Genomic DNA, 260919 nt, shown 5'->3' with positions numbered 1-260919 from the left:
ATACGAAATGTACCCAATAAATACTCAATGAATGAATAAAAAGTAAATGTCCTTGTATAACCCAGATCTTTCCTGCTTACAAATGATGCCCGCATCCATTATCTTGTTTGATTCTCCAGCAATGAGGTGGGAGGTGTGTTTGCCATCCCACACAGGCCATGATGCACAAGCCAACAGCAGCTCCCCGGAGACCTCTCGGATCCCCAGTGGTTTCTGCCCTCACCCCACACCCACCAAGAACTCTTCTGTGGCAGATGCGGGGACTCCCTGGCATCCTTGCCATGAGAGGGAGTGTCTGGGTAGTGGGAGGCCATGTCCTTGGAAAGTGTGTTCAATAAATGGATGGCCTGCGGGCAAGTCAGCTTTGTGGGCTCATTCGAACGGGCTGTTCTCTGCATCTGCAATTCTAGCCTAAACCTCTATAGAGCCTCTGAGTCAACCTTGAGGTTTCGCCAAGGTGAGTCCCTGACAACAGCCACACGGAGCGTCCTGACCCTCCTTCCAGTAAAATCCCTTGCCAGGGGCTGTGTCGGGACAGCAGGGTTAGGGCGCAGGAGGCCCCTTCACGTCAGGCTTGTGGTGGATGGGGAGAGATGGGCAGACACAATGCTGCTTCTCAAAAGCTCCCCCAGGGGCTCACAGCCCCAGAACATCAGGACAGGAGGAGAGGTGTGTGGGCTGATGGGGGATAAGCTATGGATCAGCTCCCACACCAATCTCACCTCCAGGCACTGCTTTAAGAACGCTGGGGTCCAAGAAGAGCTTGTCATATAAAGGACTGCACATAGCATTAAGTCTAGAAATTAATAACATAACCCATCGCTGAATTCTGCCGGCACGCAAACTCAGGCAGAGATAGTGCTGCCTAGAATCCCCTGTTTTCCCCATGTTGTAGGAGGGTGCAAGGCGTGGTGCAGTGCCCGCAGCATCTTCATGACGAGTTCTCACCTGAAAGCAGAAACACAGTGCCCGCGGAGCACCTGCCCCTCTGCCAGGCGGGCGCAGCACCTGCCTCCACAGGTAAGACGGACACGGTGCTCATTTCCATCTCACCCTCTGTTCTCCAAGGAATGGAGCTGCCGGGGGAGTGTCTCCATGGTTAGTTTCTGGACAGGCCTGGGACAGCCCTGATCGAAGATTAATGCTTTATTTGTGACTTCTCCAAATTCCAGCACCCTTTCCTGATTAAAACAGCAACAAAAATGCTTAGTTAAAAAGGAATTTATGGTAATGTCTTTGGCATTAAAACAAACAAACAAACAAATCTCAGCCCCAAAGCTAAGCTCCTACTGAACAGGAAAACCTGTTACAGTAAGATGAGGTCCTAGTCATCTCCAGCTTGGCGGGTGCAGTGGAGGCGTCAGCCCGTGCAATCAGACGGGTAGACGCAGAAGAGGAACCGGATGTAAACCCTTTCTGTTTGCAGGTGATACGAGTATATCTCTTGAAAACCCAAGAGAAAAAAGGATAAAACAAATAACTAACACTGGAACGGAACCACACAAAAGCAAAACAAATATAAAAAATTAGTGAAGTATCAGGATATAAAATTAACATAATAAAAAAAAGTATTTATATATACAAACAATGACCAAGTAGATGATATAGTGGGTAAGAAAACACAAATAGCAATAAAAAGAAAAATACATAAAAGCAAGTTTTTAAAAACTGTACGTTTACATGAGAAAAATTCTTAAATATTCCTAAAAATTTGGATTTCCCTGGATGGAGGGGCATCTCCTATTGTTGGATAGGACTATTTAAAATTTGGGTGGGCACGGTGGCTCACGCCTGTAATCCCAACACTTTGAAAAGAGGCTGAGGCGGGTAGATCACCTAAGGTCAGGAGTTTGAGACCAGCCTGGCCAACATGGTGAAACCCCATCTTTACTAAAAATACAAAAATTAGTCAGACATGGTGGCACACACCTGTAATCTCAGCTACTCGGAAGACTGAGGCAGGAGAATTGCTTGAGCCCAGGAGATGGAGGTGGCGGTAAACTGAGATTATGCCACTGAACTCTAGCCTGGCCAACAGAGCGAGATTTTGTTTCAAAATGAATGAATGAATAAATAAATAAATAAATAAATAAAATGAAATAAAATAATAAAGATACTAGTTTGGGGGGGTTAATGTAAATATTTCGTGTAATACCAATAAAAGTGTTAATAAGTTTTCTTTTCTGAAACCAAACAGGTATATTTTAAATTTCTTATGAAAACAAATGCAAAGTATCTTTAAAAAATGTTTTAAAACAATGGTAAAGTTACTAGACATAAAAAATACGATAAAGCTTTTGTGATTAAAACAGTGTATTAGTGGGACAAGAACCACCTGACCAGCAGAAGAAATAAATAAAAATAATTTGTAGAAATCCATAAATAAACCCAAACACATGTGGAAGTTGGGCATATTATTAAAGAGGACATCTCTGAAATGTCCGAGGAAAATATTAACTTGTAAAAATTCCCATTAGAAAATCTTGACATTCTCTTGGAAAATTGGATCCACGACTCACACTATTCGCTGGACAAAAAGTAAAATGTAAAATATACATGAATTATATACACACACACATTAGGCAAAATCATGGGTGAATTCCTTTTTAACCTGAACAGGTGAAAAGCTTTTCTAATTAAGATTCAACATTTAGAAACAATAAAAAAGGTTGATAAATGCAATGATATGCTTTTTAAATTATATAGTAAAAATGACTATAAGCAAATCCTAAAGACAAACATCGAACTGTGAAGAAATATTTACAACGCCACTCACGATGGAAGAACACGTGAAAGCTGCTTGCTGCTGCTGTTTCTCACCTCTCAGATCGACGCTGAGTTTACAGCTGGCAGCACTCCATGGGCAAGGCTGGGGGAAGCCGCCCCACGCCGTGCTGGTTGGAGCAGGGGTGTTACTGCACTGTGGAGGGGAATGAGAAGGCTTCTAAGGAGGTAGTGTAAGCACCTGCCCTTGACCTAGAGCTGCATGTCCAAGAATTTCCCTTACAGGTGAATGTCTCCAAACATCAACCAGCACATACAAGTGTACTCCTCGCAGCAGTGCTCTATGTTAGCAAAGTGCTGGGAATAACCTGGAGAGCCACTTAGCAGGGTGGGTACGAGAGCCACAGTGCCCTGGGATGGCGCCAGGAGGAGGCCTGGAGGAGGAGCAAGGAGGGGTGGCCCCACACCAGCAGCAGTGGTCCTGCTTCACGCAGCCAGCACTGGGACAGGCCAGGCCAGGCCCTTCTCAATGGGGAGTGATGAGAGGAGTCCAGCACCGGCAGGGGCGTCCAGGGCAGAAGGGCCGGCCTGGAGTGAGTCACCTCAAGAGAAGCTGACAATCCCCAATGCTGGGCTGGAGAGCCAAAGAACCAATGTCAGGAAAACAACGGAAATGGGGGAAGTGTGTGTGGGAGGGAGGTTCTGATTTTAAAATGTCCATGGAAACCTGGCAAGCAAATGCAGTGGGTAAAATTTGATTGGCTCCTGGGAGAAAAAGCATAAAAGTAATTGTTAAAAAAAAAAAAAAAAACAGATGAAACTGGAATGCGAACTATTTGGATGCTGTTGTTGAGTTTTAAAGAGTCTTTGCTGTGACAATGGTATTCTGGCTGGGTGGGCAAGGGCCTTTCTTATCGGAGATGCATGCTGATGATGACGTATTCGAGGGTAAAATGTCACGATGTCTTGCACTCACTTTCACACGTCTTCACGAAAACGTACGTGTGTGTGCACGCTTGTATGTACCTATGGACATGTATAGAGTGCACAAATGTAACAATGTTAAAAAGCATGAAGCTGAGGGCCTGTGAGGGTTCATTTTATGACTTGTCAACTTTTCTATAGGTTTATAACATTTTCTAAGTAGACACTAGGTAAGAAAGAAAAATCGTGCACATTTATTTAATCATGGATATGAAAGGTGAGTCAGGGACAATTTGGCTTGGAAGGACAGAACCCTGCAGAGGAGTGAGTGTCTGCGGCAGAGGCTGACTCGGACTGGCAGGGCGCCCGGTTCTTTGAGAAGATGCTGTTGAAAATGAATGCAGAGGGCTTCATGGCCTCTTCGAAACTACCCTCACCAGCCATAGGCCAAGCCTCCCAGCCCCAGCCCCTGGCCCACTCCCGTCAGCAAGCCCTTACTGCCTCTAATCCTGTGGCTGGTCTTCAATCCCCAATTAGAGGCTCTTCAAAAGCATCCCCTTCTCTAAGCCATATTCCTCTGAAATATGCTTGTAATATTGTTCACACTAACCTACATGCTCACGACTCCATTTACACAACAGCTACGTGATGTTGAGGTTTATGTGCTCAATAAAAATTTTTATAGCAAAATAAAATTATTATTTCAAAAAGAGATTATGCATTTAATATATCTATACTCCAAATTATCGAACTTTTGCATTTTGCAGAGTAGGCAGAAGCGGTGTGTAGTGTGTCACTTGTTGAATAAACACACGTCCAGGGGTCTGTTTTTCCCATAGTCAAAAAACTTCAAATCTTGGCATGCTGTGACCTAGAAGCGGAACCTGGCATCTGAGTGTGGACAGGTCATCCACCATATGGAGCTGTTCCCCTTGCCACCCAGTACACACACACACACACAAATACACACATATGCACATGCGCATATACACATGTATTTACATATACAAATCCACACACATATCTACATAAACACACATGCACACACATACACACATGCCCATATACACATATAGTTGTACACACATATATACACAAATGCACATACATAAACATACACACACGCACACATACACACACGCACATGTACACACATACCTGAACACACACATATACACACATACACATGCACATACATACACACATGCCCATGTACACACATAGCTGTACACACATATATACATAAACACATATATACATAAATATACACACACAAATACACACACAGACATGTACACACATACCTGAACACACACATATACACATATACACACATACACATGCACACACATACACACATGCACATACTTACCTGCACACACACATCTACATAAACACACACTCATGCACATGCACATACATACCTGAAGACACACACATGCACATGTACTCACACACTCCTGCACACACGTATCTATATAAACACACACTTGTACACACATGCACATGTACACACATACCTGCACACAGATATACACACATACACATATCTAAACACACATACACACACACATGCACATGTACATGCATGCCTAAACACATACACAAACACATACGTACAGACATACCTGCACACACATACACACACATACATCTACATAAACACACACATACACACACATACATCTACATAAACACACACATACACACACATACATCTACATAAACACACACACACACAGAGACATGCACATGTACATACATGGACACAACTGGGCTCTGATTCCCAAAGCTGGAACTGGGCTCTGATTCCGGTGCTCCCCCTCCCCAAAGCTGAAACTGGACTCTAACTGGACTCTGATTCCGGTGTTCCCCCCAACAAAGCTGGAACTAGACTCTGATTCTGGTGCTCCCCTTCCCCTGCCAACCTGACAACCCTGACAGCACTGGCCCATGGGATCCCCGGAGCCAGCCACGTGTCCTGTTCCCAAGGTGCTCAGGGCAGGTCTTGTCATGGGGACACTCGGGGAACCCTAGCTGCCAGGAATCTCACTCCCAGCCAAACCCCGGTCACGACGCAAGCTCCTGGTCCCAGGGGCTTCTGGGCTGGGTTCCGTTCCTGCCTTCTGACTTCTCTCTAACCAAGCAAGGTCATAATGTGTGTCAAGGTCATAATGTGTACATAATGTGTGTCTCTTGCAAAGAAAAATAAAAGGAAAAAAAGAACTTACTTTCAACTCATTGATATTTTGTGCAACAGCTCTGCAGGGTATCAATACACTTTTCCAAAGCTGTAAATGTGTAAACTTCCGAAGCAGTAAAGCTGTAAAATCTTGTTATTGGGCCTTCATTACGTTTTATATTTGGGGCAGCTGATTCTAAACTCCAGAAAACGATAGGAAGGCTGGTCCACACTGCGTGGTTGGAGGGTGGGAAGGAGAAACTTTGCTGACCAAGAAACCGGCTGATCCGCGGGAGGCTGGACCCAGACGGACCAGCTGACTTCGCACGTGGCTGAAATCTGTCTCACCAAGAGGGAGGCAGGTGTGGGCTCCAAATTAGTTTTACCTGGATGGAAACCAGTCTGCCCAGCATAGTGACAACCTAAACAACCAGGCAAACAATGCTGGAAATGAAAAGAAATGTGACACCAGTCAGTTCATGGCAGAGGAGGTGTGCCCAGTGTGCTGGTTTTCTGTGGCCCTCCAAGAGGTGGAGGCTGCTGGGGGAGATGTGGTTTGGACGGAATGCAAGCTTCAACTGCTTCTCACGTGACATCACCAGTTCTCACAGGGAACTCATGAACACTTATTTGAGCAAAGATGAAGTCTGGTCCCAAGCTCCCTGAGCCATTCCTCAAACCCAGCTGTGCAGGGGTGTTTGGCTATGGGGACCTTGCTCTTTCTGCCGTGTCCCTCAGAGACACAACTGGGATGAGCCAGGGGCAGGGACTTCTTCCCCTGGAGACTCCCGCAAGGGTGTGAACTTGAGGGGAAATCCTTAATGAGGACTCCTCCCTGTCATCGGGTGGGTGATGGCTCTGTCTTAGCTCAGAGCCCTTGTCTTTGGTGGCCAACTCTGGGGTGCTCAGGGCATGGGGGCTGGGAGCCTGGGGCTGGGAGGGGTAAGACAGTGACAGAACCCAGAGTCTGGCAGCCCCTGATGTGGGAACCCAGGTCATTACATTTTCTCTCCACTTCTACGTGTTTGAGAAATTCTATCATGGAAATCCTCCAAGGCCCTCACTCCTCCCAGGCCAATGTCCCACTGAGTAAATCAAAGAGTTGTTCAGAAAAACTAAGGATAAAGATTTCAGATGCAATAGTGACATAGTCTAGGTCTTCTGCAGGTCAAGGTCAATCGCTGACCTTCAGAGTGTCAGCCTGACACCCCCCAGGTCTGGGCTCCTGAGTCTGGGTCTCCGGGCAGCCTTAGACCTCCATGCACTGGGCGCACCTGGGTCCAGGCTCCCGAGTCTGGGTCTCCGTGCAGCCTTAAGCCTCTGTGCACTGGGCGCACCTGGGTCCAGGCTCCCGAGTCTGGGTCCCCATGCAGCCTTAGGCCTCCATGCACTGGGCGCAGCCGCATTTTTGCTCATAGACCAGGGTGAGTTATTGCCCACCCAGCTAATCATGGCCTGATTAATTCTCCAAGCTCAGTTAGTTCCCTAGCTAAGGAACCTAGAGGTAGTCAGAACCCACTGGAAATGCAGCCTCTCCAAATCCAGGTCCCCGTGAATGGCCAGTGCTCAGCCTGGGGGCGTCCCCTCCCCTCCCTTTGTCTTTGCTCCTAAATGTCCTCTCTGTTGGTGCATCATAGCTGAAAAGGTGATCAGTTTATGAAACACCTAAAGAGATAAGCAGGCTTCCTCTATTTCTGTGCATTAAACAAGTCCTTTTGAAATGACCTTATTTTCTTCCCCCATTGACACTTGGAGGAGGCTAGAAGACAGTGCCCAAAGTGCAGTTCCCACCGGGATGCAGTTCCCACTGGGATGCAGTTCCCACTGGGATGCAGGTCCCACTGGGATGCAGTTCCCACTGGGTGGCAGTTCCCACCAGGATGCAGCTTCCACCGGGATGCAGTTCCCACTGGGATGTCCACTTGGGCCCCTGTGCGATGCCTGGCTGGCCCTTTCCAAAGCCGCTCCACATGGAGCTCAGGATGCAGAGCTGAGGACAACGGCCGAACCGGGGGCCTGAACTGCTCCCAGATTCTCCCTAGGATGGCCCTTCCACCCCTCTGCACCCCACTTCTGCCCATGAGGGTCACTCCAGCTCTCCGGGTTGCATCTACAGAGCCAGGGGATGGACTAAACAAACTAAAACAAAAACTTCTCCGCAGGCCCTGCATCATGAGTCAGCTGAGGGAGTATTTCCCAAAGGCCTTGCAGGAAAAGGCAGGGAGAAGTTGGGCAGCCTGGCTCTGGGGTATCTCTGGAGAGCAGGCTTCGGTGGAGGTTGGACAGAAAGGTGGGGTCTCCTCTGTCCCGGCCTGGGGAGGGCAGGAAGGGACCAGCAACTTGTATGGCCGGGGAGCTGGGATTGATCTGTAGAACCAGGCATCACGAATGAGCAGCCAGGGGTGGACCTGTGGGTGCGCCAGGTGCTGAGCCTTCTAAGCAGCAGGTGCAAGCTCTCTGTCCTTGCACTGTTTCTCTGACACAGAAGAAGTCTGAGACCTGTCGTGTGGGACAGTTGTGTGAGTCAGGACTCCCCCATGGAGGCTGCATCTTTGGGAGTGGTGAGGAGGGATCTATTACAGGAGGCTGAGCCTGTGCCACTGCTGAGGCCAGTTCCACGATCTAGGTGTAGTTGGCATCACTGGAGCCAGAAGGCACGGGGCAGGCAGTGATGAGGGAAGACAGATGGGAGTGGACAAAAGGCCCCCTGGGACGCATCTGTCTCTTTTCAACTCCAGGCCTGCAGCCTGGACGACACAGCTGAGCTGTGTAGATGCGGATGCTCTCATCCCGGAGTGGAGCAGGTGCCTGGCCCAGAGGACAGGTACATTGATGCATGGAACCAAGGCAGCAAGGAGGCAGGACTGGCTGTGACAGGTGCCCCCAGGGTGAGCAAGGAAGTCCATGGGAAGAAGCTGAAATGGCACCCAAAAGCCCAAAGGGGACCCAAGGACAGGGCAGCTCTAACCTTGTTCCATGGGCTGGCACTCCCATTTTTGCCTTGGCATGAGACTGAGTCCAGAAGGGGAGGAAGCAGTGCCTGCTGCTGGGAGGGTGTTGGGTGGGGACACGGTGGACAGGGATTCCAGGCCCGGTGGAGCCACCCACCTCCACACGGTTAGAGAGCCTTTCGGAGCCACGCTGTGCCCAGTCTGGTTGTGCAACTGTGCCTGAAAAGGACTCTTAAACCCTGAATATTTTCATGTAAATATGTCTCTAGCCTCATGTTAAAACCACAGATGATCATGGAGGTGAACACATAGCTAAGAGGCTGATTTTTTTTCTGAAGATATGTTCATTATTTGATAAGGATTTAAACAGATTTTAACTACCTCCCTGGATAGTTCTTTCTAAATGTTTTAATTATAAGACCTTCCTGGCTTAATACGTTATACGATGCATAATCAGGTTATACATTTTCTATCCTATCTCAGCCTGAAAAATAAGAAAATAGGGTTATAATAATACCACTGCAGGGGCAATTAAATGCAGCAATCATGGTGTGAAGACAGTCCCCTCTCCTCTCCACTCAGGCTGGCTGAGGCTGGCTCCCCATCCCCCATCCCCTCCACAGGCCCTGGGTACCAGCCATGCCTGGGGAAGCCTAGAGCACGGGGTCCTGGGTGGGTTATTGTAGCAGTGCCCAGAGCAAAATGGAGGCTGGAAAGGCTTTGGGGGAGACAGTGGGCGGAATGAACCAGGATGAGGAGCATCGGTATACCTGTCCTCTGGGCCGGGCACCTGCTCTGCTCTAGGATGACAGCGTCCGCATCCACGCAGCTCAGCTGTGTCCTCCAGGTTGCAGTCTTGGAGACAGAAAGAGACAGAAGTGTCCCAAGGGTCCCAGCTCCTCATCCCAGCACCTGGGGGGGCCTTTTGTCCACTCCCCTCTGTCTTGCCCCATCACTGCACTCCTTGTGCCTCCCGGCGCCAGTGGTGCCAGCTGCACCTAGACTGTGGAACTGGAGTCCCAGTCCCTTCCCGAGTGATGACAATGCACTGGGGGACAAGCTTTCCACATAGTCCCCAGCACTGCCCAGAGCTCAGGTCCCTTCCCAGGTGAAGATGATGATCCCTTAGGGGATGAGTTTCTCACGCAGTACTCAGCCCTGTCCAGAGCCTCGGTCCCTTCCCAGGTGATGGTGATGCCTTGGAGGACAAGTTTCCAAGTGGTGACCAGCACTGCCCAGAGCCTGGTTCCCTTCTAAGATGACCCCTTGGGGGACAGGATTTCCACGTGGTGCACAGCACTGCAGACCCCATCCTGCACCAGCCATCTCCACAGTAAACTCCTCACCTGCTCCTGCAGCCCCCTTAACACGGGCACCCTTTCCAATGGGAGAAGAATCTGAGCTTCCAAAAGTTTAAAGAACTTACGCCAGCACCCCTGAGAACCATCAGCGCTCTCTGACCTCACAGGCTCCATTTCTAAACCCCTCTGACTCATCCGTGGGCTCTGGGGGGAAACTGAGGTTTAACATGGGTGGTTCTAGGTGAGTCACTTCTCCTGTCTAAGCCTCAGTGGGGCATATGAATGGCCCCCAGAGCATCATAAATGCTGGAGGAGGGGACTGACGACTGTGGATGGACACAGCCAGTGCCTGTGCATAGAAAACTCTCTCTGGGGATTGTGCCTCTCATATTATTGCTGTGGGGCCGAGAGCAGTGGCCGGACGCGCAGGTCCTCGAGGCAGCCTGTCTGTGTCTCAGCCTGAGCAATCACTGCCTCTCTGTGTCTCATTCTGCCTGTATATATAAAGGGGCAGTCCCCTTGACTGTGCCACTGGTGTGCATGAGGATGACCTAAGTTAACACCTGATCGCTTCGAGAACTGCTTGGCAGGGGGCCGGCCTTTGCACTGCTGAGCTGCGTGGCTGCTGGTGTCCCACCGCCACAGGCTGGACAGGCTGAGCTAGGATGGCCCGGTGCTCACACCTGCTTTTGCTCTGCTTTACACTCTTCAAGGGCAGGAGCCAAGTCAGCTCCGTGTCTGACCCCAGAACATAACAGGCTCTGGCGTGCGTCAGTGCTCGGTATCTGTTGTGCTAAATGGCCAGGTGCGACCCCGTTATTTGACCGTCACAGAGGGAGATGAGGTGGAGGCAGGGAATCCAGGCAGCCAAATGACCCCACAGGAGTCCAGGCAGCTCGGTGACCTCTCCTGGATCCCAGGCAGCCGAGTGACCCCACTGGACAGCAGTTCCCTTGGTTGGTACCCTGGGTCTGCTGTCCTGCCTTTCTGAGAAATTGTCTTGGCTGTTGAAGTCCCAGTTGGCGGAGGAAGAGTGGATGGAATGAGCCAGGATGAGGAGCAATTTACTGCCAGGCTGCAAGCGCCCACGGCTGTAGGGCAAGGGCAGAGCAAACTTCATTCCACTTCCAAGGCACTGAGCTATGTTGACACATTCATCCCGGAAGGGTTGGGGCCTTTATGGGCCATTTCCATTTCTAAAATATGGTATAAGTTGCAAAGTGATGATGCAAATTGCAAGAGATATTTACTATGTGTAGGACTGCAATAAATATTTCTTTTATGTCCTAAATAAAACCCCAAAATTGTGAGTGTTTTGTGGGCCTCTTTTATGTCTTCCCATTATGGTCCTGGTCTTGTGATTTAGCCAAAATTTAGTGGCAGTGAACATGAGCTACAGTGGAGCTCTCTCTGACCCTGAGCACAGCCACGCACCGAGCTTGTCTTTCTGCCAGGGTCCTGGAGGGAGCCCCACCCAAGAGAAACAGAAAACAGTCAGGACACGGAAACAACATACACGTAAAAAAACCACCAAATGCAGTACGCTGATTTCTGCCCTTAGAACCCAAAAGTAGATGAGGACTCCTGTTCTCATGTCTCAGAGGGCAGTGTATTATACAAAAGATGAAGTAGGCAAAGACGGTGCATTTGCAAATACATTGGAATCAAGAGAGCATTTCAATTCCGTGAGCTTGAGCTACAAAAAATTGAGGGTGGAGATCTCTGACTTTGTTATTAAATGTGCATTTTGGAGAAGTGGAGGGAGTTGGAATGGTAGTAAAAATGATTCATTTCTCAGCACACTTTGCCAGAAAGTGATTTATTTTAAAAAGCATATGGACGCCCACATTTCTCCACTTCTCAGGCAGAATTAGAGGACTGAAATGGAGAGATCTATCTCAGATGGACGTGGAGACGAATCAAGTAAAATCCCCACTGAAGCCAATGCTGCACTCTCTCTGGAAGTCTAGAGGAAGAACTTGTCCTCTCACGGGGACAATCATCTGATGTGTTTCCATTTCCCTGACTTCTAACTGCTTGGGGTAGAGATTATCTCCCCCAAATGATGCCAGGCAGAGGCCCAAGACCTTGTCCCCGGTAATGAGTCATGGACAGGAGTTTATGGAATTGACACACCCAGGTAGGGTTGCTGGAGATTCAGAAATGTGGACGCTCTCATGCATTCTGTCTGTGACATGAACCCTCATGCCAGCCTCCCAGGGGAGGGTCTGCCTGAATAGGAGCCACCAGGGGATGGATGTAGAGAGAGGCAAGCTATTTTAGAGCAGTGGGACTGTTCAGAGACACACACATACAGTGCATACACACACATGCACATACATACACACGTGTGCACTTACTACACACCCACACCCACACATGGTGCATGTTCACACATGGGCACACGTGCACACACACACACACACACATCAGCAGGGAGGGGCTCAGCCCCAGTGGCTCCATGTTGCTTTGCTGGGCCCCAGTTCAGTTTCAGGAGCTCTCCCATCAGGCTGGGGATGCAGAGTGCTTAATCCCAAGCCCTGCCCTCCAAGGCACATAATCCCAAGAGGACATTCTTTTCTTGTTAGTCCAAGAAAAACAAAAACATTTCTGAAATAAAAAGTTCTGTTTAGAACGCCTTCTTGCTCCAACCATCCATTCCGACCCCCGCTCCACCTTTTATCCTTAGACAATCTTGGCTTGCAATCCTGGTGGGCAGAGGAGACGGGGCTGGATCCCAGTTCCAGGAAAGAGGGTGGGATGCTGGAGCACATGGCAGAAATGTCGTAGTTTGGCCCTGAGCCTGTCTGCAGTGAGCTTCCTTCTTTACAGACAACCACCTCACAGGAAATGTGCCAGGTCATAACAGCAGAGAAAAAGCCAAAACCAGAAAACAAGCATCGCTCTGAGTGAACATTCTCCACCGGACCTGAGCGAGGCATTCTCGGTGGGCAGGGCAGTCAGGGCTTATGTAGTTGCTGCAGACCTGTGAGAGGACATCTTGCTGTGACTCCTGTGTCTGGAACCCCAGCAGAGGGGTGCATTCACATGAGCACACATTCTGCAATGGGAGAAGCTCTGCCCAGGAGTGAACTGAGCTCAAGGCCAAGGCCAACGTTCCTTGTTTCATCTTCTCCCAGTAGATGGAGGCTGGAAAGGCTCTGGAGGAGACAGGGGTTGGATTGGGCAGCAGGAGGAGATTCCAGCACGGGGGGTAGTATTCAGACCCTTCTTGACCTTGACTGTCCGCAGGTGTCTCTGAGTCTGGCAGATCCGTGGGGCATCCCAGGGTCAGTGGCCCCCACATTGGGGCACCAGTCTGGGGTGGCCTTGCAGGGCAAAAGCTGAGTGAGGCTTGCTGGGTTGACAGGGCTGGGAGCGTGGAACACAGTGCCTGAGTCTCTGGGCCTCTGATGCAGGCCGATGTGGTGGGCACACTGGGCTCCTGGCCTGCAGAGCAGGAGGGTCACCTGGGCTGTTCCAACGAGCATAGTGGCAAATTCGTGCAAATGAGAAATCTGACCATGGCTACTTTTTTCTTATTTCCTTTCCTCTCTACCCCTATTCTGTCAAAAATTTTAAAACAGCATATGGCCAAGTTCAGTGGCCAAACAGCAACCCAGCCACCTGTCCCCAGACTGGCCAGTTCTTGCTGGAGCCTCCCAACCAATAGAAAGAGCACTTCTCTGCCTGAGGTCAGAAGCTGTGGGAAGATCAATGCTGCCCCAAGATGGAGTCCCTGCAGGCTGCCCAACATGGGTCAGGGCGGGGCAGGTGGAGGAGGACGGCCAGTGTAGAAGGCAGCACTCACCTGGCTGGAGGCTGGACTTGCGGGCACAGGGCCCCCGGCCTGAGGCTTTACCTGATGGATGCTGCTCCATATGCCTGACGGGAGCTCTTAGCTGCTCTGAATGAGGGCATTCGGGATGTCAGGAGTGAAAACCAGTGGCCGGACACAGAGCTTCTCCATGAGTAGTGGCAGGATTGTGGCCTGAGGCCGGTGGGGCGGCAGGTGGGGTGGCAGGGAGAGGACTGTGTCCTCTGTCAGGCTGATCTCTACAAAGGAAGCCCCTTTTTCCACTCTTGGGACACCTCAGATTCCCCCATCGTGCCAGCCCAGAGATAAATCCAGGATGGCCACATGGAAAACAGCAGCCCTGTAGTTTAGGCTCAGCCTGGCCATGTAGGAACACTCGTCTTACCCCTAAGCCCCATCTCAGCTCCTCCTCCAAATTCTGGAAGCCTGGAGAGTATCTGCCATCATTTCAGCCTTTTCTAAAAGTGTCTGCTTTGGTTTCAGAGACCGGCTGCCACGAGTTCAGTGGGCACAGGTGATGCAGGCTCAGCATCTGTCCACGTTTGGGCAGGCTGCCCACTGACCTGGGCAGGATGGAGAGAAAGTTGCTATTCAGCTGCTCATTTATGGAACAGCTTCATTTCAGCACAATCTCTGTTTATGGGTTATTCTAGCAGTGCCCAGAGCAAAATGCCTGCACCGGGCTTTGAAGGGAATGAGCTGGCAAAGTCATCTGATTACCAACTTTTATGTGTGGAGGAGATATGCCGGCAGAGCAAGAGAGCAGCTGTTTTCATTTGTGGTTTGCAAACCAAGGTCGCGGCGGGTTGAGAGTATTTGGGCGAGGTGACTGGACTGGAAGTAATTCATCATTTCAGGATGGCCGGTGCCCGTGCTGCACATTCACACACATTGGAAAATCCCAGGGCCTATGTGCTAAGTCGACAGAGAGACGGTGCACAGCTAACTGGCTTTACAATTCCCATCCCGATCTAACAAACGTTCCCGATCTAACAAACGTTCCAGACAGGCGTTTGTTAGATCGGGAATTAGGCTGTGTGGTGTCCATCTGGCCACACATTCCCCACGCAGGCGATTGATCCATTCAGTCAACCATGTGCTCTCTCTTGCTGAAGAGGCTGCTGACCTCCCAGCCACGGGGAATAGATCCTGTGTAATGGGATGCAGGGCAGGGGCCAAATGTGAGAATCCCCCCACGACTGCTCCCCAAACGCAACATACGACTGCTCCCCAAATTCAACATGACACGAAGGTGGATGGGATGGATCAGAGATGAGATGGCCCAGGTCACTGCTGAGAGAAGGGTTACTGACCCGCAGGACTCGGTTCCAATGAGACAGGAGGTGCTCGTGTATCTAAGGAGAGAGGCACCAGTGAGAATGGGAAGAGGGAGCTTTGGAAGAATAAGGGAGAAAATGGGGCAACTGTCCACGGTGCGGACTGAACTGCTGATCGGGGAACAGAACTGGCCGAACGGCCCTGAGGACATGGGCTCGTGGGAAGGGCCACCCCCGCGGTAGAGACAACGTCCCAGACTTCAGCTTCGCCTGCGATGACTGGAGACTCATGGGAGGTGCTGTCTCTGCTCTGAGCTCTGCTTGCCAAAGAGCCTCTGGGTGGGCCTTGTCTTCTTGTGAGGGTCTGCCCCTAGAAGCCTGAGCAGCCGTCGGTCAGGGCAAACCCTCTGCTTCCCAGGCCACCAGCCTCCTCGTTGGAAAGGAAGCAGTCAGATTGCGCATTGGCTCTGAGTGCTGCGTGTGGGGGGACATATCCCCGGAGAGCCAGAGCCACTCTCAGGAGGCAGCTGCATTACGGTCCCCTGCCTGCCTGTCCAGCTAGGGGCCAGACCCCCATCAATTCAACTCCCCTTGGAAAGACACTGGCAGAGGTGACCAGGGTCTCCAGGGGACTCACCTCTGCAGCGCAGTGGGCAAAGTCTTCACCTGATTTCCTTCTCTGTGCCTTGGGAGAAGGTGAACATTATCATCGCACCAGCCCTGGCCTGCTGGGCTATTCCAGACACGCTTCTGTATCACGCTCACCAGCGCCCTCTAGGAGGCAGAGCTGTGAGAGCACCCAACGCATAGGTGGGGAGATGGTGGCACAGACAAGCCGTCACAGTCAGGGTCTCCAGCCCCGGGACCAACACTGGAAACCACCAGGCCCTTACCAGAGCCATGTGAGGCCCTGGGCAGACCAGAGCAGCGCAGGGTGAGGTGGGCTGTCTGATGGCATTTTGTCTGAGATGCCCGTACCATCACTCAGGCTCCTCATGAGGATGGGCCGCGGCCCCCAGGGGTGTGCCAGAGCGATTGTCTCCGGTGGTGACTCAAGGGAGGAGGAGATTCGCAGGCAAAGGCCTAGAGATGCTGTGTGCCCGGCAGCCACGTACAGGCGCCTTCGTCCCGGCCTCTGCTCATCGTCCCGGCCTCTGCTCCCCTCATGACCTTCATCTCAAATCATGTGATGTGCAGTGGCCTGAGTGCGTCCCCCAAAAACTCACTTGTGAAACCTAACCCCAAGGTAATCGTGTGAGGAGGTGGGGCCTTTGGGAGGCGGTTAACTCGTGAGGGTGGAGCCTTCAGGAATGGGATCCGCGTCTTATCAGATGGGCCCCAGAGAGCTCCCTCGCCCTCTCTGCCCTGTGAGGATATAGCCAGGAGGGCCCCGTCATAGACGGGGCCCTCGCCCGACGCCAACTCTGCCGGTGCCTTGATCTTGGACTTCTAGACTCCAGAACCGTGAGAATTAAAGTCCTGTGGTTTTAAGCCCCCTGGGGTGGGGTAAGGGGTTAGAGCAACCTGGGGCACTGTGCACTTGTCCATCCGGTTTCTGCCTACCTCCCCAGGTCCAAGTTCCCCAAAAGCAGGACCCACACCATCCTGTTTCCTGCTGGGGCCTCTGTGTTGGCAACAGTGCCTGGCACATCTTAGGAGCTCATCAGCATTTGTCGACCAAATGAAGGAATGTGATCACTCACTGTATTGTCTCGCTCTCCATGACGTACATTGAAGGGATTTTGAGAATCCCCTGGTTGGCCTGTGTCAGGTCTCAGCTGTTCAGCATGGGTCCCGGGCCTTTCAGAGGCAGAGCACCGAAGATGCAGCCGACCAGACGCACCCTGAGGGCATGGCTGCTGCTGGCAGTTCCGTGGGCAGATCTTGTCACCTGTGCTCAGAGCCTCAGTGTGAGCAGCCCCTTCTGCCTGGAAGGCTCTGCTCCCGAGTCCCCCCAGCTCAGCTTCAAGACTTGTCTGTCCCCCTCACTCTCCCCGCTTGCTCCCCTCCCACAGTCCCCTGCACACTCCCAGGCAGCATGTGCCACCCTGTGTGTCAGTGGCCTGATGATCTATGAGTCACTTGAAGACCAGGCTTCCGAGGCTCCCTTCCAGCAGTGCCTGGCCCGGGAGACACAGAGCACACGTCAAAGGAATAAAGAAATGAGCACCGGCAGGAAGAGACGTTAATTCCGACAAAGCCACAGCCCCCAGTGCCCTGGGAGAAACCCAGGGTCCAGCGCAGGGTGTGGTTTGCGGATCTGGAGTCAAACAGACTTCTGTGCAAGTTCTAGCTGTGTCCCTATTACCCAGACTTTGGACAAATCGCTCGCTCTTTCTAAACTTCAGAGTCTTCTGCGAAGTGAGAGTGGCAATAGGATTTACCTCAAAAGATTGTTGAGAGGACAAAATGAGTCAAGGAAGAAAGGACTGCGCGGCACGCCTGGTCTAGAATGAGCATTTGCTCAGTTACTCACTATGATTAGTATTCAGATTGTTCACAGATCAAGGGTCATGGTCATCTGGAAATAGGAGCATGTTCCACTTACAATGAGTGCGCACCAATCACCTGCAAACAGTGGCTTAAAATAATGACCCCTTTGATTTTGCTCCTGGGCGTGCGCTTTGGGCAGGGCTCAGTGGGGAGAGTTGGTGTCCGCCCGGCTCAGTGTCAGAAGGAGCATTCAAGCGCTGGGAGCTGGGCTCCTAGGAGGCTCCCACGCTAGCTCCTGTCGCCTGAGGCCACAGCTGGGGGCCTCTCCAGGCAGGCAGGGCTTCCTCACAATATGGTGGCTCCCACAGGAGAATGTCCTGGGCAAGGAGGAGCCAGGCAGAGGCTGCCTCCTTTCAGAGCCTGGCCTGGCAAGTCACATGCGTCTTCCTTGTGCGCTCTGGTTGAAAGCAGTCACTGGTCCCTGCTGGATTCACAGGGCAGGAACCCAGACCCCACCCGTTGTCATGGCCATGGCAAGGGGAGCACGTGGGCTGTGGGTATGTCTGTGTGTCTCTGTAAAGCACGCGGCGGTGAGTGGGGGAGCACAGCCTGCACTGTGTGGATAGACACGGCTGGCCCTGCGCCTGGAGAAGCCACCAGAGCCCCAGGACAGGCTATTTCCACATGGCTTCCACTCCCTCACCTCCGATACATTAAATACGCATTATTTTAAGATCTCCAAATGATTTCCAAGTGTAATGCAATTTTTAAAGATCGAGTCTTGGAAAACAGAGTTTGGAGGCAGGAAGGGATTCAATCGCAAGACAAAATCCCTAAAACTATATGGAAACAGTTCTGTTTGCTCTGAATTCTGCTCTCCTGAGCATCTGTCCGAATCCCTGTTTTCTGTGCCCCCTCACCCCACTGCTGTCCTCTGTCCCCCACTGTCCCTGTTCTCATGGGGATGGCCCTCCCTCCTCATTGCCAGTGCCCGAGGGCACAGTGACTTCACAATGCCAGTCTTCATGGGTCTCTTCACGTCAGCAGGCCCGGCAAGGACACGACTACATTATGCTGACAGCGTTTTACAAACAAGCAGGAGTTTTTCACCTGCATCACACTTCACATTCTTAATGGAGAAAAGACAGCAAAAAAAAAAAAAAAAAAAAAAAAAAAAAAAAAAAAAACAAGGTAAGTATTTTGGGGGCAATACAACTTCCTCTTATTATTGTTTGCAGCAGATCATTCAAAAGAAGCAGCAACAAGAAAATAAACAGTAGCGACAATAAACGTTTAGTAAAGAAATGAATGGAACACTGACTAAACCTTGGTTAAAAAAAAAAAAAAGTGTCCTGACCATCTGTGAGAAACAGCAGGGCCGTGAGTCCACGCAGGCCCATCCATCTCCGTCACGCCACGCTGCTCCTCTGGTCTCGACTGCTCACGGCCAGGAAGGCCCGGGGCCCCCTCATCCTCCCTGCGGGGGCCTCCCCACAGAGCAGGGGGTGCTGGGGAGCGGCAGACGGGCAAGGGGCATGCTCTGATGTGTGGAGGGGCTGGCAGATCTGGCAGCAGCAAGGAGGAGCTGAGAACTCCCAGGCAGAGAGAGAAGGCCCGGGTGGGGCCGGGGTGGGGCCCAGGTGGGCAGGGAACCCCTGAGCTGAGACCCCAGGGGCAAGTCTGAGAGAAGAACAGAGTCTGAGAGAGGATGAGCGAGGAGCCAGGGGCAGGTGGGAGGGGTTAGTGAAAGGCAAGGGCCCCAGGAAGGTGAGAGGTGGGTGGGCCCAGCTCTTGGGCTCTGGAGCTTGGAGGGAAGCTTCTGTTCCATGACCAAGGCCAGCGACTGCCTCTCCTTCCGCTCTCTTGCTGGTCCTGGGTGGGATTCAGTGATTTCTGATGGACACTCTAATAGAATATTTTAGTTTCCTGCTAAATTCTAAGAGGCTACTGTCAAGTTCATCCAAGTTAGGTTAGTGGCATTTAAAATGTAAGTGAAACATGGAAAAATGAAATTATAACCTAATACTGTTTTTCTATAATATCTTAAATACATACTGAAACTAGAAAGGTTATTTACATCTACAGCCCCCAAAGTAGGAGAACATTGGAAATGCACTCCCTATAGACAGACATTATGAGGGGTTTCAGAGATCGTTTTGCTCCCTGAACATGTCCCTAATTACACCCGCATTCCCCCTTCATCTCCACGGCATTGCTGATGGGCCCACAGATGGGCGTGCAGGTAGATACAACCATCAGCATGGAGATGGCTCCATCACTCAGCTAACCATGACTTTAAATCATTTAATTCTCTTCGAATCATAATCATGGCTGTATGAACTAACATACGAGACCCCCGAATATTTGGATGAAAAGCAAAAATACCCAGGAGTTTTCCTCCAGGCCGGCGGCACCTGTGTGTTCCTAAGCACCGAGAGAGTATGGATTCTTTCACGTTTGTGGAAACAGCTAACACGGGGCCCTCCCCATGCACTCATGCCTATTTCATTTCTGGTGTAACTGTGCCTTGTCGTGAGCATTGGATAATTACCATCTGGGCGACGATGGAAATGATGGCGGGGATTAGAGGGTCATGGCGCTGACGGCCCACAGATGGCCACTCGCTAGGGGTGACGGAGGAGGGCTTACCAGAGTGTGACCCTGAACACTGGAGCCGAGCTGAGGGAAGTCAGGGAGGGCAGAGTGCCTGGGAAAAGCCACCACAGATGCTGCTTCTAGCCCGAGCCTGAAAGGGCGGGAAAGGCCACTGTTGCCAAAGTCCACGTGAGCCGTGGCTGTAGGAACAGCTCCCTGACCAGAGCTGTGGCCTTGGGCAAAGGAAACAATGTGGCCAGGCAGCAGGGAAGAGGGGGAACAGACACCCCAAACTCCCCCGCCCACCATCACTGTTTCTTGCTGCTGCCTCCCATTGACAGAAGCAGCCAAGAGCAGGAAGGAAGAGGGCCCAGAGCCGTGGTGTGGGAGACTCGGGGGCCACAGGGCGGGGCAGAACCCCTGGGAGAGGAGTTTGGGGGACGAATAGAAACTATGGAGCTCTGGCCCCTCACCCCACAGCACACTCACAGGCATTGGTGAGGACGGGGCCCCGCCCCCAGCATGGGAGAATCCACTGAGGTAACACCACAAAGTCCCCAGCAGAAACCCGGGGCAGTGGGCCGAATGAGATAACAGGGGAGAGAAAGGGGAAGACATGATCCACGGAAGAGTTCAGCTGCTCAGGTCCTATTTCCAGAGACAGCCATGAGCCCTTGGATGAGAATCACCACTTCCAGCTCAATCTCAGGCTCCTTTTACCCAAAACCACGTGATGGGTGAGCCAAGCTTGCTTTTCTGTGGGGTCCAAGTCTTCACCACTGCTGACTTTCTGAGTTGATAGTTTCTGCCAACCAGTGCCAAGCACTGAGTGGTACTAAAGATGCCCAGCAAATTCTGCAGGGTCCAGTCATGGTTCTCCGAGTCCTCGTTATGTGGAATTGGGAGAATTCGCCCCAGCCAGCAGAGCGGCCACCTTCTCCACCTCCTGCTTCAGAGCCAGGAGGGGTCCAAATAGCAGGAAGCTGCCACGGCCTCCAGTTGAACAGAACCAAGATGGTGAGCAAACTCTGCCCTTGGGCAACAGGCTCTTCACATGCACCAGCCCAGGGCTGTGGGGATGGACATAAAGATTCCCTAAGTAGGTTAATGAGTCGAATGACCCAAGGGGCCACTCCCACCTCCCCTTGTTGCACCTGGTTCCAGGGGAAACGCCGCCTCTTGCAGGCTGCTGGGCTCTGGTGGGCACCATAACCCACAGGCACCAGACCCTCAGGGTTTTGTCTCCCAGGTGGCACTGTGTCCAGGCCCTCGTAGGTTATTCCAGACTTATCAAGGCAGCTGCTGTGGGGGTGGGCACATGGGAACACCACTGAGTCGGGTGGCTCTGAGCTCATTGTTGCAATGACTTTCACTTGGATTGAATCCCTTGGTCAACAAGACATCTTGCGGGCAGCCCTGGAGATGGAGGCCATCCTGGAGGAATCGGGTCGTGATCACGGTAGAAGTGCTTCAGGCAGGGAAAGAACATCTGCCTCTGGGGAGGTAATCGAATGAGAAGAAATTGCTTCCTCATTAATGAGACAATTCCACGTGATCAGCCCAACAAAGGGGCCATCTTTGAGACTGAACATTGGCCTTTTATGGCAGTAGCTCCACCCCCTCCCTGAGCAATTCTACTAAAGCCCATGCAGACCCCGCATCCCGCCCTCGAGGTCACTTTGAAGTTGGCCCAATGCGTAAGAATCAGGGTAGTGAGGGAAAGACACAGGCTGATGGCCGCAGGACCATTGTCTTCTCCCGGGTACTAGAGTGTGCCTTGTGAAGGGCATTTCCCAAGCACATGGGACCCGAATATCTCCACATTCTGTGTCCATCCCAATTCCCAGACTTCTTCATCTCTTGCTTGAGGTGGACACTCAGTAACCCCAGCCTATAAGCCAGTGCTCCCCTTTCACCGAGAGGAAGGAAAGGTTCACAAAGTGGTGGCTTCCACAGCCTGAGGCCACTCACTGAGGCTTCTCCTTCACAACGGCCATCGGCACCACTCCGGACCAGGCCATTACTGGTGTCTGGAGCCAGCAGAGCTGGGGACTCCCCCGTGAGTCCTGGCAAGCACCTTCCATCCTCTGTCGGCGGGGGACCAGGAGTTCAGCAGGAGGCAGCACTGTGGGCAGGGGCGGGACTGGAGCCATGAGTCGAGTCCCCCTGGTCAGGGCCACTTTGCCCATGCTGTGTCCACTCTAAGTGAAACGTGGTTGTGCACCTGCAGTTTTGTGTTGGGTGGACTGGACAGTAGGCCTGAGCCTGATCAACGGCCCTGGAACCCCCAGGGGCCATCTGACACAGAGGTGAGGTGTTAACAGTGATAGTGTCAGGACCAGGGCTGATCTCAGTGAAGAGTGATCCCACCTTGCCCAATTACATCCTAATAAGTTTGGAAAAAAGTGTTCCCATGGGAACTAATTAAGAAGAAGGTAGATGAGGAGGCTGTGTCACTCTTTACTAGGGGACAAAGACATTGTATCTGAACAGATAACTCCACAAATCTTGCAATAAATAAATGGATGTTCAATAGTTCAAGGAACGCAATTAATTAGCGAAGGTTTTGCCCAACATGGTTCCAGCCAGGACTACTAAGTATGTTAAAAAGTAAGATTTGGTGTGAGTGGCATTTTCATGGTCCTTATTGCAATCATCAGGATTTTTTTTCCCCCTGAATCTTTCAAAACTGGGTATCTTTAGTTGAAACACAATTTTGCTGCTTAAGATCATAAGGAACGCCTTAGTAACACACACACACACACACACACACACGCTGGTTTAAAATATTTATTGATTAAAAAAAATTAAAAATTTTTTATACAAAGGTGATGAGAAAAAATCTCATGCAAACTCTGGGCATACAATAAAAATAACTCAAATATTAATATGATGGTTTTGTACAAAATAATTCTTTTGAAGTAGGACCTGTGGCAACCAGCACGGCTCCCTGCTCCAGACCGGGACGCCCCACTGGGAGGAACGCGCGGCCACCCTTGGAAACCTGTAAGTGATCCACAGTCCAGGTGTGGGATGCTCACAGTTGTCACTATGATGAACAATGAAAACCCTATTGCTGCTACTCAGAAACGAGACTGAGACCTAGGGACAGAGTAAGGAATTCCTCAACGCCGCGGGAATCCTGGAGGAGCGAAGTAATTCACAAAAGTTTTTCAGAAAATTTTCGCTAATCGTCTCAGGTGATGACACAAATGCCTTGAGATGGTTACGGAGGCTCCTGTTCCCGCTTCCCCACAGTCCTGCAGTGGATTGATAATTTGTGTATTTTACAAGTAATTTGCATAATTAAAACAAGAGATCGACGTATCATGACAATTAGAAATGCATCAAACTCTGAACGTACAAAAGAGAGAGCTTCAATATGAAACAGTAATCCTCTGAGAACGAAGACCCCGCAGTGCCGGTGCCCGCTGGGTCGTGCAGGTGCCGGCCGCCCCACGCCCGTGTCTGTCTCCACCGTGACCTCTTCGCCCCCGGCACGCCCAGGGCCAACCCCTGGGCTTATTGCATTTTTCACAAACTCATCTCATTTTCCGCAGCCTTAGTCTGTTTTCCTTGTCCCGTTTCTTAAGAATAAGTATGAATTGGTTGAAAAAATGCTCCTGGTCCTTTCTTTTTTGAACAAGTCGGAACCTCTGATCCCGGCCGTATTTCTCCGCAAACTCCTTAAATGTGGTCCTGAAAAAGAAAGAGTTTCTTGAGACACCTTCCAGAGAGCAACTCTGGCCTCCCCAGAGATCCTGCAGCGGTACTGCCTGAGCAAGCAGCCAGCCCTTCCACCAGGCCTGGCCGTGGGCGGCAGCGCACCCGGTGGGTGAGCGGCTCTGGCCAGCCGTGCCTGCTCCTCACCGGGGTCCTGCAGAGCCCTGACCTGCCCTCACTTGCAGGAACCCCTGGTCTCTCCTCTGAGTGGTCTCCAGAAATGAGCGGCCTCCACTAGCCTCCTCAGCCGGTTCGTGCAGCTGTCGCTCTCCCAGCCGTCCCCGTCACAACTGTGCCTGCCAGGTCTCCTCCGCCCCTTCCTTGCTGCCACCATGCTCTGCCTGCCACGGTCTTTCTTACACTGTTCCCTCCGCCTGGCACACCCTTCCCTTGTTTCTTCCCCCAGTTAGAGCTGCTCGTCATGAGAAACCAGGCCAAGGCATCTTCTTTGGGAAACTCGCCCTGTCTAGAAGGTCAGAGAACTGTGACTCCATCATAGCCCTCTTCACAGCGGTGATCTTGTCAAACCTCACGTGTGGAACCGGACTCCCACGTTCGAACGGGGGAGGCATTATCTGCTTCATTCTCTGATAAACGCCCTGAATGTCCAGCCCAGTGTCTGGCAACTAGTGAGCCCCAAACACTGATGGAGTGAATCAGAGCTGCCAGGTCAGGTGGTGCCCCACAGGAAAACACGAGTGACCCAGTCTAGACCAGCAAGGCTGTTCTCAAGGCTAGGGCAGCTCAGAGGGCAAAACAGGACGCGCCTCTGCGGTGACCAACCTGACCTTCACAGGCACCGGGCCCAGCAAATTCCTGTTCTCTTAGCCTTGAACTTGAAGCCAGAAACAGGGACAGGGGTAGAGGGGCCAAGGCCTGGAGCCACTGGTCCATGCAGATGCACTCGCTTGTCCAGCAACAGCAGGGCCTGGCCTGGGCAATGTGCTCTGGGGTGCCTGGAAAAATGTGGTCATTTTTGTCCGGGGGATTCTTCTTATTCCCTCCGATTTCTCTTCCCAGAGAATTTTACACTTCCTTGCAGACACTGAATTATTGTGTTAAATTATTATAACTTAATAGCTTCTGAAATATACAAACAACAAGATTATGCCGACATGGCTGTTAGAAGACAAGACAAATAATTATCAGACTCATGCTCATTTCTGTCACTGAACAACTCGTCTCATTCCTTCCCCAAGGCGCTGCCGTTTTCCTGCTCTCCATCTGTGGGGGGCTTGTTTACACATCTCTTGCAAGAAAAGCACTTCTCTCTGGCTTCCCTCTTCCTCCCTCCCTCCTTCTTGCCCTCTCCCCTGCCTTCCCTTCCTCCTTCCTTCTCTCCCTCCCTCCTTTTCTCCCCATTCCTTTCTTCCTTCTCTCCCTCCTTCCCCCTTCCTTCCTTTACTGATGTAACAACCTTGCTGTGCCGTGGCTACGCCACACTCCACCCCTGACCTGCTCGGGATGAGTCAAATGGTCAGACTCGCCTGGGCTTGTTCCACGCTCCCCTGGCTAGACAGGCATCTACACATTCTCAGTTAGGGGCTGGACAGGTGCCGCTGCTAGACAGGTCCTATTCTGGGTCTCTCTGAAAAAGTGTCCCTGAAAAGAAAGGGAGCTTCATACCTCTGTGGCCCCCGAGCCATGCCAAGGGGCAGCACTGGGTTTCTGCTGATGCTGACGAGCTGTGGTGTGAGCTCAGGAAGGTGAGTCACGGGCCCTGCATCTCTGTTCTCCCTCCACTAAGCGGGACTCAGGACAGCCTGCCATGAAGGAGGCAGCTGCTGCAGCTTCCAAGAAGGAGCACCAGGTGTCAACCCCACCAGGTAGCCAACCCCACCTGGCTAGGACCCAGTCCCTAGTGGATGCTCTCCCGAGAGGCGGGCAGGGCTGGGGCTAGGGGCTGTCTGGGAATTCTGGACTACCCCATCACCACCATTCCCACAGGCTGCTCAAGACTGAGGCTGAGACGGGCGACCAGGAAGGGACTGTATGGCTGTAGGAGGCCACACAGCCCCAGGAGGCTGCTTCGAAGAGGCCCACATGGCCTGCGTGGGGATGAGCCTAGCCGTCCAGCATGTGGTCATTTGAATTGCACATGTTTCAATAGGATGCCTACAGAACGGTAGACAGGAGATCTGGAAAAAGTTTTTGAAATGTTGTAAACTTAGCTACTTTAAAAATTTAAAAAAGCTTTATAATTATAAAAGCAATATATCTCAAGTATAAATGCTAAAATTTGCTGCATTATAGTAAGCATTTTATGATCTCTATGCACCCTGTACCATTATGTTGTATAGTTTAAATATATACAATAAAATTTCTCTTAAAAAATAGCAGGCAATTAAATCTAATTTTAAAAATAGTCAGTTTAACTCCCTTCTAATTTCTACCACTCATTTTCCTTGCGTGTGTGTGTGTATCATCTTTTTTAAATGACTCATTGCATTCTGAATATCTTTTTCCATTGTCTTCATGATGTATTCATGGGAAGGGGAGTATGTGGCTTATTGCTACTATTTTATCAATAGAGAGACAGAGAATGCTGGCCAAATGTCCTTAATAGTAATGACGGTCTCAACAGTAATGACAGCTATAACTTTTGGAGCTCCTCCTGCCTGCCAGGTGCCACTGGGGTCCCTCCCTGTAGCCCCTCACTCCATCCTCCTAGTCACTTGCTGAGGTGTGTGTGGTCATCCTCCCATTTGGAGGAGGGCTCTGACGCACAGGAAGGCCCAATACTTACCCCATGGCCGGGATAAGATGGGCCAGGGCCGGGGCCAGGCTGTGAACTAAGGCAGAGAAGGGGCTCCCACACCTTTCCCAAGCCCTTGCCTCCGCGGCCTCTGTCCCATGGCCACCTGGTGGGTGGACACAGCTGAGCCATGGCTAGAACCCAGCATTCTCATGTCTACTTTAACCATAGAAAATCACAAGTTGCAAGCAATGGGACACACATTTACTTGCCCACGTTAGCACTTGTGATGAAGATAACTCATGCTATTTTTCCCCGTTCAGAAAGTACCTGTTCTCTAGAATAGTTAGAGAAGTGTTATGAGGATTGTGTAACTAGCACTAACTTAGGCCACCCAATTCTTGATCAACCAAACCACAGGTCAAACAAAGGAGGCCTATGCCTTCATAGAAAGCATCAATTAATGTCCGCTTAAAAACTGATGCTGGCCAGGCACCGTGGCTCACGCCTGTAATCCCAGCACTTTGGGAGGCTAAGGCAGGTGGATCACCTGAGGTCAGGAGTTCAAGACCAGCCTGGTCAACATGGCGAAACCCCGTCTCTACTAAAAAATACAAAAATTAGCTGGGCATGGTAGTGGGTGCCTGTTATCCCAGCTACTTGGGAGGCTGAAGCAGGGAGAATTTCTTGAACCTCAGAGGCAAAGGTTACAGTAAACCAAGATCGTGCCACTGCACTACAGCCTGGGTGAAAAGTGAGACTGTCTCAAAAATAAACAAAAAACAAAAACAAACAAACAAAAAACCTGATGCTGGATCTTCCAGTCTAAAATAAAAATACATTGTCAACCATTTTTATGCTTATAAAACTTACAGTTTTATAGTTCTAAGAGTAGTACATGTTCATTAATTTATAAAGATTAGTCAATTAAAGCTAATTTTTAAGAGTTAAGCTTATGTATTCTTCAGATTTCTAGCATCTATTTTCTTATAAGTGTGTCTTATTTCATGGAAATAATGCCTCACTTATTATTTTAGTAAGTCTTGGCAACCCAGTTAACTCAGTTCACTTCTCCAGTATATCAAATCTTCATCTTATTCTGGGACCAACTGTTAAGACATCTGGAACCAAGGGGTGTGGTAGGGGTTACGGTGCTGTTGTTTGTAGTTAGCTTTGCATTTTTGCTTCTTGATCATTAGCTCAGAAACTCAACCTCATCTCATGGGTGCTGACGTATTGATTGGTTATCCGGGTCAGTCAGGGCTGCTGACGTTTGAAAGGTATGCAGGGTAGGAATAAAATGGTTGTGATGCATTTGGATAGCAAATAGCCCACTTTCCCAGGACTGATAAGAGGCACATTTGGAGGCTCATGACAGGCAGCATGGTAGAGGGGAATCAGCCTGGCCTCACCGGCAGGTCTTGAAAGCTCACACTTTTGTGTCTGTGGAAGGCTGGGTTACACAATTTAACAAAAACAAACCTGAAGAGTCCGCTTGTAATTGGCAAGTTCCCAGCCCCAGAAATCATCTGGTATATTTATCTCTCCATACCTGGGAGACACTTTAGATTCCTCTAGAAGTTTCTTGAATTCTTCTTTGGCTAGCAGCAATTTACTTTTCTTTTCCTTGTATTCTTCTTTTATTCTTGTCTTGACAAACTGTTCAAATATCTTAAAACACAGACACAGAAGAAAAACATCATGAAATTGCATATCAGAAATGAAATCTTGTATTCCAAGCACAACATGAGAAAGCAGCAAGAATCTATGGCAAAAGCTGTCCTTGTTCACAGCTGCTGGAGTTATGAGCAACAGCCTTTCAGCATAGCTCTCCAGGATCCAAGCGGTCTGAATAATTAAACCTGGGTCCCCACACGGCCTGGCGTTTCTCTACATGCAGGCGCCATTTCTGGGTCAAATGTGAAACAGCCCTGCTGGAGAAACCCGGAGAATGGCTTGGCTGCCCTCTCCGCAGGCATCTGGAACCAAGTGGCAATTTGGAACTCATGCCGTAGGGCTGCAGTGGTCCTCGCTGTGGCCTCCGAGCAGCATCCGTACTGCACGGCCTCCTCACTTTCTCATCATGGCCAGTGGCACCAGAACACAGCAGAGCACTCAGTTCGTGCTAGTCACTTCCTAGGGTGACGTAATTGACATTCCAGTCTCCCAAAAATGACCTTAACTTGTGAAAAGAAAGTAAATTCTGCATCTCTGATCCCCACTTGTGAACCTGGGAGTCTGGCGCGTTGGGGAGGACTCAGGGTGCACAAGCGGCCTCTTCTGAGGAGGTCATGGGATGCCAGGCTGCCTGGGTCATCAGGGTGGAAACAACTGACCAGGAGGCCTGACCCTTGGGCACTGGGCATGCCCCAGTCTGACCAGAAGTACGTCTCAAATGCTGCCCCAAACAGGAAAACCCTGCTCCTCAGTGGGAAGGACACGCACATCAGCTGGCAGGCAATTTTGGGCAAGGCTCCAGGGCACTTCTCCTGGAACCCGCCAGCCCGCATAACGAGATGCAATCTCTTTATGACAGGCCACAAAACCTCTTCTCTGTCAGAGGAAGATGGATCATTGTTCTAACAACCGAAAAATTGTCATTTATAGACTACAGAGTCAAAGAGGGACAAAGTTCTTTCATTCCTAATGCTACCCCAAACTCAAGAATATTAAAAATAAACTGAAGATGAGTGTTTATGCAAATGTAGATAAACATAAACAAAAATATCAAGAGAAAGTCCACATAGGATCCTATAAGGTCGATAAATGGCAACTGTGCACCAATCCAACCAACGGCCAGGCAGATCTTAGAATGTGACCGAGGACCAAGCAGGCAGCTCCTTCGACACTCATGCCAAGTGAGGGGGTGATGAGAAAGTAAGGTGGGCAGGTGAAAGCCTCCACCCCAGCACCGCTCAGCCCCTTCTCTGGAGCGGTTTCCTTCCCACTTTGTCTCATTGTTTCAGATTCCATGTCAGTAGTGGCAAACCTTTACAGGGTTATGAATACACAATGCTACTGGTCTCCTGAAGATACAGCAGCAAAATGAAACATCCACAAATATGGCTCAAATTGAGAATACGTGCATGTATATGTAAGTAAGAATATGATTGGCTTTTTTTCTTTTCTTTTTTTTTTTTGAGACAGAGTCTCGCTCTGTTGCCCAGGCTGGAGTGCAATGGCATGATCTTGGCTCACTGCAACCTCTGCCTCCTGGGTTCAAGCAATTCTCCTGCCTCAGCCTCCCAAGTAGCTGGGACTACAGGTGTGTGCCACCACGCCCGGCTAATTTTTTTTTTATTTTTAGTAGAGACGGGTTTCACCATGTTGGCCAGCCTGGTCTCAAACTCCACCCGCCTCGGCCTTCCAAAGTGCTGGGGTTACAGGTGTGAGTCACCGTGCCTGGCCATAATTGGCTTCTTATAGCAATGTAAGTTCTCAGTTGTCTTATATTTAACTATTAAAAAAATGAATGCAGGGTTATTATCCAAATAAAAGCATATGGCTCCATCATTAGCTAGAGTTTCGCTCTATTAATTTCAGACCTGGAGAGAAAGCCTCGCTGGCCGTGGGGTCAGGGCTCTTCAGAAATGCCTGCTTCTCTCTCTGCCTAGAACCATTTCTCCATCTCATCAAACGCTCCTCTCTTTCCTCTCGCTTTGCTCTGTTACTTTATTTTATGCTGCTATAATTTAACATTGCAGGTTTTGTTTTTCATCCTTAACAAATTATACCAGCTTTATCCAAAGTGGAGCATGACTTTTTAAAAGAGATTCCGTTGGCCGTTACATCACTGCTGTACGTTCTAGCGCAATAAAACAAAACGCTATTTGTTGCCATAGAAACAGGCCTGCTTCACCCTCCCTCGACCCTGGTTCTGTGTAGGATCACTCTTCTCCTGTGCAGCTCCCCCGGCAGAGGAAGGGCTGCGATTTTCACACCAGGGGCCTTAGCTTTCCCCGTGAACACACTGTGTGACACGAGGTCCTGTACCGATTCTACGTCTGATACTTCTAACCCGATTTCTTCCTAAATAGGACTGTGGTCTTTGGATGGGGACCTGCTATGATTTCTCTCCATCCTCCTCCTCATACGAGCTGCCATGCTCCCCTTTGATGAGGTTGCAGGCACTTCTGAATGCCCTCTGGCCACTCCAGTGCGCTGGCTACAGTGTGGCCTGCTTCCTCCTCTTTCCCACTGGACCTTCTGGGACCAAGTTGCAGGACATTGGGACAGGCCCACAGTTTCCTCTGGGTGATTTCACAGGGATGCTTAAAGGCTTTCCCCAGGCAACGGGTACTTAGCATGAGCTATACTCTCATCTCATCTATTTGCAGAGGACCCACCCAGGCAAGGGCAGGGCATCCCAGCCCAGGTAGGCCTAGCCCCATCAGGGTTGGCATCTGCTGTCTCTGATGATGGCCTGAGGAAGGTCCAGCCTCACAGTGCTCGCTTGGATGAGCCCTGGATGGGATGCCCATGTCCCCCAGACATCAGGGGGGATATCGGGGGGACATCAGGGGGCTGGCGCTGCCCTGCCCATGAACCACTTCCACCCAGCAAGCAGACTGGGCCCCTGTGTTCCCAGTTGTTTTAAGAGATGTGCCTTGGCATTTAAACTAGAATATCTGGAAGGGCTTGATCATAAATTGGAATTTTCTTTTTGCAATGGAGATGATCTTACTTATTCAATGTTTTTTAAAGGGACTAATGGCCTCAAAAGGTATCCATGGCACAGAGAGAGAACAACTGACAACAGCAAACTAGTTGTGGTGGCACACATGGCACACGTGGCACACGCCACGCATGCCACACAGAAGCCACACGCCACACACAGCACACACGCCACACACACTCCAGATGTACTGATGATTTTTAGACACTGCCTAGTTTATGGTTCCTGACTATGTCCTCCAGTGAGTCTGTCACGTAAAATCACAGGCTCCTTTCTATGCTTTTTCATAGCTGATTTTTTTTTTTTTTTTTTTTGAGACGGAGTTTTGCTCTTTTTGCCCAGGCTGCAATGCAATGGCACAATCTCGGCTCACTGCAACCTCTGCCTCCTGGGTTCAAGTGATTCTCCTGCCTCAGCCTCCCAGGTAGCTGGGATTACAAGCAAGCACCATGACACCTGGTTAATTTTTGGCGTTTTTAGTAAAGACAGGGCTTTGCCATGTTGACCAGGCTGGTCTCGAATTCCCGACCTCAGGTGATCCGCCCACCTCGGCCTCCCAAAATGCTGGGATTACAGGCATGAGCCATTGTGCCCAGCCATAGCTGAAATTTTTGATTTTTAAAATTGCAACAAAATGGTGAAATATTGCCAATTATCAAAGTCTATGGTTTTCCTTCACTATAGGAAAAAAATATATAACACCCAAACTCAGCTAACTCTATTGTAGTATTATTTTGAGACTGTGATAACACATTTCACATATTTTAAAATATTTCTTTATAGAAAATGAAACTCAGCTAGAAGACAATAAAAGATTATTAATTCCAAGTTCTTGAAAAGTTCAAGTTCTGTATTCCAAGGCAGTCAATCCTGGGAACACGTCACACTGCCCAGCCTAAGGCAGTCAATCCTGGGAACACGTCACACTGCCCAGCCTAAGGCAGTCAATCCTGGGAACACGTCACACTGCCCAGCCTGCCCTGAGCCTGCTCCAGGGAGACGGTCCAGTTCCAGTGAGCGGAGTGGTGGGGCAAGGGCTGGGAGCGGGCGTGGGGACAGAGTGGGAGCTGGTTACAACGAGCAACGTGGGTCCATGTGACTGAGACCCTGTGGGTTAGTGCTCCACTGACATCACCTCAGGCATGTGCTTAAAGGGGCTTGATGAGCAGAGGACAGAATTGAAAATAAAATGGCAATTTCCCATACCCTCCGTCTGGGGCTTTATCAGATTCTGTTGGTGTGAGAAATCCAGTGGACACCAACCTGGGGCCCCTGGTCACAGAATCCCTCTTCCCCAAATTAACTATGGCTCTTCCATTTTCAGCCGCTCTTCTTAATAGCTCACCTTCCACGTGCATCATTTCTGAACTCAAAGGGCAAAGGGAGGGCAAGACGTGACCGCACGCATGGAGTCTGGGCAGGGAAGTCCGGACCTCCCAGAGTCTATCTCAGGGCCCTTCTCAGACGCGCTCCACGGGCCACACAGACCCAGGCTGTGCTGGTCCCTCCCCCAGCAACCACAGGCCCCTCCTGTGAGCCAACACCATCTGTCCCTCTGTCTGTTTGATATGGAAAGCAGTGTTGGCTCAGGCACCTACTTTGTGAAAAGCTAGGGCAGACCCCTGGCAAGTCTCTCCTTAAAATAGCCCCCAGAGAACCCCCTCTAATCAATTCCTTGTTTTCTGGGCGATGTTCTGTAGAACTTCCACCCTTTACTGTGCTGCTATTGTTCTCTGGACCACTCCTATTTCATTAGTATTATTGTCAACCTGAAGAACAAGCAGAAAGAGGCTCTCTAAAATGAAATGAATGCTTATTTGGGAAGAGAGCATTGCAATGGGAATACACATGCCATCAAAAATGACAAGAATACTCAGGGAGTAAAAAAAAGACAGTAATTTTTAAGGAAAAATAAATGAGAGGATTAAATCATTGTTTTGAAATAATTATCTTTGGCTACAGAGATACATAACAAGACAAAGCCAGTCTGAGGTTGGACAGGCAGTTGTTGGATAGGCGTCCTTGGAGAAGTGCTTTTTGTGTGTATAAGTTTGTGATGAGCCAGGTGCAGTGGCTCACACCTGTAATACCCACACTTTGGGAGCCCGAGGTGGAAGGATTGCTTGAGCCCAGGAGTTCAGGATGAGCCTGGGGAATATAGAGCAACCATATCTCTACAAAAAGTATAAAAATTAGCTGGGCCTGGTGGCTGGTGCCTGTAGTCCCAGCTACTCAGGAGACTGAGGTGGGAGGATGGCTTGAGTCCAGGAAGTGGAGGTTGCAGTGAGCTGAGATTGGAACAATGCACTCCAGCCTGGGCAACAGAGCCAGACCCTGTCTAGAATAGAACAGAATAGAATAGAATAGAATAGAATAGAATAGAATAGAATAGAACAGAACAGAACAGAATAGAATAGAATAGAATAGAATAGAATAGAATAGAATAGAATAGAATAGAATAGAATAGAATAGAAGGTTTTGATGGCCTTGTGTGCAAGACTGTGGTTCTCATAGAGCCTTTTTAGTTATCAGGTACACAAGTGTGAGAACCCTCTCTTCATGGCCTTCCCCCATTCTATTTGTCAGGGTTCTCTTAACATTACTGGCTTCATTTTCATTCTGACAACTTTCATACTATATAAGACTTTAAGCATATAAAACCTTAAGGTCTTAAGATACCTATTTCAGTATCTTTATATAATACCTTCAGTATTTCATATTTTTAACATATGATTTATGGTCATTTGGAATGAGGGTTAATGCTCCTAAAATCTACATTTTCATCTTTAGAAGTATTTGTCTTCCAGGGTCATAACCAAATGGTGAGGTAAGAATAATGACCAGAATAGCCTTCCTCAGTCCCTCTAACTCTTCTGTTCACAAGCTTGCAAGCTCCAGTGCTGGAGTTGTAACTCCTCCCCACTGGCCACATTTACAACACAGTGTCTGTCATTCAGGAACGAAAAGCTCCCCAGATCCAGGATGCAGCAGTCGCTTTCATGCCCCTCTCTGCAGTCAAAGTGCCCTCCCACTCCATTACCTGCTTTCGTTCCTCAGAGTTGAGCAGGAGATAGCGTGGGTCAAACACGATTTTGTGTAATTCTTTCTCCCAGGTAGAAAATGCTGACACCTAAAGAAAGATATTCAATAGAGTTGCTGTTAGCATCTAATGCTAAGCCTGAAGCCGCGCTGAAATGATCGATGGTTAAAAACAAACAAACAAAAACCGGCATTAAAGTACAATAGATTCAGTGATGTGGTGGAGTATAAGTGTTAGACATGTCAGACGTCCCAAGAAAATCAATACCTAGAACATCAGAAAATTTAATTTCTAGACTCATGACCATTTCTTTCTTGGGTAACTTTCAGGGTTGTGTCCCCTGATGTGAAACCCCAATTATATCTGTAGAGGCATGGCATTCTGGAACACCCCACTTCAAAAGGAGAAATTATATTTGTAAAAATTTTCAGAACCCCTACAGACCATAACAAAGAGTAACGTCTTGAAAACAGGCTGAGTTTAGTTGATTTGCAATCAAAGTTTAACCTCTTTTAGGCAGGTCATTTTAAAAATAAATTATTTTGTTTGCAATAGTTTTACACATACTAAAAATTTGCAAGAATATTACAGAAAGTCACCATATACTCATACCCAGTTTCTCATGTTGTTAACATATCAGTAGGCTAGATTCATCACCACTAACACTGATACATTATTACTAACAATAGTCTGCGTTTATTCGGATTTCTTTAGGTTTTACCCAATTTTCTGTTTCTGTCCAGGATCCTGTCACATTTGGCTGCCATATCTCCTTGGACTCCTCTTGGTTGTGACAGGGTCTCAGACAGCCCTTGCTGTTGATGACTTTGAGGAGCAAAGTCATGATGGTTTGAGGAGCCCTGGTCAGGTGCATTGCAGGATGCTCCTCAGTTGGGATTTGTCTGAGGTTTTCCTCATAAATAGCCTGAGGTTATGGGTTTTGGGAGGAAGACCACACAGGTAAATGCCATTCTCATCATGTCATAACAAGGGTATACACACTGCTGACATGACTCCTCACTGTCAGTGGTGGCCGTGGTCGGCTGGCTGAGGTCTCCCCACTGTGAAGTGCACCTCTCCATGCTGTCCTCTCTGGAAGGACATCGCCATGCACAGCTCACACTTAGGGGTATGGGCTGTGTCCACTTCCGAGGAGGAGAAGTAGCTACATGAGTGACTGGGAAATGTTCTGGGGGCGGGGGGTGGTGAATACTCGTTCATGCCTCCACATTGCTTATGTACTCAATCTTTTATTTATATTGCTATGGACTCGGATATTCAGCCCATGCTTGGGCTGGACTCCAGTGTGACTTTGCTTCTTTTCCTGCTCAGCTTCTTCCAGGTTAGCCTTGACAAGCTCTGTGGGGGGTTCCTGGCTCCTGTGCCCCTCTGACAGGAGCTCATCACTTGGCTTTTTGGGCATCTCCTTAATTTCTGCCACTAAGGATACTCCAGGGTCATCTTCTGCATGTCCCACCTTTGCCCTTGAATCAGTCAATTCTCCAATAAGCCCTGGCTCCTTTCCTAGAACGGTGTTAGAAACCAAGATCTGGGCACTGGTGTGTTCAATGTTAATGAGGTGTCATTGCTTCTAGACTCTCTCAGCTGATAGAGCAAGGGAATGCTTAAGTCATTTAGAACATAAAAGCATTCATTTAAAAACATGGATTATGCATTCACTGTGCCTTGAGCCCTAAGCTGGGTATTGAGGATCCTGAGGAAATAAATCAAGGAAGCCCATGGTCTAGGGTAGTGCTGGTGAGGAGCTAGCAGACTCTTAAGATGGCACTAGGGCCACAGCAGAGACAGACCTGGACACTAGTGGGACCCAGCAAAGACCCACAGCAGCCTGGGGAGGTGGCTTCCAGAGTTCTGTGACTTTGGAACATGAATACTCCTCACGGTTCACATAGGAGTCTGGGGGGTATCCCAGGAATGGCTGGCAGTCAGGGCAAAGGCTGGGTCATGAACTACAGGGAATGCAGGAATCGCAAGAGGTTGAACATGCCTGGGGGTGCCAGAGCCCATGAAGGAACAAGGAAGAGGCAGCAGAGCCAGAGGCTGAGGTGCAGGGCAGTCTGAGACACGGTCAGGAGCCTGGGCATTCTCTCGAGAGACAGGGGAGAAGGAAATTCGGATGGGGCATGAGTTTGAGGAAAGCCACCCTGGGATCTGGGCAGGAGATGAATACCTGGGCAGGGTCAGGGAGGGGAAGGTAATTGAAAGTTTACAAAAACAAAACCCCATTCGCATTCTTAAAATATTCCTCATAGAGGTACTATTTCAATAAACACGTGCTTTATCTGTTTATCATAACAGATGAATTTACTTCACTGGCAATTTCTATCTTTAACTATCAAATTTCAGCCTTTTCTGTAATAACCCACAAGCTCTTTCATTGGGTGGGATGACCGAGGGTCCAGCCAGGGATTCTCCTCCATAGAACACGGTGAAGCATTGCTGGGACTCAGAGTGAGGGGGTGACTCTGGGAGGGTCTCCAGGCATAATGGGTCCCTTTAGCTTTGACTGAGTGCACGTGGCCCTGGGAGCATCTGGGGCTGTTAGAGAAGCTGTGGGCAGCCTCCATTCAGCCCAATCAGATGGCAGACACCCATCTCACGGGGACCTGTGCACAGCCCGACGGTCCCAGCTCTGCAGGGACAGAGGATTAGACCGTGTGTGGCATAACGACACCAGTTTCTGAAAAATGTTGGAGTTCTAGAAGTATAATAAAATAATTTTTCAATTAATGATGTGTAGTTTTTGCTGCCGAAGGGATTTATAATCTCTATAGAAGGTCAGATAAGCCATCTCTACAGTGATCACAACTTACAATGATAAGCCCAACAGTGTCATGTCAGGGACAGTTCAGGGAAGGGTGAGAGCACAGTGGCTGGGACCCAGGATGGAGGTGGGGGCTGAAGTGAAGGCTGCACAGCCATGTGTAAAACAGGGTCCTTCCCTGCCCTCCAGGTGGGCGCAGGACTTCTCCCAAAGAAGGGGTCCTGACAGCCATGGGGACGAGGAGTCCTGCGAACTGCTCCTGAGAGAAGCCTGACATTCCCGAGCCTGTGTGAAATATCTACGTTGCCCAGAGAGTACATTCCTTGGGGCCAAGATTACACACATGTGTGTGTGACTATACACACACACATAAGCACACACACAAACATCCACAGCATGTACACATGCAGGTGCACACACATGCAAACACATGAACACACACAGGACATGCTAAGATATGCATACACGGGCACGTGTGTACACACCCGCATGTACATAGTTGCACAAATGCACACATATGCACAAAGATGCACACACTGATACACACATGCACATGTGTGCCTACATACACACACACACACGGTACCGCCACCACCACCAAGGAAGTCCAACGTTGCAGAACAACCAGGGAAAGAAAGAGAAAGCCCATCAACTGAGTAGACAGCAAGCTGCGTATCTCCTTTATTTATTTATTTATTTTTGAGACGGAGTCTCGCTCTGTCGTCCAGCTGGAGTGCAGTGGTGCGATCTCGGCTCACTGCAAGCTCCGCCTCCCAGGTTCACGTCATTCTCCTGCCTCAGCCTCCCAAGTAGCTGGGACTACAGGCGCCCACCACCAAGTCTGGCTAATTTTTGTATTTTTAGTCGCAACAGGGTTTCACCGTGTTAGCCAGGATGGTCTCGATCTCCTGACTCATGATCCACTCGCCTCAGCCTCCCGAAGTGCTGGGACTAGGCATGAGCCACCGTGCCCGGCCCAAGCTGCATATCTTTTTTAAGTCCAGCTATGCTGTGGGACTGTTCTCTGGGTGGCCGTGGACAAAACCTGGTTCTCCCTGTTTCTGGCTGGTACCTCTCCAGAATGACTGGAATGCACTGGGAATGCAACAGGCTGAGAACAGCCAGGCTTTGTTTGGGTCCCACCCCAGAAACAAGACATCCTTCCACCTTTAGCCCAGCATTTCACATGACCTCAGGGTATAAAACCCACTGTGGGCTGCTTTTTGGAGCCCCTTGGTTACAGCAAAGGGTAGAGGAGGCTCCGTCCCCTCCTTGCCGCTTTCCTGGGCCTGCAGGACTGGTTCACAAGGCACCCTCATCTTCTACCACCCTTGTTTTCTGTCTGCAGGGAATAAACCCACTTCAGATGATTTGCTGTGTGTGTGGGCGTTCTGTCTCAGCAGCCTCACACAGGTGGCTGACCGGTGCCCAGGGAATCTCCTTCACATCTCAGTTTCTATTGCTGCATAAGCAACGACTTCAAACTCAGCAGGTCACAAGCACTACCTCGGACCACTCCATGGACTGCATGGGTCCTGAGTCCAGCATGGGGGCATTGGGCTCCTTGGCCCAGATCCCACTGGGCTGAGACGAGGTGCCAGCAGGAGCTTTGTTCTCGTCTGGTGCTTGGGGTCCTCTTCCAAGCTCACTGGACGTTGGGAGAATTCAGGTCTTGTGGTTGCAGGGCTGAAGCTTTCCATGTCTTCAGCCAGCTGGGAGCCAATCTTGGCTCCGAGTGGCTGCCTGCAGGTCCTTGCCCCAGGACCCCCACAGTGGGGCAGCTTCTTCAAGCCAGAGAGAGAATCTCTCCCTGGCTAAGGCAGAGTCTTACACAACACAGTGCAACATTGCCACGGGTGTGACATGGGCCCCATCCACGCTCAAGGAGAGGCCTGCACAGGATGAGCACAGCACGGTGGGGTGGGGTAGGGGGTGGTGTTTAGAATCCTGTCTGCCCAGCACGCCCCAAGACCAGGACACGCTGTCCCTCCCTCAGGGGTTTCCACGTCTCAGCAGAGATCTCTCTCTTTCCTCTTGCCTAACACTTCTTTGATTCTTTGGCATTTTATATGTGACTTGATCCTTAAAGACCTAAATTCTTCTGTAAACTTCAGACCCTTTCCTGCAGAAGTTTGTGATTCCACCCTCTTCCTCACCCTGTTGTACATCGTCACATCACCCCCTGGACGAACAGCAACGGCGATCCTGGTGCCTGTCTCAGCACGCCTGTTGTCTGTTTCCCTGTGGATGACGTGACCATGGCTGTGACCGTGGCCGTGTCTGTGACCGTGGCTGTGTCTGTGACCATGACCGTGTCTGTGACCGTGACCCTGTCTGTGACCGTGGCTGTGTCTCTGACCATGACTGTGTCTGTGACCGTGGCCATGTCAGTGACTATGTCTGTGACCGTGGCTGTGTCTGTGATAGTGGCTGTGTCTGTAAATACTGGAGCTGCCTCGGTGGGAGAACAACAGGGTCTTGTTCTGGCTCCTGGGCTGGAGCGAGTGTTTGACTCTGCCTGAGGACCACGTTGCTGGTCCCTCACTGCACGTTCTCATCTGATCGCTGTTTCAGGACTGTTCCTCCACCCTGCCTGAATCACGAGAGTGGGGACTGGAGGTCATGTGGGCTGGGCTGGAGTTGTGCCCTTTCTTCCACTCTCAGCCTCCTGCAGTGGGACTCTCTCCTCTCTCCCTGGGAACGCCGGCTGGAGCTCCTCTATTCCCTCATTAGTGTCCGGGTTGCAATTGATTCCCTCCCATTTCCACAGTGGAAGAAGCCAGAGCTGGTTGTTAGAAATGCAGGTGCCAGAAGTTAGCTGCAGAGGAGGCAGTGTGGTTGCAGGCCAGAGAGGCAGTTTCCAAACTCGGCAGATATCTCCATAAAATGGACATTGCCCAAGCATCACCCTGCAGATAGTGGCCGGCTGGCAGCAGGCGTCCTTGACTGCAGGTTGCCGTGTGGCACCGTCTCAGCCCGCAGGCATCTCTGCTGGAGAGAGGACAGGCACCTGGAGTCTGAGGTTCGGGAAGGGAAACTGCACCTTCTTCACAGCCACAGGAACTGGGCTGTCCCTTTCACAGCTGTTTTCAACATCCTCTCCGTGCCAAGGACCTGGTCTGGAGAACCCAAAAGTGTTTTCCAGATCAAGTGGCAAGATAAAAGGCCACGTGGGTAAAGCATGTGGCCATGGTCATCTGGTTCTGGGACAGACACCGCTGTCTCTTAACCACTCCCCTCCCTGCCACGTCACCTCCCTCAACTCACACCCTCTAAAACTTCTCCTCCTTGAGCCCTCAGGTGAGTCCACAATTCGGCTGGGTGCTCGAGGCCCTGGTGGTCTCGCCCCAGCTCCCTCCCAGCATTCAGGGGGCTGCTTCTCTGTGCTGCCGAGTGATGAGTGGCTGCCAGGAGCCCCAGGTTTCCCTGAGCACCCACACCAACTTGAGCAGACTCTCAGCAGGGAAGAGACCCTAAAGCACGGCCCGAGCCCAGCACTGTCCATGCCTCCTGCTGTGGATGGGTCTGGGTGAGCCCCTGCCTGAAACCGGGCACCTCAGCCCTGGGAAGGCGGCCAAGACCTTGGGCATAAAGGAAAAGGTCACCATTTATAAAACAACACCAGGGAAAACTAGATCTAACTTCAGTCCCAGCTTCACCAAAAGCCTCTCTGGAGACTGAGAAACTCATCGTGCATTGTTCCGGTGGATGCGTCAGCTCTGAGAAAAGGGGGTTCAGTTCAACTAAAGTGGCTGAGAGCTCGAGGACGGCTCAGCCACTTGTGGGACGCCAACGTCCTGGAGGTGCCCCATGCGTGTGCGGCTCTCGGAGGTCATCAAGGACGGGACAGGTCTGGTCTGGCAGGGAGCCTCCGACAGAAGCAGAACGCTACCTTCTATCTCTAAAACCAAAAAGGCTCTTTCAAGTATTTTTCAATCCTTGGATCACGGAAAAGGCCAGGGATCCTGATGACTAGAGTAAAGGGCGAAAGCTGGCAAAAGGATGGCGCCTGCCAAGTCCCGAACTGGAGGATAAAGCCCCAGCCTTGAGAGGGCCTCAGGTCAGGGGCACAGTCCATGGCCTCTCCAAGGAAAGCCGGAGCCATGCCCTCTCCAACCCTGACGCTGGGGCTGGGCTTAGCCAGGCAGACTCGTGTGCGTCTGCAGAAACGTGTGTCTGTCTGTCTGCACCATCCGCCCCCACCCAGCCTCATGGCTCCCTGCTGTGGTCCTCAGTGTGTTCCAGGGACGGGAGCTGCGGTCTCTGTCCCTCAAGGAAAGCTGGGTCATACAGGGTCTCCCAAACGTGGCGAACTTCCATCTCAAAGACAAGCCTGGTTACTTTTATGAAAGTCCTGGAAGCTAATGTTTTGATGAAATTTGATTGTCAAACAAAATGTATTTACTTTTACTTCTTTGTATCTTCAAATGGCCGTAATAGACCGGGAGCATGAAGTGTTAATCGAATTAGAGGTGATTTTTCCTTCTGGCTTTTATGAGTGCGAACGTCCTAAGGAAGGAAGCAATCTGTCACAATTACCTTCCTCTCTTGACGACCCTGCAGCTGGACCTTTGAAATACGATCACGATTTCCTTGCACAGCCTGCCCTTCCCCTCGCCCATGCCCTGTGGGCAGAGGACAGGCTGCGATCGGTTATCTTGGGGCCTGCGTGGAATTCGCTCATGTAAATAAATGAATAAAGCTCCCAGGTAACATTATGCTATATTATTTCATGCTGTGTTGGAAACACAAGAAGACAGACAGACAAGCCAGGCTGCTCCAAGGTGTTGAGGGCGGCCTGCCCTTGCCGCCGCCAAGTAAGACCCCAGCAGCTGAAATGCATCTCCAGGTCCCTTGGTCCCTAGTCATGGGCCCCGCCCCCCAGCCTTTCTTCTCAACGCAGCCTGCAGGCTGTGTGGCCAGTGCCAGCCCCCTCCCTCCCTTCCTGCCATCTTCATCTCTCCTGTTTCTTCCTGCCTCCCCTGGTCTCAGGAACATTGATCAAAGGCCTCCGCTGGGGCAGCAGAAGTTCAAGACCACTGAGAGTGGGGGAGTGGGCCCCAGCCACACAGCACTCCCAGGGGCCACCTGAGGAGGGTTCAAAAACCTCCCTGGGGCCTGAGCCCAGGACCTCCGCTTCCAGGGCCGGGGCTGCAGACTTGGGCCACACCCCTGTCCCCGAGCTCTGTCCAGATTTGCCTGCTCTGTTTCTCCAGCTCCAGCTCCTGCACTGTCCTGGAGATGCCTGCCTGGATCTGCAGCCCACCTGGCCCCTCCTGAGCCCAGATGCCCCAACCCACCCCCAGCAGACTTTCTCCCCCTGTCCCCCAGGCCCACACTGTGCCTCCCACAGGCCCTAATGATCCCACAAGCCCTAATGATGCCAGCTGCATGTGGACAGACTTCATTTTTGAGAAACTGCCTGGCCATTCTCCTTTCCTTTCAACCTGTGCCCCTCTGCGGCCCTCTTCTCCTGGCCCCTGGATTTTGCCTGCTCTCAGGGATGGGGAACATTCCTGGAGCCTGTGGCTGCGGCTGCTCCAGAGTCCCCGACCATCAAAAGTGCGGCAGCCCAGGGCAGAATGACCGGGCTCCCACCTCATCCTTGAAGATGAGGCCATTGCCTTACGCTCAGACCCCTAAAGAAGCCGCATGGCCAGGGCCAGGGTGCAGGCGTTTGTTTGGAAGGTGATTCCAGGCCGTCCTGGGAACGGACACGCGGAAGGAGAGGAGCCAGCGATGGAGGGTGGGCCATGGGGCGAGGAAGGTGCCCAAACCTGCCCGAGAGGTATCCTCACTGAGGACTGGGAAGCAGGTTTTCACCTACTGACCCTCGTCGGTTGAGGGTTGCCCTTGGGGCGTTAAATCCCTAACGTTTAACAGTGGAAGTGGCCAGCACAGACAGAGTTCCTGTGAGCCCAGGTGGCCCCAGGTGGACCCAGGCAACTGTGAGTGAGTGTGGAAGGGAACCTGGGCCCGCAGGCGAGGCCTCCGTCTGCATCCCTGTGTTACCCTGCCTCGAGGCACATCAACGCCTACCCCCACCTTCAGGGCTCGGAGTAGTTTACTAACTTTTTGTTTTCTCTTTTGCTGAACAAACGCAATTTTACATGGTTATTCCACAATATAGCCAGCTGATTTCACTTACTTTTGAGGGTTACCTTCACACAAGCGTAATAAAAATCCCATTCCAGAAATTAGAGCCGGCAATCCCAACTCGCAAAGGCACCTTCAAGGGTGCTGTCCCCACAGGCACCTCCCCTTCCCTGGTAACAGCCTAGGCCTTTCTGCGCATGCACGTCCCAGCCGAGGGCCTGGTGAAGCTCCTGGGAGGCAGAGCTGCCTGTAAAGGCACCAGATGTTACTCATCCGGGGAGACGGACAGGCCAACGCTGCCCTTCCTGCTGCCTGGGAGGGGCGCCTGCTGCCTAGGACTGTAGGGGCCTCTGTCTGGTTTGTACCCACTCACCCCACAGCCTCGCTGTCAACACCCATCTTAGTGTAGGGAGAAACCATCATAGCGAAGCCTGCAGGAACCCTGCTCTGTGAATTCCTCACCCCCATGCAGACGTGGTTCCAGGGCTCTCCTGTGTAGCCCACCACACTGCCAGCCAGGGTCCCCGAGGCTGGTCATTGCTCTGGCCCAGGGTCACCCGCAGAGGGATCCCTGAAAAGGACCAAGGACGGCCCCTAAGTCCCTAAATCAAAATCGAGTATTCTCAGAGGGACTTTCTCTCCTGGCCCCTGGGTGAGCATCACCGACTTGTGAGAGGTACTTTGCAGAAGGAAAGTATTCTCAATAAAATGTCTCTAATGTGTTCACCTAAACAGCAGGATCACATTAATAACCTGCTATTCAATTAAACTTGCTCCTGATGGACTGAAGTTTTAAAAGAAAGCTTCTTTGGGATTTGTACTAGCAAGAAAAAAACAAAAATAAAACAAAACAAAAAACAAACCTTCTGCTGAACCATCATTTACATGCCACAAAACCACAAAACCTTCATCCCGCTGCCCCAGGGCACAATCCCCATGGCAGGGCCCAAACTCTGCCCTTTTTAAACTACTAAAAACCCCAGGGTCCACCCTTCATCACTCCACAAGTACATGAATTTCTGAACTGAAGTATTGAACAAATGCAATAAAAAATCGTATGAATCACTCAGTCCATGAAAAACTGACCTTTCTGTACCTCATTGTTAGGCATCTAGAAACCTTGTGGGTTTAGCTGTGAAATTCTCCTGAGCATGAGCAAATCTGCCAGCATATTTTACAAAGCTGAAAAGTCATAAATAGTGGCATTGCTTTATGATATTCACAGTAAATTTGGATTGATCTTTTCTACTCATGAGCTGTGTGTGGGCCTCTCCTGAAGATCCTCATGAGACACGGGACTAGGCTTCACTCCGGTCCCTTTCTCTCGGGGTAAACACACGCCCTGTAGTTACTGCTTCACATTCAGATGATTTTGCAGATTCCTGTATAATAATCTGAGAAGAAAAAGTTGAAATGAATCACCCACTCTCATTGGGGTAAAAAGGCTCTGAAAATCTCATTAGTAAAATCTCTCAACCAAGGCCATTTGGAGAAATTCAAGAGGCCACGTAAACTGAGTCCGCCAGCATCCCTGCCTGGGAAGGGAAGGCCGGCCTCTTGAGCAGGTAGGTCAGTTTAAAACTGTGTTGGTAAATTGGGCCTGCCTCATTTCCAAAACAAAGAGATGGAAAACTTGGACGTTAGTAAGATAAAGGGAATGTTTTATTCCTATTTCCCAAATGTTCACGATGCCATCATGTTTCAGGGAAGACGAGTCATGATAAAGGGAATGTTTTATTCCTATTTCCCAAATGTTCGTGATGCCATCATGTTTCAGGGAAGACGAGTCATGTCTCCTGCCTGATAATCCAACCAGGCCAGCCTGGCCAGGCCTATTCGGAAACTCAGAATTACAGCCATTTCCACAAGGGCCATGTAGTCGCAGGGGCACAACAGTAAGGACTGGGAAACTGCCTGCACTTGGACCTGTGGATCACAAAACGGCCTCTCCTGCCTCTTGCCCAGTGACACCCCCGAACCTGACCCTGCTCCCAGGCAGGGCTCTCCTAGAAGGTGACTATCTTGGTAAAGACGCAGTCACAAGGGCTTGTGCTGATATAAGCAGGTTTCCTGTGAGAGGGCCACCCAGTCACCGGCTGGACTCTTGGGCATCAGGCCGTCCACCAGGATAAAGAAGAGTCCGTGTTGTTTCCTGACTTTTTAATGATCGCCATTCTAACAGGTGCTGGAGAGGATGTGGAGAAATAGGAACACTTTTACACTGTTGGTGGGATTGTAACCTAGTACAACCATTATGGAAAACAGTATGGCGATTCCTCAAGGATCTAGAACTAGAAGTACCATATGACCCAGCCATCCCATTACTGGGGATATACCCAAAGGATTATGAATCATGCTGCTATAAAGACACATGCACACGTATGTTTATTGCGGCACTATTCACAATAGCAAAGACTTGGAATCAACCCAAATGTCCATCAGTGACAGACTGGATTAAGAAAATGTGGCACATATACACCATGGAATACTATGCAGCCATCAAAAAGGATGAGTTTGTGTCCTTTGTAGGGACATGGATGCAGCTGGAAACCATCATTCTCAGCAAACTATCGCAAGAACAGAAAACCAAACACCACATGTTCTCACTCATAGGTGGGAACTGAACGATGAGATCACTTGGACTTGGGAAGGGGAACATCACACACCGGGGCCTATCATGGGGAGGGGGGAGGGGGGAGGGATTGCACTGGGAGTTATACCTGATGTAAATGACGAGTTGATGGGTGCAGCACACCAACATGGCACAAGTATACATATGTAACAAACCTGCACGTTATGCACATGTACCCTAGAACTTAAAGTATAATAATAATAATAATAATAATAATAATAATAATAATAAAAGATTTGAAAGAAAAAAAAAAAAAAGAAGAGTCCGTGAAGGCACACGGGGAACACCTGGCGGCAGGGGCAGGGTGAGAGCTTTTCGCCACCCTGCAGAGACCAAGTTAGGAGAAACTACAACAAAGACCCCCATGCCAAGAGTGGCGGGAGGGCAGGAAGCCGGGGGGGCAGGAAGAGGGAGGGACTAAAGTCTCGTTTTAAAACAAAATTTGAGGCTAGTAAAAACAGCTTTTAAAATAACATTTTTTGAAAAACAAACCAACACCCAGACGGTGCATCGTGCCAGGGCCGGCTCCACACACGTGTGAGTCCACATCGTGCTCCGTGCCTCTCGGCACGTGTGTTAATTCAGCCTGACACACGCACTGCAGTCACCAGCTTACACGCCTAAGTTTCCTTCTGGTTCCTTGAGGCCCAGGGCTGTGTTTTACCTTTGAGTGAATGATGAAATACATAAACAGGTGCACACATTCAAATTCAAGGGGCTTTGGAGGAGACGTGTCCCTGGGGGTGGGTCGGACCAGCTCCTTCCTCCATAAAATTCCTAAGGGGTAGGATCTGCTCAATGTTTCCTGTTCCCCCAGGGTTTAACCCAGACCCAGGACAGCGCCCCAGCCCTAACCCTTATGAGGGTTCTGCTCAGACCTCTCTGTTCTGCAGGGAGCTGCGTTTCCAGGCAGCTCCGTCCCTGCCCCTCTCCAGGACCCTGGGAGTTACCAGCTGTGGGAGGGCCAGAAAGCAGCCTGGGGGTGGGTGCTGGCTGCAGAGGAAACTTGCTCTTCAGTCTGAAAGGCCATTTGTGTGTTCATTATAAATATCCTCACACGTGGGTCCCATCACTGCCATCTGCATTCAGCCTTACTTTCTGAGGAAATCCAGCGGGGCTGAAATACTGCCTCTGGCTCATGTTATACCCAGAGCCAAAGCAGGAAATGATAGTCATTGAAAGGGGATCTGAATATAAAATCCCCCCTGGCCCCCAATTCAAAGTGAGATTTGGAAATCAGCTACACTGAAGATATCCTAATTTTATTTTAAAAACAGTCACGTTCATCCCTAGGGGAGCGAGTCCCACTAGGTAGGATGGACAACCCCATGGGGAAGCTGCACAGGGAGGCCGGGCACCGCAACCTGGCCCAGCTCCCGCAGGAACCCCATCTGCGCAGTGCGTGCTTCCTCAGGCCACCCAGGACCTGGCCTCCCTGTGGACCCCACCTGCCGGCCTCTCAGGCCTCATGCCCACAGGAGAAACCACAAAGGCACCTTTCTCCTTTCAGAGGTGAAGCAGGACCTCCTCTCCACATTGGCTGCCCTTCAGCCTCCACTCACTTAGCACCTGCCCCTCACTCAGCACAACTGGGAACTTAGTAAGAGGGAGGCATCCCTCAGGCCCTGGGATGGTCACTTAGCCTGATCAGGAACTCGGTAAGGATGACACATCATCTCTCAGGCCAGGACAGTCACTCAGCCTGATCATGAACTCAGTGAGGAGGAGACGTCCCTCAGGCAGGGACAGCCACTCAGCTGCTGTTCCCCAGGGTCTGCCGCCGGAGTGCAGCCCCTCAGCTGCTGCACCTTACCCCTCTCTCCAGCAGCATGTCCCGGAAGTGGGTCACACGCTCCTCCAGGGGCAGGAGGATCTGTGGGGGTGGCGTCCTTGTGCCTTTGTCCTCTCTCTTTGCCTCCTCTGGCCTGGGACTCCCGCAGCCTTCGGTCCTTCAGGGACACAAGATGCAGAGAGTTAGACACACTCATGGGGACCCAGCCGGTTCTTATTACAACCTTTACAAACCCTCCTTGAGGTAACTCTTTCAGAAACACAGTCTCTTTGACAACTCTTCACAAAGCCTGACGTGGTCTCCCCAGCAAGGGTGGCACATTTGCTCCTGGCAGGCACGGGGCTTGGCTGAGTCCAGAGCGGGAGGCTGGAATTGAAGTCCCAGCCCTGGGCCCGGCTGCGAGAAGCTGAAGCTCAGGTACAGGCAGAACCACACCCCGGAGGCCAACCGGCGTGTCTCCCAGGCAGGCCCTCACTCCAGGTCTCCGTGCTGCCCACGGCCCATGGAAGGGAAGCCAGGCCTCAGGTGCCGCTGCAGAGATGGGGTCATGGAGGGGTAAGTAGCAGGCTTTTCATCCGAACAATCATTTCACTCATTCATGGCCCCTTTGTTCTGGACAAATTCCTGGAAGACAGTTATGCACAGAACCATTTGTGTCCTGAGATCTAACCCCAAAGGGAAACTTCAGTGACAAAGAAGGAGGCTGGGACCCCTCCCCAGGCACAGAGGACAGTGGAGAATGGGATCACCCAGGGGCCCTGGAGAAGTTCCCTCCTACAGCAGAGGGGTGGCCCCTGCCAAGGCCCCAGACACTGTGGGCAGCAGCAGGAGCTGCACAAGGTGGAACCCAGGGTGGGCAGGGAGGGAGGGACCCCACGAGCTGACTGTGCTAGGCTGGGAAGCTGACCAGCACTCCCTTTCAAACCACAAGGGCAGGGAGGCGGGACCCTACTCCTATGGAAGAAATGTGAGAGGCCCACCTTTTTCAAGTACCAACTCTCCCCCTTGCATTATTTTAACTGCACGTGGATAGATCTCTTTATGGTTCTACACTGGATTCTAAGAAGCATCTAGAAATATTCTTTTGAAAAAATTAAATGTTTGCTGCTGGGAGAACGTGTTTGGCCAAATGCAGACACCGTTCTTCTTGTGTCTGGCTTCCTCTCCTTCCCGCTCTGGCCCTGCCTGGGAGAAGGTCCGTCAGCTGCCCCCTGCACCTCAGGATGCAGCCTGCAGGATGGGCAGACTCAATCCAGGCAGGCTTGGCACACCCTCGGTCCGACCATGCTGAGCCCTCATGGGCCTGCTCCATGGCCTGGCCCTGCTCCCACACCTACCCATGGATCATCAGACCACCCATTTGAGAGCTCCCTTATTTTCTTTTCTTTTTCTTTTTCTTTTTTTTTTTTTTTTTGTGAGATGGAGTCTCACTCAGTCGCCCAGGCTGAAGTGCAGTGGTGCAATCTCGGCTCACTGCAAGCTCCGCCTCCTGGGTTCACGCCATTCTCCTGCCTCAGCCTCCCAAGTAGCTGGGACTACGGGCTCCCGCCACTATGCCCGGCTAATTTTTTGCATTTTTAGTAGAGACAGGGTTTCACCATGTTAGCCACGATGGTCTCGATCTCCTAACCTTGTGATCCGCCCGCCTTGGCCTCCCAAAGTGCAGGGATTACAGGCGCAAGCCACCACGCCCAGCCGAGCTCCCTCATTTTCTGCTGCACTTAGGTCAAGCTCAGCCAGCAATCATGAAGAGCAGTCCTCTCATAAGCAGTGGCTTAGGGCCTCCTACATTCTGGGAGCTCCCTAAGTGCCTGGAGATGTAGGAATGGCAGGAACGTGCATCTAAAGGCCTTACCTGCTCCTTTCAAAACCAGATCACCCTGGGATCTGAACTGTGATTTTTTTGAACCTTTGTCTGAGCTTTCTGATTTGGCCTAGAGGCAAGAGTCTCCCCTGGGCCATGGTCTCCCCAGGCTCCCCTGAACTTTTCAGTAGGCCTAGGATTTTGAACTTCCATGCTCACCTTTGCATTAAGAGTACCGCTAAACTGATTAGCCATAGTCTTCCCCGCCCTTCCCTTACTCTGCTCACCTGGACACCTTATCAGATTTCTCATCCTCTGCCATCCCCTAGATCTGACTCAGCAAGAATCTGCTGAGGTTGGTTCAGCCAAAACTCCCTGATCCCTGAAGTCTGCTCTTGCTAATTTTCCATCCACTGACCCCCAACCCTGACCGTGGCTATCAATTCCTGTTTTTCCATGCCAAACTTGGAATTGAGCCTGGTCTCTTTTCCTCCTTTGCAACAGTCGTGAATATAATCTGATTTTATGGCTTTAACTACTGTCCAGCTCTGGTTTTGACAATAGTGCCATGTTCTCCACTGGGGATGATTTTGCCCCAGGGGATATTTGGCAAGGTCTGGAGACATTTGTGGTTGCCACAACTGGGGAGATGTTACCAGCACCTGGGAGTGGAGACTCGAGATGCTGTGAAGTGTCCTCCAATGCACAGGACAGCTCCCACCATGCAGGCTCATGTGGCCCAAGTGGGCCTCCCCCAGGAGGTTTGGATGCTAGGTGAAGATTACACTACTTTTCTCATTTGGAGAGGAAGTAAGGGGTCAGACGGGAAAAGGTACAGGTGGTCATCTAGGGGCCAGACCCGGCCGTCCAGGCCTCCCAACACCTGCCAAGTGAGAAATGTTTCCTCATGGTCTGTCCAAGGTCCTGGGAAATTCATTAGTACCATGTTGAGGATGTGCTGAGAATATACAACGCCTTATGTCTAACAAGGGGTTTTCACTCACAGGGGCTGTAATATGGATTAATCCCAACGAATACAAAATGTGCAAAGAAACAGAAAGATTGCTCAGCCCATTTGAGAATTGTATTTATAGACCAACTATTCCAAGAGAATTTACATTCTCTGCTTCTTATGCAATTACATGGAATTTTGAGAAAAGAATATTACCAGTGGATTTCCAATTGTATCATACTCCAAAGGGTATAATTAGGATTTCCCTGTAATAAATTTTCATTAGTTAAAAATAGAAATGTGAAACAAGGCCTGTATTGTTGCAACTTGAAATAAGAAGAAAAGGCACATTTAGACTGTGCGGTGATGGTGTGTTGAAGCTTATTCAACACAATACTCTATTCAGGACTGCTGCATGCCTTCCAAATGGCTATCAGTTCTGTTAGAATCGGTTGAAAGCAAATGCAAACTAGCTAAATATATCTTTGATATTCTTATGGCTGAATGATTTCTGTACCTTTAACAAAAAGTGAATTCTAATACTTTTAGTAAAGATAGCTCAAGTCACGGTTTTCCTGCCGGTAAAGGCGGCGTCCCCGAGGACGCACTAATTGGTGTGCACAAGCACTGCTGGTTGCCAGCCGGGGAGGCAGCCTTACTGCATCACAGAAGCCTCGTTAAGGTAACCCATGGATTTGGGAAGTTTTCCAGGTCTAGTGTATAGGTTGAAAGGGGCCTGGTCTTGGTCAACCTTTAACCAGGGTAGGTGCTCCTGAAATCTGGGCACCATAACCCTGGGCGGGGGGCCCTCACGCCCAGGGTCAGCCCCTCCCTGCCTTCTGCCCCTCAGTGTGGTGACCATCCCACCCCTGAGCTCTCTTCTCCTGGTTCTGTCCCTTCCCCCAGCCTCTGAGCTGGCCAATGGATCTGTTAATGATTCGTGTGTGTGAGTGAGCCTGTGTGTGTGCACATGCAGGCATCTGTCCCACGCTGGTAAGTCTGTAAAGCTGAGGTTTTCTGATTTTGCCCATGTGCAGAGGGCAGCATATTATCCAGTAAAATGCACAAATCTGAGATCCAGTGGAGTTGGGTTCCGGGCACTGCAACCAAAGCCATGATTTTCCCTTTGTAAACAAGACACTTTAATGGTCCATCTGAGGCTGTGCACACCTGCTGTGGGTGCAGAGCGCACCCCTAAACCCTCAGAGGCACTTCTCTCCACCCAGATCCTTTCTGCAGAACCATCTCTGAGGTTGGAACCATTGCCCTGGCAGAGGAATGACAAACACCAAGCAGTTGCTGGCTCCAGGCTAGAGGATGTGTGATATTCAGCTTCTCCAGCCAGGCTGAGGCACCCACCCATTCCCTCGCAGGCTGACACCCAGGTGTCATCACAGCATGACCCAGATGGACGGAGGCTCAGACAGCCCAGCTGGATGGGTCAAGATCCAAACCTCTACGTGGGCAAATGTACTGACGCCTTCAGCCCCAGCATGCTCCCATGAGGTGGTCCTAGCACTCACCTAGGGCTGTCGTGTGGATTCAGTGAGATGGTCCACATCGACCCCTCAGAGCAACCCCTCCTGCTCCTTCCCTCCCTCTCCAGCTTGCAGGTGTGGTGTGTCCACCCATACTAGGCCCTGCGACACTGTAGCTGGAACAAGGAGCCCCTCACTGCCCAAGGAGCTTACAGTCTAGTGGGACGTGAATTAAGGTTACACACACACGAAGCCTCAGGTGCACAGGTGTGTCAGGGCTGAAACCCACAGTGCAGAGACGGTCAGTGTCAGAGGTATCCCTGTGGTGGGCTTCCGGTTGGTGTTCCCATGAACACAATTATTTGAGAGACTCTGCAGAAACAGCAGACATTCCAGTGGACCACGGCTCCAAGACAGAACATGAGCAGGGAAGAGACATAGACGATGACACAGGTTGAGATATCGTCACTCTGCCAGGGTGCTGCCATGGGACGTGGGGAAAATGCAGACATAGGAGGGAGGACCTGGTTCTGGAGAGGCCTGTCTGCAGATGTGACGAGGTCAAGGTGTTTCTGAGCCTTACAGGTGAGGATGACTTGCTGTACAACCTTGGCCAAAATATGGAAACTCTCTGGATCTTACTCATGGTAAGATATATGCTTCCGACCAGATGATCTGAAAATGCCTCGCAATACTGCAATTCTATGATGCAGATGTGATCCTGTTAATTTCATCCTGATGAAATATTTAAACATCTTGACTCTTCCGTCAACTTATTAGCTCTGCCTCCCAACTTTGCAGTTCCTATAAATTTGATAAATAGGCCTCCTGCGTCTTCATCCAGCTTGTTCATAAAAATGTTCCACAGGAAGCACCAGACAGACGCCTCTAGCAGGTCTCCCAGCTGCAGCCCTGCAGACGGATGGCTCCACACACCCACGCTCATAATGGGCTGTGAGGCCTGGGCGTGGGCACAGAGGCAGAGATGCCCCCTCTGCCTGGCCTGTCTCCCATATAGTCTTGTCTCAGCCTGCAGGTGCCAGGTCTCCCAGCTGCAGCCCTGCAGACGGACAGCACCACACACCCATGCTGGTGATGAGCTGTGAGGCCCAGGTATGGGCACAGGCCCCTCAGCCCTGGCCTGCCTCTGGCATAGTCTTGTCTCAGCCTGCAGGTGCCACGCTACCATCAGAGGTCCCTGCTGACAGCCAGTCTGTGGAAGTTTCCAGAGGCTGTGCCAGCCCTCACTTCAGTCTTGTTTCATCATAAACAATGTCTCTTGCAGCCTCACTTCTAACAAGTGACTGCACCATGCCACACACTGCCAGCCTCCCCAAGGGCCCTTTGGCAGTATTGTTTGCTGGGGAAGAGTGGATTGGGAACCTAAAATGTTAGGCCTATGATATAACAAATAATTAATCCGGTCTTTACTCCCAGTTCCTGGCAGAGAGCCAAAAAATTCTTGGAACATCCTAAGCACTAGAAATGACCTTTGCTATTCATAAGGAGACCTCTCCACCATACCACATCTTAGCTGCACTAATGAGGCCACTCACTGGGTTCTTAGTCTCAACGAAGGCGCTGGCATGCCAGGAAACAGCAGCCCTGAAGACTAGAGGGTTGGAATGTCCAGCCCCACCCACCACCTGCCATCCAGGGTGAGGAGAGGAGCTGGAGATTGAATTAAATCTTCTCACCAGTGATCAATAAATTAATCAATCATTTCTCTGTAATAAAACCCCAATAAAACCCTTGAACAATGAGTTTCAGGAGTGCCCTGGTTGGTGAACAAATCAGTATACTGGCAGCAAGACAAATGTAGGGGGACAGAGAAAAGAATATTACCAGTGGATTTCCCTGCCCTTGAGACCTTTCCCGATCTCACCTCATGAGTCTCTTCCATTTGGCTGTTCCTGAGTTGTCACCTTGATCATAAGATAAAACGGGAATCGTGAGCATAGCACTTTCCGTGAGTTCTACGAGTCATTCTAGCAAAGTATCAAACCTGAAGGAGGCTGGCAAGAGCTCCAGAATTTGTAACCAAATCAGACAGATGTGAGGGTAGCCTGGGGACCCCACTTGCAGCTGGTGTCTGAGGTAGGGATGGTCTTCTTGGGGCTGAGCCCTTCCCCTGTGGGGTCTGCAGTATCTGGGTGGTTGGTGTCAGAACTAGACTTAATTGTAGGACACCCAGTTGGTGTCAGAGAATTGCTGTCAGAACTCGGGTGCAATCAAATTCACTTCAATTACATTCAGCAGGCATTGCCATGGGAACTACCCTGTGGTCCTCCCAACTGGGGCAACCTGCCTCGTTTCTCTGAGCCTCCCAGGTCGTTCATCTATTACACAACCCACTGGCCCCACACGGCTGTCATGAGACTGAACAGAAACCCTCACCTGCAGGGGCCTGCAGAGGGCTGCGTGGGGCCCCTTGGTTAGCACATGGCTGCTGGTGTCTGCAGCGGACCCTGCTCCAGACCCTGGGATCCCAGGCCCCTGCCCTCACCAGGCTCACATCCTAGAGGGAGGAACAGAGAGTAACAAATAACCAATACCACCAAGTTAGTAAACTGGGTGGTGTATTCAAAGATGCTGGATGCTCAGGAAGTCACAAAAAGCAAACAAATGAACGCAGCTGAGGGGAGGGTCTGAGACCATCACCAGGCAGGCAGGACACCCACAAGCAGATCCTAGGAAGAGGTGAGGAGGCTCATTCCAGACTCAGGGCTCAGCTATGCAAAGGCCCTAAAGTAGGAGCATCTAACAATATTCCAGAGACAGTGACAAGGAGGTCAGTGAGGGGAGGGTATGGGGGGCAGTGCTCAGAGGTCTTCGAGGGTCCAGGTCCTGATGTCTCCTCACCCATGGCAGGGCTGTGACCTTTCACTCCCAGGGACATGGGACCCCAGAGCCTCTGAAAGTAATGCATCCTGGCCTCCAACTGCCCCGAGTCCTGACTTAGTGCTCGCTTCTCTGCTTGCCTGGCCAGGGGCCACCCTGAGCCATGAAGTGCAGAGACAGCTTTGGGCAGCACCCGGGGAGCCAGGGCGGGAGTAGGTTCCTGCCTGGAGCTGCCTCTAGAGCACGTGGTTATTTCCGTCAGGACCCCATGGAGACGAGGCCCTGCCCCTGTCTTCTCAAATGCATTTCAGAAATGTTTTCCTGGACATCCAAGACTGCCCCATGATTCCCTTGGTGGATTTTTGAAAATCATGCATTGTTCCAGGTAGGGCATGAGTGGGTGGAGGCCACCTGGAGGAAAAGATGCCTCACCAGGTGAAGCCATGACATCAGGCTGTCCTGGCAGCGGAGGCTCCTGGAGACTGAGGGGACACTCTTCTGTCAATCACTGTGGCGTAGACCAAGGTGCAACTTTCCTTGCCTGGCTGATGCTACAAGATGATGCAAATCTGCACACACTGCCTGGCCCTTGGGTCAGGGTTTGACCATCCCATAGATCTCTGGCCTCTGACAGGTCTCCAAGGCTGTAATTCCAGGGCCCACTGCCAGGCTCCTGAGCTGCGGGAGACCCATCTAAGACCCACTAGCATCCTATGCAGCCGAGCTCCAGATTCTACTTTCTAAAGGAACAGGGTTTCAGGGTCTCCAGCCTTCCTCTCTTAGCATGCAGGAGTCCCCATCCCCCAGGCTGGCCCCACACCAGCCTTTGTCTTGGCATCGCAGACCTTGCCCTTCTGAGCGATGTTTCTGGAATTTGTCCAGCATGGAATTATTGCCACATTTCTGTAAGCCTTCCGAATGAGTGGCCACTGAGTTCTACTCTCATTGAACAAAATTGCCAGAGAAATTTATAAAACAAGGTGACTTTTTGCAAGTGCACTACAGTTTTGACATTTTCAGCTCTAGGCCATGCAGGAGCGGAGAGCAAGACTTTGAGACCCAAGCAAGGCTGGACCCCCTGCTGGCTTGGCTCTTCGTTGCTGCCTGTCTGTGGATTGCATTGCACTGGCCTCTACAGGCTTTACCTTCTTTATCGCCCAAATGACAACAACAACAACAAGAACAACAGGATCTGCATTGCAGGGTGAGCTGGGGAGGGAGTGCTGGGCGCTCATGAAATGCGTGGTCTCTGAGCTTGCAACCTGGGCTTTCCCACTGTGTGCTCTGTTCTCAAGCAAGTCTCTTCATTTCACCAACCCTCCATTTCTTCCTCTATAAAGTGGAAATAATAATAGTAGCAACCCCTTGGGATTTGCTTGTAAGAATTAAATGAAATAAGAAGAATCCCTTAAATCCACTGAGGGCTCACTGTGTCGAATCTTCTCCTCTTCAGCATCCCTCCATAACCTCATTTCATCACCAGCACAACCCCACTGTCCAGGTGGAAAAACTGACATAATGCATTTAAAATATTTAACACAATGGCTGGTCTAGTAATAGTTTTGATGACAATGATGGTGATGATGATACAGTGATGATGGTGATGAAGATGGTGGTGGTGATGATGGTGATGGTGATGAAGATGATGGTGAAGATGGTGGTGGAGATGATGGTGATGGTGATAACGGTGATGAAGATGATGGTGATGAAGATGATGATAATGGTGATGAAGATGGTGGTGAAGATGGTGGTGGTGATGATGGTGATGGTGATGATGACGGTGATGAAGATGATGGTGATGAAGATGGTGGTGGTGATGATGGTGATGGTGACGATGACGGTGATGAAGATGATGGTGATGAAGATGATGGTGAAGATGGTGGTGGAGATGATGGTGATGGTGATAACGGTGATGAAGATGATGGTGATGAAGATGATGATAATGGTGATGAAGATGGTGGTGAAGATGGTGGTGGTGATGATGGTGATGGTGACGATGACGGTGATGAAGATGATGGTGATGAAGATGGTGGTGGAGATGATGGTGATGGTGATAACGGTGATGAAGATGATGGTGATGAAGATGATGATAATGGTGATGAAGATGGTGGTGAAGATGATGATGGTGGTGGTGGTGATGATTTTTCACCTTCATCATCTCTGGCAGCTTCTGATCATCCACAGACGTTCTCTCCAGGCTGGGTTCCAGCCCTCTGTTCATCTGGATGACATCTCATTTTTTTTTAATTTTATGGATGGGAAGAACTTGTTCTTTCTTCCAGCAAAGAGGGCTGGGAATTTATCATCAAAATACTGCCAGACTGTAAATCTGGTGTTAGACACAATGCGAAATTCTGCAGGAATCAAAGTTTCTATGAATCTTTTGCCTTATGGGGCCTCAGACATTCTAACGTGTGGTTGTAACAAATGGTCTTCAGATGAGACAAACTTTGAAAGATCTGTATTCTCTAGTTTTTTAGCCTCGACACTGTGCAGTGCAGAAGCGTGCCTCTGGCAGCTGTAAGGAAGATTGGCACATCAATCAGGGTGGGCTGCAGGCCCCTGGGTGAGACAGGAGCACAGGGGCGTCGGTTCCGCCAGCTCTGCTCTGCTCACGTGGATGGTCGGGATTCACAGCCAATGATGGCATCGAGATGGATGCCTCCCCAGGATGGATCATGGCCACCAACAAAACCCTGGCTTTGGGGCTTGGTGCTGGCCCTGAGTAGGAACCTTGCAGGCAGCTGGGTGAACTCAGCTGGAGCAGCTGCTCCTCTGCCCTTACGCAGAGGTGACACTGCCCAGTGCACAGAGATGGGGCTCTGGGATGGGCAGGGATGCAAAATCTTCCTGGAGGAGCGATCGTGAGTTCCCAGCTGGGGTCTGGGCTGCCTGGAATCTCCACGGACCTGTGCCCCAGCCACAGGCTCACTGTTGGCCTATCTGGCTTGGCCAGTTCCTGAATGCCTAGCACCCCTGCTTCTGCCCTGCCCGCTTCACCCCTTCCGGGAATCACAAACCCATTTCTGGCTCTGCCTAAGGCCAGACAGGCCCCACCGTGGCTGGACAGCTCACTCCCAGTCTTCAGTGTGACTACACTCATCTGTCCCGTGTGCACTTGCTGTCCGTGTGGCTGTGGCACATGGGCCATGCTGGGGAGAGGGGGCAGAATGAGGAGAGATCAGGCCATGGGAGCTGTGGCCTCCTGGACCCTCCACCATGCTGAGAGGCAGGCTCACCAAGGCCTGGGAAGGGCTGAAGTCTCTGCCAGCTGAGGTTTATGAGCCACTCAGAAGGCGAAACATCTGCTGAAAAGGGTTTGCTGGTGGCCTCGTTCTGGCTGGGGGCAGAATCCCAGTGAGCAGCAAGCTCCAGCTCTCAGCTGCAGGAGGTGGGGCAGCTCCGTGCTGCAAGGCAGCCGCTCTGGCCTGAGCTCCTGCTTTGTGACGAGCTCTGCTGGAGACTGTGTTTCAGTACCAGCTTCAGTGCCGGCTGCCAGGCTTCCCCAGCAATTAATCAGGATGCCCCTGAGCCCCTCCCCAGGACGTGTTTCTGCACTTGTAACTTGTGCAGCCTCCTCATGTGAGAATTCACTGGTGGCTCCAGACAGGCAGCACCTACCTCCACCCAGGGCAGCACAGACACCAGGCCATGTCCTGTCCTTTGGCAGGTAGTTTGGTAACATTTGCAAAATTACCAAAGCTCTCAATCTGACATCTTGGTCTCAGAGCTCTCAGAACTCTAGACGGGGCCAGACAAGAGCTGAGGGAGACAGTCAGGGCACCTTGGCTCTAGAATGTGGGGCATGGCTGACGGAGGCTGATTAATCACTGAAAAAGCAAACCCTCAGCAACAAAAACCTCTTTTCTTGTCTCTACTTGCTGCCTCCAGGTGTTGATTTTAGGTAATATTGAAGGAGACACATCAGCCCAGTCACATGCATCTCAGGACACAGGACTCTGAGGAATTCTGAGATTTAAAACAAAAACAAACGGCAGGAAACTAAAACCCACAAAAGCAGAAGGGAAGTGTTTTTATCTCCCCAAAGTCACAAAAGCTCACACCGGACTGTCAGAGCAACAGAACAAAAGCTCACACCGAATTGTCAGAGCAACAGAACAAAAGGCCCATAGACAACATCTTCACATACTGCTGGGTGAAGAACCCCCAGGAACACCAGTGTGCATGGCAAGTCCAGGCCAGGGCCCTGACAGAGATGCCATCGTGCATGGCAAGTCCAGGCCAGGGCCCTGACAGAGACAGAGACCGAAGCACATCCCAGCCAGGCCCTGAGCACCAGCCAGCCCGCGACCCTGTCATGAGCAGCATTCCCAGGCCAAGAGGCAGCCCCCAGGCTTCTGCAGCTAAAAGGCTGATGGTAAGCAGAGGCAGACAAGAGCAGAAGCCTTCCAGGGTCCAAACCTCTTAGGAGCCCGGGTGGCCCAGGAAGTTCCAAACAGCTGGACCCTAGACACAGACTGGTGAGCTCAGTACAGCAGCTGCCTCAACAGACAGAGATGCCAGGGAATGGAGGGGCAGGTCCAGATAGAGTGCAATGCAGAGCGAAGGGACAGGTCCCTAAAACACAGCCCCCGTCATAATCACAGACTGTAGGAGGGAACCCCAGAACCACAGATCTGGAGACAGGTCCCCCAAAAACACAGCCCGTGTCACAATAGCAGACTCTAGGATGGAGTCCCAGAGCCACAGACCTGGGACGCTGCCTGGGGCCACTGCTCTTATCACAGTCTCATCTAAACAGGGATGACAGATAGAAAACCACCATGGTCCCACCCCATATACCACTACCAAGACCACCACCAAGAGGGACTGACGCTCAGAGAAACGTCCCCAGGTGGCAGAGGAACCGCAGGGAGGCACACCCAGACATTGAACGACAATTCAGCTGACTATTCAAAAAGGAGCTAAACATTAAAAGAAAAAAATAGGTGTTACAAAATATCAGCATATGTCTTATTTTAAAATGAGTAAAAAAGAATATTGGTCAAAGACTTGAAAAACAGTCTGAGAAAATCTGGGAAATAATTAGAAATGAAAGGGGAAAAAGTGGAAATGAAGAATAAACTAGAAGGAACACAAGAGTGAATAAATGTCATAAATGACATCATAGGAGGAATAGAAGGTGAGAAGGGAAGAGGAAATCCAGAAAGAGCATAATGACGAAGCGTCAACAGCGTGCAAAGGAGGTGACCCAGGAGGAAGCTGAGGGAGAACCAAACAGTTCACAGGTGACTCCAAGCCACGAAACAGAAAAGACATGAAAGCAATTCAAGAAAATGCCCTGATGGAAGAAAGGCATCCACCTACATTTTTATAAGATACACCTCATATCTGGGAAAATGAACCAAGAATCACCAAGAGTTAGCTCTATCATTGTCTTCTAAAGGATAAAGATAGTAACTAAAGTTGACTAAAACATCAACCATGTTTGCATCCAATTCACAGTAAGTTGGTCATCTTTCAAGGATACCAGGGAACCGATGGAGTATTTTGGAAATTGATATTTAAAGGAAAGAATCAACTGTTCATTGTGTGTTTTCAGTTTAAACGATACCTTGAGGGAGTCAATAGTTTATGAGGGTAAGTTCCTCTTTATGAAAGTAGGCAAGCTAGTAAATGTGAATAAAATGGCAGAATTAAGAGATGAGCACTCAGCAATCTCTAAGGAAGTCTTAGATCAAGATAAATCATCTGCTTGTATCATGTAAAGACAGACAAGTCGACATCACCTGCTTCCTGATGGAAGGAGCTCAAAGCCACCATTAGTCCTAATCAAACCTGACCCTGATAAAACTCGAATCTGACTGCAGATTTACCAGAAATACAGAGGACAGAAGAACACACCCCTAAACCATGCCCCAGGCATGATCTATGTCCAAACCATTCTCCAGGGATGAAATGACCTATGTCCAAACGATAGGAAACGTACACTTGTAAAAAATCTGTCACTTATTGAAAAACAAATGAAGAAAATAAAAATGAAGCGTAGAAGGGAACACACCAGCAGGTTAAAAGAGACTTAGGAGAGAAGCAGAGGGCAATACTCGAAACTGATTTAGTCCTGATATGAAAGCAAACCTCTAAGAGAAAATAAAACAGTCAAGAAAATTTAAACCATGACTGGGAGCCCATTTGATAATGTTAAGGAATTATTTCTGTTTTTAAAGATGTGACTATGTTACCATGCTTATATTTTTAACATCCTTGTATTTTAGTATTGTAGAATATTTACAAATAAGATTTATATGATGTTGGGAGGAGTTTGTTTCAAACTAATCTAGAGGGGCATGGACTAAAGCAGAAAAACGCTGGCCTTGAGTTGATGCTGGGAAATGAATGCATGGAGGTGAACTGTGTTGTTCCAACTTTTATGTGGAACTTTTCCATAATAAAAAGTTAAAAGTAGGTAAAATAACTATTACTCCTTAATTGAGTATATTTGTTTTTTCATATATTTGTTGAGCCTTTTCCACCCAGTGTCAGGCAGCTAAGCACACACTGGGCCGTCTTACGCCATCTGTCTCTCCTATCACAATAGAACTGTTTGGCTTTGATGGAAATCACTCCGTCTCCTGGGATCTTTTGAACTGACGTAACCTGCTGTATTAGTCCATTCTCACACTGCTATAAAATACCACCTGAGACTGGGTAATTCACCAAGAAAGGAGGTTTAATGACTCACAGTTCCGCACGGTTTGGGAGACCTCAGGAAACTTTCAATCTTGGCGGAAGTTGAAGAGGAAGCAAGGCCTGTCTTCCATGGTGGCAGGAGAGAGAATGCAGTTGGTGGAGATTTCCACAAACTTTTAAACCCCCAAATCTTGTGAGAACTCACGCACTATCATGAGACAACCATGCAGGAAACTGCCCCCATGATCCCATCGCCTCCCACAAGTCCCCTTCCCTGACACATGCTGTATTAGTCCACTTTCACGCTGCTCAGAAAGACATACCCGAGACTGGGTAATTTATAAAGAAAAAGAGGTTGAATGGACTCACAGTTCCACGTGTCTGGGGAGGCCTCACAATCACGGTGGAAGACAAAAGACGCATCTTACATGGTGGCAGGCAAGAGAGAGTGTGTGTGTGGGAACTCTCCTTTATAAAACCATCAGATCTCGTGAGACTTAGTCACTATCACGAGAACAGCTGGGGAAAGACCCGCCCTGGTGATTCAATGACCTCCCACTGGGTCCCTCTCCTGACACGTGGGAATTACGGGAGCTACAATTCAAGGTGAGATTTGGGTGGGGACACAGACAAACCATATCACATGGGGATTACAATTCTAGATGAGGGTTGGGTGGACAGCCAGCGGCAAACCACGTCACCCATGTCCCCTGCACATGACCATTTTCTCTTTGGCTTCTCCCACCCTGGCTGTCCCCTCAGGGCCCACGCCCCCGTGTCCCTCTGCCTGTCATCCTGTGATCTGCTCTGACCCTCTCTTCCTCCTCGTTCAAGTTGAGCGTTTCTTACCACAGAAGTGATGACCACACTGAAGAGTTAACCTGTCATTTCCCATAATACAGAACAAATACGTTCTCTCTCACGGGAGAGGAAACTACCTGAGATTTTGATAAATTTATACCTCCAAGTGGTGATAGAGCGAGCCAAATATTTGATAACCAGCCTTGTGAAGAAAGTACTGAGTTTTGGGGGAAACTGACTCCCCCATTCACTCGGTGATCTCTGGATCCCTGCAGGGATGGGCATCAACCCCCCGGCAAACCCTAATTACGTCACAAATACGGGGTAACTGAATTATATGAAAAGAGTACTGAAAACACGCCCACCCTCTGGAGGGAAGCAAATCGGTGGAGCATTCCCGTGAGCACTCATGCAAGCTACACTGTGCATTTCATAAGCCCACGGCCACAGCCACACAAAACAATCTGTTGACTTAAGAAAATATATTTCCAGTTCAAAACACCACAGCAATTCCAGAAATCACAGGTGTGATTCAAGCCGTGGTGTCCAGGTTTCTGATGCTCAGGCCCTCATTCTTGGGGGACGTTGGGAGACAATTGCAGTGATACCACTCAGCAGAGACCACCACCCTGTACATGTGAGGTCAGAGGGATAGAAGGGGACTGTGGACGGGATGCTCCCCAGAGCCCATTTGAAAGGGAGAGTTATAAAGCTAGAAGATCAAAGATCAAAGCAGGTCTGAACTATGAAAAGACCCGTTCATCAGAAACTGGCAGCACCTCCAGGCCCTGAGCAGAAAGGGGCCGAGCGGTCATGAGTCTATTTTCCAGTCCCAGGGAAGATGCATGGTCATTGCAAACACATCCCTCTAAATAGTAAATAACAAGCTATTTGAAATGACACTCACCATGTAGATTAGAATATTTCAGTAATTTGAATGCTTGTCATTGTGACATATTTCTCCTCCAAGAGAATTTCAGGAAAAGTTTCATGTGGACCTGAATCACTTTCACAATCGATTTAATTCCATCTGGGCATGAATGCCCAAAATGTGTATCGATTGTACCAGGGTTCACAGGAAATGTGGGGAGTAGAGACCGGTGTCCAAAACAATCATCATCTCAGCTTATTTGCTTGTTTCTTAAACATCATAATCTGACTGCTGATGTATCACACGTTCTGGGAGAATTTTAGTGTTCTTTGATGAGGCAAAATTATGCTATCCTCACAAAAAGGGCAGGTCCAAATGGCCAGATTTCAGCAGGCCCCCTGGAGGCATGTTCTCTAACTATACGGGCCAGATTCTACGACATAGAAATACATAAAAGCAGTTAGGAGCTTGAGGAGTACATGAACTTATTGACCCTAACCTTCCCAAAGAGGGATCAAAATGCCATGGTGATGCTGGTGGTTCACCCGGCCTGTGGCGATTCACTCTGAACCGGTGGCGTGCAGGTTGGTGCTTTGGAAGAGCTTTGGGAAAACCTGCCCGATGGTGGTGCTTCCAAACAGAGGGTGTGGCTTTGTAAACCGGTCTATGAACGAATGCCCAGGACGGGATGGGCGTGCTCAGTCCTCGGGCTGGCTGCAAAATGAACACCAAAGCGTTTTCCTCCCATACCTCAGAGCGGGCCGCAGCCTCCCCGAGAGTCTCCTTCTCCCATGGAATCTTCAAGGCTGGAACCAACGTGGAAATGAACAGCTGCCAAAACGGAGGCAGCTCCATGCAAAACCTCTGTGCGCGTTTCAAAGTTGGTTTTCAATGACGGAAATCATACGGATGATTAAAACCAAAATTAGCGTTTCGATGTTGTTGAATGCCAACTGTTGGGAACCGAGGCCAGACCCACGGGTCGGGAAGTGCAGCCGGGTGAGGAGGACGACAGCCCAACTGCTTCGGATCCCGCCATGCTTTTCCGCCCACACAAGTTCAAAATTCATCAACTCATGGCCACATTCCATGTTTCCTGTGCCTCAGGAAGCTCCTCTTGTGTTTTAAATTAAGCACACATACCCAAAGACCAACGGAGACCAGTTTAGCTGAGGTCCACATGTGATGGTGAAGTCAGAGAGGCTGCACTGGGTCCTTTCCTGGAATCCTTGGCCCCCATCAGAGGTGCTCCTTGTCCATCCCCTGTGGCCCACACAACATCCTTTGGCCCCCAAAAGTGACTTTTTATGGAGGAGATTTGGGTTAGCAAGAAGACAGCTGCCCAGGAGATTTTGAGTAGGAGGTGTCCTCCCTCCACAGCCAGTGAGCCCCTGCCCTGCCACGTGCAGCCCTAGACCTCCCCACATAGTGGTTCACAGGCTTCCACGTGCTGTGTGGCCAGGCGGCAGGATCCCTGGGGGAGGAGAGCTCCATCTCCTACCTGATCACCTCCCTGGCTTAGGGAAGACACTGTTATTCTTCTTCGCATTGTTCCTGAAAGTTCTGTGGTGTCTGCTTACTATTGAACCACTCAGATCTAGTTATATGTGTTTTGTTCGTGGCTCCATGGGCACTCAGGAGACAGAAGAGCTCGCCCTGACCCCCCGGCTGCTGGGCCTGCTAGGCACCCCCAAGCCCAGCTCTTGCTCCCTCTTCCCCTCTCTCCCTTACCATCCTTTCATCCTTTGCTAAAAAGTTGAAAGGACTGAAAAGGTGAGAATGGGCACAGGCTCTGAGTCAAGATTTTGTTTTACTTTCATTATGGCAAATATTTTTACTGCAAAAGTACATTTTTTAAAAGAGAAAACGCATATAGTGCTAAGATTCCTGACCACTTCATTTGGGTTCCTGTTGCAGGCCTAGGGTATCCCATGAGCAGGGCTGGTACAGGAGCCTGGTGCAGGATGAACGCACCTGTGGGCCGTGGCAGGACCCAGGGTCCAACAGAATGTCTGGGCATCCTGGGGCCAATAACAGCCCAGCTCAGGAAGAGCCTGGGAAGCGCCCCTCATTGATTTGCCTTTCGGAGTCCTCCCCACCCTTCTCTGCCAAACATGGGGCCCAGCAACCACAGCATTCCTTGCATCTCCCTGTTCTGGGAGGGAACACACTTCCACATTCATCCCCTTATGTGAAACTCACAGGTGAGGCAGGGCAGAGCAGCAGCCACACAGGAGGGGTTAAAGGGCAGGAGCCATCCCCTGGCTTGATGGAAAACAGGGATTCCCTACCTCGGTGCATGGCAACTCCCAAAACCAAACCGTGACCAGCTGACTTGGAGGGAGACCCACTGGCCGTGTGCACCCTGCAGGTACGCAGGCATCATCTCATCCAGCTGTCCCAAGGCCCACTGGGGCCTCTGCAAAGCCTCATCTTACATATGAGAAATCTGAGATCAGGGTTGGCTGACTTTGCCCAAAGTCATCAAGCAGGCAAGACACAGAGCTGCAGCACCAAGCCAGGGCTGCCTGACCCCTAAACTTAACCTGACACAGCACATGGCACCACCTACGCACTTGGCCCCCACGACCACTTCTACAGGACTCGGGAAACACAGCAGGGCTGAGAACGTGGGCGCCTGGGTAGGCTGGGGGTGGCAGGCCCTGTGTACAGTGTCTGAAGTTGTCTGAAGTGCCCCAAGCCTCTGAGATACCTGCTTCAGCAGGTGCCCAGGACACTGCTAAGACAGAGCCTGAGACCTCTTACCATCTGTCCAGCGGTTGAATTAGCTCTTTGCTCACAGTCAATGTGGTCAAAATGATGCCTTTTCTTTCTACATCACCTGAGTACCCAGTAGGGAAGGACCCACTGGGGAAGGGAACGGCCACCTACCGGTTCCTCTTGGTTTTCACATCTGGGTCTTCCCTGCCGTCTTCAGAACTGGACCCATCGCTGCTGTCAGCTGAAAGAAAATCAGATGAACAGGGTTAGAGTTGTCAGCGCTCAGGGCTTTGGCACAACCACTTTCAAGCAGACTTATCTAGAAATTAAGACAACAGGCTTCTCTTAAAGATTGATGTGAAATCCTACAACGAGTTTCCTCTCGGCACACAAGCTTTCACATTTCAGCGGAACAGAAATCTGACTGTGCTGATCTGCAGAGTGGTTCTCCTTAGATACTGTCTGTTTAGCAGGTGCTGGGCCTTCCAGAGGGGCTGGAGGGTGGAGAATTACAGGTGGACCTCTGCTCAGCCTCCGGGCGAGGGCCCAGGATGAGCAAAGCTATGTCATGTTCTTGAGAGGGAACCATGAGACCGGGGCCACTTCTGTGGCCACTGCCCCAGGGAAGCGTGGCCCCCAGCAGCACCTCCAACAGGCCCATGCTCAGCTCCTCTCCATCCACTGCAATAGATAACGAGATTCCCCTACCCTGCATGCAGCCGTGCCTCACTATGGATGCCCATCTACTTCCAAAAGCCGAATCGATTTTGAAGACATGGTCCCTATTTCCATTCTGAGGCGGTCGGCCCTGTAAATGTTTGACGAGCTTTTGGAATGAAAAAGTAAAAAGGTGCTTTGGTGTTTCCTATGGGTCTCCGGGAGGGAAGAGGAAAGATGATCATGTAGATGGTCTGGAGTGTCATCGCTTCTTCCCTGACAGGCGGAGTGACTTCCACACGCGCCGAGCATCACAACGGCCTCCCACCTGCTTCTCATTCTGTGTCTACCTCTGGCTCATTCCGCCCCTCCCAGTTTGGGTGGCCAACTGAGCTGGGCTGGGCTGGGCAGAGCGTCCCACCATCTTCCCAGCCAGCCTTGGGCCACCTTCCCAGTGACTGCGGAGCCTGCACTTCCTTCCTGGGAGGGTCTGCAATGAAAACAGTGCTCAGCTTAGGACGAGCGCAGAGTTGATGAGAAAAGACATCAATTTCAACAACTGCAGGGGTCTCTGCACATTTTCTTTCCATAAAACCCTACAATTCTCCCCACACCTGTTTTTAGAATCCCAATAATAGCTCTGTCACCAGCTCACCGTTCAAATCTATTTACAGGCTTGTTTCCAATGTGCAGCGTGGGGCCCGTGGTAAGAGGAGAGGGTCAGGCTCTGGAAGCCCCGGCTCGCCGCAGTCATGCTGCATCATCCTTGGGGGCCTCTGCCATCTGAGCTTCCCAGGCAGCTCATGGTCGCCCCGCCCACGTAAGCCACGGGACCACGGAGGCTGCCTTAGAAGGACCGGGGTACGGCATGTCCGCCCTGCACCTTCCAGCAAGGCCGCAGTGTCCACCATGCACACCCTGAGTGGATGTTCCACCCTTCTGAAAGGATGCAGGCCTCGGGGAAGGGAATTCCCGTGGGCAGTGCAGAGTAGGGGACGAGCAGAACTTGGCCCTGGGAGGGCGGAGGAGCCACAGCCCAGGCGGAGCTTCCTGACTTTTCAGCAGCCCCTGGTTCTGAACCTGGCAGCGCTGACTCCAGGGCTGGATTGCTCTGCCCTGGAGGCCGCCCTGCACCCTGCAGGTGTCTCTCAGCCTCCCTGATCCCTGCCCCTCCCCACCATGCTAATGCAAAAGCCTCCAGAACTTCCCAAATGTCCACAGGGGTAAATTTGCCCTTCCCAGTTGAGAGCCACTGGTCTAGAGCCAAGATCATTGATGACAACCGGGGGGCCATGGAAGGGAAGAGAGGACACTGGAGGGTATCCACTTCCTCCTCTCTGGCTGCCTTCTGCATGTGCTCCACAGCCCAACACAGCCCTCCAGGCCAGGACCCCAAAGGACACACTTTATGCTCCCTGCTTCCCAAGCTGCACTCGTGCCAAGCCCAGCACTTCCAGGCATTTCTGGTTTTTTCTGAGGCGGAGTCTCGCTCTGCCCAGCTTCAGGATGAGGGCCTGCTGTAAGCACTTCTATGTCATGTTCTTGAGAGGAAACCGCGAGGCTGGGGCCACCTCCGTGGCCACTGCCCCAGGGAGGGGTGGCCCCCAGCAGCCCTTCCCTCAGGTCCACACTCAGCGGCTCTCCATGTTCAGTCTGTCACCCAGGCTGGAGTGTAGTGGTGCGATCTCGGCTCACTGTAACCTCTGCTTCCCGAGCTCAAGCAATTCTCCTGCCTCAGCCTCCCAAGCAGCTGGAATCATAGGCACCCGCCACCACACCAGGCTAATTTTCACGTTTTTAGTAGAGACAGGGTTTTACCATATTGACCAGGTTGGTCTAGAACTCCTGACCCCAAGTGATTCACCTCCCTCGACCTTCCATAATGCTGGGATCATAGGCATGAACCACCATGCCGGGCCACCTCCAGGCATTTCTACTTCCTGGCTGTGGGAACCTGCTCTGCCCATTCAAACTGAGGACACTGGCCAGGCACAGTGGCTCACATCGGTAATCCCAGCACTTTGGGAGGCCGAGGTGGGTGGATCACAAGGTCAGGAGTTCGAGACCAGCCTGGCCAACGTGGTGAAACCTCGTTTCTACTAAAAATACAAAAATTAGCCGGGCGTGGTGGCAGATGCCTGTAATTCCAGCTAGTCAGGAGGCTGAGGCAGGAGAATCGCTTGAAAACACAAAGCAGAGGTTGCAGTGAGCTGAGATTGTGCTGCTGTACTCCAGCCTGGGCGAAAGATCAAAACACACCCTGCTCCCTGCCTCAGCCTCTGCACCCAACACCCTCCAAGGAAATGCAGGACTCCTCTCCTGTGTCCCGGAGTCCTCTCCCCCTGGGGCGCTGGGTCCTGGGCTGTCACTGTGCCCTCCTGGTTTTCCCTCCCTGGTGCTGTGGCTTCTCCCTGGTCCCTCCTGGCCATTCCCACCTAGGTCACTGGGCCTTCTGGTTGTCTCATCCAGAGGCTCCTTGGCCTCACAGAGGCTCTCTCAGCTCCCCCGGACCCTCTGCCTGACTGCCTTTCTGCACCTCATGGTGTTTGAAATCTTTTCCAAGGTGTGCCTCCTGCCTGCTGTGTCCAGGGGAGGGAACATTCCAGCTCTGCCTGGAAGAAGGCCTGGGAGCGGCACCTCTCCTCCACCCACACCAGAATGTACCCAGGGAGGCCACGGGGGAAACATCCACATTTCTTAAAACTTAAAAAATGAGGTCATACAATTACATGCATATTATTTAAAGTACATGTGTATAATATTGGTAATTTTTTAGGGTTTAAAATATAGGTAATTTTTTAGGTTTTGAATAGTTTCAACATGGGCATAGTTTTCCTAATTACGATCCAGACTCATAAATAAAAGTATGTATAAATTTAACAGACTTAAAGAATACAAAACCAGAGGGGTTGCCGTGCACAATGGCGGCGTAGCAAGCTCTCTGGTTGGGTCTCCACCAAGACTGCCGTCAAGCTGTAGGGGGATTGGAAGCAAGTATTTCAGCTCTCTGGAAGCAGAACAGACACTTATAAAAGCTAGGACTGGTGTAACAATAGTGCTAGAGGCTGGGCGCGGTGGCTCACTCCTGTAATCCTAGCACTTTGGGAGGCTGAGGTGGGCAGATCACCTGAGGTCAGGAGTTCAAGACCAGCCTGGCCAACATGGTGAAACCCTGTCTCTACTAAAAATACAAAAATTAGCCGGATGTGGTGGCACATGCCTGTAATCTCAGCTACTCAGGAGGCTGAGGCAGGAGAATTGCTTGAACCCAGGAGGCAGAAGTTGCAGTGAGCCAAGATTGTGCCATTGCACTCCAGCCTAGGCAACAGAGTGAAACTCCGTCGCGAAAAAATAAAAAAATAAAGAAAAATAAAAGAATAGCACTAGAGAGGCTGCCATTCTCAATTGACTGCAAAGACAAGGGAACTGAAGCTTCAGTCACCACACACGATGAAGAATATACACTTCAAGGCCATCACTTTGGAAAAGGCACACTTGGATGGCTCCAGTCTGCACAAGCCCACGTCAGCGATCTCTGGGAAGTGGGAGAATCCGATTTCCACCAAAGCTGCCCCATTACAATGCCTACCATATCTATTTTTCAACCAAAAACTCAAAAGCATGCAAAACCAGGAAAGTAGGGCCAATTCACCCGATAAAAAATATTTGACAGAAATCATCCCTGAACAAGTCTACGTGTAAAAAGTATCTCAAATGGAGTTAACCGTACACGTTACAACTATAAAAGTTGTTGAAGAAAACGTAAGGGGAAAATCTTTGTGACAGTGTTTAATCATTGCAGAGTTTCTGCTATGGGTGAGGAAACAGTTGTAGAAATCAGTAGTGTTGACAGCTACACAGCATTGTGAACATACCTAATGCCACTGAATTGTACACTTACAAATGGTTAAATGGTCAACTTCATGATATGTATATTTTACCACAATGAGAAAAAAAAATCAAGGACAACTTGTTCTATGGCAAAAAAAAAAAAAAAAAAAAAATCAAAAGACCAGGAAAAATATTGTGATACTATTGTAGCCAAACACTGATAGCCTTGATTTTCAAGTCCAAATAACTCAATAGGAAAGCTAAAGAACACAAACACAAAACAAATGGCCAACAAACCTGTGAAAAACGGTTCAATTCCACTCAAAATTAAAGCAATGCCAACTGAAACAAAGAATGGCTTTAAGAATTAAGTCTGATGTTCTACAGTGCTAAGGAGACTATGCAGAATCTATCAGTACAAGTGTGAACTGATCAGTCTCTTTGGGAGAAGATTCGGCAATACCTGCCCAAAATCTAAAATGCATGTACCTTCTGAGACAACAGTTCTAATAACATGAAATTACACAATCGCTATGTTTGCAGAAACGCTCCTAAGGTAAATACCTAGGTACAAAGATGTTCTTTCCAGCACTGTGTGTGTGAGCACAAAGCAGATGACCCAGACGTCCATCCAAGAGGAGGCTCTGAGGAAGTCATCATGCGTCCAGACAGGGCGAAGGTGGGGGCACAGGAGATGGATAGGAGAGAAAAGCAAGGCATTGGAGGGAGAGGGAACAGGGTGCAGGAGACAGGGAGGCTCTGGGTCTGAAGGATAGCCAAGACGTGTTACAGGTGCGATGCAGGCAGCGTGCAGCAGTGGGTCAATCTCTAACATGCTTATTAATGCACACACAACAATATCTATGTATTTTTAAAATGTGTTGTTTTTTATGCATTTGCCAGAAAGGCTATGCATATGTGCGTGTGTGTCTGTGTGTCTGTGTGTGTGTGTGTGTATCTGTGTCTGTGTGTGTCTGTGTGTCTGTGTGCGTGTGTACGTGTGTGTTTCTGTTTCTGTATATATATGTGTGTGTCTGTGTGTGTCCATGTGCTTGTGTGTGTGTGTCTGTGTGTGTATATGTGTGTGTATCTGTATGCATTTGTGTGTGTCTCTGTGTATGTGTCTGTGTGTGTATATATGTGTTTGTGTGTGTGTCTGAGTGTGTTTGTAAGTCACTGAGTTCAGGGAGTGTGGCTGGTTGCATCAGGTAGTAAAAGTCCTGAGTCTCTGAGCCAAATGCTTTCCTTTCTGTGAGTGGTGGGGAATATACCTAATTTTGTCAGTCGTCTTAGAGAGGGTAGGCACAATCTTTGGTAGAACTTACTATGGAATCATAGGAGCCGAATGTTGGTGCGTAAGGCAAATTTGCATTCAGATGGGATCCTTGGCACACCTAAACTTCCCACTCATCACATTTCTTTCATACACAGACTGCACCCTACAAATACAGAGAACTACAGTTTTGGTATCTGTGGGTGCCTGGCTGGACCTGCTGGTGGACCCAGCCCCTGCACAGCCAGGCCTCTCACCTCCGGTGCAGGTGACACCCCCACCCCTGCTCCTGGCAGGAGCTCAGCCCCACAGAGCCCTGCTGCTGAGTGGCCCTGGGCTTTGTGCTCTGCCCTCTCTGATGGGGCCTCCTGCTCTGCATCCTGTCCAGTGCCCTACCCCGCTTGCTCGGATCCTGAGTCCTGAGGAGGATGGGGCTCGGTAGGTTGGAAGGTGGTGTCATCCTCCCTCTCCAGGCAGTTGCGCTCAACCCTGTGAGCTGGATGCAAACCCCAGGTCACACATTAACCTCGGGTCCCCCCCATCTAGGCAGCACTCAGGCTCAGCATCTTCGTGGAAAAGTCAGTGCTCTCCCAGGACTGTGGCTTTCCTGGGCACAAAGAGGGGCACAGTCCTCCTGCATGGTCCGGGACCCCAGAGAGCACCTTGCAGGGGCTGGGCCAGAACTCATCTACAGGCAGGCAGCTGTGCGAGGAGTGCCCAGGAGGCAAACAAGGGCGGGCACCGGGATGAGATACGGAGCAGGAGCCCTTGGCGGAGAGGGCAAGGCACATGGCTCAGGGCAGCAGGGTCTTGGGGGATGAGCTCCTGCCAGGAGAGGTGGTGGGGGTACCGCCTGTGCTGAGGGGCGAGAGGCTGGCTGTGAAGGGGCCAGGTTGGATCCGCCCCACTCCACCAGCAGGTCCAGCCAGGTGCCCGCAGATGCCAAAACTGGACTTCTCTGTATTCCTAGATCACGTCCTGCGTGTGAGAGAAATGTGATGGGTGTGAAGTTCAGGGATAGAAAGAGCCGTAGCAGAGCTGCAACTGCCCCGATTAGGAGACGGACCTGATGTGGCCACTTTGCTTTGCTAGGCCTGGGCTCCCAGCCGAACTCAGGGAGGACATTCTGGATTTGGTCAATAATGGGGACCTCTTCGTGGCCACTTGGAAATGCCATAGCACAGGTGCCGTGATCACAGCAGGGCTTCCCCGAGCCTTCCACGCCTTGAGGCTCACTGTCCCCAGACAGCCCCAGACAGCCACCCTCCACCGCTCTCAGCTCAGCCACAAGCACACCTTCTTCTTCCCGCCTTAGAGCTCAAAACACACCCTTTACCTCCCCTCTCCACCTCCTGGGGTCCAGTGTGAGTGACCATGCCTCAGGGAAAAGCCCCTGGCTGGTGCGCTGGGTCACCCCACTCCACCCATCCATTGTTGCTTGTTTCTCTTCCCCAGTATGCAAGACGTGGCGCTCCCTGCCCAACATCTGCTCATCTTTGGTGTCCTGTGTCCAGTCCAGTGCTTGGCCAGTCACCAGTCCCTAAATAAAGGACTGGTTCAGAAGAAAATGAACTTCCTCTCTTCCCTCCCTTCCCTTGCTCCCTTCCCTCTTTCCTTTCCTTTCTTCCTTTCCTACTTCCCCTCCCTTCCCTTTCCTTCCTTTGCTCCTGGCCCCGGAGGTGGGTGGTGGCTTCATGTCTTAGGTCCTGGGGAAACTACTCTGAAAAATGCTGTTCTAGCGTCTGTCCTTCTCCACCGAATCCACTGGTGCATCCAGGAGCCGGGCTCGGCCCCTGCCCTGCCCACCTGGCCTCCCGGAGCCTGGCTCGGCCCCTGCCCTGCCCACCTGGCCTCCCGGAGCCTGGCTCGGCCCCTACCCTGCCCAACTGGCCTCCCGGAGCCTGGCTCGGCCCCTGCCCTGCCCACCTGGCCTCCCGGAGCCTGGCTCGGCCCCTGCCCTGCCCACCTGGCCTCCCGGAGCCTGGCTCGGCCCCTGCCCTGCCCACCTGGCCTCCCAGCTGAGGCCAAACACAGCAAGCTGAGGGGTGAGTGTGATCAGAGCGTCCTAGAGACTCCCCCAGCTCACTCCTTCCCTTGCACCGGCTGCCCTGCGAGCTCCACCCTCACACTCAACTTCCTGCACGGTCAACTCGGGATTCTGCAAGGAAGAGACACCTGTCGCAGCTCATCTGCTTCATCTTGGCATCATGTTACAGAGACTAAACAAAGTGGGCACTAAAATGGAGCTGGTTCATTCATTGAACCACCTGGTTCATAAAAGCCACCTGGTTCATTCATTGTTCAAAGAGGAGGCTCAGGGCCTGGAGGCCAGCAGAGGGTGCCGTGACATGAAGGCCAGGGTTCCTCCCAGAGAGCCTGGGGCAGGTGGGTTCCAGGTGGGCAGAGCCTTCCACATTGCCCGGAATCCTCATGGACAGAACCACACTAGCTCACCACCCTCCAGGGCTCTGGCATTTGTGTTTTCAGCAGCCCTGGGTCCCCCCAAGTGCCCCAGCCACCTGGGGCCCTGGATGTCATAGATCCAGTGTGCGCTGTCTTCTCGGACAAACAACGCTGGGGAAAGTGACCCATTCACGAGTCACAGCTGTGTTTACTCACCGGACAATTTTACAGCCTACTTGGTGAAATGAATGTCATTGTCAATTTACATTGGTCTTGAATATAAATATCTAAAGTGTTTATAGAGCAATTAAGTCCAGTGAAGTTCATGTCATCTGCCTGCAAGCTAGGGAGGGACAGTGTTGAGTGCACAGCTGCTGCCTGGTGAGCTGGCACAAAAAGTCACCTGTGTCAATCACAGGCTCATGGGGGCCTGGCCAGGCTGCCCTCAGGCCTGGCATCAGACTCGCCAGGGTGCAAATCCCCATTCCCCACTCAGTAGAGGCGTGACCCTGGGCAAGTTAACTAAGCTCCTTTTTGAAATTCCCTCTTCTGTAAATCAGGCATGGGTCACAGATTAATGCCTCCCACCAATGCCCACATCTGAATCCTGGAAGGTGTGCATACCCTGGGCTGCCTGGAAAAGGGGATGGAGGTTGCTAAACAGTTCCCCTTGAGGTGGGAGACCATCCTGTATCATCCAGGTGGCCCCACAGACCACAGGGACCCTTCAGAGTGGAAGCGGGAGGCAGAAGGGCCAGAGTCAGAGAGAGAAGAGAGAGGCATGAAGATGGATGAGGGGGCCAGGAGTCAAGGAAATCTCCCCTGAATCCCCTGGAAAGACACAGCCCTGCCGATGCCAGTGAGGCTCTGCTTAATGTCTGCCCTCCAGAACTGTAAGATCATCACCTTGGGTGACTTTTATCCCCGTGGTGATCATTTGTTACAGCAGCAAGGGGTCTCCAATGCTGATGGCATCTGCTGCGTGGGACTGAGGAGGGGAGTCAATGGAACCAAGTGTGGGGGTTGCACACACCCAGGGTCCCACCCAGTGGTCCCTCCCCTCCCCAAGGCAGTGAGAAGGCCCCTCTTCACTTCTTACCCCAGGGCTCCCGGTCCTCCTCCACCCCTGGGAGGCACTAACAGGAGACAGCCAGGCAGGAGGAGAGGCCGGGGTTTGTATTCCCTCTCTCTCCCCCACCTCTCCTCCCTCCACCCCAGACGAAGAACCCAAGGTCCCCAGCTCCAACACTTCCCACCAGGCTGCACCAAATGTCCCAGTAAAGTGACAGGTGGCCCCCGTGGCCAGGGCAGGCAGAGCAGGCCAAGGTGGCCGGGCTGCAGGTGCACGGCCAGATGGCAGGGGAGTTTCTGCCGTCTCTAGCAAGAGAGGGTTCGGCTGCTGCAGGCGAAGACAGCGAGAGAACCGTGCCTCTGATAGGCCTGTGAAATGTGGGCACAGGTGGGAATGCAACAGCCAGCACCCTCCCAACTGAAGTGTCGGTAAGATCCCTGAGAACGGCATGGCATGGTACGGATGGGGGTGAGGGTGAAGCCTGGCACTTCTCATTTTCCTCCAGTTCTACTGGCATTTATTCTCAACTAACAGCACAGTTACTACAGCGATAAAAAATCTGGATGCTCTGCAAGGTAATTAGAAAATAATTCAAGACTTCGCTCGAATCCTTCAGCAGTGCTCACAGAATGAAAAAGCGGCCTCTTCCCTTATCTGCGGAATGACGAACGTCTCAGCACTTCTGGCGGTGCTGCATCCTGCATCCCACAGCTGCCCAGCGCTGTGAGCCACAACTTCCACGTCTCACACCCCCACTGAACACACACACACACACAGACACACAAGCTCACACATACACACAGACACACGAGCTCACACACACACACGCCGCTGAGACCTAAGAGCAGTTAAATGTTGTAGCCATTTTACAAAATTCTTCTATTTCATTTGCCTCTTGAAAAGTAATGGGTGTCGACTGAAAGCGTAATTGTCCCATTTCAGACTTCAAATAGGTATGGATATATTCACATCGACAATGACTGATAGTTGAACAAAATGTGAAAAACAAAACTCTCCACCCAGAGCCATCTCCCCTGGAGCTTGTTTTCATCATCAGGGTTAAATATCGGACGAGCCGCGATGAACGTCAGCCAGGGAGAATGCCAGTCACTCCTGATGGCTGCAGGCCATCAACTCTGCTCCCTGATCATTAATTAACCCTCCAGAAACACCTCCTGTCCTAATTGTTTCGCTGCAAAGCTCTCTGAGTGCATTTTAGGGAATTAGAAGTTGTGCTCTTAAACATCAATTCTACCCTGGCAACCGGAAGTCGAGAATCGAAGTCATTTGCATATCCTTAAGATTCAGGTTAAAAAAAAAAAAAAGACTGGTTGAAGACAAATCTCTTCCTCTCTTTATATGAGGAGGGAAGTAAGATTAAAAATCGTTTTATAACTACATGTAATTTTGTAATCACATGTCTGTCTACTAAGTAGAGTACTTAGGTCCACCATAATAAAATGGGTATCAGACAAAACACCATAACATGCTAAATCTAAATTAATCAGGTATTTCTGGTTGTTAAACCTTAACTCTCTACTTTTCAGAGTGTTACATGAGATTCTTGTTAAAAGAAGGAAATGGAGCATGGAGCTCTGAGCCAGGTAATCCAGGCCCCTGTCGTCTACCCACAGTCCGGGCGAGCCCTGAGACAGCAGGTGGCCCAGTGGGGGCGTTTGCAGACGCCTCCCTACCTCTTTTCGGACCTGACCTGATTTGGTCCAAACAAAAGAAATGAGAGAGCAGCTATGCATTGCCTTTAATAAGTTCATTTCTTTCTCCTTACTACCAATTCTTTTGGGGAAGAAAGAAACAGCACCCAATTATCTACAAGAACGCAAGTTAAAGAAAGGACTGAGGAATCTGCCAGCGTGATCTGTCTTTGCCAAGCAAATAAAATCATCGTCAGGACAAACTGTGCCTCAGTGTTTCTCGTGGGGTCTGAGGGTGTCGTGATTTCCCAACTCGTGCACCATCCTCTGGTCCATGAGTAGGAGCCTTGAGAGGGTGCTTTCTGTAACGATTTTAAAGCACTCTTTCAGGCCCCCTTTTCATAATGAATGTGGCCTGATCAAAGGAGGAAACACAATCGCCAAATTCAATCTTCACTGTCCCTAAATACAGCAACATTTTACAGATTTAATTCCATATGCACCTTGGAGATTTTTCTTTTCCCAACATGCTGATTCAGTCTCTGGAGAACGCTGTTACTATTTTAAGTGGAGTAAACATTTTAAACGTGAGATCTCTCAATCTTAAAAGACTATCGCCATGTCTCTTACTATGGTTAAAAATGCTGATAAAACTTCTATAATACTGTCTTCTAAAGCTTCAGGCAAATACCTCTGGATTTGACACGAAGTGTGAATTGCCGTCATCTAGTATTAGCCTTCAATGATGTGTAATTAAAAATGCCACTATGAACCCAATACCACTATGAACCCAATAGAATTCCACACAAAACTAAAACAAAGAGCCAAGCTCCCATTCCACCGGCCTGGCCTTGCAGCCAGGCGTCTCTGCCTCTCAAGTTGGCGGAGAGCTCCTGCTCTCAAACATCTCCAGTGGAGTCAAGACTGTTTGAATCCACATGCTGCGGGAGGAGGGCTTTCCCTGAGCAGCAGCTAATAAAATATGTATTAGATCTAATCGGAAAAGATCCTTTGTGAAAATGCTAAAAGTTCCTCTCTGTTTCTTGGCAAAACAAGATTTACAGGCATTGTCAGAAACAACCGCCTCTCCAAGCACCCCATTCCTCTACGGCTGAAGAGAATCTCTTCCCCCGTCCATGACCAGGGTTTTATCGAATTGAGGCATCCATCCAAACACAACAGCAGATCGATGTGGTGCAAAGGTCTAAAGTGAATGTAAGGTGGAAGAAAATACACTCCCATCAGTGTACATCTGGTCTCTCAAGGGGCGTTCATAAGACACTTGGAACAAGAATAAAATGCCGGGTAACAGTGATGCTGGATGGAAGCTTCAAGGGGCTGATGGAATGAATGGCTCTCTCTGCATTAATCACCTTACGTGATGCAAAAAGACAGTCAGAGCTGACCGCTTGGAAGGATCAAGGTTTCTGCAGGAAGTGCCATAAAAACTTGATTACTAAACTCTGCAGTCGTGCACAGGATTGATTCCTTAATAGTCAATTTTCAACATAACCAAGAAGAAACATGCTTTCACTTTACATTCATTAGAAATAAGCAGCTTAAACACTTCAAAGGAGATGTAAATAACCCAGTGCTTACTTACTTGCTGGTGCCTCCAGCTTGCGTTTGTGGGGCGGGTCCTCAATGATCCTGTTGAGGTCTCCGCGGTCCTTCAGGTCCATGGGCTTCTCCCAGACAGACAGGTGCATCGTTGGGTTGAAGAAGAAAACTCGGTCATCGCCCGTCCACACCACACACCTGTTCGAGTGGAAAAACTCATCTCAGTGGCTGTCAGAGACACTGAATTAGAAAGTCATTAGCATGAACTCTCACTGAAAAAGCCCCTCAGGACTGCAATCCACGCATTTGCGAAGCTTGTTTACAGACAATATGAATGCTAAAGACAAAGCCTGCCTTTTTAGGGGGCCTTATGGATCTGATTCATTTGATTAACAGGTAGACATTCTCATCACCAGCCTTAGACCAGGAAGAACACCAACATTCAGAGAAACCAAGCAGCTCATGAAGGTCACATGCGGGCAGAGCTCTCTCCAGCCCACCAGCTGTCTCTGCCTCAGTGAAATTCCATTTCAGATGCAGAGCACTCTGGGGCACCTCTGGCCCCGGTTCCGGCAATGGAGTAATTTGGAGAGTGGCTCCCTACACTTCCCCAGTCAAGCTCTGCATGGCCGTGAAGCAATGCGCACGGCCACAGCTCATTACCCTCCCACAGCAGCAGCATTAAAAGGGCTGCTTTCATTAGCAACCACAGCCCCGGTGTCCTGCTCATTTGTGGATGAGCAAATAATGAAGATTTGTATTTTCATAGATGGAAATTGAAGATATCTAAAAGGAATCATGTGCCATTTTTAAACCCCTTATCTGTGAAAAGTTATCAGAAAAGATTAAAAAGGAGCTTCTGCACAGCAAAAGAAACTACCATCAGAGTGAACAGGCAACCTACAGAATGGGAGAAAATTTTTGCAATCTACTCATCTGACAAGGGGCTAACATCCAGAACCTACAAAGAACTCAAACAAATTTACAAGAGAAAAAAACAAACAACCCCATCAAAAAGTGGGCAAAGGATATGAACAGACATTTCTCAAAAGAAGACATTCATACAGCCAACAGACACATGAAAAAATGCTCATCATCACTGGCCATCAGAGAAATGCAAATCAAAACCACAATGAGATACCATCTCACACCAGTTAGAATGGCAATCATTAAAAAGTCAGGAAACAACAGGTGCTGGAGAGGATGTGGAGAAATAGGAACACTTTTACACTGTTGGTGGGATTGTAAACTAGTTCAACCATTATGGAAAACAGTATGGCGATTCCTCAAGGATCTAGAACTAGATGTACCATATGACCCAGCCATCCCATTACTGGGTATATACCCAAAGGATTATAAATTATGCTGCTATAAAGACACATGCACACGTATGTTTATTGCAGCACTATTCACAATAGCAAAGACTTGGAATCAACCCAAATGTCCATCAGTGACAGATTGGATTAAGAAAATGTGGCACATATACACCATGGAATACTATGCAGCCATAAAAAAGGATGAGTTTGAGTCCTTTGTAGGGACTTGGATGCAGCTGGAAACCATCATTCTTAGCAAACTATCACAAGAACAGAAAACCAAACACTGCATGTTCTCACTCATAGGTGGGAACTGAACAATGAGATCACTCGGACTCAGGAAGGGGAACATCACACACCGGGGCCTATCATGGGGAGGGGCGGGGGGAGGGATTGCATTGGGAGTTATACCTGATGTAAATGACGAGTTGATGGGTGCAGCACAGCAACATGGCACAAGTATACATATGTAACAAACCTGCACGTTATGCACATGTACCCTACAACTTAAAGTATAATAATAATAATAAAAAAAAAAATGAAAGGAAGAAAAATAATGAGAGGGAAGGAAAGGAGAAAAGTCCCTCCCTAAGGAATGTGGGGCCCGGAGCCTGCGGCATGGAGGTGCATGGAAGATTCTGCGCTCTGACACTCTGGCCCCGCACTGTCCCCATGAGATAAAGGCCAGCAAGGCCGGCTTGGGCTCTGGGTTTATCCCCTAAGTGGTATCAGGGTGCTGTAGAGATTGAGGCCTGTGCTGGCACCAAGGTCTGGTCTAGGTGTGGACCCCCCGGGAGGTTCCCCTGGGGCAAGCTCCCTCCCCTCTCTGGGCCTCAGCTTCCTGCAGTGACCTCAGAAGGTCCCTCTGGCTCCACAGGCCTCCTGGGACTTTTCAAATGTGCGGGAATGAATGGGTGAGAACACCCATGTACCCACCTCTAGCTATTGACTTCCCTCTGAGGGAGGCTCCCGACCTGCTGGGCACTGACTGGGTCCCCAGTAGCCCACTCACGCCTCACTCCGGCCAGCCTAGCACAGGTTCTGGAGGAGCTATGGATCCGTGTCAATAGAAGCCACTCTGTTCTGCGTGGAGAAAATTACTCCACACTTCACTCAGCCAGGCACGTTCCATGGGCCAGGCATAGGGCTCAGGGCCTGGGGCCCTCCATGTTGGCAACCCTGGGCAGACCAGGACCCTCCCCAGAAATGTCCCTGAGAAGATGTGCCGGGTCCACTACTCAGCCCAGCCATGTTCATGAGTTTGGGAGCCAAAATGATGGCCCCAAAGATGTCCACGATCCCCAGAACAGGTGTGCATCACCTTACATGGCAAAAGGTCTGTGCAGATGGGATTAGGATCCTGAGGTGGGGGAATAGCCTGGGTCATTCAGGTGGCCCCAAGTGTAATCACAAGGGTCCTTCTAAGAGGAAGGCGGGAAGATCAGTGAGGAAGAGATAGGAAGATGGAGGCAGAGGTGTTTCACACAAACACACTCACAGAGACACACACAAACACACATACACACAAACAGACACACAGAGACACACATGCACACATATACATATACACAGAGACACACACATACAGAGACACACACATCAACACACAGACATACAGAGACACACATGCACACATACACATACACACATGCAGATATACACACATAAACACAGACACATACACACACAGACACACAGACACACATGCACACATATACACACACACCGGGACGCACATACACACAGACACACAGAGACACATGCACACATATACACACACACAGGGACGCACATGCACACATATACACATGCACAGAGACACACACATGCAGACACACAGAGACACACACACATACAGACACACAGAGACACACATGTACACGTAGACACACACACAGAGACACACGTGTGCACACACACGGAGAGAGAGAGAGATCAGGAGATGACTCGCCTTGAGGCTCAAGAAAGGAATCACGAGCTCAGGGTTGCAGGGGCCTCTGGAAGATGGAAAAGGCAGGAAATGGACCTCTCCAGAGGCTCCAGAAGGATCCAGCCCTGCCCACACCCTGACTTTAGCTCAGCGAGACCTGTGTCAGACTTCTGACCCTCCCAACTGTAAGATAATCAATGTGTGTCGCTGGAGCCCTGAGTCTGTGGGAGACAAATCAATGGGCTTCCCTGTCGGGGCCACTCTGTCCTGAGTGCCAGCATCTGGGAGCCCTGACCCGAACCCCAAGTGTTGTGCCTGGAGGCCTTGGCCACAGTCAGCCTGGTCATTCATGTGGGAGAATATGACCTGCCCTTCTGCCTGGCAAACTCTGCAGCTCTAACTCTGCCCTTGACCTACCAGGTGACCCTGAGAAGGTCGCCTCCCCTTGCTGGTGGCCTTACGCCCTCAGCGCTTCAGGTGGGGAGTAGAATGGGAATTTGCTTTACCTGAACAGTCCACCCCACTAGGGAAATGGACCAAGATAGAGAGTATCACACTCCCATGCCAGGCCCTGCCCTCAGGGAAGGCAGGCTCACGGGCCCATGGGGCGCTGCCCAGGCCCATGCTGGAGGCTGGAGGATGAGGCTGGCCAACTGCAGCAGACTCCATGCCCAGGTAGTTGGATCCTTTCCTGCTCTCAGATCAGGCAGACCCTTGTTCCAGGAAGCCCAGGTCAGGGATATCTGACCTCTGGGACCTGCAGGGAGGCTGTGGGTATGCATTTATGGTGCAGAACCCGGCTAGCATAGAAGTTTTTATTGAGTCTAAAGCTGAAGGTAATTACACGGTGCTGTAAATTATGCACAATTCAGCTACTGCATGAACTCTGCAGACAGTGTGGGCCAAAAGGGAACATAAGCCCAGGGCAGGGACTGACTCCTTTCCTCCAGACGCAGACCTGGTGATGGCCTCCTCCCCAGGTGGACCTGTGAGTGAGTGGGCCACATGCAGAGCCTGTTATTAGCTCCCCGCGAGGCCTGGGCTCTTCAGGAACGGTTAGGACGTGGATGGTTTTACTAGTGTGACACTGGGCTCTGTCTCCCAGTACCCCCCTTGCAAGGAATGCAGTTAGAGTCATTGATGGGACCCTATTGCCAGCAGGAATGTAGGGAGTGAGGAAACCCTGAGCCCACCTCCTCATGCTGTATGTCTCATGCCCGGTGTGTCAGGACCAGAGCAAGCCCAGCTCTGGCCCCACATGGGCTTCAGAAGCTTCCATGACTGGACAGTGGCTGGAAAGGCAGCTCCAAGCCTGAAGCTCCTGGCAGCAAGAGGGCCCATTTCTAACAGTATTGCTTGGAACGTTTTTTCATGATGTTTTGCTGCAACTGGCCTCAGTGGCAAATCCTAGAAGCATCCTTGGCTCTCTGTGATCCTCGCTAGCCACTTAAGACTTAAAACCTGTTGTGTAGACCCACGAAGGTCTCCTCAGGAGCCTGACCTCACCTGGAGAACACAGAACAACTCACTGTGACGTGGGTACAGCAGAGAGACCTGTTGACCACCATGTTTCCGGCAGGAGGCCATCCTGCCCCCACGGTTCTATGCACACCAGTGATCTGGGCATAGCACCCCAGCCTCCAACAGCCTCACCCAGAGCTGGGGGGATCTGTGTGCTCCTCTAGAGTCACTGAAGTGTGGGGATGCTCAGCCAAGGGCCAGATGCTCACTGAGGCATCTCCAGTTCACTAAGAGCTGCTAGGTGCAATGTCAGGCATTCATACTGCATTCCACAAGCAACAGGGCCATGGGAGAATTATCCGGAAGCCAGAGGTGTTGGGACACAGGCTCAGACTGGCTGAGTAGCCTCATCCAATCCCAACCCTCCCACTGGCTTGGGGAGCTTTCCTAACCTGGGAACTCACCAGCTTTCCTGAACACCTGGGGTGAGTCCTGATGAGGGCCAGAGGACAGGGGGAAGAAGAAGCTGAAAGAGGTGAGAGGATGACCCATTGCATGGCAGGGACCAGTAAGAGCTCTGTTCTGCCCACTGCAGAGTTTAAGGGAAACAGGACTTCAACTTTGGGCCCTGATAGCACATGTGGATCTCCTGTTACCCTGCACTAGGCTGAGGGCAGGTCAATGGCTGTATGAGTCCATTCTAACATTGCTATAAGGATATACCTGAGACTGGGTAATTTATAAAGAAAAGAGGTTTAACTGATTCATAGTTCCTCATGGCTAGGGAGGCCTCAGGAAACTTACAATCATGGCGGAAGACACCTCTTCACAGGGCAGCAGGAGAGAGAATGAGTGCCAGCAGGGGAAGTTCCAGACACTTATAAAACCATCAGATCTCATGAGAACTCACTCACTATCACAAGAACATCATGGGGGAAACCACTTCCATGATTCAATTACCTCCACCTGGTCCCACACTTGACATGTGGGGATTATGGGGATTATGATGAGGTGAGATTTGGGTGGGGACACAGAGCCAAACCATATCATTCTACCACTGGTCTCTCCCAAATCTCATGTCCTTTTCACATTTCAAAACCAATCATGCCTTTCCAACAGTCCTCCAAAGTCTTAATTAATTCCAGCATTAAACCAGAAGTCCAACTCCAAAGTCTCATCTGAGACAAAGCATATCCCTTCCACCTATGAGACTGTAAAATCAAAAGAAAGTTAGTTACTTCCAAGATACAAATGGGGGTACAGGCATTAGATAAATTCTCCCATACTAAATGGGAGACATTGGCTAAAACAAAGAGGCTATAGGCCCCACACAAGTCCAAAATCCAATAGGGCAGACATTAAGCCTTAAAGTTCCAAAATGATATAATTTGACTCCACATCTCACATCCAAGTCATGCTGATGCAAGAGACATGCTCCCACAGCCTTGTGTAGGTCTTCCCCTATGGCTTTGCAGGGTACAGCCCCCTTCCTGGTTGTTTTCACGGTCTGGTGTTGAGTAATTGTGGCTTTTCCAGGTGCATGGTGCAAGCTGTAGGTGAATCTACCATTCTTGGTTCTGGAGGACAGTGGTCCTCTTCTCACAGCTCCACTAGGCAGTGCCCCAGTAGGGACTCTGTGTGGGGGCTATGACCCCACATTTCCCTTCTTCACTGCCCTAACAGAGGTTCTCCATGAGGGCTCTGCACCTGCAGCAAATTTCTGCCCGGACATCCAGGCATTTCCATACTTCTTCTGAAATCTAGGTGGAGGTTCCCAAACCTCAATTCTCGACTTCTGTGTACCCACAGGCTCAACACGTGAAAGCCACCAAGGCTTGGGGCTTGCACCTTCAGAAGCAATGGCCTCAGATATACCTTTGCCCCTTTTAGCCATGGCTGATGCTGAAGCAGCTAGGAAGCATGGCACCTTGTTCCAAGGCTGCACAGAGCAGGTGGACCCTCCTAGCGCCCTCCAGGCCTGTAATGGCAGGAGTTGCCATGAAGGTCTCTGACATACCCTGGAGACAGTCTTCCCATTGTCTTGATGATTAACATTTGGTTCCTTGTTATTTATGCAAATTTCTGCAGCTGGCTTGAATTTCTCCCCAGAAAATGAGTTTTTCTTTTCTATCACATGGTCAGGCTGCAAATTTTCCAAACTGTTATGCTCTTCCTCCTCTTGACTGCTTTGCCACTTAGAAATTTCTTCCACCAGATACCCTAAATCATCTCTCTCAAGTTCAAAGTTCCACAGACTCTAGGACAGGGGCAAAGAGCTGCCAGTCTCTGCTAAAGCATAGAAATAGTGACCTCTACTCCAGTTCCCAACAAGTTCCTCATCTCCATCTGTGACCACCTCAGCCTGGACTTCATTATCTATATCACTATCGATGTTTTGGTCAAAGCCCTTCAACAAGTCTAGGAAATTCCAAACTTTCCCACATCATCCAGTCTTCTGAGTCCTCCAAGTCGCTAGGAAGTTTCAAACTTTTCCACATTTTGCTGTCTTCTTCTGGGCCCTCCAAACTGTTCCAGCCTCTTCTGTTACCCATTTCCAAAGTTGCTTCCACATTTTAAGGTATCCTTATAGCAGCACCCCATTCCTGGTAAGAATTTACTGTATTAGTCTATTCTCACAATGCTATAAGGAAATACCTGAGACTGGGTAATTTATAATGAAAAGAGGTTTAATTGATTCACAGTTCCACATGGCTGGGGAGGCCTCAGGAAACTTACAATCATGGCAGAAGGCACCTCTTCACAGGGTGGCAGGAGAGAGAATGAATGCCAGCAAAGGAAATGTCAGATGCTTATAAAACCATCAGATCTCATGAGAACTCACTCGCTATCATGAGAACAGCATGGGGGAAACTGCCCCCGTGATTCAATTACCTCCACCTGCTCCTGCCCTTGATACATGGGGATTACGGAGATTACAATTCGAGGTGAGATTTGGGAGGGGACACAGAGCCAAACCATATCAGTGGGTCTGGGCGGGTGAATTCATTAAGGGGTCCTGGGCAGGCGTCAGTGTTAGTGGGCCTGGGAAGAGGTGCAGCAGAGTTGAGAGTCCCACTGAAGACTCCCAGACACTAGGCTGAGTGGTGTATGAGGATGCTAGGTGTTTGGCCTCTTCTAGCAGAGGGAGGAAAGGACAGGGCTGCCTGGCTTAGACTCATCTCCAGTCAGGGCAGCAGGACCCACCTGAATTTCCCCGGATGTCCTACTTTCCACAGAAAACCAAAGCACATTCACCAAAGGCCAGGGCAGTGTGAGGAAGCTGGATTCCCTTGCTCCTCTGCTGGGCCACTCACCCTAAGCCCCATGTGCTCATTCCCTAGAGAATCAAATGCACTGAGACCCTAGAAACCTGTGTTCCAGAGTCCTGGTGGAATGCTCCAGGCAGCCCTATCCACTGGGCCTCATCATTTTCTCATCGACTTTCTGAGGGATTTTCCCAGCTGGCCTCCAGCTTTGCTGTTAACTTAAGAAAGAGCTTTACATTTGGGGACTTATATTTATTCAGCCAAATTTTCCCCAGATCCTAGGCCAGCATTTGTTGTAAGTGCAGTGCCTAGGGATGCACTGACTCTAGGTCCCTGGTTCTCAGATGCAGAGATGCCCAAGGTGCATCCCCATGCTGGGAGCAGCTAGCACAGCATCCTGGAATGCCCCAAAGTGTGAGGAAACAGCTCCCAATTCCCAGCGAGGAGTGGAGCTAATTAGGACTTGGTAAGAGATTACACCCAGGAGGAGGCCGAGCGATGGCAACTAACACGCCACCCATTTATATCCAGGCCACAAAGAGCCCAGCTCCTGAGCCCTGGGGAAATGCATGGAGTTGAACCAGAGCGGGTAGCTGGTAAATAAACGCAGTTCCCCCGGAGAAATCCACCCATCCACTCGTTACGGTTGGCTTCCACTAGACAGAGCCAGCTGTAACAGGCGGAATTGATTTTATGTACCATTTTATGCCCATTCTAAGTAATATGCATGTGTTCCCCTCCTTTAATCACACTTTATAATTTCTGGATACCTGCCATATTCCCTTTTCTCTCTAACTGTCCCCATATCCCAGAGGATATAGTTAGTGCATCAGAGTTATTTAAGTCTGGTTCAGTACATCCACACCAAGCAGCCGCAATATCTGAAGACCTGGGTTTCACTGAACGAACACTGAGGTTGTTGCTTTGTCATATGAAAGGATTCCCACACTCATCCTGCAAATAGCAGGACCCCAAGCTTCAAAATCAGCTGGCTGGTGGGGAGGGACTGCATCCCTCCCAGTCCCCCGCTCCACAGAGGCTCTCCCTGTCTCCATCTATCTTTCATCCCTGAGTGCCCTGTGCCAGGAGCATCCTTGGGGATGGACAGAGCCACACACACAGGGCTGAGCTCTCAGAATGAAAGGGCTGTGCCCAGTGCCCTTTGCCATCTTCTCTCCCTCTCCTAGTCCCTCCCCACCTTTTCTGGGGTTTTGTATCTGGGAAGGGCCTGACCTGGGCAGGACTGAGTGGCCCGGGCCCATCCACCTGGCAGCTGCGTGAGGAACTGGGGCTTATAAGGACTTCAGGAGGAGTGTGTGGAGACCTCCCTCCCGCCTTTCTTCCCTCCTGAGTAGGTTCTCCAGCCCAGCCGTGTCTGGTCGTGGTTCCCACCACCACCAACCCTTAATTTGAGAAGAAGGTACAGATATGCAAGACAAGGACACGAACATGCACAGATGTGCTGTTCTGGGGCCGCAGGGGCAGCCTGGGCCGGGCACCTGCCAAGTGACCATGTGGCCTCTCCGCTTCAGGCCATGGGTCCTCTCGCTATCCTTTCTCGAAAGTTGATCCGGCTTGTGACGTTCTAGACAGAAGGTGCTCCAGGCGCTGGTGCCTGCGGCACGGTGAGTCCAGGAGCCTGGGGACACGACCTCAGCCTCCCAAGAGCACAGGCTTCCCTACTTCCTCCTTTGAGGTAAAAAGACACCAGGAAATAGCACCAGAGAGAGGCTGGAAGTGAGACGGCGGACAAGCTGGGTGAGGACGTCCCTGCACTGCACCAACAACGGTGGCCTCTTGGCTGAAAACAAAATTCCCCTTGCCCTGGGCTTAGGTGTCTGTGCTCCTAAAGGCATCACTGTTAACTTCTTGGCATAACTCTTAAAAGATTTTACCAATCCATCTTTAGTTATTTCACATAAACGGATTTTGTCATTGTTAAATAATGAGCCACAGGGAAAGACCATTATTCCATAGTCATGTTGAGCCGAGGCCACTCGGGGCCCTGCCAGCTCTGTCCAGCCTTGCAGCGCAGACGCAAACCCCCGGAGTCTTGCCGGGAGGGCAGCCTCTGGCCCAGACAGCCTCTGAGAACACAGGTTTCTGCCGAGAGCTGGGCTCTACCCGGGCTGGGGGCTGCCAAGAGAGCCGGTCTTTATGGAGCTGGAAAGGGGTGTCACCCTGCTCTTGCACCCAGCAGAGTCCCAGCTTTCTTTAAACCCAGGGACTCATCCGATTTCTGATCTCCCCACCAGTCGCCAGTCGAAGATGGATAAAACTGCTACCTGCCCCATAGAGGCAGCGGGCTGACAGCACGTCCGGGAGTCGGTGGCTGCCTGGGGATGAAAGCAAGGTAGCCTGAGGACCAGGGAAAATCAGCCCAGAGGGAACTGGAGGTGGCACTGCCCATGGCCCACCCCCCACTCCATGAGCTGCTCCCTCCAGACCTCTCAAATGTGAGCTAAATGGCAGCTTCCCCGCCAACTCCTCCTCCCTCACTAAACCACACTGACATTTACTTCAACATTAGAGTCCCTTCCTCGACAAGTGACACCTCCTGTCCCTTCTCTGACATAATAAAAGACTCAATTATGCAAAAGGGCTGAAGTGACATTTGGTTTCTCTTAAGTACTACTCAGTCAAGGAAGACCGACGCGATGTCCCTCAGCCTAGCGAGTGCAACCGCAAGTCAGGGGACGTGCACCGGAGAAACTGACTCAGTCTGATGTGACCGAGCCCTGCATCTCTCTTAATCACCATAATTTCTAATAACCTTTTTCTTCGTGAACACCATCCAAATGTATGATGCCTTGGGAAACTTTTCCTTTCTTTTTGGAAAAGTTCTACCAACTTCATCTCAGAACATGATTTTGATACTAGTTTTTCAAAAGTCAAACATGCTCAATACCTGTATTTAGAAAATCCAGATAAACAATTTTTAAATATCATGCCCAATAAATAATTATGAACTAATACAAAAAGATGTTACCCACAGGTACTGAAATATAAAATGAAGTCAGAATTAAGGACAAGTCATTAGCGTAAAATCAGGAGAACCAAAGCGTATCCCCGGGATTTGAAAATACAAAACAGCCCTTTGAAAGATGCTCACACCTACAACAGTTCACAAATCACATTTCTAGGATGGTGTCTGCCGCAGCTCTTACCTCTCCAAGGCAGAAATGCAGAATCAGCCGCTGGCTTTTGGACTGGACACATTTACTAACATCAGAGGAATGCACCATACCCACTTTGATAATGTGCCCCGTACTTCTTACCTTTCAATGACTTTTGCCTCTTAGGATAAAATGTGAATCAGCTTTGCTAGAAAGTGGCGCCTTCTGACACTGTCAGCTTCCTAAAGTGCACTTTCATATCTTTCCAAGCCATCTTAGAAAGAACTTTGATCTGTGCTATTAACAGACCATGACATAAGACCTGCAGTGTAGCAATCTGCATTTTTTAGGAAATAATATAATGTTAAAACCAATATTTAATATATAGTTTTTAATTTTTACAAAAAATAGCTAACTACTTGTAAATCTATAGTCTTTTAAATAATTTTAAGATGCTGATTAATCATAGTTTTTGACATTTATTGTCATTTAACCCAAAAGCTATGGATTTTACACTTTGTCGAGCAATTACTATTGAAATTTTCCCATGTCATCAACTCTCTAAAAACCTTTTTATTGCCAGTAAGTGGGAGTGGTTTAATTCCCTCAAAATTACTATTTGTGTCTAAAGCCAAATCGCAAAAAAAGAAGATATAGAAATTCCTAAGGAGACTAATATAATGCTATTCTACTGTTAACACGCCTGAACGTTTAAAGAAGATTTGAAAAAAAAGTAATTCAAATTCCATTGCAACTATTACCATGACACCTTCTCTAGAGGAGGATCGGATTTCACCTTGTATGAAAGTAAATGCATGGTCTTCATTTCCTTTATCCTCCTTAAAATACCATGCCAGGGACATGGTATCCTTGAAACTACCCAGCAGGAGAATGCGGAATAGGTTTTCAGATAGCAGAGTTGGCTACAGAAGTTACTATGAACTTCGACACCAATTTTAATGGTTAAACTGGCCCAGGCCGTTAGACAAGAGTGGGTAGATGGCCCTTCATTTTTATTCCGGTCAGGGTGTTAATTTTCCATTTCTCAAGAGCTTAGCATTACATTAATGCCTTCAAGGAGGCCCTGCGTCTGGCCACTTCTCGGCAGTGAGAAGAGCAGAGAGAATCCCACATAGTTAAGAATAGCTAAGGATGCCGCCCATCTACTGCTGGCATTCCGTATAGATTCACTGAGCTCTAGCAGGGGGCATCAGCTCCTGCAGGGAACTGGAGAAACATCACCCTCTGCTCTCATCACTTTTAAACCAGTTTCTACCACCTCATTGCTTTCTAAGATGCTTTCCCCAGAGCAGACGCAAATCAGAAAAATGCTGGAGGAGTTTCACCTTTGAAAGTGAGTTTCTTCCCTGTAACTGCACACGGGAGATGGAGGGTCTTATTCACTCTGCTGTCTTCTCAAACACTCCATTTCTCAGCCCCAGTTTTATTCAAAATGTATTTAATAACTACATGAAAAAGTTAACCAAGAGTAAGACTAATTTGATTTTTGTTGCAGATGTGTTGAGTGGATTCCAAAACTCCTTACCTCCTTATCATCCCAATTCCAGCTGCCCCCAGATGGCTCTGTGATATGCAAGAGGAACTCTTTCTGAGAATACTTTAGCCCAGTCTGCTTGGCTGGTCCACCTATGTGGAACCTTCTAGAAGCCAGGTTTCCTTAGGAGAAGGTTGAGGTCTATACTTACGTAGACAGCGGAGCTAATTCTGGGATCTGGCCTGAGCTGGCAGCCTGGACCACCACCCCTGCCTGGCTGAAGGTGGCCTGGTCTCTGACTGCCAAGTGGACCATTGCAAAGAGGATGCGCGGTCACGGGACAGACAGAAGGAGACTCCCTGAGACACGGGCAGCAAGCTCTGGGCTTGGCCATGAGAGGGAGGAGAGTCATCTGGAGCCATCGGAACTTCCTCCGCTGCCGTGCCTGCTAACCCCGCCACCAGTTCAACTGACAGTGCCGGTGGGGTCCCCCAGGTGACCGTGAACTGGCCTTCTAAGACCTGACCCCTGCCCACCATCCTTCCAACCTACTTCCACTGCAGCCCCAAACCCCAAGCACAAGACCTTTTCCTGCTTTACACTCGGCCAAGATGACCTTCTGCGGGGCAGGCAGGTTCTCACTCGCGGTTGGGGGCCTCAGCAAGAAAAGGGGCAGTGCGTCCTGGGGAAAGGGCTGTTTCTGTCAGCTCAGGGCAAACAGGCAAACTACACTGTGCCCTGCCAGCCATGTGCCAGAGCCTTACAGAGCACTGTGGGCTTGACCTCTCAGTCTAAGCGTTCCGTAGCTGAGATGAAGACCAAGGAGCTCATCTGTTTGGGCAGGGATGGGCTGTTGTGCTTCTGGTAGAAGCTGTCACTGGGGCCTCTCCCCAATGCCTCCTTAGTCCTGGGGACTCTGCCAAGCTCCTGCTGAGACCCCCTGTGGTCTTCTTAGAAAGTTCAAGGCGGCCACAGTGTCTGAGACATTCTCTGTCTGGGCGAAGACACCCTTTCTAAGCATGGGTTGTTTCAAATGGGTGAGGGAAAATGAGACAGATGACAGAGCCCCACTCCTGTCCCTGGAGCTCCCAGTGTGTCTCCGTGAGACCCTGGCTGACTCCGGGGAAAGGCTGACTGCTAGCAAATCTCTATAAGCAAGACAGCAGCAGATAATTCAGCTAATCAAGTGAAATAGGCATAGACCCACCCCCCAACCCCACCCCACAGTGGAGAGAGCTTTTCCTAGACGCAGGTTGCAGTGTGAGGAGAGAGTGCTGTTCCCAGGCCTGTGTGCATCATGCTGACATGAGTGAGGATGTCACATCACGAGGCACACAAAGCCCTCCTTGACAGAGCACACGGCCACGGGAGAAGTTGAGATCTGGAGTGACCCCCTCACTCTGCACTGTCGAGGGTGCCTCCACTTTTAAGGATATGTGCCAACCCACTCTCTGAGGTCTGATGGCGGTCTGCCAATACATCCGTATTCCAACAGCTGCTCAAACAAGCCTAGGCTCTCTCTCCATTCAGGTGGGGCTGAGGTTAGACTAAACATGAAACGAGACATGCAGTGAAGCATCAGCTACCTCTCCATCCTTCTATGATACTGCACAGGTCCCAGCAGGCAAAGCCTAGATCTGATTCAAGCAGTGTGCTCCCAGCGTGAAGCTTCTCCGTCCACTCGCAGGTGTTCGCTCCTCTTGTAACACAGGAGGCGCCCCCTGGGGCTCCTTGGATATTTCCCTCTTGCCCTCATGCTTGCCAGTTAAAGATGACATGGCCAGGAACCCACACTGCACCTCCGCCGTAGTGGCACCAGTCACTGTGCAGACCAGGAAGGCCTGTAGGTCCCGTGGGACCTTGGCTGTCCTTCCTCTGTGATCCCAGGCCCAAGTCCTCACCTACCTTTCCTCAAGCCCGTGGCCCTACACCCTGCCACTCCCTCTGACCACAGCCGCCCTTACCTCCCATCCCCAGCACCCCCCATTCATTCCCTCATCTGCAAGTGCCCCGGGCTTAGCTGCTCCACGCTCAGAAACCCACGAGGACCCGCTAAGTCCTCGTCCTGCGTGGGGTCCGCCCTCCCATGTGGACCAAGCTCCCTCGTTCTGCTCCTGTGCCGAACCTCTACTGCCGCAGGGATAGTGTGCTTTCAGGTGTGATCACACAGCAACCAACAGACTCCCCTACCTATCCACGATTCATCGGCAAAGACCCACGACTGGGAGGGGAGTGCAGCAGCCAGGGAACCGTTCTGATTTGCTGGATCCCACGAAGCCTTGCTCATGGTAACACAATATCGCTGGAGAAGAAAGCCGCAGCTTTCACAGTGAGAAGGCTCTAGTGCTCAAGGTCAAGTCTTCCGGATCCCTGCAACCCCCCAGGGGAGCCTGGCGGAAGCTGTGTGAGGATTCCACAGGGTCTCGGGGAATGTTTCCCAATCCCGCAGTGCAATGTGCAGCAGTTTGCCTGCCTTGGAGACATCGGAGAGTTTGCTCGTAGAAGCTCTCAAACAGTTTGTGGCATCGTCAAATGGACGTGCAGTCACGTGCCGCACAGTGACATTTCTTTCAGCCACAAACCGACAACGCATACCATGGTGGTCCCGTCCGATTATAATACCGAATTTTACCATACCCTCTCTACGTTGGGGTGTGTTTAGACACACACATCTCCACCACTGTGTCACAACTGCCTCCATGCAGTCAGCACCACACGGTCTGCAGCCTGGGAGCCACGGACTACGCCATGCAGCCTGGGCTTGCGGGAGTCCATGCCACCAGGCCCGTGTGAGAGTACCCTGTGATGTGCACAAAAGGATGTCAGATGCCACTGCCCGAGGATGCGTTTCCAGAACATAGCCCTGTCGTTAAGCAGCACAGGGATGTATATGGTCTTTGTTCCAGATGATTCCTGACACAGAGCTTCCCAAACTCTTCGAATTTCCTGAGCAAGGACAAGTCCCTGATGCCTGAGGCTGCACAAGGAAATGATTTCAGGACGCCTGAGCAGCTTCAGGGAGGGTGCTGGTCTCCAGAGACACCAACCGCGCGACCGAACGGTTGCCACTTTCCGCCCTGCCCAACCCTCTGAGTCTTCTCACTTGGCCAATGATTTCATCAGTCATGCCTGTGTAGTTACATCTCTGCTAAAGTCCTAAAACAATGAGGTTCCGAGCGTTTCCAGGCTGGTGAACGCTGCAGCACTGGGAGGGTGGCTCGGGGGAGGCCCAGAAGCTCAGTCAGGTCCATACCTTACCCTGAGCACTGCTTCCACTGGCTGCTCCTGAATGGTATCCTTGATAAGACAAATGTAATGCCAACTAAAGTGCTTCCTGAGTTCTGCGAGCTGTCCTAGCAAATCACCACTGAAGTGGAGAGGAAGTCATGGGAACCCCAAATCTGTGGTCAGCTGGGCAGATGTATGGGCAGCTGGGGGACCCCATTTGCAGCCAATGTCTAAAGCAGGGCAGCCTGAGGGACTGAGCCCCAGCCTGTGGGGTTTGACACTAATTCCCACTAATTAGCATCAGAATTGGCTTAAATTGTAAGGGTTGGAGAATGGGTGGTTAGAAAACAGCACAATATTAGTACAAGGAGGCCTTATCCCGAGGCACTCCCAGGGTGCAGAGGAGCTTTAGCTACAAATGGAAGGCTGGAGGCGCTGGGTGCCTGCCACCGACACTGACCATGGCATACAAGGCAGGGGTGCCAGTTTGTCCAGATTGGAACCAAGTTCACCCTAAAAATCAGAGGGTCAGGGGACAGCACAGCAGGCCCGGTCATCAGGGACATGCTCACTCACTATGCAAGGCTGGTAGGGGCCCTGCCCTCCTTAGCTGGCTGTTTTCTGTACCTGGCTGGCACATTGAGCTGACACAAGTGGTTGCTATTTCTGTTCTTTAAATTAGCTGTTCCTCCCAGCTGTATACTGCACTCTCATCTTCAGGCTTTAAACTTAATTTTTACTGTAATAACCTTTTATTCTGCTTCCAAATGACTCCATTATAAAAGGGCATTTTAAAAAACCAAAGACTGTGGCTCCCTCGTGGAGGGTGTCTGGAGCGTGGCATACTCCAAGAGCAGGCAGCCACGCAGGGCGACAGAGAGAACAGCCACGTCTTTAATTAATAGCCATTCGGTTACGATTCTTCTTGGAGTGGAGGGAAAACAGATCTTTTGAAGTGTAAGGCATGCTACACTTTCTTCAGCCACTGCCTTTCGCTGATAGACATGCAACAGCATTATCATTTTAATACATATGCACAAATAGATCAGAGCAGGATAGTTCACCACTTAAATGCTATGTTTTTCTTTCTGCAGAATGTGACCACAGTGCAGAATTATACCTGCCAGGAGCTGCAAGTTCATTTTTTTAAGGCACAGGATGCCTGAGAAACATGCAGTGTCTCTTTGGTGACATCGGACAAATGCCAGGACCAGACAACGCCATTGCTAGTGGCTCTTGGGCTTTGGGGTGTCTTACCAGGGGGATCCGGGCACTGGGGTGGAGGCCACTGGCCTGTTGCCTCTGGCTGTGCTGTCCTCTCCTCCCCCCAGCATCGGTGGAGGTTCCTTTCAACAGAAAGAGACAGCAGAGTGACTTTTAATTTTAAACACTCATCTTCAATTACAAGCAAGGAAGGGAGGAATAAACAAATCTCCTGCAGGCAGGCTGCTTATAGTAGCCCCGAGATAATGACCTCAGCACAGCAGTGCCTGGGCTGGGAGGTTCTGCCAGGAACACGGAATCAGTGCAGAGCAGACTGGGTAGAATCACCCGGACAAAGGCACCCCTCATTGTCCCAAACTGTCTAAGCTGCCTGCTTTTCCAGAAGCAGAGATGGTCAGAGGCAGCCAAGAGAGGGCATCTGAGGTCTGATGTCTTTGGGACAGAAAATCTCACTGGCTTCATCCCCAGAAATGAGCTGACCCGGCAGTGGGAGTCACTGTGCCATGAAAACAACAGCATTTAGTGGCAGAGAGCCTCAAAGCTGGGGTTGCCACATCCTGGTCCCATTAAGTCAGGAGGAAGCAACAAACCCATATTCCTCAATAATGACTCTGCCACACGGAGTGCGGTTCCTTCCCAGGCTCCCGCCTTTCCTGACCATCCAGCTGGGGGCAGGGCTCATGGGGGCTGTTTTGCATCCTGGGGATGATTCTGATTCTAATGCTTGGTTGGTCCACGTTTCCATTAAGAAATAAGAATGTTTGAAATGCCGGGCGCAGTGGCTCACGCCTGTAATCCCAGCACTTTGGGAGGCTGAGGTGGGCAGATCATGAGATCAAGAGATCCAGATCATCCTGACCAACATGGTGAAACCCCGTCTTTACTAAAAATACAAAAATTAGCTGGGTGTGGTGTGCGCACCTGTAGTCCCAGGTACTCGGAAGACTGAGGCAGGAGAATCGCTTGAACCTGGGAGGCGGAGGTTGCAGTGAGCCGAGATCGTGCCACTACTGCACTCCAGCCTGGATGACAGAGTGAGACTCTGTCTCAAAAAAAAAAAAAAAAAAAAAAAAAAGAAAGAAAGAAAATTTATCACCTAGAATAAAATGAAGATTTATGTCCTAAAATTAAAAAGAGAGAAAAATAAGCTATGGTTGGGACACTTGATCAGTATTCACTAGGAATAAAATTTGGAGAAAAATAAAAGTTGCTTGAGATTTAAAAATACGGTCCATCATAACTCTAACATAAACAGAGGCCCACAATTCAGATGAATTCCTTTAGCCATATTGATGTATGACAGACAGCAGATCTTACTGGGCAGAAAGAACCAAATTCTTGCCGGTAGAACCATATATCACAAAGAGAAATAAAAAAAAAAATAAGGAGGTATCAGCACAATCTTCGAAGGCTGTAAGAAAGAAATGAATTCACATGAAGTATAATAAATTCTCATGTGAGAAACTTTTTCCTTTTTTCCTCTTCCAGCTGTTTCCATGGTTTTAATCTCAAACTTCGAATGCTCTGATAGATTATGTCCTCTCTCTGGGAAAATCAGGTGGGATTAAAAGATACCAACGCCTTATTCAAAGCAGCAATCTGGTTCTGAGCTGAGAATGTCAGGTGTAATTAGAATACTCGGTTCATCAAAAAAATGGCAAATCATCCTAAAAGTTTAGCATCTCTGTTTCTACCGTTGTTGATATTGGCACTTTATGAGGTAGTGGAGGTGGGAAGATGATTAACCATTCGACCAACCAAAACTAAATGAAGTCAATGCTCCAAAGTCCTCCTGGGGAGCTCCCAGTGCAACATCAGCCATGCTTAGGAGGCTGGGGATGCTGTGGCAAAGCCCAGCACATGTGGGTCCCTGAGGGCTGCGCTGGGCCAGGGCCCATCTGCACTATGTCAGCTGCTTTCAAACAGAGTGCTTAGGAAGGAAAGTGCTAAATTACGGAGGCACAGAAACATAAGATTAGAACAAAAATTAAAAGAATCTCGAGGGTCTATAAGAGACAATGGTGAGATAAAGCCCAAACGAGTAAGTCTCTCTAATGTGACAGTTTGGTAGAACCATGGAAAACAGAGTGAAGTTGTGTCTTGGTGACCGAGTTATCCAGAGTGAGTGGCCCATGTTGAGAGATGCCAGCCCAGAAGGGAGGACAAGAAACACGGAGATGAAAGCGCTCAGCCAGAAGCATCTTGCACGGTCTCCAGCGTGAGGGTGAACCTGGGAAGGGCATCTTCTCGAACATCATGCAAGGGACTACAGGAAGAAAGGAGTGGTCTGTTTCATGTACGTTCATCCTGGCATTTTGGTATTTTACACATGATTTGTAATGTATATTATAACATTATCCTTAAGTTTGTAAGTTTACGAATAAAATTTTTATAGATTTTCTAGTAGCACGAAAAACCTTTGTTTCTTGTGAGAAAATAAGGTCAGGATAACTAATTGCCATAACGGAGCATTCAGAAACACTTTTCTCAAAAAATATATATTAAGACTAGAGCTTATATTACCAATCCAATTAGAAAAACTAGGGGGGACTTCATTATGAAGTTAATTGAACAACAGAAACTCACCAAGAAGTCTGTGAGTGGTAGATTACCTCAGCTAATTATTCAAGCAAATAGAGTAGGGTGTAATTTGTGATGGGGACTAACGTTTAAATTTGGCAAGGCTGGGGTTCTCTACTGCTAATTACCGAGGTCTTCTCCATGAGATGCATGCTGGTTATGATTTCCTGTTGGCGATAAAAACAGCTAATCATGGTATAAAACTCTTGTCCCACGCTGAATCATAAAAGTGAATTAGACTCGAAGAACTGCGCGATGGAGAAAGGAGTTATTTAAGGCACTAGAAAGGCTATCTGTGTAATTAACATGTAATTCTGGCCTGGATGTTAATCTGGAAAAATCGGAAAAATCATACCTCAGAGGGCAAAAGTTTAATTTGCACTAACATGTGTGATCAATTTTCACCACTGAACACCCGCACCGATGACTGAGGAGGAGACGTGAACAACAGGGCGACTACATCCTGCAAGAATTCAGAGGAGACACGGAAGCAAAACCAGGGAGAACAGAAAGCTCGCAGTGTGACTTCAGGCAGAGAAATACCTTGGAAAGGTGAAGTAAGAGAGAACGTTGACAAGTAACTGAGTCCCACCAGCATCTTCAGTGTATTTGACAGATGAGAGCAAATTAAGTGTGATTTGTGATTTTGAAATGCAGTAATAAAAGTGACTCCCTTGGGTTATTGAGAGGAAGGACTGTACTATTAAAAACATGAAATGCTTCAAATGCACTGTCCTGGTCAGTCTTTAAAATGCCATTTGGCAAACCAGTGAAGAGAAAGACCTGAAATTAGGATGAGAGCGTTGGCTTTTCTTTCCTCTTGCCTAAGTGCTGTCTGAGTTTGACTAACTTGTGTGTCTTCTCTTCCTTCTGAAAATGGACAAAGTTCAAATGGAAGCCAAAGCCTTTCCCAACAGGGTCCCCCAGGGAGCTCTAGACCCAGATCTGGCAGGACCAGCAAGGGCTGCATCCCTGCTCTCCAGGCCTCACCTGGCCCCTTCAGCGCCAGGTCCTGTTGCTTCACACAGCAGATGTCAGTCATTTCACAAACACCGTATAGCAAACAAGCATGAGGGTGTCCTGGCCCTGGATCTCCACACCCAGGGTTTTGTGTCTTTAACACACACATGAGCCCCGAAACTGACCTTGTCTTCTTTGTCCCCAGCCCGGCTCTTCTTCTGGGCCCGCAGCATCAGGGCAGGTGGGCGGGCCACTCGGCCCCGCTCTGTCCTTGTATCTGTTGGGCCAAAGAAGCTGTCGTTAACATTTCATTTGTCACAGTAGTTTGGAAAACCTAAGCAATCAAAGACCAAATGTGGCCCTGAAGATTCGAATTGATCGGTAGACCCTGTGCATTCCACCGGAAAGTGACATTGCCCTGTCCTTGGGTTGAAGTCTAGTGACAAAGTTCTCATCCCAAAGTGAGGATGCACCTGACGATGGGTTTGCAGGGGCCAGAGGCCTGGGCACACACATGCACCCCTGGACTCCCTGGCCCAACCTCCTGGCATCCTCTCCTGTGCCTGTGTGTCCCCGCAGTGTCCCCTCTGTCCCGGACTCAGGCAGTGTCCCCTCCATCCCGGACTCAGGCAGTGTCCCCTCCGTCCCGGACTCAGGCAGTGTCCCCTCCGTCCCGGACTCAGGCAGTGTCCCCTCCGTCCCGGACTCAGGCAGTGTCCCCTCCGTCCCGGACTCAGGCAGTGTCCCCTCCGTCCCGGACTCAGGCAGTGTCCCCTCCGTCCCGGACTCAGGCAGTGTCCCCTCCGTCCCGGACTCAGGCAGTGTCCCCTCCGTCCCGGACTCAGGCAGTGTGCACTCCGTCCCGGACTCAGGCAGTGTCCACTCCGTCCCGGACTCAGGCAGTGTCCCCTCCGTCCCGGACTCAGGCAGTGTCCACTCCGTCCCGGACTCAGGCAGTGTTCACTCCGTCCTGGACTCAGGCAGTGTCCACTCCGTCCTGGACTCAGCCTCTTGGAGAAGGACAAGCAGGAAACAAGTCCAAAACGGGGTGGCCCAAGACTTGGCTGTTGTCCACCTGGTGACAATCACCAGGGTGAGGCCATGACAGCTCTCACCACTCCCAGCCCAGTGGGCCCAGGATGGGGGTGCTGTGCCCAGGCGTGTGAGTGTCTCGGGGCTGCTCTCTCACATTCTGGGGCCCCCAGTGCTCTGGGAAGTCAGCAGCCTCCTCCAGTGATGTCAACCTGCCCCCTGTGAACTGGGGCACTTGAGTCACGGATGAATAGGACACAGGCCCTTCCCAAGAAGGACAAAGGGCCAGTGTAGGACAGAAGAACCAGCCTTGCTGAGGCTCTGCCAGCTGGTGGCCATGATGGGCTGCCCTTGGTCCTGGCCCTGCCAAGGGGACAGGAGGGGCTCTGTGCAGACCACACCACGAGTGACCATGGCTTACTGGCCACCATGGTGGGCCCTGGCTTTTCCAGGGGGCCAGATCCACAGCACTTTGAAAAGTACTTGTTTCAGGGGAGGAAGGGATTCTGCAAATTCCCAACAACTGTTCCATTTTTGTCTTATCCAAAAGTGTCTATCTAAGTCTCAAAATTTTGCAAGTAGATTCAGGGTAAAACAGGAAAGCAAGGTTGAGCACTGTTTAATACCAAGAATAAAAAGAAGGACCCAAACCATCTAACCACACACCAACCTAAAACAATAGATAAGTTCTCAAAGGAAAGCCCTGGCCGGGTCTCATGCGTGTGCAGGGCAGGGCCCTTGGGAAGCAGAGATTTGTTTAGCTTGATCCAGAGCTCCAGACTAGACAGTGCAGTCAGGGAGGCCGGGTATGTTCCTTCTTGGCAGAAGGGAGGGTCGGGAATTCATGTAAATCACTTTATGCGTGTGCGCACACAACACACAGGAGCGTATATGCACACACACATAGAAAGGATGTCCCGTGGCCCCTTCAAGTCACATGTCTGTGCTTGAAGGAAGTGAAAGGTAAGACTGGGGGTCCCACTGGCACACCCCACCTTCTAGCCTTTCCTCCTTGACCCCTGCAAACTGGGGCCCCTCTGCAGCTCCTGGAAGGAGAACTGCATAGCTCCGCATGGGGCCGGCAGTCACGCCGTCCGTGGGCATTGGCACCCATCTGCCTTGCAGCTGTAGAGCCAGGTGGTCTGCAAGGCATCCCTCCCCAGAGCCCTTGGGAGGAAGCCCCTTATTAGTTAGGGTTGGGTCAGTTAGCAGATTTATTTCAGATGTGGGGCAGCAACACTGAGGCAGTCTAGATGTGGCCCAGAGGCCCCATCCCCGGAGGTGCTGAGTCCGGACGAGGCAGAAGCACAGCATTCTACCCCCGGCTCCCCTCCATCCAGTGAGCCGGTGGAAGAAGGCCCAGCCTGTCTACCACTGTCACTCTGCACCGGGCCCTGGCCTGCAGGCTCTCCCCAGGGCTGGGTGGCTGTTCTGCCCTTAGTGCAGGCTGCTGGCAAACAGGCTGAGCAGGGATCCCTGAGGGCACCGGCCTCCTCCATCACTGCCACTCTATGAGGGTGTCCACACAGAGTCTACACGGCACACTTCTCCCTCACAAGAGGCCTGCCAAGGCTGACCACAGGGCTCCCATACAGCCATGACCACCCCAAGAGACGCCCTCCGGCCTGGCAGCTCTGTGCGTGGGTCTATTTCAAGGATGGCCTTGGGAAAGGGACTATCGGCTTTTCACTGAACCGGGTAACCAAGCCCGAGTCAAGAAAAGATTTCAGGGCAGTGGAAATATTTTACTGTCACTCAGGAAGAGAAGCAGGGTCCCTGAATTGCACTAAGATTTCCGGAACTCTGTAAGAATCACTCCCAGAGGCCATTCCTTGTCGAGGTGCAGTGGTCACCAAGCAGCCCGGACACTGGATCTCTGTCCTGATCCTGCAGGGCCATCCTGCCCCACTCCATCTCCGCCTCCTCATCTACAAGAGGGGATTAGCGGGTCACTACCTCTACACCACAGAAAGGGGCTAGTAGATGGGGACACAGCCACGCCCTAGGGAACTCTCGTCAAAAACCCGGGGCTCTGTCCTTCTGCCTCCGTCCTGCAGCCACCAGAAGCAGCCCCCTGATTGAGGGACAAGGGGGCACACAAAGGAAGCTGAGCCCACCCTTCCCCTGCCCTCACAGACCCAACACAAAGCAGGCCCAAGTGACGGGAAGAGGGAAGTTAAACCTGGTGATTGGATGACCCCACACTCCACATATCTCACTATTGCACCCCACATATGTCACTACTGCACCCCACATATGTCACTACTGCACCCCACATATGTCACTACTGCACCCCACATATCTCACTACTGCACCCCACATATCTCACTACTGCACCCCACATATCTCACTACTGCACCCCACGTATCTCACTACTGCTCTCCACGTATCTCACTACTGCTCTCCACGTATCTCACTACTGCACCCCACGTATCTCACTACTGCTCTCCACGTATCTCACTACTGCACCCCACGTATCTCACTACTGCTCTCCACGTATCTCACTACTGCACCCCACGTATCTCACTACTGCTCTCCACGTATCTCACTACTGCACCCCACGTATCTCACTACTGCACCCCACATATCTCACTACTGCACCCCACATATCTCACTACTGCTCTCCACATATCTCACTACTACACCCCACATATGTCACTACTGCACCCCACATATCTCACTACTGCACCCCACATATCTCACTACTGCTCTGAGACCTATTTTTTGACTGGATATGAGTGGATGGCTTTTTACTACCTAAGAATGTGCCATAAATGAATTGTTTTAAATTTTATCTAAAGTACAGCAAAGAGCAAGTCCCAGGGAGGAAATCTGGAGGGGTCGTGCATGGAAAGCTGAGCTTGTGTGTTAATTTTATGCCATACACTCTATGTTTTCAACATGGCAGGTGCCTATAAAACACACAGCAATCACAGTAGCTGAAATGTTTGTCTGTATCTTCTATGAGCAGGTAAATAAATATGCATTGTGAAAAACTGTGTTAAGAAAACGCAGCCCGCAAGGAGGGTGTAAGCCCGTAATACTGTTCTCAAATAGGGACAGCGTTGCCTAGTTTATTCCCCATTACCTTGATAAAACATATTAAGGTATTTTTCATATTGAAAAGAGTTGATCTTTGTAAAAATCAGATCTTAAAGTCTGGCTTTTGAGATAAACGGATTTACACTGCTCCTCGTGAGTGCTTCTTGGAGAATATATTGTTGATGATCATTTTAAAGCCCCTAATCATAGACACATACCCCCAGAATACCTGTGACAAATGTGTGTGCCTTGCCCTAAATACTTTTCTTAATAACCAGCACTCTTTAACAGTCATTGATTTTGCAGGTACCTTGGAGGTGCGTGGGTGGCACCAGGGGCTCACACACATAACTGGGTCTGCGTCTCAGCCATTCCACCGTGGAAGTGCTTATTCTACGGCTCTCCGGGGGCCACTTCCGGGGTCCACTCTGAGATGCTTAAGTACTCTTTGCTTTGGGCCTCTCCACAAACTCTGATGATGTTGTCATAAAATCCTCCCTTGAGTGGCAGGGAGAACTAGTTTATGGAGGAAAATCAACAAGTTGTAAGACTATGGGCGCTGAAGTACTTCGGGGAGCATGCCATACATTTCCACCCTCCAAGAGAGGCATGGCGGTAATACCTTTCTGTGCAATGCCTCTATTGATCAAACCCAACTCTGAGATGTGAAGTGCTCCCCAGTGGCCTTCAATGTAATTTCCCTCCTGGCAGTGATGAGAGACAAAGAGAACTGAGAAGGTCGCATGGAAGTCTGGAAGGAAGCAAAAAAGGCTGTGCTAAAAACACCCACGTCAGTCAGCTGACAAGCATGTATTTACTGCTCTTACACAATCCAGCACAACGCTCCTTGCTGGTGGGGAAGAAGTGAGAGGATGCACTGTGAGCAATTAGACACTCCTTTCTCTAAGGGCTGCAGGGATTGGTGAGGGCGTCCAGCAGAAAAGTATTCAACACCAGCCCCTTGAAATCAAATGGGGCAACGAAATATCTCTTTAAGAAAAGTGTGGAGGCCGGACACTGTGGCTCACACCTGTAGTCCCAGCACTTTGGAAGCCTGAGGTGGATGGATCACAAGGTCAAGAGTTCAAGACCAGCCTGGCCAAGATGGTGAAACCCTGTCTCTAATAAAAATACAAAAATTAGCTGGGCGTGGTGGCAAGCACCTGTAATCCCAACTACTCAGGAGGCTGAAGCAGAGAATTGCTTGAACCTGGGAGGCGAAGGTGACAGTGAGCTGAGATCACCACTGCATTCCAGCCTGGGCGACAGAGCAAGACTCCATCTCAAACAAAAACAAACAAACAAACAAACAAAAACAAAAAAAAAGAAAGAAAACTGTGGAAAGAAAAACTGTGTCCTATCTCCTGGGCAAGACTTAGCTTCAGAAACTCTTGGAGCTCAGCAATCAATTCGCCATGTTTCCCTGAAAGAAGGGGGAGCTGGGTTTGCTTGTGCCTGACCTAGGGTCAGGGTCCTGGAAGCTTTTCCATATTGAGCTTTTAAGTCATTAATCCAGGCCCGAAGCACCTGTTCTCCTCAACTGCCCGGAAGGTGAAGACTCAAAGGTATCATCATCACCTGGGGTCAGGCCTCAACTCAAAGGTGGCACCAGGACGCAGGTCCAGTCGATGGCATGTCGTGTAGTCATCACACACCTGAAGACCAGCAAATGCTTCTTACATTGAATGAAGCATCAGGAATTGATTTATTTATTTATTTTTTATTTAGAGAAGGGGTGTCACTCTGTCATCCAGGCTGGAGTGGGTTCACTGCAACCTTCAAGTGATTCTCCTGCTTCAGCCTCCCAAGTAGCTGAGATTACAGGCATGTGTCACCACAACCGGCTAGTTTTTGTATTTTTAGTAGAGATGGGGTTTCACCATGTTGGCCAGGCTGGTCTCGAATGCCTGACCTCAGGTGATCTGCCCACCTCAGCCTCCCAAAGTGCTGGGATTACAGACGTGAGCCCCTGCGCCCGCCTGAATGATATTTTAATCTTGCCTACTGCCTCCCTAGAAGCACCTTTCTAAAATAATTTCCAAGACGCTGAGATAAAGTAGGCACAATGATCTCTTTTTACAACTGAGAAAAGCAGATTAGGTGAGCATTTTCTAGATTATAAAGTAACCCAGTAGGGAGGGTAGAAATTATCTATTTAACTGGTACTGAGCTCCTTTGAAGAATTTGATAATAAAATAAGGGGAAAATACAATTTATGCTGAAGATAATAAAAATGACACGCTCAGGGCCCGTTGTATATGGTCCTACATGAGGCGTGGTGACGGCATTGATTTTCCGAGTCGGCCTCTTCAATGAGAATCAAAGCATCTAAGGGAACCCTGTCCCTGAGAAGGTGCCTGCGTTCGGTCTTCATGCTGAGTGCCAGATTCACAAGAGCTGCCAGCCCCGGAGGAAGGCGGAAGGAGGAGAGATACAGATTTCAGGGGTTAAAAACAAGAGAAGTCCAGGGGCCGGAGGGGCACTTGAATGGAAGGGGTGCCATGTCATGCAGGGAACGTTGGTGGCAGCTGGGAGCACAGAGGCACGGCCTGGAGGTGTCTTTTTAAAACCCCTTCTCCAGGGCCTGCCCCTCTAGACAGAACCTGGCACAGTGTCCTCCAGATGATGTCAGGAAAGCCAAATCCCACTGGTGAGGAGCTGGTGAAAGGGGAGACTGTGCAGCTACCTGTCGCTCCCCCTGGTAGCTCAGGACTGGGAAGGAGGGAGGGGGTAGTGGAGCAAACCCCTCAAGAAGCCCCTCCCCCAACAGGGCTTTTGACTGCCACAGGAGGGGCTGGGGTCAGAGTGGCAGGTACTCCCTAGGTTTCCGGAAGAGCCAGGGTTCTCTGGTCCATCCCCACATCTCACCAGGGGATGTATAGGTGGTGGCCTCGATCCCCCTTAGTGTGTGCTGCACAGACCTGCTCACCTGCCCAGAATATAAGGCCACAGTCAGATGCCTGCTGCCACCTCAGGAGGACAGCACTGGGGGCTGCCAGCACTGGGGCAGGAGGGCGGGGGCACCTCTGACAGAGCACCACAGCCCGGCACACAGGACGAGCCCAGCATGAAGCCCAGCCGCACATGCTGAAACCCCACAGTGGGGCCATTTCCCTGGGAGCCTCCTTGAAGCTGGTGCAGGTCTTCCCGGGTCCTGCTCAGTAGGCCAGGAGGATGCCAGCTGGCTGGGTTGCTGTGCAGTTGGAGATGACTCAGGTCAGCCAGGGCTCCAGAGGTCCCCCGGTGGGGGCTGGGCTATGAGCAGGGCCCACGGCTGCAGCTCCACCTGCCTCTCCCTCTCACCCGCCTGTTCCCCAGCAAAGGCTGGCTCCTGAGATCCCAGAGCACCTCACTGAACTCCACTATAAACGGAGATAATTTTCATACAAACAGCAAATCATTTCTGAGTCCTCCTAAATTTTTCATAGGTAGTGATTTCACAGAGTTGACAAGCTGCAGAGAATTAATTTTCCATCCATTTTTAACATCCTGAACTTCCCTTTGCAAGAACAAAGGGTTGTAAAATGCTCAGACCAGAGAACCAGAGCGTGGCTTCCTCCACAAGAAGAGGTCTCAGTACTGAGACGCAACTCCACCTTTTAACAGGACTCAGCCCTACAATGAGAATTTGCCTCATCATGGGACTCCACCCCTGCAACCTGAATCCATCCTGGAACCTGAACCCACCCCTCTAATAGGACCCCATCTCTGCAACCTAAACCCACCCCTCTAATGGAACTCCACCCCTGCAACCTGAACCCACCCCTCTAATAGGACCCCACCCCTGTCATTGGTCTCTGTCCTCCATACCCAGCCAGAGTCCAGATTTTCTCTATGGGTTCTGTTTGACCAGCAAGAGAGAATCTGGTGCCACCACTAGACAGAATGGCCTGGGGAGGTGGTGGGACATTTTCACCAGCGTGATCCAGGGCCTGGGGCACTCTGCTTCTCTGATGAAGGCAGGCTTCCGACAGAGAGGCCAACTCCAGGTGGGAGATGCAGGAAGTGCTGCACCCGGCAGAGTGAGCTTTGGGATCTGAGGGTAACAGGAGTGGGGATGACGACACCAGCACCCTGGTTGTCAGCGGAAGGCAGCGAGGAGAGCCTAGTGCCTGCCTCACCTGGGGCAGCATGCCTGCACGGAGGCCTGCCTGTAGGGAGGCATGTCAGGGCCTGTGGGGAAAACTAGCTTCAATGCGCTGTCCCTCCAAGAGAGCTACTCCCAAGTCACCAGGGCACTGCAGCCCACCCCAGGGGCAGGCTTGTCCCGCTCGGTCCAGAGGAAACTGACACCTGAGCCCCAGCTGTGCCCAGGGAGGGAGCCACAGAGCCAGCTCCCTGCCCACCGCTGACCTCAATACAGGTGTGTTGAATGAGTAAATGAATGAGCTGATGGGGAGTTCCATGCAATTCACAAATTACGCTCAAAGTTCTCATCTTTATCCAAAAGCAGGGATGTTAAAAGCAAAAGAGACATATTAAACCAGACAATTTGTATAAGAAATGAAATAAAAATTCCAAGCACTCTTGTGTCAGGTACATAGTGAGCGAAGTAGGACTTTACCCCAACCTTGGACCAAGAAAAGAAGAGATGACTAAATGGAGGAGGAGGAGAAGGTGGAGGCTGGGACAGAGACAGAAACGAAGACAGGGATTGAGACAGAGGTACAGATAGGAAGCAGGGAGGAAGGCAGTAGAGATTCATGTGAACTTGTAACCATCATTTAAAACATTTTCCTGAAACCTTTTTTCAAAGCATAAATCCATTTCACAGTACCAGGCTGAGTTATTTAAGCAACGCCCACCTTTCAAGGCAGTGCGGGAATTACAGCTGCCAACAGACAGAGAGTTTCAGTGTGCCACTCTGCCAAGCCCTCCGGGTGCTAGAGCAAGCACCCAGCAGTAGGTGTTCCTCCAAATGGGTTGTCACGAAAGTCACAGCTGGGCTGAAGACTGCTGTTACTCTGGGTGCTTGAGCTGGATCAGGGGCTCTGGTGCCCATCCAAGAGGGCAATGCTGCACACACAGATACCCATGCACACACATAGAGAAGCATGCACACACAGACATGTGTACACACACAGAGATAGGCACACACAAAGAGATACGTGTACACACACCAAAACATGTGCGCACACACAGAGACAAGTGCATACACATCGAGACATGTGTATACACATAGAGATGTGTGAACATACACCAAGACACACGGACACACACAGACATGGGCACACACACAGAGACACATGAACACACAGATAAATGTACACACAGAGACACATGCACACACAGACATATGTACACACAGAGACACATGGACACACACAGACAGGTGTACACACATAGAGACACATGCACACACACAGACACATGCACACACAAGCACACACATATGAAGAGACACACACGTACACTACACACACAGGCACACGCATGCCCACACAGACACAAAGCAAAGCTTGTGTCTGATGATGGCTTTTCGGCCACCTGTCACAGCGGATAAAGGCATTGCTCACAAGCTCACTACTGAGCTCTGCCACTCTGTACACTCCGTGTGCCAGAAAAGAATGGAAGAAAAACTGACACATGTACATAAACGTGAACAAGCAAAATGTCTGTATTGTGACTTCAGTAATCTAAAGGTGACATCAAAACAAGTTGCCTCTATAATGAGAACTGTGTGTGCCCTGCACTGCTCCTCCCAGCACAGGGCCATTGGGATGTCCCAAAGGGCAGCACGCCTATCGGCAGTGGTAAGTCCCCTTGGCCACCACACTGTCTCCCCTTTTACGGGTGTTAACACGCCCAGCACATGCCAGAGGGCAGCATGTGTGCTGGGACCCCCATCGGGACAGCCCCTCACAGAGGCAGCCAACACCCACTTCCGAATCCGGCACAGAGCAGCAGGCTCCGGGCAGACGTCAGCTAAGGACACAGAGGGAGACTGAAGGGGAGGCTCTCGGCACGCGACCCTGGATCAATACCCCCCATGTCTCCTCTGACCTCTGACTGTTCTAGATCCACAATCCAGATTCTTTCCCTCTTGATCATGCATGACATTCGCACTGCACACAGGAACCGTCAGCCCCTCGAGTCCCTGCTGTAGTTTCAAGTCTGTTTCCACTTTATTTTTTCTCTAGAAACAGACTCTGGCATGTTGCCATTTTGACGGAAGCAGCCTCCACATTCTGGGACAGTCATGCAGGCTCTTCCTCCCTTTACTCCCAGGGCTTTCTCAGGAGTTGGGGGAGCCTCCGCATGGGGCGTCAGCCAAGGCCCCACCTGTGCCCCCTGAGGACCCTGCCTCCCCGCTGAGCGCTCTGCAGGAGGCACCATGTGAGGCCCAAGCCTTTGCCCAGGGAGGTTGCCAGCTTTACCTTTGCTAGAATTGCAGGTTTAGCACAAGACAGTGACATAGGTGACTCTGCCAGGTGCTTGGAGGGGATTTTTCCGGGAAACAAGGAAGCAGACTAGCATGGGACCCTGGAAGAGTTTTTGAAACAAGATGAGGTTGGTTTGTATCTGAATGTCTCTTGTTCCTCTCAGCTGAGCTGTGATAAATGGGGTCACGAGTATCTCATGCCCTGAGTGGTCTGCAAACAGCTTGAAAGTTCTACCAGATGATGGAATGTGCTTCCAAGTCTCAGAAGGTGAAGCCCCCTAGCCACGCAGGTCAGGAGACATCTCCCCCAAGGACATGCATCTGTCTGTCTGCCTGTCCTCAAGGCCTGGGAAGAGGCACAGTCCTTAATTTGGAAACTGGGTGTGGAGACCTTCAGGCCCCTCCCAGAACTGAGGTCTCCCCAGCACCTGGGAGACACCTGGTCTCGCCTGTGGGTTCCCAGCAAGCACTGAGTTCAGGGCCTCGCTCGTCCTGCCCTGGGTGTCTCCGGGATCCCTCGGGACCTGCTCCCCAGGCATCCGCCTGTTCTTCGCACTCCAGGATGAAGATCTGGCTCTCCGCACTTTATGAGCCTCTCTCTGATCAAGTTAAACAACAGAATCAACAGATGGGACTTCACTGTGTGCTCCACAGAGCTGCAAATGAATGGTTTAATGAGAAAGCAAAGCAGTTCCAGGAGAGCCCCGCTCACTACTTGTGTATACTCATCAGTGCTCATTCCATCCCTCGGGGACACGCTCCTACATGTCATCACGGAGCGTTCCATCTCATGGCGGCACCAGCCCAGCCTCCAGCCCCTCTGACAGCAGTGGAGGCTGAGCCTGCATCGGCACCATGCCGGTGGAAGCTGGGGCTCCTGTGAACACACCTGCCCAGCTCTCTCCATGGGCTGCAGATCGGGCTGCCTGGATCAGGAGGTGAGCAGCACTCCCTGCCCACCTCCCCAAACTAACAGGAATTGGCCAAGGTGGGTCAGCGGGGGCAGCCCCCACACAGCCATGTGGGCAGCACCTGTGTGTTTCCCAGGTCACAGTAAGAGGCCAGGCCACGCCCAAGTCAGGACCATGGGGCTTCCTGGCTTGAGTTATACATACAGAAACACCAAAAATCAGCACCATTCAGCTGCCTTTTAAACTTTTCTTTCAATCCAAGAATGCCCTAAACAGAAATATGAAGAATGTGCCCTTCAGGGCACCACATCCCACGTGAGGCTGGTCTGCAGAACACAGCCCTGCCCTCCCTCGGTGATCACCAGAGTAGCCCTCGGTCCACCCTTGGGCACCACCTTTTCCAGCCTGGACAGCAGCCAAGGGGACTGAGCCAGCCCAGCCGTATGACCCTGCAAAGTTCAGACAAAGCCATTCCTACTGACATGACCACCACGGAGGGCTGGGGGGAGGGGCTTCCAGTAATGTCTCTGGCTCTTGTGCTTTTGTTTTGAGGTCAATGAAAACATTGCTATCCAGAGCCAAGAAGTGGAGCCTTAAACTACACTTTACCATGACAGAAGCAGCTGCATGCATACGTCACTGACGGTTTTGTCCCCTTGCAAATAGGGAGAGGTGGTGACTCTGCGAGGTTAAGGCCCAGGCACCCCTGATTCCCCACACCCACTTCTGGGTGGAGAGAAGTGGTCACCGGCAGGTCTGGAGTCCTGGAATTCTCCATTCTGCTCCTGGTGACAGCAGTTGACTTCAAGACAAAGAGCTGGCAATGATTTTTTCATGTTTTAGTTAAAAATATGTGCCAAGCATTGCCCTGCTCTGAGCATGGCCTGAGGCCCAAGGGAGGTCGGGAGAAAGACAGACATGATCTCCCCGGTCTGGCAGGCAGGTAATGACCAACCCGCTCTGCAAGGGACTCCAGCACACAGCCCAGAGGGGAGAGAAGCTCAGGGATGGTGGCATTGAAGTCAGACCCCAAGGATGGGTAGAGATGGGATAAAGAAGAATCTATATGATACAGGAATGGCAGATAGGGATGCAAAGTCCCAGAGCTAAGATCACGGTGGCATGGCTCACAGGCAGGGGTGAGTGACAGAAGACAGGCAACGCAGGAGCAAGGCCAGCTCAGGCCCAGCCGTAGGGACAGCTGGCACTGGGCATTGCAGGGAGCTCTGCAAATTACAAATTCTGAGGACATCAATGCATTGGATTGCTAAGGTCATATACAACATACACAGGATATTACATACTGTCTCATCAACATAATAAAAATGAGAACATTTTATTTTATTTTATTTTATTTTATTTTATTTTATTTATTTATTTATTTTTTTTGAGTCTCATGCTGTTGCCCAGGCTGGAGTGCAGTGGCGCGATCTCAGCTCACTGCAAGCTCCGCCTCCTGGGTTCACGCCATTCTCCTGCCTCAGCCTCCTGAGTAGCTAGGACTACAGGCGCCCGCCACCGCGCCCGGCTAATTTTTTGTATTTTTAGTAGAGACGGGGTTTCACTGTGGTCTCGATCTCCTGACCTTGTGATCCGCCCGCCTCGGCCTCCCAAAGTGCTGGGATTACAGGCGTGAGCCACCGCGCCCGGCAAGAACATTTTATTTTTACATTCACATTTATTTTCGGCTACTATCCACTGCTAATATTATTTCACATTAACATTTATTTTAGGCTACTATCTACTGCTGATATTATTTTGCAGAAGAAAGAGAATTTCAAGAGGGGGCCTGTACTATTCCTAGGTGTATTTTGACAACGTTAAAATTAAGTGTTCGAGCCATAAAGTTAAAATATTGTATTTAGCACATTTGTTATCTTAGCATATGCATTCAGAACTGCAGATTTTAAAGCTTCAAAATACCTTTTAATATAACCTTCAGTTCTATATGGAAGATAAATGCATGATTAAGTATATTCACATTCTAAATTGCATCATTAAATTTTATCAAATAAGAATGTTTTTGTAAAAAAAAAAAGGATTCAGTATTAAAGTGATTATAATATAAGAGGGAGATGTGTGAAACCCCACGCTTCCCATCACTGACTGCATCCTATTATTAGCGACGTCTATTACTTTGAGGGGAAGTCGGGTCCCTGGTGTCTCAGTTTGATGCTGCTATTCAGGAGAAGCCCCCGCTGGCTCCATTCTCATGACCAGGGAGTTTTAGGGCTCAGGCAGGGAAGGGCACAACCCCTGCCACTGCCTGCCATGGACCGTAACCCCAGAGTCCAGGCCTCCCTGCTGCTCCCTGGTCTGCGTGGTTGAAGCACAACCTCCAGTTCTTCAGCCAGGGCTGGGACCTCCCCACCGTGGAACCAATGCCTGGAGCCTGAGGGCCGCTGGGGCCAGAAAGAGGAGAGTGGGGCCAGGCTCAGCTAAGGCCCACCTCTCTCCTTTCACCTGGCCTGGGAGGACGGAAATCAGGCTAGGAAGGGACAGCACCACCAGCAACACCGGGGACCAGGGAGTGTCTGTGCTCAGCACAGAAGCCGAGGTCTGCGATCAGGCGGGCCTAAGCACGGCACTCCGCTCAGCTACTTCCTAGCCACGAAGTTGGGGGAGCATCACTTACCTTCTCTGAGATTCAATGTGTCCATCAGTGAATGGGAAAAATAATAGCATGTGGAAGATCCTGACTATGGACAGAGATGCTAAATGTTCAGTGCCATGCACAGGTGTGCCCATGGCAGGGCTCATGGAAGTAGATTCTAACAACTGTTTGGGCAAGAGCCTGCTGAGCCAGCCTCATCTGTTGCCAGCGTCTGCCTGTGGCCAAGCAAGCAAGGAAGACCCTGGCCTGGAGGAGACCTGCAGTGGACCAGGTAGGCCAGGGGCAGGGAGAGGCGCTCTGTGTCCCCCTCTCGCTTCCTGAGCAAACTCAGCTCCTCTGGGTCCACATATCTTTGCAAAATGCACTTGTTCATCCGGGCAGCATTCCAAAAACTTGTGGTAGCCACTATTCTATCCTGAACATTTTAAGGGAAACCTTTGCAAACGTTCTTTGCAAATACATTGGGAACAACCACTCATCTCTCCCAAGGCAGCATTGCTCGTGTTAAGATGCAGCTTCGAATCACCACACAGAAATCAAAATCAATCTGAACAGCAAGGTATCTATGTATGTGCACATAGCACCCTGTGTGTGTGTGCACATAGCACTTGTGTATGCATGTGTACATAGCACTGTGTGCATGTGTGTCTGTGTGTACACAGCATCTGTGTGTGTGCATGCATATGTGTGAATATAGCATGTGTGTGTGCATGGGTGTGTGTGCACACTACATGTGTGTGCACACAGGACGTGTGTGTATGAGCATGTGTGTGCATGTGTATATCAAATATTCGGGTCCCTTTAGAAGCCTTGAGTCTGCCGTGTGAGTAGGCATGGGAAAAAGACCTGAAGAAAGTTCTCTTGCCTCTGTAAAAATGCATTTTGCAGGCCGGGCGCGGTGGCTCAAGCCTGTAATCCCAGCACTTTGGGAGGCCGAGACGGGTGGATCACGAGGTCAGGAGATCGAGACCATCGTGGCTAACACGGTGAAACCCGGTCTCTACTAAAAATACAAAAAACTAGGTGGGCGAGGTGGCGGGCGCCTGTAGTTCCAGCTACTCGGGAGGCTGAGACAGGAGAATGGCGTAAACCCGGGAGGCGGAGCTTGCAGTGAGCCAAGATCGCGCCACTGCACTCCAACCTGGGTGACAGAGCGAGACTCCGTCTCAAAAAAAAAAAAAAAAAAAAAAAAAATGCATTTTGCATTGTCACTGTGTGAAAGGGAGAAAAACGCACATTAAAGTTACACCAAAGACTGGGAGGTCCTCAGGGCATGACCGGGGTCTTTGTGCCCCTGTCCCTAGCTGGAGAGCTAGCTGGGAGGGCGTCAGTAAGCAACTAATTTAAAAGAAATAAACATTTATTTAAAACATCCTCTTAGATAGAAATCAGGTTTTGTGATAAATCCATCCAAATCTGACCCATCTGCATGATTTAAATGAGCAGATACTTACAAGGGCATCTGCCCTTGCACAAAAGTGTGCTCCTGCTTCTCGGAACTCAGCAGGACCAAAACAAAAGATAACTTCAGAAGAACTGTATGGATCCCTCTGTCGTGTGGTTATGGTAGCCTGTGATTTATACACACCCTGCTTTAGCATTTGTAGGCCTGTTAGTCTTCAAAGAGCTCAAATCAAGTCAACTCTGACTTCTTGCAGACTAATCTATGTGAAAATGCAGTCCTCACCTGATTTATTTTCACATTTAGAAGTAATAAAATTAATAGTGCAGTTCTCATCTCAGTTGATAAAATTAACTTTTTTTTTTCCTAACTTCTTTCAGTTATTTTCTTTATTTCTAAAGGGAAGTTATTCCAGTCATTTGATACAAATGGCTTTAATTAGTTTAAGGCAAACATAACCTTTAACGAATCCAGGCTTGGGATTGCTGGTTGTGCGCTAAAGGATAAAAACAGTGCAGTGCTTACGGCATTGATTTGTAACGTCAGGCTGCACAATCCAATTTGGGTTGGCATCAAAGCAAACCACCCATCACTTGAAAGAATAATTCCTCTGCCAAGGCCAGCCCCGAATACACACAAAATGCATTTTTATGACGAGGGCAGGCACATTTTTCAAATGATGGGGAGGGGGAGACTCACCATAACTATGTTCTATTTGGCACTACCCACCATAGAGGCTGCTCTGACTTAGAGCATAGCAGACATTTTCTAAGGAACTTGCATTTTTAATGACTATTTCTTTGTTGTTTCTTTTAAAGAAATTAAAACATTTAAAATAACCAATCCTATACTTACAATGAAGCAATTGGTACGAAGAGACCCTTTGTTGGGGAAATACTCAACTGAAGGTTCTTGTCTGAGATTTACCTTTTCCCAGTTCTGTCGAGCTACCTATCAAATGGGTCAGCCTTTGTCAACTAGAATCAGAATTTCTGGTCCATCCACCAGAACTTGTATTTGCAGATCTGACCTTGGGCTTCTCTCGTATTTCAGTGGCCCCTCACCCTCTGTAGGATATAATCTAATCCCAGTAGTTCCTCCTAAATATCTTATTTTTCAGGAATTATCTACTACCTAAGACGGCTCCCAGAACAAGCTGAGAATACAGTTTTATGTACCCACTCTCTAGAATACGCTACACCCATGTCCCACCACTGACTCCCCCCTCATCTGAGCTCAGGGCCCAGGCTCTCTGGACACTGTCTACACTCCCATGGGTGGGGCAAGGAGGACTCTTGTTCTGTCCCCCACTCTGTGCATTGCTCCTTCTTACACGTGTTGCTAACATTATGGTGAACGTGTCTGCCTCCTTCTTGGGAGACAGGTTCCTTGGAGGTGGGCATTGCATCTTGAGCAGTGTGTCTGCCACGCACATGCACAGGCACTGATAGCAGTGGGACTCAACTCACCTCCTCTGACTGCTCACTTCCCCATCTCAGTGACCAGCCCTTATTTCCACAGGGCCAAGCTCAGGGGTTGCCCTAGAATCCACGACACTCTCTGTCTCTGTATCTTCACCTGGAAGTGTCTCTTTCTTGGAAGCTGCTCTCCTCTTTGCCCAACAAAGCCCTTCTCTTCTCAGTAGAGCACTCCAATACCCCCTGCCTTGCAAAGCCCGCACTTGGAGTGTGCACTAAGCGATGACTTCATTATCCTTCCGTGTTTCAAAAAATGTGACACATTTCTATTCTAGCGTATCACATTTAAATGACCCATTTCTTATCCGCGAGCTCTCTGAAAATAGAAGTCATATCTTTTAATCTTTAAATCTACTTTAAATCAACTGTGTGATTGACACAAAATAGACGTTTAATAAATATTGGATGGCTGACTAAATGTATACATAAATGAGGGAACTACTATCCACTGGAGGAGATAAATGGGCTTGTCAATCTGCCCTTCCCATGCACAGAGCCATCAAACAAAAGAGAAACAAATCAGCAAATAAATATGAAACTGCATGCGATATTTGGCAAGAGTCAAGGCAGCTGGCACAAAGGTTTTCTATTCTGGAACAAAGTCCTCCATACCAGTCAGAAAGGGATCCCACTACTAAGTGGTTGGCTCCTGGCACATCCAACCTCAGGTAGAAACTGCGTCTACAGCAGCTCTGCGTGTACACATTGGTCATGATGGGAACTCTCTTGCTACTCGCTGATTCTAAGTTGTGAATGGGAAGCCCAGGAGCTCCAGGCACCAGAGCAAGCCTCAGCATCAAACAAGGAAACTGCAGCAGCAGGTACACAAGTGCCCATCGGCCTCTTATCTCACAGAGGAAGCTGTGGGCCCTTGTAGTGGCATCGACACAGTGTCCTCAAAGGGACTGAGAAGGTCCTTTAGCCATGAGGCAAGAACAAAATGGCCCCAAAGTCACTATTAGAAAACACAAATAAACTCTAGAAAGTCATATATACACACATATAATATACATCCTACTGTATTTACAGGTTAGCTGGGATTGCTGTAGGAATTACAGGAGGCTGAGGTGGGAGGATCACCTGAGCCTGGGGAGGTTGAGGCTGCAGTGAGCCAGGATGATGCCACCGCACTCTAGCCTGGGTGACAGAGCGAGACCCTACCTCAAAAAATAGAGACATATAGATATATACATAGATAAAAGTATAGTTAATATAGATGTAGGTATCATTTTAAAATAATTAGATAACAAGATGCATCAAGAATATAAATGGATATAGATATATTTTAATTAGAAAAAAATAGATGTTTGAAAGATAGCATCAAGCAAATGACCCAAAACACAGAAGAATGTCGTAAAGATTTTAAGGAGAAAGAGACATAATCTTGGATTTGGCAATAGATTCTTAGACACAACACCAAATGCATGAGTAACGAAAGAAAAAATCAATAAACTGCATTTCATCAAAATTTAAAACTTTTGTGCATCAAAGAACACCACCAAGAAAGTAAAATACAGCCTTCAGAATGGGAGAAAATATTTGCAAATTATGTATCTGATAAAGGTCTGGTATCCAGAATATGTAAAGAATTCTTTACAACTCAATAAGAAAACGACAAACCACTGAATTTGAAAATTAGCAAACGACTCAAATCATCCTTTTGCCAAAGAAGATACACAAACGGCCAACACGCATGTGAAAAGGTGCTCAAAATCGCTAGTTGCTAGGGAAATGCAAAACCAAACCACAGAGAACACATTAAACTCACTAGAAAGGAACAATTTCAGAAAATAAAGGAAAATAACAAGTATTGAGAGTATAGGGAAAACGATGGCCGAATGTAAAATGGTTCAACGACTCTAGAAAACAGTCAGAAAGTTAAACATAGACTTAATGTAAGACTCAGTGATTCCACTCCTAGATCTATACCCAAAAGAATTGAAAATGGGTATTCAGATCAGTACTTTTAAACAAATGTTCACAGCAGCACTATTCATAATTGCCAAAATGTGGACACAATGTACATGAGCATCAACGGATGGGTGAGTAAGCGACCCGTAGGCTATCCAAGCAATGGAACTTTATCCTGCAATGAAAAGGAATGAGCTGCTGATACACGGTACTGTGCAGATGAACCCCAAGGACATTAAGTGTAAAAAGCCAGACACAAAAGGTCACCTATTATATGGTTCATTTACATGAAATGTGCGGAATAGGTAAACCCATAGAGACAGAAAGCAGGTTAGTATTGCCAGGGGCTGAGGGGAGGGGAAACTGGAGAGAAACTGATTAGTAAGAAGGTTTTTTTGGAGTGAGGAACATGTTTTGGAAGTAGATGGAGGCGGTGGTTGAGCAACACGGTAACTGTGCTCAGTGCTGCTGAATTGCTCACTTGAATATACTTAACTTGTGGTATGTGAATTTCACCTCAGTAAAGAATAGAAAAGGTAACCAAAATAGACATACAGATTATCAATCCAGGAAGCTGAACACCCAACTCATAAGACGTCCAGAGAGGTAACAGAAACTGATAGAAAAGTTCTGGGAGCTCCAGAGACACGGGGCTGCAGATCTGATGGCTGCAGAGTTGTATCCGTGCAAATCGGAGACATATTTTGGAAGACCAGGGATACATATTGATCTAGAAGGTTACAGAAAGGAAAAGAAAGGTGTCTGAGGGCCAAATGTGCCCCCGAGGAGCCCCCTGTCCTTGTGCCTCTGGCGTGAAGGCGGAGGGCTGAGGCGCTAAAGGCTCTGGCTCTGGGCCTGCCACTCGTGCACTGGGCACTCCACACCACCAAGCTGCCCTGGACATCTGTTTTGTCATTGGTTGGTTTTTGTTTTTTTCTTATCAGCTGGTTTTGTTTTCCCCTCACCAAGGATGAAGATAATGCTTTGATTTATACCACAGAAACATTTTTAGAATAATGGAAGGTAATATTAATGAAAGCGCTTTGAAAAGTCAGAAGCTATGAATCTGAGCCGCATCTGACCTTGACCCCACACCTCCAGCCCTTAGGTCAGCAGCCCTTCATCCCACAGGGGCTCCTTGTCCTTCCAGCCCACTCTCTCACACCTCCAACGCACTCGCTCTGTCCCTGTACAACAAGGCAAGTCTGCCACAGCTGGCATGAGCTCCGAGGGAAATAGAGAAGTCCAGGCCAAGAAGTGGGCAGAGGATAGAGGCTGTGCCAGCAGTGTCAGCAGAGGCCCGTCGGTCAAATCACCACTACCCAGCCACCACCCCAGCTCCTGGTGCATGATGTCTGTTGAAGGAAGGAGTAATTATTTACGAAGCTGGCATTCGATAGAGCTGTGCAACCTCAGAGTCAGAGACCAAGCTAATCCAAGGCCCAGCCATTGCAGAGAGCTGAGAAGTCGGCCGTCCAGACTCTCCAGTTGTACTAGACACGAGTGTGGGTGTCCAGGTGGCCCAGCGGGGAGCATTCCACCTGGCCATCCTGTTCTGCTGCTATCCAAACGGGATAGCCTCACCCAGGGGCGGCCCCCATCTGCCACCCCAACTCCCACCCGTACTTGAAAAGGGGGCAGATTTGTGAGGAGATGGCCTCCCATCCTCCTGCATTTCATCCTTAAGAATGGCATGGTGGAAAGCCAAAGGCCAAAATCAATAATCTGCCCCTTCTGGGACCTCCTTGGGTCTCCCTCAGGTCTTGAGTTCTGACTTCCTGCCCCCACCTAACTGAGCTGCAACTATAAAACTGCCCCCAGGAGAAGACGCTGGGGACACTTTTTTCTCCTGGAGAGCTTTCACGACAGGCCCATGCAGCTGGCACCTACTCGGCACTCCATCCTGCTGCACTGGGAGGACTTGGTGTTAACAGATGGAAGAGAAAAGAGAAGTATCCTCTGCAGAGGGGAGGGCTCCGTGTGCCCTCACTCAAGGGCTGGGCCGGGCGCTGCTCCCATGCTGCTGAGCCTGTGTCTGATGGAAGGGGTGGGTTTGCTGAGTCGCACGGAGGCTCCGCATCCTGGGTGACACTTTCTCTGCAGAAAGGCAGCCTCTCCTTAGCTTGGTCCCCAGCACACTTCCCAAGCGACAGCCGGGCAGGGCTGGGCCCTTTCCCTGACTCTGGCGCAATTAGAGCTGGGAGCACACTGCTGCTGACAAGAAGATGGAGGGCTTAGCTGTCCCAGCAGTTAATTGGTTGTGTTATTTATGTGTTTTGAATGCTCGTGAAGTTCCCTGCCTGTTTCTGATACAATTAGTCTCATTGATGGCGAGGCTTATGAGTGGAAATGGTGGGTACTGAAGTGCCACCTGACACAAGAGAACACAGTACAAATGGGCACGCGCTGCCCGTTTCCATGCGAACACCTAGGAACGGGCTTCCGAGTTTTTACAGGCAGATGAAAGATTCACCTCTTGCCCACACAATTACTCCATTCACATGGAACTGTGTAGACTGCAGTCGGAGAGAAATGAACTTCTAAAACGAAGGGCCAATATTTACAAAAACAGTTTTATTTTCGGCAGCCTCTGGTCTCTCATTAGCATAGCAGAAAGAAATCCTAATGTATACATTTCCATTACTCCCACATTCAATAATGGGCACACAATTAGCTTTAATTCAGGATAATTATTATGGAAAAGTTAAAGATGTTTCGCACAAATTCTTCAGTAATATTGACTTGGGAATTTTTTTGCACGTGTAAATTGTTATCTATACGTGGGACGTGACTTTGCACTTTTCTTTTAAAACCAATTTAATTTTGAATAGACCATATATTCACTATATTCACATGATTCAAATTTCAAAAGGTACAGATGGATATAATGTGAAATGTCTGCCTCCGCTCCTAAATCTGGCCACACAACTGTCACGGAAAGTAATAAATGTCACCACTTTCTTATGCGAGTTTCCTTAGTTATTTTATGCATTTTCAGACAAACATGAGTATATATCCTTTCTATCTCTTTTTCTGTACACAAATGAACCATGGTATATACTTTCTTTGCGCCTTTAAAAAAATCTAGTAATACGTCTTTGAGATACAGGCAAATAAAGCAGCATCCTAATTTTTAATGGCTCACAATATTGACCGTGGGGATAGATTAGCATTAATTAAACCCACCCCATCAGAACAGACATGTAGGTTTTCCTAGAAGTTACAAATTTTTGTAAAAGAAAGTCTGCTTAGATTTGCCATTTATTATTTCTTTTTCCTTTTCTAATTTTATAAATTTATAGGGCACAAGTGCAATTTTATGACATGCATAGATAGGCTAATAGTCAAGTCACGGCTGTTAGTGTATCCGTCACCCAAATAACACACAGTGAGCCCATTACATAACTTCCCACTATCCATCCCACCTCACCTCCAAGTCCCAACTGTCCACCATCCCTTCTCTATGTCTGTGTGCACACATCTTTTAGCTTCCACTCTGAGTGAGAACATGTGGTATTTGACTCACAGTGTCTGGCTCATTTTACTTAAGTTGATGACGTCCAGTTCCATCAATGTTGCTTTGAAAGTCATGATTTTATTATTTTGTATGGCTGAATAGTGTTCTATTTTTTATATACATATATATATATGTATATCTCACATTTCCATTATCCTATCTTCCACTGATGGACACTTAGGTTGATTCCATATCTTTGCTATTGTGAGTAGTGCTGTGATACACATAGGAGTACAGGTATCTTTTTGGTCTTTTGATTTCATTTGCTTTGAGTAAATGTCCAGTAGAGGGATTGCTGGATGGCACGGTAGTTCTCTTTTTAGTTCTTTGAGAAATCTCCATGCTGATTTCCATAGAAGTTGTATTCATTTACATTCCCACCAACAGCGTACAAGAGTTCCTTTTTTTCTGCATCCTCACCAACATCTGCCATTGTTTGTCTTTTTAATAATAGCCACTCTGAAACAAGAACAAACTAAATCTAAAGCTGGAAAAAGAAAAGGAATAACAAAGATCAGAGCAGAACTACATTAAATTCAAACAAAAAAAATACAAAAGATCAATGAAACAAAAAGCTGGTTATTTGAAAAAATAAACAAAATTGATAGATCATTAGCTCGATTAACCAAGAAAAGAGGAGAGAAGATCCAAATAAATTTAATTAAAAATGAAACTGGAGATATTACAGCTGATACCACAGAAATAAAAAAGATCATTGGAGACCCCTATAAACATCTCTATATGCACCAACTAGAAAAGACCCACAGCCAATATCATACAGAGAACGAACAAATTTCTGGAAACATACAACCCTCTTAGAATAAATCAGGAGGAAATAGAAACCTTGAGCACACCAAAAAACAAGCAGTCAGATAGAATCAGTAATTTTAAAATCGCCACACAAAGAAAGCCCAGGACCAGATGGATTCACAGCTGCATTCTACTAGACATTCAAAGAAGAATTGGTACCAACCCTACTGAAACTGTTCCAAAAGATTAAGAAACAAAGAGGCCTCCCTAAATCATTCTACGAAGCTAGTATCACCCTTTTACCAAAAAAGGAAAGAACACAACAAAAAAGAAAACTATAGACCAATTTCTCTGATGAACATAGATGCAAAAATCCTTAACAAAACACTAGCTAACCAATCCAACAGCACATCAAAAATATAATTCCTCATGATCAAGTGGGTTTCATCTCAGGGATGCAGGGTTAGTTTAACGCATACAAGTCATTTCAATAGATGCAGAAAAAGCATTCAACAAAATCCAGCACACCTTTATGATAAAAACTCTCAACAAACTAGGCATAGAAGGGACCTACTTCAAAATAATAAAAGCCATATGTGACAGACCCACAGCCAATATCATACTGAATGGGGAAAGGCTGAAAGCATTCTCCCTAAGAACAAGAACAAGACAAGGATGTCTAGTTTTGCCACTCTTATTCAATATAGTTCTGGAAGTACTAACCAGAGCAATTAAACCCAAGAAAGAAATAAAGGGCATCCAAATTGGAAAAGAGGAAGTTAAACTATTGCTGTTTGCAAATGATATGATCATATACCTAGAAAATTCTAAAGACTCCTCCAAAAGACCCTTAGATTTGATAAACGAATTCAGTAAAGTCTCAGGTTACATCAGTGTACACAAATCAGTAGCACTGCTAGACACTGACAAAGACCATGCTGAGAATAAAATAAAAACTCAGTCTTTTTTGCAACAGCTACAAAACCAACCAAACAAAACCCCCTAGGAATATACTTCATCAAGGTGGTGAAAAATCTCTACAAGGAGAACTACAAAACACTGCTGAAAGAAATCATAGATGACTCAAACTAATGAAAACACATCCCATGGTCATGGATTGAAAGGATCAATATTATGAAAATGACCATACTGCCAAAGCAAACTATAGATTCAATGAAATTACCATCAAAATACCAACATCATTTGTCACAGAATTAGAAAAAAACAATTCTAAAATTCGTATGGAACCAAAACAGAGCCCAAATACCCAAAGCAATCCTAAGCAAAACAAATCTGGAGGCATCACATTACTGGACCGCAAATTATACTGTAATACAAAACTATAGATATCAAAACAGCATGGTACTGCTAAAAGGAGGCACACAGACCAATGGAACAGAATAGACAACTCAGAAATAAAGCCAAATACATACAGACAAGTGATCTTCAACAAAGCACACAAAAACATAAATTGCAGAATGGACACCCTGTTGAATCAATGGTGCTGGGAAGAGTGGCAAGCCACATGTAGAAGAATGAAACTGGATCCCATTTCTCACCACATACAAAAATCAACTCAAGATGGATCACAGACTTAAATATAAGACTTGAAACTATAAAACTTCTAGAAGACAACATTGGAAAAACTTTTCTAGACATTGATTAGGCAAACAATTCCTGACTAAGACCCTAAAAGCAAATGCAACAAAACCAAAAATAAATAAATGCAACCTTATTAAACTAAAAAGCTTCTGCATTGCAAAAGAAATAATCAGCAGAGTAAAAAGACAACCCACAGAATGGGAGAAAATATTTGCAAACTATGTATCCAACAAAGGACTAGTATTCAGAATCTACAAGCAACTCAAACCACCAAGAAAAACAAACAAACAATTCCATTAAAAGGTGGGCAAAAAACGTGAACAGACATTTCTCAAAAGAAAATATACAAATGGACAACAAACAGGAAAAAATGCTTAACATCATTAATCACCAGACAACTGCAAATTAACACCACAATGAGATACCATCTTACTCCTGCAAGAACGGCCATTATTAAAAAGTCAGAAAACGATAGATGCGAGGAAAAGGGACTCCTTGTACACTGCTGGTGCAAAGGGAAATTGGAACAATACTGATGGAAACAGTATGGAGATTCCTTAAAGAGTTAAAAGTAGATCTACCATTTGATCCAGCAATCCCACTACTGGGTGTCTACCCAAAGGAAAATAAGTCATAACATGAAAATGACACCTGCACACATATGTTTATAGCAGCACAATTCACAATTGCAACCTAAATGCCCATCAACTAATGAGTAGATAAAGAAAATGTGGTATATCTACATCATGGAATACTACTCAGCCATGAAAAGGAATGACATAATGTTTTCTTTTGTAGCAATTTGGATGAAGCTGGAGTCCATTATTCTAAGTGAAGTAACACAGGAGTGGAAAACCAAAAACTGTATGTTCTCACTTGTAAGTGGGAGCTAAGCTATGAGTATGCAAAAGCATACAGAGTGGTAAAATAGACACTGGAGACTAAGAAACAGGGGGAGTGTGAGGAGCTGAGTGACCAAAAAAACTATACATTAGGTACAACATAAACCACTTGGGTGATGGGTGTACTAAAACCTCCGAATTCACCAAGATATAATTCATACATGTAACAAAAGCCACTTGTACTCTGGAAGCTATTGAAATAAAATAATAAATAAACAAATAAAAGATAGCAGCTATTTTAACTAGGGTAAGATGATATCTCATTGTGGTCTACATTTGAATTTCTCTGATTATAAGTGATGTTAAGTATTTTTCATATGCCTGTTGGTTTATTATATGTCTCCTTTTGAAAAATATCTATTCATGGCATTTACACACTTTTTAATAAAATTGGTTGCTGCTGTTGTTTTTTGAGTTCTTTGTATAGCCTAAATATTAGTCCCCTACCAAAGTAATCATTTACAAATACTTTCTCCTGTTCTCCAGATTGTCTGTTCACTACATTGACAATTTCTTTTGTTGTGCAGAAGCTTTTTAGTTTAATTAAGTTCAATTTGCCTACTTTTTTCTTGCCTATGCAAGTCAGAAATTATTTGCTCAGACCAATGTCCAGAAGAGTTTTCCCCAAGTTTTCTTATAGTATTTTTATAGTTTCAGGTGTTATATTTAAGTATTTTATCCATCTTGAGTTGACTTTGTATATTGTGAGAGATAAGGGTCCAGTTTCATTTGTCTTTCATGGCTAGCCAATGTTCCCAGGACCATTTATGGAAAAGGGTGTCCTTTCTTCAATGTCTTGTGAGTTTCATCAGAGATCAGTTGGCTGTAAATAACTGACCTTATTTCTGGGTTCTATATTCTGTTCCATCCATTTACGGGTCTATTTTTGTACCAGTACCATGCTGTTTTGGTTACTATATCCTTGTCATGTAATTTGAAGTCAGATAATGTGATGCCTTTAGCTTTTTCCTTTTGTTTCAGATTGCTTTGTCTATTCTTTGATTCCACATGAATTTTAGAATTTTTTTTCTAATTTTATGAAAAATGTGCATATGGGTCTTGCTGCAAAGCACAGCCCTGTGTACCCCTCACTGAGCCCCCAGGAGGATTATGAAGATAAACCCCCAGAAGGGGAGTGGCTGGATCTAGGATACACACCTTTGAGATTCTGATAATGTTGCCGCATTGGCCATCTCATGCACTGTGCTGATTAATAGCCACACCTCCAACCCCCAGCAGCGTGCCTGGCTTCCCGCGCTCTGGCCACACCACACGGCATGGAGCTTTGACACATGCCAAAGCAGTGGGGATGTGTGTCTTCATAAAGGCTCACTTTGCTTTTGGTTCCTCCATTCAACAAACATTGAGAAGCTACCATGTGCCAGGCACTGTTCTTGGCGGTGGGGAGTGAGTGAGGGAACAAACAGATGTAATTTGCTGCCCCGTGGAACTCACACGCTGATGAAGGGAGACAGACGATGTCCCCGCCGTTGCCTTCAGCACCTTTCCAGGGATTAAGAAAGGCACCTGAATTCCTCTTCCGGAAGCTGCCTGTTTATGCCCAGAGCCTGGTCCTGTTGGACTGTGGGTTTGTTTTGGTTATAGAATTAGAGGGCCCTTTTGTCTAAGATAAGGTTTGTGACATGCTGTTCTCCTTTTGCCTTGCTTGTGATCACAGTTTCCATGTGATTCAAATTTTTATTATTAGGTGGTCAAATTTTCCATTATTTTCTATTGGAGCTTCCAGCTTTTCTGTTGTATTGAGAAATTTCCTCACTCCAAAATTACATACTAATTCTCTCATTATTTTCTCTGGAAGTTTTATGGTTTCATTTTTTGCATGGTGGTCTTGTTTGCACATGGAGTTTATCCAGGAGAAGGGGTGAGGTGTGGATACAGCTGTGTACTCCACCAGGCGGCTGCCCTGTTTGCTCAACAGCATCACCCGAATAATCCATTTCGCCTGTTGATTTGAAATGTCTTCTTCATCACAAACTCCATGCCTATGGATATCTGAGTCCATTCCTGGACACATATGCACATATTTACCTGTTGATCATATGTTTTTGCATGTGTACACACACATGCTATTTTAAGATCAAGGAGCAATAAATGCTGCTGGTAAGATTTGGCTGCTGATACACATGTGCCACTAAATCCAGCCTGTCGAAGCTTTCACTCTAACATTTGCTGAGGTAACTGACTATGGCCAGACCCTTTTAGTGCCCATGGACTCCTTCCTTTCCCCCAGACCCAGGCTGTTCCAGGTCCGAGCATGCTTGGTTCTTGCAAGCACGAGGAACAGATGTGAAATGGGAAGCAGGTGAATATTTTTATTTCTCATATTTTGATGAGAAATGGAGCATGACATGAGATCATCTTAGTAGGCACATCCAGGAACCTGAAACCGTGTATGTGAAGCCTAATCACAGCTTTTATCTGCCCATACCTGGCCAGTGGGTGTGGCTGTCTTCCTTTGGCACCTATGCACATCTCAGCCCAGACAACACACAGGGACAGAAAGGCCTCACTTATTTGGTTTGCCCATCTGAGAGGCTCAGCGCCCTGCAAAACCGGAACACGACTGTGGCACCGGATGGAAACCAAAAAGGAGGAAATCTTGGCTTTTCCAGGCTGACGGCTGTCCATGGCAGGCCAGCTTATCTCCAGGGAAGATGTTCCCCTTGAGGCTCTTCCCAATCCCCCTCCCCCGTACCCCGAGAGCTTTCTATGAGAGGGGTCCAAGGACCAAGGCAGGATTGGGGGCCTCTTTCTCCAGCCCGATCGACAGGACCTCTCTGCCAGGCCAAGGCTCCCTGCACGCTCAGGGCTGTGGTCCTGGCACATGTGCTGCTTGAAGTGGTCCTTCCCTCGGCCTTCTGTGTCCCACCACCCTTCCCACACCCTTTTATCTTCTGGCAGACGCCCCTGCCATGGTCAGCCATGCTCAAGCATCTTGTCTTCTGCAAGCCCTTCCAGGCACTGCTGGGTGGAGACCATGCTTGGCCTGCAGGGCGCAGCTCTCCTGGCTGCATCCACACAAGGTGAGGCAAACACAGCCCCTGCACCATGTCCCCACTGGCCTGGAGCTCCCTGGAGAACACAGGATGCAGGAAGCTGGTCCCCAGAGCCTGGCAGCGGGGCTGGCCCTGAGTGGACACGCACAGACTCTGTGAGTGACACATCGGCCAGTCAGCCACCTGAACAGCAGTGAGTGCCCCCATTACCATCAGCCCCACTGAATATCAGTTCCTTTAGGGTTCAGTATTCACGGTACTCCCATCACAGGGGACAAAATAAAAGAAATAAAAATTAATGGATCTTGGCTTTGATAAAATGTTCAGACGCCTGTCACACACAGATGAGATCTGACTTCTGCCACTGGAGTTGAGATTTACCTTATGGGGGTGGTACCCTCTGTGAAATATCCTCCGGCCGCCTCTTATCAAAGAGTTCAATGATCATCGTCCCTGCTTGAACCGGAGACACAGGCGCACCCACAGCTGCGTCGCTCAGTGACCCTGCATATTTGCAGGGAAGGTGGGCGTGCCAGTTCCTTCCAAGAGAAAGAGGAGGCAGGAGGCCTGGACACCCCAGGCCAAAGGATGCTGGCTCGGGGCTGCGACAGCCGTGCTGACACTCATAGCCAAGGCCTGAGCATGTTCCGAGGACAGCCTCGACGTGCAGGTGCTCCTGTCTCTTCCCATCTCTACCACTGCATGTTCAGTCTCCACTGTCCTGAAAACTCTGTGATCAGGGCCTGGACTTTCATGGGGAAAGACGCAGAGGTGAGGGCAGGAGGAGCCCTGGAGCCCGGAGGCCACCTTGGCACACCTGGCGCTGCAGCCCAGTCTCCGCTTTCCTGCTGCCTTAACAGCCTCCCGTGACTTAGCCTGACCGGCTGGAACACCACCACCAAGCAATTCCCTCCAATGAATAAACATTCTACCAAAACAGAAGCATTCGCCTCTGCTGTCATCATGGGCTAACTGCCGTTCACCTGTTAGTACTAGTTGATACTGTGTTTGCATTGTTGATCTCAGCTCTACTAAGAGAAGAAGGAGAATCAGAGAATGGGGTACTTAGGGAGGGCCCCTGACCTGCCCCCTAAAATAGAGGCAGAACAAGGGACCCGGGGATCAGGTCCTTTGCAAGGGAAGGGTGGGCTCCAGGAAATCAGAAGGACAGGAAGAGGCTGGGGAGACCACGCCCTCCACCCCCTCCGCCCCCTTCACCCCGCCCTTGCCCTACAAGACACTCCCTGTGTGGTCTGTCAGCGCCAGGGACCAGAAGTTTTGCTGCAGCTTTCATCTGGGACCCTGCTTAGTTTTCTCTTCTTAAATAGGGCCACATAAGTTCCTTCTTTCCTCCATTTTTTTTTCTGACTCAGACTTCACAAAGTGTATAAAGGTACAAAACACAAAATGAAAGAAATTAGTCATGATCGAGTATCAGAAGGCAACTGCAGTAAACCCCGGGGAGTTTTTCATCACATCCCAGTCTTTAGCAGTCAGCAGGTCTACCCAGGGAGATGGCCCAAAACTGAACACGTGCACGCAGAGAGCAGGGCACACCAGCCAGAGCTGACCTGAGGTGAGGAGCCCTCTTTTAGGAAAACAGCATAATACACAAAAGCAAAATCAGATACAAATGTGTATCTTTACCTTGAATGAGCAAAAAATCACAACACATCCCAAATTCAAAAGGGTTTAAGCAATTGCAAACATCACACAATCGAGGAAATTGGTATAGTATTTCGACCAAATTCCTGTTACGTTTTAAATTATTTTTGCTCATACTTTTTGGGGTTGTGTCCTTGTCAAACATCTCTGCATACAAAACAATTTTGTAACACCATTTTGTATAGTAGAATAGATATTTAATTCAAATATTCCTGTAGCATCAATGCTCAGAATTGCTGTTTTTTTACAAAAATTCTTCGTAATTGCTGCACCTGAGGATGTTCTCACCTGTGCCAACATGTCCATGGGTGCAGCGCTGCTGTGTCTCTGCCCAGGGGTCCGGGCATCCTGGTACGTTCTATTTTGTGGGATTATCACAGGAAATGACAGACAGGTGTGGTGTGTTTATCACTATGTACATGGCATCATCAAGTATATTCTGATAGAAAAGAACTCAGAAGTGACTAGTTGTTGAGAAATTACACATCCAACTTGGGAAGAATTTCCCAGACTGGCTTCTGGCTCTGCACCCTTCAAACCAGGTCCCCTGGTGACCCATTGCCCACCTGCTCCTGGGGGCCAGGCCTCACGGGATGTGTCTCTCAAGACACAACCTCTGGCCCACGACTTTCTTCTATGAAAAGAGGTGCCTCTGCCCATACTGCGCGCTGCTGTAGCAAAACACCACCGGCTGAGTCATTTATAAAGAGAGACGTGTGCTCCTCACCGTCCGGAGGCTGGAAAGCTAGGACAAGACTCCTCCGGTTCCACCATCTGAGGCAGGCTCCCAGCTGCCCCCACCCCTGCAGCGTTGCTGGAGCGGCCCCACAGCTGCTTTCCTAGGTGGCAGTCTCAGGCCTGTGGCCCTCCCAGGCTGACATTACATGCTGGTGGCTCTAAGGGTCTGGGGTCTTTGTGGGGAGCCCTGCTCCCATGTATCCACTAGGCATTACTCCAGCGAGGGCTCTCTGCAGGGACACCACCCCTGCAGTGGGGCTCTGCCTGGGCCTATGCCTCTCTGAGGCATCTTTTGCAATCTGGGTGGAAGAAGCTTGCGCCTGCTCAGCTCACGCACCGTGTGCACCTGCAGAGGGTGGACAGCGCCACATGGACACGACCAAGGTCACTGCTTGGACCTTCTGGGGCAGCACGTCCAGCCTCTCACCTGGCCCACGTGAGCCACAGCTGGGCTGGCTGATGAGTGCTGGGTCAGAACGAAGGGAATGGAAACTTGAGGCAGCCCTGGGCAGTGAGCCCCAAGATCTCATGGGCAACCTGGGCCCCTCCCTGAAGCCCTTCCACCCTCAAGGGCCTGGCACTCTGGGCCTGCGAAGGACTTGGCAGCCCCAGGCTCTCTGAAATGCCTCAGACTTCTGCTCTCGTTGTCTGGTGAACAGCAGCTGGCCATGGGCTATCTGTACTCACCCTTTGATCAAAGGGTACCTTGGCTACCCTTGGTGCTCTCTCCCCAACCCCTCTTCTCATTCTGTACCTGGCCAGGCAGAGGATGTTCCAACTTTAAGCTCTGCTTCTCTTTTGATTATAAATTCCATCCTTTATTTGTTTCCCTCTTTTCACATTTTACTATAAGAGCTCAAAACAAGCATCCTGGGCCCCTTGCTGCTTAGAGATTCCTGACAACGTCCTAGCTCATTGCTCGCAAAGTTCTGCCTCCACCAAGTCCTGGGACACAGACACAGCTCATCCAGTTCTTGGCCACGTTATAACAAGGGTGTGATAACTTCCCTCAGTTTCCAATACTTCGTTGCTGAAAAAGAAGATAAACTTTCTGTCTGAAGAATGCAAGCCCTTTTAAAGTATCAGGCCCATTAAATGGGCATTAAAATATGACAGCAGTCACGTCACACCCCCTGCGCTAAATAATTACTTCTTGAAGCCACCTGCTCTGTGGGCTCTCAGTAGACAACAAGCAACCATAAAGGGCCACACGCCAGGCACCATCACTATACCCTGTGGTTTAGTGGTGCACAGCCGATCACTGACCAGTGCCCCTCCTGTAAACAGTGGGAATTCCCACCCGACAGCTTTGTAGCAGCCAGCCCTTGTTCTCTTTCGCCTTTAAAAACCTACTCGGAACACTCCCCCACGCAACTTAAAAGTGTGTCCTGGTGGCTGCCCTCACCCTGGCTCTAGTAAAGGCTATAAAATTACATGCTGTGCCTGAGCTTCTCGCTTTAGGTTGACACTCCTCCTTTCCATCTGAAGCCTCTCAGAATGGTCCTTCCCGTCTATATCACCACCAGCATTCTGATCATGACCCCTCAGTGATCTCTAAGAAGGACTAGGGTTTTCCCGACAGCTCTCCCCTCCTCTGAGCTCTCACCAGGATCGTCCTCAATGCTCTGTCTATGGCAATGCAGGCTTTTCCCAGCAGTCATTCTGAAATGATTCCAGCCTCTGCCCTATTCCTGGTTCCAAAGCCGCATTCATATTTTTGGGTATTTTTTATGGCAACAGCCCACTTCTCAGCACCAATTTCTGTCTTAGTCTTGTTTGTGCTGCTAGAAAGTTGAGTTGAGACTGGGTAATTTATGAAGAATAGAGGATGGGAAATTCAAGGCCAAGGCACGGTAACTCTGTTGTCTGATGCGGGCTCCTGGCGACTCCACCCCAAGGAGCGTTGAGGGCCCAACCTCTGCTCAGTGTGTCTGGAACATGGAGTCGAAGAGGGTGATTCTCAAACCTCAAAATGTGATGCCATTTGCATTGTCGGGTATTGACATTACCTGGGATCTGCTACTCTTTCCTTCTTGCCTATTTCTTCTTTTTGGCGGGGGGGGGATGTTTATCCAATGCGTGTTCCGCCACTGTATTTTGGAAGTGGATGACTTGCTTGATTTTGCAGGCTCACAGCTGGAGGGAAATTTCCCTTGGAATAAATCACATTTTGGGGTCTCACCCATATGATGTTTAGAAGACTCTGTGCTTTTGAGTTGATGCTAGAACAAGTTAAAACCTTTGGAATTACTGAGATGGAATTAATGCATTTTGCATGTGGGAAGGACTTAAGTTTTGAGGGTCAGAGTAGAATACTACAATTGAGTATGTCCCCCCTAAAATTTAGAAGTTAAAACTTAATGGTCATGCGAATGCATTAAGAGGTGGGGCCTTTAGGAGTTGATTAGATCACAAGGGATCCTCCCTGGCAAAGGAGACGGAGGCCCTTACAAAAGAGGCTTCTCGCACAGTTATCTCCTTTCCCCCTCCTGCCAGTGCTCTGAGGACACAGCCTCCCTCCCCTCGGGCGGATACGGAATCACGGCGCCATCTTGGACACAGAGGGCAGCTCTCACGGTCTAATGACCTGTTAAAGGCCCCACCTCTTGACACCATCACATTGGCAACTAAGTTTCAACACGTGAAATGTGGAGGGGACACATTGGAACCATCACAAGAGGTGAAAGACTTCCCGAGAGTCAGGCCCACCACCCGCATAGCTGGCTCTGCCTCCCTGGAAAGTGAGCCCCCAAAACACACCCCACTAAACTCAAACTCAATGAAGCACCTCCCTTCCCCCAGCTGGGTCCTGCCATGCCTACAAATACTCCACCAGCACCCACAGGGCAGGGACAGCGACAGAGGGGGTCACGCTGGGAACAGACAGCAGCCTTCCTGGGACCATCGACCATCCCGCAGATTTTACACAGATACATAATCACGGGAGCGCAGCACCAAGAGTTCCCCGGGTCTTGCAGGGCACCCAAAGCGGGGGGGTCCCAGCATTTCAGCTTCATTCATTCATTATGGACCTGTCACCGAAAATGCAGGATTGTTTGCTTTACTTACTATTTTAACAAACGCCACACGCTTAGAAGCCCTTAATAAGCATGATTTAAATGCCTGCAAATAAATACATAAAAATAAATCAATGGCTGCCAAATATTTCTACAAACCATGGACTGCAATTTGCTCTGCTGCTGCTATTGGGCATTTGGACTTCTTTTTTACATTTAATCTCCCAATTTTACACTGCATTCTGTGGGATGTCCTCATGCATCCTTCTCTGTGGGACTGTAATGACCTTCTAAATGCCCATCTGTTAGTGAGTTTTTCAGAGCTGCTGGCTTTGGTAAACATGGCTGCTCTTTTACCCCACGTCCACCACCCCCCTGTGCTGATGGTGTACCCATCGACCTTCCCCAGAGATGAGGAAAGAGCCAATGAAAGATAGCAGAGAAGATGGCCGAATAGGAACAGCTCCAGTCTCCAACTCCCAGCGCGAGCGACACAGAAGACCGGTGATTTCTGCATTTTCAACTGAGGTACTGGGTTCATCTCACTGCGGAGTGCCGGACAATCGGTGCTGGTCAGCTGCTGCAGCCCAACCAGCGAGAGCTGAAGCAGGGCGAGGCATCGCCTCACCTGGGAAGCGCAAGGGGGAAGGGAATCCCGTTTCCTAGGCAGGGGAACTGAGACACACAACACCTGGAAAATCGGGTAACTCCCACCCCAATACTGTGCTTTAAGCAAACAGGCACACCAGGAGATTATATCCCACACCTGGCCGGGAGGGTCCCACGCCCAGGGAGCCTCCCTCATTGCTAGCACAGCAGTTTGTGATCTACTGGCAAGGCAGCAGCGAGGCTGGGGGAGGGGCGCCCACCATTGCTGAGGCTTAAGTAGGTAAACAAAGCTGCTGGGAAGCTCGAACTGGGTGGAGCTCACAGCAGCTCAAGGAAACCTGCCTGTCTCTGTAGACTCCACCTCTGGGGACAGGGCACAGTAAACAATAACAAAAGCAGCAGAAACCTCTGCAGACGCAAACGACTCTGTCTGACAGCTTTGAAGAGAGCAGTGGATCTCCCAACACGGAGGTTGAGATCTGAGAAGGGACAGACTGCCTGCTCAAGTGGGTCCCTGACCCCTGAGTAGCCTAACTGGGAGACATCCCCCACTAGGGGCAGTCTGACACCCCACACCTCACAGGGTGGAGTACCCCCCTGAGAAGAAGCTTCCAAAGCAAGAATCAGACAGGTACACTTGCTGTTCAGCAATATTCTATCTTCTGCAGCCTCTGCTGCTGATACCCAGGCAAACAGTGTCTGGAGTGGACCTCAAGCAATCTCCAACAGACCTACAGCTGAGGGTCCTGACTGTTAGAAGGAAAACTATCAAACAGGAAGGACACCTACACCAAAACCCCATCAGTACGTCACCATCATCAAAGACCAGAGGCAGATAAAACCACAAAGATGGGGAAAAAGCAGGGCAGAAAAGCTGGAAATTCAAAAAATAAGAGCGCATCTCCCCCGGCAAAGGAGCGCAGCTCATCGCCAGCAACGGATCAAAGCTGGACGGAGAATGACTTTGACGAGATGAGAGAAGAAGGCTTCAGTCCATCAAATTTCTCAGAGCTAAAGGAGGAATTACGTACCCAGCGCAAAGAAACTAAAAATCTTGAAAAAAAAGTGGAAGAATTGATGGCTACAGTAATTAATGCAGAGAAGTTCATAAACGAAATGAAAGAGATGAAAACCATGACACGAGAAATACGTGACAAATGCACAAGCTTCAATAACCGACTCAATCAACTGGAAGAAAGAGTATCAGCGATTGAGGATCAAATGAATGAAATGAAGCAAGAAGAGAAACCAAAAGAAAAAAGAAGAAAAAGAAATGAACAAAGCCTGCAAGAAGTATGGGATTATGTAAAAAGACCAAATCTACGTCTGATTGGGGTGCCTGAAAGTGAGGGGGGAAATGGAACCAAGTTGGAAAACACTCTTCAGGATATCATCCAGGAGAACTTCCCCAACCTAGTAGGGCAGGCCAACATTCAAATCCAGGAAATACAGAGAACGCCACAAAGATACTCCTCGAGAAGAGCAACTCCAAGACACATAATTGCCAGATTCACCAAAGTTGAAATGAAGGAAAAAATCTTAAGGGCAGCCAGAGAGAAAGGTCGGGTTACCCACAAAGGGAAGCCCATCAGACTAACAGCAGATCTCTCGGCAGAAACTCTACAAGCCAGAAGAGAGTGGGGGCCAATATTCAACATTCTTCAAGAAAAGAATTTTAAACCCAGAATTTCATATCCAGCCAAACTAAGTTTCATAAGTGAAGGAGAAATAAAATCCTTTACAGATAAGCAAATGCTTAGAGATTTTGTCACCACTAGGCCTGCCTTACAAGAGACCCTGAAGGAAGCACTAAACATGGAAAGGAACAACCTGTACCAGCCATTGCAAAAACATGCCAAAATGTAAAGACCATCGAGGCTAGGAAGAAACTGCATCAACTAACGAGCAAAATAACTAGTTAATATCATAATGGCAGGATCAAGTTCACACATAACAATATTAACCTTAAATGTAAATGGACTAAATGCTCCAATTAAAAACACAGACTGGCAAACTGGATAAAGAGTCAAGACCCATCAGTCTGCTGTATTCAGGAGACCCATCTCACATGCAGAGACATACATAGGCTCAAAATAAAGGGATGGAGGAAGATTTACCAAGCAAATGGAGAACAAAAAAAAGCAGGGGTTGCAATACTAGTCTCTGATAAAACAGACTTTAAACCATCAAAGATCAAAAGAGACAAAGAAGGCCATTACATAATGGTAAAGGGATCAATTCAACAGGAAGAGCTAACTATCCTAAATATATATGCACCCAATACAGGAGCACCCAGATTCATAAAGCAAGTCCTTAGAGACTTACAAAGAGATTTAGACTCCCATACAATAATAATGGGAGACTTCAACACTCCACTATCAACATTAGACAGATCAACGAGACAGAAAGTTAACAAGGATATCCAGGAATTGAACTCATCTCTGCAGCAAGCAGACCTAATAGACATCTATAGAACTCTCCACCCCAAATCAACAGAATATACATTCTTCTCAGCACCACATCGTACTTACTCCAAAATTGACCACATAATTGGAAGTAAAGCACTCCTCAGCAAATGTACAAGAACAGAAATTATAACAAACTGTCTCTCAGACCACAGTGCAATCAAACTAGAACTCAGGACTAAGAAACTCAATCAAAACCGCTCAACTACATGGAAACTGAACAACCTGCTCCTGAATGACTACTGGGTACATAACGAAATGAAGGCAGAAATAAAGATGTTCTTTGAAACCAATGAGAACAAAGACACAACATACCAGAATCTCTGGGACACATTTAAAGCAGTGTGTAGAGGGAAATTTATAGCACTAAATGCCCACAAGAGAAAGCTGGAAAGATCTAAAATTGACACTCTAACATCACAATTAAAAGAACTAGAGAAGCAAGAGCAACCACATTCAAAAGCTAGCAGAAGGCAAGAAATAACTAAGATCAGAGCAGAACTGAAGGACATAGAGACATAAAAAACCCTCCAAAAAATCAATGAATCCAGGAGTTGGTTTTTTGAAAAGATCAACAAAATTGACAGACCGCTAGCAAGACTAATAAAGAAGAAAAGAGAGAAGAATCAAATCGACACAATAAAAAATGATAAAGGGGATATCACCACCGACCCCACAGAAATACAAACTACCATCAGAGAATACTATAAACACCTCTACGCAAATAAACTGGAAAATCTAGAAGAAATGGATAATTTCCTGGACACTTACACTCTTCCAAGACTAAACCAGGAAGAAGTTGAATCCCTGAATAGACCAATAGCAGGCTCTGAAATTGAGGCAATAATTAATAGCCTACCAACCAAAAAAAGTCCAGGACCAGATGGATTCACAGCTGAATTCTACCAGAGGTACAAGGAGGAGCTGGTACCATCCCTTCTGAAACTATTCCAATCAATATAAAAAGAGGGAATCCTCCCTAACTCATTTTATGAGGCCAAAATCATCTTGATACCAAAGCCTGGCAGAGACACAACAAAAAAAGATAATTTTAGACCAATATCCCTGATGAACATCAATGCAAAAATCCTCAATAAAATACTAGCAAACCAGATTCAGCAGCACATCAAAAAGCTTATCCACCATGATCAAGTGGGCTTCATCCCTGGGGTGCAAGGCTGGTTCAACATTCGCAAATCAATAAACATAATCCAGCATATAAACAGAACCAAAGACAAGAACCACATGATTATCTCAATAGATGCAGAAAAGGCTTTTGACAAAATTCAACAGCCCTTCATGCTAAAAACGCTCAATAAATTCGGTATTGATGGAACGTACCTCAAAATAATAAGAGGTATTTATGACAAACCCACAGCCAATATCATACAGAATGAGCAAAAACTGGAAAAATTCCCTTTGAAAACTGGCACAAGACAGGGATGCCCTCTCTCACCACTCCTATTCAACATAGTGTTGGAAGTTCTGGCTAGGGCAATCAGGCAAGAGAAAGAAATCAAGGGTATTCAGTTAGGAAAAGAAGAAGTCAAATTGTCCCTCTTTGCAGATGACATGATTGTATATTTAGAAAACCCCATTGTCTCAGCCCAAAATCTCCTTAAGCTGATAAGCAACTTCAGCAAAGTCTCAGGATACAAAATTAATGTGCAAAAATCACAAGCATTCTTATACACCAATAACAGACAAACACAGAGCCAAATCATGAATGAACTTCCATTCACAATTGCTTCAAAGAGAATAAAATACCTAGGAATCCAACTTACAAGGGATGTAAAGGACCTCTTCAAGGAGAACTACAAACCACTGCTCAGTGAAATAAAAGAGGACACAAACAAATGGAAGAACATACCATGCTCATGGATAGGAAGAATCAATATCGTGAAAATGGCCATACTGCCCAAGGTAATTTATAGACTCAATGCCATCCCCATCAAGCTGCCAATGAGTTTCTTCACAGAATTGGAAAAAACTGCTTTAAAGTTCATATGGAACCAAAAAAGAGCCCGCATCTCCAAGACAATCCTAAGTCAAAAGAACAAAGCTGGAGGCATCACGCTACCTGACTTCAAACTATACTACAAGGCTACAGTAACCAAAACAGCATGGTACTGGTACCAAAACAGAGATATAGACCAATGGAACAGAACAGAGTCCTCAGAAATAATACCACGCATCTACAGCCATCTGATCTTTGACAAACCTGAGAGAAACAAGAAATGGGGAAAGGATTCCCTATTTAATAAATGGTGCTGGGAAAATTGGCTAGCCGTAAGTAGAAAGCTGAAACTGGATCCTTTCCTTACTCCGTATACGAAAATTAATTCAAGATGGATTAGAGACTTAAATGTTAGACCTAATACCATAAAAATCCTAGAGGAAAACCTAGGTAGTACCATTCAGGACATAGGCATGGGCAAAGACTTCATGTCTAAAACACCAAAAGCAACGGCAGCAAAAGCCAAAATTGACAAATGGGATCTCATTAAACTAAAGAGCTTCTGCACAGCAAAAGAAACTACCATCAGAGTGAACAGGCAACCTACAGAATGGGAGAAAATTTTTGCAATCTACTCATCTGACAAAGGGCTAATATCCAGAACCTACAAAGAACTCAAACAAATTTACAAGAAAAAAACAAACAACCCCATCAAAAAGTGGGCAAAGGATATGAACAGACATTTCTCAAAAGAAGACATTCATACAGCCAACAGACACATGAAAAAATGCTCATCATCACTGGCCATCAGAGAAATGCAAATCAAAACCAAAATGAGATACCATCTCACACCAGTTAGAATGGCGATCATTAAAAAGTCAGGAAACAACAGGTGCTGGAGAGGATGTGGAGAAATAGGAACACTTTTACATTGTTGGTGGGATTGTAAACTAGTTCAACCATTATGGAAAACAGTATGGCGATTCCTCAAGGATCTAGAACTAGATGTACCATATGACCCAGCCATCCCATTACTGGGTATATACCCAAAGGATTATAAATCATGCTGCTATAAAGACACATGCACACGTATGTTTATTGCGGCACTATTCACAATAGCAAAGACTTGGAACCAACCCAAATGTCCATCAGTGACAGACTGGATTAAGAAAATGTGGCACATATACACCATGGAATACTATGCAGCCATAAAAAAGGATGAGTTTGTGTCCTTTGTAGGGACATGGATGCAGCTGGAAACCATCATTCTCAGCAAACTATCGCAAGAACAGAAAACCAAACACCGCATGTTCTCACTCATAGGTGGGAACTGAACAATAAGATCACTTGGACTCGGGAAGGGGAACATCACACACCGGGGCCTATCATGGGGAGGGGGGAGGGGGGAGGGATTGCACTGGGAGTTATACCTGATGTAAATGACGAGTTGATGGGTGCTGACGAGTTGATGGGTGCAGCACACCAACATGGCACAAGTATACATATGTAACAAACCTGCACGCTATGCACATGTACCCTAGAACTTAAAGTATAATAATAATAAATAAATTTTAAAAAAAAGAATTTTATACTTATCAGAGGGTGTGAGAAATAGAAATAGAGTTAATCAACTGAAGTAGTTAATATTGATTAGGTATTCTTTATAAAAACAAACATGAAAATATTTTACTTATCAAAAAATTTGCTGCTCTGAATTAAAAGGTCATTAAATAAAAAAAGAAAGAAAGAAAGAAAGATAGTAGAAAGCTCTAGCAAGTCCCAGGGCCATGTGGGGGTGATGGGGGCTGGTGCACTCCAGACCCTGTAATGCATTTCCGATGACTGCTCCTTAGGAAAGGTCGTGCGGTTGGAACTGCTGGGTTAAACAGACAGGCTAATTAAGAGTCTCAATTTATATTAATCCATTTCTTTCCAGAAGCAGTGAACCAAATTGCGTGATCACCAGCTGCACATGAGCCTCCTGCCCACATGAAGGAGCACAGAGAATGTTCACTCTGAACTGACTATAACAGCCCACGTTAGAAAGAGCCTGATGCCCCCAAAGCAAGTAAGTATGTGCATGCCTGCACCATGGGGTACCACGAAAGCTGGCAAGGCTGGAACTTTTTCACCAGGCCCAGTGGCTCATGCCTGTAATCCCAACATTTTGGGAGGCTGAGGAAGGCGGATGACCTGAGGTCAGGAGTTCGAGACCAGTCTGGCCAACATGGTGAAACACCTTCACCACTAAAAATACAAAAATTAGCCGGGCATGGTGGTGTATGCCTATAAACCTAGCTACTTGGAAGACTAAGGCAGGAGAATCCCTTGAGCCTGGGAGGCGGAGGTTGCAGTAAGATGAGATCATGCCACTGCACTCCAGCCTGGGCGATAGAGCAAGAGTCCATCTCAAAAAAAAAAAAAAAAAAAAAAAAAAATTTTTCAAGGTCACTATATTTTGGTCTTCAAGATACATTGCTAAGTAAAACAGTCACATAGTGGAAATGTGTGCATCACACAATCCCCTTCAAGTCAAAAACATCCTCCACGTCTTCAGGATTCCCACAGGCTTGCATGGAATACACTGGAAATATTCTGATTATCTGATTATCAATAGATGTTTCCAAAATGAGAAGAATAGGGTTGGGAGGAGCTTGATCCTATATGCTTCTGAATAGTTTCCATTTCAACAATAAAATATGTTTATTTTTTCCAGTTCAATTAGAAAAAAGAAACAATTAAGTCTGCCGTCTATGGAAACGCACACCTCAGTGTTGATTGCTTCGTGGTTCACGTTAACCAGGTGCCCTCCTAAGTGGAAGTTTGAGTGGAGAGGTTTATTCTGTTTCACAGATTGTGGGGACAGAAGTTGAAGTCCACGCTGACACCAACATGCTTGATTTATCACACAGCTGCCAGGAATTCCACTTGTAAATTCAAGAACCATGGACAACAGCCCTCAAAGCTTTTCAATAACAGCAGTGACACCTTCTCAGGAGTAGTGACGGCGTTCATGGAGGTGCCTATACCCGTCTTCAGCCCTCCGAGCTGCACTTTCTGCGTTACTGAGCACAACTGGGTGGTAGATGACCTCCCTTAAGACTTCCAGTATTTTGTGGCCGTGACCTTTGCGGTCTCGTCACTTAAGACCAACTCGTTGTTTAATGAGGCTGATGACAAAAAAGCACCCTAAGACCTCTTTGACCAGATGGCAAACCGCCTCTGGTAGCACATCTAAGCCGGGACCGATCACAGGTGCCTACGTCTCTGTTTTAAGGGAATGCATGTGCAGAACTTCTCAGCCTCACGGGAAAACCGGTCATGTCAGCCGTTCACATTCGAACGCGGTGTGTCGCTCCTGTGAGGATGAATGTGGGTCACCGCAAATGATTCAGGGACACACCTGCTTCTGGTCTGTGGCCCTGCCATACCCAGTTTCAGAGAGGTTGGAATCCAGGGGCTAGCAGAAGCCGGGAGGTGGGGAAGGAACCCTCCTAACCGCTGCTTCCGCTCTCATCCCGCCGGCGAGCACTTGCCCTGGGGAGGCCTGGGAAATGTGGTCGCAGCCTCCCCAGACACTTTCCACTTCAGTCCTCCTCCGAGAGGGGATGGGCATCTTAAGCGGACAGCTGGCTGTCTCCACTGCAGCCCAGCTGGGAGGGGAGAGGCTGATGTCACATTAGGTCACACTAGGGCAAGAATGCGTGAGTCCCCGCAAAACCCCAAAGTAGGAAACTAAGCCCCAATAGGACGATGTGAAGAGGTGAAACCTTTAGGAGATGTGAAGTGATGAGAGCAGAGCCCTCATGGATGGTTGAGCTACCTCATGGAAGGCCTGAAGGGAACCCGCTAGGCCCTCTTAGCCCTCGCTCCCTCCTGCCACAGGAGGACACAGCAAGGAGGCGCCATCTTGGAAGCCCAGCGGCTTAGCACTGGGCCTGGGCCTAGCTAGGGTCTTGGCAGCTCTCATCAGGCACCAAATATGCTGGTGCCTTGGTCCTGGACTTTCCATTCTCCAGAGCTGTAAGAAAAGCATTTCTCATGTCTATAAGTTGTCTAGTCTAAGGGTATAGAGCAGCGGGAACAGACTAAGACAGGTCACAAACCAGCAAGTGGGCTGGCCCAATGGCCCCACCCACATCTCCCCATGATTCCCAGACTGGAGCACCTCGAGGGACCCTCTGTCTCTGCTGAGGCACAGCAGAGCCCCCAGAGATCAAGTCAATATTTTTGGAGGAGAAAGTTAATTGTAATGTCTGCTTTCGATTATAGTCATTTTAACTGGGTCACTTGGCCTTGGAGTGTCCCCACCCAGAGTGGATCTAAGTACCTCACAGAGAAGTGGGATGTTTGCTGAGTCTGCAGTTGGTCTGCTGCAAAGGGTGTTTTATCCAACTGTGTTTATTAACTTTGATCCCCTTCGAAAGGCTTTCCCCATCACTCAGCAACGGCGATGCTGTGGCCAGGCCTCCAACAGTAAAAGCAGCGTAAGTGGCCAAGTGTGCACCCCTTTTTCTGGCTATGGGATAAGTCCTGCTAGGGCTCTGGCTGGGAGGGAGAGGCCACAGGCCTGGAAAGGTTGTCTCCCTCTGAGCCTATGCAAGGCTCCCCCTTTTCTGTGCCCTGTGGGACCTGAGTGTGCTCTGGGGCGGGGGGGGGGCGGTGAAGAGGTGGCCAGGGGAGCTCTGGGAAGGGGTGCAGATTGTGACCCTAACCCGCCACAAGCAGGCTAGGAAACTGGCACCTGCCCCCCACTCTGCCCCTCCATCTACAGGACCCCATATGCCCAACTGGAAAATGGGGATGAAAATGATTCCATCCACCCCAAATGCCAGAAAGTGCCTGTCAAAGCCCTTTGCCACACAGAGTGAAGAAACTGTCCATGATGGTGGGTCCTGGCTTGCCAGCAGCGGTGGCCACAGTCACAGCATGGGCTCCAGAGGGGCATGGAGCCAGCTCAGATCCAAAGCTGTGTGTCCTCAAATCAAAGGACATTTGTCCAGTGTCCTTCCACTAGAGGCTAAAATAAACCAATGAACCTGCAGGTAAGGGAAGAATGTTTCTTGGGGCAGAAGACTCCCTTCAGGGAGAGGCCCCGATGGCAGTGGACTTGTCCCGTCAGCCCCTTCCCAGCCTGGCCCCAGGCAGAACAGGTTGGCTGGAGAAGAGAACCCACCTCTCAGTTTTATGAACGGGCAGAGGAAGGGATCCTCGGTGGAGGTTCACACCATCTCTGACCACAAGCCCAGTGGCCTTCCTGCTTGAAATCCAGGGTCTTCACGTGCTCTGCAGTTGGATCTGGTCTAAGGTCCCTGTCCCTGGACCTGTCACACCCTCAAACCCTGCCACCCGGCTCTTTCTGGGGCTGCACTGAGAACCCAGCCTCTCCCAGACCAAGCGGACCATGGCATCAATTCAACTGCAGTCTCTCCCGAAATCCAATTACACCTGGTTTTATTGCCATTGTGACTGATAAGTGGTTCCCTTAAAAAGGGAGAGAAAATGTTAATCTTAGCAGTTTATCCTTTTATCCCAACAGCAGTCCTTTATGGAATGCCACACAATTAACCAGTGACGTGCACGCCTCATTGTGAGGCACAAATCAGACGCACCCCAACTCTCTGCTGTGTCACTTACTTCAGAAATGTGAAGCTATGAAACCTAAATAGGTTTTCAATTTCTCCTAATGTAAAAAAAAAATAGCAATAAAGTAAAAAAGTGAGAGAAAAAGGGAGAAACAGTTAGACTCTGGAAATAGCATCCTTCATGAAACTACGTATGATGTGAATTATTCCCACAATCATTTCTCTGTGGAATTGCCGCATTCCAGCCTGTATCTCACATTAGGAAATTCTGTAACAGGCTGAACTTTTATTAGGAAATGTTTCTCCTAAGTAGCCCCAGTGCAGCCCTGGAGACGTGGAGGTGAACGCCGCCTCCCATGGCCTTCCCTTCGCAGGGCATGTCCTGGCCTGGGGTCATGGGGTCACCCTGGCCTCTCTGACGGCCACTTCCTGGAGAAGCAGCACCTCCGCAAACACCTTCCTGAGGTCACCTGGTCTTGGAGGCTCAGCACTGCAGACCTCATCCTTCCTAAGAGGCTGCAAAGGGTGTTTTATCCAAAAGGTGTTTTATGCAAAGGGTGCAGGAGATGGGAGGCTGCTGGAGCCCCTGGAATGGACCCAGAGTTGGGGAAGCTATGACGGAGGGCCAAAGTGGTGACTGCCTTCCACTCGCCTCCTGCACCAGGTCTGTGTGGGGTCCATGGGCAGACAGTTTGCCATACGGGCAGGGGTCCGCAGGCCGATGGTTTGCCATATGACCACAGAGGTCTTACCACAGTTCTGTGGCTCCTTTGTCTGGAAGGCCCTCAAAGGGCAGGAAGGTGGATGCTGCAGACACAAAGCCCTTGGGATTCCCAGGCGAGAGAACTGGCTGGTGGCTCTGGAATAAGAAGTACAGGCGGATTTGAAGGATGTCATGGACAACGAATGAACTGCCAACCTGGTGTACGCCCAAGTCTGCAGAGGCAAATCCTCACGGAAACACTGCCTAGGGTCACCAGAAGGTGCCTAGGGTCCTGCAAGTCTGCAAGACCAGCTGGCAGCCCAGGAGTGGACTCAGGGCGCTAGGCAGGGAGGTCAGCCCGGGACACACCCTCCAAGGGGATGCTGGGGTGAAGACTGGCTGTGGGAGCTCTGCCGAGGCCTCCCAGGCCCTGTGGCCCCAGACAGTCCAAGAAGGGAAGAATCCACCTGCATGACTGAGACTTCCTGGAGCAGCCCGCAAAGGAAGGCGCATGAGGAGAGGCAGAATCGAGGGCGTTTTATCCATGGAACAAGTGCCCCTCGAGGGTGGCTGCCCGCCAGGCCTTGCACAGGCCCTGGGTGCAAAGTCCATGCAGTCAGGGAGCCCATGGCTGAGCTCAGTGGGTGGCATGTGAAGGAGGGGCAGATGTCACGTGTCCCCAAAGGGGCGACTGTGATGAGAACAAGAGCATCGTGAGGCGCACGGGGTCCTCCTGGAGCCCAGAAGCAGCAGCTGAGCTCAGCCAGGGTGGAATAGGGGCTGGGGCAGCCCCGGCGGCAATTTCCCAGGGATGTGGGGTGTAGGGCAGGGAGGCCTGGTCCGCCTTGAAGAGGACAAGATCATGAGGAGAGGGTGGGGTCTGTCCAGGGAAAAGCCAGGTGCTCCTGTGGCCAAGCGGGTGGTGGGGGAGGGCGAGGAAGGATTCGGGGTGGTCACTTCACTCCCAGAGGGGCCAGGGAGGCAAATGGTCTCTGAAACTCTCTGTCTGCTCCTAATTATCAAACAGGTCTTTCTTGGCATCCCCGTGGCTGGCCCCCTCCATCAGTTCCCCTCTTCAGAGCTGAGCCCGGAATCAGAAAGTGCTTTGTCCTTGTCAGCGAGCGTTGGGGTGGGCACAACTCTGCTGGCCATTGGCAAAGAAAGCTGCATGGAGATCTTCAGGGAGGTCCCCACCCCAATCCCCTCACTTGCCCCGATCCCTTCCCCCACCCCGATCCCCTCCCCCACCCAACTCTGGCTCCAGGCACAGCATGATTCCATATCTCCAAAGGGAGGTTCTGTCCTTGCAGACCCCAGAGGTCACAGGAGCTTTCCAAATGGGCTGAAAGCCAGCATGAGTGTTGCTTGGTTTCACGCGCAGGCCTGGTGGACAGGCGTCTTGCTGCCGAGGCTTTGCTGCCCAGGAGGGTGCCTGCAGGGCTGGCACAGCAGCGACGCAGGGCAGAGTTCAAGTTCACTGTTTACAGGTGACACAGCAGCTCCAACATGAAGACAGATGTTCCCTGGAAGCGACACTGCTGGCTTCTCCCTCCAGCTCTCTCTTGCATCAGTTGCTACCGTTTTCTTTATCCCCTGGCTCCAATTAGCAGACCAGAAACAGCTGCATCAGGTTTAAGACCATTCATGGGGCAAAACCTTAACATGGAGAAAGCTGCCCCCTTGGCCTGGAGGCCTCACACCAATTGAGAGATGTGTCCGCTTCCTGTGTGGACAGCACGGGCCTCTGCAGCAAGAGGAGGGGTGTGGGGCCGAGCTCCATGCGACCTCAGACGCACCAGGCCCGGGAACCAGGACCACCCCGACAGCTCAGGCTTCCTGTCAGCCTTGAAATACTGAGCAGGCTGTCCCCGACACCGAGTGGGTCTGAGGAGGACAAGCACCACGGAAGGAAGAAAGAAGGTACCAGGCTCAACTGGAAATAGGCTATGTCAACAGTGAGAGACCCAAGGCCCGGGCGGCTTCAGGGAGGCAGGCAGGGGAGGCTGTGCTGAGGGGGAGTCAAGGTTCCCCGAACTCCACTTCCACAATGAGCCAACCTGTCCGTACCGCCAAGGGACCCCAGGGACCAGCCCAACCACGGAGAGGCCAGCCCTGTCTAGCCCACAGGAGGACTCCAAGGACCCACTCAAAGGCCAAGACAGGACAGGACTAGGTGGAGTCAGTATGACCATCACAAGTCACCTATGATCTCCTTTGATGCTGAGCCAAAGCGGTTCCTCCAAGGGAAATCTTCCAAATTCAACACCCCTCCTCCATGACGGACGCCCAGGTTACGTCGCTTGGAGAAATCTCCCTCCCATGTGACATGAGGATGCCTATCCTCTGTGTCACCCACTGACCACAGAGTGTGAAGCCTCAGAGGGGGCCCGTGAGTCTGCCTTTCCTTAACGTGGCACAGAGCTCGACAGAGATGCATGCGAACAATGGTGAGCGGTGGTGAGACCAGCTGCCACAGGCGGCTTCCACCTCCTCAGCATCCTCTTCTCATTTTGTGTCTGAGCAGACAGATTTTCACAGTTGGAGTTAAACGATAAATCAGAGCTCACGTGCTAAAGCTCCACAATCTGTCCCCTGGCCCACCGTTTCTAGGGAGGCGGCAGCCGTTGCCTTTCTTAGGGTGTAGGTTGAGCACTTCTAACCTGAAAACACACAATCCAAAATGCTCCAGATTGGAAGCTTTCTCCGTGCTGACCCCAGAAGTGGAGAATTTCACATCTCACCTCATGGGGCTCGTCTCAGTCAAAACACAGTCAAAACTTGGCCGGGCACTTTAATGAACAGATATTTTTATATGTACACAGCATGACCAGTAAAATAATTCTTTTGCCACAAAGTAAATGTCTTAGATAAATGTACTTATAAATGTAAAACATATATAGGCTTTGCCATTTGTGAGGCCTGCTAACCTTCTCCGAATAACCCCTCTAATTCTACAGGATCTGGAGGCTGAATGGCCTCATCTGTCCTCCTACCAGTGACAAACATAGTATCATAGTAAGGCAATAATTATTATAATTAAGTAGTTTTAAAAATAAATGATAAAATAAAGCATTTTATAATTATCTAAATAAATATAACTAAATAATTTTAAGCTTAAAGAAGACTTTGTAATATTAATTTACAAAGATAATGCTTTTAAAACGTTACTTTTTAATACATCAGAATCTTGATGTGACACCCAAAATAGCGAGTTTACAAATATATTTTACACCTAGAAATAGAGACCTCACTGATTAGGCTGCATTTTGATGCTATCGTAATTTCACTGTGCTGGTCATACCAAAAGGAGCAAGAATGTAAAAACCTAGAGGATACTTTCTCTAGCTTACAAAAATGAATGTTTTTTGCAATACAAGGAACAGAAGTGAGATAAAGATCACCTGGAGGAAAAGAAAACACTCAACATGAAATCCATTGACTTTCCAGCATTTTGTCATCATCTCTCTCTCTCTTTTGTTATTGCCATAACTTCAAGAAAAATAATGGGAGCTGTTGTTGTGCCCATTTTCCAGATGAGGAGACTGACACAGGGATCTGGCTCTCCCTGAAGTTGCCCAGCCTTGCAGACAGTGTCAGCTCAAGGACCAAAGCCACTGACTCCAGGTTCCTGTACCCACAGTGCCCCCAACCCTCTGCCCCCAGGGCCATCCTGGGCAGGAACTAAGAACCTGCCCACTTGCCTCACTTTTGTCCCTGCTGGAAGAGAGTCAGCTCTGACCACATCCACTCTCCAAAGACCCCCAGCAGGGAGACATTCAAATGACCAGGACTCCATGGGCAACACCAAGAGGAAAATTAAAAGAAAGAATTATCTGGGGAAAATTCCAGGCTTCACCACTCACAAGTGGCACAGCTTTGCCAAGTTGTTTTTACCTCCAGACTGTACAACTAAGAACTCTTAGGTATTGCGGGAACACACTACATGTCCTGAGCTGTCCCGCAGGCCCGCCCTCCTGGAGCCAGCCCCCATCTCCGCCCCTCCCTCAGTTTCCTCCCTCCTCTCCTCCTTCTTATTCCTTCTTTGCTAACTACCCCATCAGGCCCATGTTACAAACCTATTTTGCTTATTAGTAATAAATTATATCTGCAGTCAATAATTCATTTTCCAAAAACTAATTTGGGAGCAACAGTACACAGTTCCCCATGTAAAATCAGGGAGGCATGGCAAGCCACCGAAACAGCAAGTCATTACTTCATGTCACTACTATTTCGTCGTTTTCCTCCAGTGAAGATTTATACCCTCCACGAGGTGCTGCCATGCACTTCAATGTTTGAATCAAAATCAAACATCTAAGGACGTTGTCCCATCTCCCCTTCTGTCTCACCCACCTGGAGACCTTCTGAACGTTTGTTTTCTGAAGCTGCCTGCAGCCTGTGCATCTGTGCTTTGGGGACAGCAGCAAAGGGGTGTTGGGATGGTATGTGGGTGGTGGGGCACGGTCAGGGCAGCAAGGCTCGGCCCGCCCTGCTGGAGGCACCATGGTTCTGGACCCACAAGTGCAAGAAATAGGCCAGCCTCTCAGAGGAGGACTGAGGAGGACTGTCGCTGGCCTTCAGGCCCCCAGCAGATGAGGCTAGAACCGGATCAGATGCCTCACATCAGGAAGCATGTGGTGAGCTGCGGCTAGGGCTGGGACCCTGAGCACAGGGCTCTGACTTTCCCTGCCAGATTTCCCCACAGTGTGGCAAAGGGTTTCCTACTACAACCCCCTTTCTGGTGTTCTGGGCCCATGCTGTGGCCGGAACTAGATGTGCTAGAACCCCTTCTATTTAGTTACACACAAGAAGTAACGTCCCAGGATGCAGTGACTTCATCCACATCCTGGGACAAGTGAAAGCAAAGCCCCAGCCAGAGAGCCAGTTTCAGTCAAAGGAATGTTATAGGCGACTCCTTTCACGAAGGCAACCTATTTTATTAACACTTCAACCTTCAAGCAACATAAATGCAGCATGAAAATTGCACAAATGGAGGAAAGAAGCCTCTGGGCGGTGGACTCGGGCCTGAGAAGGAGCTCCACCCCAAGAAGCACCAGAGCACCAGGCCTGCCGGGCCACTTGCCACCCTCACCTCTAGTGGAGACAGTGACTGGCAGCATCCATTTTTCTGATGGAAAAGGATGATGTTAGAAGTATAAAGCAGAAAAATAATCAGATAAACAGAAGTTTCCACAGCATTAGTTCCTAAGATCATCTTTATGCTGTTGCTGAGTAGACACGTGACCATCCATAGATCTTTTCTTTTTTTTTTTTTTTTTTTTTTGAGACGGAGTCTCGCTGTGTCTCCCAGGCTGGAGTGCAGTGGCGCGATCTCGGCTCACTGCAAGCTCCGCCTCCCGGGTTCACGCCATTCTCCCGCCTCAGCCTCCGAGTAGCTGGGACTACAGGCACCCGCCACCACGCCCGGCTAATTTTTTTTTGTATTTTTAGTAGAGACGGGGTTTCACCGTGTTAGCCAGGATGGTCTTGATCTCCTGACCTCGTGATCCGCCCGTCTCGGCCTCCCAAAGTGCTGGGGGCTAGATCTTTTCTTATTTCTTTTCCAGATTAGCAAGCAAGAACTAATGATAAAATTGGGGGTGATTCTTAGGTTTTGTGACTCAACTGTGAGTGGGACCACATCATCCTAATCTCCCACGTGGATGAGAGACCATCTCATCTCCCCAGGTGATGGTGTAGGAACCATCCCTGCCCAAAAGTGCAGGCTAAAGTTGTGTCTGCTTCTTCATTCACATGCTCCACCCACTGGCACCACCTCAACTCAGACGCAGACCTGGGGCAAGAAAGCAGCTCTCCCACTGCCTTCAGGCCCATGCATACTTGATTCTGCAAGGCTGTAACACGAAGGTCTTGAAGGGAGCATCCTTTTTGGTGTACACGTCCATGGTCTGAAGTTAAGGGTATACCAATGCATGATTAGAAACTCCATTCATCCAGCCCAAATGCATGATAGGAAACTCCATTTATCTAGCCAAAATGCATGATGGGAAACTCCATTCATCTAGCCCAAATGCACGATGGGAAATTCCATTTATCTAGAACAAATGCATGATGGAACACTCTATTTATCCAGCCTAAATGCATGATGTGAAACTATTCATCTATACTTGGCATCTGTAAGCTCAAAATGATTAGGCCTTACCTAAAGCATCCATAATTAAAAGTGGAATGGTAAATGAAAGAAGTGAGGGTCCAGGTGATTTTATAAATATGTATAGATAATGCTTTGAAGGGTCTTAGGTAGTTTCCTGAAATTAACATCTCCAGTTTGCACATCCATAAGTCTACAGTTCCAAAATTCTCGATTAAACCTGAGACTACCAAATTAGTTTTATTTGTGAGTGGTTAATAAAACAACGAATTAAATTGTGAATGCTAATAAGCAACCACAGATGCAAAAAAAAGCTCATTTTACAGTAAGAGAGGAAAACAGTCAAGGCATGAATAGTTTAAAACAGGACCGTGGTTGCAGCTGCCCCATGTGATATGCGGTAGGAAGTGTGACAGAGGCACCACATGGGGCTAGCACTGCTGGAGCACTTCTTACGCAGAGGTTCCCCACAAGCGCTCCTCCCACAGCTGCGGACTGACCTGCACAAGCACAATGGATCTGAAGACTTCCATCACTCATCAGCCAAAAATGACCCTCTCTGCCCCATCAGGCAGGCGACCAAGAAAACTATTCCCTCATCAACCTCGACCAGAGCCTGCATGGCAATGAGGGGGCGTGTGTTGGCCCAAAGAGGGCTGAGGATTGGCTACGGCCCCCAGAAGCTATGTGGGGCCTCCCTCCCATGGCCGCCTGGTGACTAGAGGACAGCCGCTCTATCAGCCCTGAGCTCCTGGCACGCCGGAAGATGGCTCATGTCAAGAAGGGAAAAAGAAAGGACCAGACTCATCAGAACCCATACCTGCACCCATGCTCACCCTTGAACGTGGGAGGGCTTGAAACCTGGGACTTACTTCCTGGAAATGTCTACAGAAATTCACACACAGAAAGGTTTGACTGGAATAAGACTTCATGTTATAAAATTCCTCTGCACCAAGACCAGATATTAGGAAACATGATTCTGCTCTTCAAATTCTTAGTAAAATATCACTGAGTAGCTCGGCATGCAGAGTCAAGAGACCCACAGCCTCCTTTCAGATTCCAGCTCAGCTGGGCCACTCTGTCTGGACTGACTGTGCCTCAGTTTCCCCATCTATGGAATGGGGACAACCCAAGCTGTCTCCAGCACTGCTGCGGAGATGCAGCTACTTAATTATGCAAGCAGCTTCCATCAGCCTCGGGCTCCAGGCAGGCCCTCAGCAGGCACAAGGTGGGCTTCTCCCTGGACCCTGCTCTCCTATGTTTGCTGAAGGGATTCTTAAGGGCAAGGGTACTGGCACACCCAGGCGAGAATCCCGTTCAACCTGAGCTTAGGGCCCTGGGTTGGGCCCTGCTTCAGGAACTGAGAGAAAACAGAAAGGAAACAAGAGCCCTGCCCTCGAGGAAGCCATAGCCCAGCAGGGAACCCTGTGTTTCCCAGGCCCTAAGAACATGCTCACCAGGATCAGACCGTCCTACAGTCCCAGCAGCTCCAATGGCCGTGGAAGTCAATCAGTCTAACTCAGCAGAGGCACACTGCTTATCCGGGGATGCAAACATGCTTTTAATGTTACATGCGCGCACACACACACACACACACACACACACACACACACACACACAGACACTTGCAACTGTTAGTACAATGACTAACTGGGCAGTCATTCATGAATTCACAACCTCTTAAAGAATGTAGGAATGCACAGGCCTCCTCACAACCTCTGCAGGGTCCTCAGAGAGCCTGCCCAGGGAGGGGTGGGAGCCTGGGGTGAGGCACCCTGGGAAGCTTGTCCTAACCTGCCTGCAGAGTCCCCTCCCATCTCCACTGCACGCACTGCCCCCTGTCCAGGGCACAGGCCCCATGGGACCCCCAGGGAGCCTGGATGGGCCACACGTGCTCCTGGCTGCTCATCTCTTCCCTTCCGCAGGATCTTGTTCCAGCTGGTGGCATCTCAGCCGCTCTCACGGCCGCCTCCAGTACCTCTTTAACTCTTGATTAGCAAGCCTCCCCCACCCTGAGTTTGGATCCCCTCCCAAGAAAATCAGAGTCTTTCTACATGCTTTTAAGAAAAGGCTCATCATCGTCATTTACACCTTCTGTTTTCACTGAACCGTGAGAGTTAAGAGGAAAAGAGCACTGTCTCCTGTGTTTCAGCCGCTCCCACAATGCCTGACACCCAGGAAGTGACAGAGGCGGTTCAGAGAGGCAGCTTCAGTTCCACTCGTACAAGGATTCACAGCGCTCCCGGTTATCTGGAGGTGGAGCAGTGACAAGGGAGGTGGGTGGAGCCCACGCAGTGGGAACAGGCCCCCGGAAGGTCAGCCCCACAGATGCCCAGCTGAGTGGGTCAAACCTACTGGTTCTGGGGGTGGGGAGCAGCTTCAGTTTCACTCGTACAAGGATTTCCAGCATACCCACTTATCTGAAGGCGGAGGGGTGCCGAGGGAGGCGCGTGGTGTCCACGCAGTGGGAACAGGCCCCCGGAAGGTCAGCCCCACAGATGCCCAGCTGGATGGGTCTCACACCTACTGACCATGTGCCCACTGAGAAAGACATTGGACAGTGAGAGTCAGCAAACACAAACATGTACTAATACACTGATATTCACCTGAATCTGTTTATTTAACAAGCACATTAAACACTTATTCTGTGCCAAGGACTCCTCTAAGGCCTTTGTGAAGCTCATCTCATTGAATTTTCACCATGGCCCTGTTGGGGGCCCTGTTTCCGACCCCACTCACAGACAGAAACAGGGGCACTCGGAGCTAGGCTGGGCGCTCACAGGCGGAAACGGGGGCACTCAGAGCTAGGTTGGGTGCTCACAGACAGAAACGGGGGCACTCGGAGCTAGGCTGGGCGCTCCTCGAGATCGCAAGGTGAGTGGGTGGCAGCCCAGGCCAGATCCCACGCTTGTACTTCCTCACTGTGACACACTCGTACTCTGATACTTTCTACTCAATGCCACTTTATGTTAAAGCAGTGCTGGTCCTTACCTGCTAATGATTTCCCTTCATTGAAAGCCTCCAGACCATAAGTTCTCCAAGGCTCACCCCAAGCCTGACACCCCGATCCCCATATTGAAGCCACATCTCCCCGCAGGGAGCCAGAAACGAGTGGCTCATTAGAGAAGACAGTCCTTCCGTCTGAAGATGCATTCTAAATTGGGAACTAGCCACTAGATAAACATCAACTGCCGAGAGAAAATTACCTTAAAACGTATATTTAAATATAAATGGAAATTTTCAATCCAATCCGGTTTGATTAAAATGGAATCCACGTAATTGGTGAAAGCCTGAGTCTCAGCAGAGGCTTCCTGTTTTTGGAGGAGATGAATGAATCCAACGCGAGGAAATTTGGAAACCTGAACTGCACCTGGCTGGAGGAGCAGACCCCAGCCTGAGGTCAGAGTTCCCAGGACAAACGGATTTCGGGAGAGTCAGGCTCTGAGGACGTCTGGTCCAGCCCATAGCAGACCCCAGCCTGAGGTCAGAGTTCCCGGGACAAAGGGATTTCAGGAGAGTCAGGCTCTGAGGATGCCTGGTCCAGCCCATGGGAGGGTGTTCAGCTCCAGCCAGAGAGAGGGACTATGGAGAGGAAAGAGGAGGGGAAGTCAGCCCCCTGGAGCACAGGATAAAATCACTAAGAACAGGGAAGAAAGTTGTTGCACCCAAGAGTCTACCCAGTCTAATGGAGTAGTCCCCTAAGAAGTGTCCACAGAAAAGAACAAACTGATGCTGCTGAAGGGAAACATAAAACCATTTTCCATGAAAATCTACATAACCAAGAAAAAGAGTGAGCAAGGTAGACAGCACAGAGCAACCAGTTTGCTGCTTGTGCAGAAGCTCGAGACTGAGGCAGAACTCACCCACGAACGCGAGCCGAGGGGCGGCCACAGCTGAGCCGTGCTGCCCAGACTCCCCACGACACCGGACCTGACCAGCCACAGGGAAGGGGAGGGCAGGTGAGCAAATGGCCTTGTCCCTGTATCAGCCTGGACATCAGAAGCAGACTGGATGTTAATCGATTAAATAAAAACAGTTTCACATTAGCAAAATCTAGCCAGGTGTCATCAGCTAGTCAGTTTCTGCTCTCTGCCCTTGTTGGAGATGGAGAAATAGAAAAAGCATCTCACTAGTACAAAGCCCAAAGAGAAGAGGTAGAGAAAGAACTGGGTCAGGTGTAAGACAATATGGAAGGGTAGAAACTGGGGCAAAGAGGAGTTCCCAGAGCCCATAGGCATCACTTTGGAAACATCAAGCCGAGAGCCTTGTACCATCTACTATCGCAGATCCTAAAACTGCCTGTCCTTTTCGCTACGGTGAGGCCTTCAGTTTGGACAATATCTTGCCTCTTTTGAGGTTAAGAATCTTTGGAGAAAATGGGGATAGACCTGCTTTGGAAACTCTATAGTAGATTTTACCGTATCATCCTTACATATTACGTAAGAGAAAACTTCGTCTCCTCAGAGCCAGGGACAGGACAAACTTTACTGAAACTCAGTAACTACCTTTTGTTTTTTAATTTAAGCTCTAAGCAGGGACAGAATTGGAGAGGAAAGAAAACAGAGCTAAGAAAATAGCCTAAGAATCAGCCCAGGACAGCTGGATTTCACTTTCACTGACTACAGTGGGCAAATAGATATTGGGGGCATTTATAAGAAGATATGTCTCGTGCTGCCTGCGGGCCAGGCATGGGAGTGGGGTGCACACAGGCATCGGAGCCCCCCAGCAGTCCGCGGAGGGAAGTGGCCCTGCGGCAGCTGGGAGAGGAAGAAGCTATGACTCAGAGACCGTGCAGTGGTTCCCAAATCCCACTGAAACCGAGGGTGGCGTCTCTACCCAGGGCACAGGACCAGGCCTGCCATGGTTATCCCTTCTGGCTGCCAAGCCGTCTCACTCCTCCTCCGTCCTGCACCCGCAACACCCACAGTCTACAGGGTTGATGCTCCTGGCTCGGTGGTGGACGCAGGAGAACAAGGATGATATGGTTTGGATCTTGTCCCCACCCAAATCTCATGACAGATTGTGATCCCCAGTGGTGGAGGCGGGGCCTGGTGGGAGGTGTTGGGATCCTGGGGTGGATTTCCTGCTTGATGCTGTTCTCGTGACAGTCAGTGAGTTTTCCTGAGATCTGATCGTTTAAAAGTGTGTGGCACCTCCCCTATCCTGCTTCTCTTCTTCCTGCTCCAGCCTTGTAGGACGCCTGCTCCACCTTCGCCTTCCACCATGGTTGTAAGTTTTCTGAGGCCTCCGAAGAACACCAAGCAGATGTGGCCATGCTTCCTGCACAGCCTGCAGAATAGTGACCCAATTAAACCCCTTTTCTTTATAAATTATCCAGTCTCTGGTATTCCTTTACAGCAATGGGAGAACGGACTCATACAAAGGGGAAGGCAGGACTCAGCAGCAGAGGGCTGGATCCCAGACACCAGCCTGGTTGGCAACAGGGCACTCCAAGAAGAAGCCTCCCATCCAACTGCTCTGCCTGGCCAGCAGCGACCACTGTGTGCCCAGAGACCAGGACGGTAGCCAGGCAAGGCCCAGGGAACAATGGGAAGCTCCACTCCTTCCAGGCTGAGTCTTGCTTCGATCTGACCCCACACAGCAGCTGGCTTTTAAGTTAAAGGATGCACAGTGCCTGCCACAAGAGCAGGAGCCACAGTCTGTCCCAGTGGCCCCAGCAGCCTGCTTGGACATGGCCCAGCTTTTCCCACTTGTGTCCCTTCCTGCAGACTTCCCTCCCTGTTCTCGTTACTGCATTTCCTGGTATGTGGACTGCCACTGTTTTAATAGTTCATGACTTTTGTTCATATTTCTACATAGAGTACTGTGAGTGCTGTGTAAGAAAGCACCAATACATCTAACCAAAACATGCATGACATGGATAGAAATGCTGTTTTTAAAACACAGAAACGATGCTCAGCCCTGTGGAAACACCACGTAATCCTATCAGTTGTCCATCTCCCACAGTGGCCCTGCAGTCCTTTCTGGCTTGGGTGGTGTGACCTCACTGCACATTGATTCACAGCTTACAAATGGCAACTGAGTAAGTCCAAAGCCAGATTGCTTCTGCGATCCGTTTTTTCTGCCTATTTATTTATTTATTTTGAAACAGAGTTTCACTCTTGTTGCCCAGGCTGGAGTGCAATGGTGCGACCCTGGCTCACTGCAACCTCTGCTTCTCGAGTTCAGGTGATTCTCCTGCCTCAGCCTGCCGAGTAGCTGGGATTACAGAGTACCTGCCATCTGCCCATAGGCGAGTGATAGGAGATGAGAGGAGTGAAGTGGATGTGTGTCCTGAGCCTCTGGGAATCATCCTGCAGGGAAGCACCTGGGCTGACATGGGGAGGGAACCACGATGCTGGCCAAGGGGAATCCTTGCAGCTGGGCGCCCTCCATGTCCTGAGACCAGTGTGATGCCGTGGTCCTGTGGTCACTGCAGAGGCCAGCTCTGCCCTGCTGTGACCTGTCCTCTTCCCTGGCAGGGGCCTCCAGCACACAGCGAATCTGTTCACAGCTCCCTCTGGACCCTTAGAACCATCCTTCCTGCCTTAGCCAGGGCACTGGCCACTGTCACTCCTCCTGGGCACTGGTCACCAGCTCCTCGCCCAGCTCACTGGTCACCAGCTCCTCGCCCAGGTCATGGCTGGCATGGCTCTGACAGCAGCTCCAGCCTCCAGGACTCCTCTCCATCCTGGCTCTGCCTGCAGGCTCCGTCCCACAGTCATGATGGCCCTTCATGGCCTGGCTCTGCCCATGTCTCAGCCTGGCTGCCATTGCCCTTGCCCCCAACTTCCCCATGGGGCCCCTCCAGCACACAGGGGTCCCTGAGCCACTGGCCAATTCGGGAACATCTGCTTCCAGGAGAACCCCTGTCCCCTGTCCTTGAGCCAGGTAGGTCCCATCATCCTAAAATTCTTACTCAGTTTTCACCTCCCCAGGAGGGACTGACCCCAGGTGGGCAGACCCAAGGACCACCAGCTGCTTCGAGCTGTGGATGTGCTCTTGCCCCCAGGCCAGGAGCAGGCTCCGTGGATGCTGGGCTGTGGGTGGGCCCTTAGCTTACCCCTAAGGAGCCTAGCACATCGCTGGAGCTCAACACATACTTGCGGGAAGGTAGAGTGACCGTCTGCAAAGGCCACTCTGCAGTCCGTGGCGACCTGGGGACCGCAGTGCAAGGAGGCTGCCTCCTCACTGATCCTTTGTCCACGTCCCCCGCCTCCCCAGGGAAGGCTGCCCGGCCCCAGGGCTTTCCCTTCCGATACTCTGAGGGGCTTCCCCTCGAAGCTCACCACGGCATCCCTGGGGCATTCGGGGCTGGATATGGGCCCTGAGCGTCCTGAGGTAACATTTATCCCACACTCGGCAATCTACACCAGGGCTGTTTACAGTACAACACTGTTAACTAAGGGACGGGAAGGTAAAGTCAGCATCCAGTGTTAAGGTGGGGTGCTGGACTGAGGCTGTAGTGGAAAGAGGCTCTCCTCGGATCAGCATGGTTTGCCCCCCGGCTTGAGCTCTGAAGCCTCCCCGGGCCTACCAAAGTGCATAGAAGAGACGCGCTCCGTTCCAAGGGTCTGTTTTCTGAGAAATGAGCCCAACCAACAACAAATGAGCCAGCCTATGACCTCTGCCTCCCTGAGGTTCCAACGCGGATCACGGGCCCTGGACCCGGGCTGAGCTCCACCCTGGCACCCGCATGGCCTCTTACAGCCTCCAAGCCTCATCCATAGTGAGGCTTCTTCTGGCGACCGTTCCCCGCCATGTGGAGGTGATTGCCCCGCCAACATTCCCCGGCTTTCGGGCCTATTGCCCCCAACAGCCTGGAAGGAGAGACTCGCCCAGGTACCACAGATGCCGCAGGTCAGGAGGGCTTGGTGGGTCCCCACTCACCCCAGCCCCATCCTCCAGGGCTCTTGGCTTAGGGCCCAGGTTAGGGACCAGGGAGAGCACAGCCCTTGTGCCTCTGGCTCTATCTGCGGGACACAGAACTGACCATTCAGAAACCCTGGGCAGCGTTTCCTCCTCCGGCACCCTGACTCACAGGGGGAACATGGGGATCCCGGAGCTCCGTTCCTGCATTCTTTGGCTTGGGCTACTCAGCTCCGGCTTACTGACCTTACTTGGTGTCTCGTGGGGCCAGGGAAATGGGCTCAGAGAGGGAGGGACAAAGGGGCATGGAGACCCCATGGGAGCCACCCCGTGCTCCTGCAGAGCTCGCAGGGCAGGAGCTGTGCCCAGGACCCTGCCTCGGCTGCGGAGAAGGGCTTGCCTGAGGCCCCTATGGCCAGACCAGGCTGGCAGCAGATCACTGACTCCCCCCCGCTCCTCCGCCCCTGCAAAGCTACCCAAACCCTTGGCAGTGGTCCAGAGCCAGGATGAGGAAAGGGGGTGGGGTGGAGAGCAGCACCTTTGGGGGCTCCAAGGGTTTGCAAACTGCTGTGCCTGATCCCCCATGCCCTTGTATATGTGGTCTTAGTTCTGCCCTGGGGCCAGAACTAAGGGGCACCACCATCCAGGGGCAATGAACAGCTGGGCACCTGTGGTGCAGTCACTGAGGCAGCCCCACGTCCTGAGCAACTGGACACCTGCAGTGTAGCCACTGAGGCAACACCCCCCCCCCGCCAAGCAGCTGGGCACCCGTGGTGCGGTCACTGAGGGAGCCTCCCCCAGGCAGCTGGGCACCTGTGGTGCAGTCACTGAGGCAGCCCCACGCCCTGAGCAACTGGACACCTGCAGGGTGGTCACTGAGGCGGCCCCACCCCTGCCCCCAAGGGTCTGCTTCCGCTCCAATTCCCTGGAGGCCACAGGGGCAGCCAGGAACGGCAGGTGGAAAGTGTCTCCCTCTCCGACCCACCGAGGGCGCAGCTCCCCTCCCTGCTGCTGTGGGGTGGGAGGTCCCTGGCCATCCAGGAAAGGCAGGAGGAAATCTGTGCTCAAATCACGGTGGAGAGGGAGAGACTCAATTCAGAGATGGCAACACCATCAAATTTCCTTCTCAATATTTGCTACAGAAATCTCCAAGAAGGTGCCCAGAGGGAGGTGGGGGAGGGTGCGAAAGGCAGAGGAGAAAGACCCCACCTAGGGTGACAGCACCTTCTCCCAGGATACACTCTCCACCTGGAGTAATCAGAAGGCATCGAGGAAAGCGGGGGTCTGGGGTCTTCTAACCACACTTCGAGGCTCCAGGCAGGAAGCTTTTGGAAGACGCACCAAGGGGATGTGGCACTCAGAAGATAATACACTTTTTCAAGGTGCCCGGTGTGTGTGTAAACTGCTTGTGTTACCACAGTTTATTGAACACAGATCCCAGCTCCTCTCTAAATGAACATTTGGCACCAGTTTTTGCAGCAGGGGAGGTGCCCGTGCTATGACTTGGCCACATGACAGACAGCAGAGCGCGTCGTAATCACACAGAGGGCAGCCCGGTCTGCTTTTCTGCGGTGTGCACATCGTACAGGAGAAGCGGCATCTTCCCGCAGACCCCTGTCCACCGCTGCCCCCACATCGGGAATATCTTCCCGCACAGGGCGAATGAGATTCTGAGTGGACATCTCAGCTACAGCCACCGGACCTCTGGGTGATGGACGAGGCAGACTGCAGGCATGAGGCTTTCATGTTCACTTGTTGACTGTGGTTTGCAGAACTCTACATTCCTATTCCTCCAGGGAGCATGAAAACACACTAAGTGTCTCCAATTCTTGGGGTTAATCCACATTTCTCAACTGTCCCGAACCAGGAAGAGAACGGCCTCCCTCCATCTAGCAAGCCAGTGAGTAACATATTACGCCATCAATATGAAATGGCCTTAGGAGTTCCAGACCATTAAGGGGGCTGCTTCTCCGCAGCATGCGAGTTTAGCGTGGGAAATACAACTATTCATCAAAAGAGTGAATTATTGGTGCACACTCAGGCATCCTGAGTGCCCCACATCTGACAGATGCTTCAACGGTATCCATACATGATATTCTGTGCGGACAGTGACGGCTGCGTTTGGAACCAGGCTCTGCTTACTATTCGTGGATGAATTCGTGCTGCCCCAAGGGGCCATGAGTTTACAAATGCATCAACTTCTAGAGCAAAATTCAGCATCCTGAGAGGGATGCATCTCTCTGTTGGCAGATGTGAAACACAATGAAATTTCTCCACCTAAGTCAGAAGGCAGCCGCCACACCGGTGTGAGTGCCAGCCTCTGCTGGGACTCCCAGATGGGAAAGGAGAAAGCTCTAGATTTTCACATGGTTTCTTCAGCACGATGGATTTTTCACCAAGGCTCCCTGAACTGGCCCCATTCAGAGGGTCCACGAGATAGTGAGGACGTGGCCAAGCCTTTCAGGATCACCCTACTCAGGAAAGACCATGGCTGGGCTGTCATGGCGATGGCCTCATTAACGTGGCCATACCTGTCTGGCCCCTTCCTGTCCCCCCTCACATGTGGTTTCGAGGGTGGATAAGGTCCCTTCCCAAGCCACAGTCCTCTGGGCAGGGTCGTGAGAGAAGGCTGGGGCCTCTCCCAGCCCCAGTGGCCTTCTAACTGCTCAAGGTGGAGTGTGTTTCCTGGGAGAGGTCACTGTCACCCTAGGTGGCCGTGGTCGGTTTAACCCCTGCCTCGCCTGTGGGAAGTCTGCACAAGACAATGGCGTCGTCCCGGTGGGGACAGTGAGTTCCATCCCTGATGGTGACTTGTCCCTTCCCTGGGGTTCACCGGACACAAGCCCCGTTCTTAGTGTCCCTGATCAACCGGCAGGGACGAGATCCCAAAGGATGCCAGTCAGCCTGCCCGTTGAGTGAGCAGAGGATGCCGGTCAGCCTGCACGTCGAGTGAGCAGAGGCAAAACCTGGGATTCAGGCACTTCCTCGTGCCAGGAGACCAGGAGACCTGCCACCTGCACCAGCAGCTGCTGGACTGTGCAGCCTTGGAACCCCATGGGAACTGGGTGCCTCTCTCCCTCGGACCCCAGGGCAAGCAGCAAGCCCAGCGGTGTCCTCACTGTGGTGCAGACCCCAATCCAGGCATTGAGGTATTTGGTACCACATGCTCCACTGCCTGTCACCTCCAGGTGGGTTTCCATCCCAAAGGGCTCCTTTTGATTGTCACAGCTTGGCATTTTGCTCCAGAAAGAGCTAAATGCTGACCCATCCTGATCATTCAGATACTGTTTTAGGTCCACCCTTTCCTATATCCGCCATTTCTATTTGTTGGCTCTTTTCCCTTACATTGTAAACATACTTCTGTGTCTTTTGACTTAAAAACCAACAGCTACAGACATAAAGCACATGTGCGCACACTCATACACACTGACATGCTCACACACATGCTCACACTCACACACACACTGACACTTGCTCACATTCACACACACACTGACACATGCTCACACACATATGCTCACACACAGATATACTCACACATGCTCACACATGCTGACACATGCTCACACACATGTTCACACATCTCACACACACACGCTCACACACACATGCTCACGCACACACACAAACTGACACATGCTCTGATACACATGCTCACACATGGATATGCTCACACACATGCTCACACACACATTCACACATGCTCACACATGCTTACACACAAGTTCACACTTACACATGGTCACACACATGCTCACACATATGCTTACACACACTCATACATGCTTACAATGCTCACACACGTTCACACATGCTCACACACACATATACTCACACATGCTCACAGCTCACAATCACACACATGCTCACACACGCTCATGCACACTTACACATGCTCACACACATGCTACACACTGACACACACACTGACACATGCTCAACACTGATACGCATGCAGCACATGCTCACACATACTGGCATGTTCACACACACTGACACACACATGCTCACACACATGCTCACACACATGCTCACACACTCACACACTTTGGTTGGTCTGAGCCCAGCTGGGGCCCAGTAGCCACTCAGGTGACATATTTTTCCATAAAACTTTCCTGAAACATCAGACTCCGTGCTCTGAGCCCGTCTCCCTCCTTTAGCCCCCATCCCCCAATAACCTGATAATCAGATACTTTGCTCCCACTGGGAGATTGTACCCAGGGACCCCACAGACCCTCCTGGGCTGGTTCATATGGCTGGCAGGTGCGCCTGGCTGTGACTGGTCCTCAGGAGAAGCCTCTGGGGTCCATCACTGCACATCTCCTTCCAGCTCAGGGTCACTCCCTGAAGTCTCCTTTGGCAAGCAGCTCCCCGCCCACCCCGAACCGTCCCCTGGCCCTCCCCTGCCCACCCCGAACCGTCCCCTGGCCCTCCCCTGCCCACCCCGAACCGTCCCCTGGCCCTCCCCTGCCCACCCCGAACCGTCCCCTGGCCACTGCACATGAACATCTTCAGGATGCAGCTCACTAAGAGATCCTAGCTTGACCTGCTGAGCCCTGTCCCCTCCCCAGGCCACATCCACACCTTCTCCCCTCCCACTTCTCCCTCTTCACTGCATTCCCTGTGGTGAGAAGCAGCTGCTCCATCCAACCAGAGCTCCACCCTGGAGGCTTCACTGTCCCCTCTGACTGTTTCCTTTTCGGGCCTGAATTCCAGTTGATTACGAATTCCTCGAACCCCTCCTGTCTCCTCTCCCCTTGACCCATCCTCTCCCCACTTTCCAGTTATCCCCTTTTGTCCCAGCTGAGACCTGAACTCTGGAAACTCTCACCCCATTGTTCCTTGGGGCTCCTCTCCAAGCCTCAGATGATGCCCCTACATGCTCCTGCCCCACACGCCTTTCCAGCTCCAACTGTGTCGACCCTGAGGTCGCTGCACTTCCCACTGGGGGTGCCCTCCAGAGCCGGCCTGGCCCCACTGTCCCGTCCTCCTGGCTCTGCTGCCTCCTGCACTCTGGCCCCTTGAGTCCCCTGAGCAATCGGCCACATCCCTGTTTCAGACTCACCCACTAAAGTAGCTTTGTACGCTTCCCTTCCCCTAGACTCTAGGATCCAGGGAGGCAGGGGTTTTATCTAATTCACCATGGATCCTTGGTGGGTATCCCAGTGTCTGTTGTTTGATTGACAGCGAGATGTGTGTGGCTAAGTGAGTCACAACTGACAGCATGTCCTCAGGGCTGCACTAAGCTGTGTGGCCTGGGGAGTTACCTGAACTCTCCAACATGAAGATGGAAGTTGCATCTTCCCTCACCAGGCCCCTGGGAGGATGGTGCAGGCCAGGCCTGGGAACTGCAGGGCCCATCACAGGCTCCTGTGGCCCCTCATCCCCCAAACCCCACTCCCAACTCCCAGATAAAACATGTGGGAAAACACTGACAATCTGTGGAAATAAAAAATAAACTCTGGCAAGATCTCATTTTGATGAAAACACACTTTCCACTCTAATTAGCGCACCTGGACGTCAGGAATTCTGAGTGGAATCATAAGTAGAAGGTCTGTCCTTACCAGTGGAGGTAATAACGTGGTTTGTAATCATGACTGTCTGCCTTCAGTGTGGACCTGCCATGTGCTGAGCACTGGTCTGGGCACTGAGGCTCATGAGTGCGGTGGATGCATTGACTGAGAAGGGCCTGAGTATCACCTCGTTTTGCAGATGGGAGCAAAGAGGTTCCCAGGACCCACAGAACCAGGAGTCCGACTCACTCCTGCCCCGCGCCAGAGCTTAGGCGCTCTTCTGCATCACGCACTCTATTAGTTTATCAGAGGAAAATGACTAAGCAGAGAGCAAAATTGCTACGGCCTGACAAGCAATTCTTCTCGGATGGGCCCTACAAACCAGGCATCAACATCCAACTGCTCAGTCCAGAGAACAGACGCACAGCCCTGCCACGCAGACTGGAAATGCGCGCTACAGCCAGGACCACGCAGAAGGACCTGAGAGAAGTGGCTTAGGGAAGACCACGGCACCTGTGTTTGTAAGTACACGATTCTACCCGCGCGAGAAGGCAGGAGGACAGAGGCGCTTCTCATTTCCAAAATCAAAAGGTATCCAGGACACCAGCCGGGGGCGCTCCCGCCGACTCCATGGCACCCACACTTCTGGATTCATCTCAGACCCAAGCTGCATTTCGATTGATTTCAAGACCCACTCCCCATGTAATGCTGAAGGAAAACCCCACTGAAGGGAGACCCTAAATCTCACGATGGCTCCGGAATCGTTCCACTGAAGTAGCAGAGCACACAGACCACGTGGAAAGCAGAGCGAGAAAGCTCTCCACGTTGAGGCACAGCCTGAGCCTGGCACCTCCAACGTGAGCCCCGCACCCCCCACCCCAGCAACTGCCTACACATGGCGATGCCCCAGGCCAGGTTTCTGATAAACTCGAGTGTGGTCGGCCTCACAAACGCAGTTTCAAAATCAGTGAGTTGTGTTCAGTCATCTTAATGACATGAAATGACTTGAAAGATACACATCTCAGAGCAACATGCCCTACACGCCAGGACCAATTTCCTTTACTTATTTATGTATTTATTTGCACAGGGTCTCACACTGTCACCCAGGCAGGAGTGCAGTGGCACCGTCACAACTCACTGTAACCTTGAATGTCTGGGTTCAAGTGATCCTCTAGCCTCAGCCTTCTGAGTAGCTGGGACTACAGGTGTGAGCCACCATGCCCGGCTAATTTTTAATTAGTTTTTTGGAGCTGGAGTGTCACTAGGTTGCCTGGGCTGGTCTTGAACCCCCAGGCTCAAGCGATCAGCCCGCCTCTGCCTCCTGAAGTGCTGGGAGTCCAGGTGTGAGCCTCCACGCCTGGCTACCACTTTCCTTGAAACATCTAACCTGACCAGTAAGTTTTCTCACTCAGCAGAGCTCTAGTCTGTCCCAGAAACAAGCCACCACCTTTCCAGAATAGCAGAGAATCCAGGAAATTACTGAGTTTTCATGTTTTCCTTCAGAACCATAAAAATTAGGATTACAGCCATGCCGATTAGTATTCAGCAGAAGCAGGTTTCCTGCTCTGCAGCACCGTCTTAATAAGCAACTGAAGGAAGGGAGACACCGTCCATGGAGCGGCTGGTGTGAGGGAGAGAAACGCAGCCTCAAATCCAATTGCAAAGAATTCAAGGTAAATTAGCCACATAGTAAATACATGTAATCAAAAATAATTATAGTTTAGAAGTGTAAAAGCCCAAGCAACAAAAACTGGGTTCATTTTGAACAAAAAGGAATCCTGTTCTTGCCTGGGGGCAGACGAACAGATAAAGTACTGTATTTTCATGTTTGTATAGAATTTGGAGGAAAATGAAGTATCCTGCTTCAACCACAAAACACAGAAGCAGAGTGTGGGGGCTCTCCTACCTGCTGGCATCGCTGTCAGCTCCCACAGCATGAGCAGCTGCTCAGGGCCAGGTGGGCTCTGGGCAGGGAGGCGGCCCCCTCCCAGGCACTCTTCGGCCCTGCTCACAACCGCAAGGCCGAATATCAGTTTCACCCTGGGCCCTCACAGGACCCTGGAGAGAGCGGCATCCCATTCAGAGACTTGTTCTCCATAATGTCCCATAGGGCATGGCCGTGGGCTAGCAAGGGAACCTTTGTTTAACGTGGCACTTCAGCCACCACTGGAAGTGACTAGGGCGGCCGAAGTCCAACCCAGTGCTGGTCACCATGGGAGGCCCCCAGCTCTATGCCTGCAGATACGTGGTCTGAAAAAGGTGATCCCTGGTTCTCCTCCCGAAGCTGGGCTTGGAGCTGGCCAATTAGAAGAGTAGAGTTCCCTTGGGTGGACACACGGCATGGGCAGAGCTGGACCGAGTCATCGGCACACATCAGCCTCGGGTCTGGCCGGTTCCAGGGCAGCCAGCCCAGCTTTCCCTGCCATCAGGGCTTGGGTGAGAGAAGAGCCACCATCTCCCACCTTCCCCCCAACCCACACACCTAATACAGACCTGAGATAGCAAACACCTGCCGGGTATGTCCCACTCAGACCCTGGAAAGGACCGCCCAGCCCATGCACCTGTATCCACACCGGCTGACCCTGAGTTCCCTGGGAGGCAATGAGCAGCTCCGCCTCACATCCAGGTGCACTGAGGGTTTTCTATCAGGCGAGCTAGCTGCCCCCCTAAAAAGATTAATGAGTTACGGACATGAGCGAAGAACCCAAGATACACGTTTTGATGATTACAAAACTGATCACAGGCACTTTCATTACAATATTGATCACTTATGAATAGTGTTTTCTCTTTCTCATTTTTTAAACAGAACGGGAACCCCTTCTCATGGTCTCATCTAATATTTAAATTTGACCTGAGAGTCACTATCTTCCAGGTCAATATTCAGAAGCTGTTGGGCTGCGCTCAAGCGTCTTCAGGCTCCCTGGTTGAGGGCATTTCCATCTTTGCCCTCCTCACCCCCCAGCACCTGACTTGGACTCTGTTCTCCTTGCCCAGTCCCCCTCCCTGTGCTCTGTTTCCTTAGTGGCCTCGCAGGCATATGTTTCTGGACCTCCAAGCCCCCGATAGGCATTTCCTCAAGGCCTCACGAGTCTCCCCTCCTGCTTTGACTCTGGGCCATCCTCAGTGCCTGTTCCAGGCCGGGCCATTCTCCTCCAGCATCCAACTGTCCAACACCAAAGCCCTTGGTGCTAAACCTGCCTTCAGAATTCCACTCAGACTTTTTAGTTCTTTCCAGCAGATGACGGGGGAGGAAATAAAACACCTTCAAGATCTTTCCGAAGAAACCCCAGCCGCCAGCGACACGCACATTTCATGCTTCCTGCCCACATGCCGGTCCCGCCGTCAGCGACACGCACGTTTCATGCTTCCTGCCCACATGCCGGTCTCCAAAATGCCCCTGGAACATTCAGCTCCTGGCAACAGGATGCTCAGTACCACTTTCCAGTAAGCGAAGGTCAAAGTGACAGTAAAATGTAAGAAGTATGAAGTATAAACACCAATTACCAATTAGCACAGTCATAAACTTCTGATTCTAGGAGGTAGATGAAATCCCAGAATAGCCCAAGACACATAGATATATAGAATATTTGCCTCCGAGGCATATAGACTTGCCTCTTACATATTTAGAATATTTAGAGAATATTTACCTCCTAGTGGTAAATAAAATTTTAAAAAGTAATGATAATAATTGAGAATAAAGGCACAGGGTAAGCTTAATGAAATTTAAAGAAGTAATCATAATTGAGAATAAAGGCATAGGGTGAGGAACCTTAATAAAATTTAAAGAAGTGACAATAATAATCAAGAATAAAGGCACGGGGTGAGTAATCTTCTGAATGGAGCGCCGAGGAGAACGTGAGTTTGTTTCACTGAACTTTTCCCTCGTGTGGCACTGTACGAGGACGAGGCAGCTTCCTCTCTGCAGAAGCAGATCTGAGCGCTGAAGTTTCCGAAGCAAGGGAGGGAGCAGCAAGCACGGGTGCCCCCAGGCACTCAGCTCTCCACTGTGACCCGACTGTCCCACGAGGATTTCAGCACAACACAATTTTCACCTGCAGCCTCCCAGAGTGCCCAGCCTGGCCCCAGCCAGATGTCAGAGTGGCCCAGCCCTGCTCCAGCCAGATGTCAGAGTGGCCCAGCTCAGCTCCTGCCAGGTGTCAGAGTGGCCAGCCCAGCTCCAGCCAGGTGTCAGAGTGACCCAGCCCTGCTCCAGCCAGATGTCAGAGTGGCCCAGCTCAGCTCCTGCCAGGTGTCAGAGTGGCCAGCCCAGCTCCAGCCAGGTGTCAGACAGCCAAAGAGCAGAGGGGGCAGAGACGTATCCCAGGACAGCAGACGCCCTCCTTGGGCCCTTGTGTTTCATTTTATGAGGACAAGGCACCTTCCCCTCCACAGAGGCAGCTCTGAGCTGCTTGCGCATCCTTCTCGGGTGCTGCTGTGGTGATCACTGTGTGCCCGTGACCCAGCTTTCCCATGCCCCCTTCCACCTCCTGGGTGAGCACAGCAGGTGCAGGCCCCTTGCTGCCGCCTCCAAGGTCCACCCTGGAGGGCACTGGCTGAAGCAGTGGATCCCGGCCAGTGTTCACCGGCAGCAAGTCCCAGCACGCTGAGGGACGCTGGGAAAAGAACCACTGTGCCAAAGACACAGACATCTTCCCACGGACAAGCCTGGCGGGCCCTGGTTATGGGAGAGGCTGGGTTACATCGTATCTCAGCTAAGCCTCTGTGTGGATGTGAGACAGTGGGACAGTGGAGATGGGTCTGTGGCTCGGGTCCACTATTCCGTGTGAGATCAAGCTCAGGGCTAGAGAAAAGTGTGGCTCTGAAACCTCAGGCTCTCCAGTCACTCAGAGCCACTCACACCCGGACAACCCGGGAGCATCTCTGGCACCTGAGCGCCATGTGCCAAGGGGAAGAGATGCAGATGCTACCGGCCCCGGGCAGGCAGCTCTGGACAGATGCACAGCAGTCAGTCCCTGAGGGGACAGTGTACCCCTTGCAGGCTGGCACAAAGGGGCCACTGCAGGGTGCTGTGCCAGGGTCAGTGATAGACTTCTTAATTGTTTTCAGATACATGCCCTGAGCACCCTTAATTGTTTAGGGTGCCCCTGAGCACCGCTCCTGAAAGTATGAAAGACTGGGATTTGGCCTGAACACTGCATGACTGTCAGTGTAAGGATCTGGAGGGGGCAGTGGCCGTGTTGGCCTGCCCAGCCTGGGTGAATTAGCCTCCAAGTACACCCAAGTTCCAAGCAAGTGGGTTCTGAGCAGGCCGCTGCCCTGAGCCTGCGCGAGGACTGCCACTCTCACTGTAGCGCGGCAGACGCTGAGGGTTTCTGACAGTGATGAGCCAGCAGGTTCCGGTGCTTCTCAGGATGGCTCCTAAGCTGTGATCATAGAGCTATGCCATTGGAAAATGAGCCGAGTGATGGCTTCCTAAGCGCCTAGCATGTGCTTCCTGTGCCTCCACAGTCCCACCGTTACCGGCCCCTCCAGAGGCGAAGGTCACCAACCCCAGGTTAGACAGAAATGACCGAGGCTCCAAGAATTGCAGCCCTGGAGCCGGCTGGCATCCCCTGTGGCTGCCGTGGCCCTGCCTGACTAGCTTGTGGCTCTGCCGAATCCTTCTGAGGTGCAGCCCCAGGAGCACACACATCCAAGCCCCTCCGGCATCAGAGGGGTTTGGAGCAGGGACAGCCAGCACATTGTGATGTCTGCCACCACCTTCTCCCTTTGCACATCTATGCCTGTGACCTTCCTCCTGGTTCAGCATCCAGTGCTGTGGGAGGGAGATGAAGCCAATGAGGCCAGCAGGTTGGGGGAAGTCAGTGCTAAGATTTTATCCAATAAAATAAGATTTTACTTCCACTTAGAAAAAAAAGACCAGGACAGCTGAGTCTCAGGGCTCAGTGGACAGGGGACAAGGGGGACTCTCCCTTTCCACATCTGGGAGTCTAGTGGAGAGGGCAGAGCAGCTCCAGCCACTGCAGAGGCTAAGGGTTCCTGCTGAGCAGGGGCTGATGCAGAAGGAAAGCAGTAGGAAGGTGAGGAAGCTGCTTTCCGTGTGTGAACAGTGGCAGAAATGGCCCCCGTTCCTCCCATCCCCCAAGCCAAAGCTTTGTTCCTTAATGCTGCAGTGTCTGCCCTCCCTGGTAGGGGCCATTCTGCTGCCACCTCCACTCCAGCCCCAGCCATGTGCTCAGGGCCAGCGGCGAGTTAGCCACAGCGATTCACTGGGACTCCAGTCACTGATGCCATCAGGTCCATTCATTCTCGCGCGCTGTCATGCCCATGAAAACGTGGCTGGGTGGGCCTGGGTGGGACGCGAGGAGCACAGGTGAGTGACCCCATCACTCCATATAGGCACCCCAGACCCCACGAGAGCCATGCAACCCCTGAGCTGGGTGGAGCCCAGCGGGATGAGCGGCTGCCATCTAAGCAGTGGCACACACCGGGGCACTCCCTGGCAACCGCCTCTGACAGGCTGATTTTGTTTTGCAGGAGCGTTGGCAGAATCAGTAGCTAACAGGCAGTGTGTACCCCAGATCGCACACGCACACGCTCACCTGGCAGAGATGCCCCGAGATGCCTGTTTCACTGAATCCATCTCAGGCGCTTTGGTCCTTAGCCAATTTGTGTTCACAAAAAATGGGTAAGAGAGGTTGATGAATCTGAGAAAAGTTTTAAAACAGATTTTGTTCTTTCTCTTTAAAACTGCAGTGTGAAAATTGCCAAAAGTGAAGTTTTCAGGTTCCAACAGTGCGGGCAGTTCAAGGAGTATTGGGGATTGAGAGCCCTTTCCCAAAAGCTGCTAAAATGGGCACAAAACCCCTCCCCTCCTTGTTCCACCACACAAGTGCCCCCCACCCTTCAGCTCACAGAAAGACAAGGGTCTGGAGCCAGAGACGCCTGCCCTGAAAATTCCCCCACACCCTGCCTGTTTCCAGCCTCGACATCTTCAAAACTCAAGGTGTGGTCGGCATTCTGTATTATCCCCCAGTCTGTGTAAATAGGTTTTTACAAAGGCTACAGAGTTACTTCAAAGAATAATTTATACGCACTATTATTGGAGATGTAAGTGGCTGCCAATTTTAAATATCACAAGTAGGTGTGGCTAGAGCAAATGTCCTGCATCACAAAGCTAAATTCCCTGAGGGAGAACTGTTGGTCAGAGGATATTAACATATATAAGGCTTCAGACACAAATTCCCAAAGGGTTTTCAAAAGAAGACTTTTTCTATTAGTGTGTCTGCAATTCTTCTTACCACACCTGTTTTAGTACAGATCTTACATCATGAGGGACAGGAAGAAAGGAAGGAGTGAGAGAGAGAGGGAGAAAAATGTAGTAAAATATTGAGATCTTGTTGTTGCAATTTGCTTTCTTTGATTATTAATGAGGTTACACTTATTCTGTTTTCATTAACTTATGTGTTTCCTCTTTTTTGATCCCTTTATTCACAGCCATTGTATTTTTATTAATAAGAGACAGTGATCTTGAATATCCATTGCACACACACACATGCATGCACATACACACACATGCATACACATGCACGCACGCACAGACACACACACAGACATGCACACACGCAAATACACACACACATGCACACACAAAATTTGATGACGCATTGTGATTTTTCTTTCATTTCTACAGTTTACTAGTCCTTTTTCCTCTGGATATTTTCCTTAGTTAGCATTCATTTTTAATATACAACTTTATAATCCATTTTTAATGCTACATTAAAGCACAAATTTTGAAACTATCAAAAATATATTGCAGTCAAAAGAAAATGACATTTTAATCTCCATTAAACTTTTAAGACATTACTTAACTCCTGCTATGCTTTGGCTATGGTTCCTCCCCACAAAACGCCCCATGAAATCTGATCCTCAGAGCAGCCATGTTGGGAGGTGGGGCCTGTGGGGGCTGTGTCATAGGGGTGGATCCCTCACAAATGGCTGGATGCTATTCTCTGTATTTGTGTGGGAATGGATTAGTTCCCTAGAGAGTGGCTTGTTATAAACCCAGGATGCCTCTTGGGTCTTCACACTCTAAGTGTGTCTACTTCCCCTTTGACCTTCTGCCACATTGTGACACAGCACGAATGCCCTGGCCAGAAGTCAAGCAGATGCCAGTGCCACGGTCTTGAATTCCCCAGCCTGTAGAACCGCTTCCTTTATCAGTTACCCAGCCTCAGGTGTTCTGCCATGGCAACGCAAAACAGACTAAGACAGCTTCTTGAAAATTCCTGGAAGAAGATCATCAGGTATATTTTAGATTTTATTTTCTACCCTAATCACCCCCAACCCATTGCATCTGTGAGAGTTCCTGCTACCTTTAAAGTACGCTGTTGAAAAGATACTTCATGGTATGATAGGCTAATTTTACTAATGTAATTTCATGAATCATTGCTATGACAAATAATACTTTTTTCAATTTATTACTAGCTGTTAGGCACACCAGATTCTCAAAATGATGAAATAAAATGTAAAAGCTGTAGATAAAAACGATTAAAACCTTTTTTAGAAAAGTTTGGAATAAACTAGAGGCTCGTGGCTTGAAGGCAGGATGGCTCAAGGGGTCAAGACAGCTGACTTCAGATTAGCCCATAGCTTACATCATGGCAGAAAGAGTGTACTCATTTATTCTCATTTATTCTTGATCCCAAGGGCAAAAAATGACCAACACCTTGGAGGAAGTCGTTGAGAAGCATGTGTGGTTCACTAAGCTGATTTTGTTTTTTTGGGATGGAGTCTCCCTCTGTCGCCAGGCTGGAGTCCAGTGGCGTGATCTCTGCTCACTGCAACCTTTGCCTCCCAGGTTCAAGCGATTCTCCTGCCTCAGCCTCCCAAGTAGCTGGAACTACAGGTGTGCACCACCATGCCCAGCTAATTTTTGTATTTTTAGTAGAGACAGGGTTTCATCATGCTGGCCAGGATGGTCTCCATCTCTTGACGTCATGATCCACCCGCCTCAGCCTCCCAAAGTGCTGGGATTACAGGTGTGATCTACCACACCTGACCGGATAATTCTTTTAAGCACAGGGCAACTGCCACATGAGGTGGCTAGCCTCCAGACAGTGGGAGAGTTCAAACAGCAACACAGGGCCCAGAGTGCCACAGGCAGGGTCCTGTAGGTGAAGGAGGGTGGCTCAGATGGTGCCCAAGTTTTATTAAAATTCTAAAATCATCACCCATGAAAATGCTTAGGCCTAATGTAGTTTACTCTTACAACATGTACCAACAAAGTAGTTTTCCAAGACAATCTCAATGATGATGGCACAATGGAAGACTGATCTTTCATGTTGGAGAAGAGTGGAAACAGACAACGCTAGAAAATGAACATGCAGGGAATGACTTTTCGTTGCCTGTGGTGAGTGAGGAAAGTCCGAGCCTGGCTAGAAAACCACAGGGCAGCACCTATAAAAGGAAGAGGGGTGTTACTTTGGTCCAGCAGTTCCATTTCTAGGGATCTCTCCTCAAAATACTGCAAATAAGTACCAAGATGTGGATGCATCATTTCTAATGATAAAGAACAACTAAAAAGAACACTGATAGGCAAAACTATAACTTAGCAAAGCACGACAGCTCAAAATTATGGAACACTCTGGTGCGTTAACAGAATTAGGTCAGTTTCTCTCTACTGATACAGAAAACATTCTCATAAAAAACTGCTAAGTCTGAAAAATCAACATGTAGAACAACATATATAATATAACCCTGTTCATGCAAACCAACCAAATAGATCTGTACATTTCTGTGGGACAGAAAGAGATCAACAAGGGGCCGCCAAAGGCAGACAGTGAAGCCAGCACCAGCAGGGAATGGTGGTGGCCAATAAGCGTGCCTTGCTCTGTACTTCTGTTGTGTATAAATCTTATAAAACAAAAACGCATTCATCTGTTTCTTTAAAACAATAGGCTAATCCTTATAAAACAATAAATACCTATAAAATGTTTCTATATCATTAAAGAAATACACAGTAAATATAGTGCCTGTAATGCAAACAGTGCCTTCTACATAAGCAATTTTATGGCATTCCATTACATTTAGGCTCACATAGTGTGTGTGCCAGGCAGTGAGTCACCCTCAGAATCCTAATCTGAGCTCCACATGGCAGGATGACTCTTGCACTCCCATCTCCAAAGATACTGTGTGTCTTGCTATATGCAAACACTTAGCCTTTCGATCTTGTTATCCCAGTGGGGGACATTAGTCCTCCAGTCCTATATAAAAGGGGATCACGTGCTCCAACCTGCTGTGATCTGTGACCTAATAAATTGGACCATCAAAACCATCTAATGGTTCTCTGTAGGTTAGCTATTACTGCCTTTCCCCTCACCCCAAACAATTCAAGTAAAACGGCCATTTGTTCATCATCCATGGAAATCAGCCTCAGAAAGGCAATGGACCACATGACATGGCCACGCTGACATTCCAGGGTCACCGAGCCTGGGCCACAAACCGCATGATGTGGCCATGACATTCCATGATGTCACCGTGCCCTGTGGCCATCGCTGCTCGCAGAACTGGCTTTGAAGGTGAAATTCCACATTCACCGACGTCACTGAATCTTGTGGCACATCCCCTCGTATTTAGCTCGTTTGTAGTTAAAAATGACATCTATTCGATTACAGCCATCCCCACTGTGTTGAAGCCCTCTGAATCTTATTATCAGCTCTCTCCCTACTTGGAGCCCAGCTGGTCCTATCCAGGAGTGGGAGGCTGAAGAGAGGTCATCGTCTTTGTAAGGAGAATCCACCAGGAGCCTCTCCTCTGAGAAGGAAGGAGTGAGGCAGGTAGGTAAGAGCAGAGAGACGTGAGTCCCTGGAGGTGGGTGAAGATCCAGCCTTCGTCTAATCCACGTGCTTTCTGAGAATAGACCATCCACTGTCCCCACACAGGCCACCCTGTTCAAGCTCGCATCATCCTTTGCCCCAGTGGCTCATTCTCGGTAGCCGGAGGGACAGTTTTAAAGCTGTGCAGTGTCCCATGACGTCATCCTTTGCCCTGATGGCTCATTCTCGGTAGCCGGAGGGACAGTTTTAAAGCTGTGCAGTGTCCCATGACATCATCCTTTGCCCCAGTGGCTTATTCTCGGTAGCCGGAGGGACAGTTTTAAAGCTGTGCAGTGTCCCATGACATCATCCTTTGCCCTGATGGCTCATTCTCGGTAGCCGGAAGGACAGTTTTAAGGCTGTGCAGTGTCCCATGACGTCATCCTTTGCCCTGATGGCTCATTCTCGGTAGCCGGAGGGACAGTTTTAAAGCTGTGCAGTGTCCCATGACGCCGCTTTGCTCCAAACCCTGAGTGGTCCCAGTTCACCGGGAGAAGAGGAGAGTCCTAGGAATCCCTGGGAAGCCAGGCTCCGCCCTCCGCCTCACCCTGTGCCCTGCCGCTGCCCCTCCCCTCCTTGCTGGCCTGTGCACATGTCAGGCTCACTCCCGGCGGAGGCCTTCCGTGGGCCATTCCCTCTGCTGGAATATTCTTCCCCAGAGAGCCACTTAGCAAAAACCCTCATCCTCCGAGCTTTACCCGGAAGGTCATCTTCTGGGAGCCCACATGGAGCCCCTGAGTGCCAGCTCCCTCTGGCCTGGGCTCCCCTCCCTCCCCTGCTCTGTCCACTATGGACTCTGGCCACTTTCCACCACACCACAGGCTCAGGCTCGGCGTGTGCTTCTCCTACTAGGGTGCAGCCGCACCACCGCAGAGATTTTTGTTTCTCAAGATTTTCCACTTACCAAAAACAGTTCCTGGGACTCAGTAGGCCTGAGTGTTTACTCAAGCGAGTGGAGGAGATAAACCAAGCAATGAGGATGCATTAGTGCATGGCTAGTTTAATAATTCAGTTGCATTGTATCTGATTAGATAAAATTTCAGATACGTACATACAATGTCATCATTTTTTACAGTACATTAAAAAAGTGTTAATGATTTCCAAAAGGAAGACGTTTATCTCTGAGGGATATTTGAAGCAGGTCCCACCCACCGGTGGGTTCATCGTAATTCACAGAACTTGGCTTTGGCAAGGCTTGGGGCCCTGTGTGTTCTTCCCTCTCCTGTGTGTCTGACACGAGGCAGATGGACAGTAAATCTCTGCTGAATGAATGGGGAATTGAGAGGGTTACCTTGCTATCCTTGGCTGAGCCCGAGTACAGTAAGAGCTGAGTGGAGGCCTGTGGGCTCTGGCACGTCCATCCAGAGATCCTTCAGAGACGCAGGGAGCGCCAGGGCAGCCCCTCATCTACTGAGAAACACGGCACAGTCTCTCAGCAAAGCCAGCTCCCTCTGGCCTGAGCTTGCCTCCCTACTCTGACCTTTTCCCACACGGGTCACATTCTGCCACACCACAGGTAACTCACACATCTCATGCATACGTTAGGCTAGAGCAGTTTCATGGATTTACTCTGAGATTAAAAAATTTAAAAGCCAGAAACTTTATTACAGGTTTGCAAAAGAATGCTGAGGGGGGCTGGATTCCTAGGAGCCAAAATGTGGTCTCCATGTTGAACGCCCTCTGTACCTCTTGGCTTGAGAAGCTAATCCAGGCATTGGCGGGGTGGAAAATGTCAGCTCCATAGTTCAGCCAGTCCAATTGCTTCTCTCCTAAATATTTCCTTGCAGGCAGCAAGGGCCTTGAACCCGGTAACACCTAATGGGATGCAAGTCTTTGTGTTCTTTGATCACACTGACTGAGAGCTGGCGGGCGTATGCTCATTACTTGTGTGCTCCTTGCTTTGGTGTTTCATTGATTTTTGAGTTGAAGTTTTTTAAACAACCTTCCTGCCCACAAAGCCCTAATGTGGAGCATCCCTAACTGAAGCATGGTAAAATAAATGGCCATCTTTTCAACAAAATACTTTTTTCTGTTTTGAGAACTCAAGGAACACTTCGTGACATCAGGACCTGCCCAATTAGCTTCCACCCCACAGCCTGGCCCCTCCACCTGCTGGAGCCCGCCCCCTGTTCCAGCCCCTAGATCTGCAGTCTGAAAAGGCCCGCAGACCTGGGTCTGCTCTGGCAGGATCTCAGGAGACCTGAGATCAGGCCTCCACGTGCTGTTCCATTGCACAGCCATCTCGTTAAGGAATCCACACTGGAGTACACATAATGACAGTCGTTCCCCTGGAGATAATATTTGGAGACAGTTTGCAGAAGATATGAAGCTTCCACCAAAAAGAAGTCCTGATGGGGGAGGTCAGCCCTTGGGAGGGGTGTAATACGCAGGGTGGGGGTCTCCCCACGGTGTTCAGAGCCTATCCAGGAGTCAGCTGCAGGGCTGCCCACACTCAAGGCAGCACCGGGGCCAGGGGTGACCCCAGCAAGCAGGGACTGGCTTTATTTCACAAGTGGCCACCACGAAGCAACAGGCAAAGCCTCCCCCGAGGGAACGGCTCCTGGAAGTTATGTGCTTTCCTATTAGGAACCTTCCTCCATGTTCATTATCTCTGGTGCTTGTTCAACCATGCCGTGGTTCTTTGTGAAACAGGAAGTCGCCTTTCCATGTGCAGCCCTGGCAAAGATTGTTCTGGAAGTACTCATGGTCTTGGGCTGGAAATGGGCCCTGGTCCTGTCCCCAAATGGTCCAAGCCACTTGCCCATCACACGGGTGGGGCTGAAGGGGAAGAAGGGGCTGGGCCGCAGCTTTGACTCGGTGCTCAGGCATCTTCTCTGCCTGGCAGCGCTGGGAAACGGTACACTGGGCAGAGGGAGATCTGTCCTGGTCATGAGTGTCCCGGGCAAAGCCTGGTACATGCCAACATCCCCGTGCAGTGGGTGGTGTGCCTGCTGCTCTCCTGCCTCAGTGCCTGACATGGACTTAAACTCTGAGAACATAACAGCCAAAGCCCCAAGTAGCAGGCATGCATTTTCATCGGCTGCAAACCAAGCCGAGCGCTGTTCCCAAGAGACAGCCCATTTGAGGCTGCTGAGGCCCAGCCAGCTGGGTGGAAGGAAGCCCAGAGCTGGGCCTCGGACCCAGCCTTGCCACGGCACCCAGCAGCAGAAGGCAGACCTGCAGTCTCCTCTCCCAGGTATAATTCCACGCCTTTGCTTGAATGCAGCCTTCAATGCACATTTAAAAAAATAAACAACCACCCATAAATTGTTTGCTGATATGAGAACCAAAGATAAACAGATAGAAAAGAGCCTGCTGCAGAAGATGTTGATAGCAATGCCAAGAATAAGAATGAGAATGAAATGTCAGCATATATCTTATCTCCTACAAATAAAGGCATGTCAAAAAAAGAATATGTTCCCTGTTATCTGCTTATTTATTTATTACCTCAAAGAAAGGCTTTTACAGATTTTGACAAGTGGTCAAATAATGAAAACGAGTTTAGTAATAATCAGACATCTCAGCACCACCATGCTGCATGCTCCAGGTGTGTATTTGCAGGGACTCTCAGACGCGTCGGCCCTCAGACATCCATCACACCAGAGTCAGAGGTGAGGAGGGGCCCACAGGGCAGCGCAGACAGAGGGGCTTTTACAGGATTGGCCCTGAGGGTCTCAGACACTGGCTGCACCCATGATAAATTGCTTCCAGTGGCATGGAGATCTCGCCACCTGACCTTCTGCTCAGGCTCCTGCATAAAGGGGATCGTGTTCTTTCCCCAGTGTACAGAGACACCCGTGCAGCCTCTGCTCAGAGCCAGGACCCTCCCAGGCTCCCTCGTGGCCCCTAGAAAAGGTGCATTATCTTCCTACAGTCCCTAGAAAGGGTGCGGTGTCTCCCTACGGCATCCCAGAATACAGAGGAGAGTGGTCCTTCTGGGGAGCCACTTTTGTCTGTGGGGTGCTTTCTATCTGGTTGTTCAGGCACACATCCCATGGTTTCAAGAAATGGGACATCTGGGCTTAGTGAAGAAGCCCTTCCCCCCGGACCCTGCTGACTGTGCTGGTCCCTGTGGTGGGACATGACCCCTCCCTTAGGATGACTGTCCCTGGGAGGACGGTGGTACCTAGTCATCCCCACTGGCTTCCATTCTGTGCAGAAATGTGTATTCTGAGCCTAACGCTGTCCTTTTCATGCCCAGTTCTGGGCCTTAAATGTATGTGGAGCAGGTGCTTGGCAGGTGGGCATCAGACCCCCAAAGGCAGGGTCCATGCCATGTGGCCAGGGCCCCCCAGGCTCCCTCTGGGAGCAGGTGCTGTGTTATCCACACAGGAACTCAGAATGGTCCCCCCCACCCTGACACTTCCCCGTTCGTTCATTCCTGCATGTATCGGGCACGTTTGTGGAGCTGATTTATTTTATGATCTGTCTCCTCTCGCACCCCATAAGCCTCCTGAGAGCGGGAACCCGGGATTCTTTTATAATTTGACCATCCAAAGCACCGACCACAATCCCTGGAACGCCAGAAGCACCCAGGAAGTATCTGAGGAATGAATGAATGAGTGAGTGAGTGAGCATCTGTTCCGAAGGCCGGGCCTGCTCGAGGTGCTGGAGACGGGACGGCACCCGCACAGGGTTTACAGTCTTGCAGACAGACATGAGCCACATGTTTTCTAAAAATACGGTGCAGTCTGGTCCTCCACAATCCCAGGGAAAGTGACTGAGTCGGCGTCCATCCTGTCTGAGGCTCCTCCTGAAATATGGATCCGGGAAAAGTGAGAGGCGGGAGGAGGGGAGCAGAGGGATGCCTCTCACAGATGAGAGAGAACCACAGGCTTCTAGAAGGTGAGACCCAGAGGGAGCTGATTGTGAGACAGGAGAGGCAGAGAAACCGGCATGTGGGTCCCCTGTGAGGGACTGCAGCGGCCTCAGGGCCTTTGGCTCAATCCCAAGAGACTCATCCAGGGCAGAGGGGGGCCAAACCAGCTCCCAGGCCTCCTGCTTCACCAGGAAAGCATGACCGGGGTCTATGAGGCGGCCGTGAGAAGACATCGCAGCAAGAGAGGAAGACTGAGATCATCAGAGAGAAGCTCAGGGCACTGCACAGAAACGGCAACAAAACAAGACAGCGTGGACGGATCCGGAGAGGGGAGGAGCTGCCTGCACGCCAAACGAGCGGCGGGCTGCGGAGAACACGAGGCTGGGGGTAGGGAACACAGGAAAACTAGGAGGTGAAGGAGGTTTTCAAAAATTCAATAGATTTAGAAAACAAAGTTAAGGAAGTCTACCAGAATGTGGGAAGAAGTCAAAGAGCAAACACATGAGAGAAAATAGTAAGAGACAGGGAGGGATGACGCCCAACGCCCGGTAACCCGTGGACAGGAGCCACAGGAACTAAGTGCATGTGGAGGAGCAGTAAGCACCTGTGACATGTTGTATGACGTGCAAAACATTGTGCATACATGACATACAGCACAGTGGACAGTGTAATATAAAAACACAGTGGAGGACATGCACGAACACTGTGGATAGGGCAATATAAAAACATAATACAGAACATGCATTAACACAGTGGATAGGGTAATATAAAAACATAGTATAGAACATGCATGAACACAGTGGATAGTGCAATACAAAAACATAATATAGAAGATGCATGAACACAGTGGATAATGCAACATAAAAACATAATTAGAACATGCTATAACACAGTGGATAGGGTAAGAAAACACAATATAAAACATGTATTAACAGCAGGTATGTCTCTGTGTGCATGTATGTATACATATACATCTTTGGGTTGAAAATGCCCATGGAGGTTTCCACAGAATTAATATTTTAAAATGTCTAGATGTCATTAGAAAATCACTGAACATCCGAGATAAAAGGGTCACAATTACCACAGCATTTCTACAGAAAGAAAACAAAAGTCACCTGCACAGTAACACAAGCTCAGTGAGTCTCTCTCACGGTAGGGTCAGATTTTAAAAGACGGAGAGCAATTCCTTTAAAATGTTGAGGGAAAACCAATTCAAGGTAACACTGTACAACTTGGCAACCTATCAATCAAGCTTGAAGGGCAAGAACAGAATTTTCCACACGAAGGGGATCTGGAAGGCTTTTATTAGGAGGTTGTTTTTGGCTATGCTCCAGCCAGTGTGATCGTGAACTCGGAAAGGTGGAGATAATCCATTCGGGAAACGTGGCTCCCAGCCAGCAGAGCGATGGCACGAAGTTCCAGCGTCACAGCCCCAGGGAGGAGCTGCTGAGAGTAGAGAAATCAGGAAGATGGATGCTGTGAGGAGTGGGAGGCCTCCAGGGAAAAAAGACAAGAAACAGAATAGAACAGTACGGTGAAGAATGTGAAAAACATCTTGGCAATGCATAAGAGAAAGAAAATGGGGACTGGCTGGATGAACAAGCAGATGTGCACAAGAAGGTCGCCATCTAATCTCTGGCAAACTACAGAGGGGCATGATTGGGAGCACTCGGAGAGCGCTCAAGGTGCGGGTTTCACTCTGATATTAAAACACGGCACCAGCGGCTTTCAATGGAACAACATCTACTTAATTATACTATTGAAAACCTACACAGTGAGTATCCCTTATATGAAAGGCTTGCAACCAGAAGCATTCAGATTTCAGGTTTTTTCCCAGTTTTGAAATATTTGCAGAATTATATACTGGTTGACCATCTCTAGGCTGAAAATCTGCATTCCAAAATGCTCCAAAGTCTGTGACTTTTTGAGTGACAGCAGGATGCTCAGAGGAGAAGCTCACTGGAATCTTCTGGATGAGATGCTGCATCTGTGTCTGTCTATTTATTTACTCATTAACCTGTAGGATACGTCTAGGAACAAAACTAGAAAATCTGGTGATCCCTGTAAAAGCGAATATAATTATGAACACCCTTGAAAACAGAAAGAGAAAACTGACAGAAGTTAGGACTCAGAAAGTTGAGGAAATAGGGACGTCGATCTCCACATGTTATGAAAAAGAAGGTCAATGCTAGGAAGAAACTGCATCAACTAACAAGCAAAATAACCAGCTAACATCATAATGACAGGATCAAATTCACACATAACAATATTAACCTTAAATGTAAATGGGCTAAATGCCCCAATTAAAAGACACAGACTGGCAAATTGGATAAAGAGTCAAGAGCCGGCAAATTGGATAAAGAGTCAAGACCCATCAGTGTGATGTAGTCAGGAGACCCATCTCACGTGCAGAGACACACATAGGCTCAAAATAAAGGGATGGAGGAAGATCTACCAAGCAAATGGAAAACAAAAAAAAGCAGGAGTTGCAATCCTAGTCTCTGATAAAACAGACTTTAAACCAACAAAGGTCAAAAGAGACAAAGAATGCCATTACATACTGGTAAAGGGATCAATTCAACAAGAAGAGCTAACTATCCTAAATGTATATGCACCCAATACAGGAACTCCCAGATTCATAAAGCAATTCCTTAGAGACCTACAAAGAGACTTAGACTCCCACACAATAATAATGGGAGACTTTAACACCCCACTGTCAATATTAGACAGATCAACGAGACAGAAAGTTAACAAGGATATCCAGGAATTGAAATCAGCTCTGCACCAAGTGGACCTAATAGACATCTACAGAACTCTCCACCCCAAATCAACAGAATATACATTCTTCTCAGCACCACATCACATTTATTCCAAAATTGACCACATAGTTGGAAGTAAAGCACTCCTCAGCTATCGGGAGAACCCACTCCCGATGTTTAACGTGAGTTCTTTTCTATTTCCTAAGTGTCTCGGCTGGGTTGAGAAATAAAGGGAAAGAGTACAAAAGAGAGAAATTTTAAAACTGTGTGTCTGGGGGAGACATCACATGTCAGCAGGTTCCGTGATGTTCCCCAAGTTGTAAAACCAGCAAGTTTTTATTAGCAATTTTCAAAACTGGAGGGAGTGCACAAATGGGGTGTGGGTCACAGAGATCACATACTTCACAAGGTCAGAAAATATCTCAAAGCAAATGGAGGCAGGGCGAGATCACAGGACCACCGGATGAGATGAAATTAAAATTGCTAATGAAGTTTCCGGCACCCATTGTCATTGATAACATCTTATCAGGAAACAGGGTTTGAGGGCAGACAACCTGTCTGACCAAAATTTATTAGGTGGGAATTTCCTCCTCCTAATAAGCCTGGGAGCACTATAGGAGACGGGGCTTATTTCATCCCTTCAGCTTCAACCATAAAAGGTGGGATGCCTTAAAGGGGCCCTCTATAAGCCTACCTTCAGGGTGCATTCTCTTTCTCAGGGATTTTCCTTGCTGAGAAAAAGAATTCAGCAATATTTCTCCTATTTGTTTTGAAAGCTCTGTTCCGTCCAGCTCACCAGCGGCCAGTTCAAAGTTACCTCTCTTGTTCCCTGAACATCGCTGTTATCCTGTTCTTTTTTTAAGATGCCCAGATTTCATATTGTTCAAACACACATGCGCTACAAACAATGTGTGCAGTTGACACAATCACAAGGTCCTGAAGCAACATTCATCCTCCTCAGCTTATGAAGAAGATGATGACAGGATTAAGAGATTAAAGTAAAGACAGGCATAGGAAATCACAAGGATATTCATTGGGGAAGTGATAAGTGTCCATGAAATCTTCACAATTTATGTTCAGAGATTACAGTAAAGACAGGCATAAGAAATTATAAAAGTATTAATTTGGGGAACTAATAAATGTCCATGAAATCTTCACAATTTATGTTCTTCTGCTGTGGCTTCAGCCGGTCCCTCCGTTCGGGGTCCCTGACTTCCCACAACACTCAGCAAATGTAAAAGAACAGAAATTATAACAAATTGTCTCTCAGACCACAGTGCAATCAAACTAGAACTCAGGATTAAGAAACTCACTCAAAACCACTCAACTACATGGAAACTGAACAACCTGCTCCTGAATGACTACTGGGTACATGATGAAATGAACACAGAAATAAAGCTGTTCTTTGAAACCAGTGAGAACAAAGACACAACATACCAGAATCTCTGGGACACATTTAAAGCAGTGTGTAGAGGGAAATTTATAGCACTAAATGCCCAAAAGAAAAAGCAGGAAAGATCTAAAATTGACACCCTAACATTGCAATTAAAAGAATTAGAGAAGCAAGAGCAAACATATTCAAAAGCTAGCAAAAGGCAAGAAATAACAAAGATCAGAGCAGAACTGAAGGAGACAGACACAAAAACCCCTTAAAAAAATCAATGAATCCCGGAGATGGTTTTTTGAAAAGATCAACAAAATTGATAGACCACTAGCAAGACTAATAAAGAAGAAAAGAGAGAAGAATCAAATAGGCACAATAAAAAATGATAAAGGGGATATCACTACTGATCCCACAGAAATACAAACTACCATCAGAGAATACTATAAACACCTCTACGCAAATAGACTAGAAAATCTAGAAGAAATGGACGAATTCCTGGACATATACACCCTCCCAAGACTAAACTAGGATGAAGTTGAATCCCTGAATAGATCAATAACATGTTATGAAATTGAGGCAATAATTAATAGTCTACCAACCGAAAAAAGTCCAGGACCAGATGATTCACAGCCGAATTCTACCAGAGGTACAAAGAGGAGCTGGTACCATTCCTTCTGAAATTATTCCAATCAATAGAAAAAGAGGGAATCCTCCCTAATTCATTTTATGAGGCCAATATCATCCTGATACCAAGGCCTGGCAGAGACACAACAAAAAAAAAGAGAATTTTAGACCAATATCCCTGATGAACATTGATGCAAAATTCCTCAATAAAATACTGGCAAACCGAATCCAGCAGCACATCAAAAAGTTTATCCATCACGATCAAGTTGGCTTCATCCCTGGGATGCAAAGCTGGTTCAACATACGCAAATCAATACAAACATAATCCATCATATAAACAGAACCAAAGACAAAAACCACATGATTACCTCAATAGATGCAGAAAAGGCCTTTGGCAAAATTCAACAGCCCTATATGCTAAAAACTCTCAATAAACTAGGTATTTATGGAATGTATCTCAAAATAATAAGAGCTATTTATGACAAACCCACAGCCAATATCATACTGAATGGGCAAAAACTGGAAGCATTCCCTTTGAAAACTGGAACAAGACAGGGATGCCCTCTCTCACTACTCCTGTTCAACACAGTGTGGGACATTCTGGCCAGGGCAATCAGGCAAGAGATAGAAATAAAGGGTGTTCGATCAGGAAGAGAGGAAGTCAAATTGTCCCTGTTTGCAGATGACATGATTGTATATTTAGAAAACCCCATCATCTCATCTCAGCCCCAAATCTCCTTAACATGATAAGCAACTTCAGCAAAGTCTCAGAATACAAAATCGATGTGCAAAAATCAGAAGCATTCCTATATACCAACAACAGATAAACAGAGAGCCAAATCATGAGTGAACTCGCATTCACAATTGCTTCAAAGAGAATGAAATACCTAGGAATCCAACTTACAAGGGATGTAAAGGACCTCTTCAAGGAGAACTACAAACCACTGCTCAGTGAAATAAAAGAGGACACAAACAAATGGAAGAACATACCATGCTCACGGATAGGAAGAATCAATATCGTGAAAATGGCCATACTGCCCAAGGTAATTTATAGATTCAATGCCATCCCCATCAAGCTACCAATGACTTTCTTCACAGAAGTGGAAAAAACTACTTTAAAGTTCATATGGAACCAAAAAAGAATCCACATTGCCAAGACAATCCTAAGCCAACAGAACAAAGCTGGAAGCACCATGCTACCTGACTTCAAACTATACTGCAAGCCTACAGTAACCAAAACAGCATGGTACTGGTACCAAAGCAGAGATATAGGTCAATAGAACAGAATAGAGCCCTCAGAAATAATACCAGACATCTATAGCCATCTGATCTTTGACAAACCTGACAAAAATGAAATGGGGAAAAGATTGCCTATTTAATAAATGGTGCTGGGAAAACTGGCTAGCCATATGTAGAAAGCTGAAACTGGATCTCTTCCTTACACCTTATACAAAAATTAATTCAAGATGGATTAAAGACTTAAATGTTAGACCTAAAACCATAAAAACCCTAGAAGAAAACCTAGACAATACCATTCAGGCCATAGGCAAGGGCAAGGACTTCATGAGTAAAACACCAAAAGTAATGGCAACAAAAGCCAAAATTGACAAACGGGATCTAATTAAACTAAAGAGCTTCTGCACAGCAAAAGAAACTACCATCAGAGTGAACAGGCAACCTACAGAATGGGAGAAAATTTTTACAATCTACCCATCTGACAAAGGGCTAATATCCAGAATCTACAAGAACTTCAACAAACTTACCAGAAAAAAATCAAACAACCCCATCAAAAAGTAGGCAAAAGATATGAACAGACACTTCCCAAAAGAAGACATTTATGCAGCCAACAGACACATGAAAAAATGCTCATCATCACTTGCCATCAGAGAAATGCAAATCAAAACTGCAATGAGATATCATCTCACACCAGTTAGAGTGGTGATCATTAAAAAGTCAGGAAACAACAGGTGCTGAAAAGGACGTGGAGAAATAGGAACGCTTTTACACTGTTGGTGAGAGTACAAACTAGTTCAACCATTGTGGAAGACAGTGTGGCGATTCCTCAAGGATCTAGAACTAGAAATACCATTTGACCCAGCCATCCCATTACTGGGCATATACCCAAAGGATTATAAATCATGCTGCTATAAGGACACATGCACACATATGTTTACTGCAACACTATTCACAATAGCAAAGACTTGGAACCAACCCAAATGTCCATCAATGGTAGACTGGATTAAGAAAATGTGGCAAATATACACCGTGGAATACTATGCAGCCATAAAAAAGGATGAGTTCATGTCCTTTGTAGGGACATGGATGCAGCTGGAAACCATCATTCTGAGCAAACTATCACAAGGACAGGGGACCAAACACCACATATTCTCACTCATAGGTGGGAATTGAACAATGAGAACACTTGGACACAGGGTGGGGAATATTGCACACCGGGGCCTGTTGTGAGGTGGGAGGAAGAGGGATAGCATTAGGAGATAAACCTAGTGTAAATGACGAGTAAACAGGTGCAGCACACCAGCATGGCACATGTATACCTATGCAACAAACCTGCACATTGTACACATGTACCCTAGCACTTAAAATGTAATAATAAAAAAAGAAAAAAGTATATGCACACAAACATATATATATATATATACACATGCACATATATATGTGCATGTATATATATATAGAAGGTCACCTTTTTGTGAAACTCATCATGTTACTGAAGAAGAATGAGGGGCTTAAGTGTTTTATTTACCCTGTGACTTATTTAAAGACTAGTTAGTTTTGAATATCTAATGTTATAAAATACCCTTGTGTGGGGCTGTACAAGATTTTGGTTCACCTGCATGATAGGAACAATCGCCAACTCACTCATGCCTTTCCGCACTCACGCCCTGTGAGTGTCCCTCCCACGCTGACCCTGGACTTCACCATGGACCTGCACTGACCAGTGAGACAGGGGCGAATGTTGCATAAGCAGAGGCTTAAACACTGCCGGCACAGCCAGGTGCAAAGGCTCACGCCTGCCATCCCAGCATTCTGGGAGGCCGAGGTGGGTGGATCACTTGAGGTCAGGAGTTGGAGACCAGCCTGGCCAATGTTGCAAACCCTGTCTCTACTAAAAATACAGAAATGAGCTGGGTGTCGTGGTGTGCACCTGTAATCCCGGCTATTTGGGTGGCTTGAACCCGGGAGGCAGAGGTTGCAGTGAGCCAGGATTGTGCCACTGCACTCCAGCATTCCAGTGCAGTGCAGGCATTCCAGTGCAGTGCAGGCATTCCAGTGCCTCAGACTGGGCAACAGAGTGAGACTCTGTCTCAAAAACAAACAAACAAACAATGTACATGCACACTGGGGCTGTCCTCTCTATTGTTCCTAAAACCAACCCTGCAACCTTAATGTGAGAAACATGGTCCTGATGTGAGAGGCACGTGACCAGACACCCTCTGCTCACCAAGACGCATGTAAGTGATAACCATCCTCAGCCTGTCGGCCACCAGGCAAAATGGCAGCTGACCTGATGCACAAGGGACACATTATTAACTCGTGATTTGTGGGTCAGTAATTTGAGCTGGGCTCGAAATAACAAAATCATGAGTTACATAAACAGCCATTATTCGAAACCACTCTATTTGGGGATGGTTTGCTATCCCACAAAAGCTAAGGTTTTGGCTGTGCAGCAACAAACAATGAAAACTATTTTCCTTTTACAGGATGTCAACAGCCATCGTCTAAAACTGACACACCCGGAGATCACGATATCAACTGTGTCATTATAACAGAAAAATTAACTCACAAAAGTGCAAAACGTAAAATAAAAGTTGCATCGATTGGAAGAGGCTGCCTGGGGGTGGGGGCCCGGGGTCCTGGGGCAGGAGGGCCTCGCTCATCACCAGCCGTCTCCCTCCGTGGGAGGGTACAGGCACATGCGTAGAAATAAGTATGAAAAGGTGTGACCGTGAAGCATGAGAAATGCCAGGAGCAGAAGTGTCAGGTGCTCCCACATGGAACAGGCACCTGCTTTCCTCCGGGGGCGTTAAGGGAGTTCATCCAGGGGAGAGGGAGGTTTACGTTCAGAGCAGGCAGCTCTGGGGGAGTGGAGCATGCAGAGTCGGGGGTGCTTTGCGGGTAGGTGGGGAGAGGCCTCTCAGCAGCTGGCTAAGATTCTTTAAGGTGCGCTGGAAGAATCTGCAAGAAGCGTCGTGACCCCATGGTTGACGTGGAGGGGCAGCTAGAGTTTGTCTCCAGAGTAGACGGCAGTGAGCTCTCCAGGTGGTAACCCCTTCCAGCCATGGCCAGGACTGGAGTCTCAGTAACGCCCAGGGTGCCGTGGAACTCCCTGGAGGACTGCCAGGTGGGGAGGGCTTCCAGAGCTCGCAGTCACTGAAATCCTGGCCCAGGCTGAAAGAGTTTTATCCGTGGACGAAGTCACCTGTGCACTTTCAACAGTGCCATGGACTAGTGGGCCCAGGTGTCCCCCAGGCAAGAGAAGACTTCAGCAATTGCCTAGATTCTCCACGCCGCCACCTCCTAGATGGGCAGGGAACTGTGAAATCCCATTTCCACGGGCACAAGCAGGGCCAGGTGTCTTCCTGCTGAGGACACTGGGGAACAGGAGGAGCATCAGTAACACAGGCAGATGCTGCAGGGGGACCGGGCAGGAGTGTGCTGGGCACAGGGGAGTTGGGGAGCCCCTCAGCTGCTGGACGGCACCTGGACAAAGCCCAGCTTCACCCAAGAAATGGGCTTGCTGCGGTGGTCCCCAGCCACAGACCTTGGCTGATGGGAGCCTGGTGGGGCGTTCTGAGCTCCTGAAAGGGTCTCATTGGCATTGTTGCCACCAGTGTGCAGAGCGGGGCACTGTGACCCCAACACACACCGGAAAAAGTGTCAGCAAAACCTAATTAAAGCGTGAGATGAAAGGAGCCTGCAGGAGCCATGTTAATTACAGCATTTAATCCGCCGGGCAGCGTGGCCGGGCTACCTCTTTGGGATTCTCTGAGCTTGTTTATGATAAATTGTTTTTGGGAATAACAGCCAACATCATGGCTTGTTAATTGGTTTAAAATAATAATTTTTTAAAAGAACTGAGAAGTTGAAGTCGACGTTAGCTTCCTAAGAGCCCATGGTCACTTCCCTTGAAGAGGGCTTCCCTCCCTCGAACCTTCTGCATTTCCACCCAAAACGAGGGGGCGGCTCTCCGGGGGCAGGGGCAGGAAATGTGACCAAGCCCGCAGCTCACGGCTCTCCCTGGGAAACCACGTGTCATGCCCACAGGCTGCTGCCACGTGGCTCTCTGGTAACCTTCAGTGGCAACAGCCCAGACCAGGGAGGGGCCTTCCCGAGGGGCTCCTGCCACTGCTCCTAGGTACAGGTTAGTGTATCATCCTCATAAAGAGCTGGTCAAGTTCGGAGTTGGCGGGAGGGGTGCAGTGGGTGGGAAGTGCAAGTAGGGCCTTTGTATCAGAGTTCTGTGGGTTGCAGGGCCTCATGGAAGGGCTGGCCAGGAGTCCTTCAAGGGCCTGGGCGGCAGAGGCCTCGGGTGGATGGGAGTGTAGGTGGGAAGAGTTCCCAGAGCAGGCAGTGCCAAGGAGCAAGGCCCAGGGCCCTTGGCTGAGTTGACGGGAATGATGGGGTAAACAGAGGCCGAGAGCCCCCAAGTGCTGGGTCTTCTGGAAGGACTGAGGCTCTGGTGAGACACAGAGCACCAGCCCTGCTGGGTTCACGAGAGTCACAGCCTTGGTTGGGCTCCTCCTGGCTGCAGGGCCCATCCGCTGGCTGGAGGGGGGACTGCACCTCAGCCAGGCGGCGTGGCTCAAAGCCTAGCGGGGAGATGGCACCTCGTGCACGACAGTGGCAGAGGGGTGGCTGCACTCAGTGAGGCTTTCTCAGGGTGGCACAAGCTGAGTGCTGGAGGACAAGTGATTGTTGGCCAGAAGCATGGCGAGTACCATGAGGGAAGGCTGGGGGCCAAGGGGCTCAGGAAGTGCTGAGCAAGGAGAGAAGAGAGGCAGGTGCATGCAGGAGATGGTGGCCACGCTGGACCGGGAGGGGTCTGCTGGCCAGGCTGGGTGGGACCCAGTGATGGAGCTGGGAAATGGGCAGGGCAGGCCCCACATGACTGGGACGGCCCACTACAGTCTCCACGAGGATGCGGAAAGGATGGTGAGCGGAGGCGTTTCCCAGTTGGAGAAGGACGGCAAAAAACAGAGGACAATTTAGGGGGCTTGTGAATCTCCTCCTCTCCCTCTCCTGCCCCACAGGGAGCTCCTCCTCCAGTGATGGGTGCCTGCCTGAGCCGGAACTCCGGGATCAGTCAGGGATGTGGCAGAAGTCCGTAGCAAAGGAGCTTGGTCCAAAGAGGAGGAATCGGGTAGCCACCTTCCAGCCTTGAGGCTGGGCTACCCCAGGTTTGAGACGGCCGCCCAGCCACACACCCCCACAAGGCATCCTCCTGCCAGGAGCATAGAGGTGGGGGTCACACACTCAGGGGACAGGACTATGAGACTCAGAATTGAAACCAAATAGCAGGTGCCCCCTCAGCCGAGCCCCCGGGCTGCTGCACAACAGAGTCCCAAACTCGTGGGGTGAGATGTGTAGGGAGGGGAGTATGCCAGCTCGTTCAGCAGCCACCAAGCCCGGGTGCCACAGTGCCCTCCCAAAACAGGGAAGTAAACTGAATTAAACACATATGCACACACGCATGCGCACACATCCACACCACACACAGCAACGGGCACATTTTCACTGGAGGTGGTGGCCCACGCTGTGCCTACTCCAAGGTACCCTGTGCTGGGCAGACACAAAGTGGCTTGCATGTGTATATCAGTTTCCTCTAATTACTATAAATTGAGTATTAGATGTTCGAGTCTTACACATTCGCCACAGCAAATTATATCCTCACCTTCCTTTCTACCATTATCACATTCTGAAACACCCATATGTAATCAGCATCGCCTACCAGCCCCAGACTGTGTTTAATTCCTATTCTGTCCCCAGGAGCTCCTTCCTTAAGTGTCCTCAGTCAAGAACCAAGTGATTCTTGAACTCTGGCAAGACCCACCCCTGGTCGGGCCCCTGAAGCTTATGAATGTGAGATAAGGCTTTTGTGGCAAGGAGTTATCAGATGGTGAGAAGGACAAGGCAGAGCAAATGTGGTGAAAAGAACCCTGGATGAATGACCGCCCTCAAGGGTGGCAGCACACCCAAAAGATTTTAGAGCAGATGAGCTTTCCCTTCTCTGTCCCCATCGTCCATCCTTGATCAGTTCACACATCTGGTCCATTTACCCTTTTCCAAACGGTTCTCAAACCTGATTCTCAAACAAGGCTCTCTCTCCATCCCCACCTCCAGCAGCACCAACTTTCCCCTGCCTCCTGCCATGGCCTCAATTAGATCACTCACTCACAAATACTGTAAATTCACACCCACACGCCCACATGACTCAAGTACACACACGCACAGACACATGCACACACACGACTCACACACACACAGGTAAACTCACACACACACTGTAAATTCACACCCACATACCCACATGATTCGTACACATGCACACACACACGACACACACACTACTCATACATGCACACACACACATGCACACACGACTCATACGTGCACACACACACGTACACACACGACACACACACAGGTAAACTCACACACACACTGTAAATTCACACCCACATACCCACATGATTCATACACGTGCACACACACACGACACACACATTACTCATATGTGCACACACACACATGCACACACGACTCATACGTGCACACACACACGTACACACACAACACATATGTGCACACACACACATGCACACACGTGACACACTGGTAAATTCATACACACACGACATACACTCACTCACATATGCTGGTAAACACACCCACACACCCACATGACACACACACACGACTCATATACACACAACTCTCTCGCACACATCTCACACACATGACTCACACACACTGATAAGTTCACACCCACACACCCACAGGACACACACGCACACAACTCACACACGACTCACACACACACGACACAGATGCCATCCAGGACCTGGACCCAGGCCTCGGCAGGAAATGTCAGAGCTGTGACAATGACAGAAAGGTCTCCATGTCCCTAGCACTGAGGCTGTATTAATTATGAACTTGAGAAGTCACAAAGCAAACCAGGCTGATCTCCCTCTGCCCTCCTTGGCTCCGAGGGCCACACTCCACCCGTCAGCCACACCTGGGCCCAGTACCTTCCTGTAGCCTTGCCTCCCCCACACAGGCCAACGGCCCTTTCCCGGCATCCCCTAGACTCTCTCTGCCTTGGCCTGTGTCTGGCTGGAGGGCCATCTGGGCCTAGTTCGGGGCAGGCAGGAAGACGGAATGAGAGTCCTCATGCTGCCCTCAGATACAGGCAGCTGAGAGTCAGGGGGAAAAACATAACTTTGCTCCTTGAACGGGACACTGAACCTGCACTAGGCTTTCTGTCCAAGTCTCCAGCAGCGCTGAGCCCCCAATGCCATGGGGTGTCACGCCCAGCAGAGGCTCCTTCGGCTCCCATCACAGTCCCCCCAACCTGTGCTCACATCCAGTCTTTGTCTCAGAGTTGGCTTCTGACTAGAGGTGCCCAGCCCTGCAGGTCATGCCCATCCCTGGAATGGTGCCCCAGGCCAGCCCTCGGCAGGACCGAGCCGCCCCCGGGAGAGGCAGCATGTGATGGAGCTGACCTGGTACACACAGGCGATGCCTCTGAGTCCTAAGGGAAGAGGTTCCCTCTCGCGCTCACTTGTAAACAGCCAGAACCCAGCCTAATGCTGGGAATCCAGCAGGGACTCAGCGAAAGCGGGGCGGCTGACTGGTTCATCAGGTAAGGGGAGGTTGGGACAAAATGATTTATTTACAAAAGCTCAGGTTTACTTTTCGCATCGTGCTAGAGTCCATTGTCTTAAGCAAATATAAGTGATTGTTCCTGCCTTCTTAGCAGAGGCAATATCACTGTTGAAGAAAGAAAAATAAAGGGAATACAGCAAGCTGTGGAAAGCCATGTGGCTGCCCCAGCATAGGAGATTCCACGGCCCTGACAGTGGCTCCCCCCGGGTCCCCAACAGCTGTGAAAAGCAGCATCCCTGAATCCCGGGAGGACAGTGGCCCTCTCTAACCATGGCAAACGCACACCGGGGTCCTTGCAGCCCAGTAGCACGTTTCTTTCTTTCTTTCTTTTTTTTTGTAACTGTTACACATTTTGTTCTTTTTTGAAAGCCTCAGAAGTAAGCTTTCTTTCTACTCGTGCAAACTTTCAAACTCTATATCACCAGTCAAAACTGAAATCACGCATGCGCTCTCCCCATCCTGGTTCTTCCTGGCTGGGAGCTGCATGGGTTTGACAGTCACACTCGCTGGCTCACACATTACTGGCTTGCTTAACCTGAGCAGCCAAGGCTGTGTTCCCCTCCTTTTCAAATCGTTGCAGGAAAGCACAAGCATTCCGCCTGGCAAATAAGAACCTGAGGAGAGAAAGCAGCACTCTCTGCTTGTGCACAGAATAACTCAAACACGGTCTCCTCCCAGCAAAGACAGCTCTGCTCCCAGAAAGGAGCACACACCTGCCCCAGCATTCAGAAAGAACGCAGGAGCAAACACCATTCGGGGCAGCCAGGGACACCTTGGAGGAATAAAGCCGCACGATTTGAGACACAGGGCACCAATGAGGTACCACAGACCAGGCAGGAGCCCAGCCCCACTCACGTGAAGCTGCATGCTGCGTGCACGCCTGACGGGGGCTGGCAGAGCCCACCTGACTCCCCTGCAGATCCTCCCGGAGGCTGTGCACAGAGAACCACCAGACACTGAGACTGGGTGGGGCTTCTGCAACTGGTCTGTAGGTTCATAATCTTATTTGAAGTAAAGTGGTTAAAAAAAAAAAAAAAGTACTTCTTTAAAAGAAGTAAAGTGGAATTGCAAGTGCTTCATGCGAGATGTGGCCTCACAGATGCAGGCTAATCTGTCACTCACTGCGCCAGAGCCTTTGAGAGGTTTGCAGATGTTCACTTGAGGTGGAGGGATCACGGGCTATTTTCCTTTTCTCATTTATGCTTCTCCCCTTCTTTCCTCAGGGTTCTAAGTCAGTGCTAATCAGACCCTCCACAGGGAAAGGTGGCCGGTATATCCTAGTTGGGAATCTCATTCTAAGAACACAGGGAATCCTGAGGGAACACGTGGGTTGTGAACCAAGTCCTGGCCGTCGCTCATCGCCTGCCCAGGTGTAGCTGGAGCCAGTCTTGAGCTGCAGCAGGGAAGGGATGGTGAACTGGTGGACAGCGGCCGCCTGCCCGGGGCCTGCCCTAAAGCAGCCTCTTCGCCTCTCTTCCTCCTAGCCCGGGAGCCCAGCACCCTATTAGTTGACTTCTTAGGGAGTGAGAAGTGCTGCCTGCTATGAGCTCACTCAGCCTTCTGGTCATCCACATTTACTAAACTTTCAGCTGCCTGCAGAGCATTGGACACCCCGGATCTCCTTCTTAGCTGGACAGTCTCCCAAGCCACATTGCTCTTTCTCAAGCCGCGTGTGACATAGGACACGCCGGGCACGTGAAGTCCTTCTCTCTGCAGCTCTCTCATTTCAGCACCAGCACCAGGCTCCGCTTCCCACCGGTGCTGCTAGATGGCTCGTGCCTGGGAGAGTTGAGGCCCAGCCAAATTCTCCAGCTTGTGGGAACATTATTATGCTCTCAGGCCGTGGGTTCATCTCAGGGAACCCACTCACCTTTGGTATATGGTGCTCCTTTCAAGGCACTGAGAAATTCCAGGAAACATAATGGCAGCAGAGGGGTCCAGATTCCACACTGCCACCCCCTCGTTCCCCAGGAGCTCTGCCGTGGCCCTGACCACTCCCACGCCCCTCTGCCCAGGCCAGCAACCCCAGCTCACGGGGCTGCCAGCCTGTGCTGGGAGCCAGTCCTGACTTTCTGCCCCCTTTCCCCCTGCCCCTCCTCCCTACCCAGCTCAAAACAGCCCCTCTCGCTCTGCTGCTTCCTTCGCCGAGAATCCTTGCAGTCACAGACCTCAGGCCAGCCCCCAGGCCCTGCTGTCTCCTGCTCTCTGCAGACCCTATGCAGTCTGCCAGCCACCTCCAGGACAGTACATGCGCTCTGAGCCAGCCACCCTCACCCAGGCTCACGGGTCTCCTTTCTTCTTCATGCCTCAGTTTCTGCTGTGTTCAGGATGGCTGAGGGCACCAGAAATGGGGCCGCTGAAAAGACTGTTAGCAGAGCTGACCAGAGGAGATGCCGAAACGGAAGGTACCATGAAGGGTAGAAGCAGTAAGAGGTTTTCACGGCTTCTTACTTAATGCTGTTCTTCTGACCCTCTCCAAGGTCCCTCAAATAAACTTCATTCATGTGCATATGAGAACACGCCTCCTTTTCTTATTGTTTTTATTGTGGTAAAATATACATAACACGAAATTTACTGTCTTAACCATCTTGAAGTGTACAGTTCAGTGGCATTAAGCACATTTGCAGTACTTAATGCCAGCCGTCACCACAGCCCACACTCCGAATTATTTTACCTTCCCAAACAGAAACTGTACTGGTTCAACACTGACTTTCTCTTCCCCTTCCCCCAGTCCCTGGCAACCACCCTTCTGCTGTCTATCTCTGTGAATCCGATGGGCCTCAGATAAGTGGAATTCTACAGGCTTGTTTCACTGACCATCGTATCCTCAAGGTTCATCCATGCGGCAGCAGGTGCCAGCAATTCCTGCTTTTTAAGACTGAATAATATTTCACTATATAGATATGCCACATTTTCTTTATCTATGCACCCATCAATGGATGCTTGGATCACTTTCATCTTTTGTGGAATAATAAATAATGCTGCTACGAACATGTGTACTCCAGCAGATATCTGTTTGAGACCCTGATTCCAATTGCTGAGTCCCATGGTAATTCCACGTGTAACTGTTTGAGGACCTGACACACAGTTTTCCACAACTGTAGCTACTCTGAAGCACCAATGTTGCTTTAGGGATATTTGTTCAAAGCAACTCCCACACAGTCTCTAGAAGTTTAAGCATGGAGCGCAAAATATCAGCTTTCTCTCACCCAGACCCCTGGATGGAACATGGGCCTGAAATGTCAGCTTTCTCCCATCCAGACCCCTGGGCGAAGACAGGCCTGCGTGCTACTGAACACAGGCTGTCCTCCCCTAGGGCGTGGATCTCATTCACGCACCAAAGGGGTCTATTTGAGTATTGGGACCGGAAGACTCTCCAGTGTGAGCTGCGGACCGGATGTCTCCAACGAGTGCCCATCAGGGACCGCCTCCTCCACCGAGTCCTGAAGCACATGTCACTCGCCGCTTCTGACGGCCACCCACCATGGATACTATTTCCAACAGTGCTGTTGTCACAAATTAAATAAAGTGGCCTGGCCCGGGAAGCAGCTGCTGCTCCTGTTGCAGTGAGTATTCTGTGACAATGTCCTGTCTGTGGCTACAGCAACACGATCTGCACAGCGACCAGCCTCCTCGCACAATGCTTTCATTAAAGCAGCCATGGGTGACCTCCTTCCTCCCTGATCTGTCTACAGACCAACTATTTCCCCACCCTCCTTCCAGGGGGGCGTCTAAATCTGGCCCCTGCTTGAAGACCACAGGGACCCCCAGGGATGGCAGCATGTACCACCGTGTGCCTGAGTGAGGCCCTGGCGCCTTCCCTGCTGGGTCGGTCAGAGACTCTCCCTGAGGGTCCTCAGCACAGCAGGCATACAGCCTCTCACCGGCCCTTGGCCTGTGCCTGCCAGGCAGGCACAGCCGAAGTTATCCAGTGTCCCTTTAGCCCCGGGAGCCCGGCCACCATCACAGCCACTGGGTTATTGATTTTAGCGCAGTGGCTCTATAGACGGACAGGAATTACAGCTGGCGGGTGGGACTGCCAATGGTGCAGAAGACAGACATCCTGGGGAAATCCTTGGCAAAGGATTGCTGAGTTCCACCCTCACTCTGCCCCTCACTTGTATTGGGATTTAGGTAAACTGGTCTTCAGTGGCCTTTGACCCTGCCCCCCAGCTTTAAGTAATGGAATCAGTTGTCCGGAATCCATAGGCCTTTCAGCTTGAAAATTTTGGGTTCTGGGAAATTCAAATCCCTAAAGATTGTGGTGACTGGGGCACGATCACCTCACTCTCTGCCTGAGCTTCCCATTAGAGATTCCGGTTAATGCTGAGCTGAGCAGCATATTCGGGCTGGGTGATGTGGCGTCCGCCGTGCTGAACGCTTCCTGACTATGTTTGTCTGTCTGTTAGGACCGGGCTGAGTGGGTGTGGAGCAGGGCAGCCATCTCTGCACTGTCTCGTAGAGAACACAGAGAACTGTCAACCAACACCCCAGAGCGTCGTTGAAGAGGGTCGTAGCCACAGAGCACAGGTGTGACTGGATGCCGTTCATTAACAAAGACTCAATGAGAGGTAAATTTGTGCCAAGAATCGTTCCGGGCACCAGGGCCTCAGTGGTGAATAGATATGGGAGCACCCTGCCCCTCAGGGTCTGACATGCCAGTGTGGGAGAGAAAATAGGCCAGGAATTGACACTGAAGAGAATTGCAGGTGATGATAAATGCTGAAAAGCAAATACAACAGTGAGGAGAAGGAGTTCGTTCCATGGGCCACTTCAGGATGGGAGGACTAGGGCTGTGTGCTGGAGCTGAGGCCTGAACAGTGGAGGAACCACCGGCCGGTGGGACAAGGCGTTATATGACTTCATACAAACAAATGCTGCACAAAAGTGAACAGGATGGTACCACCGCTGCACATACCAGCAGGGACGACTGTAAAGAAAGCACGTATCTGAGTGAAAAGGCCATTGCGAAGAATGCACAAACGATGCTAACATTATATGAAATTAACAAAAACTGAAGTATGCAATATATTGTCTAGAGATAATGCATGTGGTAAACATGTTTTTTTAAAAAATAGCAAAGGAATGATTGGCACATTTTCAGGGGAGCAGTGACCTCTGGGGTGAGCAGGAGGTGAGGCTGGGGGCAGGGGCTGGGACACTGGAAACATCAAGTTTCTTAGACTCAGAGGGAGGCACTGGGTGTCTATTGTATTAGTATTCTCTATACTGGACATAACCTTATGCATGCTGTGGCCCGCATGATATATTTCCATATTTTTTCTTCAAAGAGGGTGAATTGGAGCTAACAGTGGAGATGGCCAATGCAGGGTGATTCTCAGGGAAGGCACAGGGAATGGAGCAGCTCAGAAAGAACGCGAGGTCCCAGGAGCATCGTTTCCTAGATGAGTGAGCCAGACCGTGCTCATGAGAGTGATTTCCCTGTGAAAGCCGCTCTCCCCTTTGGAGCCCAACAACGGGGTCTCCATTTAGGAAAGTCTGCACCTTATATGCCTAAACGTAATAATGCCAGCTCAGACACTTGTGGTTGCAATCTCAGTAAGAATTCACTTATCATGCATAACAAACTATGCAAAGGGGTTTTGTTGGTTTGTTTGTTTAAATCCAGTAAGTTTTCCACTAGAGGTAACTCAATCCTCCATTAGAAATGAACACGTCTTTCCCGCACAAGCCCGATGAGTTTCAGGAATCTTGAGGTATAAGCAATTATATTGTTACAGTATTTTTGTCTCTGAAAATCTTTAAAATGTTAATATGTATTATGACATTTTTGATTATAGTGGAGGAGGGAACAATTCCTGGATGATTTAAAAAAAGACCTTATTCCCAAATGTCTGAATTACTGTTGTTACAGAACCTGTTTCAGCATCTGCAGGTTTTGCTAATGAGGAAAGCCGACAGCCACATGAAAGGCTGCGTGGTGGAATTCTGGCTTGGAGACTTTCTGACTTGTTGTGTAGCTTGGCTGGTAAGTTACTGACAGAACAAAAAAACAGTCACTTCCCAGCTGTTCTGTGGCAGGACAAAATGTTAAATTTAAACCATTAAATAGTTCTGGAAGCAAAGAACAGGTGGCAAATGGCTTCCCAGGCAGATGGCCCTTTTTAATATCTATTTGGTAGTTACCTGCTCTACCAGAGACTGAAAGTACTTACTCATATTTCACTCTTCTCGCCCGAACGCTTCAGTCATGGTGGGCCAGATTTTAAAAATAAATGCTGTCTTTCTTAAAAGAAGAATCACTTTGGCTGAGCACAATGACTCACGCCTCTAATCCCAGCACTTCGGGAGGCCAAGGTGGGCAGATTACGAGGTCAGGAGTTCAAGACCAGCCTGGCCAACATGGTGAAACCCTGTCTCTACTAAAAATACAAAAATTACCTGGGCATAGGGGTGTGCACCTGTAATCCAGCTATGGGGGAGACTGAGGCAGGAGAATCACTTGAACCCAGGAGGCGAAGGTTACAATGAGCTGAGACCATGCCACTGCACTGCAGCCTGGGTGACAGATCGAGACTCCGTCTCAAGAAAAAGAAAGAAAGAAAAGAAGAGTAAAGAAAAGAAAGAGAGAGAAGGGGGAAGGGGGGGAGAGAGAGAGAGAGAGAGAGAGAGAGAGAGAGAGAGAGAGAGAAAGAAAGAAAGAAAGAAAGAAAGAAAGAAAGAAAGAAAGAAAGAAAGAAAGAAAGAAAGAAAGAAGGAAAGAAAAGGAAGAAGGAAGGAAGGAAAGAAAGGGAAAGGAACACAAGAAAGAAAGAAAGAAAGAAAGAAAGAAAGAAAGAAAGAAAGAAAGAAAGAAAGAAAGAAAGAAAGAGAGGAAGAAAGAAAGAGAGAGGGAGGGAGGGAAGGGGTAAGGGGAGAGAGAGAGAGAGAAAGAAAGAAAGAGAGAAAGAAAGAAAGAGAGAGAAAGAAAGGAGGGAGGGAGGGAAGAAGGGAGAGAGAGAGAGAAAGAAAGAGAGAGAGAGAAAGAAAGAGAGAGAGAGAAAGAAAGGAGGGAGGGAGGGAAGAAGGGGGAGAGAGAAAGAAAGAAAGAAAGAAAGAGAGAGAGAAAGAAAGAAGAAAGCAAGCTCTGTGAGTGGAACAGGAGCAGGCTCTGCTGGGCCTATCAACGTGCAGAAGGGAGTGCTGTCCCTGGAGTCAGGGGAATTGCTGCGTTGGGTGCAGGCAGGGTGGGGATGGAAAGATGTGACCTCTGCTGATGACCCACTGCCTGGGAGGGGCCAGCCTGGTAAACAGACCCCTGTGAAGCGGAGGCCAAGGGACACCCCATCCCCTGGGAGGGCAGCAGGGACCAGCCTTCCCGCCCGTGCTGACGCCACTCTGAAAGAGAAGTCCGGTTCACGGCTGAATCCGGACCTGGTCACGAGCTCTTTAAGTATGATGTGGCATCTTGGTTAAGCTAAATCTCGCGCAAGGCACCGAATTCCGTGCAAGCTTTATGACTGTGGGCTCTTTCCAACACACAGCCTGCTCCTTCAGGGTCAGGGTAGTGCCATATTAACTCTCCCAGATGAGCGTATCCGGGTACCCAGACAGCTTTTCACGGTGCCTTAAGCAGAGTTTGAATAATACAAACCCCGGTTTCTCCACAGAGCCACTACCTATACTTTGGGCCAGATGATTCTCTACCACGGGGGCTGGCTGGGGGTTGTAGGATTGTGGCACCTTCCCTGGCTGCTACCCACCAGATCCCAGTAGCAACCCTCAAGTCATGACAACCAAAACACACGGATAGTCCCACTGCCAAATATCCTCTGGGGTGCAGAACTGTCTCCAGTTGGGGACCACGTGGAGCTCTGAGGTTACTGACTTTTATACCAAAGCCAAGGATGTAAGTACAACAGTCAAGCTCACTTATATAAAGTGGGAATTATCTTCCAAATAAAAATAGGATAATTCTTCTGTAGATAAATTAAAGGACACAACCTTTTATAAAATCAGTCTGAATATAGAGCAAACTTGGGACTGAGCTGTGTTCTTCTGAGTCCATCAGCACCTGCTTCGCACTGATGTCCTTCTATTTCCTCTCCCCCAGGCAGAGGCCACTCCCTCCACCCACCCCTCCATGGGATAGCTCATCCTTGTCCTGCCCCTGCCCAGTTCATCTATTTTAAGGAGTGTCGGAAATTTCCTAGGGGGCTGCCTGAGCATTCGCTGAGACTGCCCATCAGCAGAGACGACACCTTGCTCCCGTCGTTCTGTGGGGCTCTTGCGGTGGTTTAGGAAACAGCCCTAAGGGTACAGATAGGCCAGCTCTCTATCCCCGCATCTCATCAAGTCTTGGTTTTCAAAAAGTACCCCAGGCACATGTTCGGATGGTTTTCCTCATGGGCATGACAGCCTCGCTCCCAAGTCCAGAGGAGGCTGCCACGACAGCACCACCAGGCAGTCCCACCTCCCGATGGAGCCCTCACCAGGGGCGCCCCTGGCAGCACCGCACCCACCCGTGAAGCCTGGGATGGGCTGTGCTGCTCACAGCTCAGACCCGCTCATCGCCGGTTCAGACCCAGCTTCCTGATGGTATTTCAGCCTGCACCCTGTCCTGTGGGGCAGGGTCTCCAGGTCAGATGGATCAATGCCAGCAATGGGAAGGCAATTTTAGGAGCTACCTTCTGAGTAACGCCCCTTTCATCTTCCTGTCAGCCCATTTTTCCAGTTATCTACAGGACAGACAACGTTGGTGCTGGCCTCATTCTAACTGAATGCACATTATAGCAAATTTGATCATGGAACCTTATAAAAGGCAAACAAGAGAGGATGCCTAATTGTTCTGTCACCTTATAAATCATGTAACAGATACGGAAAGTGAGGCTGCCCCTGAGGTACACAGCTTTTGGTTCTAAGATTAATTTTCCTCTGAAAACAGTAAGTCATCCCTAATATATGTCAATGGACTGGTAGCTTTAACCAAATTCTTGACACAGCTGCAATTTATGTTCCACTCCGAGATTATCCATGTGTTTTATTTATTTTCTCCATCACACCCTAAATGCATGTTCACTGACATGCTGAAAGAGAAATACGATTTTGATCTTCAGAATACAATATCCTACTTATCAACTAATTCATCAAGCCAACATAGAAATAGCGAACGCCGAAGGTCCATTGTTGAAAAAGACCGTATTATATTTATTAGCAACAAAGTCAACAAACTGCAAACACTCCAAAAATCGGAAAGTCGTGGAACTAGGCTGTTTGTCCTTCTACCATGAACTAGTATGTATATATTTATGTGTGCGTCTATCAGAGTCTAGTGAGTCATTTCCTGCTACTCATAATCTAGCAATTAATGATATTAATACAATCTTCCATGGAATTTCTCTACAAGTTTTACCATCTCACATGAAGAACTGAAACCAAAATAATAGAGTAAATCCTCAATTCCTGGGAGTTGGCACTGTCATTCCAAATTAATGGAGATGTTGCTAAGTTTGGAGAAACAGGCATTTCACAAGGGTGTCTGGGTCCCGAAGCATGTAGGTTACAATTAATGGATGGACACGCATGCCTGTGAACACTAGGGGCAACAGAGCTGCAGATGGGACCCAGGGCCTCCCATCTACTCCAAGTGCCTCATCAATGCACCTCACACCTCTCAGGACACCAGAATGGCCACCCTCCCGGCCTCTGCACTGAGGACATCTCAGAAAGGGAGCATATCCACTGCACTGATGAGCTCAAATGCCTTTGTGGCAGCCCAAGCCTCTCGTACTCCAGGCTGTCACAATGGGTGGGACCCCAGCCCCCGTATCCAGCACAGGGCCAGAAGGCAAGCCAAGTGGGCGGCCTGGGGGGAGCGGCGTGCAGCTTGGCTCTGGGCTCACACACCAGGCTCCGCTCCAGCATACCAGCCTCCACGTCCTGCGCAAGAAAATCACGACTTCCTGGGGTCCTTGCACTTCCGGACCACGCATGACTCCCCATAAATTCCAGTTAGTAAACAGAAGCCTCATTTCCCCAAATGGAAACTTTCACCTTGGCTTTACAGCAGGAAGTGCCAGGGTGGACCTGACAAGGTGGCTCAGTGGAGTCAGGTCCATTTGCAGGGTCTGAAGTCAAGCAAAGCCCAAACGATCCCAGCCGAATGTTTCCCCCTTAACCGCAGCTGGGCTTCATGTCCCACAGCACCTGGGCCCAGGCCAGTGGCATCTGACCAGGAAGCCTCAGCGCCCTCACTAAGGCAGCACCAGGCACCGGGACTGCGCTGAGCCTACCTGAGAAGGGGGACGTCCGGAGGGGTATTTTGATGGGTGCCAAGGTCAGGAAGTGGCGCGGCTGCACACTGGAGGGGGACGGGCCCCGGAGGCTCTCAGGGTCCATGGAGACCATGGCAGCGGCAGCAGCGGTGGCGATGGTGATGGCGGGGCTGCTGGTCGGCTTAAGGCTGTTATGGCAGCCACCTGCGGAAGAGGGATGCAGAGGGTCAACAAGGGGACGCCCAGGGCCATGGGTGACAGATGCCCATCTTGCAACCGCAAGATATCAGCCCCTAGAAAACAGGTGAGGGGGCACTACCCCTCTTTAATGGAAGCCCACAGTATGTACCACTGTCCACAGAACAACCAGTTGTGATGAGTTCTCCATCTGTGAAACGCTGACACACACCCAGCACATATACAGGGCCATGTGATGCTCAGTGAGCCACAAGGCTTACAGTCGCCAGGGGACGAGCCAGGATCCAGGTGTCTTACAGAGAAACCGCTTGTCCCTGGTGCCCGTGTGCTAAGTACCTAATCAGAAGTGACCATGAACAGCATGCAGTGACTTGGAGCAGATGCCGGGGAAGGCCCGGGAGTGCCACATAAGACAGTGGGGGTTTGGAAGAAGGGGCAGCTGTGAGATAGGTTTCCAGAGGGCGCCAGGCTCAGCTGGGCCCTGCAGGGAGTGGCCGGTCACCACACCAGCTGCTGCAGGGGAGAAACCCACACCCAGCTCAGCGTGGGTTGCTCCCTGAGAGGAGTCAGACTGCAAGCATGGAATCGGGCATCTCTTCTAACATCAACGGAAGCATCTGAAAGTTTGCTTCTTCCTCTGCCTTTTCAGTAAAACATTTTTTCTTTTAAAAGACTCCTCAGTTCCCCCAAATAAATGTGGTATCTAAGAAGTATTTTGTAGGTGCCATTTTACATAAATGGTGGAAGCTTAGTCTGGCCAGCTCTGGACAGCAATTTGGAAACATGTTTTTAAAACCTTGATATAATTCACAACTCTTGATCTGGCACGTCTTCTCCTGCGACTCACCCACATGCCCAGTGCCTTAGGACACAGGTGTAGAATGTGGAGCTAGAAATATCAGCAAAAGCTGGACAGCTGCACGAAGGATGGTGCACCATGCATGGGACAGTCAACGGTCAGTATGAACACATCAAGAAAGATCATTAGTGCCATAGCGGATGTCTCATGATACAGTAGATAAATAAAACAAGCTAAAAACCATATAGATTCCTACAATGTATCGTCATTCAGTCAACCAGTCTTTATTTAGCTGACAAGTGCCAGGCATTTTCCAGCTCTAGCTCTTTGGGACAGAGCAGTGAACCAAACACTGGGAAGGCTGACCTTCAGGGGGGTCCTCCCAGGGAGGGGAGAGGCAGGGTGCTCATTCTTCTCGTTGATTTTCTGTACTTTCCAGGCTGGTGGGCATGGTGGGAAAGCAGGGAGGGGGCATCTAGCCTTGGTGTGTGGGCCTCAGTTGTGACTGGGGTGGCCAGGAAAGTCCTCACTGGGAAGGTAAAAGTAGGTAAAAGTCTGCATGAGGCAAGGCGAGGCACCCTGCTGACCCCTACAGAAGAAGCAGGTGCGCGAAGACGCTGTGGCCAGTGCCTGGGTGGTGCCTTCCAGGAGCAGCAAGGAGATGAGCAGGGCTGGGGTGCAGCGTGTGAGGCACCGAATACAGGGAGATGAGGAAGCCAGGGGTTGGGGGGGCAGCCAGGCTTTGCCGGCAGATACAGGCAGGGGATGACTTGGGTTTTACAACAAGTGAGGCGAGCCACAGGAGGGAGCGGAGCCTGTGGAGCCTGCGGAGTGGCGGAGAGTCCAGCTCTGAGTCTTGTCTGAATGTCTTCATCCTGCCTGCTTTACTGGGAACAGACGGGCCGGGGACAGCATTCGCTTCCAGATGGGCTCAGTGCCATACCCTATAGAGTCCCTATTTCAAGGAAGACATCCAGGCTAGAGCTAGAAATTTGGAGGCATATAGGAGGTACTTAACACTATGATGTCAGATGTGGTTAAAAATAGAAGAAAGTCGTGATAATGAACATATCTAGATGGCAGAATTACGGCTGATTTTCTCTCCTTTCTTTTGGAATTTCCTATGATGAGCATATAAAGATATTTTAAATTAAATATAATTTGTTATAGGGCAGCTTTAGGTTTACAGAAAAATTAGGTAGAAAGTAGAGAGAGTTCCCTAATAGATGCCCCCACTCCCCTCATTGTGAACATTTGGCATCAGTGTGGTGCCTTTGTTACAGTTCATGAACTGACAATGGCACCTTGTTAACGACGGCCACAGTGTTCACTGGGGTTCACCCTTTGTGCTGTGCATCCTGTGGGTTTGGACAGGGGCACTGTGGGATCATAGGGAGCATTTTCACAGCCATTGTACCACCATGCATTGTGGTATCATACAATGCATTATCATAGCCCTTAAACTCCCCTGTCCTCCACCTGTTCATCCCTCCCTCCCCCCAGTCCCTGGCAGCTGCTGATCTTTCTACGGCCTCTCCAGCTTTGCCTTTTCCAGAAGGCCATTCAGTTGGAACCAAATACTATGTAGCCCTTTCAGACTGGCATATTCCTCTTGGCAGTATCCATTTAAGGTTTCTCCATGTCTTCTCATGACTTGATAGCTCATTTCTTTTTATTGTTGAATGATACTCCATTATCAAGATGTGCCGCCGTTTAGAAGCACAATTGTTGGATTTTATGGTAGGAGCGTGTCTCACTTTTTAAGAAACTGCCAGACTGTCTTCCACGGTGGCCGTGCCGTTTTGCATTCCCCCAGCAGTGAATGGAGTTCCTGTTGCTCCACATCTTCACCAGCATTTAGTGATGTCGGTCTTCTGCATGGCAGCTTTTCCAAGTATGTCATGGAATCTACTTGTTGCCATAGACAGATTTGAAGTCAGAAAAAAATAGGCACTATTCAAAATATGTCATCTCAGTAATAAAACACTTTAGAAAATTTATAAGATAAAGTGATTATGTGGATAAAAAGGTCCTTCCTGAACTCCCCACTGAACACTGTCCATCTTTCGTTATATTGCAATTGTCTGGCCTGGCTGTGTTGGAAACATATCACAATCACACCAGATCTGTGGCTTTTTCATGAGAAGCTATAAAAGGAACACTTCCTTTGTCATAAAATGCCCTTCAAAAGTCCCATGCTGAACCACAGCCTTGTATTCCAAGGAAGGGACATGCCACATACGTTTGCTATATTCTGTTACCCAGCCCCATTGTAATAGGTGCTGCTCTGATAGATAACCACGATGTCAACAACCACCTATAAACAGGTTCATTTCTGTATTTATTGCTATGCAGTAGATTGCAGGGTCCAAAGAGTGTAAGCATGTGGGGTGTGCATGTGTCAGTGTAAGGAGGGAATTTTCCGGAAGTTTTGATGCACTAAAGAGCCCTACATGAATTTAATCGCAGTGGCTTCTCCCCTTAGGATCTCTGTTTGCATGTTGCCTCCCCACAGCTGTTTCCACTGAAATTTAACCACTTTGGTTAAATGTAACCTGCTTAGTGGGCCTCTGAGTGAGCACAAAAGTTAAAGCCCTTGCTGGGAAGTTATTTCCAGTTGAGGAAGGAAAAGATGGTATCAGAATGACCTGAGGGAGTTTTCCAAATCCTGGGAACCACTGGGAGCCCCAGAAGCACAATGGGTGGGTGAGAGGGAGGGAGGGCTGTAAACATGCAAAGCCCCTCAGGTCACTGTAACATCCCCCCTGCACCCCTTCCCAGTGCTCGAGTCCTGCCCACCCACAAGCTTCTCCCTGGTCTCAACGCAGGCTGACCTTCCTGCCAGGGGTGCTCTGACTGTCATTCCTGAAACTGCTCCTACCCGGCAGAGGAGGACCAGAGGCAACACACCCTCCATTTAGCAGCCCTGCCGGAGCATGGGTGCAGCAGTGCTGGTGATCAGGCCCGAGCTGTGGGCTCCCGGGTCGGGGAGGGGCTGTCCAAGACCACCCACCCACAGGAAGGAAAGGTCAGACCTCTATAGGGTGTGATACGGGTGCAAACAGATACAGAGAAGCCATACAGCTTGGTAATTAGTACACAGATTGGCACCCGAGGAGTCCGGCTCTCAGTTCAAAACCTGAGTGTGATAATTTGGGTCTTACCTGAAGGCTGCACTGAGCAGGTCCCAGGGGGAAGCTGTGTCCCCACACCAGGCTCATGCTTAGCCAGTCATGGCAGGCTTGAGGGAGCAGCAGGGAAAGGCTCGGGCCCTGGGGTCAGTCACGCTCCCAGCACATCTGCACCCCTATCCCGGGAGCACCTTCATTCTCATGTCTCATTATCTGAGGCCTTGGGCAGAGGTCCTCCAGGTGCATCTGCTAAGACCTCCTTGTTGGCGGGTGAGGGCAAGAGCTTAAAGCCACCTCCGTGCTCTGACTCAGTTCCCAGGGAATTCCTGCTCCAAGCCCTTCCCAACTCCATGACTTCAGGGTCCCTAAAACTGCAGGAGCCTTTTGTTCAGTGTTCCCTGACAGCGTGAGGACCCCACGTCTGTGTAGATCGCTCTGGCTCTAGACCTGTGTGCTGGTCAGTGGGGGAAAGAGAACGGGGAGTCGACACGTCCTCCAACTTCAGACTCTTGCCTGTCCCAGCCAAGTACATGACCCAGGCTTCCGTCTCTGGTCTCAGGGTGTAGCTTTAATGGCTTCTCTGACACTGCAGCCCAGCTCTGCCTGTCGGCTCACCTGAGCCCTTGAGAGAATGTGGGCCCCGCCCAGAGCTTCCCCCAAAGGTCCTGTGTCCGCACGGGCTGCCAGGGCAGATCAGGGAGCCCCAAAGAACTGAGTGGGTGAGGCTCTTCCTTCCCTCCTCCGGGAAGTGTTGCTGACCACACATCAGGTGCCGTCCATGTGGGCTGTGCTGTGAGCACAAGACCTGGAAACATCCGTGTAAAATGTAGCATTTCACAGTGCGATGTGGGGGTGGTGGTGACTGTGAACCTTTCAGAGAAAGGTCTAGCGTGGTACACAATGCTTGAGAGCATCGCTGTCTTAGTTAAGAAGACAGAACCAAACTTCACAATCCTGGTGAGAAGCCACCTAGTCAATTTTTTTTAATGAACTCAATCTGTCGTTTGAAATGAAGATGGCCTTTACCAATTAGTAAAAAGTCACTAATGGTGTTTTAAAAGAAACAGATACTAAGGTGAGAGTCGTTTGTATATGAAAGTGAGAAGAGATTTTTATCACCATGTGATTTTGTTGCAAAAAATCATGGGTCAACTAGGTAGAAAAATAAATAAGTAAACTTTCTTATCTGCCTCTTTAAAGAAAAACTTGAAAATAGAGTTTTTAACCTGTTCTGAAATCATATGGTTGCATATGAAAATTTAACACTCTGATTCATTCACAAAGTCAGCTGAATGATATCACTGAAGATAGAAAGTTAATAACCATATCAACAGAACGATTTACATAATCGGTGGATGAGATTGAAAGAAGAGGTCCTGATATTGAGTAAGGCTTCTGCCCAGCTCCAGCCCTTGTGAAGTGTGTTGTTCGACCATGACCACGATCAGAACTGAGTCCCAACAAACCTCAGAGATAGCGAGGGTGCAGTTCCAGACCACCACAGTAAAGCAAATATTGCGATACAGTGAGTCAGGCGAACGTTTTGGTTTTCCAATGCATACAAAAGTTACGTTTACACTATACTGTAGTCTGTTAAGTGTGCAATAGTATTATGTCTAAAAAAATGTACATCCCTTAATTTAAAAATAGTTTTTTGCTAAAAAATGTTAGAGATCATCTGAGCCTTCAGCAAATTGTAATTCTTTGCCAGTGGAGGGTCTTGCCTCGATGTTGATGGCTGCTGACTGATGGGGGTGCTGGGTTGCTGAAGGCTGGGGTAGCTGTGGCGATTTCACAGAAGAAGAACAACAATGACGTGCGCCACATCAATGGACTCCTCTTTTCAGGGAAGATGTCGTTGTAGCATCCAATGCTGTTTGGCAGCATTTTAGCCTCAGTAGAACTTCTTTCAAAATTGGAGTCAATCCTCTCAGACCCTGCTGCCGCTTTATCAACTCAGCCTGTGTAATATTGTAAATCCTTTGTTGTTATTTCAACAATGTTTACAACATCTTCACCAGGAGGAGATTCCATCTCAAGAAACCACTTTCTATGTTCACCCCTAAGAAGTAACTCCTTAGGTGTTAAAGCTGTATTTGAGATTTTAGCAATTCAGTCACATCTTCAAGCTCCACTTCCAATTCTAGTTCTCTTGCTGTTTCCACCACATCAGCATTTACTTCCTCTAAAGAAGTCTCGAAACCCTTGAAATCATTCATGACGGTTGAAATCAGCTTCTTCCAAACTCCTGTTAACGTTGATATTTTGACCTCTTCCTATGAACTATGAATGTTCTTAACGGTATTTAGAATTGGTGAATCCTCTCCAGAACGTTTTCCATTTATTTTTCCCAGACCCATCAGAGAAATCACTATTAACGGTAGTTATAGCCTTATATTTAAAAAATACAAAATATATGTCTTAAGTAGTAAGACTTGAAAGTTGAAATGACTCCTCCATTCATAGGCCGCAGAATGGAAGTTGTGTTAGCAGGCATGAAAACAATTCATCTCATCCCCATCAGAGCTCTATGTGACCAGGTGCATTGTGAATGAGTAAAAATGTTACTAGATCTTTGGGGTGTTGCTTTTCTGGCTGGAAATCTCTGTGGTCAGTGGCACCTTGGCCTGACTTCTTATCCTGAGTCCAGAAAGAATGAGGTACACAGACAAGTGGAGGGTGAGCAAGACAAACAGGAACTTTATTAAGTGTTAGAACAGCTCAGAGGCTCTCAGCAGAGAGGAGGCCCTGGGGTGGGTGGCTCCTCTCTGCAGGCAGGTCATCCTGATGAGAGTTCAGCTCTCAGCAGAGAGGGTAGCTTCTGTCTGCAGCCGGTCAACTGGACATCTGCAGCTCTCAGCAGAGAGGAGGCCCTGGAGAGGGTAGCTCGCTCTGCGGCTGGTCGTCCTACGTCTGCTGCTGTCTGCAGAGGAAAGCTCCTCTCTGCAGCTGGGAGTCCTGGCACCTCTCCGTCCACTGCTCTGCTCTGGCTGAGCCTGGGGCTTTTATGGGCCTCAGAGGAGAGGAAGTGCCTGCCAACTGGTCCATGGGCAGCCATGAGTGGGCCCGGAAAAGGCACAAGTCCCTACTGCAGCCCGGCCCCCAGCCTTCAGGTCCTCCCTGACCTGAAGGTGCAGCCTCACCTGGAACCCACCCCTTCACACCCAGGAGCCTGTCTGCCTCCTGCCACCACCCATGATGTCCAGGTCGCTTGCACCCAGGGATACCCACAGGCCAGTGCTGAGCTGCCACCAGCCCCATCTCAGCCTCCCACCCGTGCTTATTGGTGCCCAAAGTCCAGAGAGGCCAAAGCAGCAGGGCACTGTGCATCAGCACTACCCTGAGTGTGCACACACCTGGCTGGACTGCAGCAGCACCCGGGCTTCGCTCCAACCCTACTCCAGGATCAGAGTAAGCGCTGGGAGCAGGGAGAGGCCAGGCAGAAGGGGCAGATACCCCCAAGCCTGAGTCCTGAGAGCACTGGGAGGCCCAGGCCCACAGCTGTAACCTGGGTGGCTGCAACTGAGCCTCAGGAGCTCCCACCCTGCCAACTTGAGGGCGGTCATGGCTCTTACCTGTCCTAGCTCTGCAAGGTGAGCAGACCTGGCTGTGCCCTTCTCTGCGTCTCCCTCTGCTGCAGTGGTGGCCCCTGCACAAGTGAACCCGATGTTCCTGGGGCTGGTCCCATGAGTCCTGGCTGCAACTTTGGCCGGGTGCTCATGGGCTCCCAGGACATGGCAGAGTGAGGTCGAAGCTGTGGCAGAGGCTCCAAGCCTTGGAGCAGGTCCTGCCCAACCATGCAAGGGTGGAGGTGGCAGAGTTGACTGCCCTGGGGACGTGGGGCACAGGGGACCCCACTGCTGCTCCCACCACCAGTCCTGCTGCCCTAGCCACCTCCTTGCAGACTGGGATGGGGGCTCCAGGCCTGTGCCAGAGTCCAGGGGCAGGGGTGATATTGCCACAAGTTCCCCTGTGGCCCCAGTGGTCAGGGGTGGTCCAGGGCTCCCCTCTGCCCAACTCACAGCCCTGTCAGGTTGGCTCCTCTGGGAGCAAATTGTAGGCCCTGGGCCCAGCTGCCAGGAGTGCCAGGCTCAGCAGTGGGAGCAGTCACTTCTAAGCCTGTGTGGGGCAGGGAGGGATTCCCAGGCTCCTAAGACCACAGGAACGCCCTGCTCCACAGCCAGGCTGGGCAGCTGCCGTGGTGCCCAGGGAAGGCTGGGCTCCTGCCTGCTCTGTGGAGTGGAAGATCCAGCTGTGCCTCCCTGCTGCAGCTGGCATCTTGGCAGCAGCCACTCTAGATGGGCTGCTGCTGCCACCCATAATATTTTGATAGGAATCCTTTTTGTTTTATTTTATTTTATTTTTCTGAGCAGTAGTTCTCAATAACGGGCTTTAAATATTCAGCGAACCATGCTGCACGCAGATGTGCTGTCACCTAGGCTTTGTCGTTCCATTTATAATGCACAGGCAAAGTAGATTTAGCATCATTCTTGAGGGCCTTAGGATTTTTTGAATTGTAAATTAGTCTTGCCTTCAACTTAAAGTCACAAGCTGCATTAGCCCCTAACCAGATAGCCATCTGTCCTTTGAAGTTTTGAAGCCCATCACTGACTCCTCCTCTATAGCTATAAAAGTCCTAGATGGCATCTTCTTCCAATAGATGGCTGTTCCATGTGCATTGCAAATCTCTTATTTAGTGTAGCCCCCTTCACTGATGCTCTTAGCTAGGTCTTCGGGATAACGGCTGCAGCTTCTCCATCAGCACTTGCTGCTTCACCTTGCACTTTCATGTTACGGAGATGGCTTCTGTCCTTAGACTTCATGCATCACCTCTGAAAGCTTCAAACTTTTCTTCGGCTGCTTCCTCCACTCTCTCCGCCTTCACAGAGTTGAAGACAGTCAGGACCTTGCTCCGGATTAGGCTTTGGCTTCACAGAATTTGTGCCTGGTTTGATCTTCCATCCATACCATTAAAACTTTCCCCACATCAGCAATGAGGCTGTTTTGCTTTCTTATCTTTTTGTTTTTGTTGTTCACTGGAGTAGCACTTTTGATTTCCTTCAAAAACATTTCCTTAGCATCCACAGCTTGGCTAACCAGTTGGTGCATGACACCTAGCTTTCAGCCTGTATTAGCTTCAACACATCTTCTCTCAGCTAAATTATTGCTAGCTTTTTATTTAAAGTGAAACATGCCACTCTTCTCTTCATTTGAACACGTAGTCGCCATTGTAAGGGATTAATTGATACAATTTCTATTTGTGTGTTGGTTTGCTTGTTTGGTTTTTCATAGGGACTCTCACTCTGTCACCCAAGCTGGAGTGCAGTGGCGCAATCTTGGTTCACTGCAACCTCTGCCTCCCAGGTTCAAGCGATTCTCCTGCCTCAGCCTCCTGAGTAGCTGGGATACCAGGTACCTGCCACCATGCCTGGCTCATTTTTATATTTTCAGTAGAGACAGGGTTTTGCCATGTGTGGCCAGGCTGCTCTCAAACTCCTGACCTCAAGTGATCTGCCCGTCTCAACCTCCCAAAGTGCTGGGATTATAGGCATGAGCTACTGCACCCAGCCTCAACTGATCTAATTTCAATATTGCTGTGTCTCAGGGAAGAGGAAGGCCCAAGGAGAGGGAGAAGGATGGGGAAAGGCTGGTTGGTGGAGCAGTCAGAACACACAAGACATTGATGGATTAACCTCCCCATCTTATATGGGTGCAGTTCGTGGCACCCCAAAACAATCACAATAGTAGCATCAAATATCACATCAAATATCATAGATAGCATCAAATATCATAGATCATCACAACAGACAACAATAATTAAAAACATTGAAACACTGTGAGAGTTCCCAAAACGTAACAGAGACATGAAGTGAGCGCATGCTGTTGGGAAAATGGCGCCCATAGACTTGTTCCACCCAGCGTTGCCACAAATCTACAACTTGTAAAAACACACTCTCAGCAAGGCACAAGAAAGGGAGGCACAGGCCGGGCGCGGTGGCTCAAGCCTGTAATCCCAGCACTTTGGGAGGCCGAGACGGGCGGATCACGAGGTCAGGAGATCGAGACCATCCTGGCTAACACCGTGAAACCCCGTCTCCACTAAAAATACAAAAAACTAGCCGGGCGAGGTGGCGGGCGCCTGTAGTCCCAGCTACTCTGGAGGCTGAGGCAGGAGAATGGCGTAAACCCGGGAGGCGGAGCTTGCAGTGAGCTGAGATCCGGCCACTGCACTCCAGCCCGGGCTACAGAGCAAGACTCCGTCTCAAAAAAAAAAAAAAAAAAAAAAAAAAAAAAAAAAAAAAGAAAGGGAGGCACAATGAAGAGACGTGTGCCTGTACCTAGTGGGCAGGCGAAGCCTCGCACCAAACCCGCAACCCACAGAGAGCCCACAGAGCACGGCAACCCCACGTGCACATCATAAAGGCAAGAAGAGTGCACTTCAGGAGGATACCCAAGCCCGTTTACTGATAACCGTGCAACAGTAACACACACAGAGCCCAGTGTTGGGAAGAAGAGGTGTGGGTTGCTTTGTGTTTTCCTTCCTGGGTCCTTCTCTGCACCCCATAGTCAGACATTTACGAAGCCAGACGGTACCTGGCTCTGGGACTGGAAAGATGATATAACGCAGGCACCCAGGCCAGCAGAAGAGTGCCTTCGGGTGGGAGCAGCCTGAGGACACCAGCCAGGAAGGGCGCAAAGCCAACTGGAGCCTGGGGATGCCAGCTGCCCCCCTCGGAGATGCCTCCTGAGCTGAGTTTGAAGAGCAGCAGGCACTCAATGCACTGCGTGGACGGATAAATACCATAACTCACTTTCCTCAAAGGACCACAGAGAATCCCATAGTTGAGTGAATAAACAGTGAGATAAGACAGGTCCAGCCAAAGAAAACTGCTAAGCCAGCTCAGAGATAAGCCAGAAATGCTATCCCACAAGGATGGCTTATAAAAATCAATATTTTAAACAAAACAGTAATTAACCATGTGCTTCCCTTGAGGGCAGGCTGAGGAGAGGGTGCGGAGCCAATGTGTCCAGAAAACCGGCATGTGCTCGACACCCAGCCCCGCATGGCTGCTGCCGTTGTTAGCATTCGCATTGTTATTGCCACTCCTACCTTCTTCTCTGATTATTGAACTTACAAAAGAGCTTTGCTTGCATGTTGTTTTTCAAACGTGTCCTTTAATATCCACATGCAGGCAAATGTCCATTGCCCCTATGTTTCGTGGGAGAGGTCAGGCTTGGCGAGGTTTACAGAACCTGCACAAAGGCTCGTGATGATGAAGGTGCCGATATTCCTGCTCCAGTGTCTCTGGCCTGAACCCCACCCTGCCAGGCTGGGGCCAGGCCCCCTCCCCACACTGGCTGAAGTCGTGCCTCGTCCATCTGATGCATCTGAGAGGACTAGGGCTTCCTAGAGACGCTCCTGGGCCTCACCAGGTCCCACCCTGGGGCTGTGTGCACTGAGGCATTTGGCCGGGCTCCACATCGTGACTTCCTGAAGACCCCACTGGCCTCAGCAATACTGGGAGGGCAGCCCTGCCACCGCCTTCTCTGCTCGGAGGCAGACCGGCTGCTGAGATGCTTCCAGAACCTGCCTCCAGAACCTGGCACCCAACCAGCAGCTGGATTTGGCTTTTCCTGGGACTCAGCAAAGAGGAAGGAAGAAGAGGGACAGTGGGGTGGGAACCCAGTGCAGTGGCAGGCGGCTCCAGAACATCCGGCCGAGTGGGCCAAGCCCCACCGCGCCGGCTCAGGGCACCCACACGCAGCTGGGCGGCTCTCCAGGTGTTCTCTTCCTCTCTGGGCACACCCTAGGATGGAGCCAGCCTCAGTCCAGAGGACTTTGGTCTCTGCCTGCACTCTGCAGAGGAGGTGCCCGCAGAAGGCACATGGCTGGAGAGGACTGTAGACCCAGCCAGACCCTCCCTGCCCGGCCCAGGCATCAGACCCCTCTGCCCAGGGGATGCTCACCCAAAAGGAGCGTGCTGGCATCGTGGGCTCCGGGGCCTCAGGCTCGGAAGCTTGTCAAAGACTAAGTTGGGAATTATGCCCACCGGTGGGGTGCAGAACAGATAAAATGCTAAGCATTTACCTTCTGCATCTTCACCAGAGATCAGAAGGAAGGCCAGGACAGATCTGCCTCTGAGAATGCCAAGTGGAGGGAAGGCCTGGAGGCCTCCCACAGGGCAGAGGGTTTTAGGTAAAGCCCAGGATGGCTGGTGAGGGTCCCTGTGACCGAAGACTGAATCCGACAAACACCAGCTGCCATGCTGTCTGTGCTGAGCAACACATTCAAGAAAACAAACAACCATTAGTTTATTATGCCTGTTTAGCAACTGATTTCAGCTCCAGTGGAAATCCTTCAGGCGCCGTAGCCACCAACTATACCAGAAATAACGGTAACTACTTCTGCAGAAATGACTCTTTGATCAGGACAGTGATGTCAGGCACAGAAGACAGGCCCAGTGAGCTTCCCGGGGAGATGAGCCTGGGTCCACAGCAGGCACTGGGGGCTCTGACAACACGGTGGGCAGCGGCAGAATGAGCTGGTGCAGAGATTCCGTCGACAGCACGGGTCCTTCCCTCCATGTCCTCTGAGAGCACTGCGTCTCGCACCTCCACACACAGCTCCACACAGCTTGCAAGAGTCAGGAAATTCATCAGGAATTAACTATGCTCCTTTTGGAAGACCAGCGCTAGGTGTTTGCGTATCTGATTCAGGCGCCGTGCAGATTCAGGACACGTGCGTTTGAACCGCTGTTGGATGAGGCGGCCAGCATTTGCAATTTCTGGTGTTTGTTGTTCTGGTTGTTTTCTGAAAGGCATCCAATGCCTGGTTATAGTTGCAAGTTTTGAACGTGCCAAATGAATAATCCTACAAACTGGGCTGGATCACGGCCCAAGCTCCACGGGCCCCTTTCATCTCCTTGCCATGTTAGGTGTTTGACTATCTGGCTCTTGCAGTGTGGTGGAGTCCCCAAGGGCCCCCACCGTTCTTTCTTCCCTGCCAGCCCTGTGCCTGGGGACCCCAGTGCTCAGGAAGTGTCTGTCTGTGTGGAGCCCCACCTGGCCGGTGGGAGGGATGACCCTTGGCAACCCTTCCTTCCTGATCCTCCCACGCCACAGCCTGGTCTGTGAACTGTGCCGTCCAGCATGGATGCGGGTAGAACCCTTGGCAACCTCCCAGCAGGGAAGCTCAGGCCCTCAGTGCTGCCCACCCTTCCCGGATGTGGAGGCACCTGCCTCACCTCAGCAGGCTCAGCACATCAGCTTCCACGGGGCCTAGAGGTCACAGAGGCTCCTCGCCCAGGTTTCTGCATCTGTGGGGTGGGGGGAGTGTTGTTTAGCGGACCAAATGGGTGGCCTGGATGAGGTGCCCAGCCGGGAGCTCGGGAGCTCCCCTTTCCCTCGAGGGCTTGTCTGGCACCTTTGCTGATGGGGAGGCTCTGTCCACGGAGTAAGACTTTGGAGACTGTTTTTCAGACAAAGCAGCAGGGAGTTGGAGTCCACAGTGGAGTGGGCCCGACCTCACCCTCAGGCCTGGGGCCCCTCACTCAGGCAGCACCACCTTCCACTCTCCACACTCCTTCCATTACCCTGGCCTAGGTCGGGTCCCTGCCCCATGGCAGTGGGTCCTGGACTCCCAGGGGCTGCCCGTGCAAACAGCCTGGGACCCCCGTGGTTGTCAGGACATAGCCTGGGCAGCCAGAGTGGAAGCCCCAGCAGTGACTACACACAGTGGTGATCCTCGGGCAGTGTCTGTTGGTGGCTCGGGCACGTCCAGCAGGCCTCCTCCCCGGGTCTGGAGTTACCAGGAACCCGGTTCCCAAAGCACTCGCCTGCCTCCTGGGGAGTCCCTTGGCCAAAGCCCCGGGCTTTGCTGCCACAAACTCAACGTAGAGCCTGAATCTCTGCCACAAAACGCCGAGGAAAACTTTCTGAGGATTGAGGCTTTGGGAATTGTCATTTAAAAGGTGACTCTCAAAGTGAAATGCAGTGGTGGGGGCTGACCCCAACGGTGGACCTCAGCTTTCCCGCCTCCGTCCAGGCCCCTGGGCTGACCGAGGCTCCCTCATCTGCGGAGAGGAGTCTCCAGGGGGGAGCGCATCATTTCCCCAGAGGAGACGCTGCCCACACCTACCCCATCTTTGCAGTGGGTGGCACTGGCTCAAGGTCTCCAGAGGTCACTCTGAGTGCGCCCAGGAAGCCCCAGGGCCAGGCTCTGGGCTTCCAAAAAGGATCTTGGAGCCAAACGGAGCTCTGGTGAGTGCTAGCAAGGAGTGGATGCCGGGAAGCCCCACTTCTCTAGGCTTTCCAGGAAATATGGAAATAACAGGATTTACTCAAAGGGAAAGTCAGGAGTGAGAGGGAAAGTATCCCCCGGTGAAAAGCTTCCCAAATTGAAAAACAAATAATTTGTCAGGGAACATGTCACATGTTTCATGTAATTTGTTGCACGATAATTTGAATATTCATTTTATTAAAATGACAGTACCCAGGAGAACAGATTGCTGTGAATACGTGGTAATGTAAACATCCTGATTACTGTAAGGAACCAGGTCAGAGAGGGAGAGAGCGGGAAAAGGCAGGGAGCAGTTTCCATCATTAACTGCTTGTTCAGGTCTGTTTTCTTCTCTTCCGTTTGGTTGAGAGAGGAACGGGGCCAAGCGTGTGATGGAAGCACCACTGCTGTCGAACACCTGCTCAGCACCGAGGAGGAAAGCGTCCTTCCTTTTCCTGCTCCGCTGTCTTGCACGCAACTCACGGTTGTTTATCCCACAGACACGGGAAAGGAAAGACTCTCGTAAACTGCATTTCAGAAGAATGCACATTTTCGTATTCTAAAAGGATCATTCCGTTTCTTCAAAATGGGATTTAGCAAGCAGAATCCAGACTGGGCGGTGGACGGCGCCTGCACAGCAGCTGTCCCCCAGAGCGGCACCTGCTCAAGGCAGCCAGGGCCAGCGCCACTCCCAGCTGCACTTGCTGGTTTTGCTCAGCATCCCATGGCCACGAAAAGTGACATCAGCCAACGGATGGGTCTCTGCTTTAGGACCCTTTCTGCCTCTCTGTCCTTGAAGGAAGTGTGAAGGTGACTTTCCCAGGCACATCTCTTTCATTTCATCTGTGTGCCCCTCCTCTGCTGACGTCACAGGTCACTACTCCTCTGCTGACGTCACAGGTCACTACACCACGACTGCTTTACAAAGGGCTTCTTCACTCCGGCTGTTTCGTTAAAACTCCCTCAGGGCCCAGCTCCTCCAGTGCAAGGCATGGCTGCTGCATGGCTTGTTCGTGATCTGGCTCTGCACAGGCACTCACAGACAGCAACTTACCCCAAGATTCCTCCCAGGCCCCAGGAGGGGAGGACCCACCTGACCCCTGACATTGCCCTTGTGCTTTTCTAGCCAAGCTAAGCCCAGGCCAGATGACACTGTCCCTTAGCATCATGGCTTCGCTTAGCAGCTATAAAAAATGTGGACATGGCCCCGTCCAGTCTGCCTGCCTCCATCCACAATCCCAGTTCTGCAATCTGGATTGTCACACCAGGTGGAGCCAGGCAGGCTCAAGATCTCACAATGGAGCCTAAGCCTGTGGGCACAGATCTGAAAGACCCGTAGGCCCCATGTTCCATGACTGACACTCCTCTCGGGCCACTGACTCCTGATCCATACTCAAAGGTGCCCACATCACCCTGCTCTCAGCATTGAAGGGATGCAGCCAGGGTTCACCCTGTCCCTCCACCCCATGACACAGTGCCTCACAGCTGGGCCTCCTCCCACAAAGCTAAGGAGCTAAGAGGTGCAGCTTTGGCGTGTGTCCAGGGAGGACCCTGACGATGTAAGCTCGAAATGTCCACTGGGCCCCACTGCACGGGTATGAACAGGCAGCCCTGCTCCCCACACACTGGACAGAATGTCTAACCATTGAGTCACCGGAGGTCTACAAGCATGAACGTCACTTTCCCTGCCTCGGTAAAATGGACCAGTAAAAGGCGAGGACGTATGCAGTACTCTCTGTAAGATGGGAGAAAATTCACTTAGCTTTGCACGTCAGTTTAGGAAGACTAATGCATTGATATTGTTGTGATTTTGTGTAATTTGTTGCACAATAATTTGAATATTCATTTTATTAAAACTAGAGATTAATGACACCACCCAGGAGAACGGATTGCTGTGTATACGTGGTAATGTAAACGTCCTGATTACTGTAAGGAGCCAGGTCAGAGAGGGAGAGAGCGGGAAAAGGCAGGCAGCAGTTTCCATCATTACGAAACAATGGACGGGTTCTCAGAGGTTTCAGAAATCACCCCTCAAGAACTTACCTATGTAACCAAAACCCACCTGCACCTCAAAAACCACTGAATTAAAAAAATTTAAAACTATTTTGAAAAAGGAAGATTGGATGGTTTTACAATAACTTCCAATGAGCACCATCAGCCCAACCTTTCCCCCTGTGCCAGCATCAGCTGGTGGGGGAGGTGGCCATGGGCTCTCCGGAACTGGAGATCCAGCACAAGGTCCAGACGCGGGCGCCTGGACAGGAAGTGGATTGTGACAACGTGCGTGCACCCCAGGCTGGCTCAGAAGATCCCTTTGCCTCCCCCAGACCCTCTTTCTATCAGAATCCCAGACATGCCTGCCTGCACCAGGCACACAGAGACTCCTCAGGCAGGATCCTGCTCCAAGACCACGCCTGTACTGTGTATGCAGCAGGTGCTTAACACATACATGTTAATTGGGTGGCTGCTAGACAGCATTCTCCTCCTGAAAGATCCATTCAGTGTGTGGCTTTCATGAATTAGAAGGGTCCGCAGCTTCCTCAACTTCCAAGGTTCCTCCTGATACGGGGCTTCCCTGGGGGGAATCCAGCAACATCCCTCTAAGTACAGTCCAGAGTGGGCATCTGTCACTAGGAAGATTAACCCTTTGCCCTAGAATACATGCGTTTACATCACGAAAGCTGCAGCAGGCAGATTCTATTCCCAACCAGCAGCCCAAGGCTTCATTGACCTTGAGAGAAGAACAGAAGGCTATTTGTTTGTACAACAACAAAATTTTGTGAAGAGGTTCTTTAATGCATTAAGCAAAACTCCACTGTTCATCATCTGGCAGCTGTTTTCAAACCACTTCATTATGTTCAACGCACATGCAATTTACACTCACCTCTCACCTGCCTCGTCATATCCCTTGGCAGTAACAGAGCACAGGAAATTATTCTCAGCCCATGTCTCTCTCTTCGGAGACGCATTTAGACAGCGATGCAATCAGCCAGCTGACAATTTTCAGGGATTCTCGGGCTTTGCTAAGTCTATCTTGGTTATGAAATTAACATGATTGAATGCCTCATCATTGAGACACCAAATACGCTTTTCTCTATACCACCTGCCAGGATGAGTTCTGTTCCTGAATCTCCCCAGGTAAGTGCATGCTGCTTCCTTCCATGACTGTCCGGGATGGTAGACGGGTCTTCAGTGGATCACGGATAAATGTGTCCACACCGATGACTTTATTCCTCAAAACCCGAACACTCTCCCAGGAAATAGCCTCTGGACCAGGACTCCCTGCAAACTCCGGAATGAATATGTACAGTATTGGAGAAGGAAAAGCTAAGACAGAAATGCTCAGAAAAAAATTCCTCATCATGTGTAGCTGCTGTTGAGTTTTCATGTCAATATGACATAACAAGACACGATCATGCCTGTCCTTGTAGAACTGCTACCCTAAGCGAGACGAGAGTTTGAGATTCCAGAATCAAGGCACTGGTGGGGACTGAGGAAAACAACGTCACCACTGAACTAAGAGCTGTGAGAAGGAACAGAGACTGGGCTCGGGAGAGCGGGGCCACACTCAGAACTGTCTGCTCCTCCACCCCAGGAACGAGTGGTGACCATGGAGGTCACAGAGGGTTTAAAGCTGGAAGATGGATTGGCGAGGTTCTGGAAAGTACAAAGGAGATGTGAGTTCATTCTTTGAACCCAGCCCCTGGATGTTGACGATTCCTGGCAGTGCACGCATACCCCAAAGCTCTAACCACGGGAGCAGTCACTGCAGCTGCCCAGATGGACAGCCAGGAAATCTCCCGCAGGCCTGCGCCACGAAGATAGTGGCCTGGCCTAGACATGAGCCACATGAGAGGGCCGCTCCCCACCTCCCGGGAAGCACGCTGATGCCCACAGGCATGTCCACACACTTGGCTACTTAACGACATTTTTGGAACCCTCCCAGGCGCAGGCACTGTCCAGCCAACGGCCTGCCTATCTGGCTCAGGTTCTCGTCTGGGGAGCAGACCAGGGACAAACTAACAGAAAGCTTGAGGGTGCGAAGTCAGTGTTGGGGAGGACAGTGCCCATGGCAGAAGGATAAACACAGAGGCCGGCACGGGCTTCTGAGGTCAGGTCTCAGCGCAGGTCTCAAGGAAGCAGGGATAAGCTCTGAGGACATCTTGTCAAAAGTTGCCCGGAGGAGGGCACAGCGACTGCCCAGGCCCCAGGCAGAAGCCAGGAGAATGGAAACGAGCCAGTGACAGGCACCTCCTGAGCCGGGAGAGCCACTGACTTGGGAGGGAAAAGGCTAGGTGGCCAGAGCAGGGGTCTCAGGGGCCACCATGAACTCTGGACTTCATTCCACATGTGGGGACCTTCAGCCACTCCCCAAAACAGGGCCTGGAGGGAGGAAAGTCTGAGGACACCCAGCAGGGTGTGGGAGATGGAAGCGGAGGGAGGCAGGGGCTCCCGGCTCCTCCTTCACCCGACTCTGAAACCCCAGGCCGAGCCGCGTGACCCCGGCCAAGTCACATCCTCTCCTGGAGGCTGCTCAGTTTCCTCACCTGTAAAATGGGGCAGCAATGCCTCAGGCGTTCACTGGTGAAGATGAGATGAGGCCACCCCTCCTGTCCTCTCCTCTTGAGCCACATCGTCTTTTCTTTTCTTTTCTTTTTTGAGACAGAGTCTTTTTTTTTTTTTTTTTGAGACGGAGTCTCGCTCTGTTCCCCAGGCTGGAGTGCAGTGGCGCGATCTCGGCTCACTGCAAGCTCCGCCTCCTGGGTTCACGCCATTCTCCTGCCTCAGCCTCCTGAGTAGCTGGGACGACAGGCGCCCGCCACCGCGCCCGGCTAATTTTTTTTTGTATTTTTAGTAGAGACGGGGTTTCACCATGGTCTCGATCTCCTGACCTTGTGATCCGCCCACCTCAGCCCCCCAAAGTGCTGGGATTACAGGCGTGAGCCACCGCGCCCGGCCTGAGACAGAGTCTTGCTGCATCACCCAGGCTAGGGTGCAATGGCCTGATCTCAGCTCACTGCAACCTCTGCCTCCCGGGTTCAAGCAATTCTCCCGCCTCAACCTCCCAAGTAGCTGGGATTACAGGTGCCCACCACGATGCCCAGTTAATTTTTGTGTGTGTATTGTTAGTACAGACAGGGTTTCACCATGTTGGACAGCTTGGTCTCGAACCCCTGACCTCAGGTGATCCACCCGCCTCGGCCTCCAAAAGTGCTGTGATTACAGGCGTGAGCCACCGTGCCCGGCCCACATTGTCGTTTCAAGCTATGAGACCGATCATGTCTCTTCCCTGCCTTGGAGTCACTTCCTGCCAAGGCTGGCCTGGGAGCCCTTTGCTGTTGGTGTCCTTGCCTGCCCAGGAGTCACCACCAGGCCCTTGAGGGCCCCTGCTCTCTCCCATCCTGGGGCTTTGCAAGGAGGAAGTGCTCCTCCCTCCCGTGGGAGCTGTCTTGGGCTCATGGTGCCTCAGGTCCCCTGAAAGTCCTCCCTGATGACTGCTGGACCCCCACAATCCTCCTGCGTGGTCTTCAGCCCCACACCTCCCTCTGGGCCCTTCTGCTGCCACTGTGTGTGCCAGTCACACCTGTTTAAGGAAGTCTGTCTGTCTCACGGGTCCCAGAGCCCAGAAGCCAGCCCAGAAACCTCGCCTGACTGGGTTCAGCTCTTTCCTCCCTCAGCCTAGTCCAGCCTCACAGCTGTGTGTGCCCCCTCAGGCAGGGACAGGGCTACCTGGTTCACGGGAGCCCTAGATTAGAGGAGATGAGCCACGGGGAAGGGCCCGACACAGTGCCTGGCACACAACTCATCAGTCGCTTTCCTCTCGATTCCGAGGCACATTCTAAACGTGGGCTGACTTTACACAGGGACAGAGGATAGGTGAGGGGGAGGGAGGAGGGAGGGAGGAGGGAGGGCAGAGGAAGGAGGGAGGGAGGAGGGAGGGCAGAGGAAGGAGGGAGGCAGGAGAGGGAAAGGCCTGGGCAGGCAGGCGGGCAGGAGTGTAAGACGCTCGGTGCCATGCATTGCCTGCAATTGACAGTAAGCCACGCTGCTAACCTTCATGACGGTTTAGGACGGCAGATGGGTCTTTTCCAGCGAGCCCGTTCCAGGCTTCACATCATGCCCAGAGTGTCTAGGACTTAAAGCCCCAGCAGGGGCCAAAAAAATCCAGCCTCATCAAGAACCAAGTGACAGAACCCTGGAAACAGTGACATCTGGCGAGACAAGCACCTGTGCCCCCATTCAAGGCACCCAGATAAAGAGAAGACCGTGGGCCGTGTTGGCCTGAAAGCCAGAAAAACACAAAGGAGAGAGAAAGCCGAGAAGGACCTGGAGGAACCCAGGCCACCCAGCCGCCCCCAGAGGATGACCACACTTCCAGCAACCCTTAACTGAGCCAGGGAAATGTCCCCTAAACATCTGTTGGTGGGTGACATTCATGGATGCTGAAACACCCATAGCAAACCCGGCGAAAGTCACCCACAGTTCCTCACTCTGCCTTTCGCTGCAAAGGTCCAGCTACTCTCTCAGGGGCACACCCTCCTCTCATTAGCAAATCCCACAAGAGTGACAGGTGACAGTTTCTCCATGTGGAATGTGACCCAGCAGAGCCAGCCTACACACTTTCGTGAGCCCCAAAAATCAGAGACAGGTCTCAGTTAATTTAGAAAATTTATTTTCCCAAGGTTGAGGATGCACGCCCATGACACAGTCTCGGGAGGTCCTGGTGACAAGTGTCCAAGGTGGTCAGAGCAGTTTGGTTTTATACATTCTAGGGAGATATGAGACATCAATCAACATATGTAAGATGAAGCTTGGTTTGGTCTGGAAAGGAGGGACAACTAAAAGCCAAGGTGGGGAGACTGGAAGCAGGAGGGGGCTTCCAGGTCAGAGGTAGATAGGAGAGGAATGGTTGCATTCCTGATGAGGCTCTCCAAAGGAGGCAATCAGAGAGATGCACTTATCTTAGTGAGCCACAAGGTGATTTTGAATACAATGGGAGGCAAGTCGGCCCTAAGCAGTTCCCAGCTTGACTCTTCCCTTTAGCTTGGTAATTTGGGGGCCCCAAGATTAATTTTCCCTTCACGTTTCAATATTAAGCTATACGACTCATCTGTGCCTGCCTAAGATGCATGTGTACACACACACACACACACACACACACACACACACCCCTGCTCTCTTTGTGGTTGTGCTTCCTGCAAACAGCCACATGTATGCCCAGGTAGTCTAGGAGATGCACCCGACAGGCTCAGGGTGGACAGCTCTGAGCTGCATCAGCGTCCCCACCACCCCAGGCCTGGCCCTCCTGGGAACCCAAGCTACTGCCCTTTTCACCTGTCAGGTATAAATCGAAGAAATTTTCGTATCCATGGAATCTGATCAAGCCTGTGGCCCCACCTTCCTCCTCTGACTCAATATTCATCATTTGACCTTTTACAGTCAATCACAAAATGTCATTTTTAAAAGGCATTATTCAAGTTATCACTGTGGTCCACGGTGAAAATTCTTTTTCTCTTATCCAAGCCTGCGTCAATGTTTATATGCCTCTTTCTCATAATCTCAATGGCAATAATCTACTAGCAACAGTCATTAAATTTCCCACTTCTATTGCAAATTGTACAATACCACGCTCCGCATTCCAAATCACATTCAATCTTCCTTTCACGAAACCAGCAGACATTGCCTGCATGCATATCACAGGCAGCCTTGTGGCTGAGCACGCTGTGAGGAATGCCCTGCACGCCCTGAGCTGCCTGAGCGGGTCGACCATGCAGCTTTGTCTGTATCACAGAACACCAGTGCCCAAGGGCTAATTAGATCAAAGGAGATTCAAGGTCCATCTCCAAATTTTAAAAAAATCCATTGCAGTAAAGACAATGCCACCTGAAATGAATGCTTTCTTTCCTCAAGAGTGAGCACCACCTTGTCCATATGAAAGGCATTTGTGCTGATGCAGGAAGGAAAAGGAAACTTCCAGTGAAGCCCAAGCCCCCAGATCCTTAGGGCAAGAGCCAGACACAAAGTTGGGCCACTGGGAGCTGCCTGTTTCTATTCTTCCCAAAGGCAAACCCTCCCTAGAGCGAATGCAACTGAACCTCCAGGGTCCTCCCGGCAGACTCCCCAGACGCTCTGTCCTAAAGTCCCTATTGGGAATGTCGGGTTCTCGTTCTTTAAAAGGACCCCTACCCATCACAGTTTGTATACTAGTCAGGGTCCAAAAACCCTGACCCGCCCCCTGCTTACCACCGTCAACACCTGAAAGTGAGGACTGCCTGAGCCCAATGAAAACCCGTCTTCTGCAAAGCCACTTAGGAGGAATTTACCCAAATCTTCACCTCTGAAAGCACATCCAGTAACTAGGTATTGAGATCCCATACTTTCGGACTTCTCAGAATTATATTGAAGTCACATTTTCAGGAACTCAAAAAAGAAAAACATTGTTATGGGAATTGTGATTGTGACATGCATGGTGTTTTAGGAACAGACATTATTTTTTAAGAGTCCTGATGCAATTGTTTTACAAAAATTTGTAGTGGTTGGTGATACCGAACAGGCAGATGAGAACTAATTCTTCCCTACAGAAACCAGCAAAAGTAACCTCAGCTAAGATCTCCCTATCTGAAAACTTTTCACTAGCAGTTGATTAACTTACTAATACAAGTTAATATACTAACATGTTAACAAAATAAATGACTGTAAAACCTGTGGAAGCAGGTTTTAAAAATAACCCTGTTTTGTTCACGCCTCTATCCCCAGCACATATACCAGTGTACATGCTACAGAAGAGGCACCCAATCGTATTTGTGATATTGATAATCGATTCGATATTTATCAAGCCCTTGTTATACCAGACACTTTGTCAGGCCTTGGAGAACCAGCAGTAGAGATGAGACAGACGCAGAGGGCTTCTGCCCTCCAAGAATGTACATTCTTTCCTGTATTGATGTTACCAGAGTTTTAAAGAAAAAAAAATGTAAAGTAAGATGAATATTTAGGCCGGGCGCGGTGGCTCACGCCTGTAATCCCAGCACTTTGGGAGGCCGAGGCGGGCGGATCACAAGGTCAGGAGATCGAGACCACGGTGAAACCCCGTCTCTACTAAAAATACAAAAAATTAGCCGGGCGCGGTGGTGGGCGCCTGTAGTCCCAGCTACTCGGGAGGCTGAGGCAGGAGAATGGCGTGAACCCGGGAGGCGGAGCTTGCAGTGAGCCGAGATCGCGCCACTGCACTCCAGCCTGGGCGACAGAGCGAGACTCCGTCTCAAAAAAAAAAAAAAAAAAAAAAAAAAGATGAATATTTAGTTTTTATCATAACATTACTTCTCATAAGTTCATTTCTTATGAGTCTTGACCCTAACTTTCTAAGAAAATTAAAGTTCAGGTGATATATGTAATTCAAAAGGAATCTATTGAATTGCATAATTTGAGGGTATTGTCTCAGATTACATATATTATACCCAAACATAATATATATTTATATATAATATATAAATGTTTTTGTGTCTCAAATTATATTGCCCCAAATTATCTCAAATGTATTTCTCTTAGAAGAATATTTCTTATTACACTGTTTTAGAGCTAAGTGCATGTAGGCTATAGAAGCTAAAGTGAGTCATGTCTGCCGCAGTGCTGTGAGCAAGGTTCTCTGAGAGGCTCTCCAGCTATAGTAAGGAACGGCCTTAGAACGGTCAAAGGTTGATCAGGCCTCCAAGAATTCAACTTCTTTCCATTTCCCAGGAAACCTGTCTTAGGTCTCCCTGAGAACCAGGCAGCAGTGACGAAGGAAGCTGAGCGCAGGATTTTAGAAGGAAACCGAAGCTGTGCCTTCACGGGGGACTGGTCTGCTCCTGGGTTGACGGTGCCCCTTTAGTTCTGCAGGTGCAAATGTAAGGCCTCTCTAGTGAAAAGCATAACCCACTGAGCCTGCTGAAGTTCCACGAATTAGGAGGAAATCATAAGCTCAAAGTTAAAGAACAACGGGTAAAAGAAGTAAACAACCATACAGAGTCAAAAATAACAAATGACAACTTTGGACCCACAAAAATTAGAAATATAAGAATTTTCATGTATAAAATATACTAATTGTGTATGAAATGTTTTCAAGAGGAGCAAGGACCAAGACATTTTAATGAATGAAGAACTGGAAAACAAAGATGATGAAATTTCTAAAGATTAAAATAATTGTTGAAATGTAAAACTTCATAGAAAGTTGAAACAGGATATTAGACATAGATGTGAAGAGAGACTTAGCAACGAGAAAACACAGCTAAAGAAATTGCTTAGAATACGCATAGTAAGCAATAAGCACAGAGAGCAAAGAGGTAAACAGTATAAAACAAAAACTGGCTGGGCATGGTGGCTCACGCCTGTAATCCCAGAACTTTGGGAGGCCAAGGCAGGCGAATCACTTGAGGTCAGGAGTTCAAGACCAGGCTGGCCAACATTGTGAAACCCTGTCTCTACTAAAAATACAAAAATTAGCCAGGCATTGCAGCGGGCACCTGTAATCCTAGCTACTTGGTAGGCTGAGGCAGGAGAATCATTTGAACCCAGGAGGTGGAGGTTGCAGTGAGCCAAGATGGAACCACTGCACTTCAGCCTGGGTGACAGAACAAGACTACATCTCAAAAAAAAAAAAAAAAAAAAAAAAAGAAAGGAAAAAAGAAAAGAAAGAAGAGAAAAGAAAAGAAAAACTAAGAGATACCAGGCCATAAATCAAATCTCCACACATTTCAGAAGAATTGTTGTATACAGCCCACAATTTATGTCAGTTACAAATGAATAACAAAAAGAAAATTTTAAATCAGCATACATTAGAAAATTAACTGAATGGGAATTTCTTTAAAAATCATAGGATATAAAACTACAATGAAATTTTAAAATTTAAATATGAAACTGAGTGATAACAAAAGTAGTACATCTAAAAATTTACAGGAAGCAGTGAAAATTGTATTAAAGAGAAAGGGATAGCCTTAAATTTTTTATGAAAATAAAGACAGATAATTAATGTGCAAATATACAACTTAAGGATTTAGGGGAAGAAAAAAAAACAATACATCTGAAGAAAATGGAAGAAAATTGAGATAAGAACAGATTTCAATCAAGTTGAAAAATGTACCAAAAATGTTTTTAAAGACTAAAATTGTTACTTTGAAGAACTAATAAAATGGACAAACCTCTAGCAGAAATGAACAAGTACTTTTTTTTGAATGAGGAGGTGCAAATAAGCAAAACTATACATTAAAAAATAGACAACTATGATTATAGCATATTAAAAAGATAAGTAGGTACTGAACAATCTTATACAAAGAAAATTTGCAAACTTAGAGTCAAATATAAATTCTAGAAAAAAATACAACTTTTAACCCTACCAGAATGGGAAATGGAAAGCATGAATAGTCATATAACAACTAAATACACTGTATCAGTAGTTAAAAATCTTTCCACATAGGAAGGATGAGGTTCTTACATTTTAAGAGGAAAGTTCTACAAATTATTTTTAAGGAATATTCCAATCTAACATTGTAAAATTCTTCCAAAGCATTAAAAAAAGAGGAGCCACTTCCCAGCTTATTCTATGAATCCAGTATACCTTTCACACCAAAGCCAGATGAGTCTAGTAAAAGAAAACGAAGTCTCCAGGTGCAGTGGCTCACACTTTTAATCCCAATACTTTGGGAGACCGAGGCAGGTGGATCACTTGAAGTTAGGAGTTCGAGACCATCCTGGCCAACATGGTAAAAAGCTGTCTCTATTAAAAATACAAAAATTAGCCAGGTGTGGTGGCTCATGCCTGTAATCTCAGCTACTCAGGAGGCTGAGGCAGGAGAATCATTTGAACCTGGGAGGCGGAGGTTGAGTGAGCTAAGATTGTACCACTGCATTCTAGCCTGGGCAACAGAGCAAGATCCTGTCAAAAAAAAAAAAAAAAAAAAAAAAAGGAAGGAAGGAAGGGAGGGAGGGAGGGAGGAAAAGCAAAAGAAAGAAGGAAGGAAAGAAAGAGAAGAGAAAAGAAGATGAGACGGCAGGGCAGCTTCCCACAAGAACGTGGATTAAAGATCCTAAACCCTGTAGCAGAGATAAGTGCAGCATTGTTTGTATGAAAAGGGCAATTCAACATGAAGATTTTGGGTTGATTCAAGAAACATAAGTGATTTAACACTGTAACAGTTTAAAATATCATACACCACAATAACAGATTAAAAAAAGAAAAATGTGGTTATCTTAATCTAAAAAGGTAAAGCATTGAAAAAAAATTCTTCCCTAAAATATGATAACAAGAAATGAGCACCAGGAAACTCCGCTGGAAGGAATGTTCTAAGCCCAGTGGCGGGTGGTTAAAACCTATAAGCATATAGAGAACAGGACACATTTGAGGCATCTGCCCCGAAACAGGACCAGCACGGGGTACCAGCCATCACTACCACATCAGACATTGTACCGAAAGTCCTAGATAATCAATATAAAAATACTATTTTAACGTTTTAAATTGTAAAAAGCACAAGAATGGAAAAGAAGAAAGAAATCTCACTCCTGAATGTTAACACGTCTGTGGCTCTTGCACAGTAGTTTTCTTTTTGTCCCTTAAACCAGGGGAAATACTTGGACAATTTGGGTTAAGAGGCCTTTAAAACGTCTGGGAAGTTCTTATAACAAAATGATGCTAAATGCCTAAAAAGTATGTAGGCACCGTGAATGTTTGGAAATAGTTTTTTCAGCGTATATATGTTGAGTAAACTCTGATTCATCAGTTGGATTTTTAAAATTTATTAAAGATGGGCCGGGCGCGGTGGCTCAAGCCTGTAATCCCAGCACTTTGGGAGGCCGAGACGGGCGGATCACGAGGTCAGGAGATCGAGACCATCCTGGCTAACACGGTGAAACCCCGTCTCTACTAAAAATACAAAAAACTAGCCGGGCGAGGTGGCGGGCGCCTGTAGTCCCAGCTACTCGGGAGGCTGAGGCAGGAGAATGGCGTGAACCCGGGAGGCGGAGCTTGCAGTGAGCTGAGATCCGGCCACTGCACTCCAGCCTGGGCGACAGAGCGAGACTCCGTCTCAAAAAAAAAAAAAAAAAAAAAAAAAAAAAAACTGTGGTTATAATACCGCATCGCGTAAGGGAACGCACCAGCATACTAGCCTCATTTGTAAATATTAACTGGAGCTGGGAGTGACTTTTTTCCCTTCCTTTCGCATGTTAATAATTTATAAATGTTTCATATCTAACAAATATGAATTATTCCTATACTGGAAAAAATAAAAGGCAAATCATTTGTGTATATAAATACTATATAAGTTTACACCATTTAAATACCGTATATGTAGATTAAAATGGATCCTTTAGCTATTCTTATAAGATCAAAGAAATAGAGAGGTCACATTTGGGTTCCAGTTGGTAACAAAGGGGCATGAAGTAAATTTCTTTGAAATGCTGTCTTTAGGCCTCATTGAATCATCTATAAACTATACTCACAAATAGATCTCTGAGATCTTCGCAAATGAACTTGGTTGTCACCTTCTGGCACTGCCGTTCCCATGTGGGAGGCATTAGCTCCACGTGGCTACAGAGCCCCTGACCTGGGCTGGCCCAAATGGAGATGCATTGCGAATGTCAGATATACACTGGATTTCAAAGATAATATCAAAAAAGGAAGGTAAATATCTCACCCATAACTTTTACATCGATTACACGCTGGAATAATAATGTTCTGGATATATCAAACTAAATTAACAAATTATTAAAATTCACCTGTTGCGTTACACTTTTACAAATGTGAGTGCCAGAAAATTTTAAATTCCATGTGTAGTTTGCATTATATTTCTGCTGAAGAATGTTACTTCAGAGCAGGGATCAGAGACTGGAAACTTCCAGTAAGAAGAAAGTAGGGGAATAAAAATCTCTCATTTAGATGCTAACGTCCATAGTTATCATGGAATTCTGACCTCTCCACACTTATTTTCTTAATAGTCTCGACACTAACATGGTGATTCTGTATCCTATCTGTAAGTTAGAATTTTGATCTTTTGGCAAACTGATTCATTATTTTGTGGCTTGTCACTCATAAATTCAAGGAATATAATGATCACTGGGACAGATTTCTAGTTGTTTAAAATGATATGAATTATGTTGGTAAACACAAATCTCACTTAATTTCATTACCTATGCAGTCTGCCCATTTTAGTTGATGTTTAAATAATTTACCAATGGGTCTGGGGACATAACCATTTTTTACACAAATGGTACCTTGAAGTACAGTCCAGATACAGAGAAAATATAAAGTGATCCAAAGGTCTGGCTGACTCACTAGATTACTTCCAAGCCAGCGTCCACCTCCTTGCCATCTAGAGCCGGCTTACTCAGGGAGCATCTATGGGAACGGTCGAAATAGGCCGGGCATTGTGGATACCACACAAGCAGTAGTCATTCACATCCATTATTAAAATAATCATAACGCAATTAATTCTTGCAATAATCCCACTTCACAGATGAGAACACTGAGGGACAGGGGTGTTTAGTCCTCTTCTCAAGGTCAGGCAGCTGGCGAGTGACAGGCCATTTTGAACCCCGCAGTCTGTGGGCAAAGTCTGTGCCCTCAGTAATGAGTCGCTCCTCCAACAACATTAAACAACAGACTAGAAGGTGGCTCTGGACAAACGTTTTCCACACACAAGTACTTTTCTGACTTCTTCCAGATGGCATAATTTACAGTACTTTTTTGGATGTGCTTCTCCATAGCTTTCTCTGGAACTGGGGACCTGTGAAGATCCCAGCAGGACGACAGGCAGGGCCTGAACCGGTCGGCACAAACCCGCCAGTCTCTGAAGGTTACCTGTGATGGTAAAATCAGTCTGTTCTTCCATAATGTAAAAGAAGTGTTTCTGCCCCGACTCTCTAAGGAAAAGTGCAGATTCAGAATGACTTATCTGCTCGTCCTACAACTTCAGAAACCACTCGGCACCAGGCACCCAACCCAGTTTGAGAAACCGAGCCCACAGTTTAATTTCCTAGTAAGCAGGTGCTGCCTCTTGACTAGGAGTAATCAACCATCTGCGTTTTACTCTCCCACCTGCATCCCGTTATGGTCACGTGGATGCAGACCTTCAGGTGGGACCAGACCAACCCTCTCAGGACAGACGCCCCTGTGGGACGCCCGCTGTGCCCGGAGGTGGATGCTATCCCCCAGGGCCTGCCCTCCACCCTAATATCAACAGGGTTCTTCGCTTAGAGGAAATGAAAGTCCACGTCCAGACGTCAAGCTCTGTGCCCAAAAAACTTACCTCAGAACGGGCCCTTACTTGGAAGTAGAATCTTTGCAGATGAAATTAGTTAAGATGCCATCATGCTGGACAAGAGAGGGCCTTACATCCAAGATGCCCTTGTAAGAAAAAGACCCACAGAGAAGGCGGCCCCGTGACCACGGAGACAGAGGTTGGAGGTTGCAGCTCCGAGCCAAGAACTGCCCAGGATGGCCAAGGACACCAGGAGCCGGGGCAGGGCACGGGACAGACCCTCCCTCAGCGCCTCGGGTGGGAGCCAACCTGGGACTTAGACATTTCCAGCTTCCCGAGCTCACAGGGAACACGTTTCTGTGGACTTCAGCCACACTGTTTATGGAATTTTAAGGCAGCCCTAGACACAGAATCTACTCTGCATTCCCAAAAGTCACACAAAATTTCAAAAGTCAGGGTTACAGAATTATTAAAAGCTCTTCCTATTTCTTGACATAACGTGATACAAATAAACTGAATTTTAAACAGAGATTGCTTTGCTATAGTAAAAGTCTTGATTTTCTTTTTTTATCAAGCATCGCCTTAGCACAGGCATTTCTTTTCGGAACAGATGGATAAGACAGCATTGTCTTCATTTCGTAAGCATCACGTGACTGAGAAGAATTTCTAACAGCAGGTGATACTCTCATTTTCAACAGCATAAAGAAAAAGAGATGCATTTTCATATATTTATGGCATGTTTCTGATTATAAACGTAATACAGACTCAGTAAATATGAAAAATAAAAGATATTATATAGTTGGAAATAAAAGTGCCCGTTTATCCCAGCATCCAGAAAGGCCCACGTCTGACATTGTGGTACACTGCCTCTATCTCTTATCGGTGTGTGTGAGTGTATGTGTGCACCGCTGTGTGTGAGCAGGTGTGTACATGTCTGACATTGTGGTACACTGCCTCTATCTCTTATCGGTGTGTGTGAGTGTATGTGTGCACCACTGTGTGTGAGCAGGTGTGTACATGTCTGACATTGTGGTACACTGCCTCCATCTCTTACTGGTGTGTGTGGGTGTACGTGTGCACTGCTGTGTGTGAGCAGGTGTGTACACATCTGACATTGTACACTGCCTCCATCTCTTATCGGTATGTGTGTGAGTGTATGTGTGCACTGCTGTGTGTGAGCAGGTGTGTACACGTCTGACATTGTGGTACACTGCCTCCATCTCTTATCGGTGTGTGTGTGTGAGTGTATGTGCGCACCACTGTGTGTAAGCAGGTGTGTACACGTCTGACATTGTGGTACACTGCCTCCATCTCTTACCAGTGTGTGTGTGTGTGTGTGCACCGCTGTGTGTGAGCAGGTGTGTACATGTCTGACATTGTGGTACACTGCCTCCATCTCTTACTGGTGTGTGTGGGTGTACGTGTGCACTGCTGTGTGTGAGCAGGTGTGTACACATCTGACATTGTACACTGCCTCCATCTCTTATCGGTATGTGTGTGAGTGTATGTGTGCACCGCTGTGTGTGACTAGGTGTGTACATGTTCACACGGATATACTGCTCTCCAACTTTGGATCCTATTGTTCAATTTGAAGCCAGTTTTGAAAACTTAACATTCAGCCCGGTGCGGTGGCTCACGCCTGTAATCCCAGCACTTTGGGAAGCTGAGGTGGGCAGATCACCTGAGGTTGGGAGTTCGAGACCAGCCTGACGAACATGGAGAAACCCCATCTCTACCCAAAATACAAAATTAGCCAGGCGTGATGGCGTGTGCCTGTAATCCCAGCTACTTGGGAGGCTGAGGCAGGAGAATCACTTGAACCTGGGAGGTGGAGGTGGCAGTGAGCTGAGATTGTACCATCGCACTCCAGCCTGGGCAACAAGAGTGAAACCCTATCTCAAAAACAAACAAACAAACACAAACAAATAAAAAATCTTTCACATTAAAACAAAACAAGAGCATTTTCTTTTGTCACTGTAAGTACTGTTCTAAGTGTGATTTTATTCATGACTGAAGGCCATCCATTTTTTAACGTAGATGTATCATAATTCACATAAACACTTATCACATTGGAGGTTTTATTTTTCCTTTTGGCATTATGAATAATGTCGTGCACTACCACGGTTCATACACACATGCTCTTTCTCTAACCTCCCTGGAGCTAGAATCACTGAATGAAGTTATATCGGCTTATTTCAAGGATCTAAAAGTTATGCTGCAGGTGGCCCATTGCATCCCACTTCTCACAGAGCACACAAAAGAATTCACCAACTACTGCGTTGTTGGGAACGCTGAGTAAAGAGCCAATGTGTTCTGAAAATCTGAGCTAATTTAAGGAGAACATTCCACTTGGTGGTTTAAATTTACATTCCGTGAATGACTTATGAGTAAGCCACATATTACACAAGGATCATTTATAATTATTCTGTGTCTTCCGTTTATGTCTATTTTTATTATAATATTAGAATAAACTGTCATATATACCAATGTTTGTAAAATTCATTACATTGACCTATGTGTAGATTACAGTCAGTGCCACATATTTTAAAAACTGATGCAACTTTAGAATAATTTTAATCCCATATATTTCATATATATCTGGGATCCTATATAACCAATATATAGACAGCTAGATACCTTTAATAATCTCATGTGTATATTCCATAAACAGCATTTCTAAATGCATCACTTTCCTGTCCAAGACCATAGTAACTGTAAAAAAAATCACTTCTCAGAATTTTCTTGTTGTTTTCTCTGTTTAGATTTCACACGTAAGTAAAGGTTATGATCCATCTACCAGTGTAGATAGTTGTTCATAGGTATTTTGTGCAGTTTTCTATGCTATGTGAATAGAGTATTTTCTTCAATTACAACATCTAAATAACTACTAATATGTAGAAAATACATTATTTTTCATATGCTAATATTGTATCGATCCATTTGTTGGTCTTTTAATTCTGAGTTGTTAAGCTGACTGTCTCCAGTTCTCAAAATGTAAGAGTATATAACCAAGTAGTATTTCATATTTCTGTTTTATTTCTTATTGCATTGGCTAGAACTTTCTGAAAACAGTTTCAGTAAAATGATAAACAGTGACTCTGATTATCCAAGGACTGCTAGCACTGTGGCAGTTTTTAGCTAATTATTCTGTATCCGGTTCCACTTCATTCTTTAGTTTTCTTTCTTTTTTTTTTTTTTTTTTTTTCGAGATGGAGTCTTGCTCTGTCGCCCAGGCTGGAGTGCAGTGGTGTGATCTTGGCTCACTGCAAGCTCCGCCTCCCGGATTCAAGCCATTCTCCTGCCTCAGCCTCCCGAGTAGCTGGGACTACAGGCGCTGGCCACCACACCTGGCTAATTTTTTGTATTTTTTAGTAGAGACGGGGTTTCAACGTGTTAGCCAGGGTGGTCTCGATCTCCTGACCTCGTAATCTACCCGCCTCAGCCCCTCAAAATGCTGGGATTACAGGCGTGAGTCACTGCGTCTGGCCAGTTTTCTGACTTTTTAAATGGCTGTTACTTTTGCATTTTTATCAAACGACGCATCTTCATGTGGTCGACTGATGGGATATTGTTGTTCTTATAAACACACAGAGATGATACTATTGTCACTGCCTTTCATAATATGATGCTGTTGATGAAATGCATATTCTACTGGATTCTTACAGATGTTATTGTCACTGTTCTGTGAAATTTTCAACAATACTTGGTAGGATTTGTATAGCTATCTTTATAACTGAGATTTGTCTGTATAATTTTTGTTTCCATTTCTTCTATTTTTAAAAACATTGGTAATCAACTTCTATTTAGAGTTTCACCATATTCCATGTTTGGAAACAAGCTCTCTAGGTTGAGAATGTTCTTCTCGGAGTCTGAGAGATTTTACCACTGAAACCTGTGGTGTCTCAGGTGCAGATGGAGCTCTTTATGCAGCTGCCACATCGTGTTCAAGTTGAATTGCCCATCGTGTCTCCCAAAATAGTTTATCTAATTACTTAAAAAGTACAAATGTGGAGCAGTGACGGCTCCATTTATTGTGTATTTTTTTTCATGTAATTTGTTTTCGTGTCTATGAGAAAGTATTTTTAATCATTTTAATTTATTTCCGGATTTTTTTTTTTTTTTTTGAGACAGAATCTTGCTCTGTTGTCCAGACTGCATTGCAGAGGTGCGATCTCGGCTCACTGCAACCTCCACCTCACAGTTTCAAGCGATTCTCCTGCCTCAGCCTCCCAAATAGCTGGGATTAAAGGTACATGACACTGCGCCTGGCTAATTTTTGTATTTTTAGTAAAGACAAGGTTTCGCCATGTTGGCCAGGCTGGTCTCAAACTTCTGGCCTCAAGTGATCTGCTGGCCTCAGCCTCCCAAAGCGCTGGGATTACAGGCATGAGCCACCATACCCAGTCTTATTTCTGGTTTTAAAATCATCAATGCCTGCCTTTATTTTTTAATCATATGCTTCCCCATATTTTCCTTTTTCTCCTCGAGTTTTCTAATGCCTGGATTTGAAAGCTGATTTCTACAGTGCCGATGGTTTTGTGTTTAACATCATCATCATTCCAGGCTTTAGATTTGCAAGTACTATTTGACTGTGACAGTGTAGGTGTATCGCCGTCTTGGACAAGCACCATCATTCTAAAGTTCACCTTGATCAAAAACCGCCTAAATCCAAAGGGCATCAGCCTAATGGCTAAAGTCATCATGACCATAAACCACAAATAACATCTCCTACCAGAAACATTCCAAAGCCCTCCCCGACCAGAGACATGCCAGCCCCGAGATAACCTCCCTCCAGCTGGGAAGATGTCAGCCCCAAGATAACCTCCCCTCTGCCCAGAGACATTGCAACCCCACCATAAAACTTCTCCCTCACACAGAAACATCCCAAGTTTGTGAAAAGCCCCCTCACCCTAAAACCAATCTATACTCTTAGTCTGTATGAGAAAGTGCTCCTGACCGAAATCCACCAGAAGCCCCTCTCAGGTTTATTTTCTCTAAAATAAATCTGTCTTTAACTGTTAAGCCACATTCCATGTTTCTTTCTTCTTTCTTTAACTCTTACAGACTGCAACTTATGAATTCTAATAGATGCACTTCAGTTTGGGTAATTGTATTTATGAGTTTACATTTGTAATTTATACTTCCGTTTCACTCATTATTTTTTTGTAGCCTTTTAACTTCAAGGTTGATAGGCATTTCTTTATAGTCCATCACTGTCTTTCTGGTTCAGATGCATGATGACTGTAGGTAAGGCCCAGGCAATTGCTCTCTGTAATTTCCTGAGTGTACTTCCTGGTGTTATGTAGAATCTCAGTGTTTACTTTTTTAACTTTGATTATGAAGTCTTTCAACAATAATAAATAATAGTGTAATGAACCAGTGTCCCTATTTTTATACTGTGGGAAGAAATAAAAAACAAGGAAACTTTATGTCTGAAGAATGAGAGCCCCTTTAAATGATCAGGCCCAGAGAAGCATTAGAATGCAACAGCAGTCACCTCCCTGCCCCTGAGCTAAATCATGGCCTCCTGAAGCCACCTGCTGTGCCACCAAGTCGCCATCAAAGGCCATACACTCTGGAGCGCCACACGGTGTACCCCATCACTAACCAATGTCATTTCTGTAAACCAAGCAGAATTCCTGAAGAGCCACTTCTATAACTGCCTACCTCCTGATTTGTCCATTATCTCTTTAAAAATCTGAGCCTTTCCTTCATTCTCCAGAGCACTCCCCAAAGCAACCTGGATTTGTTCCACATGGCAGCTGTCCTCAACCTTGGCCCAAATAAACTCTCTATATTATTTTTGCCTCAGTTTCTTCCTTTTAGGTCAACAACACCAACCTAGCTCCCACGCGAGGATTATTCTAAAGTAAACCCATGACATTTTATCTCACCCTTACATGTTTCAGAAGATATCTCTAAATTTATCCTTTGAAAAACATGAGCATAGAACTCATCACTCCAACAAATTAACAATAATTACTTAAAATTATTTAATACATAGTCAGTTTTTCTTCTATTGTCCATTTTTTTGGTTTAGTTTTATTTAAACCAGGATCAAACAAAATCCTGGCATTTTGTTGGGTATGTCTTTTAAGTCTTTTTTTTTTAAGTTGGATGCTCTCAAGTGCTATTTACATTCAGTGTACAGTCCTCTGCTTTTAACAAATGTAGACAGTTTTGGAACCACTGAAGCCAGATAAACATCCGCCATCCCCAAACCTGCACTCTGCCCTTTTGTTGTCAAAACCCTTGTCCCACCCCATCCCCTGGAAATCACTGAGGTATTTTTTGTTCTTATAGTTTGCTTTGCCTAGAGTGTCACAAAAGTAGAATAATACATGACATAAATGTTTGATCCTGAATGCCTTCATGGGTATAATGCTTTTGGGATCCATTCACGTCATTGCACATGTAAGAAGTGTGTTCCTTGTTATTTCTGTGTCCCAGTTCATTATTTGGATCTAACCAAGTTTGTTTACCCATTCACCAGCCAACATCACTTAGGAATAAAGCATTCACTGAGGAACAAATATCTGTGTGCAGATTTCTATGGGCATCTTTTTATGTTTCCAGAACAAATATGTAAGAGTGAGATTATTGGGTACTAGGATAAGGGTGTTAATAACAACTTGCTCAACTGGCTTTCAAAGTGATTGCATTCCCACTTCGTGTTGCATTCCCACCAGCAAGTTACGAAAACTTCAGCTCTGCCGCATCTTCACCACCACGTGGTATTGCCAGGTTCTGTCTTTGTTTTGTTTTCATGATCGCCATGCTAATAAGTATGTAGGGACTCCAATCATGAATTCAACTTGCATTTTGCTAATGAAATATAAAGTTGATCATTTTTTAAAATTTTATTTAATTTTCTTTAAATGTACATAAAATAACAATACATATTCATGGGGTATATAGTGATAAATTGAGTCATATGAAGTCTAGTGACCAGATCAGGACAATGAGCATATCCATCACCTCAAACATTTTCCATGTCTTTGTGGTTGGGAACATTCAATATTCCAATACCCCTCCTTCTAGCTATTTGAATCTATATATTACATTGTTGTCATCTATAGTCACCCTACAGTGATAACGACCTCTAGAACTTAGTCCTGCTCTCTAGTTATAATTTTGTAGGTTTTCACAAATCCCTCCCTATTTCCTGTGCTTATTGGCAATCCATCTTTCCTTGTAGGTGATGTGTCTGGTCATATATTTTGTCCATTTCTGTTGGATTGGTTTTTTTCTTATGACTAAGTTGTGAAGGTTCTTTGCATGCTCTTGTCTTTATCACATATATGTTTTGTGAGTATTTTTCCCACTGTGTGACTTTTCTTTTTCTGTTATTTTATTTTATGAAAAGTAATTTCAAAGACCAACAGTTTTTTAAAATTTTGATGAAGTTCAAGTCATCAATGCATTTTCTAATATGGTTCATGCTTTTGGTGTCATGTTATTAGAAACATTTGTCCAATCCAAGGTCACAACATTTTTCTTCAATGTTTTCTTCAGAATTTACAGTTTTTGGTTTCACAACTCGGTCTATCATCTATTTTGAGTTAATTTTTGTATATAGTAAAATGTATTGATCAAGGATTGTTTGCTTATTTTGAAGACAGATAGATGTTTACTTGTTCCAAAGTCATTTGTTGACAAGATGGTCTTTTCTGTATTGATTTTTCTTTGTAACCTTGTAAAGAAATCAATTGGCCATATGTGCATGTGTCTACTTTTGGATGGTCTACTACTGTGTTCTATTGGTCTTTATTCTTATGCTTTTGCCAATTGCACAAAGCCTTAGTTCCTGGTGATTTGTCATCAGCATTTAGATCAGCTATGCCTGTGTCCTCCACACTCGCTTTCTTCATCAGTACTATTGTGGCCATTCCACTTCCTTTGCCTGTCCGTATTAATTATTGCATGGGCTTGTCAATTTCCATGAAACTGGGATTTTGTTTAGGGTTGCACTAAACATGTAAATCAATCTGGGCAGAAGTGAAATCTTATTGAGCCTTCCAGTCTATGAATATAGAGTATCCCTCCATTTATTAATGTCTTATTTGACTTCTTTCGTTAATGTTTCATGATGTTCACATATTTTGTTAGGTTAATCCCTAAATACTTCATGATTTTGGTGCAATTTTAAAGATACTTATATTTTATTTTAACTTCCAGTTGTTCGTTACCAGTAATACAGGGGTACAATTGAATTCTGTATATTGACCTTGCATCCTGCTACCTTGCTAAACTTCCTTATTCGTAGTAGTAGCTTTTGGTAGACTCTTGGAGATAGTCTATATCGTCATTTGTCTGCACATAGAGGCAGTTTTGTGTCTTCCTTCCCAGTTTGTATGTCTTTCTTTTCTTTTTACTTTTTGCCTTGTTGCACAACTAGGGGTCCCGGCACAAATCTTTGCCTTGTTTTTCATCTTAGAGGGAAAACACTATCCTTCCACTATTCAGTTCGATGTTAGCTGTAGATCTTCCTTAGATGTCCTCTGTCAGTTTGAAGAAGTCGCCTTTGGTTCTTAGTTGACTCACACGTGGTTTTTTGTGCTGTTTTGTTTTTAATCTGAGTGGATGGTGAATTTGACAAATGCATTTTCTGAATCTATAGAAATAAACTTACTACTTTCCTTCTTTGTCTTTTGATAAATAGCTTTGATGGATTTTCTAATGTTGAACCAGCATTGGATTCCAAAACCAGAAACAGAAACAAAACAAAACAAAAAAATTCACTTGGTCATGATATATTATCAACTTTAAATATGGCTGGATTTGATTTGTTAATGTTATCTTGAGCCTTCTTGCATGTATGTTCAAAAAGTGTATTGGTCTGCTATTTTCTCTTTGTAATAACCATTTGGTTTTTGTGTAAGGGTAATGGCTACCTTAGAAAAAATTACTTAGGGAAAATTGTTTCATTTTATTTTCTGAACAAGTTTATTTTAATTTGTGTATTATTTCTTCCTTACGTATTTGGTAGACCTCACCAGTGAGGCTGTCAGGGACTGAATGTTTTCCTGTTGGAAGAGTCAAATTGTAAATTTTATGTTTTTATCAGATATAGAGTTATTCATGTTTTCTATTTCTTCTTGAGTGAGAACTGGTAGCTTGTGACTTACAAATAACTTATTTCATCTAAGCTGTTGCATTTATGATTATAATTTATGTTTTCCTATTGCATGGCTAGTGTTAAGATACATCATAATATCTTTTTTTTATTCCTGACATCAGTAATCTGTGTTGTCTTTCTTTCCTCTAATTCTTTATAGCCAGGGGTTTATACTTTCTATTTGATCTTCCTAAAGCATCAAGTTTTGTTTTCATTGAGTTTCTTTATAGTCTTCTGTTTTTTAACTTTTTAATTTCTGCTGTTATCTTTACTATATCCTTTCTTTAGCTTGTTTGGATTTAATTACTTCTACTTTTTCTAGTTTCTTAAGGTTAAGCTTAGATCATTAATTTGAGGTATTTCTTATTTTTTAATATAGGTGTTTTAATGCTATAAATGTCCATCTAAGCTATATCCCACAAGAATTTTTTTGTTATATTGATTTTGATTTTCTTTTATTTTCATTCTATTCAAAATATTTTCTTATTTCCTCTGTCACTTTTTCTTTGACCTATCCATTACTTAGGAGCATTCTGTTCTATTTTCAAACATTTGGAGGTTTTCTGGATATCTCTGTTACTGATTTCTAACTTAATTCTGTTGTGGTTGGAAAATAAATTGTGTATACTTTTTTTTTTTTTTTGGAGACAGAGTGTCGCTCTGTTGCCCAGGCTGGAGTGCAGTGACACGATCTCAGCTCAGTGCAACCTCCACATCCTGGGTTCTGGTTATTCTCCTACCTCAGCTTTCCAAGTAGCTGGTACTACAGGCACATGCCACCACGCCCAGCTAATTTTTGTAATTTTAGTAGAGGTGGGGTTTTGCCATGTCGGCCAGGCTGGTCTCAAACTCCTGACCTCAGGTGATCTGCCCTTCTCGGCCTTCCAAAGTGCTGGGATTACAGGCATGAGCCACTGCGCCCGGCCCTACTTTTAATTATTTAAAATTTTTTACTTGTTTTAGAGCCTAGAGTATGGTATTGATGAATGTTTCATGTGCAGATAAAAATATATACCCCGTAACTGTAAAGTAGAATGTTCTATACATGTCAATCGGGTCAAGTTGTTGGACAGTATTATATAAGTTCTCTAAATTCTCACTGAAATTCACTGATGAGCTTTCATGCTCCATCAATTACTGAGAGATGTTGAAATCTCCAATTGTAAACACAATTGTCTATTTTTTTGTTCTGTTCTATCAGTTTCTGTGTTGTGAATTGTGAATTTCTTTTATTAAATTATTAGATTAAATGTATTTGATTAAATTTTATTAGAAATTTTTATCCCTAGTAATACTTTTTGTTCTGAAATCTAATTTGTCAAATAGTATTACAGTTACTTCAGCTTTCTTTTGATTTGTATTTACATGTTATATCTTTTCCAGGCTTTTGCTTTTATGTTCACTGTCTTATAAAAAGTGAGTTTTTTATAGACATTGTATATTTGGAACTGCAAACCTGAAAACTTCTGCCTGTTCATTAGGGAGGTTAGATCTTTATATTTAAATCTACCATTTCATAGTTTTTAAAATATTTGTTCCAACTTTACTTTGATCCTTTGCTTTCTTGTTTTGTCTGCTTTGGGGTTAAGAGATCATTATGATTTCATTTTTATCTCCATAATTATTTTATTAGTTATAACATTTTTTACAATTTTAAGTGTCTGCTGCTCTACTGCTTTATATCTTTTGAAGATATCTTATATCTTTCAAAGATAAAGTATATCTTCATCTTAGAGGGAAAACATTATCCTTCCACTATTAGAAACTGTAGCTCTTCCTTAGATGTCTCCTGTCAATTTGAGGAAGTCCCCTTTAATTCGTAGTTGACTTATAGGTGGTTTTTTGTATGGTTTTGTTTTTAATCTGAATGGATAGTGAATTTAAAGACATACTTGTATCTTCAAAAGATATAAAGTATGCCTTTAACTTGTCACCTTCAAATAATACTATAGCCCATAATGTATAGTACAATAGCCTTACAATTCCATACTTCCAATTCCTTACTTCCACGCTTTGTGAAATTTTTGGCATGCATTTTTATTTTGTGTATAATTTTATGCATTATATAACTATTTTTGCTCTTTATACTGTCAGTTATCTTTTAAAACAAGTAAAAACAGAAAAGTACATATTTTACTTAATGTATTCCATTTCTAGCATGCTTCTTTTGTGTGAAGGTAACTTTCTCTACGCTAGTGTATTATTCCTGACTGATAAGCTTCTTTGTAATTTCATGAACTGCAAATCTACAGAGAATGAATTCTTCTCAGCTTTTGTTTGCTTGTTAAAAATCTTTGTTTCACTTAGCTTTCAATGATTGTTTCTGTTTAGTATAAAGTTCTTTGAATCAGAAGTTTAAATATGATTCATTTAGTTTTCAATTTCAGCTTTTTCTTGTTTTTGCCATTTATTAGTCTTACAGTTTGCTGAACTTATTGGACTTATAGTTTCGTAATGTCCATTTTTATCTCGTTTGTTCTTTACAACTTCAAATATTCTATCTTCCATATATTCTCTCCTTGCCCTTTTCAGACTTCAATTATACATGAGTTAAACCATCTGATATTCTCTCCTGGCTCTGGAAAAGGATGTTCCATGTTTTCAGTTGCTTTCTGTTTTTGTTACCGGTCTGATGATCTATCATTAATTTCATTAATTCTTGGCTGTATCACATCTACGCAGGAGTTCATCAAAGTAATTTTTCATTATGCAGTGTTTCATTTTTTCTGATATTTTAATTTGACTTTCTTATATTTTTTATATCATTGATGAAATTCTCCTTCTGTTCATTCATGTTGCTCTCCTTTCCATGAGTTAATTTAACATGCTAATCATGGTAAATCATAGCACTGTCTGATAGTTCTAACATCTGTGTCATCTTAGAGTCTGATTCTGTTGATTATTTTGTATCTTGTCAATAGTTTATCACTTCTTGCTTGGTTTGTGTGTCTTGTAACTTTATTTATTAAGTGCTAGGCATCATAAACAGAACATAATGAATGAGATAATAAATATGGTTTACTTCTGGGAATAGGCACACCCCTTCTTGTGTCAAGCTGTTAGTGAATGCAATTTTGTCAGTGTATTCAGGGGGTGGACCTGGACTTGGATTTTGTTGTCCGGGTTGCCTTCAATGCACCATAAGCTTCAAATCTTTTAAAAATGTATTTTGCTTAAGACAAATTCTGGGGTGTGTGAAAATCTTTTTCGGTATTTGTACCCTTACCCCAGCTTTCAGCCAGCCTTACGTCCCTGAACCACAGAAAAGGTTTCCTATATGTCCCTCTCCTTCCACCAGTGATAAGGGGTTATTGCTTTTTACTCAGTACTTGCTACTGGTTAGTGGGAAGAAATCCTTGTCAATTTCAGTCCTACCTAACTTTGTTCATTTGGTCTTAAAGACTGGGGGTTTCTTACTCCTGCTTTTAACAAATGTGAAGTATTTTTAAAGACTTCATACTCTCATGATCCTTCTTTCTCATCTCCTCAATTTTACTGACATAATTTATGTATCCAGATTATGATTATTATAAAAAACTCTTCAAAATAAAAATATTGTTTTAAATTTTTCACTCATTCCTGCAACCAAATTAACAAATATTCACATATATCCTAAAGGTTAACAGAAATTGTTGATAATTACAGATATTTTGAAAACTGACATCTCCATTGTTAGTTCTTATTTAACTGTATTTATCACTTATCTGAGAAAATTAAAAGAAAAAATGAAATTTGATAAAATAAACTTTTTCCAAATGTCTCATATTTCATAGAAGAATTCTAAAGTAATTGCGTTTTCATGATATGAAAACTGAGAAAACATAACCTCAAGTCTGCTTTTTAAAAAAATTCATACTGATAATTGCTTGAGAAAATAGGATCAGTGTGAACACATTCCAAATAACCATATAAAAGTAAACAAAATGAAATAAACTGTAAATGTCACCCACAAAAATAAAAACAGAATAAATCAAAAGAATACCAAAAGAAAATAAAAAAGAATGTAATAATTACAGATAAATATACATACAGCAAATCAAATATAAATGTGCTAAATTTCATTTTCAAAAAGCAAAGGCAGACATTGTATGTTTAAATAATTGACCTGAGCTTAAAACAAAAATAAAGCAAAAGTTGATAAGAAGAATAAAATACAAGATGCAGATAGAGCAGCAGCAACATTAATTTTAGACAAAGAATTTGAGGTGAAAACATTAGGTGTGGTAAAGTCAATTGATTGCTTTTTTAAGAACATCTTTTCCATACTAATGCAGTTGTATGACTTTCTCGTGAGGCATAAATTGCTTCAATCACAAGATGCTTTCCTCATAATTCTCCAAACTTTTCTCCATGAACCAAGCTTGTCTAGTACTGCAGAATGGGCTGAAGCTGTATCAGCTTCTGTGTTCTTTTAAGTAGTGTCTCCAACATTCATAAAATGCCTCCAGGATACGGTGAGCAGGATATATGACTTGCCTTGCTCCGTTTACTACTTCTGCTGAAATCTGTGTTTTGTTTTTTGTTTTTTTGAAAGGAGAGATATATATTTTTTTCTTTTTCTCATCAAATGGGTGTTATTTAACCTTATATATATTGACTTATTTTCCAACCTAACTCTGGTATAACCTTATGAGACAAGGAAGAAAAACCAAAATATTTTCCCCAAAACATGTGTCTTTGCCATATCTTGAAATGGCCCTGCAAGTCGTCTTTGGTGGGGGAAAATTTGCATCCATAAAGAATCTCTATTAACATAGCTAGATCTTTCACTTCCAGGCCCTCCCAATTCTTTTTTTTTTTCAAAAAAAAATTTTTTTATTATACTTTAAGTTCTGGGATACATGTGCAGAACATGCAGGTTTGTTTTACAGGTATACACATGCCATGGTGGTTTGCTGCACCCATCAACCCGTCATCTACATTAGGTATTTCTCCTAATGCTATCCCTCCCTCAGCCCCCCACCCCCCAACAGGCCCTGGTATGTGATGTTCCCTTGATGTCCCCCTCCCTGTGTCCATGTGTTGTCATTGTTCAATGATCATTTATGAGTGAGAACATGTGGTGTTTGGTTTTCTGTTCTTGGGTTAGTTTGCTGAGAATAATGGTTTCCAGCTTCATCCATGTCCCTGCAAAGGACATGAACTCTTCCTTTTTTATAGCTGCATAATATTCCATGGTATATATGTGCCACATTTTCTTTATCCAGTCTATCGTTGATGGGCATTTGGGTTAGTTCCAAGTTTTATTATTGTGAACAGTGCTGCAGTAAATATATGTGTGCATGTGTCTTTATAGTAGAATGATTTATAATCCTCTGGGTATACACCCAGTAATGGGATTGCTGATTCAAATGGTATTTCTGGTTCTAGATCCTTGAGGAATCACCATACTGTCTTCCACAATGGTCGAACTAATTTACACTCCTACTAACAGTGTAAAAGTGTTCCTATTTCTCCACATCCTTTCCAGCATCTGTTATTTCCTGACTTTTTAATGTTCACCATTCTAAATGGCATGAGATGGTATCTCAATGTAGTTTTGATTTGCATTCCTCTAATGAGCAGTAATGATGAGCCTTTTTTATATGTTTGTTGGCTGCACAAATGTCTTCTTCTGAGAAGTGTCTGTTCATATCCTTCGCCCACTTTGTAATGGGGTTGTTTGTTTTTTTCTTGTAAATTTGTTTAAGTTCTTTGTAGATTACAGATATTAGCCCTTTGTCAGATGAATAGATTGCAAAAATTTTCTTCCATTCATGAAATCTGTGTTTTTAAGGAGGTCAAAGCAATATAGGTTTGTTGTTTGCTTTCTATTTTACACAGATATCACCTTATCCCACTGTCATGATCTGATTTTCACAGTCACATCTATTCATGCTTAAGAATCTTTCTATGTTGTCTTCTCTCATCAGATGCATAATCAGTTCTTCTCTTCAATGATTTTAGTTGCCAGTTTTCAGAAGTTTCCTTGCATTCTTTTCTCTTTTCCTCAAACTGTCTTTTCACATTGACCAACTCTCTTTCGAGTTTATCTTTTACTGCTTTTCTATGTTCTATTTTCTTTTACCTATTAAGATAGGCAAAAGGTGTTTTGCCTACAATGGTTACTAATTCCTGTGCAAAATCCATTTCTCAGATATGTTTCTCTTCCGGAGCTTTTGAGCAAATGAATCTTTTACGAAGCAGAATACTTCAGATGCCTTATCTCATCTTCCACTTTCTCTCCCCCTCTCTCTCTTAGTCATCTTTGAATGAAGAGAGGTACAGTCAGTGGTTTGGTTTGGTTTGGTTTGCCCATCATGGTGTTTGTTGGTAGAATCAGGCTCTTTGATCTTAAGCTGGCAGGCAATGGGATATGGGCAACTTTTACATAAATCTCTAGTTTCCAGCAAGATCCTTCTATTTCATTTGCCTTTGTTGGACAGATGCTGAATTAACTACCTTCTCCTCCCACTGCTTGATATTCTTGATGTAAATTATTTAATTCCCGAATGGCCTGAAGGACTCTGAAGCTCTTATTTTCAGAAGTAGAAAACAGAAACTCCTTGGAGGGTAGTTGTACCACCCAGACCCTTCTCCACGTCTGCCTGTGAGGAACCGCATGTCCTAAGATGCAAGGTAAGCCCCTTCTGCCTGGGAAGAAGAGGGACCGGTAGGACTGCAGGGAGCGGGGAGGTGTTGATGGGGATGCAGCAGCTGATGTACAGGCACTGCTGAAGAAGAGGTGGTGACTGTGGGGCAGGTGGCCTCTCCCTGCCTGTCCAGCCCTGAATCAGCTTCTGAGGTCCGGGAATCAATAGATCCTAGATAATTTCTCAATTCAACCCATTCACAATGATCAGGAAGAATTTCTTTAAAAACTGCAAAATCATTAATTAGAGATCTTGGTTTCTAGTGCAGGTGTAATTATTTGTGTGCTTGAATTTATTTGGCTGTGAGAAGGCTCTGCCTCCTCTGTGGCTCCTCTGCTTCCCGAGAACAAGTTCACACTTTCCTGGAGAAGCCAAGAATCCTGAGTGGAAGAATGATGTAAAGTCCCCCAACAGTCCATGAGGATCCAGGGGACTGACTCACACCACAGGTCTCATGTGATGGGTCTTGTTTGAAGAGGCCCCAGAGCCCATCCCTGCCACATCTCCTCCAGCAGCCCAACCACACTTGGCTACTTGGAATTGCCCGATCACAAAATGCTCCTCTTGATTTTGTGTCTTTGGACAGTCTATGTCCTTCATTTGGAATTCATTCGACTGTTCCTGCCCCAAGGTGGCATTGGCCACAGAGGCCTTCCCTGAGGATCCCCTGCTAAGGTTCTCCTCAAACACCTGTAGAGAGCACACGCCACTTGAATTTCTCCCCCAGGTCATATGTTGATGGACTAGCCCCCAAAGTGATGGCATCAGGAGGTTGGCCCTTTGGGAGGCTCAAAAATGACCAACAGGCTTGTTTACAACAGAGTGTGAGAGTATGATGACAGGCGACCATCATCCTCCTGGTCACGAATGAGTGCAGTGTATATAAAAATGGAGTCCTTTATAATACTTATTAAAGCTTAGAGAGCTTTTCCAAATTCATCCAAATTGTGCTTATATTATCTGAGACTCTGTGCCGTGCAGTTAATTCCTAATCAACAGTAAGTGAGGGGTGATCTGATATTAGTCTCACCCCCATCTCTACCAGAGAGATTCCAACTTAGTTCAACAAACGATTCAGTTCATTCAAACAAACCTGCCTTCTGGGTTACATCATTTGAGTTCATAGTATAAATTGCCATTATCCCTAAAACAACAGTGCAGATTTTAAAAGTACTTAAAGAATGATCATTACAGAAAAATTACTACCTCTCCAAGAAAGGAAAATAAGCTTAGTTCACTAGACCTGTTTAAAATGAGCGAGTTTGATTCACTTTTCCTGCTCTTTGGGACTGTGATTCTGCTTCACTGATTAATTTGAAGGGGATCGATAAAATATATCTGATTCTAAGGCCATTTATTTTTGAATATAAAACTTTATAACAAGATTGATTGATGTAATATAACAATTGTATAATAGATTTATACATTATATATTTTATATATAGTACATACATATATTTGTAAATGCATACTTTTATAATATATTTGCAATATAAATTAGCTATAATATATAAATTTATCAATTCATAATAGGATATGAAAAATTAATAGTAATTTTTAGTAATGACAGCATACATGAACATTTACGTGTGAGTGTCTTAATAAAGTTGTAATTTCTCATTAACTACAGTAAAATTAAAACCTTACTTGGAGCTTACCCTACCTTCCACCTTTACTTGCCCCCCTCATCCCAGTTCTCTGTTAAGCAGTTTGTAGCACGTAAATAACCCCTTATATGTTTTCTTTGGCCTAAGAGACATTAGGTATGTGCATTCCAAAGTTGGGTAAATTCTAAGAATTCTGAAATTTATCAAAAAAGTAAAGTTTTCATGAAGCAACTCAGAAACTACCATCTCAAAACAAATACATTTGATTATTATTAAATTACCTTTGGTGTCAGGTACCTTTCTCCCCATAACATAATTAAAATTTTAAGTGTTATATTCACATATGATCCATAAATTTAAAAAAAAAAGCAGAGAAGAGAAAATCTAAGCTTTGTTGAATAGTAGACTAGGTTAGAATGAAAGGTTATTCTGCTATTTATCATGTTTATAAGAAATATTATTTTATTTTGTTCTTAAAAATAGATCCATTAATGGATACTCCATTCTCTAGGATGCGCTTATCTCACACTGCGTGCCTGTGGTCAAAACATCTCACGTACCCCACAAATACATACACCTACTATGTACCCACAAAAAATTGTAAAAATAATTTGTAAAAGTTTAAAAAATAGATTCATCCAAAAATCAAAAGAAGGTAAAATCAATACAAACATGTTTCTAATGAAGTATTGCATATTTGCCACACAATAGTAAGTAAACGATGTCCCTAAGGTGGAAAATCTATGAGAGGTGACCATAAGCTTCTCCAACTAAACAGATATTTAGCACATTTGTATATGGATTTCCTATGAAGAAGGTGAAGGAACGGTGGAAAACGTCTGTATTATACTCAGGGGTGAACTGAGAGAAGGAAAGTTCACACAAAGACTTTGTAGGAACAGGTGAGCTCATTTCACCATTTTTAAAACTACATTTGCTGATTATTTTCATGACAGTTATGGCCAACGCATTAGGAAATTAAAATATTACCTTTTCATATACCAAAAGAATCTTCCAAAGTCATGTCATCCTCATATAACACATGCCACTGAATCATCGTTTATCATCATTAAATCAAATAGGAAACATGATCATGTTAGTGTAAAATGTTTATAAATGTGTGCATGTACCATGCTCACTCAGACTTCAATTAATCCCTAATGTGTAATTACAAGGACAAGTTGCAGTCAGAAATCATTTAGGCCTATGAGAAACACAAATAGTTTAGTTGTTCTTCCTGACTTATTACTAAACAAGATTCATAGCAAATTGGAATAAATGTGTAGGCAAACAGAGAACAAAATAAATATATCTCCTAACCCATCACTGCATTATCCACAAGAACATCTTATTACTAAACTTTAGAGACACACATTGAGACAAGCTTGGGAGGTAGGAAATTACAGAAAGGTAATGTAATTCTGAAGCCATAACATATTCCATAATGGAAGGTGTTGCACGACGATTTTGACACGGGTGGCATTTGCTTTCATAAAATGATCCACATGTTAAGGTGATTTTAAAAATCAATTTAAAAATTCATAAGATGATTATATTCCCCCGTTACTATGTAGGTTTATTACACAATCTTTCATCCAGGCATTGCTACATGGGAGTCTGTTCCAGGACAAATGTTCTTTCAGGTCACTAGACTCCAAAGATAGAATAAAATCCATCTTTCAAACAGGGCATTTTATAGTCCATTTCACTATCACCACAATGTGAAGGCAAAATTCAGAGATCACACATGTTCCTGTGTCCTACAGACCAGCAAACGTTATTCCTTGCACCTCGCCACAGACAAGCAACATTTTTTAAAGAGTAGGCTGATCAATTAGTGCCCCTATTAAGAGCTATCAGCAGGAAACCTGGTCCAATCCTAAAAATAGAGCACTGCAAGTACAACTCTGTGAAAACCCTTCAGCCATCTCTTCATTTTAACATCAGGTCTCGTATCCACCCACCCCAGAAAACAACAGTGGATAAGCTATCCAAGACTCATTTTTCAAAAAAAGCTTCATGCTTGTGAAAAGAAATTATCTTTTACCAAGATAATTGTTTCATTAAAAAGACAAGTATGGTTTTCATATCTAAAACTAATCTGTGATTGAAGCAAAAATGAAAAGCACACTGTCAATGTTATTTGGGCACCAACCTGGGATGGGCTGAGGTGCTAACACCACTGTGGGGAGTGGCCTGGAGGCAGGACCCGGCCTGGACAGAGACACAGCGACTTGATTTGCCAGCAAATGAGGCTTTTCATGCCCATGGAACAATCTTGACTCCTCAGGATGTATCCACGTTGAGTCCAGAGCAAAGGAATTATTAAAAAAGATCTGTCCAAAAATAATGCAAGCATAACATTTAAGGCAAGGTACATGATAAAAGCTGAACATGACTATGAAAATATTTATGTTGCCTTACGTTGATCCAGCATTGAACATTCTGTTATTGGGGACTCTATAAAAACATCATTCTAAAACTTAAAGGAAGTTCCACAGGGCTTCAATACCAATCACCATCTAGTTAATATCTTCTGGGCTGGCCTTCAGCTATTGACTTGGTTACTTCAGCACAGCAGTCAGTTCACTGATTGAAGAATCACCCCATGAGATAATTACTAAGCTGTACAACAAGTCAATAATTTACTTCTTTAGTTTCCTTGTGAACAAAATGTAGTCAGTAAATTTGAATCCAAAAGCCAAAACAAACCATTAGAAAGATGAAAACTTAAAGCATCATATGAAGAAAAACTGACTTTTAAAACTTGAACTGGTATTGTGTAATGTTTAAGTCTAGATCTTGGATCAATGGTTACAAATTTTAAAACAAAAAAAAATTTTAAAAAGACTCTGATTCAAAAATTGGAAATTTTACATTGCCCTGTGGAATCCAAATATCCTAAACTAAAACAAAATGCCCCCTGCCTGCTGACATTTTTGAACAGATCAATCTAAGCCTGAAATGATTTCTTTGTATACCTAGATGGCCAATTTATGGCAACGAGAAAATACATGGATATTTTTGTTGTTATGGCGATGTTCAACAATGTAATCATTAAAAACCCCTTATCCAATTAAATCACTTGCATTTTTACCTTACAGTTAGGAATCCTTTTATCTATCCAACTTTTCCCAATAGGAGTTGCAAGAGCAGAAGGGCAGAGATGTGGGAAGATGGGCACCAGCTCCACTGTGGAAGAGGGGGGCAGTCCAAGGGACGGAGAATGGCCACCAAACAGCCACTGCAAGCCAAGCAAGAAAAGACAATTGCATTAGCCTGAATCCATCCACTCAACTTCACACCAAAACATTCTGGAATAACTGCTTTGAAAAGGGAATTTCAAAATGTATGTATTTGATTATCAGATAAACTTCCTCGAGGAAAACTATAAATATTTACCAATCAAAGGAAAAATTATAGTTTTCATATCTGAATCATCACAAAGCATTACCAACATTACATTCTTCAATACTGAAAAAGAACTTCTAAGCACAAAACCTCAAGCACAAGGTAAGAAATGGGTTTCTGCTCTGAGATCATGAGAAACCACCATGAAAAAGAGAAATGCTGGGTGTTCCCTTTCTAATTCTTAAATTATTTTTATAGGCAGGCATAGGGCTATATTATTCCTTTCAGTATTGCGTTTTGTATTAATTACATTTGTTGTTTTACAAACAACTAATACTTTCAAAATGAAAATATCTAAGAAGTTAAGATTCTAAGTTTCACCAATGCAAGGTTCACCAATACAAACAGATTCTATGGAAAAAAAAAACAAAAAACTAAGCATCTCATGACTTGAAGATCTCAATGCACAGAATAAAACATCAGTCATGGAAAGGGGCTGGTAATTCAGGACACCGTCTCTCTAATTAAAATAACTGAGACCTCATAAGGCACTAATAAAATGCATTGCTCAATGACATGGAACGTTTCAGTACCTATTGTTTTAAAATCATAAAAGCATTTGTGATGTTCCTGTTATGTGAAAATGTTCTTCTGGTTCTACATATTCTTACTTTACAGAAGATGGGTAGCACAAAAATATTTAAAATATTAATACTAAGGTTTTTTAAATTTTTCTCTTAAATTTATACAAGTGAAAAAATGCAGTTTTTTAAAACAGAATTTTTAAAAATGTAGTTCCTTGACATTATATACCTCTAGTGGCAGCATTCTGATACAACACCCCTCCAAAATACGGCAAAAACTACCAACGTTTATTGAAAATTCTCCAAAATAAACTGCATCACACATAAAAACACAATATCCAGGGCTGCATATGTGATGTATCATTAAGTCTAAAGACCAATTTAGCAGGAGTTTAACAACATCTTTTAGAAAAACTTACAAGATAATACTGGAATTAAATTAATCAAATGGTGTATTCTAACATAACACTCATTTGAATATGCTAATGAGGTCAATCCTTGGAATAAAATGCACGCTATTCCCTGATTTTAAATGCATCTGCATAGTTAGCTGACAATGAATCTTGCCCAAACCAGCCCGCCTAGCTCTGCTGCACCATTTATCAAAGGTTCAGTCACTTTTTCTTTTTAATTCCATGTCTTAAAAGCCAAACTCTTCTAAAGTGCAGTGTGGCATTAACGATGCGGTGGACTCCGGCAGGCCTGGGCAGGGGAATCTCCGGTAATACCTCTCAGTACCGAAGGCAGGATTTCCCAGCCACTTCCACCGGCTGGAATTCTCTCAAGCATTGCCCTGAGTCTATTTTCAAACGAAAGGGGGAAAAAATCCAACCCAGATTAGAATCCGAAACAGCTATTGATTTCCAGCTTGCTTTCAAGTCTGGCAGAGACAGTGAAAGTCCTAACTTCTCCGCGATGTCAGCCACGGCCCGCGGCGGCCACGGAGCCACTTCAGCACCGCGCGGTGGACAGCGACCCCCGGCCTGGCGCGAGTTCCCTGCGGTCCCCACGCGGGCCTGGGCGGCGGGTCCCTCCACGGCTCCGTCCAGACACCCGGAGGCACCTGCCAAAGCTGCGGAGGTGGACAGCCGGGCGTCCAAGCATGAACTTTCTCGCCGAGGCACGGCTGCCGGGCTGCGCCCTGAGGTTTGGGGCGGCGAGGACCGCCGGGGAGGAGGGCGCGCGAGCCGGAGGCCAGAGCCGGGCCGGGCAGGGCGCGCCCAGGAGCGGGGGAGCCGGCGATTCGGGCCGAGGCGGGACGGGGACACGTTACCTGCCCGTGGAGCGCGGGGAAGGGGTGCGCGGCGGCGGCGGCGGGGTCTGGCGCAGAGGGCAGCGGCAGCAGCGGGAGCACCGGCTCGCTCGGGGCCGGCCAGCCGGGGAGACCGGGGAGCAGCGCGGCCGCGGGCGGCGGGGCCGAGGCGAGCAGCACCGGGGGAACCGCGACCCCCGCGCTGAGCCGGAGCAGCCCGGCCGAGCCCGGCACCATCCAGACCCAGGGTGGCGGCGGCGGCGGCTCTGCGTCCATGGGCCAGAGGAGAGGCTGCCGCCGCCGGGGCTGCTGCTGTTGCAGCTGCCGCCGCCGCCGCTGGAACCTGGCGCCCGCCTGCATTCTACATCCCCGCGCGGGCGGCGGCGGCGGCGGGGGCGGCGGGCGCCCGAGATGCGGGGCCGGCGGCGGCGCGGGCTCCGGAGCGAACTCAGTTGGCTCCACTGCGCGGCCGCTCGCTCCGCCCCTGCCCCGCGCGGGGAGCTCCTCCTCCTCCCGCCCGCGCCGCCGCCGCCCCCGGACCCGGCCCCCGCCCCGGTCCCCGCCCGCCCGCGCCCCTCCCCGCCAGCCCCAGCCCCGCCCGCGCGCTCCCTGGTCCTGGCCCGGGTCTCCTCCCCACTGCGCCCCCTGGACCCGCGCGGCCGCGGAGGACGTGGGTGGGCGAGGGCCGAGGGCGCGCCCGGCTGGGCTCCCGCCAGTGCCGCCCCCCTGGTGGCCTCTGGCCCTCGGGGACCCAGCGCACCGCCAGGGAGACTCTGGGCTCCGCACTCAAGGGCAAGCGGAAGCCGGGGTGGCGGCGTCGGAGCCAGGCATGTCCCGCTGCCCGGGTGGGGCTGAGGGCGCAGATGGGGACAGCGCGGGCCGCTCTCTACCTGGCCTCCTCGGAGTCCAGGGCGCGGGACCAGGGGGGTACTGGGCTGCAGATCCCGGCGCAGGCGGCCCGGACGCTGCTAGGCGCTGGCGGATTTCTGCTGCACAAATCGGCCAAATACGTTCTTAAGGCCCCCGCGGGTGCCCTGGCCCAGAGGTTGAGCCGTGGGTGCCTGGTCTAAAGTTCCGCGCCCCACAGTGGCCCGCTGGCCTCGGCAGCTCCTGCCCTACGCCCTCCAAGGCACCGGGCAGGTGGCCCCAGGGCCTTTGCCCAGGACACTCCGAGGGTGGGGCAGGACCACCCCTCTATGAATTTGTCCTGGATGCCCCCAGGCACAGTCTGTGCTCCTCCCACCCCCAGCACACGCAGCCTCTGACGCTGCACGCCGAACTTCCTGGGACCCAGGACAGACCCGGGCTCCGAGGACCCTCGCTCCGCCCGGAGCACACGCGGCAGCGCCGGCCGAACCGAGCTTGGGTCAGCGCAGCGCTGGCCACGCGTAGCCACCGCCAGACGGCGCTCGCCCTTCCCCGCCGTAGACCCTGCTTCGGAGGCCGCCAGCGTCCTCCCATCCCGGGCCACAGCTTCAGTCCAGCCCCTGGCGATGCGCGCTGAGAGCTGGGCAGAGACTTCTGTGCGCTGTAAAACCCCTTAGGTCGCTAAACCCAGGAAACCCAAGCACAGCTAATGCCAGCGCGAGACCAGTGCTTGTTAGAGGCATTGAAGGGGCTTTCGGGATGCAAAAGGCAGCATTATGATCCGTGCATTTAAGAACCTGCATGAAAAACCCTCCCTGACCTGGGTGGGAGAGCAGGCACCCACCCACCTACCGGCACAGACACGCCTGGTACTCCAAACACGTGTTCACATCACCTCCCACCTGTCCACTGCCAACCTCCTGAGATGGACTAAAGCACCCCGGTGCTTTTAATTTGCATCTAGGGTTGTTTCCTCATTATCCTGATTTGCTTAATTTCCTCTTGGCCTGGCATGATTTCTTTTAGATCTGGGCATATGCTGATTTACATAGCTGGCGCCTCCATATTTTCCTCCACAAAAACCAGTTTTCAATTAGCAAGTTTATCTGTCTCTTTGATGCAAAAGTACTGGCATTTTTTTATTCACCTAAAATCAGAAAGCTCTGCAGATTAGAAGGCTGTTACTATTCACTTACACCCTTAATTTATGTGCATATATTAGTATGTGCTCGTGTGTTATAAATGTGTCAGTTTAATGGTCAGAGCCAGATCAGGATATTGGGGAGGCGTCTCTAGGCAGGCTCACATGCCCCCGCCACCCACCTGCCCCACCGCATGGTCCGTTTTGAACAGGAGATTCTCCTCCCTTCTGCATTGTTTGGAGGCAGAGACAGAAGGCCAGGGGTGCTGGTGCCTGGCTTGCATGCCATTCTCTGCAAAAGCAGAGCTTCGTGTGTGGCCCCCAGGCTCCTGGGAAGATAGGGTGAGCCACAATCTGTGGGAGCTGAAGCACTCCTTTAGGGAATCCCAGCTCCATCCCCACTGTCCTAGAAAGGGTTCTGCTGAAGTCAGTTTTTGCCAGTGCACCTCCCAGGCTTGCTGATGCTCTGAGCTCAGGACCCCTTGAACCACTGCTTGGCTCTGAAGAAGAGGTGGAAAGTCAGAAGCAACTCGACTCAACCACAAAGCAGCCAAAACTCTTTCGCTGTTTCCTGCCACAAGCTTGACTCTCCTTTTGTATGACAATGCTTGGAAGCCCTTTTCTGTACCATTCTGTGTACTCAATTACAGGAAAACAGCCCTGGACAATGCAGACACGACCATTTCCACTAATCATTGCTAGGGCCAAGGACCCAGCACAGGGCTTCTCCCCCTCCTCCTGGCTCTCATTTCCATCAGCTTCATTTCGGGGTTTGCCTCTCATCCCATTTAACCTAGGAACCTTCTACATCCTCATGGGTAGGAGACGCTCCCTCATAGACACACTCATTTCAATGATTGTTTAGGAGGACTCCCTCCATGAACTGGTTTTGCAAAGGTCGTTTGTACATCTTGAGAGTGGTTGAAAGAGCAAAGGCAGAGAAGATGCAAAGAAGACGGCTGTCGCACAAACAAGCAGGATGCCACCTTCTTCCTGGGGACTGGAAGCCAGGTGAATGTCTAGCTTTGAGCTGAGACACTCTGCCAGAGAGAGGTGTGCTGGCAGGCACATCTGCCTCCCTGTGAGTGCCCCCGGAGGTCAGCCCTAAGCAGGACAGGTGGCTGGCACCCCCACACACTCCCCTTTGTCTCCCTGTAAAAATCATGAGAAATTTGCTTTATAAGGCATCTTATATACAGTCTAGTCTCCAGCTTTCCTATCCAATAAAAACAACCTTAAGTCTTTCCACGTTATTTGGGCAAAGCCAGCAGAAATTTCCTGCTAAGCTGAGACAGGATATCACCTAGGAAGAGGAGATTCGCAGCAGGGAAAATGTGTGAATTACCTACATGTGCTAATGAGTTCCCGATTGTTTATTACCTTTCAGGAAAAACTCATGTGGAAGGTTTCAGAGGCATCAGTGGAATAAGATTTTGAAGCCCATAGAAGGTTTCTTTTATTTTATTTTGTTTTTCTAAGTAAACCCTAATAGAATTCCAAAATGGGAGAGATGAAAACATTTTCTTCCAGGCCGGCAGAGTTAAAGTAAACACCAGAGGAACAGGAGGGAGGTCAAGGCCCCGCATATCACCTCCGCTGTTCCCTGCACCGCCCACCGCCCACGCTGCCAGAACTTCTTTCCAAAGCAAGTGCCATTCAGACCGACTCCTTTCTGAACACTCGCCAGCGGCGCGATGATGAGGCCCTGAAAGAAAGCCGTGCCAGCGAGGACCCAGAGAAGGAACCGGCAGTGTGACACCTGACTCAGTGCAGGTTGAGGAGGAGAAGGGTGGGAGAGTGGCTCCCCTGTTCTGTGAGACTGGGGAGAGCCTGGGGAGCCTGAGAGACTAGGGATGAGGAGCCCTTAGGGATGGATGCACTGTGGGCCAAGAGGCTGGCGAAGATGTGCTGACCTGGAGGGCTCCAAGGTCACCTGGAAAGACGTATCCTCTTCACAGTTGAAAACTTCAGCCTGGAATTCAGGAGCAAGGTCTTGGATGGAGCCACAGAACTGAAATTAACACAAAAATTGAGAGTGGCAGCTGTCCGTAGTGATTGTGATCAAAGATGTGGATGGGATCGCCCAAGGCAAGCACAAAGTGGGAAGAGGAAAGGCCACTCATGGAGTCAAGTGATGGGAAGTGAGGCTCCCAGTGAAAGAGAGAGAGAGGGACACACAAGGCACGCTGGGCCCGCAGGCCTCCCGGGCAGGCAGGAGCACGCTTGCCTGATAAAGGCTGTTATTATTGTTATTTTTGTTATCAGTGTGTTACTGTAGGATATCTGGAAAATACTGCAGAGCACTATGAGTCAGAACCCCTCAGGGAGAAGCAGTGCTAACCTTTTGGTGACCTCTCTACAATCATTTTTTCTCCTCACTTCTCTCTCTCTCTAATGTGTTTACATGTGTGTGTGTGTGTGTGTGTAGTATGAATAATATATTGCATCTTGTAATACAGTATTACATTTTATATTAAATTGCATTTTATAATAAATAGCTTTAATGCAGCCTGTACTATAAATAACCTTAAATCTTATTTTTCACTCAGTATCACAGCATAAGCATTTCCCCACATTTTTTAAAAATCTTAGAACAACCCACTTATCAATACCAGAGCAAATACCCCACTGAGGACAGATGGAGGTTCAGGTCAGGCCCTGTTGTGTGAATTCGCACCCACTGTCAGGTCAGGGCCCTGCCATGTGAATTCGCACCCACTGTCAGATTGGCGCCCTGTCGTGTGAATCCGCACCCACTGTCAGGTCGGGGCCCTGCGTGTGAATCCGCACCCACTGTCAGGTCGGGGTCCTGTGTGTGAATTCGCACCCACTGTCAGCTCGGGGCCCTGCGTGTGAATCGCACCCACTGTCAGCTCGGGGCCCTGCGTGTGAATTCGCACCCACTGTCAGGTCAGGGCCCTGTCGTGTGAATTCGCACCCACTGTCAGGTCGGGGCCCTGCGTGTGAATCCGCACCCACTGTGCCAACTTTCTGCAACTTTCAAAGGACCACGCGTATGAAAAGAGCCACCCAGTAGCTGGTGAAGAGCAGGCACTTAGTGCACATCGCTCCCCTCAAGCCTTCACCGAGGCGGATGAGTAGCTTGTGGCCTGTTTGTTTAAACAGTGTGTACCTGTGTTCAGAATTGAGAGACAGGGACCTCCACATGGAGTCAGGCAGGTAACAGGCAGCTGCTGAGAGCCCCTTGCCTGTTTGGCCTGCCCTTCTGCCTACCTGATTTGTACCCTCAGGATCCTGGGACTCCCCAGCCTCCACACACTCACTGTTTTCCTTCCAGGACAGCTACAGGCCTGGAGCCGGGAGCTCCCTGGCCTCGCATGCTGCCTACAGGTCCCCTTTGGCTGTGTGTCTTCATAAGGGTCTTCATGTTTAGAAAAGCATGTTCCCTGGCCCTCAGGAATCCCTTCCTCTGAAGCAGCTCTCCGGCCTTTCTGGGGCCTAGCACGTGTGTGCACAGAGTAACCCATGTTGGCTGAGGGACAGTGAGCTCCGTGGAGGCTGCTTCCCAGCGCCCTGTCCCTCTGCCAGCCTGGGGCTCCCCACACAGTCGCTGCCTGCTGCCTAGTGCGGCCCTCGCTGGTCTGGTCCT

The 260919-nt window shown here is 48.7% G+C and overlaps 1 protein-coding gene and 1 long non-coding RNA gene across 2 annotated transcripts; one reads left to right on the top strand and one right to left on the bottom strand.

Moving 5' to 3' along the window:
- Positions 1–22980: 22980 nt before the first annotated feature.
- On the bottom strand, positions 22981–255751 carry LOC105470826 (transcription elongation regulator 1 like). Its single transcript, XM_011723087.2, has 12 exons — positions 255323–255751; positions 253212–253358; positions 252270–252450; positions 203139–203324; positions 98971–99062; positions 95279–95367; positions 78253–78407; positions 65933–66002; positions 47664–47799; positions 34338–34427; positions 28175–28293; positions 22981–23903 (listed from the first exon to the last, which is right to left on the bottom strand). Exons 1-12 carry the CDS (start codon positions 255659–255661, stop codon positions 23747–23749), a joined length of 1761 nt encoding a protein of 586 aa, XP_011721389.1. The 5' UTR covers positions 255662–255751; the 3' UTR covers positions 22981–23746.
- LOC139356155 (uncharacterized) lies at positions 141692–142775 on the top strand. Its single transcript, XR_011607565.1, has 3 exons — positions 141692–141819; positions 142069–142283; positions 142663–142775. It is a non-coding gene; the product is annotated as an uncharacterized lncRNA (long non-coding RNA).
- Positions 255752–260919: the final 5168 nt, after the last annotated feature.

This window comes from Macaca nemestrina, chromosome 9, assembly GCF_043159975.1.
Source record: "Macaca nemestrina isolate mMacNem1 chromosome 9, mMacNem.hap1, whole genome shotgun sequence".
In the NCBI taxonomy this organism is placed as follows: domain Eukaryota; kingdom Metazoa; phylum Chordata; class Mammalia; order Primates; family Cercopithecidae; genus Macaca; species Macaca nemestrina.
This window is presented reverse-complemented; position numbering and strand designations above follow the sequence as displayed.

Excerpts from the sequence above, each read along its gene's own strand:
- LOC105470826 (XM_011723087.2), bottom strand. The coding sequence starts at position 255,661 with ATGCAGGCGGGCGCCAGGTTCCAGCGGCGGCGGCGGCAGCTGCAACAG. Across the intron at positions 252,451-253,211 it reads AAAGGATTCCTAACTGTAAG|ATCTTTTTTAATAATTCCTT; the intron begins GTAAAAATGCAA and ends ATTTTTGGACAG. Across the intron at positions 95,368-98,970 it reads CTGGGGACAAAGAAGACAAG|GAACCTCCACCGATGCTGGG; the intron begins GTCAGTTTCGGG and ends TTCTGTTGAAAG.